This window comes from Saimiri boliviensis, chromosome 11 (genome assembly GCF_048565385.1).
Source record: "Saimiri boliviensis isolate mSaiBol1 chromosome 11, mSaiBol1.pri, whole genome shotgun sequence".
Taxonomy (NCBI): Eukaryota; Metazoa; Chordata; class Mammalia; order Primates; family Cebidae; genus Saimiri; species Saimiri boliviensis.
In genome coordinates, this window is record NC_133459.1 from 66,323,457 (window position 1) to 66,611,814 (window position 288,358).

Genomic DNA, 288,358 nt, shown 5'->3' on the forward strand with positions numbered 1-288,358 from the left:
TTTTTTTGTAAATGTAGATGAACTTCTCTAAAATTTATATGGACAAACACAAAACCCAGAATAGTTAAAACAATCTTGGAAAAGAAGAAATTGTTTGTTAGTTTCCTGTGACTGATATAACAAGTTAACACAAACTTGGTGACTTAAAACAATGCACATTTATTGTCTTACAGTTCTTGAGGTCAGAAGTCCAAATCTGTTTCACTGGACTAAAGTCCAGGTGTGACAGCAAGGGTTCCTTCTGGAGGCCCCAGGGGAGAATCTTTTTCATGCTTTTTCCAGCTTCTAGATGCTGCTGGCCTCGCTGGCTCATGGGTGCATTACTTCAATTCTGCTTTCATAGTCATACTGCCTTCTCTTCTGCAGTAAAATCTTTCTTTGCCTCCTTTGTATACAGACACATATAATTCACTTAGGGCCCACACAGATAAGAAAAAATAATTGTCCCATCTCTCAAGATCCTTAATCCCCTCTGCAAAGTCACTTTTCCTATATAGTTGATGCTTGAACAATGTGGGGACTAGTGGTGCTGGCACCCTGCACAATAGAAAATCTGCATATAATATTTTTAAATTATTTCAAAACTTTTTGGAGAACAGGTGATGTTTGGTTAAATGGATAAATTCTTTAGTGATGACTTCTGAGATTTCGGTGCAGCCATCACTCAAGCAGTGTACATTGTACTGCTACACTTTTATCCCTCACCCCCTGCCACACTTTCCTTTGAGTCCCCAAAGTCCATTGTATCATTCTTTTTTTTTTTTTCTTCAAGTTTTAATCAAAGCTTGTATACAAGATTCCTTTATTCCTGCATCTTCTCAATTGTTTCTTCCTTGTATTTGCCCTTTCCTGTCCTACTTGGCGAGGTTTGGCTTTCCGTTCAAGGAGCTTTTTGCGGTCTTTGTCCAGTTGTAGCCTAGTGATAAGCACCTTGCTGGGGTGAATGCCTACGTGGACAGTTGTGCCATTAGCTTTTTCCCGCTGCACCCGTTCAATGTAGATTACGTATTTCTTCCTGTAAACCTGGACTACTTAGGCAATCTACTGACCTTTATAGTGTCCTCGTGCAAACTGAACTTCATCATCCTTTCGGATGGGCATGGATCACACGTTGTACTTCTGTCTCAGCTCTTTGGAAAGAGGAGAGGACATAATCTTCCTGCGGATGTGGGAAGGTGCATTGAAATGCCTTTTGCGATTCTTGCTTCGGTCGAAGTCACAAAGGGATTGAACTTCATTTTGGCAGCTGCCACTTAGTTGATGACCGCCCATTGTATCATTCTTATGCCTTTGCATCCTCATAGCTTAGCTCCCACTTATGAGTGAGAACATACAATGTTTGGTTTTCCATTCCTGAATTACTTCACTTGGAATAATGGTCTCCAATTTCATCCAGATTGTTGCAAATGCCATTATTTCTTTCCTTTTTATGGCTGAGTAGCATTCCATGGTATATATGTACTACCTTTTCTTTATTCACTTGTTGATTGATGGGCATTTGTGCTGGTTCCGTATTTTTGCAATTGTTAATTGTGCTGCTACAAACGTGTGTATGAGTGTCTTTTCCATATAATGATTCATTTTCCTCTGAGTAGATACCCAGTAATGGGATTGCTGGTTCAAATGCTAGATCTACTTTTAGTTCTTTAAAAAATCTTCACACTATTTTCCCCAGTGGTTATACTAGTTTACATTCCCACTAGCAGTGTAAAATCATTCCCTTTTCACCACATCCATGCCAACATCTATTATTTGTTGATTTTTAAATTATAGCCATTCTTGCAGGAGTAAGGAGGTATTGCATTGTGGTTTTGATTTGCATTTGCCTGATTTTCAGTGATGTTGAGCTTTTTTTTTTATGTGTTTGTTGACTATTTGTATATCTTCCTTTGAGAATTGTCTATTCATGTCACTTTTTGATAAGACTGCTTGTTTTTTTCTTGCTGCTTTGAGTTTCTTGTAAACTCTGCATATTAGTCCTTTGTCAGGAGCATAGTTTGTAAAGATTTTCTCCTACTCTGTGGGTTGTTTGTTTACTCTGCTGCTTATTTCTTTTACTATGCAGAAGCTTTTAAATTTAATTAAGTTTCATCTATTTATTTTTGTTTTGTTGCATTTGCTTTTGGGTTCTTGGTCAGGAAATATTTGCCTAAGCTAATGTCTAGAATTTTCCAATGTCTAGGTTTTTCCAGTGTTATCTTCTATAATTTTTATGGTTTCAGGTCTTAGATTTAAGTCTTTGATCTATCTTGAGTTGATTTTTTTACAAGGTGAGAGATGATTATGTAGTTTCATCCTTCTACATGTGGCTTACCAATGATTTGAGCACTATTTGTTGAGTAAGATGTCCTTTCCTCACTTTATGTTTTTGTTGGCTTTGTTCAAGATCAGTTGGCTGTATTTGGCTTGATTTCTGGGTTCTGTATATTGTTCCATTGGTCTATGTGCCTGTTTTTATACGAGTACCATGCTGTTTTGGTGGCTATGGCCTTATAGTATAGTTTGAAGTCAGGTAATGTGATGCCTTCAGATTTGTTCTTTTGGCTTAACCTTGCTTTGGCTATGTGGGCTCTTTTTTGGTTTCATATAATTTTTAGAATTTTTTTTTCTAGTTCTGTGAAGAATGATAGTGGTATTTTAATGGGAATTGCATTGAATCTGTAGATTGCTTTTGGCAGTGTGATCATGTTCACAATGTTTATTCTACTTATTCATGAGCGTGGGATGTAATTCCATTTGTTTGTGTTATCTACAATTTCTTTCAGCAGTGCTTTGTAGTTTCCTTATAGTGCCCTTTCAGGGATTCAGGGATGGTTTAACATACAAAGTCAGTAAATGTGATACACCCCATAAGCAGAATTAAAAACAAAAATCACATGATTATTTCAATAGATGTAGAGAAAGCACATTGAAAAAAATCCAGCATCCACTTATGACTAAAACCCTCAGCAAAATTGAAACAGAAGGAATATACCTTAAGGTAATAAAAGCCATCTGTGACGAAACCCAGCCAGCGTTATACTAAATGGAGAAAATTGAAAGCATTCTCCCTGAGAACTGGAACAAGACAAGGATGCCCACTCTCACTACTTCTATTAAATGTAGTTCTGGAAGTCCTAGCCAGAGCAATCAGACAAGAGAAAGAAAGAAAGGGGATCCAAGTCAGTAAGGAGGAAGTCAGACTGTCACTGTCCACAAATGACCTGATTGTGTGTCTTTAGAAAGCCCTAAAGACTCATCCAAAAACCTCCTAGAACTGATAAATGAATTCAGCAAAGTTTCAGGATACAAAATTAATATACACAAATCAGTAGCCCTGCTATACACCAACAGCAACCAAGCTGAAAATTAAATCAAATAATCAACTTCTTTTATAATGGCTGCAAAAATAAATAAACAAAAGAAAATACTTAGGAATATACCTGCATATAACTTTTGACTCCCCCCAAACTTAACTACTAATAGCTTACCGTTGATGAAAGCCTTGCTGATAACATGAATAGTTGATTAAGACATATTTTGTAGGTTTTTACATATTTTGTTCTTACAATAAACTAGCACAAAAAGAAAATGTCATCAAGAAAATCATTAAAAAGAGAAAATATATTCACTGTTAATTAAGTGGAAGTAGATCAACATAAAGGTCTTCATCCTCATTATCTTCACATTAAGTAGGCTGAGGAGGAAGAAAAGGAAGATTTGGACTTGCTGTCTCAGGGGAAGAAAAGGGGAAGCGGCACTTGCTGTCGCAGGGTTGGCAGAGGTGGAAAAAGAAGAGGAGATGGAAGGCGAGGCAAGAGGCAGGAGAAGCAGGCGCAGTCAGTGTAACTTTGTAGAAATAGAATGTAATTTCTTTCTGACTTTTTTGCTTTATCATTTCTCTAGTCATTTTGCAGAAATAGAACATAATTTTTTCCTGACTTTTTTGCTTTTTCATTTCTCTAGGATGTTTCTATAATACCTATCCTTCCACCATTTGGTTTCGTTTTAATGCCCATTAGAAGGGTCTATGTCACCAAAAAAAAGTATCAAAAGAGGTCCTGAATAGTAAGAACTGTTTTGGCAGGTTGTCTAATATCGGTTTGTTTTCTGGCCCTGCTTCTTCTACATCTTCTTCTTCATAATCTGGAACTAGTTCAGAAGTATTCCTCGAGTCATCATCTGTTAATTCCTCTGGTGTGGTGTCTATTAGCTCTTGAATGTCCCCAAGATCCATATCTTGAAATTCTTCATCCTCTACTTTTTTAACCATATCCAAAGTCTGTTTTACAATTTCCTTGACTGGCTCTGTTGTAAATCCTGTGAAGGACTGCCTTTGTTGCCCAGGCCTTCTTGCTGTACAACCAAAAAAAAACCTGGCAACTGGTATTTATATTTTGCTTTCAAGTCTTGGGGGTTAGCAGCTTTATAGAGAAGGGCAGTCATTATCATAAACCCAACTGCATTTGCACAAAATCTTAGCGTTAGCTCATCCCCTCCTGTGAAAAGTCCTGACCTTCACTTCTTTTTCTTACTAATAAATGTCCTCTGTAGCATTTTTTTTTCCTGCAGAATACAACACTTCTGTCTACATTGAAAAGTTGTTCAGGCAAATTTCCTTTCTCTTTTCTTAATGGGATCTGGACGTTTGTCTGCTGCCTCTTGGTCAGCAGGAGTTTCTTCTCTTGTAATCTTGACATTTTTAGAGCCAAACATCTTTCTAAAATTATCAAATTGTTCTTTGCTGACATGAAATTCTCCAACTTTGGATACTTCCTCTTTTTCTTTTAAGTTGTCATATAGTGATTTCACTTTTTCTCGAATCACATTAGAGTCTATAGGTGTGCCTTTCTTATAGCAATCCTGCACCCACATAAAAATTGCATTTTCAATATAAGGATGTTTTACAGAAAGTACAGGTTTTCATACCCGAAGCAATAGTTTCACAAATATACTTTTCTTTGTTTACAACAGATGTATTTATGCTGGATTTATTTATCTTGAAATGGCAGATTGAGGTCTCAGTTGCAGCCCTCAAGCTATGGTACATATCGAACAATTCAACTTATTTTTTGTAATGTCAAGGCTTTTCTCACTTCTTAGGAGTCCTTCCAGCATCACTAGTGACACTTCATATAGTTCCCATGGTGCTATTTATGCTATTGCACCAAATATGATAAAAAACACATGAGAACCACGAGAGATCACTTTTTACTGTGATAGGCAGTTTACTGGAGAGACATAAACTGCTCACATGGAGATGCTTAGCGTCATCAGCATTTTAAGTGGATGCTCGCAACACTTGAGCTCACAACAATAGCAACAGGAGGTGGCCACAAAATTATTAAAGTGATATGTGCTATAGTTAATGTTATGCTGTTATGATTGAATACTGTTGTATTAGTCCATTTTCATGCTGCTGATAAAGACATACCAGAGACTGGGAAGAAAAAAGAGGTGTAATTGGACTTATAGCTCTACATGACTCGGGAGGCTTCAGAATCATGGTGGGAGGCAAAAGGCACTTCTTACATGGTGGCAGAAAGAGAAAATGAGGAAGATGTGAAAGCAGAATTCTCTGATAAAAGCACTAGATCTTGTGAGACTTATTCACTACCACGAGAACAGTATGGGAGAAACTGCCCCCATGATTCAAATTATCTCCCATTGGGTGTCCCTCCAACAACACATGGGAATTATGGGAGTACAGTTCAAGATGAGATTTGGGGTGGGGACACAGAGCCAAAACATATCAACTGGATCTTCCTGTTTGTTTACATTTCTCTCAACTGCGAGTGGTCTTTTTGTGTAGATTTTGATAAATTTTAACTTTTTATAATAAATTTGTATATATTTTATGGCAGCAAATAATCAAACTAGCATCTCTCTGTTTTATGTATTCAGTACATTCCTGTTTCTTTTTTAAAAAATATTTTTAGGTTATATGGTTCGTCTTCAATTTTTTTCAAATTTTCAGAACCCCCCCCCAAAGTTTTTCAATATGTTTATCTTGAAAAATCCACACGTAAGTGGACCCATACAGTACAAACTCATGTTATTAAGGGCCAACTGTATAAGGAGCATTCACGAGTTTCAGATGTTAGGACCAGAATAGTTTTAGGGCCATTATTCAGCCTCCCAAAAAAGTGGCAAAAATAACTCTACCTAATTTTAAGGTTTATTATATAAGGAAAGTAATCAAAACAATATCAAATTGGTGGAGAGATAGACACATAGATCAATGGTACATAACAGAGAACGCAGAAATAGACACACACAATTATGTTCAATTAACTGTGCAAAAGCATGCACTAGGTGCAAAAGCAATTCACTATAGGAAGATAGTTGATATGTGTATTAGTCTGTTTTCATATCACTATTTTAAAATGTCTCAAGATTGGGTAATTTATAAAGGAAAGAGGTTTAATTGACTTACAGTTCGACATGGTTGGAGAGACCTTAGAAAACTTACACTCATGGCAGAAGGTGAAGGAGAAGCAAGGCACCTTCTTCATAAGGCAGTAGGAAGGAGAAGCACTGAGTGAGGGAAAGGAGACCTGTATAAAACCATCAGATCTCCTAAGAACTCACTCACTGTCATGAGAACAGCATGGGAGAAGCCACACCCATGATTCAATTGCCTCTACATACTTGGGCTCTCCCTTGACATATGGTAATTAGGAGGATTTAAAATTCCCACAGCCAATGTCATACCAAATGGGCAAAAACTAGAAGCATTCCCTTTGAAAACCGGCACTAGACAAGGATGCCCTCTCTCACCACTCCTATTCAGCATAATATTGGAAGTCCTAGCCAGAGCAATTAGGCAAGAAAAAGAAATAAACAGCATTCAATGAGGAAAAGAAGAAGTCAAATTGTCCCTATTTGCAAATGACATAATGGTACATTTAGAAGACCCCATTGTCTCAGCCCAAAACCTCCTTAAGCTGATAAGCAACTTCAGCAAAGTCTCAGGATATAAAATCAATGTGCAGAAATCCCAAGCATTCCTATACACCAAAAACAGACAAACAGAGAGCCAAATTATGAGCAAACTCCCATTTACAATTGCTACAAAGAGAATTAAGAGAGAGGAGAGAAGGTACATCAGGGGGCGGGGAGGTTGGGGCAGAATAACACCAGGAGAAATGCCTGATGAAGGCGATGGGGAAGAGGAGGATGGAGACTGCGAATCACCACGGCACGTATGTACCTATGCAACAATCCTGCAGGATGCAGGATGTGCACATGTACCCCCAATAAAAAAAAATTCAAGATGAGATTTAAATCTCATGTTGAATTGTAATTCCCCATGCTGAGGGAAGGACTTGGTAGGAGGTGATTGAATCATGGGGGCAGATTTCCCTCTTGCTATTCTTGTAATAGTGAGTGAGTTCTCATGAAGGTTTAAAAGTGTGTGGTGCCTCCCTGTTTATTCTATCTCTATATCTGTCACCATATGAAGATATGCCTGCTTTCCCTTTGCCTTCTGCCATGATTGTAAGTTTCCTGAGGCCACCCCAGCCATGTGTCCTATATAGCCTACAGCACTGTGAGTTAATTGAACCTCTTTCTTTATAAACTACCCAGTCTCATGTAGTTCTTTATTGCTGTCTAAGAATAGACTAATACAATAGTCTTTCCAGCAAATAGTTTGGGAACAATTAAACATCCATAGGCAAAAAAAAAAAAAAAACTTAAAAAAAAAACCAAAAACCCAACCTAAACCTCACACCTTATATAAAATTAACTTAACATGGATCATGCACTTAAACATAAAGCATAAAGTATAAAACTTAACAAACAATAGGAGAAAAATCTTAAAAATCTAGGTGAAAACTTCTTAGACTTGACACCAAAAGCATAATTCTTAAAGAAAAATTTGATAAATTGGACTTTATCAAATTTAAAACTTCTGTGAAAACCCTCGTTAAAGAATGAAAACACTACCTACAAACTGGGAGAAGACATCTGAACATCAGATATCTAAATAAATGACTGAATGACTCAGAACTACAAGAAAGCCTGCTAACCTTTCCCCACTGTCCGGAGCCCTCTAATTTCCCAGCTGGTGTGGCCTGAACTCTCCAGGCACCACAGAAACCGAGATAGCCTGAAAATGGCTTCTCCCAGTTCAAGTGTGGTAGATTTTTGGAAGTTTTTTGCAGAGGCAAAGCACGCAGTCTTCATTTCAGGGGCTAGCGTTAGTGCGGTAAGCGGGGTTCCACCCTTCAGAGGAGCCGGAGGTCATTGGGGAAAATGTCAGCCCAGGCCCTGGCGGCTCCTCAGACCTCTGCCCACGCCCTCCTGGGTGCGGGAACTCCCCAGTGTGAGTGAGAGGTCAGGCAGAGGCAGGAGCACAGCCCCGCGCCTCGCCACCACCAAATGTGAGACCCTGCTGGGTGCACAGGGCTACCGGGGCATGATCATGACAGAACATCCACGGGCGGCACCCCAGGCTGGCGCCAAGAACCTTCTGGAAATCCACCTTAGCTTATGTTAAACTCCATGTACCTTTTGTGGAGTGGTGTCCGAGAATTACAAGAGTCCCGTTTGTCCACCTTTATCACGGGAAGGTGCTCCAGGACCTGGAACTCAAGATGCCAGAATCCCAGTTGAGAAACTTCCCTGGTGTGAAGAGGCAGAGAGCAGGGCCTTGCTGCAACTTCAGCCCTGTGGTTAGGCGAAAACCTGGATCCTGCCATTCCGAAGGAGGCTGACAAGAGAGCTCACCCTTGTGACTATGTCTAGTGGCATAGTCTCTAGACACTCCCCCTGTGGTGTACCGCACCGCTGTGTTTGCCCATCAGATGTCTGCCAGGGGAGTGCCAGTGACCGAATTTAACATGGAGACTACCCCAGCCATGAGCAGATTCAGGCTTCATTTCCAGGAACCCTGTGGTAGGGTGCTTCCTGAAGCCCTTGCTGGTCATGAAAATGAAACTGTTTCTTAAACATCCTGGGAAGAAATAAATTATATTATATCTAAGTATGATCCAAAAATATCTTGATTCCCTGGCTGGAATCTAACCTGTTATTAAGTGTTTGGGGCTCAGAAGTAGCAAGAACAAAGGTATTTTGAAGGCAGAGAACTATAAAGTTAATGCATGTTATTTGATTTGAACTGAAACATAAGAGACCTTTGATAGATTTTGTCAGTTACTGGGAGGAAAAAAGTGTTGTAATTAGGTTGTCTTAAAAAAGGTAATTATCTTGATTATATTTTTCATATTTGGGCAAAGACAGAAGTAGAGGGGTAAAACCTTCCTATTTAATGTAGAACAAGTTTTAATGGAAAATAAAATTATTCTGTACAGTAAGATAACTACCTGCTTGTATAAATATGTTACCCCAGGAACAAAAATTCTTTTCTAACTATTACCTGTAACATTGAAAACCTGTTCTTCCCTTTCTCAAGGTTAGTATTTGCCACCTGAATTTTAATAATCTCTTTGCTCACCTATGAGGAACAATAAAGGCAATATATTTTAAAGGAGAATTATTTTGGAGAATAACCAAGGTAGAGTATTTTCTTTTAGAAGTGCATTTACTCCATTAGGAACTTCAGCAAATAATTGGTTTTGTTTTGTTTTGTTTTGTTTTGAGATGGGAGTTTCACTCTTGTTACCCAGGCTGGAGTGCAATGGCGTGATATCGGCTCACCGCAACCTCTGCCTCCTGGGTTCAAGCAATTCTCCTGCCTCAGCCTCCTGAGTAGCTGGGATTACAGGCACGTGCCACCATGCCCAGCTAATTTTTTGTATCTTTAGTAGAGACGGGGTTTCACCATGTTGACCAGGATGGTCTTGATCTCTTGACCTCATGATCCACCCACCTCGGCCTCCCAAAGTGCTGGGATTACAGGCTTGAGCCACCAAGCCCGGCCTGGTTTTTTTTTTTTTTTTTTTTTTTTTTTTTTTTTTTTTTTTAGAATAGAATTTATAAAAAGCTATATGGTAGAGTCACTTGGGTATTTTCCAAGTGATTGAGAATAATTGCTATGAAAATGAATAAGGAAAATTTTAAATAACTATTTTAGAAGGAGCCACTGAGTGGATTTTCCAAGCTTGAAACTGTCTATAGTACCATGAAATCATGTTTATGATTCCTTCTCAACAATGTGCTTCTCCTCTAGAAACACACACATTGTTCAATAGATATTTTTTCAATTATATTTTGCGGCCAAAAAAAAAAAAAAAAATCACTAGATTAAGAGCCTCTCCTCTGCACCTCTCTCAAGTTGAAAAAACTCTCAAAAGCAAGGACATGTATATTTATTCCCTCACTCAAAAAATTATGTTCAAATATAAAATTAATCTCTAAAAACTCCCTTATGGGGGAATCTCTCAAATATCATTTCTCCTTTTATCTTTCATCCTGCTCCCTATTGCCTATATCCAGTATTTCAGGCCACAGAGGGCAGAGGTTTGCTTTTCACCTGCTTCCTCTGAGACAGCAACACTGTGACCATCTTCCTCAAAGATGCCTGGAGTTCTTCTGGATGTCAGTCCAGCAAAGATACAAAAGAGCTCTACATTTCAGGGACCTCCCTGAAACACCTCCCTCCCACATTGGATAATTTCAACATGGCAGGGACATCCATGTGTGACGTTCTCATTGGAAACCTTTAACAGATATGGTTTAAATTTTAATACAATGGGCGACGTTCTGTTTTCTAATGAGACAAATTCGTACAGCTGATTGCATGCAGGAAAAGCTTTATTAAGTCAAGAAGCTGTTACACTTTTAAAGACTGCTAGCAGAATACGCAAACATTTTTCAATGACATGGGAAACTACTAACATCTTTAGTGAGAGAATTCCACTTTCACAGTTTTCTCTGCTCCCACACCCCAATGCTCAGCTACAGCACATTCATTTTTTTTGTTGTTGTTCAGCACATCTGTCTCGAAGCACTTCATCAAAAGCTTTTGTTGTAAAAACACATTTCTTAATTACACAATTAAATTCTAAATTACACGATTAAACACTTACAGGATGTGGAATGTTTTAAAGGGATACACAATAATAGGATTACCAAAAGGACACCTTCCAATTTCTCTTTCTATTCATTTTGACATTTTGTTCTTTTCAAAACATATTCTCTTATTACATTTATGACTAAAGGCGTTACTTTGCATGCGTCATGTTCCTTTTTGTTCTCCTCTTCCAATGTCCATGTTTTAACAATCTGAATTATCTGGCCTGGGAAAAGGTAAAGTTATCAACTTACAAGGTACGTGTATTGACAATATGATTGTTACAGTCTCAACAACAGCACAAAATCAGCCAGGTACAGGTAACACAGTGAAATTAGTCCACGTTTTCTACACACTACAGGGGAGGAATCGCTGGCTCTCAAGTCCCGGGGCTCACATGATTGTGCACTTGTCAAGCATCTTCTCAATGGTCTTGGGCGTCTGGGACTTCTTCTGGGGCTCCTCGAGGTCGGGGTCGGGCTGGTTCTTGTAATCCAGCAGCATGTGGAACAGCTCCTGCACATTCACATCTGCCTTGGCCGAGATCTCCATGAAGGCGCAATTCCACTCCAGCGCACAGGTGGCACCATCACTCAGGGACACCTCCCGGTGGGTATCATCACTTTTATTTCCCACCAGCACGATGGGGAACTTATGCAGGTTGTTACCTTTGATCTTGCAGATCAGCTCATAGAAGGTCTTCAGCTCTTCCAGGGTTTCCTTCTTGGTGACCGAGTAGACCAGGACGAAGGCATGGCCCCGGGCTATAACGTGGCGCTGCAGAGCGCGGTTGTGGTTGTCGTCGCCACTCTTGCTGTCGGTGATGTGCAGGGAAAGCACGCCGTGGCTGCAGCCCAGCAGCTGGCAGTAAGAATTTTCAATCGTTGGCAGGTACTCGTGACGGAAGTTGCCGGTCGCCCACTTCTGCAGCAGCGTGCTTTTCCCCACACCAGCGGTGCCGACTACCACGACGCGGTAATCGCTGATGTTTCTGTGGGGCTTGAAGGCGCGGAGGATGAGCATCGCGGGCAGGAGCCGCAAGCGCTCCAGCAGCTGCCGCTGTTCCTTGGAGCCGAAGCTAACGTTACCCATCGTTGGGATTCGGAGGGGAGATGCGCGCTCAAGTTCTCTCACACTTAGCTGGCAGCAGGAGACTCCTGGAAAGAAAGCGAGAGGGAGAGAGATGATATTGGTAACTGCGATGTTGTCAGATCACGTCAGCCTGGTCAGCTGGTCCACTAGGACTCTGGAGAGAGTCCACCCTGTGACGCAAAGAAGTGCACACAGCGAGAAAAAAAATTCCCAGGCACACAGTTCAGCCTGCCGAACCGAGGGACCAGCAGGTGACACATATGCAACAGACCTGTAGTTTGCTTTTTACCATCTAGAAAGCGCAACAAATAGTACCTTTTGTTTTCTTTCCTTAAACTGTTTTATTAAATTCTCACTCTGCCCCTATAAGAAATTTATTCGTAAAAATTACTTACTCTCATTCCCTCGCTTGTAAAATGAGGATTTTAATTGAAGAGGACTGAACAGTCACAGAGAAACAGGTGGGGGAATATTCCCTGCACACCGGGGCTGAATGCCAAGGGGACATTTAGAGCGACACCACTGCCCTGGTTAAAGCTACAGAATCATCAATACAGGGGAAAGGAGAGGGTTTTTGGAGTTAATGGTGTGGAGGGGGTGTGGGAAAGGTGCCTGCAGTCAGCGCAGCCCCAGAGGAGGCATGGGTGGCACCTTTGCTCTCAGCATGCTGTCACCCTGTGCCACCAAGAGCTGGGGGAGGAGGTCTCAGTTTGTGAATCCTTAGTCACAATGATAGTGGAGTTAAAAATACATATATATATGTGACACTTTCTTTTCAGGATCTCATCTCTGCTAATAAAAGATTCTAAATATTGAATGAGTTTTTCTACAGAACAGTGGTTTCTCTTTTGCAATGGACTATCTTTAACAAAATATTTTTAATTCAGCCTTATGCAAATAGAGGAAATTTCAGGATTTAAACAGCCAATGAACTTTTTGAGTTCAGGAATAAACATGGTAGATTAGGTTTATGAGAACTTTTTCTCAGAGGTATCCTCAATACCAGACAGCTGTCCAGTGGGACTGCTTTAGAAGCATCCTAGGTCAGATGGAAAAAAGTTCTAGGGACTCTGCCTACATACCACACAGCTGGCCTCTGTACAGAGGTAGGAATAGTGTAAGGCAATGCCATTCCTCTGGCTCTAAGTATAGAAAGATATACACATCTTTATACACGTTTCTAGTTGACGATGGTCATTAAAATATACTTCTCTTTAGGTACAGCTACGATAGTGTCATGTACAATACCAGAAAGAGAAGAGAGGCTTTTTGTGAGTGGCACTCTCCCTATATAAACTAGGCTTTCTTGCTGGCTGCATAGTTGAACAGGTACTCTCCCAGTACTAAGGAAAAAGACCCTTTTTAGAATGTGCAAGGTCTATGACAGTAATATGTCCATATTAGAGTTTTGGTGGGCTTTTTTGTTTGTTTGTTTTGAGTCAGGGTCTTGCTCTGTCCCTCAGGCTGGAGTGCAGTAGTGTGATCATGGCTCACTTCAGCTTTAGCCTTCTGGGATCAATCAATCCTCTCACCTCAGCCTCCCAAGTAGATGGGACTACAGGCATGTGAAACTATGTCCAGCTAATTTTCTTATTTTTTGTAGAGACAGGGTTTCATTGTGTTGTCCAAGCTGGTCTTGAACTCCTGTGTTCAAGTGATCTCCCAACTCAGCCTCCCAAAGTGTTGGGATTACAGGTACAAGAAAATATGCCCACCCCATAGTAGAGTTTTGATTTGAAAAAAAAAAAAAAATGTTGTTGCTGGTTGTTATACCTTCAGACTTACTTGCTTCTAATTCCAGTCTGCCTTCTTTAAGATAATGTGATTGTAAGAATGTTCTAAACTTAAGTGGCAAAATTTAAGTAGATGATTTTATATTTTTGATTAAAGGAGACCAGGGATGTTAAAAAATATTTGAAATTGATATAAAATAAATACATACATATAACTAAACCATTAATTTTTGCAGCTTTCAGGTAAAATCTAGCACTTCGTTCCAATCTATGAGATGTGTTTAGTGGATATTATCTAATATTAAGTAATGACATCAGTTATCCAAATCCTGGGCACAATTCCTTTAGCAATGATGAATTTAATAGAATTTAGCTTAAAAATGTAGGAGATTTCTGCTACAGTGATACAATCTTACACATCTTATTTGCAAAAGTCAACAGTGCAGATTTCCGTAGGTCCTCATGCACTAATAGTTCTCTAGTCACAGACATCCTAACCCTGTCTGCCCTGTCCACAACTATTACAAATTCCATGTTAGTATAACAAGAGTTTCAGCAAAGACCAAAGTATCTCTTGGCCACCAACATCCCACATTAGGAAATGTGCATTATTAATGACTCTGTTTTACATTACTTCCTACTGTAGGGGATGCATGTACAAATTCATTCATAGAAATTTGGTAAAGCAGCCAGGCACAGTGGCTCATGCCTGTAATCCCAGGACTTTGGGGGCGGGGGGGGGGGTCAATGTGGGAGGATTGCTTGAGTATAGGAGTTCAAACTAGCCTGGGTAACAGCGGGAGACCCCAGTCTCTATCAAAAAGAAAATGAAAGAAAAAGAAAATTGGTAAAGGACGCACGCGTTAATTGAAGTTTCCAGATGTGAAGAGAATTCTCATTCTCAGGCAGCGGACCCTTCTCCCCACAACACTCCGTCCCGCTTCCCAGGCCGCCTGGCCTCAGGCTGAGGGGGAGGTGAAGCTTCCAGGAATCAGAGGGAGACCAAACTGCGCGGCCGTGCCGCGCTTGAGGTCCCGCCGCCGCTGCTGCGGCACTAGCCTGGGTCGTGGACACCACCACGCGCCTACAGGGTCGGGCTTCTCTCTGATGGCTGCAGTGGCAGCTACCCTCCCTGCCCATTTCAATCTTACTTTCATATCCCACGACTCCACTCTTATTTTCCGAACACTAGCAACCTAAGCAGCTGTAATAGTGGATACTGTGTCACCCTTTCAACGCGCACACTTACCAAACCTCGTTCTACTGTATTAAAAAGTGCTAGTTTCCCAACGGGACTATCCTAGTTGCAGTTGCGGGACCTGCTAGGATCCCGCAGGGGCTGCGGATGGCTCTTGCATAATCGCGCCAAGAAAGACCTGGTGCTAGGTGCAGGGACAACTCGCACATAAACTTCCACTGTGTGACAGCATCTGCTGGGTCTGGCACACGTTGTTTTTAAGTATCAAGTATCCCTAAAAAGAGTGAAAGAGACTTACCTTTCTCGGAGGCACGAACTAAGCAGCCTAGAAGACAAACGCGCTGCTCGCAGAGATGGCCGAGGCAACCAATCGGACAGTCCAAGCGCTCTCTGCTCCGCTGCTTTAAATTCCGACGTGATCACAGGAGCGGGGTGTGGGGGCGCAGGGAGTGTGGGTAACAGGCATAGATTCCGCTTGCGCCATCGTGGTGAGAAAACAGCCCTGAGGGGCTGACCCAACGCAGAGTGGCCCGAGGTCCGCCTGACATCGCCAACGCTTGAGTCCAGAAGTTCAGGGCGGGGTTACAAGCTGGGGAGGAATGATTAAACTGTGGACTTTTCTCACCTGTTGGAATAAGCTTCAGGCTAAACTTTGCCAACACAAACCCGTCCAACTGATTTTTGACAAAGGTCCAAAAGCAATTTAATGTAGGAAAGATAATCTTTCCAACAAATGATACTGGAAAGATAGGATATCCATAGACAACCCCCTCCCGAAAAAAAACAAAATAACAAAACAAACAAACAAACAAAAAAACCCTTAAATAAAAATTAAGTAGCTAAGTGGCTAGACATAACTGTAATGTGTAAAATTACAAAACTGTTTTAAAAAACAGTAACAAAAAATCTTTATTGCCTAAGGCTAGGCAAAACGTTCTTCTTCTTTTTTCTTTTTCTTTCTTTCTTACTTTCTTTCTTTTCTTTTTTTTTTTTTTTTTTTTTAAATAATTTAAGTTCTACATGGATGGGTACATGTGCAGAACTTGCAGGATTGTTGCATCGGTATAGGCAAAATGTTCCTACATTGACATACATAGAAAAGAAATTCTGATGAATTAGACCTCATGAATTTAAAACTTTTGCTTTGTGAAAGACCCTATAAAGATACTGAGAAGGTTTACCTAGGAGAAACTATTTACAAGCCACATATCTGGCATATAACCAGTATCTAGAATATGTAAATTACTCAAGAGTCAATTATTTTAAAAATCCAATTAGAAAATAGTCAAAAGACATGAACGGTTATTTCGCTGAAGATATACGCCAAGTAACCATATGAAATCTTTAATGTCGTTAGCTACTAGAGAAATGGGAATACGAGGCTTTCGTTGTTCCTCGCCTCCCGCTAGGGCGGATCGAGGGTCTGGCTCCAGCAGCCCCAGGTGCCTCTCACTCCTTAGGCACTGCTATCGTCCTGGCAGAACCCTCGCAGGACGCCCCATCGGTCCGCCGGCGGCTCGGAACCCTGGCAGATGCGCCGCTCCTTTCTCCCTCCGCACCTCCCACCGCCCGTCCCTCTTCAAATTGCGCTTGCGTCTGCCCTCCGCATTTCCGAGCCTGGTCAGGCTTCTTTTTACCTTGTCCGTGAGCGCCCGGCGGCGGATGCAGGGAAAACCGCAGGCAACCTCCTACTAGCGTTTTGGGGAGTGTATGGCAGTTGTCGGCAGCAGGTTTTCACGGCCGCGCTCTGTCGTCTTGGTCCTTCGCGGCAGCACCACGTTTTGTGCGCCCCAGCCAGCTGAGGCCAGGGTGTGTGGTGTGCGGCCGCTGGTACGGCTCTTCCGCCACTATAATATCTCTTCTTACCTGCTGCGTAGAAGTTTAAAGACCTGCGGAGTCTGGCCTGGCACCTGTAATCCCAGAGAATCAGTAGGTTGAGGCCAGGAGCGACATGGGGAGAACTTGTCTCTACTTTAAAAAATTTAGTCCAGTGTTGTGGCAGCTGCCTGTAGCCCCCCTCCTCCCCAGCTATTTGGGAGGCTGATGTGGGAGGATCACTTGAGCCCAGAGATCAAGGCTGCAGTGAGCCGTGATCGCAGCCACTGCACTCCAGTCTGGGCAACAAAGTAAGAACTTGTTTCAAAACGAACAAACAAAAACAAATTCCAACCTGACTCTGGTATAGCATCACATGACAGGTAGCAGCCCTAAAGGAGATCAAAGTGTTTTACCCCAAAGTATATTTCTGACATATTTTGGAATGGTCCTGTGCAAAGCTCTTTTGAGAGGGAAATTTGCATTCTGTGGAAAGACCTTCCCTTTCCAGGTCTTTCCCTGATCCCAGAGAGAGTGAACTAAAGAGTCTGACACCTTTTAAGGTCACTGACCTTTCAAGATACATACACCATCTGTTCTCTCTGAGGCATATTACAGGCTTCACATACATAACAACAACCTTGGCTTCCACAACCTTCTTTCTGCCACTACTGGCCAAACCCTTCCTCCTCCAAAATATCCCTGCTTTTCAGGTCAAACCAATGTATACCTTACATATATTGATTTATGTTTTTGCCTGTACCTTCTGCCTTCCTTAAATGTATAAAAGCAAACCATAATCCAAGCACCCTGGGCACATGTTCTCAGGACCTCGTGATGCTATGTCAAAGGCCATGGTTACTCATATTTGGATCAGAATAAACCTTTAAATATTTTACAGAGTTTGGCTTTTTTCATTGGGTTTCCCCATTCACTTTATTAGCATTAGAGCATACCCTTTTCATCCAATCATATTTCTCCCTGGCTGTCTATATTTTGTTAAGCCTAAGCATCAAAATAGACAATTTCCTCTATTTCTTTGGGTCATCATTCTGCAGGCTCCCATGTATACACATTAAACATATGTGTATGCCTTTTATCCAATTAATCTGCCTTTTGCAGGTTGATTTTTCAGTGAACCTTCAGAGGGCCAAGGGAAACCTTCAGGCCCCTTGGCCCCTACACTGGTAACTAACTGAAACTGCTTCACCAAAAATGAGTTCATAGCGTTTACCTCACTTGCCAGGAAAATAATTTGGATTGAACTGTTTTCTATAAACCACGGAGTTTAGATGTTTTACTATCTGGCAACTAAAATTCTAAAATAAAAGCTAGAAGACCTTTATTTGTGTGTGTGTGTGTGTGTGTGTGTGTGTGTGTGTGTGTGTGTTTAAATGTATTTATACATATGTACATGTATTATGTTGTATGTTATGTCTACATAATAAAATTCAGTGTAATGGGCCAAAATCCCTTAAGAAATGTTAATCTGATTGGTTTAAATAGATGAGTACTCATAGAAAATATATAGTTATTAACCTTTTTTTTTTTTAGTTCATGAGACTTAAGTAAATCTTGAAAAATAAATTGGTTTTAAAACCAATTGTTGACAAAAAAATTAAAAACGTCTTCTAAATTGTCAACATATATTTTTGCCTTTGTTTACTGGTGTGGGGGGGCCATGGCTCTTGCACCCCAAAGATTTGCTGGAAAATCACTGACATGGGCCAGATTGATTGGTAAGAGAAAAGGCATACATATTTATTTAATGTGTATACAAAGATACTTTCAGAATAAAGATCCAACTTCTCAATGAGTTATAGAGGCTTATATACCAGTCTTGAAATTACAGAAAGAATGAGGGGCTTAGATTCTGGTAAAACAGATTATGGGAGGGGAGAGAAGACGAATTCCATTGAGGGGCAATAAATGACTGGTGAAAGAATGATTGGATTGAGGAACAGATATTAACTTGAAAATAGTTCTTTCTGGAATTCAAATCATCCTTGGAGGCAGTCTTTGTACTTCTATAAGGGTCTGCTGGGGTGTGGTCACATCGTGGTCTTCTTTTCTATGGAGAACAAACAATTGTTCTCCTTGGTAGATCTGGTCCTTAGGCAGATAAAGGAACTTCACCTTCTTTGGGAGGGATGGTGGGGGTGAAGGAAAGATCAGAGAGACCCTGAGGCTTCTTTAGTTCAGCATGTCAAATACCATGTTTTGGGGTATCAGTTTCTGAGCATCAGCACTAGTCAGTTTTATATTTGCTCTTAAGGTCATGAAGCTGTAAACCAGGCCTAAAGCAAAGTGATGTTTGTTTATGCAATTCTTTGATAAATAAGATTAATTTAATATTATTTAATAAAAACAGCAGTGGCTGAGTAGTGACTACCACCTGTAATGCCAACACTTTGGGAGGCCAAGGTGGGAGGATCTCTTGAGCCCAGGGGTTTGAGACCAGCCTAGGCAACATAGCAAGACCCCATCCCCATAAAAGATTTAAAAATTAGCCAGGTATGTGCTTATGATCCCAGCTACACTGAAGGCTGAGGAGGGAGGATCCTTTAAGCCCAGGAGTTCAAGGCTAGAGTGAGCTATGATTGCACCACTGCACTCTAGCCTGGGCAACAGAGTGAGGCTTTGCCTCTAAGGAAAAAAAGAAAAGTTATATCTTCTGAGTTATCTACAGGATACCCATGTATTTAACTTTATGGCTCTTATGTAGGTAAATACCTGATGCTAATTGGCCATATAATTATTTAATAAAAAAGAATGTGAAACAATGACCAGCTCCATCTAATATCTCAATTTGCAGAAGAAATCTAGGTATAGTTGTTAAAAAATAAATTAACTGTAAATGAAATAAATGTTTATAAATGAACTCATAGAATTTAAAGTCTTAAAATTTAGGTTAAATTATATCATATATACAAAATAAATGTCTGTATCATAGTCAAATAAGATAAAATGATTGGTTATCCCAAATTAAAAAAAAAAGAAAACTTATAGGACTAAGAGGTAGGGGTTAGGAAAATAATAAAAGTTAATAATAATAAAGTTGAAGAAGATTTATAAAGGATGAGCTAATAAAGGAAGTTTTATGTGTGATTGACTTGGTTGGAATTAAAAAGAAATTGTGTAATTTTCTAAAAATTAAACATTGTTGGGTAGGGGATGGGGGAATGGGCATTGATACAGAACTGGAGTCTGGTTCCCTATATTTAAAACAACAAGGTTTCTTGAAGTACTGATCTCATTGTAATAAAACTGTAATGGCTTTTGATTTTTAAATTTATAATGTATTTCTTTTTTTTTTTGAGACAGAGTTTCACTCTTGTTACCCAGGCTGGAGTGCAATGGCACGATCTCGGCTCACCACAACCTCCGCCTCCTGGGTTCAGGCAATTCTCCTGCCTCAGCCTCCTGAGTAGCTGGGATTACAGGCACGCACCACCATGCCCAGCTAATTTTTTGTATTTTTAGTAGAGACGGGGTTTCACCATGTTGACCAGGATGGTCTCGATCTCTTGACCTCGTGATCCACCCGCCTTGGCCTCCCAAAGTGCTGGGATTACAGACTTGAGCCACCGCGCCCGGCCAATGTATTTCTTTTAACAGGTATCTTCTCCTTGAGATCTATTTAATTTTCCTAGTTTCAGATTAAAAATGTTGTCTTCTTGATTTAAAGTGGTAATTTTTAGGAATTACCTTGAGGTAAAGTTTTTTTTTTTTTTTTTTTTTTTTTTTAATTTCTCAAATTCATATTGTGGAGGTTTATCTTTTGCCATTTCTTGCTGCACATGATTTGCAGGTCAATATGTCATTTCCTTCAGCTTCTTCTCCTCTGGAGAAGGCCTGAGATAATCATTCTTTTATTTGACTTTTCCTGGTTCTAACACTGCTGTTTTGGCCCGACATTGAAATATTTATCTTGAAAGCCTAGAAAAGCAGTGTTGTTCTCCAGTATAACTTAATTTTGTGCTCTTGGCTTTTTTGGCTTTTTTTTTTTTTTTTTTTTTTTTTTTGATATGTCTGAATTGTTCCATGTAACCAGAAAAGTTTCTGTGGTAACAGAATTCTTTTACTAAGAACCATGTATTTCTCTATTCAAGGTACTAGTTTTCTTGTTTATATTTCTCTATAATATAGTATACACTTATAACCTTGGACATACTCTTTCTGTGTTTCATTACATCCAACTACCCTTTTCTTCAGGTTCAACATCCAGGTTACCTGAATGAGCTTCCCATAATGAGAAACAATCACATTGAAGAGGGTTTTCTTTAGGTTTTTTTGTAGCCAGTCTAAGAAACAAAGATTTTATGTTTTAGCAAAATGACTTTCAATGTTGCCTTTATTAGGCTTTTGATTACTTAGAAAAAAAAATGGAATTTTAAAAGGGTTAAGGTTTTTAAATCCATATGACTTTCTTATTGGTTTTGAAGTCTTTTGATTAACACACTGGTTAAATGAATAACTGTTATTTCACCACAACCTGTGATTTTGTTTTGAACTTTTTAACATCTTTGACAAATGTCTCCCAGGTCAAATCCTATTTTAAGTCTTTTTGACCTAAAATTAACTTTAAAATTTTTCAGTTAGGCTCCTGGAAAACCTTAAAAGACGTATTTATTAATTTTTAGAGATGACTAGGCTTATTTGGTAAATTGTATAAAAACATTGTCAAATAAGTGATACTATATCTTCTTTTAGTTACATTTATGGACATGCTGATTTGAATCTTTCAAAAATTATATAAATTCATAGAAATCTGTTATTAGTCATAGTTCCAACATAACCTTTTGTTCAAATTAGACTCATCTTCCCTTTTGTAGAGTTAGGCATTCTCTGCTGTAATTCGACCCCGTCATAAAATGTTACTCAGTGGCTACAATAGGACTCAAGACAACCAGTTTCCCACATGGTCTTTTGATTTCTTTAGTTTCAACATTAAGTTTATGGGTTAGCACTAGTATTTAGGCCAGACTGATTATATTCATGGGTTTGTGTGTGTGTGTGTGTGTGTGTGTGTGTGTGTGTGTGTTATGATTTTTAAACTTTTTTCTTTTTAGCTGACTAATCTTTGTAAAGCCAGCTCTCCCAACTAGATAATGTTAGCCCAACAGGATGCCTGATTAAACACAGCCAGGTAGAACAGCTGCTACCAAGAAACCAAGACAACTGATGTACTCCTAACAGATCTTCAGAGGGAGGGCAACAAAAGTGGACAGAGAGGGAAGACACAGAAGCTGGGCTGAAGTGGGGAGAAACCTGAGAACACTATATGGGCTACTGTGCACCAGACTCATTCCTTGACCCCAACAGCTCTGAGGGCATGGGTGAGTTGAACTGGCAAGAAGCAACCCATTGTTGCCTTAGTCCTCTAGAACCTCGCCAGGAAGAGATCCCTCAACCACCATGGACACTCGAGTTGGCAGGAAGAGCTGCTTAGAGAAGTGGTAAGAGTAGCAAGCCAGCTGATGTGGAGCCCAGAGTGTTTGGAGCAGGAGCTTCTGTAGTGCAGTATGGCCAGGGATACCCATCCCTCTATGGTCAACTTACTCCCATAGGAGACTTTAGACTTACTCCCAGGGGAACTGTCGGTCCTGAACTCTGTAGGGTGGTCTTGCCCATCTGTTGAAGCTGGTCCAACCCAAGCAACTCTTGTTCTGCTGGCCCCTCCTGAGGCCCTAGCCTAGCCATGCCTGCTTACAGGGCAACCTCAGGTGCTCTGGGGGTCCACATCAAAGTTCCTGTGCTGTGCTTGACTGCCTGAGAGCTCTAACTGGGTGACCCTCATAGCCACACACAAGCCCACACATTCCCTCCCCATGCTGCAGCTTCCCCCAGGCCCACAGCAAGTCCCTACATTGCTTCAGTGGTGTGTGTCTTTGCAAGCAGGTTTTGCTTTCCTTGCCCTGCCAGTTCACCAGTGTGTGTGCCTCTTTCCCTGCCACTGCTGCACAAAAGTGCAATTCAACCCCCTCTCGCTGCTGACCATCACTGCAGATGGAGCCTTGATGGGCACAGTGCCAGCCCCACCCCCAATAGTGCCCTACCCTTGCACTAACACTGCTGTAAGAGTGAACCTAGGGGCAGGGAACAACAGATCCCTCCCTGCCCTGAGAAACCACTCCTACTTGTAGGGCACAGAGAAGGCTCATAGACCTGAACCTTGTATGAGCCTATGAGCCTTCTTTGCTCATAGGGCACAGAGAATCAGTGCAGCCATGCACACAGTCGCCACATGCTCCCCACAGCTGCATTGCCTCCACCACTGTGGTGAACACCCTCAGGGAGGCAGGCACCCTAGCATCCTGCCACAGTTGCCACTACCACTGCTGCTGGTACCTGTGAATGAGAATGGATCCCACTATCACTGCACTACAAAATGCTTTGGCTGACACTACCCACTGGAGTGTAGTGACCAGTGGTCTGGGAGCACCTTGACGCAACCCAGGTTCAGTGAGTTTCTAACTTTGAGGAGCCAGAAAACAGAGCAGGGTCCATCACAAGTCCCTCAGAGTTAGTGCATATAGTACAGGAATTGGGAGCTGAGCCTTGGCTTCGTAAAATCTTCCAGAAATGAAGCCAGTCAGCTGAATCTACCTCATACCATGATAAAAGCCTCAAGGACATCAAATAGAATAAAAGAAAAAAAAAAACCCATTCAAGGGTCAGCAACCTCAAAGATTGAAAGAACATAAGCCCACAAGGATGAGAAAGAACTAGTGTAAGAACCCAGACAACTAAAAAAGCCAGAGTGGTTTCTTTTCTCCAGATGACTGCACCATCTCTCAAGCAAGAGTTTAGAACCAGGTTGAGATAGTTGAAATGACAGAAATAGAATTCAGAATACAGATAGGAATGAAGATCAGTGAGCTACAGGAATACGCTGAAACCCAATCCAAGGACTCTAAGAATGATGATAAAACAATGCAGAAGATGACAGACAGAATAGCCAGTATAAAAAAGAATGTAACCAACCTTATAGTGCTGAAAAACACACCACAAGAATTTCATAATGCAATGATAAGTATTAATAGCAGAACAGACCAAATGGTGGGGAAAAAAAAATCAGAAGTTGAAGACTGGCTTTCTGAAATAAGAGTCAGACAGGAATAGAAAAAAGGAAACAAGAGGAAGGAACGAAACCCCCAAGAAATACGGGTTTATATAGAGATCAAGTCTACAACACATTGGTGTCCCTGAAAGAGAGGGGAAGAATGGAACCAACTTGGAAAACACGTATCAGGATATCATCCAAGAGAACTTCCCCAACCTAGCTAGAGAGGCTAACATTCAAGGTCAGAAAATCCAGAGATCTCCCAGTAAGATACTTCACAAAAAGATCATCCCCAAGACAAATATTCATCAGATTCTCCAAGGTCAAAATAAAAGAAAAATGTTAAAGGCAGCTAGAGAGAAACGTCAGGTCAACTACAAAGGGAAACCCACCAGATTAACAGTAGACCTCTCAGTAGACACCCTACAAGCCAGAAGAGATTAGGGGCCAGTATTAAACATTCTTAAAGAAAAGAAATTCCAATGCAGAATTTCATATCCAGCCAAACTAAGCTTAATAATTGAAGGAAAAATACGATCCTTTTCAGACAAGCAAATACTGAGGGAATTTGTTACCGCCAGACCTGCCTCACAAGAGCCCCTAAAGGAAGTACTAAATATGGAAAGGAAAGACTGTTACCAGCCACAACGAAAACACACTGAAGTACACAGACCAGTGACACTATAAAGCAACCACAAACAAATCTGCAAAATAACCAGCTTAACATCATGAAAACAGGAGCAAATCCACACATATCAATAGTAACCTTAGATGTAAATTGGTTAGATGCCTCAATTAAAAGGCACAGAGTGGCAAACTGGATCAAGAACAAAGATTTATTGGCATGCTGTCTTCAAGAGGCCCATCTCACATGCAATTACACACATAGGCTCAAAATAAAGAGATGAAGAAAAATCTACCAAGCAAATGGAAAACAGAAAAAAGCAGGGATTGCAATTTTACTTTCAAACAAAACAGACTTTAAACCAACAAAAATTTTAAAAAGACAAAAAAGGGCATTACATAATGGTAAAGCGTTCAATTCAACAAGAAGAACTGACTATCCTAAATATATATGCATACAACACAGGAGCACCCAGATTCATAAAGCAAGGTTTTAAAGACCTTTAAAGATATTTACACTCCCACACAATAATAGTTTTGGAGCATTTAATACCCCACCGACAATATTAGAAAGATTATTGAGACAGAAAATTAACAAAGATATTCAGGATCTGAACTCAGCACTGGATCAAATGAACCTGATGACATCAATAGAACTGTCCACACAATGACAACAGAATATGCATTTTTCTCATTGCCACATGACAAAGACTCTGAAATCCATCACATAATCAGAAGTAAAACACTCCTCAGCAAGTGCAAAATAACTGAAATCATAACAAACAATCTCTTGGACCACAGTGCAACCAAATTAGAAATTAAGACTAAGAAATTCATGCAAAACCCTACAACTACATGGAAATTTAATAATTTGCCCCTGAGTGAATTTTGGGCAAATAATGGAATTAAGAGAAAAATGAGTAAGTTCTTTGAAACTAATGAGAACAAAAATATAACATAAACAGAATCTCTGGAACACAGCTAAGACAGTGTTATGAGGGAAATTTATAGCACTAAAAGCCCACATCAAAAAGTTAGAAAGATTTCAATTTAACAACTTAACATCACAACTGAAGAACTCAAGAACCAAGTGAGAACGAACCCCAAAGCTAGCGGAAGACAAAAAATAACCAAAAATCAGAGCCAAACTGAAGAAGATTGAGACATGAAAAACCATTCAAAAGATCACCACATCTAGTAGCTGATTTCTTTTGAAAAAAATAATAATAATAAAATAGACCACTAATAAAGAAAAGAGAGAAGATCCAGATAAACAATCAGAAATGACAGGGGGATATTACCACTAACTGTACAGAAATACAAGTAACCACCAGAGAATATTGTCAATACCTTTATTCAAATAAACTAGAAAATCTAGAAGAAATGGATGAATTCCTGGATGCATACACCCTCCCAAGACTAAACCAGTCAGAAATTGAATCCCTGAACAGACCAATAACAAGGTATGAAATGGAGTCAGTTATAAATATCCACCAACCAAGAAAAAACCCAGAACCAGATGGAATCACAGCTGAATTCTGCAGATGTATAAAGAAGAGATGGTACCATTCCTCCTGAAACTATTTCAAAAAAGAGAACAAGCTCCTCTCTAACTCATTGTATGAGATTAGCATTATCCTGACACCAAAGCCTGGCAAAACATAACAAAAAAAAAAAAAAAAAAAAGAGAGAGAGAGACCTCATGCCTATTATTATTGATTAATATAGATGAGAAAATCTTCAACGAAGTAATGACAAACAGAATACAGCAGCACATCAAAAAGCTTATCCACCACAATCAAGTAGGCTTTATCCCTGGAAAATCAATAAATATGATTCACCACATAAACAGAACCAAAACCAAAACTACATGACCATCTCAATAGATTCAGAAAAGATTTTCAATAAGATTCAACTCCCTTTCATGTTAAAACCCTCAACAAACCAGGCATTGAAGGAACACTCCTCAAGATAATAAGGATTATCTATAAAAATCCCACAGCCAACATCTTACTGAAGGGCAAAAGCTGTAAGCATTCCCCTTGAAATGTGGAGTAAGATAAGATGCCCTCTCTTACCACTTTTTTTTTTTTTTTTTTTTTTGAGACGGAGTTTCGCTCTTGTTACCCAGGCTGGAGTGCAATGGCGCGATCTCGGCTCACCGCAACCTCCGCCTCCTGGGCTCAGGCAATTCTCCTGCCTCAGCCTCCTGGGTAGCTGGGATTACAGGCACACGTCACCATGCCCAGCTAGTTTTTTGTATTTTTAGTAGAGACGGGGTTTCACCATGTTGACCAGGATGGTCTCGATCTATTGACCTCGTGATCCACCCGCCTCGGCCTCCCAAAGTGCTGGGATTACAGGCTTGAGCCACCGCGCCCGGCTTCTTACCACTTTTATTCAACATAGTACTGGAAATCCCACTGGGAACAATCATGCAAAAGAAAGAAATAAAAGGCATCCAAATAGGGAGAGAGGAAGTCAACCTATCCCTGTTTGCAGATAATATAAACCTATATCTAGACCACCCTGTAGTGTTGGCCCAAAAGCTTCCTAATCTGGTAAACAACCTCAGCAAAGTCTCAGGATACAAAATCAATGTGCAAAAATTACTAGCATTCCTATATACAAACAACAGTCAAGCTGACAGCCAAATAAGGAATGTGATCCCATTCACAACTGTCACAAGATAAAATAAAATAAAATAAAATAAAATAAAATAAAATAAAATACCTAGAAATGCAACTAACCAGAAATGTGAATGATCTCTACAACAAAAACTACAAAACACTGCTCAAAGAAATCAGAAATAACACAAACAAATGGAAAATATGATTCTCTCTATCATGGATAGAGAGAACAATCAATATTGTTAAAATGGCCGTACTGCCCAAGGCAATTTATAGATTCAATGCTACTTCTATTAAACTACCAATGACATTTTTCACAGAACTAGAAAAAAAAACTATTTTAAAATGTATAAAGAACAGAAAGAGATCCTGAAGAGCCAACACAATCCTGAGCAAAAAGAACAAAGCTGAAGGCATTACATTACCCAACTTTGAACTATACTATAGTTGGGCAAAAGTATACTATAGGGCAACAGTAAACAAAACAGTATGTAACTGGTACAAAAACAGACATACAATGGAACAGAATAGAGAGCCCAGAAATAAGGCTGCACATATACAACAATCTGATGTTCAAGCTGACAAAAACAGGCAATCGGGAAAGAACTTCCTATTTAATAAACGGTGTTGGGATCACTGGCTAGCCATATGCAGAAGATTGAAACTGGAATCCTTCTTTATACCACGTGCAAAAATCAACTCAAGATGAATTAAAGACTTAGTTGTAAAACCTAAAACTACAAAAATCCTGGAAGACAACATAGGTAACATCATTCTAGACACAGGGATGGGCAAAGGTTTCATGAACAAGATGCCAAAAGCAACTCCAACGAAATGAAAATCGACCAATGGGACTAAGTTAAACTAAAGAGCTTCTGCACAGCAACATAAACAGAGTGAACAACCAACCTACAAAATCAGAGAACATTTTTGCAAACTATGCATCTGACAAAGGTCTAATATGGAGCTCCTAGAAAGAACTTAAATTTAAAATTTATAAGACAAAAACAACCCCATTAAAAAGTTGGCAAAGGACGTGAATAGACACTTTTCAAAAAAGACAAATGTGGCCAATCAGCATATGAAAAAAAGCTCATCACTGATAATTAGAGAAATGCAAATCAAAACCACAATGAGATACCATCTTAAACCAATTAGAATGGCTACTATTAAAAAGTCAAAACATAACAGAAACTGGCAAGGTTGTGAAGAAAAAGGAACATTCATACACTGTTGGTAGGAGTGTAAATTAGTACAACCATTGTGGAAAACAAGACAGTGTGGTGATTCCTCAAATACCTAAAGACAAAACTACCACTTAACTGAGCAATCTCATTACTGGGTATATGCCCAAAGGAATATAATTGTTCTCTCATAAAGACACATGTACATGTATATTCACTATAGCACTATTCACGATAGCAAAGACATGGAATCAACCTAAATGCCAATCAATGGTATAGTGGATAAAATGTGGTACACATACACCGTAGAATACTAGGCAGCCATAAAACAGAATGAGGTTATGTCCTTTGCAGGAACATGGATGGAGATGGAGGCCATTATCTTTCTCAAACTAATGCAGGAACAGAAAACCAAATATAATGTGATCTCACTTATAAGTGGAAGCTAAATGATGACAACATATGGACATTTAGAGGAGAACAACACACATGGCAGCCTACTGGAGAATAGAGGGTGGAGAAGGGAGAGGATCAGGAAAAGTAACTAATGGGTACTAGGCTTAATAACTCAGTGATGAAGTAATCTGTACAACAAATCACCACGACACAAGTTTACCTATATATAAACCTGCACATGAACCCCTGAACTTAAAAGTTAAATTTAAAAATATTTTAAAAAGATAATGTTAGCACAGCACTTCACGGTGATTGCTGTTGTCCGTGGTATTGATAAGAGGGAACTTGATACTCTCTAGAGAAACCTACCCTGAGAAAATTTTTCCTTCTGGCCTCTGTTATTCAAATGTGCCCCAAGTCCCTGACAGAGACCCTCATTTCTTCTCTCCAACATGGGACAGAGACAACCAGGACAGTTTTATCCCAGCTCTGAGGAAAAATTAAGCCAAATTCAAGATGATTGATCAGTGATACTTTCAGAGAATGATCTTGATCAAAAGAAGAAAATGTGAAGTTGATCATACCAATTGGGTTAATTTTGTCATGCCCAACTAAATCATATTCAAGGGGGCAAGGGGAAAAATCACTCAGAACATATAACATTGCTTCAAGAATATAATTTTCTGAAATCCTGGCTTATGAAACTACCAGTTGCAACCTGAAACCAGTTTTATCTAACAGCTACTGAAACATCTTGCTGAGATGCTAGTTTTATCCACCACCATCACTCACCAATCAATACTTACCAGCTCTCCAAAAATGTTACCAGTGCCAATGAACTTTCTTTCAAAACAATATAAAACATTTCTCCTTTTTGTGAACCTCCAACCTTCTTTTGTCTTCATGCAAGAAAGACTGAAGACCAACCAGTCTATGTGTATGCCCCAAATTGTAATTCTTCCCTAAAAAAAAATTTGAATTTAGAAATTTGTCTTTATATTTTATTTGACTTCAACATATTCATATTATGGGACACTACTCAGGAATAAAAAAGAATTATTAATACAAGCAACAACTTAGATGAATCATGAAAGAATTATGCTGAGTGAAAAAAGCCAATCATGAAATATACTGTATGATTCCATGTTTGTAGCAATCTTGAAATGACAAAATTATAAATGGTGTATTAGTAGTTGCCAACGGTTAAGGATGAGGGAGGGGCGTGGGATGAAGGTGGATATGTTTGTAAAACAGCAGTATGAGAAATTAGTATGTTGAGAAAACTGTTCTGTATCTTGAATGTGGTTGTAGAGATACAAACCTACGCTTACGGTAAAATTCCATAGAATTAAATACATACATAAATGAATACAAGTAAAACTAAGGAAATCTGAATAAGATCAGTGGGCTGTAATGATGTTAACATTTTGGTTGTAACACTGCCTGTAATTTTGCAAGATATTACCATCGGGGAAACTGAATAAAAGTCACCTGGGAGCTCTCTGTATTATTTCCTACAACTGCATGTGAATTTTCAATTATCTCAAAATTTTAAAAAAGCCCAACTTTAAAAATCACTTTTACAAAAGTAAAAACAATCCAACTCTGATGGCTGTCCATACCCTAAAGAATTAAAGTTCAAACTCTTTGGCTTCATAGTCCCTGCTCCTGGCAAACAGACTGTAAGTTCTTTTTCGAATCTTAGCTTCCAAAAGCCTTGTGCGCAAACTGGCTATTCTTGGGAGGTCCTTATGTCAGCTGGTCCACTCAGCTTACGCATCCCTGCTGCCCTGCTCCTGTCCCCCTCCCATCTTCATCTCCTCATCTGCCTAACCCAATCGGACTTGCCTTCAAGGCTCGCCTCTAACTGGCGCCTCCAGCTGGAAGGAATTTCTCCCTCCTCGGAGCTCCCACAGCACTTTTCACCTTGTATTGCAGTTATGTGAGTATTGTTTTATGTTCTCTACAAAGCTATGAGCTTCTCTTGGACAGGGCTTAGATTCATTTATCTCCGACTCCCTCAGGCTGGTAAGTGCCAGCATGCGTCACTCACAGGCAGCCGAGGCAGTAGGGAACACACCTTCCACCCGGAGGGGTGGGGTCTCTGAAGGAGAGCCAGCTTTGGATCTAGCCTGACTTCCTCCCCGGGCCTGGTTTCACCACTTCTTTACACTTTGGCCTTTGACTCCGTCCTCAGTGTCCTCAACTGATAATAGAAATGTGTTAAAAAATAAATAAAATAAAAAACAAATCAACCTTCCTCAATACCTGGCACATAGTAGACACTCAGAAAATGCAGCTGGAGTTTGGGGACCTGGTTTCCAGTTCCTGTTTGGTCATATACTAATTACATCGGCTTAAGCACACAACGTGTTTTCCTCTTCCATTCAGTTTCTCTACCTGTAGAATGGGGACAAAATATTTATGTCTGAAGTAAGATTATTTGTGTAGAAGCCCTTTAGAAATGTTACAGCACAATATTCAAAGGAGAGTACTGACTGTGGAATACGAATGAGCTAACAGTCACTGAGTGTCGACCACGAGCCAGGTACTGTTCTAATAATTTTACATGGGTTAACTATTTAGATCTTACCGGAATTGTGTGAGGTGGAGACTACTGCTCTCCCTACTTTATAAATGAGGAGACTGGGCACAGACAGGTTAACTAAGTGGCAGAGGCCAGGTCTAGCCAGCCCCAGGTCTGGAGCATTTTACACCATGCTGCTTTTCTCTTAGGTGTTGTTAAAAAGGCATTGTCGGACCTTCATAATTGTAATTTTGGGAATCTGTTTCTTTTCATTTACTACAAAGTTCTCCCTACAAGCACTTTTGTTTAAGCTCTGTAGAAAACTAACGACGACTGTATTTCCCACCCTTCACAACAAGATAAGTATCTTCTTTAAAATATTTGACTTCCTGGATCAGAGTTGCTGAAAAATCCCTTTCCTAATCCCATTCAAGTGTCTTTACTCCCACCATGTCTGTTCCCAACCCGTCTGCTTTTGCCTACCACTCAGCTGTTCCAAATAGCTCCTCGTTGGTAGAGATATTCTCTCCTACTTCTTAGAGAAACAAAGCCACCGGGCAAAACTCACCAGCTCCTGGGCCACACACATTCTTGGGCATTTTCTCTTTCCTTAGTCCATGGTTAATAGCTTTATGTGAGCCATGGAGTGTTTTTCAATCTGCAGTCCTAGTATCACCCGTATTGGAATCACCGGGGATGCTTGTTAAACCACCCAGCCCCAATCAGAATCAGAATCTGGAGGTGGGGCTGAAGCCAGGTGAGAGGGGTGACTGGGTTTTAATAAGCCCCCTCAGGTGGCTCTGATACAGAGGCAAGTTTGAAACAACTCCTTTGGAACTTTGCTTAATCAATCATCTCTTCTCTAACCTATCACTCTCTCTCACTGTCAGATTCTTTCTCACAGCCTGTAAATATACTCAGGTCTCAACTATTCTAATAAGAAAAAATATTACATCCTGGGGTTGTGGTGATGAACAATGCTAATATACATAAAGCCAACAGTACTTAGTACATGCAATACATACATTGGCTGTCTTATTTCTTAATTTTTTTTTTTTTTTGTTAACTAAAGCCCATAGTTCTATTCAGATTTCCTCACTTTTTACCTAATGTCTTTTCTGTTTTGTGATCTCATCCTATTGCATGTAATTGTCATGTCTCCTTGGGCTCCTCTTGACTATGACAGTTTCTTAGACTTTCCTTGTTTTTGTTTACCTTGAGAGTTTTGAGGAGTTGTAGTTAGGTATTTTCTAAGATACCCTTCTATTGAACTTCATCTGATTTTTTAAAAATCATTATTAGACCAGGATTCTGGGACTTTGGGAGGAAGATCTCAGAGGTAAAGTACAGTTTTCATTACATCACATCTACAGTGCATGTACATACTATCGACATGATTTATAACTGCTGATGTTGATCTTGATCGCCTGGCTGAGGTGTCTGTCACGTTTCTCCATTGTAAAGTTATGCTTTTCCTGCTTTGTGTACTCTTTGGAAGGAAGTCACTATGTGCAGGCCACTTAAGGAGGGGAGATTTATGCTTATCTCTTTGAGGGCAAAGTGTCTACATAAATTTTTTAAAAAATTACTTGGAATTATTCTACTTCTGCGTGGAATATTTATCTTTTTAACCCATTTATTAATTTATTTAATCATGTATTTGTATCAGTATGGATTTTAAAATACTTATTTTTTACTTTGGGTTATAACCCAGTGCTACTTTATTAGATTGCAATGATTTGTTCAAATTGTTCCAGCTTTGGACAATTTGGGAGTTCTTTCAGCTGGTTCTTATGCTCCTTTGACATTCTCATTAATGGACTGGAGTTTTCTATTTGTGTTTTAGCAACTCCTGGCATTATAAGATGCTCCAGACTTATCTTGCATGTTTCCTACCCCAGTGCTAAAACTAACCAGTTCTCAAGTAGAGTGGTAGTTTAAAAAAAAAAAATCTAGTATGCTGTTTTGTACTGGGAAGTCATTGATCTCAGACCCTCTCAACAGACAGGGCAAAGAAATACATAAATGTACACTGGTTCTTGTCTACACAAATATCTATAAATATTTCTATCTGTATCTATTTTTGTCTATATTAAGTTAAATATGAGTTCTTACTGATGCCTCTGACTATACCCGTTACTATATGCATCATTCTAGCAACCCTCTTGCAGATCTAAAAATTTCCATTCCAACAATGACACATCTGGCTCCCCACCTTCTGTCATGTTTACTTAGTCATCCAATCCCGGTATATATGTATAGCAGGTTCAGAATTGTTAACTGTATCCCCCTGGGAAATGTCTTTGTCAACTAGAATACAATGTTTATGTGTAGTTCCTCGACTGTTGTCTTACATATTCCATTGATTTCCAAAATGACTTACGTTAGTATTTTCCACAGAGTCTCTGGTTACAGTCTGCATTCTTTCCTAGAATTTCCAGATCTCCTAAAATTTGCATACGTTAACGTTTCCTCCTTGTGTTGTAAAATTCAGTAGGTTCTGACAGGAACATAATGTCATGTGTCCATCATTTATAGTAACACACAGAATAATTTTCACTGCCCTAAAGGTCTGTGCTTTAGCATATTTATAATTCCACTCTGCCCCAAATTGACAACTGGCGATTTTGTTACGATCTGTATCATTTTATCTTTTCCAGAATGTCATATAGTTGGAACCATAAAGTAGGTAGATTTTTTCAGAAAGGCTTCTTAACTCAGCAATATGCATTTAGGGTTGCCCCATACCTTTTTGTAGCTTAATAGCTCATTTGTTTCAATTGCTGCATAATATTATATTTTAAGGTTGTATCATCATTTGTTCATCTGTTTGCCTATCCAAGGACATCTTGATTGCTTCCAGTTTTGGCAATTATGAATGAAGCCACTATAAGCACTCATGTGTAGGTTTTTGTGTGGATATGTTCCAACTCAATTGGGTAAATACCTAGGATCATGATTGTTAGATTATATGGGAAGGGGATTTTTAGCTTTCTTTAGGAAACTGCAACACTAACTTCTAACATGACTACAATTTTGCACTCCCACAAGCAATAAATAAGAGGTTCTTATTGCTCCACATCTTTTTCATTTCTTAGTAGTTGATATGGTTTGGTTGTGTCCCCACCCAAATCTCATCTTGAATTGTAATTCCCACAATCCTCACATGTCGTGGGAAGGAACTGATGGGAGGTAATTGAATCATGAGGGTGGCTTTCTTCATGCTATTGCCACGGTACTGAGTAAGTTATCATGAGATCTGATGGTTTTATAAGGGGCTTCCCCTTTTGTTTGGCTCTCATTCTTCTCCTTCCTGCCACCCTGTGAAGAAGGACATGTTTGCTTTCCCTCTGTCATGATTGTAAGTTTCCTGAGGCCTCGCCAGCCATGCTGAACTGTGAGTCCATTAAACCTCTTTCCTTTATAAATTACTCAGTCTATAAGGCATGTCCTTATAGCAGCATGAGAATGGAAAACTGGTACCAGCAGTGGAGTGCTGCTGTAGGTATACCCAAAAATATGGAAACAACTCTGGAACTGGGTAACAGGTACAGGTTGGAACAGTTTATAGGGCCCAGAAGAAGACAGGAAAATGTGGGAAAGTATGGAATTTCCTAGAGACTTGGAGGGCTCAGAAGAGAGTAAGAGATGGGAAAGTTTGGAACTTCCTAGAGACTTGTTGAATGACTTTGATCAAAATGCTGATAGTGATATGGACAATGCTGTCAGGTGCATGCATGTTAATGATTATTATTTATCTTGAAGAATTAGCCCTTTTATTATTATGTAATGTCCCTGATAATTTATCCTTGATGATTTTCCTTGTTCTAAAGTCTGATTTGTCTGAAGTTAACAAAGCTACTCAACTTTCTCTTGCTTAGTATTATTATAGTATACTGGTCTCTATCACTTTACTTTTTTTTTTTTTTTTTTTTTTGAGGCAGAGTTTTCGCTCTTGTTACCGAGGCTGGAGTGCAATGGCGCGATCTCGGCTCACTGCAACCTCCGCCTCCTGGGTTCAGGCAATTCTCCTGCCTCAGCCTCCTGAGTAGCTGGGATTACAGGCACACGCCACCACGCCCAGCTATTTTTTTGTATTTTTAGTAGAGACGGGGTTTCACCATGTTGACCAGGATGGTCTCGATCTCTTGACCTCGTGATCCACCCGCCTCGGCCTCCCAAAGTGCTGGGATTACAGGCTTGAGCCACCGCGCCCGGCCTATCACTTTACTTTTAAATTATTTGTGCTTTTATATTTTAAATGGTTTTTTTAATAAACAGTATATAGTTAGGTCTTCTTTCTTTATCCACTCTGACAGACTCTGTCTTTTAATTTATATATTGGAACCATTCTTATTTTAATATGATTATGGACCTAGTTACTATGGTAAGTACCACGTTTGTAACTGTTTTCTATTAATTGTACTTTTTCTTTGTTTTTTATTTTTCCCTTCTATTTCTGCCTTCTCTAGTTGCATTTTATGCCATTCCATTTTTCTTCTCTCTTAGTACAACAGTTAACAATTTAAAAAATTATAATATTTGCTCTAGAATTTGCAAAATATATTTATAACTAATTTGTGTTCACCTTTAAATAAGACTATATCACTTTACATTCAATACAAGTACCTTATAAAATAGTATTACCAATTAATTCCCCCATCCTTTATAGTATTGATGTTATTCATTTCATTCATCCATATTCTGTAATTGCCTAATACATTGTTAATATTATTACATTGAATGGTTATCTATTAGATCAATGAAGAACAAGAAAATAAAATATTTTATTTTACCATCATTTATTCTATCTCTAGCATTCTTTTTTTCATTTCTTTCTCATTTTTTCTTTTTTTTCATTTCTTTATTTTTTCTTTTTTTAACTTTTATTTTACATTCAGGGGCACATGAAGTTTTGTTATATAGGTAAACTTGTGTCATGGGGTTTGTTGTACAGATTATTTCATCACTTAGGTATTAAGCCCAGTACCCAACAGTTATCTTTTCTGCTCCTTTTCCTCCTCCCACCCTCCACTGTCAAGTAGAACCCAATGTCTGTTGTTTCCTTCTGTGTCTTCATAAGTTCTTATACTTTAGCTCCCACTTATAATTGAGAACATACAATATTTGGTTTTCTGTACCTGCATTAATTTGCTAAGGATAATAGCCTTCAGCTCCATTCATGTTTCTGCAAAAGACAGGATCTCATTCTTTTTTATGGCTGCACAGTATTCCATGGTATATGGATACCACATTTTCTTTATCCAATTTGTCATCAGTGGGCATTTAGTTTGCTTCCATGTCTTTGTCATTGTGAATAGTGCTGCAATGAAAATTCATATGCATTTGTCTTTATGGTTAAATGATTTGTATTCCTCTGGGTATATAACCAGTAATGGGATTGCTGGGTCAAATGGTAATTCTGCTTTTAGCTCTTTAAGGAATTGCCATGCTGCTTTCCACAATGGCTGAACTAATTTATATTTCTACCAACAGTGTACAAGTCTTCTCTTTTTCTCTGCCACCTCAGTAGCATCAGTTACTTTAAAAAAATTTTAATAATAGGCATTCTGACTGGTGTAAGATGGTATTTCATTGTGGATTTCATTTGTATTTCTCTAATGATCAATGATATTGAGCTTTTTTTCACATGCTTGTTGGTCACATGTATGTCTTCTTTTGAGAAGTGACTATTCATGTCCTTAGCTCACTTTTCAATGAGGTTGTTTTTCGCCTGTAAATTTTTTTAAGTTTCTTCTAGATGCTGAATATTAGACTTTTGTCAGATGCATAGTTTACAAATGTTTCCTCCCATTCTGTAGGTTGTCTGTAGTCTGTTAGTAGTTTCTTTGGCTGTGCAGAAACTCTTAAGTTTCATTAGATCCCACTTGTCAACTTTTGCTCTTATTGCAATCGCTTTTGGTGTCTTTGTCATAAACTATTTGCCCTTTTTTGTGTCCAGAATGGTAGTGCCTAAGTTGTCTTCCAGGGTTTTTATAGCTTTGTGTTTCTTTCATTTATTTTTCATTTTTAAAAATTTTATTACCCGTTCAGGGGTACATGTGTAGGTTTGTTATACAAGTAAACACGTTTCAAGGGTTTGGTATATGTTTTGTTTTGACACCGAGGTAAAAAGCATAGTACCTGATAGTCTTTCGATCCTCACCCTCCTCCCACCCTCCAACCTCAAGTAGACCTCAGTGTCTGTAGTTCTATTCTTTGTATCTATATGTAATAAATGGTTAGCTCTCATTTACAAGTGAGAACTTGTGGTATTTTTTTTTTCTGTTCTACCACACCCAGCTCAGCCATAAAGATACCCACCCAGGTGGCACTGAAGGCATTAAGAAGTAGTCACCCAGATAGAACAGCAAGGTGGGACCATCCAGGGACCAACAGCCTTCTGAGCTGAGAGCCTCAGGGGTTGACAGCATTCCTCGCTGAAGTTCTCCAGCAGAGTCTGATCCACATAGTTATTCTCTCCGAACAGGTGATTAGTATTAACAAACAGGTGTTCTGTGTTTTCTCATAGAACCAGAATAAACTAGCTGCTACCTGCTTACCATTGATCAAGGACAAACTAGAAAGTATTCTCCACGAGGGAGCCATGGCAGCAGGGTCACATATCCCGTGCTTAAAGAATTGTTTTAACCAATGTATGATATACATATACTATCTTGCTACTTTAGAATGCCCCAAGTAGTTTTCCACTTCTGGGGGTAGCTAGGTTTTCCTTGCCATCATTTTTTTTTTAGCAAACAATAGTATTTTATCATACACTCAGCGTTTCTCAGCAATCATACACTCAGCATTTCTCAACATTGTTCCTGTGTTAGTTCACTTAGGATAATGACCTCCAACTCCATCCATGCTGCCACAAATGACATGATGTCATTTTTTTATGACTGCATAGTATTCCATAGTGTATACATGCCACATTTTCTTTATCCAGTCAACTGTGCATTTAGGTTGATTCTATGTCCTTGCCACTATGAATAGCACTGCAATGAACATACGCATGCCTTCATCTTTATGCTAGAATGATATATATTCCTTTGGGTGTATATCCCATAATGGCATTGCTGGGTCAAATGGTAATTCTGCTTTGAGTTATTTGAGAAATTGCAAAACTGCTTTCCACAGTGGCTGAACTAATTTGCATTCTTACTAGCAGTTTGTAAGCACTCCCCTTTCTCTGCTACCTTACCAGCATCTGTTGTTCTGACTTTTTAATAATAGCCATTCTGACTGGTATAAGATGGTATCTCATTGTGGTTTTGATTTGCATGCCTCTAATAACTGGTGATGTTGATTATTTTTTCATATGATTTTTGGCCATGTGTACATCTCTTTGAGAAGTGTCTGTTCATGCCTTTTGTCCCTTTTTTAATGAGGTTATTTTTTGCTTGTAAATATTTTTAAGTTCCTTATAGATTCTGGGTATTAGACCTTTGTTGAATGCATAGTTTGCAAATATTTTCTCTCATTCTGTAGAGTGCCTGTTTACTCTGTTAACAGTTTCTTTTGCTGTGCAGAAGTTCTTTAGTCTAATTAGGTCTCATTTGTCAATTTCTTTTTCGTTGCAATTGCTTTGGCATCTTCATCATGAAATCTTTGCCAGGGCATACATCCAAATGGTATTTCCTAAGGTTTTTATTAGTTTTTAACAGTTTTAGGTTTTACTTTTTTACAGTTTTAGGTTTTTCATTGAAGTATTTAATATATCTTAAGTTGATTTTTGTATATGGTATAAAGAAGGGGTCCAATTTCAATCTTCTGAATATAGCTAGCCAGTTATCCCAGCACCAATGTGGAGTCCTTTCCCCATTGCTTGTTTTTAGGAGATTTGTTGAAGTAGATGGTTGTAGGTTTGTGGGTTTATTTTGGGGCTCTCTATTCTGTTTCAGTGGTCTATGTGTCTGTTTTTGTACCAGTACCATGCTGTTTTGGTTACTTTAGCCCTGTTGTATCATTTGAAGTCAGGTAATGTAATGCCTCCAGATTTGTTCTTTTTCCTTAGTGGCAAAAATTAGTTCTTTTTGCTTGGACTATGTGGGTTCTTTTTTGGTTTCATATGAATTTTAGGATTGTTCTTTTCTAGGTCTGTGATGAATAATGGTGGTATTTTGATGGGAATTGCATTGAATTTGTAGAATGGCAGTATGGTCATTTTAACAATACTGATTCTACCCATCCATGAGCATAAGATGTGTTTCCACTTGTTTGTGTTGTCTGTGATTTCTTTCAGCAGTGTTTTGTAGTTTTCCTTGTAGACGTCTTTCACCTCCTTACTTAAGAATATTCCTAAGTATTTTATTAATTTTAAATTTTTTTCCAGCCATTGTGAAAAAAAAAAAAAAGCTGAGTTGTTGGTTTTATTCGCAGCTTAGACACAGTCAGTGCATAGCAGGGCTACTGATTTGTGTACATTAATTTTGCAACCTGAATCTTTGCTGAATTAGTTTACCAGTTTTAGAAGCTTCTTGGATGAGTCTTTAGGGTTTTCTAGATATATGATCATGTCATTAACAAACAGCAGTAGTCTGACTTCCTCTTTACTAATTTGGATGCTCTTTATTTCTTTCTCTTGGATGAGCGCTCTGGCTAGGACTTCCAGTACTACGTTGAATAGAAGTGGTAAGAGTGGGCATCCTTGTCTTGTTCCAGTTCTCAGACGGAATGCTTTCAACTTTTTCCCATTTAGTATAATGTTGGCCATGAGTTTGTCATAGATGGCTTTTGTTACCTTAAGGTATGTCCTTTCTATGCTGACTTTGCTGAGAGTTTTAATCATAAAGGGATGTTGGATTTTGTCAAATGTTTTTTCTGCATCTATTGAGGTGATCATGTGATTTTTGTTTTTAATTCTGTTTATGTGATGTATCACATTTATTGACTTGCATATGTTAAACCATTGCTGGTGTGAAATCCACTTGATCATGATGGATTATCTTTTTGATATGCTGTCGTATTTGGTTAGCTAGTGTTTTGTTGAGGATTTTTGCATCTATGTTCATCAGGGATATTGGTCTGTAGTTTTTTCTTTCTTTCTTTCTTTTTCTTTTTTTTTTTTTTTTTTGGTTATATCCTTTTCTGGTTTTGTTATCAGGGTGATACTGGCTTGATAGAATGATTTACGGAGGATTCCCTCTTTCTCTATCTTTTGGAATAGTGTCAACAGGATTAGTACCAATTCTTCTTTGAAAGTCTGATAGAATTCAGCTGTGATTCTGTCTGGTCTTGGACTTTTTTTCCTTGGTTACTTTTAAATTACCATTTCAATCTCGCTGCTTGTTGTTGGTTTGATCTAGAAAGGTTGTATATTTCCAGGAATGTGTTCATCTTCTCTAGGTTTTCTAGTTTATGTGTGTAGAGGTGTTCATAGTAGCCTTGAATGATCTTTTGTATTTCTGTGTTATTGGTTGTAATTTCCCCTGTTTTATTCCTAATTGAGAGTATTTGAAAATTCTCTCTTCTTTTCCTGGTTAATCTCAAAAATGGTGTATCAATTTTATTTATCCTTGTAAATAACCAGATTTTTCTTTCATTTATCTTTTATATTGTTTTGTTTCAATTTCATTTAGTTCTGTTCTGGTCTTGTTATTTCTTTTCTGCTAGGTTTGGGTTTGGTTTGTTCTTGTTTTTCTAGCTTCCTCAGGTGTGACCTTATATTGTCTACATGTGCTCTTTCAGGCTTTCTGACGTAGGCACTTAATGCTACGAACTTTTGTCTTAGCACCACCTTTGCTGTATCTCAGAGGTTTCAATAGGTTATGTCACTATAATTGTTCAACTCAAATAATTTTTTAAATTCCCATCTTGATTTCATTGTTGACTATTGTTGACCCAATGGTCATTCAGGAACAAGTTATTTAATTTCCATGTATTTGCATGGTTTTGAAGATTCCTTTTGAAGTTGCTTTCCAATTTTATTCCACTAAGGTCTGAGAGAGTACTTGATATAATTTCACTTTTCTTAAATTTATTGGGACTTGCTTTGTAACCTATCATATAGGAGTGTGTTTCTTGGACCACTGGAGTTATGCTTCCAGGGGGATTATGGCTCCCTTTTCTGTGTCATGCAGGTCACCAGGAAAGTGGGGGAAAGCAGGCAGTTACAGGACTCACTCAGCTCCCATGCAGCCCAAAAGGCCGATCTCACTCCCACTGTGCCCTCCCAATGGCACCCAGTTTATTTCCAGGTAGTAGGTGAGCATGGCTGAGAACTTGCTCCAGGCTCCTAGACTCCTAGCTGAGAAAGCAAACAAGGCTTTTAGGTTTTGTGCCTCCCTTCCTGCAGTGGCTTCTGTGCTGTGCCTGCACTCCTGATTCACCCCCTCCTCTGAGTTCTGTCAGGGAAACTTCATGTTCAGTTGAAATTGTTATTACGTTCAACTGGAAGTTTCCTTCTCCCTGTGGTGTTTTCCCAGTTCCTCTGGCAGCCCTCCCCAAAGATCCCTCTGGGACAAAGTCAGAAATGGTTTCACTGGGGACCAAGAGAACGTACAGGGCTCTTCCTGCTGCTGCTGCTTCTATTCTTGTATTTTGCTTAGCTCTCTAAATTTGTCTCAGCTCCAGGCAAGGTCAAATTCTTCTGTGATCTGGACCTTCAGGTTCCCCAGTGAGGGTGTGTGTTTAAGGGAGGATGGCTTCCTTTCACACTTTGGGCACTCACAGTTTTTTGGCTATCCCGCAGGGCCTGCAGGAGCAACCCACTTCCTTCAAAAGGGTCTGTGGATTCCCTCAGCTTTCCTGGTATGTTCCTGAGGTAGTTCTTGGAACAAAAGTTCATGATGTGAGTCTCTGTATGCTGCTCTGTCCATACGAGTAGAAGCTCCAATTTGGTCCTGCCTTCTATCTACCATTTTTCTCCTCCTGCCTGGCTTCTAGTGCAGAGCATGAGTAGAATTATCTGCCCTGCTATCAGGACATTTCTCATGACAATAGGAGGCTGCACCCTCTGACTTAGTCTACACAGAAGTGGGACCATGCTGTTGAAAGTTTGCCTGCCTGGCTACCAGTGGCAGAAGTGGGTGGAGTCACACACTCTGCCATCTGGGTACTACCCAGGTCAACAGAAGGCTGTACCATCCAGCTGAGTTCAGGCAGAAGTAGGGCCACTGAGTCAGAAGTATTGCCTGCCTGGCTACCAGTGGCTGAGGTGAGTGGAGCATCTGGTTGAGTTCAGGCTGAAGTAAGATCACTGGGTTAGAAGCCATCAGCCTGTTCTGGCAAGGTGTGAGTGGAGCTAGCTTAATGTTCCCAGGCACCATATTTGTGGCCTCTGCTAGGGTTATGGTATCAATTCTTGTCTGCTCTGGGGCCCAAGGCTTGTAGAGGCCTCCTTAAACTCATGAGTTGACCCTGCAAAACATCTAGGTGGTTCTCTGCCTCAGTCTAGAAGCATGGTTGGGGGATGCAGGCAGGAAAGGGGGATTCTCCCATTCCCTGTCTCACACCAGTCCCTTTGAAGAGTGTGAATCCCCTATAGAGCTCTCACTCACTCACTCTTTCCCATGTTAACAAGGTTCCCCTGGCTCCATGCTGATCCCAGAGAGTCTGGTACCCAGCTTCACTCCTCTCTGCTCTCTGTATCCCTAGTTGCCTTGATGAATCTCAACATGGTTTCTCAGATGATTGGCCTACAGGATTAGTGTTGACAAGCTCATCTTCTTCCTCTTCATGAGAGCAGCACACATGAGCTGCTTTTAGCCCACCATATTTGCCCCCTTCACCAAATATCTTTTCTTTATTTAAATCTGAATTCTGGCCTATATTATTTTTCTTCTCTTTGAAAAATTTCTTTTAATACTCCTGCAGGGCAGGTGTGATAATGATACATTTCCATTGCATATCTGATCATCTATTTTCTCCTTCACTTTTAAATAATAATTTTGCTGAATATACAATTCTAGGATGGTAAGTGTCTTTCTTTCAACATGTTAAGTATTTCACTCAAGTTTTTTTTTTTTTTTTTTTTTTTTTTTTTTTTTTTTTTTTTTTTTGGTCTTGTTTCTGGCAAGACATCTGATGTAATTCTTAGGCAGGTAAGATTTTTCTGTAGATAAGATTTTTCCCCCTTCCGTCTTTGTTTAAGATTTTCTCTTTGTCTTTCTATAGTTTGAATATGATACACCTAGGTTTATATTTTTTTGGTATTAATATTTATCCTCTTTGGTGTTCCATGAGCTTCCTGGATGTGTGATTTGGTATCCGTGTAATTTTGGAAAACTCTCATCCATTGTTATTTTAAATATTTTGTTTCCTATATTTACTCTCTCTTCTAATTCTAGAATTCCAATTAAATATGTTATACTTTTTTCGTAATAGTCTCACAATTCTTGAACATTCTGTTCCTTTTATTATCATTATTACTTTATTTTGTCTTTGCATTTCAGTTTGTGACATTGCTACTGATGTATCTTCACGTTCACTAAGTTTTGTTTCAGCTGTTTCCAGTCTCCTAGTGAGCCTATCAAAAGTGTTTTTCAGTTCCATTATGGTAAGTCCTCACTTAACATTGATAGGTTCTTGGACACTGCAACTTTAAGTGAATGACATACTGTATAATGAAATCAATTTTCCCATAGGCTAATTGATGTAAACAAGAGTTAAGTTCCTATAGCATAAAGTATCTTGTTTTGCTTAAAGCTTCAATGTCTGAGAACCTATTGACAACATTCAGAACTTAAGTATACAATGTTTTTCATTTATAGCATTTCTTGATTCTTTCCTAGAGTTTCTGCCTCTCTGCTTACATTACCTGGTTTTACACGTTATTTTTCCAATAGAGCTCTTCATATTAAACCATTTATTTTAAATTCCCTATCTGATAATTCCCAAATCTGCATCATATCTGAATCTGATGCAGATTTTTGCTTTTTTTAATGTTAAGTGGTTGTTTTCCTTTTTACCTTTTAGTGTGACTTATATATTTTTGTTTACAAGGTATATCTAGTAATTACATAGATAATTATATGAGTATTATATGTAATACATATGTAATTATATTGTGTATTATGAAGTCAGATATATTGAGTAATTATAATTAAGATAATTAGGCCTCTGGTATGGAGATTCACTGTTCATCTGGTTACAGGTAGGACTGTGTTTAATGTTTGATATAGCTTTAGGTGCCAGAGGGTTTAGTTTCCTCTAGTACCCTTGTTTTATTTTTCTACTCTGTTGTCTTTGCATTTCTTTTCTAAAATAGTGTTGAAGTTCTTTCAGTTAGAATCTATTTTTATTAATTTGTATTCTGTTGATGTACTGATAAGGTATAGTAGAGGAAACAGTTCTATAATCTCATATTTAAATCTGTTTTTTAGTGGGCCTGCATCCCTAAGCTTCAGAAGTATTTCTTTGCCTTTATTTTTATTTTTTAATTCATCTACATGAAACAGGAATGCTACAGAGGGCTAGAGTTGGCTCAGTGCTTTTCCCTCAGGTAGATGCAACTCTGGTAAAGTTGTTTCTCATTGTTCAACACCCACTCATGAGTGAGAACATGCAGTGTTTGGTTTTCTGTTCTTGTGTCAGTTTGCTGAGAATGATGGTTTCCAGTTTCATCCATGTCCCTGCAAAGGACATGAATGGGAACATCACACACTGGGGCCTGGTGGGTTGGGGGCTAGGAGAGGAATAGCAGGGGGTGGGGGGATTGGGGAGTGATAGCATTAGGAGAAATATCTAATGTAGATGACAAGGTGATGGATACAGCAAACCGCTACCATGGCACATGTATACCTATGTAACAAACCTGCATGATCTGTACATGTACCCCAGACTTAAACTATAATAAATAAATTTTTTTTTTTTAAAAAAAAGCTGTTTCTCCATCCTGACCACAAACATATTCTCCTACTTTTTTCAGTTTAACTTTAGTTTTACCTTTCACAGCATTGAATTTAACTTTGTATGTAAAATTAATATTTACATACTTGCATGTAAAGATTGAGATACAATTCCAAGCCACCTACATGATCCAATCACCTCCTACCAAGACCCCACTTCCAACATTGGAAATTACATTTCAACATGAGATCTGGGTGGCAACATAGAGCCAAACCATATCAGACATTAACCTTGATCATGCAGCTGAGGTATATATTCATCAGGTTTCTTCACTATACAATCATTTTCATCCGGTATTGAGCTAGATTTATTTTTCTTATATAGTGAAGCAGGTTTCTCAGTGCTATCTACCAGTTTGTTAGATGTGTATTTGTAATGGAAAAAAAGGATTGAGAGATTTCTCCCAATCTGAAGGCATGGAGTTTGGGGATAGGGCTGGAAGAATGAGGAAAAAACTTCACAGGGACCATGCCATGCCATCTGAAGTGAACTTTGAAGGGAGGAGAGGACACTGGGGAAAGACATTCCGTGCAGAAGAATGATGCCAACAGAGCTCAGAGACAATCAAGCATCTATGAGTGAAAGAGTATTTGAATTGGAATCCACCCCAGAAATCATCTCTTGTCTAATTACCTCATTTCCTAGGTGAATACTGTAATTTGCCCCAGGTTACACAGCTAGGAATTTGTAGAGCTGGGATTCAAACTCAGAAAAAGTGACTTCAGCACTTATTCTGCCAAACACAGACGGAGATTAGGACCTACTCATGGTGGCCCAGCCAATCATGCACAGCCAGGACAAAGCCATCAGTTCCTGTCTCCCAGTCCCTCTACTTTCACAGGTATACACCCGGAAACATAATTAATGCTCAGAAATCCTATGGGAATTTTAGTGATAGAGTTAACAAAGTCCTCTGGGGTTAAGGGAAATAAGGTTCTGTAAGAATCAGAAATGAGATAGTCTGAGGTGGCACAGAGGATTTATAGACTAGCACTAATTACAGTTTTGAATATACTGCCAGCATAGTCTTCTTAATTAAATGAGCCAGAATTCTTCTTTGGAAACTTTCCTAGAAGATCAGATCTGTGTAAGTAAATACTTATGCCTTAAAGTCAAAGAAATGCACCAACACCTAAAGCCAGCACTCCCCTTGAGGAAAACAGTGGTGGGAGGAGAGTGGGAATAGCAGAGAAGGGCCTTTCCAGGAGTGATATCATATAGCAATTAGAAGTAGATTAGGTGTTCACATAAAAACACAAATGGATGTGAAAAACATAGTGCTTACTGAAAAACAGTATGAAAAAGGGATGAGGTATATGGCCACTCATCATTTTTGTAAATTAAAGAGATATGCCCAGAAAACATGATTATACATTTTTGCAGGAACACATTCATACAACATACATGTTAAGCACATTAGAACAGTTGCCCACAAGAGGCAGGGAAAGACCATGACTAAGAAGACTATACATATATCTTTATGTACATTGATTGTGTTTGTGTGTTTATGTTACAATCCTGAGCAATGACAAGGGCGGCAGCATTAAATGCTTCCTTTTAGAAGCCCTCAAACCTCTTGGCACTATTCAGATTTCCTCATTTTCTTTTTTTCTAGTGTCCTTTTTCTGTCTCAGGATCCTAATCATGTTACCACATTACATTTAGTAGCCATGTCTCCTCAGCTTCCTCTTGGTCCTGACAGCTTCTCAGATTTTCCCTGTTTTTGATGATCTTAACAGTTTTGAGGACTAGTGGTCAGGTATTTTGTAGAAATTGGTATTGGAATTTGTTTAGTGTTTTTCTCATTATTAGACTGACAAAATATGTTTTTTGAGGAAGACCACAGATGTACATAATCATTTTCATCATATCAAGAGTACATATGATCAAGACTTTTCACTTTGATGTTGTATTAGTCTGTTCTTACATTGCTATAAATAAATACCTAAAACTGGGTAATTTATAAGAAAACAGGTCTTAATAGGCTCACAGTTCTGTGGGCTGTATAGGCTTCTGCTTCTGGGGAGGCCTGGGAAAACTTATAATCATGGCACAAGGTGAAGGGGAAGCAAGTACATCTTCACATGGCCGGCAGAAGAGAGATAATAAAGGGGGAGGTGCTACGTACTTTTCAAACACCAGATCTCCTGAGAACTCTATCACAAGACAGCATTAGGGGGATGGTGCTAAACCAACAGAAACCATCTACATGATCCAATACCTCCCACCAGGCCTCACCTCCAACATTGAGAATTACAGTTCAACATGAAATTTGGGTGGGGACACAGAGCCAAACTATATCAGATACTATCTTTGATCACCCAACTGAAGTAATATTTGTCAGGTTTCTTCACTATAAAGTTACTTTCTTTTTCTCTCTTTCCATACCATACTTGCTGATTACTTACTTTAAAACTTTAAGGCTAATTATCATAATTACAGAGGCTGATGTTAAAAATGAAGTGTTTTCAATTATTAATAACAAGATTTTTAGACAAGATGGAGAAGATGCTTCCTTTTCCCTGCACTAACAGTGGGAGAGATGTTTTCTTCTGACTCATAAAGCTTGTACAGATAATCTGATTTGATAAAGTCTTAAGTTGACATTTACAAGGATGTTGATATTGTTTTTCTGTGCAATTTGGAGATGTAAATATTTCAAACTTTTCAGTTGGTTCTGCTATTTGTTAATATACAGCTGTTCTTGGACACATAAGGTGAGAATAATTATAGTATATCACAGTAACAATGTAAGAATCAAGGAGACAGATAAGCAAGAGACTGAGAATGTTGGAGGAAAGGTCCGTGTCAACATGGCAGCTCAAGGACAGCTTCATGGCAGGTTGAACATACAAGTGTTATTTGGAAAGGTGGAGGAGGCCAGTGAACACCACATGCACTAAGGCAGAAAAGGAAAGAAGGTGACATATAGCCAAAGTCTGCCGTGTGAGAGCACAGGGTGTGCAGAACTTGTGTGCCAGGCTAAAGAGTTTGCACTTTATTCTGTAATTCTGAATGTGGAGGACAATGGCATTTTTGGGCAAGGAGAGTAATATGATCAAATCTGAGTTTTAGAAAAATAACTGGCAACTGTCTAAACGAAATTTGAAGAATAAGAGCTTGGAGAGAAACATAAGAGTTATTAAAAACTATGAAAAGATAGATATAAAGGAGGGGATATTGAAAATAGGAGTAAAAAAATTAGATTATGGAGGCAGAATAGACAGGCCTTGGGGCTAATATCATAGCTAACAGTAGCAGAGGCTGGCAGGATGCTTACCAAATCAATATCTTCTTCTTCCTGAGCACATGGCTGGACTATATTTCCCAGCCTCTCTGGCATTAGGCACAGCTGTGTGACTGACTCTCCAGTCAAAACGAACATTATGTGTAAGTCATGTATGCCACTTTCAGACGTATCCTTCCCCTATCAGACTGGAATGGAGAGAACTTTCAAGACCATTCTGAGAGTCATGTATAGAATATAATAGAACTATGGGGTAGAAGGAGCTGTAGTTCCCAAATTACTTCCTGGAGAATTACCCAGCCTGCATTGGACTTTGAGACAACTGAGAAATAAACTGTTTCCCTCCTGAGCCTTTATATGCCTGGGTCTATCTGTAATCACAGCATAGCATGGACTACCCTAACCAAATATATGTTGATATTGTGAAATGGGTGCTCCCATAACAGAAAACTAAAGCATGAGGCATGGGCTGGTGAGGAGACAAAATATTAGAGACAGGAAAGGCTGGGGAGCCCTGTATTGCTATTTGCAAACTATTTGACAAAATGGTTGCCTGCCTAAAGTTCTAGAGAAGTGATTGTAAAGTCAGAGAGATAGTGTGTGTTGGCCGCTATGGCTGCTTTGAGTAAAATACTACAAGACAAAGGTGTGCTTGGGCAAAAATTGTCTGTGGCAAGCAGAGATGCAAGGAAACACAAAGTCTAATGCTGGGCTTTGAATAGATAAGGAAAAACTTCTAGATTCTGAATAAAAAGAAATAAGATACAGGAAGCCAGAAAAGTCCATTAGATTCACTTGGTGATAGAGATAAGTTGAAGGATGATAGAGATGATTTCAAATATGAAATAAACTGAAGAACTTCCCAAAGATCAAGACCGGGGGTCTCCCAGAACAGTGAGTTAGAAAGATCATCTCATAGAGCAGAATCATGGGCTAACTAAGGAAGCTATCTTATTTATCTAAAAGAACAAGAGGTGAAAACTCTAACCACAATGCTCTATTACTTCTTGAGGCAAATGATAATTTCTGTGTTACTTCCCTAGAATTTTGGGGAAGGTCCCTGGCAATCTTGGTGAGGACAGCACGTGCAGTATTGGAGGCATGAGCCAGTGTCTAAGGGACTGGGGTGTTCACAGGTGGACGTCCACCAGCTGCATGCACTGTGGCTCCAGAATTTCTGATTTAAGTGGCTGAAGGGCCTTCAATGAGTTGGCATGAAGCTTGAAATGCGTATGCCTAGTACTTTCCATTAGATACAGAAAATGTCAATATGCTTTACTTGAGAATGGGACTGGGAAAGCAACAGTGTTTGAGGGCCCGAATCTCATGTGTACCAGCCCCGAGTACTTCCTAATGCTTGTGGTCAAGCCCAACCTCATCTCTCCCAGCTTCTCTTCACACACTGGAAGCCCCACCCAATCTAAACCCTGCCACCCTACCCTTTGTCACTTCTGTGAGCAGCTAAGTGGCTGAGTGGTGAGCATGTCCTGCATACAGGAGCCAAGTTTGAATTCTGGCTCAGAAATTAATTGTCACTAGTAAAATCTCAAGCACATCTATGATAATACCTACCTATGAAGATTATCATGAGGTATCAATGAAATCAGTGAATATGATATATTTTACATAGTGCCACGCCCATAATATGCATTTAAACTAAAGAAAAAACTTTTAGTGTGTGAAATTCCAGTATTTTCAGCTTCAAACAACATCTCCTAGGTGACTGCTCACACCCATAAGTGGGAGACAAATCCTCTGCCGACCATGCCTTCTGATTTAGGGTGTAGAAAAGAGAGTCAATACATAGCAGTTGGAATGCACAAGAAAGAGGACTCATCAGGGCCTGGAAGGGTCAGCAAAGCCATCTCAAAGAAACTGCACTTGGAATGCAGTTTGAATGAAGGAGATGATTGACCCCGGAAGAATTGAGTGGACAAGGCATGGACAAATGCTTAAAAGCAGGAAGCACATGCTATTTTATGGTGGTGATTTTTATTTTGCTAATAAACGCTCTACCCAGGATACCAATGAGAGTTGTGTTCAAAAAGGTAGCTTACAGAAAGATTATAAGGGTCTTGAAATTTCTCCCTCTTCTTTCCTTTTGCTTACAGCAACAGCAGCAACGGCAGTAATAACCCATCCCCAGAAAAATGGGCCAGTTATTAAACTGTGCTCTCAGATTAAAAATTAAAACCCAAATCTCAGGACCCACATGTAGATGAGGGAGGCTGTGGTCACACAGAAGGGTTTTGGCAACTGTGTTCCTTTTACAATAAGGTGTTCAAGGACTACAGTCACCTAGGATGAATCACAGCAATTTGCAGCTCTGTATTGTTGGAGACATTTCAATTCTGCTCTTAGCCAGCCAGGGCCCAAAGTGTTCTGCCTTCATCTTGTCCAGGATTAAGACAAAAGTGTTGCTGGGACGGGAAGGAGGTGTAGGTGGCTTTGTGAATTGTAGATGGGAGCAGAGTGTGATTGAAAGCCAGTGAAACCTAAAGTCTTGAGTCCAGTTAGGGGCCTTCTAAGGATTTTTGTCTTCATTGAGCTACCTTCTTCAAACTTTTGAGGGTATATTCTGCATGTGGATTTTCTTCAATGAGTAAAACCTTATTCATTTGCTACTAGTTATAAACCATAGATGATGTCTTTCTTTTGTTTCATCAACATTGCTTATAAATTATCTCATCAACTATTAATAGTGTGAAAAATTCTGTGAGCCTAGTCTGATTCAGGCATTGCGGAATTTTTTAAAATAGTGAAATATAGTAATATTAAAGACTGTATACATCATAAACACGTATCTCCATATAATGCATCAGCATCTTGCATAGGACATTTTCACCATCCCAAAATCCAAGCTCAGGTTCCTTCCCCAAAACTACTCCCTCCCCATTTAGTTACTACACAGACTTCTAAAGCTAGGGTTTAATCTTGCTTGCCTTTTTTTTTTCTTTGAGATGGAGTCTCCCTCTGTCACCCAGGCTGGATTGCAGCGGCCTGATATTGGCTCACTGCAACCTCTGCCTCCCAGGTTCAAGCAATTCTCCTGCCTCAGCCTCCCAAGTAGCTGTGACTACAGGTATGTGCCACCCTGCCCAGCTAATTTTTGTATTTTTAGTAGAGAAGAGATTTTACCATGTTGGCCAGGCTGGTCTTGAACACCTGATCTCAAGTGATCTGCCCATCTGTCTCCAAAAGTGTTGGGATTACAGGCATGAGCCACTGTGCCTGGCCAGTTTTGCTTGTTTTTGACTTTATGTAAGGCGAATCATTTATATATCATCACAGTATATATTCTTTCATGTTGAATTTGCTGTGCTCAAAATAATGTTCGTAAAATCTGTTCACATTGTATAGTTTTATTCATCGTAACTGTTGTATGGTATTTCACAAAATGAGCATACCACAATTTCTACTATGAATGGACATTTGAGGGGGCCATTACAAATAAGGCTGTTATCAACACTCTTTAAATACCTTTTTGTCCACATGTGCTTGCATTTCTGTTGGTATAGGCCTAGGGATGGAATTGCTGGATCACAGGGTAGGTGTTTATTTCAATTTCTATTTTCTTCATTACTAATGAGGTTGAGTACCTTTCACAGGTATATTCGCTATTTGGTTTCCTCTTTTTATACAAGAGGAATCTTGAATTGTCTCTATTTTTCTTATCAGTTTGTACAAGTTTACATGTGTTGACAAATATCTTTACGTTTATATGTGTTGCAAATATCTTCTACTCTGGCTCCCCCTCCCCTTTTAATAATGTCTTTTAATGAACAAACACTCTTAATTTAATGTAATATAATTCAATTTATCAACATTTTCCTCTATTGTTAGTGATCTTTGTGTCATTTAATCAGTTTTTTCTCTTGCCTTGCATCATGAAGAGATTTTCTTATTTTATCTTATGGAAGCTTTATTATTTTACCCTTTACGTTTGGAACTACCATATGTTGAGAATTGATTTTTATGTGTGCTGTGACATAATGATCAAGTTTCTCGTTTTCTCCCGAGACAGTTACTCAATAGACTGAGCACTATTTACTGAATGATCCTTTCTCTGCTGCTGTACAGGGCTAGCTTGCAAGATGGAATGTCCAAGTATGTGTGGATCTGTTTGAGGACTCTTTCCTGTTGTCTATTTGTCTACCCTGACATCAATATCACGCTGTCTTAATGACTGTAACTTAATTATCTAGAAGTCTTGATATGTGGTGGAATAAGTCCTTAGGCGTTAGGCTATTTATGGTCCTTTGTATTTCTGTATACATTTTATAAGCCGCTCATAATTTTTTACTAAAATATACTGCTGTTATTTTAATGGGGATTGCTTATATTGGAGTTTATGTTTCATGGCGTTTTCTTCAATCTACCAAGATGGGATATTTCTCTATTTATGTAGGTCTTCAGTAATTTCTCTCAATATGTTATTTTCTGTGCAGAGGTCTTGTACATATTTTGTTAGATTTATTTAAAAGTATTTGGTAGTTTTGTTGCTACTATGAAATGATTGCTCTAAATTTTTATTTTCTAATTTTTAATGCTGATATTGATTTCAGAGCTTGACCTTGTATCTCACAATCTTGTAAGGTTCACTTATTATTTATGATACTTTCATTTTAATTATTATAGATTTTCTTTGCATATACAAATAACATTTGCAAAGAATCATAGATTTATCTCTTTCTACTCCTTATACCCTTGGTTTAATTTCTGTTATTGTTGTAATTGTTAGGATTCCCATTAGAATGCCGTAAAGAAGTGGTGATTTCGGGCATACTTCTCTTGTTCCTAGTCTCAGAGAGAAAGCATTAAACATTTCACGATTTACTGTCATGCGGACTTTTTATATGGCCCTGATGAAATTAAAGAAATTATCTTCCTTTTCTAGTTTTTAAAGAGTCTTTTTTCAAGAATAGATGTTTACTTCAATTAAATATTTTTAACCTATTGAGAGGTCAGAGATTTTTATCTTTCACGGTATTAATATGGTAAATTATCCTGCCTGGCTTTTCCAATGTTAAACTTGTCTTGCATTTCTAGAGATTATCCAACTTATTTTCGATCAGTTGCACTTTTTATATATTGCTGTGTTGAGTTTGCTAATATTCCTTTTAGGATATCTGCATCTATTTTTGTAAGTAATATTGGACTGTAATTTTTTTTGGCATCAAGTTGATGGTGTCAAAATTATAAAACAAATTGGGAAATTTCCCTTTTTCTCTATTCTCTAGAATAGTCTGTGTAATTGTCCTATTTCTTTCTCATATATTGGATAAAATTTACCAGTAAAGCCCAACTTTTCATTGTGGGAAAAAATTGAATATAAAATTTAAAAAATATTCATAGAGATTATTCATATATTTGATTTCTTCTTGTATCAATGTTAGTAAGTTGTGCTTTTTAAGTTATTTGTCCATAACATGTAAAAATTCAAGTTTATTGGCATAGAATTGTTCATGTTATCCTCTTATTGACTTTGTCCATCTGTAATGAAACTTTGTAGTCTGTGATAATATCCCTTTTTGTTTTATTTCATTTTTGAGACAGGATCTCACTCTGTAACCCAGGCTGGAGTGCAGTGGTATGACCAGAGCTCACCGCAGTCTCAACCTCTCAGGCTCAGGCAATCTTCCTACCTCAGCCTCCTGAGTAGTTGGGACTACAAGTGAGTGCCACCAGGCCTGGATATTTTTATTTTTTGTAGAAATGGCATCTCATTATATTGCCAGGCTGCTCTCAAACTCCTGAGTGCAAGTGATCCTCCTTGGCCTCCCACAGTGTTGTGATTACAGGTGTGAACCACTGTGTCTGACCCTTTTTATTTTTCATAATGGTAATTTGCTCTTACTCTCTTGCTTGTTTGTTCCTACTCTTGCTTTTGATCTCTTTTCTTTCTCTTGATCATTCTTGCCAGCTTATCAATCTTATTGTACTTTTTTTTTTTTTTTTTTTTTGAGATGGAGTTTTGCTCTTGTTGCCCAGGCTGGAGTGCAGTGGTAGGATCTCGGCTCCCTGAAACCTCCACCTCCCAGGTTCAAGCAATTCTGCCTCAGCCTCCAGAGTAGCTGGGATTACAGGCATGCACCACCATGCCTGACTAATTTTGGATTTTTTAGGTGAGATGGGGTTTCTCCATGTTGGTCAGGCTGGTCTCAAACTCTCACCTCAACCTCCCAAAGTGCTGGGATTACAGGTGTGAGCCACTGCGCCTGGCCTTATTGTACTTTCTAATAAACAAACTTTTGGCCTACTGATTCTCTTTATTATCATTTGTATTATATTTCATTAATTTTTTTCTGCTTTAATTTTTTACCTCCTTCTTCTGTCTTTTTTTATTTAATTTGCCTTTCCTTTTCTAAAATCTTGAGTGGTATACTTAAGCCATTGATTTCCACTTTCTTTCATAGCATGCATTTCAGGCTGTAAATTTTATTCTAAGTATAGTTTAGCTATATCCCACAAGTTTTGATATTATCAATGTTTACATTCAATTAAACTATATTAATTGTGAGGGGTTTTTTGGAAATTTACAGGTAGTTTTAAAACTTCCAAGCATATGGGTATTTTACAGTTACCTTTGTAAAAATTGATTTTTAGCTTATTTCCACTATGGTCCAAATTTGTTGGAAATTGTCTTTCTGATCTTGGCCCTGCAATTCTGCACTGCCTTGGTACTTCTGAAATTACTGTGTTAAGCTGGGAATCATACAGTTGAAGAAAGTCATTACATTTGCTGGGAACACGTACTTTTGAAAGCTGAGCCAGTGGTTCTCAACCTATCAGATGCAACACTGCCATATTAAAGACATATATTTGCAATATTCCTCTTGCTATTCTAAAAAAATTATAGATAAAGTAAATTTTTTGGAAACAATACAATATCCTGTTACCTGGAGGATAAATAAGTAAAAAGTAATTTGTAACAAAATAATATGTTTTTCAAGCTGGAAATGTTCAGGCATGACTACACTAGAGACATGACCAGGTTGGCAGATGTTTTCCTCTACTTACATGGAGTAAATATGGATGTAAGAGAAGTAAGACAATACTGAAAGAATGTTTATTGTTGACACTTTTTCCTTATATGTAACATTTTGAGACAGGCTAAATGAGCATATTTGTGTGCATATACAAGTACAATCAATGTAACTGGCAACTGCGGATGCAAAGCTGATAAAGGTGTGCTGCCTTGTTGACTCAAATACCAGAAGCTGCGTTGTCATTGATGAAGGAATATTTCGAAGTGCTGAACAATTCTTGATAAAGTTCCGAAACAAACAAAGCACAATCTTCCCTCGATTTACATGGGAGTGGCATTCCTGGAAAATTCAGTACATTTTAAAACCATGCAAAATATCCTTTTAAAAAAATATGTAAGATGTAGTTTAGGACCGAGGCTCAGGTAACTATAAAATTTTTTACCTACATAAATTTCTAGTGGATTGTTTGAAATTTGCTTAGGACTATCTCCTTCATTGAGGCCATTTTCAGATTTCTTCCTTGCCCACTAAATCCCAATAGCACCTCCTCCCACTATCATTGTGACAATCAATTCCTTCACACCCAACAAATTTTTCAACACCTCCTGAGCAGCACTGCCATCCTTGTTGAGAATGTGTACCTAGTTCACCTTAAGATAGAACTGCTCCTCTAGGGTGGGCGCGGTGGCTCACGCCTGTAATCCCAGCACTTTGGGAGGCTGAGGTGGGTGGATCACGAGGTCAACAGATCGAGACCATCCTGGTCAACATATTGAAACCCCGTCTCTACTGAAAATACAAAACATTAGCTAGGCATGGCGGTGCGTGCCTGTAATCCCAGCTACTCAGGAGGCTGAGGCAGGAGAATTGCCTGAACCCAGGAGGCACAGGTTGCGGTGAGCCAAGATTGCGCCATTTGCACTCCAGCCTGGGTAACAAGAGCAAAACTCCATCTCAAAAAAATGAACTGCTTCTCTCATCCCTACTTTCTCTCCCAAATTCCATAAAAGCCCAGCACAGGCACTGGGGGATACAGCAAACAATTTAGGAGGATTTCCATCTTTAAATTTATTTTTAATATTACTTTTTAAATGTCTTATCATCTTCGAAAAAGGATGTTTTGGTGAACTGCAAAGAAATATACTCATAGACAGGAAAGATATCTGGTGGGGTGAAAAACAGGCAGGCAGAATAAAGCTGAAAGCTGAACCTATTATCTAAAATACACACCCAGGGCTTGTACACTCAATAAAGTTGAGAAGTAACTGGGTTGTCAATTTAAAGAGGGATACTTGATCAGATACACAATTCTATGTTAAGATTAAAAACAAATTCTAGTCGTCCTTCAGTACCTGTAGAAGACTGCCTCTAGGACCCTTGTGTCAAAATCCACAGGTGTTCAAGTCTCTATGTAAAATGGCACAGTATTTGCATGTAAAATGCACTTCCTCTTGTAGCCTTTCATCTCTAGATTGCCTGTAATACCTAATACAATATCAATACCATAGGAATAGTTGTTATACTACATTTTTCAATTGTATCATTTTTATTGTTGTATTGTTATTTTGTATTTTTTTAGAATATTTTCCATCCACAGTTGGTTGCAGAACCTGCAGATACAGAGGACTGACTATCCTTTCAAGGTAAGGACGTGGACTCTGGACCCAGACTGCCTACATTCAACTTGGCTTCACTTTTCCAAGCTGTGGGACCTTGAGGTAATCACCACATGCTTCTGTCCTCTTACCTATAACCGGATAATATCACTGCTCTAACATAGATCTATTGGGAGGATGAGATAAGTTTATGTATGTAAAGTGCTTAGGACAGTATACAGCAGTTACTTGTAAGCACTGTATAAACATTTGCCAAATAAGCAGAAAAATTGATCAGAGAAAACGCAGTTTTTCCTAGAAGTTTCTTTTACTAGTAGTTATGGAATTGAATAACCTAGATTGAAAACTCAGAGGAAACTTGACATTCATCAGTTCTAACCTGCTTGTGCTACACTGCAGGAAACTGCAGCCAGAGACTGGAAGCCTAGAGGCCAAGCTCACATATCAGCTGAGGATCCACAAGTTAGCTGTGGATCACGGTCCCCGGGCTCCTTTCTGCTGCTCTTTCCGATATGTCAGCCTGGAGCGGGCCTGGGGAGGGGTGCAGAGAAGCAGCCTATTATCTCTCCTGCCCAGAGTGTCCACAGGTTCCAAAATCCCACCTTCCCCCAACCACGCTAGAACACCCCAAACTCCCATTTCTTCCTAAGGACAGAGAGCAAAGAATAAATTAGGTGTGAAGGACCCCTAGACTCAAACCCTCAAGGAATAGGCAAACACATAGTAGAGTTCCTTTAAATATAACAAATCTCCGACCTTGGGTGAGGAGGGGGAATGGGTAGATGGGAAGCAAGGGTTGTAAATTTAGAATTTAAAATTGAACTGTCTATACTTGCAGAGTCTGGGCACTTTCCAGATGTGAGACTGCACACAAAATGTGCTCTCCCATGTAATGTGTTCGTTATGGCTGCTGGGAGCTGCAGACTCCTCTGCACACAGAGGTGTAGGTAGTTAGACTTGTGTTTTCCGGGAAGCAAAGGCAAGTAAGGTGTGTTTACCACGGGCCAGCTACATGCCTTTGGTATTCCATTTGACACCCTTCTCCCTCTGTTAGAGGAAATGTCTCTTCTCTTGCCCTCTGGGCGATTGGGGGCCAGCTACACCCCTTTGGTATTCCATTGGACACCCTCCTCCCTGTTAGAGGAAACATCTCTTCTCCTGCCCTCTGGGGGATTGGGAAATTATTTCCTGCCCCTCCCTCTTTTACTTTTTCTCAAGGAAAAGGATCAATTTTCTTCTTGGTGAGGTTGGAGAAGGGTTCTAAACATGGACTCTCTTTTTCAGGCTGACTGCATACAGGGTGAGACTTTTTTTTTTTTTTTTTTTTTTTCATTCCTTCTGCTTTCCTATGGGAAGAACAGTTGAATCCCAGCTCGGGACCTGGAGGCTGATGTCTGTCTTCTTGCTCTCCAGAATTCATTGATTTGAGGCACGCGTCTGACCTCCATGTTTCTGCACCACAGACTCAGTTCTTTTCGCGTGCAGGTCCAGACTCAGCTGAGTCTGTATCATTTTGAAGGTCATCTGTTTGCAGGTCCCCTTTCAGGACTCCTACTTAACAACCAATAAAGCTGCTCTATTCATCTGTGTTTGGCTGAAATATCACTATTTCTCAATTGGTTCAGGACTAGAGAAGCTCTACTACCCAAGAGTTGAAATGGGTTTTAAAATGTAATCCAAGGCCGGGCGCGGTGGCTCAAGCCTGTAATCCCAGCACTTTGGGAGGCCGAGGCGGGTGGATCACGAGGTCAAGAGATCGAGACCATCCTGGTCAACATGGTGAAACCCCGTCTCTACTAAAAATACAAAAAATTAGCTGGGCATTGTGGCGCGTGCCTGTAATCCCAGCTACTCAGGAGGCCGAGGCAGGAGAATTGCCTGAACCCAGGAGGCGGAGGTTGCGGTGAGCCGAGATCGCGCCATTGCACTCCAGCCTGGGTAACAAGAGCGAAACTCCATCTCAAAAAAAAAAAAAAAAAAAAAAAAAGTAAGCCAAGCATCTTGTCGCATTCCCCTCCTGCCGGCTGACCTTCCCAGACCCCACCCAGCTTGTGGCCGAATAATGATGTGCATTGCCCAAGGCGGCTTGATTGCCTGGTCTGTCAGCTGGAAGAGTGGGCTCTGCACCTGACCTCACTGTGTCTCCGCTTTGTCCAAGTAGACCCCTTGCCTTCAATTGTTCTATGCCTAATGTTTTCACTCATTTAGAAACACCTGCATCTTTCTTTCCTTGGCAGTGCTCAGAACCCTTTTCTTTGCTGTGGGCACTGTCACCAGTGTCTTGAGATATGTTCCTGTTGTGGATCTGACCCCAGTGGACGGGAACCGGCCATCGTCCCTGCGGAACGTAGGTCTGCTGCCTCCCTGCCTCGCATTCTTTCTGCTCCCACCAGGGTGCATACGTCTGTGAATTACATGGCTGGACTTCCCTTAATATCGGACTCTATTAACTAGAACAATAGTTTTATCTCATCCTGTGATTCAGAGACGGTTGCTAGGGAAACCAGTGGGGATAGGTTTAATCTGTAAATCCTGTAATTGCCCTAAATTAGCAGCAATTTATGCTCTTGCTTCAAAAGGATTTGGACTGAGCCGACTGGGAAGCAGGTGAGGGGGGGAAGAATAGTCACAAGTTGGCTCCCCTTGTGATCTGTTCACAGTCCTCATACGGTGTTTTTTCCCACTGCTTTGCCAAAAAAGCTAAAGGGATTAAAGAGGGAACACTGCGGTGCTCTTCTAATGGACCAGGAAAGCTAGAAAAGCAAAATAATGTAGTCCTTCTCTTCTTATAGATTCAAGTGGTCAGAGCTGAGTGACTGGAGGCTGCAGTGCTGCTGATGGAGAGAGATAAGAGGCAAATAATCCATTTTATTTTAAAATGGATTCAGAATTCTGTAACTGTAGTTTGTAGGGAGCTACGAACTCCAAATGAGGAGAAGCGTGATATTTGGAGAGTCTTATCTTCAGAAGAGATGGGTGGTCTAAGCGTAGGAGCAGAGAGTCGGGTTTGGAGGCGCGCCCAGCATCGTCCCTGCCGAGCTTTCCTTAATCCACAGCAGTATTCAGTGGGTCACCTACACGCTGCTTGGGCACTGCCAAAAATGAAGAGCTCGCTCCTTCCCAGGGCAGCCCTTTTTGTTTTAAAACAGCCCTGATTGTTAGGAAATCTGCCTTCAATTGAACTGAAAAACAGGGTGCCAGGGCAGGGGGGCACTGGTCCTCCTTCACTTGGCTGACTGGCTGAGCTCACAGAGGTTTCTTCATGAGATATGCCCTGCCTGTCACAGTGCCCAAACCCAGCAAGCCACACCGGCTTAAGGGCCCAGAACTATCCAGGCAGTTGAAAAGTCCCATTTTGAGGCACAGGAGTAAAGCAGCAGGGAAAACACTGAACATTCCTTGATGTAGTGTTTGATTAAGAATAAAGGGCACAGCCTCTGTCTCTCGGGGCCCTGCAGTGTTTGTGATTAAAAAAAGCAAAATCAAAGTGCAGAGCCTGTTGCCCAGGATAAATGTCACATGCAACTCTTCTTTATACAAAATGGTTCTGAAAATCATCACTACCATTATCAGTGGAGATGACTCAGTATTCCAGACCGAGTCAGTTATGCAAAGTCCAGGGAGTTCATTGTGCTATCTTTTGGAAACATACGAGTTCCATGAATGCAGCTGAATATCACATTTGCTCTGGGAAGCTGCATCCCACTAGTGACACATGTGGAGCGCTACAGTCAGTGAAAACTTGCAGGGTATTTCTCCTTTGTAGGTGCAATATCACATGATCACTAACCCCAGCTCTATTGGGACGATGGTGTCCAGGGTGCCTCCTAGCTCCTTGCTCGCTTTTGCTGTCAAGTGTGTAAGTTCACCTTTTGCATTTTAAAATTCAGGATGGCAGGCTGGTGCGATAGCTCCCACCTGTAATCCCAGCACTTTGGGAGGCTGATGCAGGAGGGTCTCTTGAGCCCATTTGATCAAAACCAGCCAGGGAAATACAGGGAGATCTCATCTCTACTACAAATAAAAATAAAACCTTAGCCAGGTGTGGTGGTGCAGGCCCATAGCCCCAGTTACTCATGAGCCTGAGGTGGGAAGATGGCTTAAACCTGGGAGGTCAAGGATGCAGGTAGCCATGATCATGCCTCTGCACTCCCGCCTGGGCAAAAAAATGAGACCCTGTCTCAATAAAGTAAACTTTAGGATTGCGAGGATTGCAACCTGCTGCCTCTGGTTCTTTGTTACCTGTCCTGGTCTTTGAAGTCTCAGGAGGTCACTGCCCGTGTGTAAAGTTGATGTGTCTACATGGTCCCATTCTCTTCAGTTCTAATTTATCCAGACCAGCATGTTTGATGAGGTTAGATGTCAGATCGACCCTTTATTAATGTCTATTCTTTCTCTTCCAATTCATTGACAGAAAAGTTGGAGGAAAGTCAGGAGCTGGAGAGTTTCCTTTCTCAGATCTGTTGAAGCGGCATGATTAGTTTATCTAACAGTAGACTGCCCTTGTGAGAGGTAACAATGCAAAATTTTGGAAAAAGACATCTAACCTGAGTGCTTATATTTTGCCTTGTTTCGTACTACTAGTTTTTATGCTACTTACTTGTTTTAAAACAGAGATTTATAAAAAAAATAGGCACAATTTGCTAAATTCTCATTCGATTCAGTTACTCTTAATGGCAAGTCTAGGTTTACATGCCACAAAGCCATAACCAGTGTGCACCTCATCGTAGAAAAAGAATCCAGGAAGAATGAAATGGTTTTGAGTAGCAACTTGGAAAATTCCTAACTATGAAACAAAGGCAGAAATCACTGTTAGAAGGTCCTTGGCTTTCCAGAAAGTCCAAAGCTCAAATGAAAAAGGCATCTTGGTTTTCTCTATGAACTCTGCTCAAGGTTTACTAAGAAACTACCTACCATGTAAAACTGGGAAATACACGAAAGATGTATTTCTTGGAAGGGAGGGGTGTTAGTGACTTCAGCCTCAGGTTAAAGGAGCTAGAACATGCCTGAACTGCTAGGAATGAGGGGTGGAAAGATGGGTCTGGGTTCTGGGGCTGCATCCAGGGAAAGCAGGTCAGTACTGCACATCTAACACCTGGTGAGTGGAAAGACACATGTCAGGAGAGAAGAGGGAAAAGGAAGGAATTCCCTGGGCCCCACAAAGAGAAGGACAAGGGATTGATGTGAGGGCGTGAGGGGTCAGAGAAGAGAAAAGATAGTGATGCATAATCACTTTTCTCATTTTTCCTTCAGAATAATGACCTAAAACTTAACATTGGTCCCTGCAATCAAAGTTTTAATACAAAAAACCAAGTCCGTGGCCCTGACATTCCAGAATTCCTTGGTGTGGAGTTAGGACTAGGAAGAATCATAGCCAAAAACAACTAACAGTAACTCCCATAGCAATGCTCTATATCTAAGATGTAGATACATCCATCATATATGCACTCTGGAGTGGTTTATGAAAAGGCCCTTGGAACCATTCCTAAAGAGATAAATGACAGTGCAAGGCAGCCGGACTCAATGGCCAGGAGGGGAGTTAGCAGTGAGTGCTCCTGGGCAGATGCTGAGGCTGGGTGGGCAGAAAGTATGTGAGGGGGGCTAAGGGAGCCCTCAGTGGGTCTGGGTGATAGTGTCCTCAGAATTTCTCAGTGTGTGTGACCTCTGCAGTTTGACTGTCTCTAAGGGAAGTTTGGACGATAAAGACAGCATCTCTGGGTAAGAGGTAAGACACCAGACCAGTGTCCTTCAGGTCCGGGACCCCCACAGAGTAACAGCCGGGAAATCGTACTGTTACTGCAGGCAGAGCAATCAAAATTCCATTCCAGAAACGTGTCCCTTGGGAATCTAGGTACCTGCCACTCGCTCACTGTTCAATGGTAGCAGATATTTCAGTCTAGGCCGCTCAGTGCTTCTCATGCATAGACAGGCTGCTTCCCACTTCGCCAACCAAGAAGCACCTGGAAACGTGTGTGTGTGTGTGTGTGTGTGTGTGTGTGTGTGTGTGTGTGTGTGTGTAGAGGCTACTGGTATAAAGTGTCCAGGACCAGAGATGCTTCGTGAAATGCAAGTTCCGTTCCTCAGAGCAAATACGGACTCCACTATAAAACAGTATGCTTTGGACCCTGTCAAGAGGAAGTTCCCTTAGAAGAACTAAATATACTTTAAGTCGGTTTCAGTTTAAATATTTATATTCCAATGTTTTCTGCTTTTAAATTTAAAAGCTCTCAAAGTTAGAAACTACAGATTAGCGTAAAGAAAAATGATCAACATAATCCTTATTCCTACTATTTATTAATATGTCGATATCTATTACTATGTCAATGTCTTTCCATTTATGAAAATAAAACAAAATTATATACACTATATTTTTAGCCAGCTCTTTTTAATTACTACATTGTGAATAATCTTCATTGTCTTTTGTATTTAGTTGCTGCCTAATACTGTATTTTATGGCTGTACCATTGTTTATCCTCCATTTTTAAATAGCTAGGTAGGTTTTTTGTTTTTGTTTTTGTTTTTTTTTTTTGCTGTTAACACAATGTGGCAATTTATTTTTTCTTCAGAAGGGTTTTTTATTGTCAAGAGAGCAAAAGGATGTTTAACAGCTGAAAGGTAAGAGAGCAGATACGAGTGACAAGAGTTCAGGATCTGCTATCAGAACACATTGCTGCAAGTCCCAGCTCTGCCACTTACTAACCATGTGACCTTAAGCCAGTCAGCTGAATCTCTCTGTGCCTCAGTATCCCCATCTGTAATATGAGAATAACAATACAGGTCAGCACAGGAGATTAACTGAGGAAATACACGTGAAAGTGCCTTTTAACTGTACCTTGCTATGAGAGAGATGGGGGGAAAACATTATCTTCCATTTACTGTGAATCGCTCATATGCCAGGCATTTTCCTGCATCTTACATGCTTTATTTTATTTGATCCTCATGGCAAACCTGTAAGGCAGGGGCTATTGTTTATTACCGACATGTTACACAGAAGGAAATGAGACACGGGGATGATCTACCCCATCATAGGCACAAGGGGAGGAGAGGCAGAACAGAGATTCAGACCCAGGTCTGCCGGACCCGCATCCCAGGCTCTGAGGTGGATACAGGGCAGAAGAGAAGCGCACTCCACAGTGTGGCAGAAGGACAGCTCCAGAACCTTCCAGACCCAGCTCCCAGGGAGATGAAGAGAAGCACTGGCTGGGGACATTCCTGAGGCCAAAAAGCTTCTGACAGCCTGCTCACAGTCTTGATTCAGTAGGTCTTTTATTAGTCTTTAAAATGGGGACCACAGTCCTCATATGTGTACAATATTTGTGCATTCCAGAGTGCTTTCCCTCCGACAATAGCTCTGTGCCGTGAGTGAGGCAGGAATCTCATGGGGGAGCCGTGGCTCTTAAAGCATCATCTTACACCTTAGGACAGGGAAAAATGGAACTCTGGATGCCTGGTCCCAAATCACTTGAAATTTGAATAATCCCAGCTTATTGGAAAAGAAACCTGGCTTTTCTACTTGGTATCTGTGTAGCTTTGGGTAATTAATTTCATTTCTCAGATTTTCAGTTTCTTCATTTCTTAAAGGAGATCAAAAACAGGAATAATGTTTATGTCGAGGATTGTCCGAAAATCCAAATGAGGTAATGGAGGATATTAAAAATGCCTACCACTGTGTCCCTCCCACCCCTAAGGCATGTACCCACGCCAGCCACCCAGCCCCTAGTGTGCTATGACCTATACCAGATGCCCCTTCCCACTCCACTGTGGGTGACTGGACTTAAGTGGGCAATTCGCTTTGAAGGAATACATCAAATGCTGAACTGAATCACTTGTATTCTGCTTTTGGCATTTTTTTTCCACTGAGAACTGAGTTTTTAATTCTACTTAGTTTTCATTGATTTTAACTTAATAGCCACAGGGAGCTAGGGGTGACCAAAATGTACAGCTCATGGTTATAAGTTTATTCTCTGGGAAAAGTAAAACAGAAGTCAAAGAACGTTAAACAAAAATTGAGAGCTTTTCTTATCATGGGGAAAATTGGCACACTAAAGATGCCATTGGACTCCGAGAAAGGCCAAAAGAAATAAAACAGGAGGGAAAGAAATAGTAATGCCTGGAGGGGCCCATGTTAGCAGAATTCAATATGAAAGTATTAAAGAGAATTTCTGGTACTGTGAAGAATGAAATATTATGAAATGTTTCATACTATAAAATAAAGACAACCTGACAAAGCATACTTTCAATTTTCTTCCCAGGCTTGCAACAAGTTATGTACTACTCTTGCAGTACCACCTTCACCCCCCAAAAAGACCGGAACATACAGCAGTAAGTGCCAAGCATAGGTGAAAGGCAGGGTTGCCCTGCTGGCCAGCTGATGTTAAAACTGCAATCAAAAGCCAGCTAATAAGATGGAGAGATTAAGCCTGGGATCCCAGTGGTGGGCTAAAGTTTTTATAGGTGAGTAACCCTTTGGCTCTCAACAAAAACATATCTCCTCTCTAGAGAAAATCTTCCTCAGTTTGGGTCCTTAGATTTCTATGGATTAAGCAACAATATATAAGCTCCCGATAAAATATAATCAATGAAATATAATCAAACACACAAGAAAGAAACCACTATAAGCAAGAGGCAGAAGAGATGAGGCATGCTATATTTTAACCTCTAAGAACTTTAAATATTGGAATGATAATATATGAACTGTATAATAGTTATAAAATTCATTCAAAAAATATAAAGTCACTAAAATATAATATCATTGTATATAAAAGAATAAGCATGCAATGATAGACTATAAAAAATGAAATGGTAGATTTGAAAAAGACTTAAACATAACTTTTAGAAATGAAAAAATGTTATTAAAACAGCGGAAAAAGGAGTTAGTGAAATAGAAAATAGTGTTCAAGAAATTAAACAGAATATAGCACAGGAAAATAAGATGATAAATAAGAAAGAAGGATCAATAATCATTATAGGTTTCAAATAAAGATAATAGATTGAACACATACATCTAATTTTACTCCCTTCCACAAACCTATTAAAACTACAGCAAAGGGACTTTAAACAATCATGAAAACCCACAAGGATGGGCAAAATAAGAGATGAGACAACAGCCACAAACTTCTGGAAAATGGAAGGCAAATGAAGAACTGGTAACAGTGTTATCAGAGCTAAGAAAACCAAATCCTAAATTGGTGGTGGGGAAATCATTGAATCAACTAAATTTGCATTGGAACACAGCATAAAGAAAAAGTAAAAGAAAGAATAGAATACAGTAAGGAGCATAACTTAGTATAATAGGAATTAAAGATAGAGAACTACCAAATCAAAAGTTCTTTAAAAAGACTATTAAAAATAGATTAGTAAGAATAAGAAAAGAGAAGGTATAAATAGGTATGAACAAAGGAACATATCTACAGATAGGCAACATTAAATTTTAAGATTTTAAAAAGACTTAAGCTTAAAAAATATTTGAAGTACAAAAAGATAGTAAGAATAATCTAGACTACTTTATGTCTATGCATCGAAAACAATTTAGAATGCCCAGAAAAATATAACTTATTAAAGTGATTGAAGAAGAAATGAAAAACCTAAATAGCTTTATAATCATTAAATAAGTTAAAACAGTAGTCTAAAGTTTTTCTGCAAAGAAAATAAAAATTTCAATTATTTTAGTGATGTTATTATTACATTAAATAGAAAAACAAAAGAAGAGCTAAGACATTCTGAAGACAAACAGGATTAAGGAATGCTTTTCTATATTGCAAGTCATATTAAAAAGCTAACGTAATTAAAACAGTATGGTTTTGAAGTAAGGATAATCAAATTGACCAATGGAACAGACTAAGAAGCCCCCAAATCTCTCTCTCTCTCTCTCTCTCTTTCTCTGTGTGTGTGTGTGTGTGTGTGTGTATGTGTGTGTGTGTGTGTGTATATATATATATATTTGCTATAAACATATAAAATATATTTTTATAAGTATATATAAACATATGTAAAATATACTTTTATAAATATAAACATATATAAAATATATGTTTATATTTTATTTCTATATATATTATTTCTAAATATATTTTATTTCTATATATAAACAAAAAGTTTATATTTATCTTATTTCTATATATAAACAAAATATATGTTTTGCTCTATATAAAATATATGCTTATATAGAGAGAAATAAATTTATGTTTATTATATATAAAATATAAATATATATAAAAACATTTTATGTTTATTATATATAAAATATATAAATATATATATTTGCTCAGTGAAGGATGTTGTGTTGTAGATCATGAGTGGCTCATTCAATACATGGCGCTGAGAGCATCAGTTATCACATAGAAAAAAAATTAAAGAAGCTCCTTATTCTCTAATATACAAAAATTAATTTTTGATGGAATAGAATTTTAATATAGAAGGCAAAAGTATAAAACTTTTAGAACTTTTAGAAGAAATTTAGAATATTTTATAATCTTGGAATTTATTTAAAGAACTGTTTAAAAAGACACAAGAATTACTCATTAAAGAAGAAAACATTGGTAAATCAACTGTACAAATATCATCAGAAGGTACCATAAATGAAAACATAATGAATTCATATCCAGATTAATCTTGATCATGGTCTTAATACTTCCAGCTTCCAGAACTGTAGGAAGTAAACGTCTGTTGTTTTAGCCACTCCGTCTACAGTATTTTTGTTACAGTAGCTTGAGCTAGGACAGCCTTACATAAGCCTTTGGGGACCAAAGATGAACCTACATCAGTTGGTTCTAGAATGTTCTGTGGTTTCAATGTAGAAACCTAGAGAATAACTAAGGCTGGGAGAAAGAAGGACCACACTGGCAGGAGAAGTTGGTGACAAGAGGTAAGAAGTGGGCAGCCTGGGTGCGAATTCTTGTTTTTTCCTTCCCTGTCCTCCTGGCCCTGGCCAAATCACTGGGCCTGTTGTCTTTTCTGTAAAGAGAGGGGCTCAGTTCTCATTTGGATTCAACCTTTCTAACTGAGCATTTAAACATGGAGGAGGAAGTTGTCACAAGGATTGAGGAACCCTGCTGGCTAAATATCCTCCAATGTGTGAGACAGCTGTATCCTAAATGCCAGTGTGCCAACTGAGAAACATAATCTCTAACGATGTGCTGGTGGGTCAGAAAACATTTGGATACATGCAGGTCTCCACCCAAACCCACGGATCAGATGGCTGCTTCCAAACATGAGGCTCTTTAGGGCTGCAGATGAGATGCTCTGTTCTCATTTATGTCCTGCTGGGGTGCTGACTCGTCCTTGCAGGAATAAGATTTAGCTGAATTTGATTGAAGTGGACAGTTACAAACCATTTGCTCCCTTGTTCTGACAGCCAGCAGGAGCAGAAAAATGGCTTGCTCTGGTACTAACTTCCATTCTCAGAACCCTGCGTGCAGTGCTTTTTCATCGCTGTGTTCAAAGCTAAGCAGTGCCCTCCTCGGGACACTCTGGGAATGTACAGTATTAGCTGCTCCGAGAAAATGCTTTGGCCACAAGGTGAAAATATGTCTCTGGCTGTGGCTTGAGCCAACTGGGTCAGTGCCAGCCTGTGCAGATGTCTCTGTGAACAGAGGAGTCCCTCTGGGAGAAGGCAGCTCATGCTAGGGTGCATAGATTGACGAGAGGAGTGAGAACTGTATTTCTGAGCTTACTCGCTTTCCTGGCCAGGTGCTCTTGTGCATTGCACAAGCTGTACAACAATACCTAGCGGCTGGACCCTCTCATTCTATACCAGTTTGGCCATCTACATTTGGCTTCATTCAGGAGGCTGTCTCCCCATGGTTGCCTAAACTCAAAAGCAAAATGTGTGGGTCCCACCTACTTCTCAGGCTCCAGTTCCGAAGAACGGGCCCAGGTATCCAGACTCCATGGCCTAATATTCACTGCTACGTACACTCTGGTTCCAATTTGCTCGTCTACTCACTGTACCCCAGACTCTGCTAAACAGGCTACTTTAGTTATTGCCTCCCAAATAATGCTTGCCAAGTTGCATCTCCAGATTCTCATATTCTTCACATATCCTCACCTTTTACCCAGCTATTTGAAGGCTTGGCGCATTTTCAGTTCTCTGGGAAGCCCTCTCAATTGCCCCCCCTCAGGAACTACTGAAAAATGTCATAATACCTCCCATTGGTCACTGACTGCATAGCTCATGTGTTGGGAACCTTGAGTCTTAGGATTTTAAGTTCCGTGAAGGTGGGAACCTAATGAGAAGCCTTGGCCTTGAGGCCCCTCTACTTAAGAATCATTTCAAGCAATTACCATGGAAACAAATACCTGTCCTCTTGGATCAAAACAAACAAACAAACAAACAAACAAACAAAAGCTGTTAAAGAGCAAGGAATTTGGCGCCCTGCCTAGCTTGGCAGTGAGAGCGTCAGAACAGGGTTGAGGCCAAATCCATGAACCTCATTTAGTTAGTTGCCCCTGAACTTGGCGTGGAATGCCTTGGCCCATGTTAAAGAAAGTGCTTCACTCTGGGGACACTGGTCAGCCTGAGGCCCGTGCTCCTTAGTGCCACCACAGGAAGCCTTCTCTCTCCCTCTGAGACCATATTGACTGAAGCTCTGGGCTCACTCACTTCCTGAGTCATCCAACCTCACGTGGCCGTAAAAACATCCATGTCCTTATAGGTGGAGGCCTTACAGATAGGTTATTGAGTCAGATTTGTGGGTTTGGGAAAGAGATGCTTTGGATGGTTTTAAAAGCTTTGGTGAGTTTGCGGAAGTCCTGGCCTCAAGTCCACCACCACTCAGAACAGTGACTGTTTCAGAAAATGCCTGGAAAAGAGCATCTCTTTGCTGAATGACCTTAGTAGTGTACTCATTCCCCAGGTAAATACTGAGTCACTCTGTGTTCCAGGCACAGTTCTAGTTTCTGGGAATATACCTGGGAGCAAAACAGACAGAAATCCTGCCCTTAGGGGCCTCCACTCCAGCTCCTGGTTAAGTCTGTTTTTCACATGATCCAAGCACTTTGGCAGGTGTTTGGTAGGAGGGATGGCACGGGAGCCCCTTGGGTAGGGGACATGGCAGACACCTCTCTTAGAAACATTGCCTCAAGCCTCATTGTTCAAATCTGGTGTGTGGACCACGGCATCCGCACCTCCAGGGATCACGGTAGAAATGCACCATCTCATGCCCTTCCCAAGACATTCTGAGAGATTGCACTTTGTAATAAGATCCCAGGTGAACTGTGTGCAGGGAAAGGCTTAAAAAGCCTTACTGCCAGACACCAAATCCCACGAGCTGTCCTGCAGTAAAAGGGAGCAGAATGAGAAAATGCATTTGGGAAAGCGCATCCCATGCCTCCCTTGCAGATTCGGAAAGGCTGTGGGCTGAAGACTGAGACCCCCTCAGAAAGCAACGTGCTTAAAAATCCAATGTGCCTCCGACGTCTTTGATGGCTCAGCCACAAACTACCGACTGTAATCACTCAACAGAGCCAGCATCCTGTGAAACACACCTTGGGAAAATCTGTAGTGGACCCTCTGGCATTCACAGATGCAACTTTCTTGGCTTCAGTGACTGCAGGTGGAGCGAGCCCATGGGGTGATAACTGGCAGTTTTGCTGAGGAACAAATCTGAATCATGGCTATTGCCAGGCTGGGACTCTGGGCCAAGGTCTCAGCTTGGGATAGGGTGAGGGTGGGAGGGCTAGAAAGATCGAGGGGACCCAGAGACTGCCAACTGCTGGTTAACTTGTGGCATAAGGAGGATAGATACAGAAAACACTGCATTCCATAGCTGAAATGTGTATCTGGAGAAATATAGGAGCCAAGAAGCATGCCCTATTTGTTATTTGGGAGATTCAAGGTCATGGCTATATATATTCCACAGGTGTCAAGAATCTGTGATGATGATGATGATGATGATGATGATGATGATGGCAAAGACAAGGACAGATAACTTTTAAAAACTTACTATATACCAAGCACTGTCCTAATTCATATGTTCCCTACAGCGAGGCTAAGTGGTAAAATCCTCATTTCTGCAGATGGAGAAACTGAGGCACAGCTCTGGCTCCTTATTTTAATCCCTTTCGTGCTGAATATGACTAGGTGACAGGCAACTGACTGGCACAGACTGAACTGGCCAGATGATGGAGCGGCCACTTTATCCCCCTAGCCAGCCCCCGAAGGCTGAGAGCCTTGCTCAGAGCCCCATCCCGGAAGTGGGCAAGATTCAAATTTGTGTCTTAGCAAAACTGCCACTCAACACACCATGGGCTTATTCCTTCTGGAGCAGGGTAAAGAATACAGAATCGCCTTTGGAGGAATGTCCACACTGTTCCCAATTTGTGGGTGCCACTTAGGTGTGAAGCAGCCCTAACTGGGCAGGTACAGGCTGGAGTGACCTCAGAGCCGGGTCTGGGAGGGGACCCCTGGTTTGCTCTGGGCCAGGCATAGAAGACTCAGCACAGTGCTGGACTGTAGGGAGGACTACGCTTGGATTGTAAGGTCTGGGATCTCGTCACAATGCTGGTCTGCAGCCGCTGTGTGGCCTGTGACAGGGCTCTTTCCCTCGGTCTGTCTTCTCAGTGTGTGAAAATAGAGATGCACCCCCCACACCTGGTCCTGGGCTGGACCTCGCGTTTCAACTCAATGACTGCTTTTCAGGAGGTCTCTCCAGGGCTCTTTGGGGGTTATGGCTGCTCCAGGCTGGCAAATCCAGATCATGTGAGAGGTGGTTTAACGCTCCCTCTCTCAGGGACATACAGAAGATCTGCTGCTTCCAAATCGCACCAACACCCACGCCTAGAACCCTTGTAATGAAGCTGGAACTCCTGCGGTGTGGTCAGACAAACCCAAGGATAAACTGCCCCTGCTTCTTGGGATGACACTGGGAATTTGCCGTTCTTCACTAGGCAGTCCCTCGGGCCTAGAGCATTCAGTTTAGGTTTCTCTCACTTTGAGACAAAGTATAGGGTGGTGATAATGAAGTCAGCAGGGCACAGCCTTGAGTGCTGGCTGTGTGACCCAGGACAAGTCACTCAACCTCTCTGAGCTCCAGTGTGCTCATTGGTAATTGGTATAAATGAACGTACGTATGTCATGGGACTGCCCTGAGGTGCTAGCACATTATCAGTGCTTTGTAAAGAGCAGCTATTACCCTTGCTGTTGACTGGACATTGGTTATGAGAGGGGAATAGTTTTAAAATTTGCTTTTTAAAAAACATCAACAAATTTCTGAAGGCATTTTCAATTGAAACTTTAAAACGTATTTTTCTCTTCTTATAAAGTTAAAATTTTGTATGAGGTTAGGCACAATTTTTTAATTAAGAAATGGCAATCAACGGCTTCTAAAGCATTCTGAGGCCTCCCTTGGCGCTCTATTCCACTCGTCTTCCACCCTCTCCCTCCTGGCAGCAGTCGCCAGCATTGTTGTATGGCTCACCCTGGAGGCCGGCACGCTCTGCGCCTCCTGGTCAGGAGCTGCCAGCTCTCCCCTGCAGCTGAAGCCCTCTTGCTGTAAGTTGTCTCTTTGTCCCAGAGCACTCACCCTAACGGAGAAATCCCTCATTTCTTCATTAATTTCCAGGTTGCTCCCTGCCCATTAATGTGGAGCTGGAGAAGCAGGGCGCACAAGACCTTACAACAGGGACCGGGAGCAGCAGCTCCGAGATTCAGCCCAACTTTGGCTTCCTTGTCCCAGGGCCAGCATCAGGGAGGGAGGAAGAGGACAGAGACAACCATCAGCAGGACCCGTGTAAGCACACACTTCTCATGCAGGGCTCCTCTGACCACCACAGGGGGTAAGGCCAGAAGACCAGTCCCGTGTTTTTGCTTTTTCATCTGACAATGGCACTATCTGTACAAAATTTTGGGCAGGAAGGGCAATGCATCTATCAGAACTCACTGGTGACAGGAGCAGCAGGAGCTAAATTGGCTGAGCTGAACCAGGCTGTTACTTCCTAGCTGTGTGACCCTAGGGAAATCACCCAACTTCTCTGTGCCAACAATTGTGCCTACCTCGCAGGATTCATTTAAGGAGTAAATAAGTCGATAAATATCAAGTGATTAAAATCCTACCTGCCACATCCATAGCAAGGACTCTATATATGCTAGATAATATGTTTGTTGTTGTTAAGCCTCATGAAGGCAGGAGTCTTTGTCTATTTTGGTTGCTGGTCTGTGTTAGAACAGTGCCTCATCTTAATAGGCGCTCTCTGAGCCGTTGTTGGGTGAATAAACCGATTTTCAAGGTAAAACTCTTGCAATACAGCCATTGTTTATGTTGGCCAGCAGAGGGCAGCAAATGGCTGTGACTGATTAACTGTGGGCAAAGGTGGTTTTAATTCTGAAAGCTACCAGAACTGTCCCTCCTGAGCCAGTTCGGGGAATACGAGGTTGCCATGCACCTGTACAGCTGCCCCTGATCCCTCCCACCCACCTTTGTGCAGGTTAGAATGATCGTCAGGCATTCAACCCACAAAAAATCTTGGTTCCATTTCTTCTCACCTTACTTTCAATTTCCTTCCTTCCTCCCTCCCTTCCACTATCCCTGCTTTTCCTCCCCTTTCCTTTTTCTCTAACCTGCTTCCCCCACCCCCCACACTCACTCCTCTGCATCAAGCTAGTATACTGTACTTACTCCCAAATTTTATCTGTACAACTGCGGCTTGTACTGCAAACCATGACGTCTAGAGTAAATCCTTACACGATATACTTCCCAGCCGATGAATGCTGCTAAATGTAGCATCATTTTTTAAAAACATGTGATTTGAAAACTCTAGACCCAGAGAGGTACTATAGTTTGGCCAGGAACACACAGCAGCAATTAGGGGTAATGTGAGAGCTGTAGCCTCGGCCTTCTGCTGTCCATTACATAGCCCCATCACACACTCTCTCTTGCCAGAAGGAGGCTCATGGGGTCCCTGTTTGCCATCCAGTCAATGCAAACATCAGCTTCTGGCCTCAGACACCTTTCCCCTGCACTGTGGCATAGAGGAGCAGACTGCTTTGGAGGGCAGCTCCCTGGAGGCTCCAGGGACCCTGGCCAGGTGGCCACTGCCACTGACTTCCTCAGCTCACTCTGTGGTGCCCCTGCCTGCGGCTCGGGTGTTTGCTCTGTGCTGCAGCGCAGTTCATCCTCCCCGATGGCACACTTCATTGTCACCGGCAGGACCCTCACTGGCAGTCCGAGGTGAGCTCCTCAGGAGCCTCTGGGTCTTGATGGAACGGCTTGTGGATGGAACAGCTCCAACACCCAAGCCTCACCGCTGCTCCAGGGGTCACCCAGCGAAATGATCTCCCCAGCTTGCTAGATCCTGTCCTTCCTTCCCAATTTTGATCCAAAAAGTCACACTGGGATAACCACCTGGAAAAAATATTTAATTGATATCCCAACTGGAAAACAAATTCTTTATGAATTGATGAGTTTAAAAAAAAACTTAAAAAGGGAATTTTTTTTAAACTAGAGAAAATATGGGTGATTTCTTTATTATCTCAGGGAATATTTCTTTAAGCATGAAAGCAAAACCAGAAATTATAGAAGAAAAAATTTACAGGTTGACTACCTAGAAATTAAAAAGCTCTATATCCTGGTAAGCATCTAAATCAAAATTAAAAGCAAATGACAAATGGAGAAAAGTTTAGCTACACATGGAACAGACAAAGGATGAATATAGTACATCAGAGTCTCAGAGGAAAATGGATAAAGAATCTGAACTGACAACTTAATATGAAGTCATAGGAATATGAAGCATGCTCCGTGTTCCTGGTAATGAAGTAAATGCAAAAATTCAATTTCTGCATCTGGAAGCTGCAAATTTCAAAACTGCATAGTGTCAGTGGGATGTGGGGCCACAGGCTCTCATTCTGCTGTTGGCGCACTTCTGGAGGGCTCTATATGCTTACAGGTATCCATGATAATGTTTTTCTGTGTAACCTTCATCACTATTGATGTATTTATTACCTATTACCTCGTTCTCCTGCCTTCCTTTACCGGGCCAATATACTTCATGATGATAGGGACAGTGTTTACTGATCTGCCCCAAATGATTAGAATAGCACCTGGCTGGGCCAGGCACAGTGACTCACGCCTGTAATCCCAGCACTTTGGGAGGCTGAGGTGGGTGAATCAGGAGGGCAGGAGTTCAAAACCATCCTGGTCAACATGGTGAAACCCTGTCTCTACTAAAAATACAAGAAATTAGCTGGGCGTGGTGGTGGGTGCCTGTAATTCCAGTTATTCAGGAGGTTGAGGCAGGAGAATTCTTGAACCTGGGAGGCAGAGGTTGTAGTAAGCCAAGATCATGCCACTGCACTCCAGCCTGGGCAACAGTGTGAGACTCCATCTCAAAAAAAAAAAAAAAAAAGAATAGCACCCAGCCCCAAATTAGATGTTCAACATATGCTCATTGAATGTATAATTGATCTTTAACCCAGTAACTCTGATATTAAGGCAACAATGAGTGATGTCCAAAAAAGATTTATATCCAAGGATGTTCATTTCAATAGATATTATAGATGAACTTTGCAAACCACTGAAATGTTCAATAATAGGGGATTAGAAAAAATTGTGACACATCCTTATTAGAGATGATAATAGTAAAGTCATTAAAATCATGTTAGAGAAGACAATGACATCCAAAGATTTCCTAGATATACTATACTGTGAAAAGGGCAGGTATTATATATACGTATATATATGTATATATATAGTATATAATTATATATTATATTTATAGATATATTGTTACATATATATATAATTCCTAATTTCTGTCCAGAAATTCATTTTCTGTGTATACTACAACCTTAATTTCTATAAATATGCATGTATGTATGGAATAACTTGGGTAAGAGCATACGGACATTTGTACAGTATTTATCTTTGGATAGAGTAGTTGTAAAAAGTTTATAAGTTTTTCTTTACTCTTTAATGTATTTTTGCAAAGTTTCTGCAATAGGACCATTTTGCTTTTGAGATTGGATTAAAAACAATGTAGCAGAGGCCATGGGTGCCTCACCCTTATTCCTCACGCTGGCCCTAGTTCCAAGCAGCTAAGCGCCTGGGGATGGCTCTCTACCTTCCAAGGGTGGGAGTGAGTGGCTCTCTCTCACAGCTGCCTCTGTCCCAGGTGCAACTCGGCAGCGTGTTCCTCACAGCTTGGCAGAGGCTCCTGGCAGGGGACCGTGGTGGCTGTTCTTTGGGTTCCCCTCTTCTCAGCCTCATTTCTCCATGCCACCTCTGTGCTTCCTGGCGTCACCTTTCAAGCCAGCTACTTGCACGCAAATCCTTTTCCCAGAGTCTACTTTTAGGAGGAGCCCAGGCTAAAAGGCACAAATGCCATTTTTAAAATTCTGCTCGCTCTGTGTAAAGAAAGTTAGCCAAGCACGGTGCTGCGGAACGGTGTTCCTGTCTGTAGTTCACTTTCAATCTCTCAGCATCCCTGTGCTGAAGAGAGATCTGACTTAACTGGGAGGGAAGACCAAAGGGTTTCTGGACACAGGAGCCACCCTGGGGAGCTTAGAGCCTCAGAGGAGGCACAGATGTAAGTTATGAGAAGGGGTTGTACAAATAATAAATTAAATCAATAAACCACCCCTGCGATGCCAACACATCACTCACAGCAGACCTGCATCAAGCACCTACCACTGCCACAGGATGCCATTAACACCTACTCTTCTTTATGAGGCTTAGAATCAAGGCTGCTGAGGACTTCCGAAATCATCTCCTTCAGGTGGGCTAGAGGAGAGGGGTAGGTTTCCTGAGAATCCCAGAGAAAGACTTAGAAGCAGAGCCAGGACCAGAACTTAACTGAAAAGCAGAATCCAAGGTCTGACTTGTGTTGAGGATTTGCTCAGTGATGGATGTCATTCTCGATTTGGCCGGAAGAGGGCAGACACTTGCCATTCATGGAGGTGAAGAGCTTGTTTTTAAGGCTGGACTAACATCTCCCAATAAGGTCATTTGGTTCTAGTGAGAGTTGCAGCTCACAACATTCTTGACTCTTCTGCTGTGAATATGCTACTGAAAAGACACTGAAGTTCAGAGACTGAAGTTCTTTTAGTTCCAACTCTGGCACTGTGATAGGTGACCTTGCACAGGTCACTTCACCTCTGAGTCTCACTTCTTTACTCATGAAGTAAGATCTCTACTCAGCCGGGCACGGTGGCTCACGCCTGTAATCCCAGCACTTTGGGAGGCTGAGGCGGGTGGATCACTTGAGGTCAGGAGTTCGAAACCAGCCTGTCCAACATGGTGAACCCCTGTCTCTACTTAAAATACAAAGTTAGCCAGGCATGTTGGTGCATGCCTGTAATCCCAGCTACTCAGGAGGCTGAGGCAGGAGAATCACTTGAACCTGGGAGGCGGAGGTTGTAGTGAGCCAAGATCGTTCCACTGGACTCCAGCCTGGGCAACAAGAGCAAAACTCCATCTCAAAAAAAAAAAAAAAAAAAAAGGAAAGAAAAAAAGATCTCTACTCTGTGACTGAGAAGGTGGCATTAGGGGAAAATATGTAATTTACAAAGTTACATATTACAACACACATCCCTGCTGTTAAATTCTGTGTGTGTGTGTGTGTGTGTGTGTGTGTGTGCTCGCGGTGGAGAGAGCTGGACAAAGGAGAGAGGTCTTGGCCAAAGGAGGTTTTTCTGGTTTCAGGTGAATATATATATTTGTAAATTCTCCAGCAATTGAAATGAATCCACTTTGTACTTGGAAAAGATTTGTAATACTAATTTTTGAAACTAAGGATTTTACTGGTTACTTGGTCATGAGAAGGAAAAAAGTGAGAAGTTTTTCTTTCTTTTTTTTTTTTTAATCCTGTACCGTTTTCCTAGAACATCAAGCCCTAGCACAGGAAGGGACATTTTCACACTAATCTGTGCCAGCTGGAGTAGTCCTGCCATCTGATTATCATATTTTGGAACACTGGGAAGCTAGGATGCAGTTAACAGGTACGTAGTAATGGGAGAACTTTCTAGAAACCATGTCTGGAGACGCAGTTCCGGAACTGAGATGCTGAGCCTGGGGAGGGGAAGGGAAGACTTGAGTGGGGCAGGCCCTACAAAAAGGGATTCCATCAATCCAAATAAGTAAAAGTCACAAAGAAAAAGTCTGGTCTCAATAGCAAAGGGCATTCTTTTCTGAGAGGTCAGTGTTGTCACAGGAGACAGAACGTTCTGCACACTTCAAGACATGCTTAGAAGGCCCCTCGATGTCAGCAGAAAAGGGGCTGCAGATGTTATTTGAGAAACCAAGTTATCTCTGTACAACAAAATTAATCATGTATCAAAACGCGATAGATAGACAGCCTGCAGAAGTGAGAGGTTCCCAGAGCACTACGGGAAACGGGACCTTGAAATACAGAAGAGAAAGTACAGGCTCATGAATGTCTGGACAACATACCAGCAAGTTGAGCCTGACCAACCACTCTGACATCCTGATGAGTCGGCTTGACTCAAGAAGACAGGTTCTAAGTAATTCAGGGTCACGCAGCAGAGAGAGATGGGGATTAGTCAAGGGTTTTCACTCGCTCACTCACCAACTATCCCGATTGAATTCTCACACCGCGCTAGGCACTTTTTAGGGAGCTGTGTACATTTTCTGTGGAGGCACAGGGTTAGGACTGATCTCTTCCAAGGGTACAAATTTCTCTGTGCATTTATTCCTTGTCTACCAAAAACCTATTTCCTCTTTTAACCTCCATGGTTACCTGCAAATAGGAAGGAAGGAAGTCTATGATGATGAATGGAGCCACGAGATATGTGCATTCTTTACTGTAAAAGATCACACAGAAATTCTAGTTTATAGATTCCCCAATGTGACCATTCAGACTTTGGGAGCATTCAATTTGAAAGAGTAGATAAAATATAGTTTCTAGAACTGCCGAATTGAGGATGAGACCCCAGACCAGGGTGTGGCCACTACCCTGTGAATACTGGGGGGTCCCCCAGCCCCCCCTCACATTTCTCTTAAACTTTTCAGAGTTACCTCCTGAGACCCCAGGGGTGTGAATTCTGAGGGCCCTATCAGCTCTGAGATTATAGGCTGAACTTAGGCATCAGAATTGCTAGAGAGCTTTATCTCAGTTCTGAGAAATGGTTAAAACTACCCTTGGCAGTCACATGCGGGACCACTTATTTCATGACTATGGATATTTTCTTGTAGGAACAATGCATAGTGAAAACCCAATGGGATAACCAACATAAAATTGCATTTTCTCACCTCTTGAGTTTCCACCTCTTTCCACTGACTGAAATGGGTTGCCCCCAACCTGTATTTTTGAAACTGAGACTTCTTTAGTGAAACTCCAGCACCCACCCCACACTGGCGGAGGAACACCCGGGGACATACGGCAACTCCTCTCTGGACCTCAAGTTTCTCCTCCCCTGTCCGTCTGTTATTTCTCTGCTGTTTCAGGATTAAAGTGTCCTTTTACTACTTCAGTGCTAACTCATCAGCTTGTACTCTTGGTCCCAAAATTGGTATTTTGTGGCTTATATGAGCTCCTGCATCTTTCCTTCGTGGCTGCCTCTCACCCTTCAGGTCTACAAACGTAGTTCACTTCTCTGTGGACTAAAATCACAAGCCTCCACTTTACTTTGGCTCCTGTTGGAGCAACCATCCTGCCTCCTTCCTTCCCATCACAAATGCCCATTGACTCTGCTCCACCTCTCTGTCCACCTTCCACCCTCGCCACTTGAGGTCACACACATCCAAACCACCAAATCCAAGAGTCCTGGATCCCTAAATGCCACAAAACCTCTCAGCACATCTAACACCATTTTTTCTTCTTTTTCCCTCCTGAATCTGGTTCTTACTTTGAAACCGCACGTGTCTCTGACTCAAGCAACTTATCTTCCCCTCTCCTGTCGAACACGGCCATGTCTGGTTCATGACTCTTGGTGGTCATCGGCTTGATGCTTTGCTGCTCTGCGCAGCTGTGCTTCTCCTTCTCAATGGTGGCGGCTGCCAAATCTGCTGGACCCCTCGTTCTTTTTTTTTTTTTTTTTTTTTTTTTTTTTTTTTTTTTGAGACAGAGTTTCACTCTTGTTACCCAGGCTGGAGTGCAATGGTGCAATCTTGGCTCACCACAACCTCCGCCTCCTGAGTTCAGGCAATTCTCCTGCCTCAGCCTCCTGAGTAGCTGGGATTACAGGCACGTGCCACCATGCCCAGGTAATTTTTTGTATTTTTAGTAAAGATGGGGTTTCACCATGTTGACCAGGATGGTCTCGATCTATTGACCTCGTGATCCACCCGCCTCGGCCTCCCAAAGTGCTGGGATTACAGGCGTGAGCCACTGCACCTGGCTGACCCCTCAGTTCTGCCAGCTCATCATTTCCTCCAAGAGACCTCCAAGGCTTTTAAAACCCAGCCCAAACTCATCATCTTGCCCATTGTGTTAGATCTTTTCTGATTGTTTGCCACATTCAAAATGGGTTCTCCTTTCTTTGAGCATGAATACCGATCTATAGGGTTGGGTCCCGAGCAGTCATTTGACCTGACTTCCTGGTTACAGTTGACTGGCACAGGGACAGCCACCTGCCTAAGGCTCCTAGTATTTAGGTGAGCGAGACAAAGAACTGGATAGACTCAGTAGTGAATGCACTGCTCTGTAAGAGAAAGGTGCATGGGCTCTGGTGCTGGGGCCCCTTAGAGCTGCCCCACTTCCCATCTTTCTGGTTAATTCAACTCTTCCACGGACCTTTCATACATGGTAGGAAAGTTCATACATGCTAGGAAAGTCTCTTTTACCTAAGTTTGCTAGAGTTGGCTCCTACTTAGAGAACTTTAAGTAGTGGGTCCACTGACACTTATCACCTAACAAGCTCTCATTCTGTCTGAAACCCCACCATTCCCTTCCCCAGTGAGGGCTTGAAATTTGACCCTGACTTTCTGTGCAACCCACATCCAGAACATTCAAACCTTGTGCGTTTTGTCTCCAAAACAATCCTCTCCTCCAAGCCCTCTTCTACGGCCCTGGTTCCGGTCTCTGTGATCTTTTCTGGGCCTGTCCAGCCGCTCCAGGCTCCAGTGGTCATTCTGATCATATCACTTCTCTGCCTAACATCTGAGGCAAAGTCTGTAACTCTTAGCATTAAACACCTTTGTCTGTCTGGCTCTCGGGTGCACAGGGCTCATCATCTGCTATTTCCATTCCTGAGTGCCAGCCAGGCCTGATCGCCGACCTCATCCAAACACTGCCCATGCTTTGCACCTTCTGTGATGTTTGTACTGCTGATCCCTTCGCCCTTCGGCTCTAAGAAAGTCTCTCTTCTTTAAGGCCCATCTCCAGTCCTTTTCCTAAGCCAGGGGATAGAGAAACATTCCCTCCCTCTTCTGGGACAGGAGTTCCCTGCTAGACTGGGAGGCCTGGCTCCATCTGATTCCTGGCACTGCTATGGTTGATGGTAAATGGATGTGGAGTGTGCAGGATTGTACTCCATCCAATGTCTGCCACGTTAGGAAAAGGCCTACAGAGAATAGCCAAAGTCAAGTATTTCCTGCTGTCACTGCTTACGATGCTTTAAGCCAATATCAGGAAAAGGAAAGGCTGGGGGTGCTGAGTGGTGAATTACATGGACTGTACCCCAGACCTCCAGACTCAGTGTCTGAAAAACGAGATGCTCATGAAACTGGTTTTAGACTCCAGGAATAACACGTAAAACACTTCCATATACACGAACTGATTGAAATTTTCACTGTGACCCCAGTAAGTAGTTAAAGTTTATGAATGTTAAGTGAGGAAACAGCCAGGTCAGGGGTAAATCACAGACCTTCAACAGGAAACGGTGTTCCTTCTGTCTGCTACCTGCAGTGCAAGTGTTAAAATACAATAAAAAAGGCTACCGGGGAAGGTCTGAATAAGGCAGGGGACGGTTCTGCTTCTAAAGCACATGATGTTTTCCCCACCTTTGTTGTCACACATATAAGCATCCATTGCCAGCCTAGAGAGGCTAACTACACAGGACAGAAAATGTCACCCTTTCTCTGGGAGTACATATTATCCCCAAACGCTTTGATTTGATGATACGGTATTTCGGGTTTTCATAAACCTGTTTCCCCCATCAACTCCCACGCCCAGGTGCAACCTGGAAAATATTCCGCATGCATGTGTGAGTTTCAGCAGGAGGGGCTATGCATATACACATCTGCATATACATACAGGTTTATTTAAATGATTGGATCTATACTTTTGGAGGCTATTTGATGTATCTGATCAAAATAAAACACGTTTTAAGCAAGAGGTTAAAAAAGCTTTTCAGACCCAAAGGCCATTTAATACAATAAATCCTACTTGGGTAGTTTAGCACACATTTTTTAAAATCCACATCCAACAGACTGGTTAGTATTAGATACACAGATTTGGTTTCAAAGCTGAAATATCCCTAGTGGAATAGATCTCAAGAAATGCAGTTATTTTATATTATGCCACAAAAATAGGGACACTTATCTATTGACGACTTAAATATTAACTCAGTAGGCTACCTGGTGACATAAATAGGAAAAAAACAGTGGTCATGGGTTAGGAGTGAGAAGACTATGACACCAGCCTACCTTGGACTGGGACTGCAAAGGATGTTAAAATCTATCCTAGAATTTAAAACAGGAAAAATGTCAAATATTCCACTCCCCATTCGGCCCAAACCATCCCCCAAGGAATACACCCCCCCACCCCACCCGCCACTTGAAGTTACTAACCACCTGCTACAGATGTTACTATGTCACTAATTAACAATGATCACAGAAAATGTGTCATACCAGAGTTTTTGTTATCATACACAATGCATTAGTGGCTGCAGGAATCTTCCTCCAAAAGCTACCGTCAGAAGGCAAACTGACAAATGTCCATGCCGCTGGTCCAAGAAACCACAGCTAAGAGCCACGAGGCATTCGTTTATACATTGAGCTCTCTCTGGCACGCTCCCCGCTCTAGTTAGAGGAGCTGGGGTGTGGAGAGACCGTCCCAGCCGGGCGCTGCAACCTCCTACTCCTGGGCCTCCTTGCGGGTCAACTTGTAGATCTCAGTGGGTCCGTCCACATGGGTGATAGTGGTGGTGAGCTGGAGTTCTTCCCCACTGTGGACACCCAGATCGCCTGAAACAGGGTTTTCATGTTAGATGTGTTCAAGGAGAAAGGCGAAGCAAGCTGGGGTTCATCTCATGGACAACTGCCCTGAGGTTAGCCCTCTTTCACATTCTGAGCACATAGAGAAACCCAGGGCATACAACATTTAGAACAAGGGCTAACTCCCAACCTATTCACTTGGACTTTGCAGAAGTTTTTTAAATACCATTTTTGGCTTCCAGACAACAGTCATTAAGATACATGAATCAGCTCACTGCTGATATTATTCATAGTCATCATTAACATTTAATGAACGTTTACTTTGTGCCTGATGCTATTCTAATCATTTTGTAGGTGATCTTCTTTAATCCTCGCAGGAGCCCTGTGAAGTAGGCACTATGAACATGCCAGCCTTACAGATGAGGATGCTGGGAGGTAGGCAAGGTAACTGCCCCAGGTGGAGGAGCAGGCCCATGAGAAAGCTGGCAAAGGAATGTCTTATGCCAAGACCCATGCGATGGGCTAAACCAGTGTAACACCTCCCAGTGGATGGGTCAGCAAGGCACCAACATATTTGCTGTGAATAATTTACAAAACAGGAGCCAGAAGCAATGGCCCAGGCCTGCAATTGCACCCGCACAGAAAGCAAAGGTACGAGGATTGCTAGAAGCCAGTAGTTTAAGATCAGCTTGGGCAACAAGCGAGATCCTGCCTCTAAAAAACTGTTGCTTTAATTACCTGGGTGCAGTAGCTCACACTTGTAACCTCAGCTATACTCAGGAGGCTGAGGCAGGAGGATCACTCGAGCACAGGAATTCTAGATTGCAGTGAGCTATGATTGCACCACTGCACTCCATCCAGCCTGGGTGACAGTGAGACTACGACTCTAAAAAAATAAACTAAGCAGTTGTATCGCTGTATCTTGTGAAGGCAAATACGATCTGCCTATATCTATCCACAGATTGGGCAAGGAACCCTATCTAACACATCTAGAAACAATGAGGGGCTTTATTCTCCAGGGAAAAAAAAGTGCCAGAAACGTGCTGTGAATTTCCTGCTGCCCTCAGGATTGCCCCAAGTGTTCTGAACTCATTATCAGTGGGCAGTGTTCTGCTAAAATGGAATAATCTGAACTTTTCTAAATTCGCAGGGGAAAAAAAAAAATTCTCTAAGTTACACCTCGAAAAGCCTGTCACCTGCCATAAGACAATTAAGTGAATGTATAACTAACAAAGAGAAAATGGAAAACGTAACCCTGCTCAGTTCAACTGTGTGTGGGGGTGCATGTGTGCACGTGTGTTTGTGGAGGGGGTACTGGGGAACAGAAAGTTAAACCTGTGTCAGTGATTTTTGTATTGTGCACATATCATTTGATTTCATGTTTTCTGGAACTGAAGTTTTTCTAATTTAAGTCATAGAATTAAGTAACTAAATGCTGTTTTCCATGGAAATGCCGTATCATAGCTTAGAAGAAGCCTTGGCCCTACCCTTAGGACTAATATCTTATCACTAATTTAAGAACTGCTGGGCGTCAATGAATCTGATGGTCTTAGAACCCCAGAGGTCTCTCCCACCCACTGGCCCAGCAGGCTGCTTGGCTGGTTCCCTTCATGTGTGCCACACACTATTCGTTTCTTCTTGTAAAACCATTTCTATGTGGCTGCACAGCAAAATCAGTCCTACTAGTAAATGCCAGCCTATAGCTCTCTACCCAAGAGTTTCCCTGGTCTCAGAAGCAGGCTTGCTGGCTGCCGCAGAGGACTGCTGAAGGTATTTGGGGCTGTTTTGGCAAGAGTCGAATCCACAGGACTATGGGTAGAGAAGGTATTAAAGGGGCATCAGTCCAGACTCCAGCACATCTACATTCATCTGCCCTCAAGCCAGGGCATAGATGCCAAGGAAGGCTGGCGAGAGGCTTTAGCTGGGCTACTTTGGGCCAAGCTAAACCACTGCTTGTGCAATGAGCAACTTCTCCCAGACCAATAACTTGTATTCTCACTGCTGCGACGTCCAGTCCACACTGCAGTCAGGCACAAGCAGTATAAGCCTCACATTTCTCAGTCAAAGCTATTTCTGGATTTGCATATCTGGGCTAGCCATCAAAATTCCAAAGCCAGTTTCATGATCTGCATGTCTGTGTGAGTCATCAAAATTTCAAAGACAGTCCTGACCACTGCGGTGGACCCATTAGCACTCATCACCGTTTACCTAAGGAACCCCTTTCCCTCGGGACTTCTTAGAAATAGACCCTAGAGAGTAATCCTACTCAGGCTTTGAACCAAAGAGGTTAATTCTTTAAACTTACAATATACCTCCAATTAGCAGATTCTAGAATATGTGTATGATCCTCCAGATCACTTGAAGAAACAGCCAAAATTGCTTTGGCTTCTTTATTTAAACCAACACCTATGTTATCCTGCTTATCACATGCCTGACACAGTTCTGTACAAATATTAATGCACTTAATTCTCACAGCAGTCCTCAGACAGAGGCACTATTATCAGCACTCCCATTCTGTTGATGAAGAAACTGAGGCACAGAGAGGCTAAGTAACTTGTCCAAGGCCCAAGCTGCTAAATAGTGATGTGGGATTCAAACCAAAGAAATCGGTGTCAGGATGCAGACTCTTAGCTTTTGGGTTCTGCTGCCTCTTCTTATATATTCAAGTTTCCAGCAGCCAGTGAGACTGCCAGTGAAGTATGAAGTCCCCATGCAGCGCATTACAGTTAAAAATATCCATGTACGGCTAGCACAGTGGCTCACACCTGTAATCCCAGCACTTTGAGAGGCTGAGACGGGCAGATCACTTGAGGTCAGGAGTTCAAACCAGCTTGGCCAACATAGCAAAACCCTGCCTCTATTACAAATACAAAAATTAACCGAGTGTGGTGGCATGCATCTGTAGTCCCAGCTATAGAAGAATCCCTTGAACCCGAGAAGCAGAAGTTCCAGTGAGCTGAGACTGTGCCACTGCACTTCAGCCCAGGTGACAGAGCAAGACTCCATCTCAAAAAAAAAAAAAAAAAAGAGAACAACTACTAACACTCATGAAAACTTAAAGAGAACATAAAATAATGGTAAGGCATCCATGCTCATAGATTGGAAGAATTAATATTGTGAAAATAACCACACCACCCAAAGCAATCTACACATTCAATACAATCCCTATCAAAATAGCAATGACGATCTTCCCAGAAATTGAAAACAATCCTAAAATTCATATGAACCACAAAGAGGAGACCTGCTTGACCCCAGAAGGTGGAAGTTGCATTGAGTCAAGATCGTGCCACTGCACTCCAGCCTAGGTGATAGAGTGTCTCAAAAACAAAACAAAGCCAAAAAACACACGTACAATAATTTGAATAAATTGTTTGGCATATTAACTTTGCTTTTGTATCTAATAAATTGATAGCATAGAAATCAGTGTGCTGACCGGAGAGCTGTTATTTATGAGTATTGGCCATATGCACTGTGAGGGGCTGAGCAGGCCCTGTATTTCCTTGTATGTTGTGAAACTACTGCGGCATAATTAATTTCTCTACTGTGCTGGATGAGGACCCAGATCAATGGGACTCTATGTTTCCCATGTGATTTGACTGTACCTTGAAGGCCAACTGTTCCCCCTTGCGGAACGGCTGGGAATACGGCAGTAACATAGCAGGAGTGGAGATCCCTCCACTTGCTTCCTAATTCCATCACCTCCTACCTCTGCCAAGGTCTTGCTCCATCTGTTAGTCTCCCCCTCTCTTGGCGCCTGCTGCTCAGTGCACAAACATGCTCAAAGTCTCTTCCCATCTAAGACAAGAAAAAACCCTTCTGAAAATGTGACATGCGTCTTACTGGGGTGAAAAAGGGTGAAAAAAAGAGAAAAGAATGCTTCAGTTTGCAGTAAATTTCTCTCCTTGGTTATGATGTCAATTCATCACAGCTCATTAACAATTAGATGAAGGTTTATATCTTCCTAACCTTGTGAAATGAGACCCATCTCTGGCACAGATTTCATCTTAATGGACTACAGCGATGTATCCATATGTGTGGAGTCACATCCACAGGTGTGTAGCTGCTGTTTGCTTGTAACTGTCTGGAATGCCTAATGAGGATGAAGAAAGCCACATGCATGGGAGACAGCTTCGTAGGACTGGCAGCATCTTAATGACAATCGTTTGTTTATCTGTGCTCACTTCAATAAAATGACAACTGCTACACTCATTCTGAGGTTGTATTATAGATTCCAGGAGAGATTGGAGGTCCCACCAGAGGTCTTCTAATATTAATAAGGACTACCTACTTCCATCCTCACCGCTACCTATGCAAATTAGCATGCCACTGCCAAGTGGGAAAGCCAGGGAGGTCCCACACCATGAGCTCATATTTGTCCTCAGGGTCCTCCTACACCATGTGTACTGGAGCCGAGATTCCAAACCATCTGTGTCCACCTCCAAAGCTTATGTTCTCTCCGTAACACTCATGACTCTATCCTTTATTGTGGAATTGTCCCTAGGCCCACAGCAACCTCTCTCCTCTCCCCTATTCACCTTCAAAGCTAAGGTGAGATGGTAACTTTTGGGAATGAAGTCTCTAGTTCATAGCAGAATGAGAAAAACAAGAAAGTGTGATATTTGTAAAGCCAAATTATTTTCATGCAAAGGACTGTTGTTTAAGAGTATGTCTACTTACATTTTTGGTATTAATACGATTGTTATGTTAAAAAATAAAATACCGTGGCTGGTGCAGTGGCTCACACCTGTAATCCCAGCACTTTGGGAGGCAGAGGCAGGAAGATCACTTGAGCCCAGTAACTGGAGATCAACTTGGGCGACACAGTAAGATCTTAACAAGAAGAAAAAAATCCTAAGAAAATGATGAATGGCAGGTTTATTCTTTTTTTGTTGTTATTGTTGTTTTAAAGAAAGTAAGTACCCAGGATAGTATGTGGTATATAGTAAGTGCTCAGAACACCCACGAAGGCCAGGCGCAGTGGCTGACGCACCTGTAATCCCAGCACTTTGGGAGGCTGAGGCAGGCAGATCATCTGAGGTTAGGAGCTTGAGACCAGCCTGACTAACACGGAGAAACCCCAACTCTACTAAAAATACAAAATTAGCCGGGTGTGGTGGTGTGTGCCTGTAATCCCAGCTACTTCGGAGGCTGAGGCAGCAGAATTGCTTGAACCCGGAAGGCGTAGGTTGCAGTGAGCTGAGAATGTGCCATTGCACTCCAGTCTGGGCTACAGAGTGAAACTCCGTCTCAAAAAAACAAAAAACAAAACAAAACAAAACAAAAACAAAAACAAACAAACAAACAAAAAAACCATCCAGCAAAGATTTGCCTGGTGCAGGCAAGTGCGGCTTCTCTGTGCTCTGCATGGCCAGGTCTCCACTAGCGTTTAGGGCCACACCCTCAGCTAGAAAACAAGTGTGCCCTGGGATAGCTCAGCTTTCAGGATCCCTTCTGGGAGATGGGGTAGCGTGGCTTTGGTGGACAGGGTTAGGAACCCTGGGCCTAGTAATCTCTCAGTCCCTGTCAACCCCAGAGGTCATTTATTCCAGGCTTGGAGTGAGCCATTGCCCCTGAACCCCCAAAGCACCTCCTGACACTTAGTGCCAGACAGCAACTGCAAGTGGGAGAAGAACACAATAAAACTTATTAGTTTTGGGGTAAAATCTTAGTGTCATAGGCTGAATTGCATCTCCTCCAAACTCTCAAATTCATCTATTGAAGTTCTAACCCCTAGAACCTCAGACTGACTGTGTTTGGAGACAGGGCCTTCTTAAAGAAGAAATTAACAATGAGGTCACTTAGGGGTGGGCCCTACTCCAACAGACTGGTGTCCTGTGAGAGAAAAGGAGAAGAGAATGTAGATATACGCAGAGGGAAGACCATGCGAAGACACAGGGAGAAAGTATCCATCTACAAGCCAGGGAGAGAGGCCTCAGAAGAAACCAACGTTGGTGATACCTTGATCTCAGATTCTAACCTCCAGAACTGTGAGAAAGTAAGCTTCTGCTATTTAGGACCCCCAGTCTGTGGTATTCGTATCGCAACTCTAGCAAACTTACACCTTTAGGAAGCCGAAGGTTCTTCCCAAGAAGGTAACTGAGATGCCCCTATCATGGTGGGGTGACAGGAAGTCTAAGACTCAGAAAATATGATTTTAATTGACTGGGCCAGGAAACGGCAGGTCACTGGCAGAGCCAGAGCCCTGGGAGAGGCAGGGACAGAAGGCACCTGACTGCAAGTGGCTGGGCAAGGGTGCCAGGCTGGTGACGGTCTGTCACTTGGTTCCCACCTTCACTGGGGAATGGGGAAGGGCTTTCAAGACCTGCTTTAGGGTCTGGGTTTGGCCTGTGTGACAAGACCAATCCCATCAGTGCTCACAGACATCAAGAAGCCCAGCTGGCCATGGGCAGATCATCTAACGCACAACCGGGGATGGCTTCCATAAAAGGGGGTGACCACTGTCAGGGCCTCAGGACTTAATCCGACCCTTTACTGAAGCAACAAAAGCCAAAGCCATCTTTCCTGTGAAACAAGAAGCAGGAGACCTCCGAAGCCTCCAGCAGGAAAACTGACGTCACACGGTAGCTAGCTGCCAAGACAAGGAACCAGTGCTGCTGCTGCTGCTCCCGGCAGAGTGGCTGCCTTCGCCAGAAGATGCTTGGCGTGAACAGAAACGGGAGGGAATGGTGGCAGTGAGGGCATCTTGCGTTCCCTCTTCCACAGTCGTCTAGTTAGGAATTCTGGGTCTCACTTCTTTTTTTAAAATATTCTGACAAGAATTTTATAGACAAAAGAACTGAAAAACCAAAGTTATTACCGAGAATTGTCTGACTTCATAAGCAGCTCCAGCCTTTTATTCCCATCTGAGTTGTGGTTGAGTGGGTTTGGACAGTTTTTCATGTGTGCATGGCTTTGCTGCTTGAGCCCTGGGAGATGGTATTTTTGCTCAGAGAAGAGGGTTCACCTTAGCCTGCTGCAATTTATTTCTGCCTGGAAAGACTTCCAGAATGATTCACAAATTGGCTATGGCAACAGGTAAAAAGAACAACTGTCATGAAAAGGCAACAGCAGCAGCAGGGCAGAATATGTAAGCGTTCCTTGAAAAGGTAACTAAAATATCTTTGCTAAATTAAAAAACATATATGTGCACATGAGCGCATGTGTGTGTGTGTGTGTATACTCACATAAACACACATATATGCATAAAATGATTACACGTAAAATTCTATGTACATATAAATAAAATGACTAATGTGAATGAGTTTGTACGTTCAGTGCCACTATGGTCCATCAACCAGTAGGAAGAAACCCAGGGAAGTCCGTGAAAGCCTGTAGCTATAAGGAATGTTGAGCCACACTCCCACAGCACCTATCTGCTGGCGAAAACACTCCAGCTTGGAGTTGTCCTGCCATCTTTCAAGAGGTGGATGAGGAAATCCTGTCCTTCAGATCAGGGTAAAGGCTCCTTGAGAGCAAGGACTATGTCTCTGTCACTTTTTTGAGCTTCACTTCACTCCATCTCATCCAAGATGGCACAAGGCTAAGTACTAAGGAACTTCGGTATGAAGTATAAGCTAAGTATTGAGGTGCTCAGTGGTTCATTTGTAAAGGGTCACTTTCTGATCCATACTATGAAAGAGAAACAGACATGTGAGAAAATGCTCTTTGGAAAGTGACCTTGTCTTGAACCTGTGGCCCACTTTGTTCTTCTCCATTCCATGACCGAAAGAGAGAAGAAAAAGTCTACGCGGAAATGCTTGATGCTTCCATTTCTTTCCTACCCACTTCTACTTCCTTCTGACACTTGGCATGTCCCTCCAACTCACATACCAAATCACCTCCATCAAAGATTCTTTCCCCTTTCTTTTCACCTTTGGCATCAGAAACTGCTTGTCTGAGCTCCATGCAGGATCCATCTCACAAAGGCTAGAAGCCCCACACACCTGGGATCCACTCTCTGTAGCAAGAGATCTGAATTCCTAGCTCTGGAGCTTCAAAGCAAAGGAGAGAAAGAAATAGAGAAAGAAGGGCCAAAGCCAACTTAAAAACTTCCCATGAGAATGGAAAAGGAGCATGGGAATACGGGAGGAGGAGAAGGAATGCCATCCAGAGACTCAGAGAAATGTAAAAACACGTTTCCTTCCTTCTGAGAGTTCATCTTTGAGGCTTCTGTGGAATATTCCAAACTAGGTCTTTCCAAGAAACTTCAAATCTCACGAAACACTCCACAATTCCTAGGATACATTGTGTGATGTAGTAGCAGATGAAGAGATGAGAAATGAAATAAAATAGAGAAGAAAAAATGAGCACAGTGCTCAAGGTAGAAGAGACCCTTCCAAATGCGCAAGGTCACAGCACCATGCAGGAAAGTGAAGGGCTCACAGGCTGCCAGGGGCTCGCGGGGCTGCTGGGAAGTCACAGCTGATCATGTTACCAAAGGGGAACTGCTAAATCTTATGACTTTGTGTTTAGGATCAGCATAGGGTCCCCAAAGAGTCTACCCGCTAAACTGCTTGAAGAATGTTTTCCAATGTTCTACTGGCATTTCAGGCAGGACACTTCTTTATGACAAGAGCCTTTTTTGCCTATTGAACGACCTTTAATAGCATCCCCTAGATTCTGGACACTAAATGCCAAAGGCACATCCCAATTATAGTGACAAACCAAACAACTGTGAACATTTAAAAACACACCCTTAGCAAAGGATTCAGGGGATATGACCTCCTGTTGAGATCTGCAAGCTTTCCATGAAATTACAAATCAAGCTGTCTTCAATGAAAAATTCTGATGAGGGAGAGTCAAGTGTTTTTCTCAATTGCAATGTTTCAAGCCTAGGAGAGTGGCTATTGTGTAGGGTAGGAAGTCCTGATGGGAGCTGCCTAACATCTGGCTCAAAGCTCAAGAATCTGTCCAACAGGGTGGTATGCAGTCATCCTGCCTCTGCAGGGTTGGCCAAGGCTCTGGGCTCCCACTTGCTGACCAGTGTTAAAATTGGACACATTGTCACCAGTGTTTGGAAATCCCTTACGTATGACAGCTATCACTCCCTGGGCTGCCACTTAGTAGCAAGAGGTGTTCTTCTGCCTCTTCCTTGCTAACAGGAAGAAAGACAACCACAATTTTCTTCCTTTCTTCTTCTTTCTTTTTCTTTCTTTTCTTTTTTTTTTTGAGATAGGGTCTCCCTCTATCATCCAGACTGGGGTACAGTGTTATAGTCATGGCTTACTGCAGCCTCAAACTCTTTGGGCTCAAGGGATCCTTCTGCCTCAGCCTCCTGAATAGCTGGGACTACAGATGCACACCACCATGCCTGGCTAATTTTGTTTCTTGTGATAGGGTTTCACTATATTGCCCAGGCTGTTGGCCTCAACCTTCTGAGCTCAAGCAATCCTCCAGCCTTGGCCTCCCAAAGTGCTAGGACTACAGATGTGCGCCGTTGTACACAGCTTAACCATAGAAACTCAAAGTTCAAAAGGTCTTTAAGAGATCACTTACATTTGGGAGCAGTGGTGCACAGAGGGTTAAGTGGTTTGCCAAAAGTCACACAGAAAAAAAAACAACCAAAAGCATTTATATACATAAAGTGCTATAGCATACTGTCAGTACTTGATAATTATTTCCCACTGGTATTATCATTTCATCATCCAGGAAGTCCAGCCATTGCTTTAAATGGTATTTCTCTGGAAGGCATAAACTCTACCTACTCACATGAAGGACAAGACCACATGGCTTCCTTCAACGTCCCACAGGACGACCATGGAATGAAATCAAGATTCTTGTCCACAAGCCTGGCAGCCCTTGCTGCTGGCACTGTGGGAGTCCACTGCTTGAGAGGCTACATGATCCCATTTTCCACTTGTACAGTAAAAACACCGAGGGACAGAAATGGAAAGGAAGCAGAAGGCTGCCTAGCTCACAAGGCTTCTAGCGAAACAGTCAAACCAGAGTTGGGCAGGGGGTAGGTAAGTAAACACTCTATTCTCACCTTAGACCAGAGATGGGCTTGAAACTGATTGTGACCATATGTCTACTCCAAAGAGGTCAAGGGGTGAGGGAAGCTCATGTCCAGCGTGCTCTCACATGGATGTGGCAAATACATGATGAAGGCAGACAGTGGCTGAGACCATTCCACATCCCTTGACTCCTAGCACAGATGCCTTCTTCTCCTGCTCCTCTTCATCTCCATCTCTCTACTGCCCCCATCCCTTCTCCCCACAAGATCACTGAATGCTAATATAGAACTCTTATTTCTAAAGCGTTAATTCACTCAACATTTTAAAAGTATCCTTAAGAACTAGTCTTTGCCCTGAAGGAGTCGATGATCCAGCAGGAACATAAAGGCACAGACAACTCATCTGCCACCTCTACACAATGAATGCCACGTGGAAAGTAGACTCACGATCCCCCAGGCATGTTCCTTGGACATAGTTTCAAGAGATGCACTTCCTGAAGAAAGGGTTCCAGGGCCAAAGGGTCAAATAATTTTGGAAAATGCTGTTACCCCTACCCCTTTTAAAGACTGGCAGTACAAATTAATGTACTAAAGGCATTAAGATGTCTTGCAGTGAAAAGCCTTGTTAATGCCGATTAACCCTATCATTCTCAAATGTGTTTGACTACGTAAGTTTATCAACATTTCATGGAAACAATATTCCATTGAATGTGATTTGCTGGATTCTAATTGTGGTGACTAGGAATAGGTGTTAAAGATGATGCTGCCTTTTGACTGGGCCCAAAACATGAGTAGAGTTTCACTAGACCCAGATGGAGGTGGAATGTGCAATCTACTCATGCAACACACACTCACTGAGTACTTCCCAAAAGTGAGCCCAACCTTTGCTTCTGGGGGGCTGCTACCCTGGTTTTCACTGCAAGGCAGAGTGAAATGCACTAGATCACTAATTTGAGAAAGGGCATCCTGTGTTTGGGGAATAGCAAGGACATGGCTAGAGTAAAGCAGGTGTAAAAAGAGAAGGAATAAAGAATAAGGCTGGAGCCAAACAGAAAAAGGATCTATTAGATCAGTTGTTTATCAGGCCACCTGCTACCTGTTGACAGCTAACTGGCCTAGACAGTGTTGATCATTCTCCTCTGCTGTGGCTAGTGAAGAAACCCCGGGCAAGATCTTCCCCTCTCTAGGCCTCAGTTTCTTCATCTATAAAATGACCGGATTCTCTAAGGCAACTTGCAGTAGCGAAGTCTCAGTGCTCTGTGATTATAGGATGTAAAAAGGCAGCACATACCAGCACTAAAGGACAGGAAGATTCTGGGGACAAGAGAGCAGCTATTGGTTTATACATACATTACTCAATCGTGCTAAAAAATGTAAGGGAAGCAAATTTGATTCTTGTACTAAAATCAAGACATATTTTAGACTAGAATGCGATATTCTCAATGTATTTTAGAGATTTAAAAATAGAACTTAAGGAAAGATCTGGCTTGTGTGAGCTTTTGGTCTTACAGCCCTGAGTCCCCTGGGTGCTCATTCACTGTCTCCCAGTGTGAAGAGTGTACTTGGAAAGTTGAACTGGGATCTCAGAGCTTTAGCCATTTAAATCTTGTAAAGACTGAAGTCTATTTATCCTTACTTAAGCTGTGCTAAAGAGACAGAAACTCACCATTGGACTGGTCTTCCCCATAGTTTTTATGGGATGGTGCATACAAGAACATCAGAGCAAAGACATACAGGTTCCACATTCCATAGATGCCCGTGAAAAAGGCACTGTTCACTTGGACTGTGACGCCGCCCCATTTCCAATGGCCTTCCGTTACCTATGGAGAAAGGATGGTGATATTCAGTTGAAACAAAGAAACAGAAGAAACATAAAACCAATAAAGAAACCAACCAACAGGAAAACCAAGTCTCTTCTACATATGAGAAAAGTGAAGGGCCATGTAAGACTCCATCTTTTAATCTGAATCATTTCAGTATAAATTAAGATCAACTGAAGGTTGTCTGTGTCAGGCACAACCAGTGGTTCTTACCTTGGTTACATATTAGTATCACCTGGGGAGTGTCTCTTCCTATAAACAGCAATTCATTGCTATTCCTAAGTTAAACAAACTGTGTCTGAGCCCAACACTTAATCACAATGATAATTTCTCCTCTGCTGTCTGTCTTCTCAGCTAGATGTAAATTCCCTGCAGGCAGAGACCGGTTCGCTTTCCTTTGCTACCATGTCTTTGGGGCCTGATGCACCGTAAGTTAATTCAAATCCAGTGTCTACCACTCATTCAGCTTAATGTAAGACAAGTAAGATGAAGAATCCAAACTTCAGAAGTTCAGTGTCCTTAAGGGTAAAATAAAAGCTTGAAGGTTACTGAAGAGAATTAAGTAAAAATATTTCTAGAAACTGCCTGGCATACAGTAAACACTCAGTAAATCTTAGTTATTTCTATAATGTCCCTCGAAGTAAGCCACTCATGAAGATAATTATGAAGCTTTCATATGCTTTGAAATTCTGCAAGAGATGTTTTGAAGCTGCTTTTGTCTGTGTTAATGACTTGGTAATTGTCTTAAGGGACGCCTAAAGATATATGGATTACACTAAGAACTGTCAACAGAGCTGCTGAGCTGAATGATTAATTTGTGCCAGCTCTGAGAAAAATGAAATGATTTTGACCACTTCTGCTTGCTATAGGACATTTAAAATGGAAACTGAAGAAAGCATCGGATAAATGTTCCTTTGACAGCTGAATGAGGCTGCGTTGTATAAACCATCTCTAGGAACCACTTTTAAATTGTAAGATGGCAGGCTAGATTGAAATGTTAAGACCTTTAACAAGCAGGTGAATTTCATTGCCTGTTTAGGATACAGTGGGTCTGTGTTTATTCAGTATCTGCTGTATAATCCATAACCCGCTGGGGCCCTAGGCCAAATTAAGGTCTAAGTATAGATACTTTCTTTTGAAAGACCCAGTGTGTCAGTTAACCACATTAACCAATTATAGACTCACCAGTTTTAGTTTGGCTTTGGTGATACATAATTTTTCATTTTTTTGTGACTCATAAACAAACCACCATTATGAACTCTTATTTATTTTGGAAAATAATGCATTTTATATAAAATGCCCAGGAGTGTTTTTTGGCAAAGAAGGATTTCGTAACCATTACTAATTTTAGGACAATATACCAGCATTCAAGCTACTTAGGACTTCGTAGAAATGTCTCCAAATGTCACTCTTCTTACTTTTAAGTGCAGAATGTACTAACTTTATAAAAACTATATCACTTAGAGCATCTTATGATGATTTTTATTGCATATAATGGAAAAGAAAAGAAAGCATTAATATAGTTTCCAGAAATACATGTACCTGCTGTCATAACACAGATTTCTGTATGTGATGAAGGAGGGGAGGTTAGGCTGTCACCCATCCTAGCTGCAAGAAAGAACATGGCAATATGGTATCTCTTCTACTCTCTGAAGGCAGTGGACATTTCAGCTCAGGGAAGGGCTAGGAAGAGACCCTACTGCCTGGAACAGAAGTTGGAAATAGTATTGACTATTTTAGTGACATTGATTCTTGGTAGGGTTGACATGACTGACCCATCTAAGAAAACACCAACCTGCATGCCTGGTACACAGTGGTGCTCAACAGATGTATGTTGAATGAACAGAGGTGAAAGTACAGGCCTAGATAGGGACTCCAGGGCAAATACATGGAGGTAGAAAGTGGAGATGGAAACAGCCACTCTTTTTTTTTTTTTTTTTGTGATGGAGTTTCACTCTTGTTACCCAGGCTGGAGTGCAATGGGGCGATCTCGGCTCACTGCAACCTCCGCCTACTGGGTTCAAGCAATTCTCCTGCCTCTGCCTCCTGAGTAGCTGGGATTACAGGCACGCACCCATGCCCAGCTAATTTTTGTATTTGTAGTAGAGACAGGGTTTCACCATGTTGACCAGGATGGTCTCGATCTCTTGACCTTGTGATCCACCCTCCTCGGCCTCCCAAAGTGCTGGGATTATAGGCGTGAGCCACCGCGCCCGGCCGGAAACAGCCACTCTGAATAAGTACTTGACTGAAAAGTAAAGAGAAAGTATTGCAGTCCACAGTAAGTCATAGTAATTGACTTTGAAAGTGAGAGGAGATGCCAGTGTGTGACAAGTGTTACATATTCATTTAAAATACTGCTTTCTGTTACATTTATTATCATTTAAAATAACTGGTTAACACAAATATTCACAAAGCTAAGATTCTTTTATATTCATAACAAGGATAAACATTTATTTAATGCTAACAATGTGTCAGACACAATACTAAACGCTTTACATGAACCACATTATTTAGTCTTACTAACAACGCTGTGAGGTAGGTAGGTAATACTTCCATTCAACACATAGGTAAATTGTGGCACAGAGAGATGTAATATCTTGCCCAAGATTGCTCAGCCAGAAAGTCATGGCTCTTACTCCGAAAGAAGGTATTCTTAACCATTATACAACACAGGGTAGGAAATGTTATCTTAAACAGGGGTTGGTCTCTGAAGGTAGCACATGAGGCGATGATTGGGTAAGGTCAAATTCCTTTGGAAATTCACTTCATTGCCCATAATATACAATACTAACAGAGCATACATGCACAGGTTTGTATGTGTATTCAAATCTGTAGACACTGTATATCCCGGACATGGGAATGTATGGCATTAAAAACTAGATATATAAACAAAATAAAAATTTACAGGAGCACCACTGGATTGAGATCCCATAGTATGAGAGGCACACAAGAACTAAGCCTGACAGGAAATATCAGACTCATGCTCTCATCTCATACTTGCTCTGGGACACATGTACATTGTTTAGAGTGGAGTTGCAGAATTACACATACTACTGAGCATGCAATCCGCAAATGTGGTGTTGCCTGCTGTGGGCAAAGAGCTGAAATGCCGAAATAAACAGTATAGATAGTGTAACTCTACTGTTTGGTGACTGGATTATTTTTCCTTCTCCTCTCCCAATTATTCATGCCTGAGACATCCTCAGCTCTGAGCACATTCCCACCAATATGTACCACAATGAGCAGCCTCAACAGAGCAGGCCTTGTATATCCAAACTCTTTCTAATGCCAAGGCAGAGATAATAGTCTCTGCCTTTTAACTTTGAGAGAAAAATCAGGTAGCCCTGGCCCTCCCCCGCCAAAACCGTCCCCCACCACACACAAAAATCCCCAAATCTCACCCTCTGCATAAGTCTTATTTCTAAAAGTCCCTGTTTTTCCTGATTTTACATTTGAACAATTTACTTTTGTGTGAAACCACCCAATTATACCCCTGGAGCCAAGTGAAGGTCAAATCCCTTTACACCCAGTAGTCTTGACAACCAACATTCCACTTAACAACAAGATTTCCAAATCCCAGACACAGGCTCTCTTACCGGAAACATTTCCTCTGTAAGTAACAGAATGAAGTGATCACACACACACAAAAGAGCTGGGGACAGGCTCTCTGGGAGTTTGCTGCATGTGGCTTGACCTGAATGTCAGGCACCTGGGGGTCCCCTTAATGAAGGTCGGTGACCTTCTCCCCTGCACTGCACTTCTGTTCCCTACTGCTGCCACCTCTAAATGGAACGCCTCTTTCTTTTCCAGAGGGAAGGGGCTGAAATACCAGACTGCGATGTACCATCTCTTGGTTGCTATGACTGAGGCTGTTAAAATGGCAGGCATTAAAAGACTGCACCTCAGTACCCAGCTACAAAGCCTCAAGGTCACTGCATTCCACAGCTTCCCGTCGCCTTTCATTCCTGGCCTCAGAGCTTCAATATCCTGGCGAGATCCCCTCGCATTATATTTCATGAGGCTTAAATGCAAGCTCTCCCACAGCAAGCCTGGGAGTATAATGGGGGTTTTAATACATTCCTTTTACCTAAGGCTGGGATCCATTTCAAAAAGTTACCCAATAGGTTTCCTTTCAGGTGAGCTCATTGCTCTGACATTCCAAAATGACATTAAAAAATAAATCCTCTGATGACTATATTAATACAGTACCTGGGACACTGAGAGTTGTGCCGGAAAACGTCTTAGATGTCTATAAATAAATCTTTAAAAAAAAACCCAGCAGGAGGAATGTGAGGAGCTAATGGAATTCAAAAGGCCTCATTGCTACCCCCTCCGAGTTGAAATCCACTCTGGGCAGACTGTCGCAGCAGATATAAAAAGCCAGCCACAGGCTGAAGCTGTATTAGAAAATCCTGGGGCAATGGAATATTAATCTTTTTCTCTAAAGAAAAGCCACAAACTATGCTCCTTGGAAGATGGCTTCCTTTGCTTTAAGAAGTACATTAATTAAACATGTACAAGGTTAAATCTTGGCAACATGCAGCTGCTTCAGGGACCAGTCCTTCTTGACTTCAGGTGGAAGGATCTCCGCAGAGACCAGACATACATGAGATGGCGTGGGGAGAATGATGTCAGATTCCCAAACCAGCAGAAGGACCCGTGTGAGGCCTCAGGACCAAAAGGGCCCTTTCTTTCTGCCTTCCTGAAAACATATCTCGAAATTGACTTTTATGCCTCGACCCATCCTCCTTGAGATTCTGTTTCTCCGTGCTCCGTGCCCGCTCAAACTTGCAGACCTGGCTGTGTCAAGTGTCACTGTGCACTACTGAGGGACTGGAGGAACTGAAAAGCATGTTGGTCATGGCAGGGAACTGCCGCGGGAGAAGTCAGGCCTCACACTCTTGTTTGAATATGAATGTGTGAGTCTTTGCTGGTAGAATAAAAAACTCTTTCAGAGTTTGAAATAGTTTTACTGCAAGTGGAGTGGAAAGCGAAGTTTCCAAGGTTTTATAAACAAACAACCTCATACAAACACAGCAGTGTTATAGGTCAAGGCACATGTGATGAACAGGACATATGAAGACATACATGTATATCAGTTTTATTTTTTTCCATGTTCATTTCAACCTCAGTAGAGCTAGCAACACTAACACTACCCAGTGACGCAGCCAACAGCAGGGCTCTAGAGGCTCCAAACTTGGGATCCCCTTGGGCGTCCTTGGATGGAATTCAAGAGGTCCATAAATTAGAATAGAAAAAAATTCTATCTTTATTTTCACTACTGTCTAACTGAAAGATAGTATTTACTTCAATTATGGATGTAGAAAAATCCCTGTCGTATTAGTACTATCTGTGATATTTTCAATAGACATTACGATATTTTCACATCAATTACAGTTGTAAATATAAGTCTGTAATACACCTGTAACGTTTCACTGTAAATATGTATTATATATCATATATAGAGATGATTCCCTTTGAAATTCAAAGTATTTTATTTTACTCATTTGAAAACATTCTAAGAGGAGACTCGCAGCCTTCATCAGGTTGCTAAAGGGGTCCATATAAAAAAACGCTTTCCCTGTACTAGGGAAACTTGCTAGCAGAATGAAGCAAGTCAAGTCCTAAGGCACTATCTGCACTGCTGAAATCCTCCATTTTGGCTAAATGACAAAGCATTGGCAAAAGCGTCAGAAGGAATGGGTTCTGATCTCTAACTTACTGCATGTCCTTTGGCAAGAAAGACATTCAGTCTTCCTGCTATTCAGAACACAGATATTCATGCTCACAAATGTGCCAGGTGCTCTGCTAATTACATTTGGGTGCACAATGATGGCTCAGTCAACAACAGATCACATATACGATGGTGGTCCTGTAAGATTATAATACCATTTTTTTACTGTATTTTTCTATGTTTAGATGTTTGAAATATACAAATACTTACCATTGTGTTACAATCACCTACAGTAGTCAGTACAGGAACATGCTCTACAGGTTTGTAGCCTAGTAGCAATAGGCTACAACATATAGCCTACGTAGGTAGTAGGCTATACCATCCAGGTTTGCGTAAGTACACTCTTTTATGAGGAACTCACATAATGATGCATTTCTCCGAATGCATCCCTCTTTGTAAATATTGCTTCCTGTGATCATCACAGCAGCTTTCTGTAGGTCTATAGTTATATTTATTTTGCACATAATAAAATTAAACCTTAGAACTGTTAAGTAATTCATCCACAGTCCTAACCAGCTAGAAAACAGCATAAATGAAAATTTTCTCTAAAGCTATTAAATATCATATTCTAGCAAGCTAGGATAACAATTCCTGCCCTACTTACCTTGTAGGATTTTTGTGATGCTCAAATGAATAATAGATACATTAGATTTAAGCAGTACTTTCCACCCTCCAAAACAAGTTATGAATATTTTTAAATTATTATCCTTATTGAGATTTTCAACTATAGCAAAATTTTGAGTTTTGGAAATAACCAGCGAAAAGACAAGAGGCTATCAAAGGGACTTTTGAATTATGTTTCATATTTGTGGCAATATAATTATTACAAAGAGTAGCTGATGGACTGTATAAGGATCTATGTTAATGAGAGATAAAAAGAGAATCAAACTTATGCTTGTCAGTGTTGTGCTACAAGGCTTCCTAAGTTTATTCTCATAAGTAAATAAAATATGTGTCCTTCAATCTGGCTGCAGGCTTTTACTTTATTTAGCAACTTTTATCTCCTACAAGGTTTTATGGAAAGAGAAACTTTAGTTCATTTGGCCAGGTGATATCAAGACCCAGAAAAATATGGCTTGACCAGCTGTCCAGAATCATGTCTACTCTGCTCCTTTCCTCAGTAGCTCTATAGAATTTCTGTGCAGGGTAGAGGAACCTCTCCAGAGACATTCTCACCTTAACATCTCAGGGTCTACTTACCTGACTAACGATGAAGAAGATGACAGTCATGGCAGCACAGGCCAAGGTGATAAGCATGAGGAACTTGAATCTAAAAATTAGCCCCTATTAGAAAAGAGAGAGTAGTTTAATACTCCATCAGCTACCAACCCTTTTCTCACTATGCAAATCTATAAAAAGCTTAATTTTAAAGAAATCTGTAAAACCAAATCCCTAAGAATGACAGTAACATGATTTCCCATAGTAATATTTCTCCTGCAGAGGTAGGTGTGGCTGAAAATTTCTTGGGTCAAATATTTCCCATGTTGTTATCACTCATAAAGCGGCAATACGAGAGCCTGGGAAATTATATTCACAACACGTCGTGAGGCTGCTAATTTCCCTGCTAAGCTGGTTATGCTTCTCTGCAAGGGTTCAAAGTTACCAAATCCAAGTTTTCTGTGGTTGTAATAAAATTCTGCTCCAGTGAACAAAAAGAAATGTGCATATTAATCAACATGAAGTGGATTTGGTTGAATTTTCTCATGTCACTCCAGCTCTGGAGACAGGCAAGCCTTAGAAAGTGCCCGTGGTTTCCTAAGAGCAGGATTTAAGAGAACCTGTGTTTCAAGGAGGGAGGCCTATTATTCAAGGCTCTTATGTGCAGATCCACTGCATATAAAAACTCTGAGGTTCTGTAGTTTCTGCTTCTCTTTTCACACTGGAATTAGGCTTGTTTCTCCAAGGACAGCCACTTAGGCATGAACCCAAGGAATCCCTGAAAAATCAAGGATGTGTTGCCTGCACTGGGGATTTGAGGATGTTAAGTCTTTCTCTTGAATGAAGAACATAATCTATAAACAGAGATTACTGAACTCTGTCTGAGCACCTGCTGGATATTTCAGGGGAACGTGGGCTGTTAAGGGTCTAGAAATCAGATCACCTGGGCTAACCCCTGTTTAATTACAGGACAGGGTTGATCCTGGGACAGAACTTTGACGAAGGCTCATCCCAACCAAATTCCAATTCTGCCATAGTCCAATCTCCCATCTAGTATGCACCTACATTCCATCACCAAGTTGAAGAACCAGCTGAACAAGTTTACTCCTTACTGGGAATTGAAACACATTCATACCGCAGAAAACGCCAAGATTTAGACAGGCCAGCTAGATGCTTCTCAGAGTAAGATTTGGCCTCTAATTTTGCCCAGAGATCATACATGAGAACCTCTCAACGTGTATTTCAAAGTACAGGCCTTCTATCTCTGGGGCGTGTGTGTTTACACATCAAGTGGAAAGATCAAGCAAACATTCTGTTCTAGAGCGAGCCAAGAAATTTGCCCACCTCATAATGTAGCCGCCGGACTTTGCTCATAGCTGGCAGGCTGGACTGCTTCCCACTGATGTTCCGAAACACCTGAAATACCATGAAGCATAGAAACAGGAAGTAGAGGCAGAGGCAGATTCCAGCCACGATAATGAAGGCCATCTGGCAGTGTCCAGTAAAGGAAACAACAGGCTAGCCAAGGGCAAGATGAGCGGGTCTAGGCACTTCTCCCCAGATCTGCTGGCAAAACTTGTTTTGTCTCCAAATATGTAGAAAATTTTTAAGGGGATAAAATATTAAAACCTGGCATTCTAATGCAGTGATGGGTTTCTTGACACAATAATACCACAGAGGGAGGTGTTCAATACCACTTTCTAAACCAAGTAAGAAAAGACATGGTGTCCTGCTTGTTAGATATGAAGAGTCCAGGGCTTATCCTAGACCTAATGGATCAGAATCTGCCTTTTAACCAGGTCCCCAGGAGATTCGTATGCACAATAAATTCGAAAAGTACGAATAAAGCATATATTGATCACTTAATAAGGATCAGATGAAAAACCACATTAAAATCACCAGAAGAGTTCAAATATAGATCTCCAGGCCCCAACCCAGATATATGGAATCAGGTTTTCCCAGATATATGGAATCATACTTGAGGGCTAGGACATCACGAATGACTATGTTTGGAAACCACTGGGCTGGTCTTTAGAGTTTTACAGGAATCAGGTTGAGATGCTCTGGCATAACTGAAGAGGGGATACATGGGGGCTCTGTGCAGCAGCTCAGTGCACGGGCCCTGGGCATGGGCTTTAAGGTCTTGAAGTAAAACGAGGGATGAAGGGCTACTTGCAGTCTTGTCACCACGGAAAATCTCATCCAACGGAATGGGGATTGAAAGACATACCCGGCACAAGTGGGAGTTTGGGTTGCTCCCAGTATACTTGAGACCTCCCACTGGAGCCGATCTGAGAACCATCAAGTCTTGGGGTAGCATAAGCTTCCTTGGAAGGTCGGTGACCTGATTTCAACTCCTTTCTGCTACAACCCTACCCAAATTGCCTACTTTTTTTTTTTTTTTTTTTGAGACAGAGTTTTGCTTTCATTGCCCAGGCTGGAGTACAATGGTGTGATCTTGGCTCACCACAACCTCCCAGGTTCAAGCAATTCTTCTGCCTCAGCCTCCCGAGTAGCTGGGATTACAGGCATGAGCTACCAAGCCTGGCTAATTTTATATTTTTTAGTAGAGATGGGGTTTCTCCATATTGGTCAGGCTAGTCTCGGACCCCTGACCTCAGGTGATCCACCCACGTCGGCCTTGCAAAGTGCTGGGATTACAGGCATGAGCCACCATGCTAGGCCCAAATTGCCTGTTTTAAAAAGCACTTAGTAAGTATGAAGTTGGTATGTATATTTCATTAATAATATAATACCTAATTTAGTTTCTCCTTCCTATAATGAACAGTATCCTGAAATGAATGGGAATATAGTTATTTTCTGCAGGACTTAAAATTTTACTCACTCCATCATATCTATAAAATGAAAATCTTGAACTAGATTTAACATTATAAATGTTCTTGTTGTGCAGCTGACACTTGGGTGGGGGCATAATGGAGGCAGGGTAGAGCTTCTCTCTCTGAGGTAATGATACTATTGATTTCATTTGCTTACAACGTTCCTGTGACATTAAGAAACCAATATAAACATCATGGCAAGACAAAGCGTATTCATTAGCACATAGCAAGATATGAGCTATCAAGGAAGAATACAACCCAAGCCTTTCTTTCCACTCCAGAGGGAAGTCTTTTTCTCCAAAGAGCATTTAACATACTATTCAGGAAGATAAAATATTTAAATTCCGCATCCTGAAATCCAGCGTCCTAAAAGGGATAAGCTAAGACTGTCACTTCTGCTTCATGAAGATGACTTAGACAGAGTTTATGCCAACCAACCAGAAGCCTCGGCGACTCCTCTGGAACTAATCACCTTAGCCTTATCGCCACTTGGTCTCAGGAACGAATAGCAGCAGTGTGGTTTGACAGCACACCAAGGTCGCTGTAGGAAGTCTTACACACAGGCAATTTCAGAAACAGGCTCTCCCACAGCGGCCTAGAGGTGAGCCTCCATAGCTCCGGGGAAAAGCTAGTCATGCTTCAGTCTGCAGTAAACAGTGTATAATAGATAAATTCAGACAGGCTGCGGTAAGCCCAGCAACTTGGATCTCTCTGCTGTGAGGATGGGCTGCAACTTTCTCATTTTGCCTGCTCTCACCAGGCTGGAAAGCAAGCAATAATTCTTCTCATTATTAGCCTTGATGGTGCTGTTATCACTGGCATGAGAATCAAAGCCCTGCCTGAGTACATATGGGGAGTATCAGCAGAGCCTTAGAAACTGATCTTGGGGGCTGGGTGGCTAGTGGAATAAATAAAACCTGAGCCCATCAAGAAAGGATACGGCCAGCTCTGTTCCAACATCTGTAGTCCAGATACTATAGAAGGGATTCGTGAGTTGTACCCCTCTACAACGAAAATGAGATGAAAAGGCAAGACACAATTAATACAAAGGCAAACAGGCACTTTCCTTTTCACGTATTCTTAGCTTTTCAGCTGCAGGAGTGAGGGCTATATTTAGGCTAAAAAACATTACAGGATCCTAAAGAGAAACGAAGCTGGTAGAATACATCAACCCAAACATTTTGCACCTGTAAAGAGCTGTGCCTTTGATTTGATCCCAGACCTTGCCTGAGGATGTGAACACATCCACTGCTTCCGTACCAAAGGATCCCAACCACCATTCTCCTTTCCCAACACTCCTCCTAAAGTGACAGGAGCGGATGTGGTGGTGCAGTTTGGCTCAGCGTCCCACAAACACCTGCTCACCTCTCACACATGTCAAATATGAAGAGGCAGAAGGAGCCAACGGCAATGGGTCCGACTTGCTTCCAATATCCTGCAATATGGTTCCGCTCGTGCTGATCCTGAGGAAAACCAAATTGAAAAGGGGGATAGAGGGGAGAGGAAGACCAAGCTATTCTATGAAGGAGTCAGGATTCAAAGGACACTTGCCGACCACCTGTTGTATATCGAGCACCATGCTAAACTCTAGGTGTATTGAGAACAAAGAAGACAAAAATCTCTTCTTCAGGAGCTCACCCCTGGGGAGGAGTCTGGCACATACGCAGACCATGACAAAGCCCAGCCATGAGGACTCTGAGAGTAACAAGAACAGGATGCCATGAGAACACAAAGAAAGGCCTCGGTTCCCAGGCAGGGGACATTTTGTGCTCCACAAAATAACGCATCAGCATTAAATTTCTATGTGACTTCGAACTTCTGTTGATAAAAGCGAGTGAGCTCCCAGAAGACAAAGTAAAGACATTAAAGCATTTAAATATGTGCAGTATGTCTCTTATAGGCAGATTTTCTCCCCATCCTTATTAAAACCAGGGATGATTCTCCTTGGTAAACAAAGACACCAAGAGGAAGAAAACGAAGGAATGCAGAATGAGAAAAAAGGGAAAGGGACCAAGTCCCCTCTACTCCAGGCCCTGCTGCCGGGGCCTCATTCTCAGCACGTGTCTGCTGGAGGACCCCCTCACAGGGAAAGACCCCCTGATGCAGAGAGTTTAGATCTCTTTCTCTCTCTCTCTGCTCTCACACTGCTCTCTCAGAAGGGCAGCAAGACTTCAGAGGTCTGGCTTTTATTATTGAGCCATAATGGAATTTAAAAACAGTCCACTCTGCTATGAAGCCCATGTGCCTGACATGAAGACCAAGTTCCAGCTGGCACATGATCTTAGCCACAGTGTGATGACGACACCATTCTTATTTTTAACCATGGTATCTTCAATCCCTCTTGAAATATGACTTGTGCCTGTGCAAACTGAGGAGACTGGGAAGGTCTGTATTTCAGAGGAATAGAGGTTAGTAGGCCACCAAACACACCGCCAGCTGGAAAGAGCCAAGCCCACATTCTCTGGTGGTTAACCTGTATTCCTGGGGACAGAACAAGCAGGGCAGAAGCCAGCGGACAAGAAATTCAAGCTCAAGGGCAAGAAATAATACTAATCATTTAAGTGACTCACATTCTGTCATTCAATTCTCACAAAAACCCTGTGCATTAGGCCTTTACATCCCATGTTATAGATGAAGGACCTGAAGTTCAGAGTGAAAATGTCACGTGCCTAAAGCCACTCAGCTGGTCAGTAGGTGGTGAAGCAGGAATGTGAACCAGAGGGTCTGCCTCCAGAGCTCCCACTTACTTAACTACTAGTTTATTCTGTCTCACCCACTGCCGACTGGAGGCAACGAGGGGCAGGTGTCAGCTTGGCCTGCACGGAGCAAGTGGTACAGACGTCCGTCCCTCTGGGGGCTCTTACCATCATGTGCTCGCCACAGAAGATGATCCAGAAGGACAGAAGCATCGCATAGAAGATGCCCTGTCGGATGTCACCAAAGAGCAGCATCCAGGTCCAGTCAAACCCGATGGAAAACCACTCCACTGGGATATTGATAAAGGTCATGGAAATCCCAAGGGCAAAGATGACTCTGGTGGTGAGAAAATATCAGAACATCTACGTTATTCCTCTGGAAGGCAGATTTTCAAGCAATTCCCAGAATTCAGTTTTGAGACATGAGAGGTTACTTATTGGGCCTGAAGCCACATGATCACTTTCTTCCGCATAGAGACGCAAGTTGGCACCACCGAAGAATGAAGGAGTGCCACATCGACCTTTCTGTGGAAGTGAATCTGATCTCCTTGATGCCCCACACTTTATTTTGGTGCCACCACAGATGAAGAGCTTCCTGTAATGTTTGTCCCCCCCTTGCCTTCTGACCCAGGCCTCAGTGAGTATAACTGTCCTCATTCACCTACTCAGGTTATCATTCATCTGATCATTAAGAACACTAGTTATTATCGTGATATCCTCAGCAACTATGAATTATATAAGCATGTGTGTTTCAATAATACATGACTCCAAACACATTTGAAATGTAAATTCTCTTGACTGCTTGTTTAGCTTTTATTTTACCCTTCCCCCGTCACACTAAGAACTGCCAATTCTCTATTAAAATATAATTCTTATGTCACTGATTTATTCATACTTTTTTCCATCTCCTTGAAATTAAGCACAGATCATGTACCAGGCATTGTGTTAGCAGTATAGAACCCTAAATGAACAGGACCTGTTTTTTTGCTCACAGGAGATACAGTTAGTGGAGGAGCCAGATAAAGAGACAATTGAGTAGAGTAGGATCGGCAATATCATTGAGTTATAAAGAATAGCAGGCGGCTACTAGGACTTCTGACTTTGACACAGAAATGAAGCTGAGTTGTGAGTCAAGGTTAGGGAGGCGGAAAGGGTATCTGGAGGAGAGGGCAGAGCGTGGATGGAGGCACAGAGGCCGGAAGAACCTGGTACATGTGGGGATCTGCATGTAGCACATGGGGAAATGACAGGACATGAGATCAGAGAAGCAAAGAAGGCTGCGCTCATGAAGAAACTTGCATACCCCATTAGAGAACTGAAATTTATCTTGAAGAGATTTTTTTATTGGAATCCAATAAAAAGTTTAAACAATGGAGTGACATGATTCATTTACTCAAAAATATTTATTAAACTCCTACTATGTGTCAGTCACTATGCTAAGATGCGGGGGATATACTTGTAAACAAAACAAGCAAGGATGTTGCTCTTGTGATGCTTCTATAGAGATGCAGTGAGAGAAGGAGTACAGAGAAAAGATAATAAATAAAAGAAGAATGAGCGTCATGAAAAAAAAGCTAGGCAAGAGAGTGGAGAGCAATGGGGATGTGATTTTACATAAGGTGGACAGATGAAGAGATCAGCAAGTGTGAAGGCCTTGGGGTGAGGGTTTGAGCACAATAAAGGGGCTGGTGGGTGGTGGTGAGGACAAGTGACAAGATCAGAGGTGGAAGGCACCCAGTCATCAAAGGGCTTATAGGTCACGGCAAAGCAGATGAAAAGCCAGCGGAGAGCTTTGAGCAGAGGGGTAACAGGATCTGATTAACACTTGAAAGGGGGCACTCCGGCTGCTCTGTGAATAGGCTGCAGGGAGGCACATGGTGGAAGCAAGCAGAGCGGCTGGGAGGCTGTTCCCACTGATCCAGGTGAGAAGTGACAGTGGGTGGGTTAGATTAGGGTGGCAGCAGTGGAAATGGTGAGATTTCCCGGTGAGCTGGATGAGAAGTGTGAAAAACAGAGACATACAGGATGACTCGCTGCTACTTTTCTAGTCTGAGCAACTGAAAGGATGGAGTCGCCATTTATGGAAATGGGGAGCCTGGGAGGGAAACAGGTTGGAAGTGGGACACAATCAAGTGGTACATGTGACATTTTTAAGGCAAATGAAGACATTAAGAACTGGAATATTTGGGTCTAGAGTTGGGAGAGGCTGACGCTGAAGAAACAAGAGTCATCAGAGAGTAGATGATTTTTCAGAGAACGAAGGTAGGCGAGATCACCTGGGGAAAAACAAGGCTAATAAAGAGAAGAGGTCCAAAGCAGGTGCCCCAGTCCCAAAGTCTAAGAGGCTGGAAAGATGGAAGGAGACAAGAATGGAGACTAAATGCGAGTCACCAAAGAAGGATGACCAAGACAAGTAGAGGAGACTCTGGGAAGAAAAAGAAACTGATCAATTATGTCAAATGCTGGGATGAGTAAAAAAAAAAAAAGTGAGGACTAAAAAACGACCTTTGCATTTGGACTATGAGGGTCACTGGGGATTTTATGAAAAGTAGTTGTAGTGGAGTGGTGGAGATGAATCCAGACTGGAATGGACTCGAGAGAACAGGAAGAAGGCATATGCACAAGATTTTTGAAACGCATTGCTGTGAAGAGGAGCAGAAAAAGGGTATGTGGCTTCAGGGAGAAGTGGGAAATGGGAGAGTTTTGTGTAGGAATGGGAGATGATAGGGCATGTTTGTTGCATATTAATGGAAAGATCTGGCAGAAAGGGAGAAGTCAGTGATGTGGAGAGAAAGTGGACACATATGTAGGAACACTGTCTTTCTGTAGGTGAGAAGAGCTGGGCTAAGTTAAGAGACACTACCACACAGACAACGATCTGATTCTGACCATGGAATATCCCAAAGAGCAAAGATGGGTTAAAGAGCCAGAAAGGTCAGCCAGGCGTGGTGGCTCACACCTGTAATCCCAGCACTTTGGGAGGCCGAGGTGGGCAAACCACTTGAACTCAGGAGTTTGAGATCAGCCTGGGTAACACAGCAAAACCTTGTCTCTACAAAAAATAACAAAAAACTAGCTGGGAAGCATATACCTGTGGCTCTAGCTACTGGGAGGCTGAGGTGGGACGATCACTGGAGCCTGGGAAGTCAAGGCCACAGTGAGCTGAGATCCCAACACTGCACTCCAGCTTGGGCAACAGAGTGAGACCCTATCTTCGAAAAATAAATTCATTAAGAAGAGCCAGAAAGGCAAGAGAAGTAGAACCCCGAGGATTTACTTAGTAACAGCTTGCATAGGAAAGCTGCAGGAGAGAAAGGAGTGCAGGATGACTCCTGGTCAAATCACTGGCCTAAGTCACACACGGGCTGCTTGAACTGGACCCCAGTAAAAACAAGAGCTTGGCAGATGATGGGAAGCCAGTGTTCCTGAAGAGCACTCCAAAACCAACTCTTACTTTTCCAGAAGCACTGGGGGTCGGGACATCATGGTGATCCTCCTCCAGTACCACACCATAATGATGAAGATGCTGGGCGTAAGGAAGGTCTTCATGGCAAACCACACCTTGGTGAAGCCTCCATTTTGGTGGATGCCCTAAGCAGAGACCAATGATAATTCTGAAGGTAAATATTATCTTAGCATTTTTTTTCTACTAGCAAATGTGTTCGTGGGAGAGCTAAGTGGAGACCCTGTCTGCAAAATGTTCACGATCAACAGCTTTCACATTCATAGCATGCACTGCCTGCATACACCCTTGGCGTCTGCTCAAAGATGACAGAAATACGTACTAAAAGACTTAAAAATTGGCCTGCCCTATGCTATGGACCTGAGGCCAGAGAAATAAAGATGGCATCCCATTCATAGTAATGGCCTTCATGCTCTGGGGTCTGGAAGAAGAGCAGAGGGTTTGGGGCAGGTTTGCTATTTCTGATAGACTTTGAATTATCTTACCTCGGACTCATCCCACTGACTTTAAAATCCTAATGCCTAAAGGTACACCTTAGAGCAGGCATCCCCAAACTATGGCCCGTGGGCCGCATGCGACCCCCTGAGGCCATTTATCCGGCCCCCCGCCACACTTCAGGAAGGGGCACCTCTTTCATTGGTGGTCAGTGAGAGGAGCACAGTATGTGGCGGCCCTCCAACGGTCTGAGGGAGAGTGAACTGGCCCCCTGTGTAAAAAGTTTGGGGATGCCTGCCTTAGAGGTATGAATTAATAGGGCAGGTGTGGATTAATAGCGCATACAGGGTGTATGATGTCTATTCAGCTATCACCCCCTATTGCACCCCCAATAAAGCCACATTTGATGTAGAACCAAAAATTTCAGGTAAAAAAGCAGCGATACCTTCTATCCCTTAACAACTCCCTTGACCATTTAATCCTCTTTAGAGCCTTCCATCTTACTTGATATACCAGGGCTCCGAGAGATTCCTCCCCATGCTAAGATAATGATTTAGTACATGATCAAATGATTTTGGTAAGCTTCTCATTAGAAAGTTGCAGATATCCTAGATGCTTAATATGTTGAGATTGTAAGTGTTAATAAAGGGATTCTATAAAATGCTAACCAACATTGGAAAGCATATTTACATTACACTCGCCAGTTTATGTTATATATACCATGAAATAAAGAAAGCAAGGAACAAAAGTCAGTTCAATATGATCCTACTTTTGTAAGAGAATTACTATGCGTGTATTTAAAAAAAAAAGCCTGAAAGATCAATCAAAACCTGAACAGTAGCTATTTCTCTAAATAGTAAGACATTACAGGTAATTTTTATGTTTTTCCGTGTTTTTACCCAATTCTTGTGGGACTTCACTGAGATTGAAAAGAAATGGCCTCCTTGCAGCAAGTTATAACTTGCCTCCAATTATACAAATAAAATGGAAAGAACCGAAACCACCTCTGCTCTCTTTAACATTTGTATTTGCAAGGTAAAATACATAAAAAAGAAAATTTACTTTTATCTTGGTGTGGTTCATTATGCAATCACAACTATAACATCATGATCTTATCCTCATTATAATGATCTTAAGTGATCTTAAGCCCATTTAAAATCTTAAGTGGGCACAATAATTGCATTGTTTTCCATTTCTGTAATCTCTCACACAAATTAATGCACTTTATCATCTCAGCCATCATGAGTATGTTATCATTCCCGTTTCTCAGATGAGACAGGTGAGGCCCAGAGATGCCAAAAGTGACATAGAGTTCCCCTCCAATACACACGCAAGATCAATTACATTCACTTACCACCAACCGGATATCCTTTATCTCCCCAATCCCCACATTGATTTTCTTCTTCTCATTCACAGGCAGCCGGATGTTTAAAAGGTAAAACTTATGGGCCACAGACCCAATTTCCATGAAAGGAAGGACATCGCATTCATAGTAACGGCCCTCATGCTCTGGGGTCTGGAAGAAGAGCAGAGGATTTGCGTCAGGGTCACTATTTCCAATAGATTGGCTCTGAATTCTGTTACCTTGGACCCATAACACCGATTTTTAAAAGCTAATAATAGAACCCGACATTTGAGGTAGAAAGCAGAAATACCTTCTGTCACCTAACACCTTTCTCGGCCGTTTAATCTTCATTAGAACCTCACATCTTACGATCTTGTCCACCAGGGCTACAAGAGTTTTTATCTGCAGTGTGTCGTCAGGGCCCTCCAATGCTCTGTGGAACAGTCAGCATCTTAAATGTTCAGGTGGAAGCTCTTGCTGAATCATTACACTCTTTAATGATAGCTAATTATTTTCCTGATTTTGGCCTGAGGGAAAGACTAGAAGAAGCTGAAAAATATTTTTATTCTCTTGTCAGGAGAAAAAAAGAAGACACAAGGAGGCCTTATATTTATGGATGGTAGAAACAGAATAAAGGTAATAATAAGATCAGTGGCCAGAGATACCCACTCAGAATTTTCTGCCTCCAGTGCTTCCTCACAGTCCAAGATGGCAGAAGGGAAGAGAAACTTTAATGAAAGAAAAATTTAGCCCAGTCTAGAAAAGCCTCTTGGACTTCCTGCCAATTTCAGAGATACTGTCCAGAGCACGGTGGAGGGAAATTGGAGAGTAGGGACACAGCTTTCTTTTGAGAACTAAATTCTGTTCTATCTTACCAAGACTCCCGCCTATATGCATCTGCTGACGGGTGGGGGCCAGGGGTAAATATGGGCATGTAGAGGCACGAGCTTCAGCAGGCAGGCACTTTCCCCTGATACAGAAGATGAAGGTCTGCCATCAATGTTCAGTTTCTATGTCAGCCTCAATGTTTACTTGGTACCTCTTGATCAAGTGATAGGGGAGATCTAATTGGTTGTTCCTTGGCCTGAATTTGCAAGACCTCCATAATTTGTGATAAATCTTCAGAGCAAAGATTCACTGAAGAAGTAAGAAGAAAGAAGATAACAGGAGTCTATATTCGAAGAGTGTGAAGGCAGGGGCTCTGCCCCTTCTGAGATCTTGGCTGGGGGCAAGGGTTCCTTACTGGACAGTCTGAGCTTAGAGTGCAGTAAACAGACCTTTGTACAGAGACAGACACACACTGTAAGGTGGAGGTGGGGAGGTGTGTCCCTCTCCTCTTTCCCACCATGGCAGACACAACCAACCAGTCGTCAGCAGTTTTTACCCCTAAGGTGTGAGTGGCTCTTGTCAGACACACCAGTTGATTAGAGTTGGCATGTGAGATTTTAAAAAAAAATGCTTCTGTAGAAAGAATGCTGCTTCTTTTTCAAACCTCAGCTGCAGGTCAGAGGATTCTTCCTATATTGATCATCTTTCTCTCCGCTCCACTCCTTTATCTCTTACACTTTCAAGTCAGGGAAGATGCAGGCTCTGCAGGTACCAGTGAAAATTCACTACAGGCTCTAATTCTCTAATTCGCCCTCGGATCAAGCTGCAGCGAGGAGGCTGATTATCCTCTGTGGTAACAGCAAGAGGACGGTTTCTGATTTGTTTCCAATCAGGGCCTGATTTTATTTATGGAAATTGAGAATTTGAGTGGGGAAGGGAACAAAACCTACTTAGTCTAACACCATCTGGTGTGTGTCTCGCCCAAGGTCTCAAACGTAGTAGCAGAACTGGGAGGAGGACATGGGCCCTGTCCAAAGGCAAGCATTGTGCTGTAATAAAGGTCCTGGACTCCAAGCCAGGAGGCTCTGATTCTTGTCCTGTCTCCCTTGCTGTGTACCTTGGACCACCCCCTGCCTCATGTGGCCTCAGTTTCCTCCTAAGTGAGAAAGTTAAGATGATCTCCAGGATCACTTCTAATCCCCCGCTATGGGTCTCTGGGTGTCTCACACTTTCCTGGCACTATGGAGTAACATGGCCACCCATGACACAAATTTACCTAAGTTTAAATTAAAATAGACACATTGGCGCCTGGGACACTGGCCCGACCTTCCTGTCTCAGAGACAAATTCGTTGTATCCTGTTAGAGACTTTTCTTCATGCACTAAAGTTCTGCCTCTGCCAGTATTTAGGGCAGGCATCCCCAAACTACGGCCTGAGGGCCGCATGCGGCCCCCTGAGGCCATTTATCTGGCCCCCCGCCGCCGCACTTCAGGAAGGGGCACCTCTTTCATTGGTGGTCAGTGAAAGGAGCACAGTATGTGGCGGCCCTCCAACGGTCTGAGGGACAGTGAACTGGCCCCCTGTGTAAAAAGTTTGGGGGCGCCTGATTTAGGGCATTTAAGAAGAAAGACTCCTCTCTTTCTTCTTCCCCCACCCCCACCTAGATCTCCCTCAACTCCAGCATGAGACTGGCTAATTAGGACAAATTACAGCAGGTGGCAACTTGACTTCTTTTTTTTTAAACTTCACAATCCACCAGGGAATCAAAAGCTTTAAAGCAATTTCTCATTTAATCTTGAGACTCAAGACTAAATTTCACTGCAATCAAAAAGCAGAGACTTGATGATTCATTTCCTTCATACCTTTCAAGGTTTAATATCTTTCTTGAAAGGGATCAACACATTCTAAAGATAATTAAGCAACCATCATAAGAAGCAGTTGCAGGCAAACACCCTTCTCCCTCCTGCTACTCAGTGCCCGCCGTGTGTATAAATAAGAGAAACGACTTTTCCCTTTTCTAAGGATAAAATTCTGGATCTGAAAGCCATCTAGCTTAGATATTCAACCAGTATTTCAAAGATGCAGTCAACTTGCAGAGATAGCTAGAAAGGTTTTAATTAATTTTCTCCATTGCATACAAAGATCTGAAAATGTTAGCTATTCCTCTCTCCTGCTTCCTCTAGTTTCTGTCTATCATTCATTTCTACCCACCAATGACTTTCTCTGGAGAACAGCCCTATATTTAGCACTCAGCAGAGGGTCTAGGGCAGTGGCTCTCAAACTTTATTAAGTTTAAGGTAATAAATTGAAGGCCTGTTAAAACAGATTTCTTGCTCCTACCCCCTGAGACTTTGACTTAATAGGTTTTGGGTGTGCCCTGGGAATCTGCCTTTCCTAAAAGCTCTCAGGTGATGCTGCACCTGTTAGTTCTCAGAGCATAATTTCTGTGGCTTTAGTCTAAGAAACCTGGGGAGGGAGACTCCCCTAGTGCTTCAGAAAACACTGCAATAGGTACTTGGGTTATAGGGTATAAGGTTTGCCCATGAGGGCCTTAGTTTATACCTTTTTTCCTAGTGACCCATCTGGCTAATCAAACATGTCCAAGATGAGATGTTAAATTATAAGGCCCTGCCTATGTTCATTGTATCATCTAGTCCAGGGGTGTCCAACATTTTGGCTTCCCTGGGCCACATTGGAAGGAGGAGAATTGTTTTGAGCCACACATAAAATATACTAACAATAGCTGATGAGCTAAAAAAAAAATCACAAAACAATCTTATAATGTTTTAAAAAATGTTTTAATGAATTTGCATTGGGCCACATTCAAAGCTGTCCTGGGCTGTATGTGGCCCGCAGGCAGCGAACTGGACAAGCTTGATCTAGGCCATACAAAGACTCCCAAGGTAGGTACTCTTACCTCATTTTGCAGAAGGAAAACTGAATTATGGGTTATGTAAGCTTAAAACTGAATTAAGGAAAACGGAATTAAGGATTATGTAAGCTTACCTGAGGTCACGCTGTCAGTGATCAAACCACCCAATCTTTTTCCTCTTTAGGAAAAAATGGCTAAGGCTGGGGCAATGTACTCAGAGGCTTCAACCGCGTATTTTTACGATTTCACAGGAAATCTTAATAACAGGCAAAAGCAAAGTTAGGAAAGGCCAGTGGTAGGAGATAGGAGGAAATAAAATGCTCCGTAGAGCAGGTATTACCAAAGCTGTTCTCATGCAAAGAAGTAAGGGACACACCTATGAAAAGTAAGCAAATCTTTCCAAATACCCGGGAACCAAGTAAAAACTCTGTTGGCTTAGACAGCAAGGGTCGTACCTTGGGAGATGTGAACGTGCATTTGAGTTTCCGCGGTACTCTCTCATGGGCCATTTCAGTCCACTCACCAAACGCATCATCACGGTAAGCCAGGGAAACGTCCATGGAAACTTCCGCATTTTCTCCTGCAAGAGAAAAGATGCAATTTCAGAAATGGCCTTTGGAAAGACATTTCAGAAACAGCTCAAAAAATCTGTATAGGCTCTGCCATGGAAACCAGTAAGACAAAAGAGAAATATTAATTTCTATCCAACTCCAAACCTGTAGGCTTAAAAGTCATTGGATGAAAGTCTAAGGCAAGTGTTGGGTCCCCTCTCGTGACCACTCTGCCAGAGTCAAGAGCTTCCATTTAAACACTTCCAGACACAGGGGCCTCACTCCCTCCGAGGGAACGCAGATGGTCACATCTCATCCTCCCGTAACTTGTACCACTGGTCCTAGGTCTGCCTGTAGAAGCCACATGGAAGGTGAGTCCTTCCTTCTTCCATAAAAAGTACCTTAACGCTCTTGAAAACCATAGCACATCTACCTGTGTCTTCTTTCCTCTCTGATAAATGTGACCAAATTTTTCAGCCACTCCTCAGACATGTCCCCCTGGGGCTCCCCTTTGGTCACAATTTGGTCTCTAAACATCCTTCTAAACTTATTCCCAAAAGCTCTCAAATATCGGATCTGCTACTTCTCCAAAAGTCAATATCCCTTCAGTGTGGATGAAGTTAATGTTAAAGGCAAAATGTTTTTCCAAAATTAAAGACTTATACACAGATAGGAATATAATAATAAATACATAATTGCACAAATAAATGTTCACACATACTTCCATAACAGTAGGGACTGGACCACAAACGGGTTTAACTCACCACAGAACTCATTAAGGAGATTAGATTAATAAAACATTGTACCTATTAATTTTGTCTGTTTTATACTATGATGAGCAAGTTCAAGAACAGAGAAGTCTTAATGAGGAAAAAAAACAAAGCATAAATCGCAGAAGGTCATCCTGCCTATGTTCATTATCTCACCTAGTCCAGGGTGTTCAATCTTTTGGATTCCCTGGTCCACACTGGAAGGAGAAGAATTGTCTTGAGCCACATATAAAATACACTAACAATAGCTGATGAGCTAAAAATAATAATAATAATAATAATCACAAAATAATGTTTTAAGAAAGTTAGTGAGGCCGGGCGCGGTGGCTCAAGCCTGTAATCCCAGCACTTTGGGAGGCCGAGGCGGGTGGATCACGAGGTCAAGAGATCGAGACCATCCTGGTCAATATGGTGAAACCCCGTCTCTACTAAAAATACAAAAAAGTAGCTGGGCATGGTGGCACATGCCTGTAATCTGAGCTACTCAGGAGGCTGAGGCAGGAGAATTGCCTGAACCCAGGAGGCAGAGGTTGCGGTGAGCCGAGATTGCGCCATTGCACTCCAGCCTGGGTAACAAGAGCGAAACTCCGTCTCAAAAAAAAAAAAAAAAAAAAGAAAGTTAATGAATGACTGGAGATCCAGCCATCACTAGAGTTATGGAAATGAACACAGTTTTAGGCTCTGGCTATTCAGTCTTGAAGAAGTCTCAGTATCCAGGCACCTGAGTTTGCTCATCTAAGTAACACCTACCTCCTCAAAGGCTATGTCAAGGATTAAAAGTCAAGTTAGTGAAAGCATTGTATACTGCCTAGTAAGCAGTAGGTGCTTAATAAATGCCTACTCAACCTGAACACACACACACATCACAGGGAAACAAATAGGAGTAACTGCCCTCTGAAAAAGCAGAGCTTTTCTAGCCACTGGTCTACGGTGGCTTGAAGCTGACATGGCAGCGTGGCAGATCCCTGGTTATCAGAAGAAATCTACGAAGAGGAAGAGACGATCCATGGAAGAAGGAATTTGAGGCCATTCTGATACAGAGGAGACCCTCAATGAACATCAGGACCCACTATTCTATTATTATTATTATCATTTTTACCCCCAGTTAAACATGGTGAATTGGCCGCTGCGTTTTCCTCCTGAAATTCCACAGAATAAAGACAAAGACAGTAAAGAAAAGCAAAACATATTAAATCACAGGGGAAAAAACTAACTGTAAAGACATAAGCAGACTAGAGTTTCAATTTTTTTTTTTTTTTGAGATTGAGTTTCGCTCTTGTTGCCCAGGCTGGCATGCGATGGTGTGCTCCTGGCTTACCCCAACCTTCACTTCTAGGGTTCAAGTGACTCTCCTGCCTCAGCCTCCCAAGTGACTGGGATTACAGGCATGTGCCAGCACACCTGGCTAATTTTATATTTTTAATAGAGACAGGATTTCTCTATGTTGGTCAGGCTGGTCTTGAACTCCTGACCTCAGGTGATCCGCCTACCTCGGCTTCCCAAAGTGTAGGGATTACAGGCATGAGCCACTGTGCCCGGCCTCAAAATTTTTTTAAGAGAAAAAAAAAATACATGAAGTAGGGTTTCCTGACAGCCACAGCCTACACTCTTACAGAGGGGATATTCTAGACGAGTGAGCCAATATGTCTGCAGGAACCTGAAGCCACTCAGAATTTCAAAGTGCCAGGGGCTGCAGAAGGCAGAACAAAGCATGGCACTGACAATGGGGTGACAGGGTCAAAGTCTGCACACAAAACGGCTGGACCTCAGTTCTCCCACATCTTCCCATCTCTGCGCAGTCCAAGGACAGACTGGACTTGAGGACACCAGGGCAATACACAGACCCAGGGCTGGATGTGGGGAAGAGCAAGGGTCTGTAGGAGAAACTCCCAGCTTGGCAGAAGCAATGCTCAGAGTTGGTATCTCCCCTTGGTCAGGGACCAAGCTGGCTACAACTTCTCCCCACTTAGTAGCCTCAGTGGTCAACAGAAAGAATCAGCCAGAGCTTCCATGGAGTCCAATCTTAGGCAATAAAGTACATCCTACTTCTAACACTGAGAGTAGCAACTGGGACTTTCAACTGTATTGGAAAGGGTGCTTGGAGAACCACAAGGGTACAAACACGAAAAGCTGTAAGAAGGTCATCAGCTCACATATAGGCTACGAATAGCTCACATGTATGAGACTATGTTCTCCTTGGAGCCATAGGTTCAGAACAACACTGGCCTTAGACACAGGCAAGAGGAGCCTTTGAAGTTTGGGCCCCACACTTTTAAAGGGTCCCACTCTGTCAGCTGTTCACTATTTCTTTTTTTTTTTTTTTTTTTTTGAGACGGAGTCTTACCCTGTAGCCAAGCTCGAGTGCAGTGGCGTAATCTCAGCTCACTGCAACCTCTGCCTCCTGGGTCTAAGAGATTCCCTTGCCTCAGCAACCCAAGTAGCTGGGACTACAGGCATGTACCTTCACGCCCAGCTAATTTTTGTATTTTTAGTAGAGATGGGGTTCCACCACATTGGCAAGATGATCTTCATCTCTTCACCTCGTGATCCACCCACCTTGGCCTCCCAAAGTCCTGGGATTACAGGCGTAAGCCACTGTGCCCAGCCAGCTGTTCCCTTCTTTATAGGACAAGAAGACTCCCAAGTGAAGAGGATATGTATACCCAGGGCCTACCAACCCCGTCACTTCTAGACTATGCTCCGAGATTCTGCATAGACAGTTCTGAACTCTAATCTTACTTCCAAGGTCTGTGTGGCCTCTTTCCATATCTGGCTTCCCAAGAGGAACTAGACAACCACTTGTGTGCTCTTGGGAGGGGTGGGGGTGAAAAGGCTATTTGTTGGAAGGCATGAACAGAGCTTGAGCTTGGAAGTTAGGGTGTCCATACACAAGCATGCAAGCCTCCTCTCTTTATGGGATGGAGCCAGAAGTGGGGAGAAAAGGGGTGTAGGGGCCCACACTTCTTGGCCAGTCACATTTTGGCACAGAATTCCAAGTTGTTCACGAATCCTCAATTCAAACCTGACCATTCAGTTTATGATGTAGGTAACTCATCATCAATGAGCTTGTACTTGGCTTACCAGTTTGCTGGCCTGATTGACCACTTTTAAATATTTAGACACATGACAGGCATGCCTTCATTCAAACTCTTTCCCCAAGCCCCACATATGTTTGAGGTGGGCCTGGTTCAGAGCAGCCTCAGAGAGACAAAGCGCGATAAGATTGCTTCCTTGCCTGGTCCCAGCTTCAAAACTTATTCGCTCTATTAGGGATCCCAAAGGAAAAACTGTTTTAAAATATGTAGTTTAAAACAGTTACTGCAAACAGTATTTTAGTGTACAGTTACTACATATTAAGATCCCATGGTTTCTGTGCTTTCATGTAAATTACCTCATTTAATGTTCCCAACAATTCCATGAAGTGGACATGAATACTGCCTTTTAATTAATGAGTAACGTGATGCCCCCAGATCTTAAGGAACTTGTATAAAGTCATTGAAATTGCCTTAAAATAAAATCACTTTTTTTTGTATTGCTTAAAGAAAACTGGCTAACTTGTGATAAAAGAAGCCCCTCAAAGCAGTCACACAATATGAATATGCTAAGTCTTTAATAAGAGACAGAGCTCTCCTTCCTCAGAGGTTAACATGCACCAGCCTTCTTCAGGCCTCACATCCATCATGGGAAGAAGATGTTATAAAAATTGCCAGAGAATATATGGCTAGTAAACAGGAAAACTTCAGTCTGGATCACATGAGGACCACACTGCACTCTCCTACCTTTGTGGGTGAAAACAAACAACAAACTAACCAAAAAACACAGAATTCAAAAGAAACTTACAGCTGAATCAAGCAGACTTGGTCAAAGAGCCAGGCAACTCAGACTAAACACCTTTCCAGCTTTCTATAGGAGAGAAACAGGAAGTGTTCCTGGGGGGCTGTAAGTATAGCTCATAAGAATGTCTGGAATTTTCTAATCTCAGCTTTCTAAAGCCTTCTTCTATTGGTTGTTAAATTTATAGCATGTTCTGCTGCCTTCTCGAGTTATCATCTCCTTACTCCCTGTGCAATCTGAAGCAGAGGTGTTATTCCTGTGTTTGAGGTGAAGATGCCAAAACTCAGAAAGCCCTGCCCCTAGAAATACCAGACTGAGGACCCTGGAGCTTCATAGCCTGTAGTCTCATAGCATCCTGCCATCTTTTATGATATACATAAAAAATAGAAACCACAGGGAGAATGGCCTGTTCAAGTGACCTTCACGAGACTGTGGTATCACTCCCCACCCCCAGATAGAGAGCAGGCATGAGGTAGCATAGGTCAATCTTAGCAGACATGTTCCTTACCTGTTGCGATAGGACTTAACGCCTAGAATTTTGTGATTATTTTACTAGTTACTGCATGAAAAATGCTTAAGACAGAGCAGAAGGCATGAAGGGTAAGGTATTGTTGTTGTCATTTTATTAGGGAAGTGAAACTCTTATACTTATCCTTAATTCAAAAGAATTACCAGGTTTCAGGAACATAGAGCTTCCCTCTATGAATCCATAATCCAAACCTAGATCGCAAAACTCAGAAACAGGAAAGCACTAGACAGAGGAACACAGTAAAACTGCTAAGCGGGTCGCCTGAATTGTTTTCTCTTCTGCTGCCAATGGACTTGGAAATAAAGTTCAGCATTAATGACGATGTTGCATTTAATAAAACACTGGTTTCGTGACTCCTGGGATACTGCGTGGGCAATACTTCCCCCTCCACACCCCGGAGATAATGAAGGTGAAGAATCCAATTTGAACTCCCTGGGAGAATGGCAGGAAGGCTAAGCTACATTTGGCACTGGAGAACCTTCCCTATAAAACAAGGACACTGGTTATACCAGTTTCATGGGGTACAGTGGTAAGGTATCAGCATAGGGCATTTGGAGATTTGAAATCCATAGTTTTCCATACCTGTACTATGCCAGCAGCTTTGGTATAGAAGTCCATAGGTCCTATGGGCTAACCAAGCTTCACATTTCTCAAATAGCTTTGGAGACATATTTTGGTTGGGTGGAGAATTCACTCAAAATACTCAGAGGAAGGGAAGTGTGGAAAGGCACTGTAGTTTGTTACACTTACTATTTCCACCCTGTTATGGGGGTAGTTTCCCCTATGCTCTAGGGTTCCATAGGATCAGACCTAGACTGTAAAGTGTCATTACAGGCAGAGAGATCCATACCTTTCCACACTGGGAATCATCAACTAGTTGTATCCTTAGGAAGTCTGTCTCTATACCAGTTATACTGCCCTGCCCTGCTTGCAAAACGCACAGCCAATTAGCTTTTCTACAGGCAAGTGGACAGTCAGAGAGAAGAGCAAGTCCCTTCTATAAACCCCAAACAATGGCGATGGTTGGGGGAAGGGGGTTGGAAATAGCTAGGAAAGAAGTCTAGTGTCCCCAAGAAATCTAGGGCAGCTGCTCTTAATGTAAGAATGGTCCCTGGGGTAGGGACGTGGGGAGAAGAAGATGCAATGAAAGGCCACTAGAACCTTAACTGAGGAAGACATTAGAATGCTTCTCACCTTCTGCACACCTTCTCTACACCTTCTATATTTGAAACAGGTCTTTGCCAGCCAGGATAGTAGAAAGTGTACACACTGGGCACCAAATAGATCTGATTTTGAATTCTACTTTTCTGGTTTTCCGCCTGAACAACCTTGATAAGTCTCAGTTTCCACCTCTGCGGTATGGAAACACTGGGAATGATTTTATGGTTGTCACAAGCTTTTAGGTTCCTAGAGACACTGTGACTTTCCTGAGCCTTTGCCCTGGGAAAAAAATTAAAGAGGTTTCAATGCTCATGTGCGCTCCCACATTCCATAGGGGAGCTGCCAATCACCAGGGTTTGTTTGGGTAACCTCAGAAAGAGGCCGCAGAGATGAACCTCCTCCCAGCCTCTGGCAGACATATAATCTGAGGTTATTTATGCCAGCATTCCTTCCCCAATAAAAAACTCTCTGACCTGGCTTGTATTTTTCTTGACGCTTTCAATTAAGGAAATAACAAAACCAACCCTGTCTTATACATGGTTAGGTCTGGCAAAAATGGACTCAGCTAATTATAAAGTTGGCCCTAGCTGTTTTCTTAAGATGCCCTACAGGCCTGGGTGTGAGTGGTTATAAAAATGAATGAGTACAATTATTTTGCAAACCAGCCTAACAGTTTAGTTCACATCGCCTCTCTCATCTTTCCTCGTCATACCAAGCATTTGAATGGTGGAGAATTATTTTCACATGTAAGAAGACATATTTCTAAGCACTGAAAAACTGATTCCTTGCTGTATTCTGATGTATTATCATCTGGCTGAATTCACATATCTGTCTATGGAACATGACGAGGATAAGGGAGAATGGTACTCACATTAGGTTCTCTTCAAAGTGACATCCAGTTAGAAAACATCCACTTACCCCTATTGCAACCAAGGTTACTACTGCTTAAAGGCTATACCACTGAGAAAGTAAGCAGAGACATCATTGCTTTTTAAAATAAATAAATCTGAAGTACCACAGAATATAGACAAATACATGTCCATTGGTGTTCACCTGGTCTGAGAGTAGCTCTTCACCCATCTAACTCAAAACATTCACCCTGAAGGATTTCATCTGCTCCTGGGATGCAAGTCAACCTCTCCAGTCCAGATTTCCCTCCTGAGATTCAAATCTGCATGTTCACTTTTCGCCAATCCAAAGCACCAAATTTGGTCAACTCCACTAGGTGTCTTCCAGATATATGCTCCTCTCTTGCCTCACCAATACACCCCTTGTTCAGGCCACCATTATCTCCAGCCTCCATGACGAAAACACCTTCCCTGTTCCTAATTTTCACACTTCCTGCTGGAGAAATGATTTCTGAAACACTTTCAATGCCTTTATACTGTCTTCAGCACGACGTCAAAACTCCTTACACAGCATAGTTGGCTAAGATGTTATGTAGCAGTCTAGGTTTTAGTTCGATGACCGTTCACTACTCCTTTTACTCAGGATGGCCACTTCAAATACAGCTCCTCTCCCCTCCTGCCTTGGAAGACAAGTAAGAGCTCAGCTTTGGAGACAGACAGTCAGGGATCACAGCCTACCTTCGCCACTTGGTGCCTGTGCAATGTTGGGAAAGTCACTAAATGTCTCTATCTGTCAGATGAGGATAACAGTAATGGTGATGCCCTTCTCCTATGACTGTGAGGAGTAAATGAGATCATACATGCCAAGCACTCAGCACGGGCCTGGCATACAGCAGGCACTCAGCCAATGCTGGCTGCTATTTCAAGGCTGTTACTCAAGGTTATCTACACCTGCTGTATTCAGGGGTCCCCACAATCACACCAGATTTTAAAGGGATGCCCCCTTTGAGAGGGTGAATTATAAAAGTCTTCTTTATCTGGGCTGCAGACAGTGCTTGGCATCCCCAGTCATGCCAGACTAACTCCTACTCATCTTCTGGAATTCCCCCCAGATTTATTCTCGCCTTCCTTTACCCACCCGAACTCAATGTAGCACCCCTCTTTTTACTCCCACAGCACCCTGTTCACCCAGCAGTGTGACACTTACTCTCCATGGTGTTTCTACCTGACTACTTATCCCCATCTCTCTCCCTTCCCATCTCCTATTTAAGCTGAGTTTCTAAAAGCCAGGGACTGCCTCAGTCATGTTCACAGTTACATCATTCCTGTTTTTATACAAAAGATATTCATTAAATATTTACTAAACTAATGATTATCATCCTTCTTTCTCCAAATAACTCTTACAACCCTAAACGTCCTGTCGCTCTACCACCAAAAACAAGTGGTTTGCTCTATATTGGTGACAGTCAACACTTTCTTTCCCCACCACCTGTCTGGTTACTCCTACTCCCCGCAGCCCCCTGCATGCACACTCCTGAAATCCCTGCTGCTGGATGGACCACCCAACTCTATTTTTGCTTCCGGCAAATATTTTTAAGCACCTACTGGTTTCCTCGCACAAGAGTGGAGATAAAAAGGCATATAAGGCAAAGTCATTGCCCTTAAATTGTTTACGGTAAAGTGGGGAAGGCAGGTATATACATAAATAAGCATAATTTCATGTGGTTTGTATTGCATTCAAAGTATATATGATGTATACAGTCAGCACAAAAAGATCAAGAGTTCTGAGAAGGTCAAGAAATGTAGCACAGAAGACACAATCTTCTGGCTCGCTCTCCTGAGAAGAGGTGAGTATTTACCAATGAATCGAAGGATAGGAGTTCACTGGGCAACAAGATAGGTGAAGGCATTACAGGCAGAGGAAGCCCCATGTCTAAAAAGCCACGTAAGCACAAAATAGCAGGGTGCAGTCAGGGAAAGCAACTAATTCAGTATGGCAGGGAATGCGAGAGGGAGTGGAGGGAACAGGGAAGGCTGGGGAACAGGAAGGGTCTGATGACAAAGGGAAGAAGCTTGCACTAAGCATTGCGGCATGTTGTTTAGAGGATATTAAAGCAAAGAGGGAGATTCTGGCAGCTGCGTGGAAGACAGACTGGGATTTGGGGGCAGTGGCTAGAGAGATATCCTAAGGAAACTGAGGCCCACTGCTGACACAGTTCTCAGTGTGCTTAAGATGATTTAATCTTGTAGAAAATACTGCCAGAAAGATATTTTCTAAGGAATCTGTTTACCAAGGAATCTGAACCCATCGATGAACCAAGCTTTTGCTAACAAAGCTAGAGCACTCAGAACCATCCAAGCTGGCAAGTGTTAAAACACTGGGAAGCAAATGTGGCAACAGCACTTTCCTATTTGACCATAATCAACATCAATGTGGAGAGAAAACAAACCTGACAGCCAAGGGAGGAAAACACACAGTGGGTTTCTTTGCTTTCTCTCCAGGACACTGTCAGTACACAGAGCATTTAGAATAGCTGATTTGATCGCTGTGAAAATCTACCTGCGTGCCTCCCTCCCTCCTTCCCTCTCTCTCTCTCTGAATGCAATTAGAGAAGAGAGCTTCATTCACACTGCATCTAAAAATAGACGATGGCAGAGTTCACAGACTGACAGCTGCATTCTCATACAGTAACCAGGAAAGGAAAGGGATGACTAATTTAACTTAACAACTTCCAAAACAAACAGTGCAGAGGGAGTTCAGGATAAAGAGAAAACACGCAGGTCAGTTCTTCAAAGAGCTAGAAGAGGGATGGGGTCACTCCATGGCAGATTATTAGTCCTCCCAAAATCCTGACGAAGCCAGCCAAGTATTTTGCCCAGATCTGCCCAGAGTCTTTCAGACAAGCTGTGGCAGATGAATCGCTACAGAGACTCGGGCAATATCAGGCAGCAGGGCCAGGACTTTCCCTGCTGACTTCCTCATACATCCCCTGGACACAAGTAAGCTAAGCAGGGTCAAGACATTTTTCTAGGCAAGGTAAATCAATGAGTTTTTTTTTTCCCCTTCACCATATCTAAATTATACTCTGCCTAGCCTGGGGCATTTAAAAAAAAGTTATCCAGGAAATAAACATGCATAAGGGGCAGAAACCAGGTGTCTAAAAGAAGCAAACCATTTCTTTCCCTCCCCTCAGTCCTGAAATGTTTTCCGTTTTCCTCCTTAGTCTGCCTTGCCCAGGGAGGGGATTATGGTTGGGCTTCAAAAGAAACAAGGGAATAATGCCTGTGGACGGGAAGGTGATTCTCTCTGCAGCTCTCCCACAGCCCCGTGTTGGCTCTCAGTGCTGCTGCCAGCCAGCTAATGTCAGATCACGGCACCCCAACATTCCCTCACCACATACCTCCATCGCCCTGGTGACTAAGCTGTTTCAACAGCTGTGTTATTGCTGGAGTCAGGCCAGTGTTATTCACATGGAGTATTTGTTTCATATGTCTTATGTGGGAAATTATTGCACTCCGGCTTTGGGGTTCTATTTGAAGATAAGGTCCTCCTCTTCATCGGTCAGCCAGGACATTCCCCAAGTTGGGCTCCGGGAGACAATGGGACAATATTCTACTGCCACCCGGGGTTCCAGATAAAGAAGGTAGATGAAGCCTAAGTCTGTGTGAGAGAAAAGGAATCATAATGGAAAACCATGACCCTTGGTGGAGCCTCGGAATATCTCTGCTGCTCCTCCCTCAATAAAAGCCACCCACAACAAAGGAGTGGTAAGCTCGATTCCCTTTCTGCTCTTCCTCTGCAGCCATGTCCCTCAGCCTTTCCCTTACAATCATTGCTCTTCGTTTCGGGTGATGCTAGCACCATTGTGTTGGTTTCTACATGCATCACTCCGCACACCGGCCCCTGAATGCTACCTCCTCCCTCAGCCCCGGGCTTTTCCTATCTCATCAAGTGGTTTATGACATTGATGTTCACATTATGTAGGAAGCAAGCTGGGTCTGCTGGCCTGGCGATCTCCACTACTCCACATCCTCTTCTGAGTGTGAGTGACGTAGGGGCTCCGTTACTAACTGCTGAGTAAATCCACCCAAACTCCCTTATATGGAGGGACAACTGGGAAAAGGAAAAGACAGTACATCTATGAGCCTATGTCCCGAGGGTGGGATTAATTTCTATTTCTAGCCCATTCTAGGCTGAATCTCCACCCAAGAGCCCCACTGGCCTGCTCTCCCTCCGAAGTTCTCACCAAGAGCAATCTGGCACCATTTTATGATGCTGAGAAGATCTCAGAAATGTGTTTTCTGATAAATGAAGTATTTTTAAAAGAACTAAAACAATGATTCCTAAAAGCTCACATTTTTGACTGCCTACTATGTGAAGACATTTCACCCACACAGATGCCAGCCAGATAGAAGCCATCATAGGCAATCTCAAAGTGAGGAAACTGAGGCCCATGGCCATGCTACCAAGATGAGAGGGAGGCAGAATGTGAACCCAGGTTTGCCTGACTCAGCAGCTCTGGTACTTTCCCATGATGTTTCTGAGTCACGGTGTAGGAAAGTTAGGAGACTCGCTTCTTGTTCTAGAAAGGCCAATATTTAGTCATACAATTTGAGTAAGTCACTTTCCATAATGTATTATTTCATGAAATACTATAGTTGGATCATAGGCTTACTAAGATTCTTTCTAGTTCTAATATTTCATGAATGTAGAAACTGAAAACACCTCCAGCTGTTTACTGCCTTCTATATAAGGCACTGAGGCCAAAACAAAGAACTATAAAACCATTCCTGTCCTCAGGGAACTTATCAACGAGTTTGACTGACAAGGGATAACAACTAGAGTTTGACTAATAGAAGAGTTAAACAATTAACAAATACAAAAACACCGGAGAACCAGACTACAGGACAGTGCTTGAGAAATAACACCACGTAACGGCATAACTATACAAGGAGAAAAGTAGATTTCAGCAACGCTTACACCTCTAACCCCAAAAATACGTCTGTGCTGCCAGCAGAAAGAGACGAAGAGACAAAAAGCGCTTGCAGCAAAAGCCAGCTACTAGAAGGGATCCTGCCTGTTTCACAGGAAAGCTTTGTTTCTGACAAGTTTCGTAAAGGAAAAAGTAGGCTAGAACAAGCTTTTTTATTTCCAACCCACCTTTTCTTCGTTCCCATGAATGAGGAGGGGATACAAATGAGAGCAGGCAGCCAGGGACAAAAATAATATGGCTGGTGGTTCCTGACCTCTTGGATTCCTGCCAACAGAGAAGCCCGAGAGGCAACATTTAATTGTGGAAAAACCAGCCTGGCTCTCCTCTTATCTTTTTCCTCTGTGACTTAAACCCACAATTACTGGCAACCCCTAGATTCCGAGTCACTCAGCTGGTGGTGGCAGCGATGGCCGTGTCTGTAGCTGAAAAGCAAAAGGGAGTCGGATTTTACCTGCCTCGGAAGCCGGCCCCATGAGCACAGCCCTAACCCAGCTTTACGACTTCTCCCATTAAAAGGTTCACAGATGCCCTCCCGTCGGGAAAACCACCAAGTGAGAAGTCCAGATGGGAAAAAAAGAAATACAATTTTCAGCTGCTGTATAATTCAAAGGACAAGCTACGAGCCTCAAATCCTGAATTCCACATTTTATTTCAGCACTAGAGAAGTGATTTTCAATTCCTTTTCTTAAGGATCAAACTCCAAATTTCTTAGCTGGTCATCAAGGCAACTCATCTCCAGCCCCTCTGTCTTTCAGCAGCTCATCTTTCTTCTCTAATATGGACACTTTTCTGTAGCCCAACGTATGGGCCTACTGTCCTTTGCACACGACATGTTATTTCAGAGCATTTCATGGTAGAAAAATATGGTCTTAGTCCTCACTTTCTCACCTACAAATCACATGACTTTGGAGAAGTCACTTAACTTCCATAATTTCATACTTGTTAAAACTTAAAACTTGTTCTTCAATAATACCCTCACAGAGAACAGTACAGATTTAACCCTGAACATTTAGCATTGAGCATGCATAGGAGATGCATAATCAACATTTCCTTCTCTCTACCTAATGCCTTTACTGAATTACCTTCATCCAAAAGAATGTTCCCATTGCTAACTCTCGTCCTGCTCTTCCCTCCACTCTTCTGTTTTCTAAGAGATTGTCTCCCATACACCTCTGCTCCCATCTTAACATTCCTCCATTTCAAAATATTTTAATTTACATGTTGCTATGTTTATAGTCAAAAATAATTAAATCATGCTGGTGGGCACATTCTCCTAAAAATGCTAAGAATTTCCCAAATCTTCTATTTGAAGATGTTCTCCAATTGCTACAGTGCTGATCAGCATGCTGTTTGGTACTCATGGGGCGTAGCCTCATTGGGATTCATAAACCTCTGAATTCCATGGACGAGCTTCAGGGTTTCCATTGAAATATAAATGCTAAATGTGCAAATAGGGTCTATGCACATTTTTCTCCCAAGGTTAAAGTTCTTGACCTGAAGTTAATAACCACTGTCCCAAAGTAATGAAAGGCCCGTGGCTAACATCCACTGGGCCTTTGTTCTGAACACTCAGCCCTGCCACCTAAGTTTCGGGGCTTCCCTGCTCTCTCTGGAACACGATTCCTCCTCTCTATTCAAGTCCAGGAATAATAATTACTCACTCTTTATTTTATTTTATTTTTTTGAGACAGAATCTCACCCAGGTTGGAGTGCAGTGGTGCAACCTCCTGGGCTCAAGTAATCCTCCCACCTCAGCCTCCCAGGTAACTGGGACTACAGGCATATGCCACCGCACCCTGATAATTTTTGTATTTTTTGTAGAGACAGGTGCTGGGAATGTGTCAGACCCCTTGGTGGTAACCAAACAGCCCAAGCCTCTGGAAGGACTGGCAAAATCTGAGACATTTGAAGCTGTGGTTGATATTTTGTTTACTGTGTTATCTTCAACTTAGTTTGCCTGAGATGAGTTATTTGCTTTACTGTACTTGTTATGCTCTATACTAATCATACTTGGCAACACAAAGAATAGTGTGAAAAGTTAAAATGTGGCTTGTAACTTTGGCTCTGCTGAGCTGTTCCTGTAAAAACAGGAACTCTGTGTAAAATACAAACCACATAGCCTGACTGCTGGAGAGAGATAACAGCACATAGTAAGCGTCTCATTGCAGAGAGCCTATAAACAGACGTGTTTAATGCTCAGATTCCTTTCCCAGGAAAGGCATGTTAACTATAGCCCTGGAAAGGGAATACGACCCATGACCCTTATGGAGAGCCTATAAAGGGATGCATGGGGGGCGTCTGCTTTGTGGGAAACCTCTGTGGTGGAGATAAGAATGTTAGTAAAAGTCTTTTTTCTCCCACTGTTCCTCCAGGCCTGCAGGTCTTCCAATAGACAGGGTTTCACTACATTGCCCAGGCTGGTCTCAGACTCCTGACCTCAAGCAATCGACCCGCCTGGGCCTCCCAAAGTACTGGGATTACAGGTGTGAGCCACTGCACCTAGCCAACTATTTACTTATATTGAGCATTTACTATATGTATCCAGCACTTACTAAGCAAAAGTTTCACATATACTATTCTAGTTCAATCCTTAAAACAACCCTATAAAGGTAGTACTACTATTATCTCTATTTTACAGGCAAGGAAAATGAAGTGTACAAGGAAGTTTTAAAAAATCCTTGCCAAGGGTTGCATCATTTATAAGCAGTAGGCCAAACACTCATAGTTTATGATTCAGCCCAAATACTCTGGCTTGAAATCACTGAACCCAGTGCTGGAGGTGTCTACTCAAGCTCTTCCACTTCCCAGAAAAGAAATAAGACTGCCCTTGGACTGTTTCTTTGCCTTCACATTGTAGGTGATCACAGATTCCAACATCTTTAAAACCCCACCTTTGACTCAATCAAAACATTTCCTTTTCTGTGAGTTAATCATCTCCCTTTCTATGATTATGTACTCCTTTGGGTACTTAATGTACTGAACACGTTGTAATTTTTTTTTTTTGAGACAGAGTTTCACTCTTGTTACCCAGGCTGGAGTGCAATGGCGCGATCTCGGCTCACCGCAACCTCCGCCTCCCGGGTTCAGGCAATTCTCCTACCTCAGCCTCCTGAGTAGCTGGGATTACAGGCACGCACCACCATGCCCAGCTAACTTTTTGTATTTTTAGTAGAGACAGGGTTTCACCTTGTTGACCAGGATGGTCTCGATCTCTTGACCTCGTGATCCACCCGCCTCGGCCTTCCAAAGTGCTGGGATTAGAGGCACGTTGTAATTTTTAAATCCTCTCTCCATGAATTTGACTGTGAGCTCGTAATTATTTTGAATACACATGGAGTGTTTACTGTGCCTGGAATTTTGCTAAGTATAAGGGCATAACAATGAACAACAACACACTGTTCCTGCCTTTAAAGAATTCAATCTTAGGCTAGGCGTGGTGGCTCATGCCATAATCCCAGCACTTTGGAAGGCCGAGGCAGATGGATTACACGGTCAGAAGTTTGAGACTAGCCTGACCAACATGGTAAAACCCCGCCTCTACTAAAAATACAAAAATTAGCTGGATGTGGTGGCACACATCCATAATCCCAGCTACTCAGGAGGCTGAGGCAGGAGAACTGCTTGAACCTGGGAGGCGGAGGTTGTGGTGAGCCTAGATCACACCACTGCACTCCAGCCTGTGTGACAGAGCGAGACTCCATCTCAAAAAAAAAAAAAAAAAAAAAAAAAAAGGAATTCAGTCTTGAAGTATAGAGAAAACTAAACAAAAGAGGGTAATGATGGCTTCTGAAATTGTATTATGAAGAATAAGGACTTATCTATGTTTCTTATATACTGAGCAAAATGCTAGCATGTAGTACAAGCCCCCCAAATGCCTATTGAATGAATGAATGAAGTTGGGAAGGGGTTTTCAGATGTTAGACTGCTAAACTGAAAGATCTACCATTCCATCATGAAACTCTTTGAGGTTATTTATACACTGACTCACCTAAAAACTGCTTCCTGTGTTGGTGTCTATGATACATTTTTTAATGTCAGACTAAAAATACACTTCCAGTACACCAACCCTGTCTGCCTACCTAAGGAGCAGAACTGAACACAAGGTCACATGTAACAAAAAAGAAAATTCACTCATTTCAACACTTAGCTCACCCTCTAACAAGAGCATCTGTCCTGACTGAGCCCTGTCTTCTAGAATGGTTTTCACTTGAGGGTCTCTGAAGTCATCTATTTACAAAACCAAAGGGATACCAATGAGATTTTTTATAAAGCCAGAGAATCTTAAGTGAGTCATGGACTCTCAACTTCAGAGAGTTAGAGTAGATGGGACCTTAGGGGTCATCTAGTATAATTTCCCACTCAGAACAGGAAGAACTCCATAGCACTATCAATAGACTCATGGTGGGATCAAGGCACGAGAGTCCTAACATCATGTACATTCGTAGCCTCTCGACTTCCCAGCTGGGAGACTGGAAAATCATGTAAACTCTCTCATCCTCAGTGTCTCACTCTGCCGCATAAAATTGTTCAGATGATCAGATGAAATAAAAGTTGTCTTAATCTGCGAACATTTGTTTGCAACTAACAAGATTTCACCCCTACTAACTTAACGAGAAATCAGCTGAAGGGATACAGGAGTGCTTTGGGAAAATCAAGGACTGAAAATGCTGACAAGCTGGAGGGTCTGAAACCAGGAACAGAAAGCCATCAAGAGTAAAGTCATCTCTGGTAGTCTATTGTAATTACACCATTAGTCTTCATCTCCATTTACCTCTTTGCATCTGGTCTTCCCACTCAGCCAGCCAACAACCACAGCTTCTCCGTGCACGTGTTGAATGAGGACTGTCCAGGTGGCTCTCATGGCTTTTCACTTTAAGTGCTAATAAAGGCAGACCTCAGATTACTGAAACCCAATTTCTTACAAGAGAGAATTTGATTGCTTCCCCTTTGGCCAAGGGCCCATTGCTAGTCTGATCACCTGTGTCATGGGGACTGATCATGTGGCCAGTTGCCTTTTCAGTAGGGATGGTGGAACCCGCTGAGGGAGAGGGGGAGTTAGGCCAAGTTCAGGCCAAAGTGACTGGCAACAAAGACAAGCAACAGCATCTCTAGTGCAATAGTACTTTGTAAAGAAAGCACTGCCCCATGCCCGCTTTCACTGTGGTCATTCTTATAATCCTCACCAACCATCTTCTGCTTGACCACTACCAGTAACAGGCTGCTCACTACTGGCAGAGGCAACCTCTTAACTGGCAAACGACGTCAACATTAGAACTCCTTGCTATGTGACAGCAACTTCTTTTAAGCTACTAAACTGAAATATTTGTAATCTTCCCCCAAACCTTACCTGTAATGAAGGCATAATCTTGCATGTTAGGTCAAGCCTGGGCTTTTCTTTCTAGTCAAAATGTGAATAATGGGCAAAGCAAGAAAGATTGATTCACGATACAATTATTTTAGAAAACAACCTAGACCAGAACAGTAAGAAAAGCAGAACCTCTTCTTCCTATAGAGTTCCTCTCTACTAATACCATTACTAATAACTCACTGAAGCAAAAGAGGATCTGGAACTGTCATTGTGTAGATGGTAGGTTGGGTTGGGGAAAATTATTTTTCCCAATGTAGAGTCCCTAGCACTTTTGCAAGCAGAAATCTGCCTGGCTTAACTAAAAATTTTCCTCCCCTCTCATCCAACTTCCTTTTTCTTAGAAAAATAAAATCCAAAAAATAATCTTAACTGCATTTCTTTCTTAAGTTAGCCAAGACAAAGGTGTGAACTCCCCATAAAAGAACCTTACATTAACTATGTTATGACCAGCTGGCATTTAAATACTCACAAGACCCAAAGTTAGAAGAGGAGGTAAAAACACAAAAATACCTTCTATATGTTGGGGGCACCATTATGGGACGTGCTCTCTGCTCTTCACATTAGTCAATGATGTCACCAGGTTTTTATTTTAGTAACCAGGATATACTTGTTATGGATGCAAAGAGAATCTCCTCATTTATATTCTAAACTCAGAGCAGGAAATGAGACACGTGGGTGATCTGCAGCTGTGGCAGTATAAACAGGACCAGCCTACCACCTAGTCTAGATTCCAGACTGCACTTCATTCCCTGAAATACTAATCAGAAGATTTCAAAAAATTGAAAATATATCATTTTAGAAAGACCAGTGCAACTTCTGTGCAAGGATATTAGAGGCTGCTGTTTGGTAGAAAACCGACCCACCTGTACAGGGTGGTGCATGTGTTGTTAGGTATCATCTACCTGTCTACACAATGAGGAGGTCCTGCCCTGGCCCCGGCCCGCTGTGCCACAGTGGGCAAGTACCACAGAGTTCACACTTTCTTCATCTGGTAAATTAAAGGATCAGTCCTTTAACTTGGGTTAAAGGTCAAGCACCCACTTGCAAACCTGCCAAAAGCCACATTCTTAATTCAAAAATGCATATAAGCAAATAAATGATCGAAATTTTATGCAGAGTATCCAGGGGTTCTCTTAGCCCTTACACTACAGTCTACACTGCCTAGTTGATAATTGTTAGACCAGCAGCTCTCTAGTATTCCCTCTAGCACTCCAAGCTTAAATAAAACAGCTGATGTTTAGTAACAATTTCTGTAAATTATTCAAAACCATAAAAGAGTGTTTTGTTAAGACTAGATACTAATCTAACACAACCTACTCCCCGATGTTAAGTTGACCAGTAAGCCCATAGATGACTGGAAGGAAGTGTATGTGACTGAATATACCAAAACTATAAAGATTAATTTCAAAATCTTGGAAAGGTTTTGGAAGAGCCCTACTCTGTTTCTGAATTGAAATTTTTCATTTGAAAATGTATAACAAAACCCACCAAGCCATCTATAGTGATGCTTATGGAGAAACAGGGATCTTTATAATAATGTTGCCAAGTAATGTGCTTACCAATAATCACACCCAAATAAAACAGTGGCTAAGGTTCCCACGCTCCTGCCAATATAAACATGTTCACAATGTTAATTCCAAAGGAAGAGCTGTTAAGATGTGCCTGAAGATTTCCTCAAAGGGAGAGAGAATTCATGAGCAAACAAACATCTTGTCTCTCATCTTCTCTATCCTGGGGTCAACATCAAAAGATCGTTTTCTCCCATGATTTTAGTTGCTCTCCATCCCAGGTCAGTAAGTAAAACTGATTCATACTGGTAAATTCTAGGATCCAGCCCTGGTTTGAAGGGGCACACAATTCAATAAGAGTAAAGGGGGACTGGCCATGTGAGCCCATCTTGAATACTGACAACTTCTCTACCTTTCACCTAACACTACAAACCCTCCTCCATTTAAGTCTCTGAGACCTTTTTGCTGTATTTTGAGCTTTTCAGCGTATCTTTTTTGCTGAAAGAGGAGGGAGGAGGAGAACAAAGGGAGAATTTGAAGTTTTTCTTTTTGCTTTCATGGACTCCAATTGTGGTAAAGAAATTGAAAACGTAACTTTAAAATCTTGGTGACACTAGCCAACAATAAAAACTATCTAATTAGAAATGTTAGGTTTTTTGGTTTGTTTGATTTTGTTTTTTGAGACAGAGTCTTACTCTGTTACCCAGGCTGGAGAGCAGTGGTGCAATCTCAGCTTGCTGCAACCTCCACCTCCTGGGTTCAAGCAATTTTCCTACCTCAGCCTCCTGAGTAGCTGGGATTACAGGTGTATGCCACCATGCCCAGCTAATTTTTGTATTTTTAGTAGAGATGGGGTTTCACCATATTGGTCAGGCTGGTCTTGAACTCCTGACCTCAGGTGACCCACCAGGTGTGAACCACCACCTCCAGCCAAAATGCTAGTTTTAATACAGGTTATAACATGGTCATAAATTAGACATGTTCATAAATTAAAGAAGATTGCTTTTTGGCAGGAGTAGTAGTTGGGGTGTGAGAGTAGAGTTACAGGTTTTTTCTTAGTAGTTGCTTCAACATATTTTATTGATAAAGACTATCTGCTGAAGCATAGAAATACTACCAACAGCCTGTTCCATCATAGCAGGGCTGGCTTTATAGTGTACGAAATCCTCCACCCCATTCAGATCTCTTTATAGACCTTTCCTCCTAAGCATCAGAAAACATAGAACGAAATATCACAATTCTTGCTGAAGGCCAAAAATTAGTTCTCAGAAGGATTCTCTGACTCTCATCCTTCTATAAATTCACCCATCACCATTGTAGATAATGTGATTGGTGAATTTGTAGAAGAATGAAATTCTGAATTTTTTATGGTCATAGATTGTTCTTTTATTCCAGCTGTCTTCACTTGATATCTACCTAACATTCCATAATAAATAGGCAAATGGAAAAGCACAATTACTCTGCCAAAAGTTAGTCAACTTTCTCCCAGGACACTCACTCAGCCATCTAACCTGAAAACTGACTGGTAGTAATATCATTCTAATTACTTTTTTAACTGGAAACATGTTATACAGAAATATTTTCAGCGTGGAGAAAGAAAATCACTTGCCAATTCTAGAAAGAATTCTGCTTCATGTGGCCATTTGCAATAATGAAACAAACAAGTAAGATTTAACATTGGGCTCTAGTATATACACAAGGATCAAGGCAAAGTATAATGCTTTCATTACATAAGAATAGCATAGACACACGGGCTGGGCGCGGTGGCTCAAGCCTGTAATCCCAGCACTTTGGGAGGCCGAGGCGGGTGGATCACAAGATCGAGACCATCCTGGTCAACATGGTGAAACCCCGTCTCTACTAAAAATACAAAAAATTAGCTGGGCATGGTGGCGTGTGCCTGTAATCCCAGCTACTCAGGAGGCTGAGGCAGGAGAATTGCCTGAACCCAGGAGGCGGAGGTTGCGGTGAGCCGAGATCGCGCCATTGCACTCCAGCCTGGGTAACAAGAGTGAAACTCTGCCTCAAAAAAAAAAAAAAAAAAAAAAAAAAAAGAATAGCATAGACACTATTCTGGCTTTCCCCTGCCTTTCATCAATTACCAATATTTCTTCAGTCTCAGGAATTTTTCAATCCCTGAAACTCCAAGGTTTACTACTGAAGACATAGCTATCCTTCTTGAGGCTTTCTGCCAATGGCAGAAAGTGCTTCTATTTCAACAACCTATAGACTTGAAAGCTGGAAAGAGAGATATGTAAACAAATCCTCGAACTTTGATCTATGACCCCAGGTTCCTCAAAAGAAGCCCTTGGACAGTCTGGAGTATTCTAAGTATATGACTTGCAGTTGAAATCCTGAGTGACAACCCATTCCACTGGGTACCATTTTAGCCAACCCAAACCTTTATTTTCCTAATACATACTTAGAGTGACTTTTAAAAAATGATATATCTGGGAAAGTATTTTAGAATGGCATCTGTTAACAAGATTAGGTACACCACTCCAGAGTATATTTTCAAGTAACAGAATTTGGCCTTACAGAGAGGTCTAAGCCCATCACATAAATAATCATTTTTACCAATGATTCATAATACATCCAGACTCCAAATGTTAAGGCTAACTTTTTTCTGATACTCTTCTCTGCCTACTCATACTCCTTTGACTTCCTAACTCCTTTAGAGTAAAAACTGAAATCCTGTATCCCTAAAAACTAGACAGAAGAATCATGTTTACACACTGCAAATTCATTAATTCTGTTTCTCTGAAATATTTAGCAAAAAGCTAGCACTGACACAATCATAGATTTCCACAGATAGGTCTGTTCATAAATTGTAACTGGTATTCACTGAAAAGCCAATGACTCCTGTTCCCAACATTTACAAGTCTCTGGATTTTCTTCAACTGGCCTCTTCCCCTCAGCTCTTACAGACTATTGTTTTAAAACTCCTACCATTTAAAAGTTAAACTCCGTCAGTTTTTAGGGATATGGGATTTCAATTTTTACTCTAAAGGAGTTAGGAAGTCAAAGGAGTATGAGTAGGCAGAGAAGAGTATCAGAAAAAAGTTAGCCTTAACATTTGGAGTCTGGATGTATTATGAATCATTGGTAAAAATGATTATTTACGTGATGGGCTTAGACCTCTCTGTAAGGCCAAATTCTGTTACTTGAAAATATACTCTGGAGTGGTGTACCTAATTTTGTTAACAGATGCCATTCTAAAATACTTTCCCAGATATATCATTTTTCAAAAGTCACTCTAAGTATGTATTAGGAAAATAAAGGTTTGGGTTGGCTAAAATGGTACCCAGTGGAATGGGTTGTCACTCTAAGGATTTCAACTGCAAGTCATATACTTAGAATACTCCAGACTGTCCAAGGGCTTCTTTTGAGGAACCTGGGGGCATAGATCAAAGTTCGAGGACTGGTTTACATATCTCTCTCTCCAGCTTTCAAATCTATAGGCTGCTGAAATAGAAGCACTAGAGCCATTGGCAGAAAGCCTCAAAAAAAACACACCTTTTTTTGGCTCCCGCTCCACTCGCAATCAACATAGCAGAGACTACTTCCGCCCCAGATGTGATGGAATGAGTGGGGCGCAGAGTCGGGGGAGGCTTCTCCGCACACCAAGCAAGCAATCACTCCCACAGCAGACATCAGCTGGATGCCCAAAATTTCAATTTAATTCTGACAACACTTAACTGGAAATAGCATCAGATCCCACAGGTTGAAAGCTCAGTCCCAAAGGACTGCCGCCTATTTCAGATGCCTGTCAGAAAAACAGGTTGTGGCCTGGTATAAATGGGGGTTCCCGCTTTTCTGGGGACGTCGTGTGCAGGCACTCAAAATGGTCCAGCGTTTGACATACCGACATAAGATTTCCTACACTACAGCCTCTAACAAACTAGGCTGTCCCGGACCCCTGGTAATAGAATTGTTTACTTTTATACCAACAAGGTTGGGAAAGCACCAAAATCAGCATGTGGCATGTGCCCAGGCAGGCCTGGAGGGGTTCGCGCTGTAAGTCCTAAAGTTCTAATGAGATGATCCAACACACCAAAAAAACATGTCAGCAGGGCCTATGAGTGGTTCCATCTGTACTAAATGTGTTCGTGACAGGATCAAGTGTGCTTTCCTTATCGAGGAGCAGAAAATCGTTGTGAAAGTGTTAAAGGCGCAAGCACAGAGTCAGAAAGCTAAATAAAAAATGAAACTTTTTTGAGTAATAAAAATGAAAAGACTTGCTGTAAAAAATAAATAAATAAAAATAAATGGGGGTTCCCATGAACCTCCTCCTTGGGATTTACTGATTTGCTTCAGAGGCTCACAGAGCTCAGGGAAACACTTATGCACATGTTATAAATCAGATTACAAAGGATACAGACAAATAACCAGATAAAAGATTCGCAGGGCAAGGCATGTGGTACGGCAGGGGTCCCTGACCCTCCGGCAGCAAACAGGTACCAGTCAGTGGCCTGTTAGGAACTGTACTGCACAGTAGGAAGTAAGAGGTGGGTGAGCAAGTATTACAGCCTGAGCTCTGCCTCCTGTCAGATCAGCTAGCATTAGATTCTCATAGGAGTGGGGACCCTATTTGTGAACTATGCATCTGAGGGATCTAGGTTGCATGTTCCTATGGGAATCTAATGCCTGATGATCTGAAGTGGAACGTTTTCATAACCAAACCATCCCCGATCCCCTCATATGTCTTCCACAAAACTGGTCCCTGGTGTCCACAAGGTTAAGGACTGCTGTGTAAGGCACAGAGCATCCCTGTCCTCTCTAGGGCACCATACTCCAGGAACCTCTGCACGTTTAGCTAACTGGAAGTTCCCAGAACCTGTCTAAGTTTTTATGAAGGCCTCATTACCTAGGCATGACTGATTACATCATTGGCAATAGGTGAGTGGCTCAATCTTTAGGCCTTCTCCTCTCCTGGCTGTTGGTTGGTGGAGCTGAAAGTTAGTTCCCACCCTTCTAATTATGCCTTGATCTTTCATGTGACCATTCTGAAGCTATCTGGGAGTCCCCAGCCATCAGTTGGCTCATTAGCATGCAAAGAGACATTCCTATCACTCAGGAGATTCCAAGAATTTTAGAAGCTGTGGATCAGGAAATCTATTACTATAAAGCACCTTATAATGCCATCATTTTTTCTCCCAAAGGCACCAGCCTGATTACTTTCTGAAATTAAAACATCTGCCAGCTTCTATAGTGTAAGTCAATGCTTTTCTAGTTTTCCGAGAGTTTGAAAACTCAAATCCTAGCTAAAACCTGTATCACTTTTAAATTGAAAGATTTAAAGAGAATAAACATTTAACCCCCAATGACTAGAAGTCATTTAAAATATGTAGTCTTTGGATTATTTTATCTGCTCAAAGACTCTTCAAAAGTAGATGAAAACAGTGCCCAGACATATATTATAAACCCCAGCTTCAATTTCACAGCCCAAACATGAAATCTCTTCTCATTGTTTGAAATCTGAAACTCATTTCAAAGACTGCCTAGAAAAGTTTTAATAAATGGATTAGTCTTGACTTTTCCTTACATATGAGGCAATATTGTTACAGGTGAATCTCCGATAAGCAAGAAGCCATCCCTGTGTAATAGGATCTTGATTGCCACACTCCCAAACTCTTCCCTGAAGTCCTATTCATTGCCCTCAGAAAGGAATCCAAAGTAATGATAAAAAATATAAAAAGTAGACAGTTCTCAACTTAAAAAAAAATCATATGCTGAGGTTGCTAAAATCTACGATAAGAATGAATCTTCTATCCTTAAAATTGTGAATAGTATATCATACTTTTTGTTTCATTATTATTGTTGTTAATCTCTTACTGCACCTAATTTATACATTAAACTTTATCCTAAGCAGGTATGTATGTATATATAGGAGAAAACATCATGTATGTATATAAGGTTCAATGCTATCTGTGATTTTAGGTATTCACTGGAGGGGTCTCAAAACAAATTTCCTATGCTTCCATATCCTCCTGGGCATACCTTGGTCACAGCACCTAGCATGTCATACTTTAATGATTAGTTATTTGCCTGTCATTTCTACTTAGCCATAAGCTCCTTAAAGAACAGTATATCCAGCCATCAGAATGCCTAGCAGTGGTAGGTACTCAAAAACAGTTTAAAATAATGGGCAAGGAATTGAAGGAATGAGAAAAAGAAAACTGTCACGCAATAAAAAATATTAAAAGAAAAACAGAAAACTATCTAGAAAATTATCTCAGCATAATCTATTCATTTCAGATAAGATATCAGTCAGGTATATATGCTGCTCCAACAGAGTAAAAATAATTCTATATCAAAATTATTACAGATACATGAAAACTATATTTAGAAATAGTACTTCAGATCAGGCATGGTGGCTCACAGCTGTAAACCAAAAATTTTGGTAGGCTAAAGTGAGAAGACTGCTTGAGCTCAGGAGAGACCCCCATCTCTAAAAAAACAAATTTTAGTAATTTAAGGCCAGGTGCAGTGGCTCATGCCAGCTACTGAAGAGGCTGAGGTGGGAATATCGCTTGAGCCTGGGAGGTTGAGGCTGCAGTGAGCTGTGATGACATCACTGCACTCCAGCCTGGGTGACAGAGCAAGACCTTGTCTCAAAAAGAAAAAAGTAATTAAAAATTACAAAATCAGATCCTGGTCAACATGGTGAAACCCCATCTCTACTAAAAATACAAAAAAGTAGCTGGGCATGGCGGCGCGTGCCTGTAATCCCAGCTACTCAGGAGGCTGAGGCAGGAGAATTGCCTGAGCCCAGGAGGCGGAGGTTGCAGTGAGCCGAGATCGCGCCATTGCACTCCAGCCTGGGTAACGAGAGCGAAACTCCGTCTCAAAAAAAAAAAAAAAAAAATTACAAAATCAGCATGCCTGCAGTCCTAGCTACTCAGGAGGCTGAGGTGGGAGGATAACAAACCCTGTCTCTTAACAAACAAACAAACAAACAAAAAACAGAAGAAAGAAAGAGTGTTTCAATCTATGGACAGGCCCTAAACAGAGATGCCTTTAGCCCATCTTTTTCCCTTTCCCTCACATCCCTGTCTCAGTCAAAAAGGTAAAAAAATAAAAAAAATAGAAAAAAATTCTTCCTTCTCAACCTGATTCCTAGTACTGTCCCCAGATGCTGTACAGGCATCAGCCTCCCAGAAATCACCGAGTGATTTTCTTCCCATGAAAAGTTCATGTCTCATGCCCTCAGAGTTTTGAACTGCAAATGAGTAAGCTAGGAGGAGAAATGGGTGCCCATGGGTTGGCACTTCCATTTTGGTATAGGGATCTTTTTCTAAGGCCATAGCTTTCTCAAAGCCCAGTGGGAAAAGACGTTTAAAAACAAACAAACAAACAAACAAAAAAACCCTTTCAGAAACCCTCAAGTCACTCCACTGGGGTGAACTCCCCTGTGACACCAGAGAGGTGATGAAGCTTGGTGGTTAGAGCAGTTTTCTGAGTCAGAAATCTCATCTTTTCCACTCTCTAGTCTTTGGAATATGAGTAACCTCACTGGTGCCCAAGTGTTCTATCTGTAAAACGAAATAAGAAGACTACCTCAAGGAACTTGCTGGGAAGACTAAATGGTTTAATACAGGTAAAGTACTCAGAAAGTACCTGGTAAGTAGTCAGTAATTGTCTGCTATTACTATTGTCATTTTTACTTTTATTAGAATTGGCTCAAAAAGAACCCAAAGAGGGCAATGCTCAAAGGGAAGAAAGGGACGAGAGAAGAGTACACTTACTGATTTGGTTGTTTAGCTTGAAGGCAATGTCCAGCTGCAGGATAAGCAGCATGAACTGGAACCAAGGACTCATCTCCATGGAGGGGAGGGGAATATGGACGGAAAATACAATGTCATTGGCTTCAATTTCCCTTGGAATTGCTTCTTCGATGTCTCGGATCTTGTCACACTGATTGGGTCCCCAAGGCATTAACCATTTTGTCTTGTGATGGTTCTTACGGGCGTCCACACATTTCACCGACATGTAGGACACTGCTGTTGTGGGCCCCGGAGCTGAAAAGAGAATGTTTGTCTGTTTTAGAAAAACCATCTACTGAAGAAACTGTTTCTGGTTAATATGCTTTCCATTACTGTGTTCCCTACGGTTTTTGTACTGCCTTCTACAACTGGGGCTCAGCAATACTTAGGGATCTTCCAAATCCAGGTGAGCATTTTTCAGTGACCTTCAGAGGTATCATAAAAGTATCCCTGAGAACCTTCCCATTGTGTTTTCAATTGCTGTGAAAGAATACATTTGTAACCAGTCTAGTTATACTTCAGCACTTCAAAACAATGTCACAAAAAAATCAGCTGTGCTACAGTTCCCACCTGATTGAGGTCTTGGAGGGCTCTGGTGCTTCAGAGAACAGTATCTAAAGTCAGAAGACCTTAGTCTTCAAAGCCGGATTTGAAGCCTGGTTAAACAACTTACTGTCAGTGAATTTTGGGTAAGTCAGTTAAATCTATAATAGCTTCAGGCCCCTCATCTGAGAAATTAAATGACTGGTTTCTAAGGTTCCTCTTGGCTCTAAAATGGTACGACACTGCCTTTGCTTAAGATGAAGAATGATGGGCCCCTGCTTAGCTTGGTACCTAGCAAAGAATGGGAACTCAAGCACTGACTGATACTTCAAAAGTATACTAAAATATAAACCATGCATTTCAAGACAGCAAAACAACTTTGAAATGTGTAACTTTAAAAACACTATGTTGTGATTATATAACGGTTATATAGTTATAATATTAATAATTTAGAAAATACAGAAATTTTAAGTTCAAAACAACATTCACCCAAAATCCCACTAGAGGGAAGTAACCACTGTTGAAAAAATATCAAAATATCATCTGTCTTTTCTATGACTGTGTAATTAGATAAAAAGTTTGCACATGAATTACATTGTGTAACTTTAAAATATACATAAATATTAACACATATTTATAAAATAGTTATATCATGCATAGTTTTATAGTCTTTTCTTTTCATTCACTTAGAGAAGTAGAGTAGTGTGTGATAACACTGGCTCTAGAGGCAACCTGTCAAATCCTGGCTTTCCCATTTTTAGTTGTGTCACCGTAAATCCATGCTAGGAAGTTTTGGGCAAATTACTAAGCCTATCTCTGTATCAGTTTTATCATCTCTTAGATGGCAATAATAATAGTACCAACCTTTCCAAATCACTGTATGTTTTAAACAAGTTAACATATTAAAGCGCTCAGAGTAGTGCTTGAGCAACAAAAAGCATAAGATATTAGCCATTCTATCATAAATATTTTCTTTATAATTAAAACCTTTCAATTAGTGGTTGCAAAATAGTCAGTCACACAATACACCAAAATTAACTCTGCCTTCATCAGTTTGTAAAGGCTATCTATAAATAAGAATAATCCTTTGCCTAATATGTTTTGTTGGAAATTTCTCCTAGCTTTTCCATCTGCTATCTAAATTTGTTTATGGAACATTTAAATATAGAAGTTCCAGATCTTATATAGAATCCCTCTTTTCCTTTATGTTTTTTTCCCTCATGCTTTTGTGCTTACAGAGACTGACCTTCTTGATCTCCAAATTCAATAGTCATCTATATTGACTTCTATTTATTTTTTGCAATTTCATTTTTTGTAATATTTAAATAGTTGATCCATCTGAAAACTGCTATAAGAGATTAGGTGAGGTTTTATTTTTCTTAAATATTTAAATTATGGTTTATTGAACAGACGTTCCCTTTTGTTGATTTATGATATCACTGTTACCTTATGTATATGAGCATATGTTTCTAAACATCTGCTCTTTTCCATGTATTAAACCGTGAATTCGTGAGTCAGCACAACATTGTTCTAAATTCTGTAAATTGATGATTTTTATCAATATCTGCTAGAGTAACTCTCTTCCCCAATCCATTTCAAATTTATATCTTTTTGCTAGAATATTGAAGATTGAATTAAATCTATACATAATAGATAATAATGAACGCGGACAGAATTAGAACCCTTCCCCAACCTTTAGTTTTCCCATCCAGGAACAGTACTTGCTTCTCCATTGTCTACAATCTGTTTTGAGATTTCTTTGAAAACTTTCATTGTTTTCTTTACGTGGGTCCTACTAGCATATTATATTTTAAAAAATATGTACCTATAAAACTTTGAAAGTTATTAGTTAAAACAAAATATCATAAATTATGATTTATGTGTGTGGTTTAAATATGTGTATTTCTGTGGATCTGAAACTCGGTATATTATGTTTGTAGATCTCTGGGCAGAAATTCTCTCTTATTTAATAGAGATCAGATAGTAATAGATGAACATGGAAAGCAAAAAAGAAAGTTATGTAAGAGGTAAAAATGTCTGTTATTAATATTCTGCCCTACTTCTAATGTTCGAATCCACATTATTTCTCTATTCTATTAAATATCTATTTTAATGATACATTTTTAGGAAAATGTTATGTTTGCAAGAAGTTGCAACAATGCCTGTTAAAACTTACCAGAAAAGTCAACACTACCAAGCTCTAGCTGAACATCCTTGATGTAGAACGCTGAACACTGCAATACAAGTTGCCACTAACCCCAGCTAGGGAAGTTTTTCTTTAAAACTCAAAACTGTATCACAAAGACTTTACATCTAATCCGTCCAAAATCAGACATCTGGCTTATTCTTAGAAATATGAGTCAATCAAACGTTGGTTATCCTGACTCAGCTAAATAGCCCACTGACATTAGAAAAGCCAAATGGCACATTTAACTGAATCCTTTTTAATGTGGTTGGAGAAATAAACAGTGAGACAAAAGTCATGAATTCTATTTTCAGCTAACCTACTCAGACTGACTATTTGCTGCAGAAAATAGTTACTACATTTTAAAACTTCTATTCTTCCAAAATGAACCTAACTTTTTTTTTTTTTTTTTTTAACCTTTTCGAAAAACAAGTCTCTCACTTCTCAGACCAAAATGAAAAATAACTAGCTGAGTTCCTCAGCTAAGCTCCAAAACCACATTCCAAACTTAATAACAGAGAAGCTGAACACTTTACGGGCACAAAGGCTGCATTTTTAATGAATGCAGTGAACGCCTGCCTTTCTAGGGGCCTGCATTATTTTTATTCTTTCATTAGTCTAGTGTTTCTTCCATAAAGAAAAAAAAATCCCAGAAATACTAATATTTTCATAAATATCATAGCAGCGAACTTGGAGAAGCGTTAAGTGTATCTCAGGCTATACTGTGAGAATCACAATTTTTTTCACTTAAATAAATTAGTCTTCCAGTCTCAAAAATGTTTTGTATAACTTTGAAACCTGAACATCATTCAATATTTTCCATTTTTCTAATGGTGTTCAAAAGAGAAAACATGTGTCTTGCTTGAGAAAGTAAACAGACATCCTGATATTCAAACACAGACAGTTAATGTTTCTCCAATAATATCTTTACAGCTCAGTGCAATGTTCTACTCCAGCTAAACATGAATTCCTAAGTGTTTCTTTACGTATACGGCATTATCAAGTAAACCAAAAGCAAAGCTTATAGCTGGTAGCTGGTCACCTATCATAGAAGCTGTTTTCGTTACCTACAGCCAATATTATAACTACATGTGTCATAAATTGTGTCTAGAATCAAAATAAGTTCGATCTGTCTTTAATTTTTTTTTTTTTTAATGTGAAAGATTGTTTTAAGAGAAAAGAGCTAAATGGAGGAACTTTAAATTCAACCTTTGAACAAGTCACAATAAACTAACAAGTATTTGTGATGAAGGCCTTACTTAGTCATTTGTGTGGTTCTAGGGATTAACAGAGTTTGTGTATTCAAGAGGGGGCTGGATAGATTCAGGTCAACAAACTGAGTCATGTTTGCTCAGGTGAAAGCTAAAAATAAGCACTCCCCAGTATTCCTAGGCTAGTAATGCAATATTACCCAGCTGCCTCAGCACACATTATAAACGTCCCCTCCACCCAACCATAGTATAAGGTTTAATTGAAAACAAGTGAGCCAAATCTACTTCTACACCAGACCAATTCAATGAACAGAGCAATTTGGCCAAAACTGAATATGCCTAGTCACTATCAACTGGTTAAGATAGCCTTGAGAATATGCACAGAAGTTATAAAACCAGGAGCTGTTCGTTGAAAATGCAGTCTATTTTGAATTCAGTTCTTTTTTATCAAACATGTCCATTTTATTTTGTCTGTATTTCCATACAATATTTTTGGCCTCCACTTTTCCACTATAGTACACAAATTGTGAAATGCAATTCTACACAACACTTAATGTTAAAGTGATAGGAAATCAAGAAGAGTTTTAACAAACTGAAGGTTGCAAACAAATGCACAAACACAGCTTGAAGTCTCTTTAAAAATTCAATGGTCCCTCAGTTTCACACGTTACTATGGCTCACAATATATTGTCCAAATTTGTCTTGAATACCTACTATGTACTAGACAGCGCTGGTGCTGCAGCAAACCTACCAGGTGCCAACCATTTGAACATACAAATAATGGCGGAAGCAGACAACAAATCATTACAGGAAAAAATAATTTTGATGAATGCTATATGTAACCTGACGTTCCCTGAGAAAGGGCAACAGTCAGATACTTGGGAGATAGGAGAAATGAATACACTTGAATGAGAGGAAAAATTCAGTCATTGTTACAACGTAACCTGGAATAAAAATGTAAGTGAACAATGACTAAACCTGTAGTATTGCTTTTGGAAGAATATTCATTGACTCCCATCAGCTTCCTGTTATTTCACTTCAAATGGGTATCCAGTTTACAAATTACTATCTAGCCAACCACTAGCATTTATCATGCTCAAAGTTGAGTCAACATGAAATCATTAGCCCCTACTCCTTCCAGAACCTGTAATTGAAGAGTTGGAGAGTGATATAAGACTTGGTAGCCTCTTGGAAAAGTTAAAATAAAACTAAAACAACATGCTGACCTGACACATGGTCTCATTTTAGCCAACAGAGACTATTTCTTTGCTTTATTACAAGCAATGAAGATTCCTTTAGCAATCACCTAGGAGCATTACTGTCATGCAGGCACTGTGCTAACTAAAGAAAAAGACAAATGGAGTCCTCGAGCCCCAGGTGCTCATAGTCTGGTGTGGGAGGCTGGGAAGTCCAGAGAATTACATCTTGATTGGAAATTTCTCCGACAGAGGTTTCCACAGGATGCTCTGGTTGTAAAAAAGAAAAAGCTGGTGGTGGCTGTTGGCAGGGCACAGCCTTGGAAAAGAGCAGGTAGTAGCCACGGGAGAAAGGGGGATGGCCAAGGAGGGAGGGCGCCGAGGTACAACATGGGCTGGATCATAGAATATCTAAAACAATCATATTTTCTGCAGCTATCTGTGCTTGAATATTAAAAATTAAAAGGAAATCACTTAGCAGGGGAAAAATACAGCACCACCCGTATATGTCTGTGGCCACCCTTGCCTTTTCTCATCAGTGGTACACTTCTACTAGAGTGCCTCGGCCCCTGCTCCCGATAGTCCCTGCTGTACCCTATAGAGCACCATAAAGAAGGAATAATAAAGAGACCCACACATAACAAAGAACTTTTATTTGGCAGGAATGTTGCCTTTTAAGACACCTTTCTCTGCCCTGTAACTAGCCACAAGGCCAAACATGAGATCTGCTGAAAGAAGGGGGAGTGAGACGGTGGTCAGGTGGGAATGAAGAAGCATCCCTCCTATTCCGGCAAATGGCCCCAAAGAGCCTTTGAAGTCTCAATCATCAGGTAATAATAGCCTTCCTCTAAATGAGAGGAAGAATGTCTGCCTGGCAACAAAGATGATATTTAAAGATTAATCTGCTTTGGGCTACAAGGGGAAGGAATGAGGAGAACAGACCCGTTTAAAAGGTCATTCCTGTTTGTAAGAATTAATAATCAGATTACCACCATTTAAAAAAGGAATGACTTTAAGCAAAAATGGTCAAAGACTTCAGAAATGTTTTATTTTATTTTTACAGTAGAATTTATCTAACAAAAATGATAGAAACAACAATATACATTAATTTAAAAACATAAAAAAGTTGCTAGCAAATACTTTCCCTTACTGACTTGAGATGCTGGTCTAACGCCTGAAACCTAATCTCAGTTAAAAAGCTGCCAACACCATCTGTCCACCTGCAAAAATGTGAATGTTTGATTCATTTATATTTTATAATTTCATTTTATTTATTCTCTATCTTGTTCTGTAAAACATTTTGGGGTACTAGAAATGGTTATTAGCCTTTATTTTTAAAAAAACAATTGAGGCTGATTTCAAAGGATAGAATTAATGTTGGGGCAGGGGTGGACAGACTGCAAATTACTTGGCCTATGTCGATATCTTCAAAAGTTTTGGGAGCTTACATTCCCCAGCTACTGCTTTTTTCCCCCCAGCTGTTGCTTTTGAAGCAACAGCTGGGAAATACAGGATCCCACAACTTTTGAAGCAATAGCTGAAGAATTCAAGCTCCCAAAACTTTTACCTGATTTGTGAAGTTAAATGGCTCACTATCCATTTTACTTTGTAATGTAGAGAAAACCTCCATTGTACTCTGACTGGTATTTATAAGAAGTTAACTACAAAGCATATGCCCAAAGTAGTTCTAAGCTCTGCCTATCTAAATATCTCTGCTTGCCTTATGAGAACTTACATAAAACGTATTGAGCACTTAGGCCCTTGGGCAATGGTTTGGATTTTTTGATATATCAAGATGGGGAAGGTCGAAAAGAGGGAGAGAGGGAACACAGGTGTCAGAGAAAGAGACCATGTGGGGCCGGGCGCGGTGGCTCACGCCTGTAATCCCAGCACTTTGGGAGGCCGAGGCGGGTGGATCATGAGGTGAAGAGATCGAGACCATTCTGGTCAACATGGTGAAACCCCGTCTCTACTACAAATACAAAAATTAGCTGGGTATGGTGGCGTGTGCCTGTAATCCCAGCTACTCGGGAGGCTGAGGCAGGAGAATTGCCTGAACCCAGGAGGCGGAGGTCGCGGTGAGCCAAGATCGTGCCATTGCACTCCAGCCTCGGTAACAAAAGCAAAACTCCGTCTCAAAAAAAAAAAAAAAATTCAGCTAAAGAAAGTGCAAATATTAGCATTAAGTTGACTTAGTACTTAACAGATTCAGTGTGTTAATTCTTTTACTGAAATTGCTCTGAAGTTATAATGGTCAGACACTTATGCTACCTCCACCACCTACTTTGAAAAGAAAATTCTCCTATATTTCAACTGAAGAGAAGATTCTCCTATATTTCAACCATACCAATTAAATCTTACTAGCTTACTAAATGAAATATTATTTCACAATTCAATCTCAATTACTGGAGAGCTGAAAGTGTGTCTACAGAGACTAGCCCTGGAGAAGTGATTTTTAGACTTATCATAGCTATGCCCTTGTGCATGAAATGGGGTACGCGAAGTGAAATGAAATTCACTCTTGCCAGCCATTTTCAATCAGTAGTTAATTATGCTAACATCTGTTCTAGGAAAGCTAATTTTTTTTTAATAGAGCAGAACGTTCCTTTACACTAAACCACTACCACCAAAATACACAAACACACATACCACACAGCAGAGTTGAATGCGAAATAATTTGTACTGTACACACAAAAGTCAAGCACTTATTTAAAAATAGTTCCTTACAATATAAACTTATGAAATGACAGACATTTTGACAGCAAGTTTCCAGAAATTGTAACAAACACGTGTATGATCCATTCTGACTCAAAAATACTGAAAAGAAGTATATGTTTGCATTTTAGGCGGATGAGGATTTTAAATGCTTGGCCTACAACCTCAACTGTTGTGGACCCAAAGATGTAACAGCTTTGAAGAAGAGAAGAATTACTCTATATTTGTCAGGATCTACGCGGCAAACACGCGCCACTGGGCTTACGTTACTTGCCTGGCTTGGATCCCGTGGAATGGAGGAACATTAGAACCAAAGGGAAAAAAATTAGAGTGCTCTGGGACACTGAGCCAAACTCTTACATAGTATTTGAAATGGTGCGGTAAACATGAAATTATTTTAGTCTCGAAATTGGTGCCAGTTTTTTTTCCATTCTTTTTGAAAAAAATAATAAAATACACATAAAAGGCCCTGCCAGAGGTTTAGCCCGTAAAATCTGCCAACCATTAGATGTGCTAATTGGTATAGCAATCCAGTGGTCTGCATTAAGACTCAAAAACTGACCCTTAACCATGCACGACAGCAATGTCGTGCAGCAAAGAGAGCCTGAATCAAAAAGACTGACGGTAGTACTTCAAATTACGAATTTCTCTATCCCTGAAAAATGCCTGCAATTTCTGTTTCTCCGTCACTCCAGAAAAACTCAAAACAGCAAAAATTAAATACATATGAAGTGAACACAAAAGACCTCCACAGAAAAAGCAGTGGCTCATCTGTTGACGCTATTGCCCATGGCTCGGCTAGCCAGTCATCTGAGCTAAGTTTTGACTTTGGGCCAGTGCTTCAAAATCAGCAACCTCTCAGCCAAAAGACTGTGGAATGCAGCCAAGACCACCTATGGAAAGTGAATTATAGCATCTTATAATTTACTACCTTGGGCTATGATCTCATAAACCCAGCATGGAGGGCACACCAGTTCTTGTGTGGGAAATCTCTCAGGCCCCCGCAGAGGCCCCCAAAGCTGTCCTGGCAAAGCTGTAGGGGTGGAGGTGACAAAAAAGGGGACACCTGGCTCTCCTTCTTAAATAAGCTCACCATGGGCACACGTTTATATTGGAATTTTAGGGTCAGAAAATACCAAAATTAAATCTTCTAGAAGACACCCAGTCAGTGGCTTTGTTCTAAAGTGCCTATTACACTCTACAAGTTTCCAACATTTCTTATTTAAAATTATCAGACATTCATTATTTAGAAATTACATATATTCTTTTATCAATATTATTGTTAATAATAAACACGAACAACTAGTATGTGAATTGTAAAGCATTTTCACATACATAGATTATTATCGAATCTACCTAGTAATCAAGTAACATAATTACCACCATTGCATATTCAGAAGATCAGTAGTTTTTGTCTCATCAATAAATAGCAGAGCTAGGACTGGAACCCAAGTTTGACTTAATATATAATGCTCCTTTCCAATACAACTCTCTGTTTCTTTATTAGCGCTCACTATTTATTAGCAGTCTCAGATTGCCTGAGGTAGTTGCAGAGCCCAGGAATGAAGACTGTGGCCATAAGTAGCTTGCTGAAGATCCATAGGTGAGGCACTACGAGCACTAGGCTGGATGTCACACAAAGGGAGCCAGCACGACAGCTTGTTTGGGAGATGTACAGTCAGGGACAGAGTATCTCTTAGACTTCCCTAAAGAAATGATGGAATAATAGGCTCCTGAAACTGCATTAAACTTCCTTGAATCTAATGGATACTCTCCCACGTCTTACTGGGTCTTGCTCATAACTTCATATTGCAGGTAGGCAGCGTTTAGGATGTTAGCCTACAGAAGATCTGACTCAGGAACACAGAGCTGCCATGGCAAAGTCTATGATACCCCTTGTATGCATAGTAAGAGACAGGGATTCAAGTTACAGAAAATTTGACTCCAGAACAACCTAAGGAAGAATGACGGATAAATCAAGTAGGCAAACAATGGCACAGTTTGACTCTGGAAAGGGTGGGTTCCTCATCCATGGAAACATTCAGGAAGTAAATGAACAGATAAGAGCAAGAGCCTGAACTAAATATAAGTTTCTCTCGTCACACCAAAATGATAACGTCTCCTATCCATGCATGTGGTATGCCAGGGAATGGAGAAATCAAGGTCCTATAAAGAGCTGCACATAGTTTATTGATCTTTTTTTCTTTTTTCTGGCCAGTTCCAGATAAACAGATAAAAGCAATTAAAGTATAGGGCATTCTGAATGGTCAAAAATTTAGTGATGTACATTGCAGGTTAGGGTGAAGGGCAAGCAAGACCTGTTAATGTCTTTATCTGGAATTTCACAAACGCCAAGAATAATCATATTTCCTTTCCTGGTTATTCAAAGAAAACACAGGCCCTTATGATTTGTGAATTCTCTAGAATTGAGGGTAGAAGTACATTTTGAGGATGTTAAAACTTGCAGTTTTAACATTCACATTCTTAGGAATTACTGGCTTTTTAAAACACTGAAATAAAAAAATTGAATAAAGTGCCTATGCAATTATTAAATATTTTTAATTTCATCACTTTTAGGTTCTAGCTCAAGGGCCATCTCTTCTTCATTCAATTTGTTAAATGCCTATAATGTGCCAGGTGGAGGCCTCCTTTGGTTTTCCTTCAGTTTACCAATGATGCTTACTTCCTCTCATGCTGGTATCACCCGATCTATATCTTTTTTTTTTTTCAGATAGAGTCGTGCTCTGTTGCCCAGTCTGGAGTGCAGTGATGCGATCCCAGCTGATTGCAACCTCCACCTCCCGGGTTCAAACGATTCTTCTGCCTCAGCCTCCCGAGTCCCTGGGATTACAGGTGTGAGCCACTGCACCAGCCTGGCCTATGTCTTTATCACAGCATTCTACTTTATTTGCCGGCATCACTTCTGAACCCTACAAAATTATAAGCTCCTAAAGGGAAGGACCACATTTTATTCTGCCTTGTGCCACTAAGCACAGAAACTCAAACATGCAAGTCCTCCAGACTTGAATTGAACTATTATTATAGGGTTTTTGTGTCATAATAAACACATTAATCTTAAGTTATGCTCAATGTAACTAACAAACGTCTATCAAATGTCTATTAGGCATCATTTTTTAAAGACCATAGTGGATTAATCCTTGACCTGCCTGTATCAAAGCACATTTAGACTGGCACTCAGCAACAGTTTGGGAAGATGCCAGAGCTGCCTTCCATGAGGCCAGCCTCCCAAGGTCACACATGTGCTTAATAGAGGCTCACTTCCTACAGATACTTATGATGATTCTTGCAGATCTGTGTCAAGCAATATAGTAAATGAAATACTAAATTTTGAAGATCAAAATGAACTTGTCCTCAACTATTATCCAATCCATAGCAAGAAAAGTAATTACACATCAAAAGAAATTAGATACCAGGCAAACAAAAATGGTAATTTTTTAAAAAACTGCTCCCAAAGGGTTTGTGGCCAACATTAATATTGCAGGAACATGTTTAGATAACTGCTGTTTAGCATAGTTCCTGGAAACAGATTCTCAAAGCCAGGACTTACAGTTATTTACCTTCTTACAGCACTGCCCTGAGGGTTTTAAGGCCTAAGTGAATAGAAAGCAAATGGGGGAAAAATGAGATAAAATGTTCACATCTCAGCCTGTAGTGTATATAACTCATGGCTGCATGTTTGAAGATTTTATGACAAAATCCATATTCTTAAGAACACATGTAGGGAAGATTTTGGCCATTTCTTTAACATCCTCAAAACAATACCTACCAGAGAAAAGCAAACACTCCCACAAGCATCAGTATTCTACTTCTGAGGCCAAAGTACAAAACAAGCTCAGACAGAAATCTGGGCAAAGGAACCTTCTGCTGCACATATGTACTATTTTTCAGAGATCTAAATGATTTTTTTTTTCTCTCTGTCCCAAAGAATCCCATATGGAAGTTCTCGAAGAATTAGCAAAGAAAAACAGTGAAAGCTGGTGTTGAAGGAACAGCGGAGTGTAGAGAGTATCAGAAGTCTTGAGGTGACTCAGAGATTCAGAAGGGCGACAGACAGAGGCAGTTTCTACTGGAGAAAAGAGCAATGTAGGATGAGCAATTTCCTATACCTGTTGATTCATGTAGGATGCAAGCAAAAGACAGAAGTCAAAGATGTTCCCAAATTTCTCCCATAGGTAGCAGATGAGTGATGTCATTCAAAGGAAAATGAATGACATGTCCTATCCCAGAATTTGTAGAAGCTGGAGGTGTATAGCTTGTTTCAAAGGGGAGGGTTGAAGATAAAAGGTCAAATATATGAATGACTAAGATATGGAAGAGGAATTAGATTGACCCTGGGTCATTCCAATGTTGCAAGTTCTCAGGAAGGAAATCTGAGATCAATAAAATCAAACTGGCCCAAAGTTCACCAGATCAGTTGAAGAAAATGAGCCGCCAGCACCTGTGTGAGTGGAGATGCTCCGCAGTAACACTTGGTGAGTGCAAAGGATGCAGGGGACATTTGAGCACCGGGTAGGGATCGAAAGATGACTTTTAGGGTCTTTACTGTCATTATTATTCTCTGAGCATTCTTCACATGTAATATTTAGAGTTTTGATTCTGGGCCACAAGTTGATCTGCTATTCCTGAACTACTTTAAATCTGAGGATAAGAATCTTGGTAGAATGAATTATCCTACGACTTATGATTGCTCAGTTCTAGCAATGGATATGCTATTAACCAGGCACATTTTCAATCTTGGGCCTTAGTTTTCTCAACTGTGAAAGGCAGTATTTAAACTGTTACGCACTTTTACCTCAGCAATTGTAGGATTCTAAAGAGAATTTATGTACTCTATGTTATGATGAAAGTCATTCTTTTAAGTTTTTTAAAAAAAAAGTTCCTTCAAATTAAGGTCAATTTATGTTCCAGGAGTTCAGGCTGTACCTATCAGGCCCCTCCCCTCCTCCTTGTCCTTGTATTTTCACATCTGTTAGAGAAACAGATCTTAATGGTCCTACTCTTGTTCTGTTATTATTTGGGATCTGAATGAGTTCTGAGTGTTTTCTATCTTCCAACAGCTGGAGAGGTCAAAGAACTGTTCCTAAAAGCAAGGACAAGCTAAAGCCAATTGTATATGTAAAACTTCATACTGATGTATTCAGCACAGTGAAATATACCCCTGTAATTTATACTCTAAAAAGGTAGGTCTAATCCAATCGTAATGAAGACCTTTAGGGGAAAACAACAAGAACTCTATTCTAGCTTCCAGCCAGTGGTCCGTATACTCACAGTCTAACGCAACACAAAGACATTCCAATACAATGAAATAATTTGGATCCTGTCCCGCCTCTAGGTTTAAGACTTAGCTCAAGAGAGCTAAGTCTTTTTATTATTCAGAAGAAATGAAAGTCACCGCATACACTTCCCTAGGCCAAGAGATCACCGACAAAATTTGCTAATGAAATCACTTCGTAACATTCATTCAGATTTTCATTTAAACTGCTGGGTTCCTAATATATTTCTAAATTTACCGAGATTACCCTCTACAAAAAAAATACGTCATAAAACAGTGATTACAAGGTAGCAAGGGACTTACGTCCACAGGAACAGTTCTTTATGTTGCTGAAGTCAATTACAAAAACAGAGTAAGAAAAATTAAAAGCAAGAGCTCTAGACTCAGAAAAACTTGGTTCAAATCCCAACTCTGTCACTCACTAGCAATTTAGTCGGGCAGCTCACCTAGCCCTATAGGATGCCGGTTTTCCTTTTGTAAAATTGTACTAAGGGTACTCACCTCCTAAGTTTGTTTTGAGGATAAAATGATTACTATAAAAACCCTAGTATAGTACCATGAAAACAGTGAGGGCTTAATGGATGTTAACTATTGGTAATAACAGTGTTATCAGCAAATGAGAAGAATTAGAATCTGGTGGGAGATGAAGACCTACTCCATGCTCTCTGTTCTGCCTTCTTCCCCTGAGGGGTGTGTTATCAACATTTAAGGAACTAGAAGGTGTACATCCTGGATGTTAAAAACAGGGGTTCTCCTCACTTATCAGTGAACAGCCCCAGTACTAGAGATGATTTTATAAAGATTTTAACTTGAACATCTAAGATATCCCTGAGAAATATCCCAGGCATAGCTTACGCAGCCTGTTATTTGAGGGAACACAGAATTAACCCTTGGTTTTATCCTTAGCAAAATGGGATTATAAAATCTTTTTTCCACAATTATCTTCACAAATTATTATAAAATAATTATGGCAGAGCCAAATCTATTGACATGGGTATTTGCTACCCTTTCCCCTCCTCCCCTTGGATAAAGAGAATGCTGGTTTTGCCCCTTCAGTCACAACCTCTCACCTGCCCCACAATGAGGGTTCAACTATTGCTAGACAGATTTTTTGGGTTTTCATGACACACAATCAAAAGACAGAGAATAGGTAGAAGAGATGGGCTTGGGTCTGGGGAGGGGTTTTACCAGCAGAGTGTTGGGGTGATTTTGGAAGAGACACGTTGGCAACATCAAAGTGGATGGGGAAAAAAATTGGAATTTCTAGAAGTATTGCTAGAGATGATACATCCTCTTTACCATGCTTTGACAGTTACAGAACAGAAGTTGTTAGATCACTTTAAATTCACCTTTGATTGCCTGTTTCTCTGACAGAATCCCTACCTGGAGACTGGACCAAAGAGGCCATGTCTTCCACAGAGGCGACATAAGCAATAAGAGAGGTGCAAAAACATCTTGCAAACCTTAGGCAGGATTCACTGAGTTCATACATGACATGGGGAATATTGAAAAGACTGACATCTTAGAAAGGCACGTTAGGATTGTGGGTCTACACTGTGTAAGGCTAGAGCTACGGCTGCACTAGGCCATCACCTTATTTTAATATTTTGTCCAAATTCTGGGCTTCTCACAATCAGAGAGCTATACCTACCAATTTCCTCTTACTGTTCTTAGCTGCCCGGTCCCCATTCCTCTACTCCGGGATTTCTCAAGTTTTGCACTAATGGCATTTTGGGTTGAATAACTATTGTGGGGGTTTGGCTTGTGCAATGTAAAATATTTAGCAACATATTTGTCTTCTACCCACTTGCAGTCAATAGCATCTTTCTCTCCCTTCCCCCCGCCCCCGCTGGAAAGTTCCAGGATGGGGCAGGGGGAGTCTTCTCCAAACATTGCCAAATGTTCCCTGGGGGGCAAAACTGCTTCTGGTGGAGAACCCCTGCCTTACCACAATCACCCAGGCTTACAGGAAAAATTCATACTCCATCAAGTCATTCTACATACCTCATTTTCAGAGTTTCCAACTGCAGAGATTCCAAGTTCTCAACAATTTATAACCATTACAGTTTGCCTCACGCTACACTGACCGCATCAGGCTATCATTTATAAATTACAGTAATGGGCCAGGCGCGGTGGCTCAAGCCTGTAATCCCAGCACTTTGGGAGGCCGAGGCGGGTGGATCATGAGGTCGAGAGTTCGAGACCATCCTGGTCGACATGGTGAAACCCCGTCTCTACTAAAAATACAAAAAATCAGCTGGGCATGGTGGCGTGTGCCTGTAATCCCAGCTCCTCAGGAGGCTGAGGCAGGAGAATTGCCTGAACCCAGGAGGCGGAGGTTGCGGTGAGCCGAGATCGTGCCATTGCACTCCAGCCTGGGTAACAAGAGCGAAACTCCGTCTCAGAAAAAAAAAAAAAAAAAAAAATTACAGTAATGGATATTTCTTTTTTAAATATATTTGTTGGATATTTTTTATGTGCTAGGCATTGTGCTAGGTACTTAACAGGACAATTTTCATTCTTATACACAAGTATGTGGTAGATATTATTATCTCCATTCAGAGATGAGTAAAATGAAGACCTGAAAAATGAAAATAACTCATCCAAGGTCACAGCCAAAAAGTGTCTGAACTGGGGTTTGAAGCTAATCTGTCCGAGGTCCACAGTCTCGCTTTGTCTCAGGCCACATTATTTCTCCTAATGAGAAAAACTAACACAGGGATACACAAGAAATACATTTACCCCAAGTTACATGAGTTCAAATGGCAAGTCCAGCGTACAGACTGTCATCGAGGGTGGTGCTCTCTGTACTATGCAGACCATCAGCGGTATGGATGTCTTTGTTCTAGGGACAGCAACAAGCTAATTTTTGAATTACGGATTTTCCACAGAAAACCAGAAAATGGTGGTTTCCTTTAAGTAGAAACCACAAGCAGTAACTGGTTGCCATGGTAGCAGAGGTAAACCTAACCTTGACTGGGAATGCAATCACCAGAAAGGGACAGCAACTATGGTCAGGAGTCTAAACCAGACCAGAGACATTTTAACTGGAGAAGAAAAAGTCAAAGGAGAGAAATGATAGTCATCATCAGTTATCTGAAAGGCTACTATCTAACTGAAGTGAAGTGCACACTCTAGATTATTCTAAAAGGAAAATCCAGCATTAGTGAGGGGAAATTATAATGAGGTAATGGAAGCCAGTTTTCCACTGAATGATAGGAAAGAACATTTAACCATCGTATGTTCCAACTGGACTGAAACATTAAGCTGTCTAAAAAGCAACAAGCTGTTAGAATAGAGAGATGCTGACAGGAAAGTCGTCTCTGTTAGGAGACCCAGTGTGGGTGAGACCGGGGTTGACAAATTCCCAGGCCCTCTCCCCAGCCAAAATCTCTGTTTCTCCAGAGAATTAGTAAATTGGGGTTCCCCAATGAAAACAGACAATGGAAGGTCCACCAGGCAGAAAGCCCCAGCTGTTCATCAGTCCAAGAGGAGAGGTGAACTACAATCTCACCTGGGAAGAAAATGCCATTTAGGTGACACCAAGCCAAGGGGAGGAGGAACTTTGTGGGGGATGTTTCCCCTCTGTTCTCAGTAGATGATCAAGGGATAAGGAGGAAGGGCAAAACCAGAAACAAACACAACAAACAGAAAAAACCCACCAAGAATCAAGCGGCTTTCTGCTATCTTCCAACCCTCAGACGCGCTGATGCCTCTTTCTTGGAATGTACCGCCACCTCCTACTGCTTTGGCCTGAAGACTGCATTTGATTTTAAAAAGAAAATCGGCAACCATCCAGCTAGGGGATAGTTAGAGTAATCGTTGATTAGTCCTTTTCTAACCACGAATACTACCTTTTGTTTCACTGCTCTTTATTTGCTCTACACCAACAGTTCATTAAAAACATCTCACCCCTAGATTCAGTGAATAGATAGGACAGGTCTAAACCCAAACATTCCTCTGGAAAAACCAACCACATTGTAAATATGCAGGACCTGTCCAGGAAAATAAAACTGTTACAAAGTCAACCTCTACTGAGGCACACAGCCTCCTTTGGGGGAAAAAAAAAAAAAAAGAGATGCTGAAAAAATGACAGGTTTTTCCTAAAAAACAGCAAAAACTATACTTACTCATTTTTTTCATATTCAGCATGAAGAACACCTAAGAGAATTTTCCCTATCTCTTCATCTTCAGGGCACTCAAAGCATTTACAATCTCATTATTTTATACAACACCCATTAAGTGGGCACCAAAGATTGTTATCCTTCTTTGATTTCTAAGAAAGCAACTACAGAAAGATTACACAAGTTGCCGAAGGTCGTTCAGTAAATTGAGATCCCTGGATTTTCCATTCAGTGATTGTCCTAGGGACACAATGCAAAGTGACTGAATTCCCTAAACTTACCAAAATTCCTAAGTCTTACAGATCTCTTCCCCGTTTCACACCACACATGAGCTTTCCATCATCTAATCACAAATCTGCCACCACACGGATCCTGGACATGAGTATCCTACCAGACCAGTGCCATGTCTGCAAGAAGCCTGGTGCTACACCTGACAGCTTTCGAATCAGCATCAAACAATTCCTTTATCTAGTGAAGTTGATTCTGCCTGACTGCATCTAGGAAATTTTTAACCCCTTGATTAGCTATTGCACAGTTGGTTTAACTTGGATGAGACAGAGGACAAAATAGTAGTGGTTTAAAAAAATGCCTCCCCCATTCTGATTACAAAGGAGGCATGATTAACGAAGTGCCCTTTGTATCCAAGCTCCATTCTAAGAGAAACAGAAAGAGCTTTCCTTCCCCCTTTTTTGATCGCTGAGTCTTTTCCTACTTGTCTCATCACCCACACAATCTGTTCTCAGCCCAAACAGACAATCCAGCCAGTCTGTGGAGAGTTCCTAAAACATTTATGTCCTGAAAGCAGACAGGATGAACAGGACCTCATCTCGACAAAGGATGATGGGACATTCAGCAAAAGAGTTCACAAAGGGAAATACAGATGGAGGCCCAGAGCTGAATGCATTTGCCCACAGTGTCTAACACAATGCTAGTCCTTATGGGTGCTTGTAAACCTTCTGGTCAATTTACAGCCACCTCCAGGTTTTATCCCCCAAATTCCATTGCTTTTAGAACAGAGGGTTTTAAAAGAAAATACAATTAACAAGTAAGGAGGTCCAAATCAGTGCTTTAAGAATCCTTCAGTTTCTCTAGACCTTTAAACATAAAAATAGCAACTTAGATGAAGATTTTAGTTCCAACACTACCAGATCAGCGTTGACATAATGCATGTAAAATACTCAATACATTGCCTGGTGCATACTAAGTACTCGAATAATATTACCTAAAATTTTCATCTTATACTACTCTATTTTATTAATGACATTTTTATATATGTCATGCCTGTCTACTCAGCTAAATAGATCCACCTTATCTGTTTTTTTTGTGTAGTCCAAAAGATAAATGCCTTCATATAATTATTTTATTTAAGCCTTCAGATCTATAGTAGGTTACAAGCAGTAAAAGCAAACCTAGGCCTCATAGCTGGCAAGCGGTGGATTACCCTACTGAGATCCGAATCCATAAATTTCACATCCAGTGTTTTATTTCAGTAACACCACAAATGAACAGACTCTCATCTCTTGTGCCTCTTTGTATTCTTCAGAATTTAGCTGAGAGCTAAGAAATACCTTAATCATCATCTAAAATAAATTTCTAATCATAGGTGACCTAACATCTCTGAAGATTTATTATAGCGCCTTTAATAAGGAAGAAAAGAAATGGGTGGGAAAGCCCAAGCATATTTGGCTTTGAGGAGAGACATGCCTCTGTTTTTATTTGCCAAGAGACAGACTTAACAGGTCTATTTAGAAAGACAAGAGGAAGCATGAGGGATTCAATGATATACCTAAGGAGACAAATGGGGCTAGAGCCAGATCTCTTGATACTCTGCTCATGGCTTTCTGTATTAAGCTAATTATTTAGCACTTTGAGTGAGATGAATCTTGACTTGGATTACGCACATCAAGTGGTGTTTCAGATGATCATGCCATACTTCAAAGGCCCATACCAATCCCCATTATAAAAAAAAAAAAAAATTATCTGATCTAAAAAATGCCTAGAACTCAGTCTTTTTCACCTAACTTAGCCCTTAGCAACAAGCTGTCCTATTTTATGGATCTTGTTTTCCTCATCAAATTTGAGTTGCTGGAGGACAAAATCCGTGTGTTTGCTCCTTCTGTAGCCCATGGCTAACCTAGTTCAGGACTTCTCGCAACTTGTGCTGCTCATTGCTTGGTCTGCCTCACAGCCTCCTAAATGTCCCAAAGAAACCTTGAGTGACTATAACATCTACTGAATTTCCCAACCACCCCCAGAACTACTGCTCTGCTTGGGCAGTCATTAAACCTTCTCTTCTGCCTTCAGGATCTTCATTTCAGCTGTCAGAACATCCTGTTGCCATCCAGTTCACACAGACATCCAGCCCAGCAGGAACACGTGTTGCAATGAGCTTTGCTTCAAAGCCAGCAGCCTGGCCAAGTTCCAGGAATTGTCACTAATGATCTTCACCAGCTACTTGGTGCTCAACAGTGATCTCTGAACACACACGCACACTCCATTTCCAATATTGCTCTAGTTAGAGGAGCTGCCTGACAGAGGTTGGTTCCATAACTTATTTTATTCTTTAATTGTTACAGAGAACTTACGTCATCAAAACAAGCAAACCCTCCAAATACACTCTCTGCAATGCAGCAGTCGTCTCCACCAACTTACTCCTTTTTTTCTGAGATGGATTCTTGCTCTGTCACCCACGCTGGAGTGCAGTGCTGTGATCTCGGCTCACTGCAACCTCTACCTCCTGGGTTCAAGTGATTCTTCTGCCTCAGCCTCCCGAGTAGCTGGGACTATAGGCACATGAAACCACGCGAGGCTAATTTTTCTATTTTTTTAATAGAGACAGGGTTTCGCCACGTTGACTAGGCTGCTCTCAAACTCTAGACCTCAGGTGATCCACCCACCTCGGCCTCCCAAAGTGCTGGGACTACAGGTGTGAGCCACCGCACCTCGTTCCACCAACTTATTTTTAAACTGAAGGCATAACAAGGGCATCAGTTTCCTTTGATTGTAAGGGACAGGAAACCTTGCTCAAAGATACTTCAGCAAAACTAAAGTAAGTTAACCAATCAATTAGTAAGGTGATACTGAAAAATACCTAGAGATAAAGCAGTCTTCTAGTGGTTGTTTTGATAAATCAAATGATGTCAACAGATCTCACTTCTCTACAGTCACTGAATTCCACCCTATATTTTATTAGCTTCATTCTCAGGCTTCATTGGAAAGACTTCAGCAATTCCAGGCTTTTACTCTGTGAGTTCAAATTCAGTAAGAACAACAGAGGATATCTCTTCCCGGTAACCTCCACACAAATCTCAGAATTCACTCCCATTGACTAACTTGAGGCATAAATCCACTGTGGCCAGTGCTTAGCTTGGTCATATGTCCATCACTAGAATCGGAAGTGAAGATTCTCTTAAGCCACATGGACTGAGGATGGGGAAGAAAATGTTCCACAAAGGAGATTCAGGCAGATCCTGCTGTCAAAACAAATAGGCGAAACACTGGGCAGCCAAAAAATACCAGTCCTTCTCCCCAATAAATCTTCCTTCTTTTCCTAATCTCCAGGAAGCTGTATTACTGGGATGATCCAACTTTGAAAATAGTATATTAAAAGAAAGAAACAACTAGGCTAGTCAGTATGTCGCCAGTAAGCACATGAAAAGAGTTTACCATTACTGTCAATCAAAGAAATATAAATTAAAAGAATAAGATATTCCTGGCACATTGGGAAACATTTTTTAAATAAAAGTAATCACCAGTACTGGCTGACACGCAAAGAGACAGACATTCCCGGATCTGGCTACTGGGTGATATGATTATCACTGACCATCAAAATCCTTAAAAATGTGCATTTCATTTTACCTTAGATAAATTCACAGAAGTGAATTTACTAAGAAAATAATAAAGGACATAAATAAGAATTTAAATACAAAGAAGCTTTCTCCAGTATTATTTATAATAACCCCAAACTAGAATTATTCTAAATGTCCAACAATAGATTGAGCAATTTAATTATTATAGCCATACTAGATGTTATCATACTGACACTAAAAATGAACTTTCAATGCATGTTTATTAGCATGGCTTAAATAAGTCGAAAGGCACAACACAGAAGAATTAATAAAGTGGGCAACAGTAGCATCATTCACTAATTAAACCTAGTAAATTAGTTTCACTCTCATCTCCTAGGCACTTCCAGGCTCCTCCTTTAAGATTTACCCCAGAGTTCTAAAGACCCAGATTCTGCCCGGGGAAAGAGAAAAACATCTGGACATCCTCAGCAGGCTAAAATGTATTGAATAAATATGTAAAGAGATATTTAAAAACTGTTTATGGGAGCGGCTTGCTAGACAGAGGAAGGTGAAGAAGACGGACCACCACTGGCATTTTCCTGTCCTGGAAGAGAGCTCAAGAAGTAACGCTTGGCTAATGTACAGTGATTTCTATCACAAATAATTCATATATTTTTAAAACTACTCTTTTTTCTTGTTCTTCAACTTATCATAATGCAATTAATATTCAAATCCCCAGAGTTCTTCCCTCCACAAACACAGCTACTGCGTTGCCAAACAAAACATACCACAAACAGTTACTCCTCATCTCAGTTTTTATAACCTTAAAATATAAATATGCCTAGTAGACTGGCCGGTCTTAGAGTGTTGTTGGGGAGATCAAATAAGGTGATTTCTACTAACGTGCCTTTAAGGAGGATAAAAGCGCTATACAAATGTGAGGTATCAGGCATATCAATGCATTACCTAGATTTACCAAACACAAAACAAAGCATGGGAGGGTTCCTGGCAGGCCTCTGGCTCCTCCATAACCCTCATGTTCTTTTCCTTGCAATCATTTCAGAAAACCAGATGTTTGTTTGCCAAGTTTCTCTGCAGCAAAGGGGCAGGCCCTCTCTACATTCAAATTGGCTGAAGTTGGTGTTTCTAGCTGTTGAAACTTCGAAAATAATGGGGGAAAATGCCAAAAATAATCCAAAAAGCAGACAGGCACATTTTAGAGACTGGAGCCCTAAGATGGAAAAAGGTAGCAGGATGAACAAGTATAGGGTTAATGGTTTTCATATGATTTCATTCAAGCCACAACAATGACAAATCCTAAAGATATAAACTTCTGAGAGTGAGTATTCTTTCAGAATTAGCACACAGAGCTCCTATTAGCAATATTTTATAGTGCTCGAAATATCTCCCCAAAGGAAAACGCTGCAGAAAAAACAAAGTTCTTCATTGGTAGGGCTGTGCTGGTATGCCATGTATACAAGCTGTTTCTTGTATAGTCTCTTTAAAATAAAAAGACTGTAGAAGAAACATACTCTTTCTTCTATAGTCTCTTTATTTTTAAAAAATGGCAAAAACTTAAATAAAACATGGATGGAGCAATAAGAAGTACACTGAAGTTCTTAAATGCCCTTCTTTTTAAATCCCCACCCCAATTACGTCCCTCCCTTGAGGATATTTACAATCCGCTATGACACATGCTCTGTACCTTCTTGGTTCAAGGAAAACACACCTACAGCATTTCAAATTAACTACTGACCCTTACTCTCACACTATAAACAAACCCTTTTCACAATCTCAATTGCATTGTGTCCACATTGATTAAAGCTTGAAGCCTGGTGACCTCATGTGGTGTTAACTTCTCCCATGCACCAACAGCATTCCGCCTTTCTACTCAATTACCCCCTTTGGTGCCAGAGGATCGCTACCCAATGAACACATACAATGGACTTCTGCTTCATTACACTAACCAACAGCAGGATAGAAATAAGCAGAAGAGGAATAAACAAGCTAATTTATCATGAGGACAGAGCAATCTTTCACCAGTCTCACCATGGAAAACTTCAGTGGTTAACGGGAACATCAATAGTCTGGGGGGTGATGTTTATGATCTTACAGATTATGGACAAAACCACAACAGAACCCCAAACTGACTAAAGAATTCTGCAGATTAGCAGGTGTGAACAAATGCACACAAAACCCATGCCTTAAAACTCCGGGGTCCTACATAAAACCTACTCAGTAATTATTTTGGGAAGCACAACCCTGGGCTTTGGATAACGTGAGCTGACACTCTGGTAATTTGCCCCAAGTGTTCAACCTAACCATGGGGCCCCTCTTATTTATCTTTGACAAGGTGGTCAGGAGGGACCCAGCCTCTTTGTGAGAGGGGTCTGGTGCCCTCCCTCCCCCGCTTCATTAGGCATGGCAAGGGCACAGCGGTTGATTAAATTAACAACTTTGGAGGGCTTCAGTCCCAGTTCCCAGACATTAGCACCATCATCCAGAACAAATTAAAAGTCTCACAGCAATTAAGCAGATTTTGAAAATGAATTTCCCATGGTTCAATGGCTCAACCACAATCTTGAGTTAAGTATCAGAGAAGAGTATTGAAGGAAGAGAAGAGGAACTGACTGCCGAATTTCCAAAGCAAACACACCACTGGTAGAAGCAGCATACACAATAAACTTCTGAGCCTCTGCTAAGTAGGCTTATACATTTCTTTGATAGCAAATTGGAAATATTCAGTCACAGAAGTGGAAGGAATAAAACATTAACATGGAATGGTTATATCAAAATGGTACTTTTTTTTCCTTTGTTTTTATTTCATTTAACGTTATTGTATTCTTGTTCAAAAATATAAATTGATATTGAGAGGGGACAAAAAATACCTACTTCCAGTCATGGGCTTTTAACTTCAAACAAGAAATTGTACGTCCAACTCCGGAACCGGAATCAGCTACATTTCTCTGAACCAGTACAACCAGGATCACAACAGGCAAAGACCTTGCATGCCAGCCTCCAAGGGACCCTGGGTGATTTACTTCTAAGAACTCATTTCTGGGTCAAAAGAGTAAGATTAATAATAAAATAATACTTATCACTTTCTAGGTGTGTACTCTTTGCCAGGCACCATCGTGAGGCCTTGTTATACCTGCTTCCTTCCCTGTGGGCTTACATGCCTCGCACCTCCGCCTGGCTCTGCTTGCAAGTCACAGGACTGGGTTCCTCTGAGCCCGCAGGCAAACATTTGGCACAGCTTGGGAGCAGGAACCTGGAGGAGTCCTGAAGGAACGTGCGAATGAATCCATTCCCACTCACCCGATCTATAAGCTGAATACAGTGGAATGCAGAGGTAGTTACCTGAATGAATTATGTTTTCCTGTCAAGGCCATTTAGAAAAGCTGACATCATAAATACATTACTGGTCTCTAAGTACAACTGTAAGTAAATCGACAAAATTCTTAGAAGGATAACTTTGAGAGATTAGTTTTCCACCTTTAAAAGTTTATAGAAAATTAAACTATGTGGGTCTTCTTAAAAAAAAAAAAAAAGCCCCTTCAAAATAGCCCTCCTGGAACAGAAGAAACGCACCGTAAATCTCAAAATTTGCATTACCAACAGTTCCATTTGGATATTCAGAATTTGGAAATATGTGTACTTCTGTGTGTTCCCTTCCTCCCACTAAACTCTACCTGGTACAGACAACCAGCCACAGTCAATTCTCTGCCTTTATGGCCAAAAAGGGACGAAAATATATAGCCCAGATATAATAATAATCAGCATAACAGTAGGCATTCGTAATGAAACTCTCCACTAGTGGTCACAAAGCTCAGTTCAAATCTTATTTCTCACTACGCCGTCCTTGGGCCTTAGTTTCCATCACATAATAGAAAAAGGTCTCTTTCCAACTCCAAAATTGTGCCATTGTATAAATGTAAGCATGTGTATTACGATTGTAGAACAATCTTTTATGTTCAAGTGAATAATAAAAACCCTCCCCTATTTAAATAATAATAGCCTGAAATATAATGTTATAAAACTTAGGGCAGACCTCAAAGCTTTAAAGTTGAAGCATTTTAGTTGCCTCCACAATAGGTCCAAAATGCAAGGCATTTATCTCTTCGTTTCTTCAACAGATATTATTGGGTACCTACATTGCACTGATCGGTGGTAACAACCACAGATAAAGGTGAGTCAATTAGACCATCCTCGTTCTCACACAGCTTATAGTTTGACAGAGGTTATATTTTAATCATCATTTTTTGTTTAAAATTTCTTATAAAAGAGCACTAAAATTCTCGCTAATGTTTCAGAAGTGATTAACATTTTATTTTTAAAAATCATTTTTCCTCAAAGTTTGACTTTCAAAAGTCTTTGTCATTTATGTCATATCTAGAAGCAAAAAAATTTCCCAGTGGATGATGACTCCAATTTGATAATGTAAAACAGAAGTACAACTGGGTTTCGCTTTGCAGCAAGCAAAGAGGGAATAGTTTCTTCCACCTAATGAGTGATACCCATTTAAAAGTCATGCTACCTGGGCTTATCTATGCTCTAAAGAGCCATGAATACTGGCCCAGTATTTTAAAAGACGTATATTTAGATTCAGATTAAATGTTGGTTAAAAAAAAAAAAAACTAAGTTAATCACTCTAATTTACCAAATATATGAATGACATGCTTCTTGGACTATTGGCTAGCATAGATGTTGCTTAATAGGAAGGCTATCAAGCAGGGTGGCTGGGTTTCTAATTTTATCCAATCCGTTAAGAGGCAGAAATAACCTGTCATTGACCTTACAAGACACAGGTTGTCTCCAGAATAAGCAAACAAACAGACTTGAAAAGTTAATTACTACGGGAAACCTCTACTTTAGGGAAATGGCTTATATATATTAATTAATCTCACACCTATGTGCAGGCTCCCAAGAAGATGACCTGTGTTCTCTCATTTAAATCCCAAACCCCCTGTGACTCAGACATTTTTGGTTGAGGAAACTGAGGCTCACAGAATTTAAATGGTTTGTCTAGGTTAGGAAACAAGTTTGATAACAAAGAGATAAATCAAATCACTGCCATCGATCAACCATAAAACCACATTCCATCAGTTACAGAAATCCAAACACTTTGAATGGAGGGATCAAGTTTCTCAAGGATTAAGCTTCTCATTTAACACAAACTATCATATGGAAAACCTCATGCCAACACTGTGTTATTTTGTAGAGTGACTATTTCTCAAGAATCCTATAAGAATCCGACATCATAAAGAGGCAACTTTCAAAATTCCTGTAACAGTTCTGTTAAGTGGGAGGAGTTAATGTTTTTCCTTTACGGAGCTGGTTTAAGTAATCAGCCGAGGTTCTAACACAGAAATATGACGGCCTCATATCTACACTAATCCTGTCTTGGCTAAAATCCCAAACATAATGCTCATGGTTCTCCTGAATTTTCTTTCTCTTTTTCAAGAGAAAGGGGTGGGGGAGGGAAGGAAGGTACTGGAGGAGTTCTTCTGATTCTGAAAAAACAGAAACAAATGCTAATTAAAAGATGACCTTAATGCCCTTTCAGTTTAAAAATCTTCAGCGTTTACAAATTATCTTGTTTTTTTCTCTTTCATCAACTATTACCCAGAAATACCTTATTCTCATAGAGCCAAGCTCTGTCCTGTTTGGGCAAGTTCAAAGAATAGTGCCAGGGATTTAACACTGGCATGCTCATAGACCTGCAAATTCTGAAATTCAGGGGGAGATATGAATCAAAAGATGGCTGAGCTCCCACAGTCGTGTCACGGCCAAGCCCCACCCCACCCACATCCTCATATGATCCTCAAAAAGCAAAACCTTTCTGAGATGTCCTATAAGTGACAGAGGGGCCCAATGTGCAGTCTTTTCAAAACCTCAGTAAAAATCTTATCTACTTAGATAAGATGTAAAACCTGAGATGTCCTGTAAGTGACAGAGGGGCCCAATGTGCAGTCTTTTCAAAACCTCAGTAGAAATCTTATCGACTTTGCTTAGCCCAGATACCCAGGGATAAAGTAGGAGCCTGGTTCACACAAGCCAGAACTAGCTCAACAGAACAGAGAATAGAAAGGAATGTGGAGACGCGTCTTTTCTCTGTCTTTTCCACGTCTGAGGCATTCTGCTCTGGGGCAAATTACAACATAACTAAAAGCAGATAAAACACAGGAGAACTGAGTAAAAGAAACGAGACCTCAAAAAGGGGGCACTCTGCCTCGAAAGAAGGCTGGAATTCATAAAACATGGAACCCAACTTTTTTAGTGGTGATCACCTGAAGGCAAGCTTGTTAAACACAGACTTAAAAGTCAAGATTCATTTCAGCCAAATTAGATGGTGCAGAAAAATAGTGCTTCGTGACTCTGCTCAGTTTCAACAAAACGAAAGACAGAGGAGGAAGAATTTACAGTAGAATACTTGCACCACTCAAATCACAAAAATATGCTTGTTAGTCACAAAGGAGGGGCCCGCAACCTTGTAAGCCTTATTTTAGCAATGTGAATTTTCTGCTTGCAATTACCTTCAAAATGGCAGACAATGAGGAATTTTGTTGCTGCTTTTGTATGTAAATATACAGGGCTATGTGACTTTCCCCCCAAGCTCACTACAACTTCGGAATTATGCCTGCCACAAACATCCTCTGAAAGCACAAGAATTAGTCATAGATTTTTTTAGTCAAGGAAGCCTCAGACTGATAAAGTCTTAAAACCAGACATAGGACTGTGCTTTTTGGATTGGATAAGTAATGGCTATACTGCGTGGTTTTGGTGTGTGTTTTTTAAAGAGTTTTAAATGTACATTTCCCCAAGCAGGAGGAAGGGAATGTACCACGCCCTCAGCAAGCAAAGAAGGAATTTAGTTTATGTTTTTAAAATTCCGTAGTGTTCTTTAAAATCCACATAGCACAGCATAACATTCCACATAGTTCTGTTGTTCCGTAAGGGATTGGCTAAGTATATTAAGGATACAAAGGGAAGGGGTGACAAAGTTATTGCTATTTTATTTTCAAGTAACAGAAAAAAATCGATCTAGCTCTAAGAAGCACAAGTTGGGAATGTTTTGCACATTTCTGCCTTAGACAGAAATCAGATGAACTTCACGCTGAAACTCTGAGGGATATGTCTCTTTGGGGCACTGAGTGGCATTAGAAACGGAGTCCAAGCCATGGCTCTGCCTAATTGCATGAACTGAATGGCTTCCCTTTCCTGGGATTCAAATTCCTTCTAAATTAAGGTAGAACAAGATAGTCTTGAAGGCCCTTTCATCTTTGCTATTTAATACCGACAAGCTCTTCAGCTTCTATTCAGGCCAAACGCCACCCGAGTGCATGGATACAATGGATCCAAGTAGCTGTACTCATGGACAGTGACAAAATCACACAGCTTTAGGGTGGGATCAAGTATTCTATTGGCCTAGAATCTGTTGATCCTGCCTACCAAGGTGGTGAGCGGGAGTGGAGGTACCACTGATCTGTGGAACGACTTGCCTAATATCCCAGAGACCCCTGAATCCCAGGCATTCTTATTCTGAATAGAGACTTTTAATCGATTTCTGGTCTCTTCCTTTGTCCTCATGTCACCACACTTCTACAAGTCTGTTCTGCCATTGAGAGTTGGCAAATCACCCCAGCTTAGAAGTACAGACTTACAAAATGGCATAATCAAGCTCATTAACATTGTATATAATGCAAAAGTAATAGATGCTGAGTAAAAGCATGAGAGGTTCTCTTGGGATTAAATGTGCATGCTTTAGGAGAAGATTTGGACTTGTGTTCTTATTTGTTAGCTTTCTGCAATAACATTAATATCTATCAATTGGGGGTGGCTCAAAATGAAATACTTGGTTATAGCACAGGAACTAATGTTAGAGAGCAGGATGACCTCCTTGAACTTTCAAACCCAAACCAAGTAAGGTTTTGGATCATTCCCATTCCTTCTGCCTCAACAGATCTACTAATCTGCAGGTGGTAGGCAAAGTGGTGATGGCGCAAAGAAGGAAAAGAGGCCAGGCACAGTGGCTCATGCCTATAATCTCAGTATTTTGGGAAGCCGAAGCAGGTGGGTCACCTGAGGTCGGGAGTTCAAGACGAGTCTAACCAACATGGAGAAACCCTGTCTCTACTAAAAATACAAAATTAGCCAGTAGGGTGGCACATGACTGTAATTCCAGCTACTTGGGAGGTTGAGGCAGGAGAATTGCTTGAACCTAGGAAGCAGAGGTTGCAGTAAGCTGAGATCTTGCCTGGAGACTGCACTCCAGACTGGGCAACTCTGTCTCAAAAAAAAAAAAAAAAAGGAATGAATAATATATAGTATCATGTGTAAGTTTCCCCAGATCTAAGTACAGAGAGAGACAAAGAAAAGCAGGAGAGAAGGATTTGGGATTAAGCAAATGATTTCAGTGCAAAGTCCTTTGGAAATCACATCTCCGATAGGTCTGGCTCAATGAGACACTCCAACAGTGCCAAGTCCTCAAGACAGTAGATTCCAGTGATATTTAATGCTTGTAGCAATCCCCATGAGGAAAGAGGGCTCTGTTTCACATCACAGTTGAGAGAGGGAGTCAATGAGATTTTAGGACTTATTTGGGATCATTGAGGTCACAGGTTGTCTGCAGAGTCCTAGGCAAGTTTCTCTCCACTATGTGATGCTGCTTTGAGACCAGAAGCTCTCTCTTTGGGAGGGGGTCAGCCAGGACTAAGGCAGCAGTTAACTGGCCTCCAACCAACTTTCATGAGCCTGTCCTTATTAAACTAGGGCTGAAGAAAAACTGAGTCAACCATTTACAGACTGATTATCTTCTTTCTAAAGGAAAATCATAATGCCTTGCCAAAACAAATGTAATAACTAGGCCTTTTCTTTCAATTACCTCTGCTTTCTTGGAAATGTGTATCTGCAGATAAAACCTCAGAGTTAACCCAGAGAATTAACCAGATGTTTAAGAAGACCCTGTAATTCCTGTGGGCCAGCAAAGAAAGAACACCCCTTTGCCGGATTATATTATCAGAATGGAGTACTAAGGAGAACGAAGGAGCAGAAAGTTAAACCTGAAGGTCCAGGATTTAAATACGCATAGCAGATAGAAACGTTAGCTCAGTTTTGGGGCATTGGGTGGCACTGGAAGCAGGTTTTGGAAATCCAGGCACAAACCGTGTCTTTGAAAAGATAGTCTCAGAAATTTCCAGAAGCCTTCATTTTCTTTTCTTGAGTCTATATTCTACCTCCATCTTCCTATTCCATAGCCTCATTACACTCCCATTTCTTCAACAGCTACCTTCAGGACCTACTGTACATGCTAAATCCAGGGGGGCATTCAGAGGACCCATCTCCTCGACAGATTTCCCATTACAACTCTCAGCCATCTTTTGCTGTACGCAACAATTTCCTTTTGGGAGTGTTGGCATATAATTTTCTCAGGTTCAGCCCTCCCTAGAATGGCCCAGAAGCACTGGTCAATATTTACAATGGCTGGTGTAGGAGGTTCTTATGTCTTAGGAGTTGAGATCCCTTGTTTAGGAAGTAACTAGTCCAATGATCAGTTACCACGCAGTGATGGAAGTGCGTGGTTTGGGGAAGGGGTGGAAGCAAAAAAAAAAAAAAAAAAAAGCTTTCATCTTCTATTGAATCTGTGTAGAATCAGTTTCATCACACTCACCCCTTTGTTTCCCTTAGAAATAGAAAGGACAATGGGAGAAGAGTGGCATTAGGCTTAAGAGCATAGCTTAGGATTCAATCAAGGACTGTGGGCTTGAGTCTTAGCCCTCTCATTTACTTACCCTGCACTCTTATTTACTATCTCTTCGACCTCAGAAAAGGTCCTTAAATGAGCCTTAGATTCACGTGAAAATTGAAGAAAGTAAAATACTTGCTTCTTTGCGATGATGTGAGCATTAAGTGAATCTTTACATGTGAAATGCTTTCTGCAGTCCCCCAGTCTTCCAATATGATTACTGCTTTTGCTCCCCTATAAGATTTAATGAGGGCTAGAATGTGGGGGGTGGGGGAGGAGAGGCAGTAGTAAGAGACTACAGAAATTTAGTATTTTTAAATTATAAATTATACACCATTATTTTGTTTTATTTAGCCATCCTTTTAGATTCGCCCTTTTACGAAAAGTTAGAAAACACTACAGTTTGAGATCATTAAGTTTGAGAATTGGCATGCCTCAAGCTCCTTGTCTCCACTCTCCTCCTCTCCGTCCTACATCCCCATGTGGGCACTTTCTCTGGAACTGTTCAGAGCAGTCACATTTATTATGCCACCATCGCAGCCCTTCAGAGAAAAAGTAAGAATTAAATGAAACAGTCACGATCATTTCATGTCTTGATGCTCCCTGTGCCCTATTACTTCTCAGGGTCTCTATCAAAATCGAGGACTGCAAATCTTTCAATAGAGAAAATCTCTTAGCATATTTTCCAAAGAACAAAATGTACCTACTCCTGCTGTCAGGGTGGCTATTTGCAGGAGTCTCTGGTTTAAAATGCTCTCGTTATTATGCATGGGTGTGCATATAAACAAAAATTCTCCATAGGGGAAAAGAATTTTCAACTTTCAGTAAGAGGCTCTTTTCTCAATTCCTCCGCCATCGCTGCCAACCCACACACTCTAAAAACCTCTCCAACCTCCACTGATTCTTTCTTTCCTCTCCTTTGAGCAAATCCAGGCTTACTGTATAACTACATGTATGTTAAAATCACAAACTAGAGAAAATAAAACTGAGCATTCTTCCTGAAAGTAGCAAAATCTCAAACATTTGATGGTTAACAAACTTGGCTGCTTAGTCAACTGGATGATTCATACAATTACGGGACTGGTTAGAACTTGACATAGAATTGGTTGGACTGGCACAGGCAAACTTTTCAAGACATGTCCTCCCTCAGCCTTGGCAAGGCACTGTTTGGGTCTGTGCAGCTGCACTCCATTTCATTAATCTTCACATTTGATATATTTTCCTTTTGATGTTAGCTGGTTATAAAAATGAGAAATCAGTTTTAGTGCTATTCATCTTGTTTCCCTACATTTGGACCATTTTTATTTAGGCCTAAAAGTCAAGGTTTTGAGAAAAGTGGGAAGATCACCTAATGGTTGATAATCCAGGCTCTGATGTCAGATTGACTGGAGTTCAATCCTAGCTTTGACCATAAGTAGCTAGGTAACCTTGTGCAATTTTACTAGGTCTTTCTGCACCTCAGTTCCCTTACATATAAAATGGGTACAAAAATGCCAATTTGGCAAGGTTTTGTATGGATGAATTTAGACAGGTTTGAGCACATATTGCACATTCAGCACATGTTAAACATATCATTTTATTAATATATCTATTTCAAGATAAAATAATTAATTGATGGTATAATTAGTAGGGCTTCTAATTTCATACATTCTTGAATACCCAATAAATAAGTGAAAATTATCTTGATGCTAGAAAACTACATCCTAGGAAATCTTTTGCTGTAAATTGAGATGAAGAAGGGCTCTTTTCTATCCACAGTTCCCCTAGTTTACTCAAGCTCCAAGTCTTGTCTTTACTAACCCCGCCTCAGCATACAGCCCTATCCTGGACACACAGTACACACTAATAGATATTTTGCAAATCAGGCAAGTAACACAGAGGAGCTTTAAACTAAGGACATTTACATAATTTCAACAGATTCTAAATTCTAAATCTCCATAGAAACACCTTTAAGAGGAAGATAAGGTAATAATCTTTCTGCAGTTTATATGGATTTAAAACTTTAAAGGTCAAATTATTGCAAAACGTCATGTAGGCAGGGAAGGCCTTAAATCTCAATCTGGGTTTCAGGCAGGGAACCTGAAAACCTCACAAAGCCACACGTAACACTATTAGCTCAAGGAAATGTTTCTCATTGTAACAGGAAAAGGGAAAGTTTGAACAGAAGTCTAGACAGGCTGTCCTGAAAGAACAATCAGCTGAAAGAGCAATTAGAGACTGTTAGCACGAGCATGATTGCACTGCAAGAACCAAATAGTTTTGTTTTTTTTTTTTTAACTTGAATATTGTAATTAATTTCAATTGCTAAAAGAATTTCACTTTTTTAAAAAAGACTAACTTTTAAGATTGCACAGTATTCCTACAAACCACATTAGATACTTCCAGTAGGTAACAAAGAGGAAGACAATGAAATTTTATGAAATAAAAAGCAGAATCAAATACAGAAAAATATGGCCCAATATCAACCAAAAACCAATTGATTAGTACTTTTTCAGATTCTCACCAGATACTCAAATATTGAAAGATTACAACTATTGCATCATTGACACATTAAAATAAATCCAACAAGCTTAAAGTCTAATAAATTGGGGAGCAAACACATATACTCTGCATAACTGTAGTTTTATTTAATTTCTTAAAATTCTGCAACTTCCAAATAAATAACAGCAGTAGAAACAAAAACTCACATAAATGGGTCACAGTAAAGACCAGTTGCCTCCACTTAAACAATACTAGCACAATCATGTGGGCTCTATCATTGAAAGAAGTAGATAATCCATGCACAATTTGAGAAAATTGATGACATATGTGTATATGTTATATCTTATAGAGTATACATTACATTCTCAGCATTAAAGAGGCCACTCACATAAGTTACCTTTTCAAAGAAACAGTGATCTTCCCTAAAGAAATAATAATTGGTGATTTGTTGATACTTATTTGGAGTTTATATTTGGAATACTCTCATTTATGGGTATGCTTAAAACAGTGCAACAATTTTCTATTCATCCAGTTCTGATCTTCATACTCTTAATAGTTTTAGAACAGCTGGGAACAGTGACCTGCTTTTTCAACCATTATATTCCCAAAACATGACTAATTTGAAGATGAGCACATTGCACATAATGGGCCAGGGATTCAAGTTCATGATTTTTAGTCTGCACTCTCTTTTCAGGGTACATGGTCTCCTTCCTCTCCCTGCTTCCACCACCCCCAAAGCTGCCTTTTCAGGAGCTAAATTCACCAAACATGAAATCAAAGGAAAATTATTTTTTTAAGTTTTCTGCAGGCTTATTTTTAAGGAGAATAAAGATTAAGTTATATTTTAAAAAATATTTTTTCCTTCAGGGGTTATTGCATTTTTAAATAATTTCTAAATATTTGGAATGTATTTAGATGCATGTAGAATACTAGATGTATCAGATATATGGTTTCATAGTGCCTCAAAGTTTTTACAGAATCATGATATAAAGCAGTGAATTTATAAATACCCCAAGTTCTACTATGTAAGATATTGCTTTCAGGGCCTTTTGGCAAAATCCCATTAAAGGTTTAACTTAGAGCTGAAACCTTTTTTTTTTTTTTTTTTTTTTTTTTTTTTTTTTTTTTTTTTTTTGCTTATATGCAAAAAAAAAAAAAAGCAAACAAAAAAAAATTTTTTTGGGTAAGAAGGACATTGAAATAGGAGAATATATAAGCTGGCTAAACCAAAGCCAGTCCCTCGAGGCTATTTGCTTTTATAAATTTACTTTATCAAATCTAGAAGGCTGCAACCAAACAACAGTCTAAATGTCATGTCCAATTCTCTAAGTACTAAGAGAGTTACAGTTCAGTTTTAGAACTGAAAGCGACCTTAAACTCTTCCCTCTACCAATGAGGAGCCTGAAGCCTGCTGGTTAACTCACTGGCCTGGTCACTTTGGGGCTCATGGATTGTCACTGTTTTTTTTGTGTGTGGGGGGGTGTTTTTGTGCTGTATATTTGTGTGTGTGGTACATGTGGTACTTACACCCTTACAAGCAAGAGGTTTGTCATTTATAATCTCTTCTTCCTAAGTTGCTCTGTTTACTCTCATCAGCAAAAAGAGCGATCCAAAAGAGAAATATATTCTGGCCAGTACAAAAGGAAAGTTTCCTTTTCGGACTTGGCCTACTGCAGATATATTAGAGACACTTCACACCCAGGACAACTGACTTCTTAAGTGGCAGTGACAATGAGCTGTGGAGGAGTTCTCTTCTCACTGGAGAGAGCAGAGGAGGTTTTTGAACTTTACCTTGACTTTCCAGCCTACAAACTGTTCCTTCAGCTACTGTTTCCGCTTGCCTACTTTGTTGATATTCTTTCCATAGTTTCCCCTGTTTTCCAGTTTAGGGAAATTTGGTGGGAATATATATCATTTGTATTTTGTTGATATTTATTTCCCATGTTTGGGCCCTTCCCAAGGTTTTAGATTTGTTTCAGAGCAAAAAAAAAAAAAAAAATTACTTTCTAAGTTTAAGAGGAAAGGCTAAGTCACTGTTCAGCGTGGGCTGGCTCTGATCTGAACTGGAGACGCGGCCTTTGCAACTGAGGAAGGAGAGGAGGTAAGCAGTAAACTTACACAGTTTCCTCCAAGAAGCGTTATACATAGATATTTTTCAAGGAAATTGTAATAAAGCAGTTTATTAATTGAGGGTAATCTAGTTAAGTTAGCACCTGCCACGGACTTTTTGAGGTTGTTGTCATTAAACAAATTCTCTGGGAAAAACAATCTTTGGCACTACTTACTCCAGACAAACCCTGCTTGGAACAAACAAGTGTTCTGACCCTGTAGTAACTGTAATGTCCACCAGCCACTCAGGAGTGCCCTTAGGGCTACTCGTCATTGGTAGGATCCCAGAAATTCTGCTAGTTCCAGAAGTCCCCTAGGAAGCCTACATCATGGATAATGGGCTCTGCAAAGCTAGGAGATCAGCCTTAGAAAAAGGAAAAACACACCAACAAAAACCAGGAAACTATGTGTAATGGTTTGCTGCTTGTGCAAAAACCTCAAAGAGGATGAAGGTCAGACAGGGATAATAGGCCAATTTAATTCTGAAAGCACAAGGTGCAAGAAATTTTAATTATGGTCTGCCGCTGAAATCACACAAGATCCAATGGCATCTAACTGCAACTGCTCATCAAGGGAGACAAGAGGTGTAATTGTAACCGCTGCATAATCACTGTGAGGGCACAGGGAAGGCTGCCTTCAGCTCCCAGCAGAGAAGGTATTAAGAGCCTCGAAAAATCCAATACGGGGAAACATGGAGATTGCATGTAGCCAAACAGGAGCTCCTAACACAAAAGCCAAACCGTGTGTGTATATGTGTGTTTGTGTATGTGTGTGTGCCTCTGTGTGTGTGCGCGCGCGCTGAGGGTTTCAGAAATAAAAATATCAAGCTGTTTGACCCACACTGGAGATACGAGATTGGAAAACTCTGAACCCCTTTCTGCTTTGTGGATAAATGCTGACAGAGAAAAAAGCACTGTCTCCTTTAGGAATTTCTCTCCTTGTTGAAGCTTCACCCACTCTCCTTTGTTTAAGACAATTGGCTTGGATGTTACCGTGATTTACAGTAGCAAACTCCCTTTAATTTGTTCCCATCAAACCCAAGTCTGGAGACAAAACGCACGCACACGACTCGAGGTGCCCAAGCCTGCGCAGCTCTGGCAGCGACGCTGCCCGCGCCCGGCGGGCGTTTCCCCCGCACCCCACATCGCGTGGGCGCCCGCAAAAGCACTCGGGGAGAAACCCCTCGTGGACTCTCCACTCCGCAAAGTTTAACAAAGCCGTGAAGTAAGGAGACCGAACCTCCCATCCGTGCCCGCTGCAAAGTTGGCATTGAAGTTCGTGCCGGGATGTCCCAAATCTTGAGGGGGTGGGGGGCGCGAATGTGCAAAGAGCCGGGAGGATGCATGAAGACCGGGACACAGCGAGGGGAAGGGAGTTTTTCCGAGTGGACGGTCCGTGAGGCAGTTTTCTTCACCGGAAGCCTGTTTGACTCAGAGAGGTCCGGGAGGTGCACGCCAAGGGAGGTCTCCCGGGGCGGCACAGCCGCCGGGGGGCCAGGGGGCTGTCACCTGCGGGGGGCTGGAGTGGGGGCGGGGGACGCTCTCCTAAGTGCCAAGGGAGGACGAGGAATCCAGAGTCGCCGGCTCTCGGGGCTCTAAGAAGTGGGGGGAGGGAGATTCGCGAGTGGGCAGGAGGCCAAAAGCAACACCTTTCGGATACGTTTTTCCCCTCCGACCTTTCCAACTTCCCGCGGCGCTGGTCAAGGACTCCCTCCCACCCCACCCCGCCTCCCGGCCCACAATTAGGACCTGTCCACGGCAGAGCGTGGGGTGGAGGGCGGCGGGGAAACAGGGCGCGAAGGTCGGGACCCCAAAATGCAAAAACCCTCAGCCCCTAGCGAAGACGACCAAATGCATTCACACCACGCGAGTATCAGAGCCGTGTAACAGAGCTCCGGGTCTGCGCCGGGCGCAGTGCCTCGACTCTTCTGTTGTTCCTAATAAAGTCGATTACGTTGCCCTCCCGGAGCTGATTGGAAGGGAACGGAGAGGAAAAGGGGGGGAACGCGGGAAAAAGCGGGGGTGGGGGGGCGGCGAGCAATCAACTTTGTAACCCAGTGCTTCCTCGCGCGATCCGTCGCCATGCTTCAGATTCCCACCCCCGCCGCCCCCCTCTTGCCTTTCAAGTGGATACTGAAACTAGGCCAAAACTTTTTCCCCTCCTTTTCTCTTAGCCACTAGACTGGATTGTGCCCCACGGAGCCCCATGGAGCTCTGCTTTCTTAAGCACAATAGCCGGACTAATTAGATCATAGAAGCAAGGCAGTGATACTGTAACAAGTAGCCCAAGAGGCAAAGAGGGAAGGGGCCCGAAAAGACAGAAAGGGGGAAAAGTTTGCAGCTCTCGCACTTACCAATCAAGCCTCCCACCAGAAAGGCGATGATTTGGAACACGAGCAGAATCCCACCAACAATGCACAGCTTCTTGGTGCTCATGTTTTCTATAATTGCCCCAGCCATTTTTGCGCCCCCCCTTTTTCTTTTCTCCTTGAAATAAATGTTTTAGGGTGTGCTTTTTGCTCCCTTCTCTCACACAGTCCCTCCTCCCTCGCCTCCTTGCTGGGCGCTGCAAAACTTCAGAGGTGCTGGAGCGCGGCGAGGATGGGACCGGGACGGAAGGCGCCCGCACGGATTCCCCGGGCGCAGCCGGCTCGGGATCCCCCAATGCCCGGAGCTGTGATTGTGGCCGCTCCGCCGCCTGTGGACGCTTAAAGGAGCAGGGAAGCGGATCACATGACGCCGCCTCCCTCCCTTTCTTCCTCCCTCCCTCTCGCGCTTCCTCCCTCCCTCCCTCCCTCTCTTCCTCTACCCCTTGCCCGCCAGTTCGGGGCTCAGAGCTCCAGCGGGTGCTGGCGCCCCGCTCCCAATTCTGGCCTGCAGCCTGTCCCGCCAAGGGCTGGTGCCATTTGGGGGTTGCTGTGGATGTGAAGCGGGTTCCCCCTGCCCAGCCTCTCACATGTTTCCTTTTCTGGTTTCCGAAGTGCGGGATTTATATCAGCGGTGGACCGCCTTGCAGACCTTTAACTTAGGCGTTGACTTTAGGAAACGGTCCCCACCCCACCCCCAGCTGCTAGAACTCTCTTTAGGAAAGAGGAGGAGTTTTTTTTTTTTTTTTTTAAAGGACCAATAGATGCCTAAGTCAAAACATAAGAGATGCGGAATAAAGTCTCAGCTCGACTTCCTTCTACCAGGTTCCCAGCCTCGGTTATTGGGCACACACCCAGCTAAATTCCCCACGGCGCCCCTTGAGGAATCTTGCGCTCCAGCCAAATCAGACCACTGTTCATTACTCCAGCGCATGGACTTCAACCGCCTTAACCCTGGCTATTGCCTTAAAGAGAACATGTTCTACTCCAACAATTTAAAACCCTGATCCCAAACCAATTAGTCTAAGAAATCTTTCTAATTTTCCACACCACCTCCATGCAGAATCTCTGGGAACTGAACCCCTCCAATCCTATGTTTACATTTTTACCTCCTGTTGTAAGGATTTGTGTCCACGTTTATCTCCACCACTGAGCTGTAAACTCCTGGGGAATAGGGACCAACTTTTTTTGTTCTTTGTACCCCCCTTGGTGCCTAACAAAATTCTAGCTCAAGTAGGTGCCCGGGGAAACTTTTGTGGAATGAAGTGAATGTGAAGGCAAGCCCACAGTTTGCATTTCAAAAGCCTAAAGAGAGCTTAGTTGGTTTGGAGGGTACACATATTAGGTTACAATGTTTGTTGTCTCTTTGTGAGAGATCATATATTTATATTTATACTTAACTTCCATAAAAAAAGAGGGCGAGCCCCCCCCCCCCCACCCGCGCCCCCGACCCCACAGAGATTTTCTGCTCTATGAAGATTACATTTCTGGGCCTGGTTTTTCCATGTTTCATAAACTGAACCACTTGGCCAATACAACTCACCTTACTCAATAGACCCTTGGTTTGGTCAATACCCCACCCTGCTCCCCACATGCTCATTTTCCACCAGCACTACTCACACACCTGGTTTCTTGTCGCTCCCTCCTTACACACCTTCTTCATGCCAAGAGACTATTTTTCTCAGTCCTCTCTCCTGCTCTACTCCATTCCTGAATTTTCATTGCCCTTATAGAACACGTCGTGCACAAGTTACGCTTTATAGAAGTGTTTATTTCTAGTCTCCGAGTAGAACAGACCACTTTTCAAGGACAAGCACCAAAATTTGTGCTACAAAACTCCATCTCTTCAGCATCAAATAGTTCTTAACAGTTCTGAGGATATACAATCATGTGTCACATAAGGATGTTTCAGTCAACAACAGACCGTGTATATGACAGTAGTGCTATAAGATTATAATATATTCTTACAGTACCTTTTCTATAGACATATTTAGATACACAGAGTACTCACTATTGCATTACAGTTGTCTATAGCGTTCAGTATAGTAACATGCTGCACAAGTTTGTAGTGTAGGAACGGTCAGCCACATGGTGCAGCCGAGATGTGTAGTAGGCTATATTGCCTAGGTTCATGTAAGTTCCCTCAATGACATTTGTGCAATGCCAAATCACCTAACAACACATTCTCAGAAGGTATTCCCATCATTAAGCAAAGCATGACTGTGGTTGCTGTTTACCTGTTCTCTCATTCAACTCTTTGTCCCAGTCACTTACTGAGCCCTTAACATGTTCCAGGCTTGCTTTCTTAAGCACTCAAGGATACCAAGATATCAGATACTTGCACCTGCCCTAAAGGAACCCCAGTCCAATTGTTATTCACTGGATAGTAATTAATTACCTCTACTTTGGCAAACACCAGGTACTATCAGAAAGGATGAAGCGGACAGAACTGTTGTCCTTCCGATGTCCTTCAGTTAAGAGTACTCAGCATGCCTTGGAGTATCATGTTCTGAGCCCAGCACTTATAAGCTTCCATTTATCTTTTCTAAAAATCGTTTGTTTTCCCATAAATATCCTTCTCCTGTTAAGATAGTATATACACTCCAAATTCTATTAACAGCTGCCTTCTTGAGTGATTATGAATGCCCACATACATTTGATATATGTGAACAAAAATCTGTCTTTTGCCTTGCTAGTCTGTCTTTTGTCAGTTGAATCCACAGACCCCCAAGCACTATCCATAAAAGGGTAAAGAAAAAGAGTGTTTTTTTTTTTAATTTTTTTTTTTTTTTTTGGTTCATGTCTTTTATTAATCAGTTACTTGTCTTCTGGTTTGTTGAAGCAGTAAGTCGGACAACATTTGCCACAATAATGTCTGTCAAAGTGGCTTGCCATAAACACTCCAGCACCACATTCATCAGAAGGGCACTCTCGACGAAGGCGACTAATTTTGCCATTCTCATCCACCTTATAATATTTCAGAACAACCAGCTTCACCTTCTTTCTCTTGTGCTTATTCTTCTTGGGAGTGGTGTAAGACTTCTTCCTTTTCTTAGCACCACCACGAAGTCTCAGCACAAGATGAAGAGTAGACTCCTTCTGAATGTTGTAGTCAGACAAAGTACGTCCATCTTCCAGTTGCTTGCCAGCAAAGATCAGTGTTTGCTGATCAGGAGGAATTTCTTCCTCATCCTGGATCTTGGCCTTTACATTTTCTATCGTATCCGAGGGTTCAGCCTCGAGAGTGATAGTCTTCCCCGTAAGGATTTTCACGAAAATCTGCATTTTGGTGGTGGCCCCACCTGAGGCGCAGACGGCAGATCGAAAAGGCTTTTTAAAAAATTTTTGAGACAGGGTCTCATTCTGTCGCTCAGGCTGGAGTGCAGTGGCATGATCTTGACTCACTGCAACCTCTACTTCCTGAGCTCAAGCAATTCTCCTGCCTCAGCCTCCCGAGTAGCTGGGATTACAAGTGCCCATCACCACGCCTGTCTGATTTTTGTATTTTTAGTAGAGACAGGGTTTTGCCATTGCTGACCAGGCTGGTCTCGAACTCCTGACCTCAGGTGATCCACCCATCTCTGCCTGCCAAAGTGATGGGATTACAAGCATGAGCCATCACACCTGGCCTCCATGCACTTCAAATATAAATTGGATCCACAAAAAAATGTCTGGAGTGGTAGAATTGATTTATTCAGATTAGTGAATTCCTTGACTTCGTTTTTAATCAGCTGCTGCAATACACCCCACACCCTCTGCTCCCAAATGCATATCTACAGAGTAGCTGGCCTAACTCCTTTAAGTTTCAGTTTTCTCATCTGGAAATGAGAGCCTTGAAATAAGATGCTGGTTCTCCACCAATATCATCCTCTGCTATAAAAGAGTATTTATTATGTAATCATTTTAATTAAAAAGAGATCTTTCTAATGGCTAATCAATGCTTCTGTCATGAGATTGCCAGTAATGCCCAACTGAGTGGGATGTAGACACCTGTGGTATCCATCACCATGGGCTGCTTTAAAAATAATATAATTTGTATCATGTCTTTTTAAACATTAAAAGTGACTGTTGAATCTTTAGTTCCCAAGCGGACAACAAAGATGTGTAGAAAAGAGCCTGAGAGTTAGAGTCAGCTGGATCTGGGTTGGAACCCTGATCCCAGCTCTGGCCCTTGTTTCCCGTGATCACAGGCTGTTACAGTTACTTACTGACTCTGTGGCTTCACAAACCAACTCTGAGGCTTCTGTAAAGCCTTCACTCTTTACAGAATAGATTCCTCTTCTGTAAAATGGGAATAATAATAGTACTATTTCATGGTATTCTTGCAAGATATGAATATTTATTATTATATTTAGGAAACTAAAGGAAATCAAGAATCTTGTGTTTAAAAACTAGTAAATAAAACTGATGACTGATTAGTTATTGCTCAGCTCTAAAATTTTTATCGTATTGTGATTACTTTTTGAAGCATATATTAGGAGACATCTAGGTGGTTAATTTTATTTGACAAGTGTATTAATAAGGACAACATCTAGTATTGAACTTTGGCAATACTCAGTGGTTTTTGACATAGAAACATCTGTTATAAAAACTTCCAACTACCAAGGAAATGTTTGTTTTGAGTCATTGTCATTAGGTAGATTATCCCAGAGATTGCAGTGATCCAAGGGCAAATTCAACTCTGTCAACAAAAACTGATAATTTTAGGCCAGGCATGATGACTCATGTCTGTAATCTCAGCACTTTGGGAGACTAAGGCCGGTGGATCACAAAGTCAGGAGTTCAAGACCAGCGTGGCCAACATGGTGAAATCCCATCTCTACCGAAAATACAAAAATTAGCCAGATGTGGTAGCACATGCTTATAATCCCAGCTACTCAGGAGACTGAGGCAGGAGACTCACTTGAAGCCAGGAGGCGAAAGTTGCAGTGAGCCGAGATCGTGCCACTGCACTCCAGCCTGAGCAACAGAGCAAGACTCTGTCTCAAAAGAAAAACAACAACAACAAAACAAACGAACAAACTGAACATTTCAACTCCATTCCACTAGATTTTTTTTTTTTTTTTTTTTTTGAGACGGAGTTTCGCTCTTGTTACCCAGGCTGGAGTGCAATGGCGCAATCTCGGCTCACCGCAACCTCCGCCTCCTGGGTTCAGGCAATTCTCCTGCCTCAGCCTCCTGAGTAGCTGGGATTATAGGCACACGCCACAATGCCCAGCTAATTTTTTTTTTGTATTTTTAGTAGAGACGGGGTTTCACCATGTTGACCAGGTTGGTCTCGATCTCTCGACCTTGTGATCCACCCGCCTCGGCCTCCCAAAGTGCTGGGATTACAGGCTTGAGCCACTGCGCCCGGCCTCCACTAGATTTTAAATTAGGTATTCTGATTTATTCATCATTTTATTCAGAGTGTTTGAGATATGGAAGGTCATAGTGATGTTCCATGCATATGTATTGAATAGATGAATAAATGCATGAATGAAGGAATGAATGGATGTCTAACTGAAGATAAAGATAACTCTTCCCCACCCTCAATTCCTATACATAATTTACTGTCTATATTCCTACCTGGCCCCTATATACCAGGCTGCGTTTTGCACATGTATCTATATATGTGATGTGTTGTTACCCCAATTGGCTTACAAATTCCTTCAACACAAGGAGAGTGTGATCTGAGCCTTTGTGTGCCTCACAGTCCTAGCAAAGCACCTTGCACAGAGGAGGGCTCAGATTCTGGAGTTGAGAAAGCCTCCTTTGGAAGCCAAGAGCAGGATATTATTATTGGCATTGCAGTAAATGTAATGTAGAGATCTAAAAGAATTGAATACATCTCCTTAAACACCTAATTTACTTCCCAGAGGGACTTAACAAGAGCAATAATCCTACTCTGAGTCTTCTCATTCTCATAAATAGCTTTTATCCGTAAATGGCATCCCTATGGCTCCACGGTTGTTGGTATTTTCTTGTAATTGGGGCCTGTGAATGTGAGCAAGCACTGTGGGTTCACACTCTATTATTCAGTGTCAGTTTTCACCACACACACACACACACGCACACACACATAGACACACAACTTATCTTAAAATGCCTTTTTCCCCCAAACAAAACCAGCCCCCCTTCTTTTTCTGTGGACCTCATTGTCTTATTTCGTAAGGAAATGCAAGACCTTTCTTAATGCTTCCTTTTACACAATAAACGTGGGTAGGAACTATTCAGAAAACCAGTACTTCAACCTGATATTCAATTGCTTAATACATACCCCATTTCCCCCTCCCATTTTGCATCCCCACCTCCTCTGCAGATCCTCATTTCACCTTCTCTTTTATATTCCACAGACAGTTCACTCATTAGGCTTATTCCGTCACACCTTTATGGCTTGCTAGCTGTGTAAATAAATGTGGGGAAACCACTTTTCTTATTTCTTACAACGAATAAATAATACCAGTCTTATGGGCTGTGGTAATCATTCAACAAAGTAAGAAGTGCCTAGCACAGTGCCTGACACTAAGTGGCTGCTCAACAAATATTGCATGTTATAGGGGAGGCGGATTCTGTTCCCAGATAGCAAAACAAAACAAACTATAAAACCCCTAATTATAGTCCCTCTTATAAAATTGCTTCTTTGAACCCAGGCAACCTGGAAGGGCAGGTAAGAAACTGTATAGGTTTCCAGAGGCCTCTAGTGGGAGGCAATGGACAGTGTGAAGTAGCCAGCCATTTCTCAGGCTTGAAAGAAGCTGCAGCAGAGAGTTGCGAAGCTCCAGCGTTCAAGTCTTTGAGATCACCTGTGCTGGCTGCCTGGCGCAGAGGTGGGAAAACGGCTTTTCCTTTTTCCAATATCTTCTTTTCTTTCTTTCTTTCTTTTTTTTTTTTTTTTTTTGAGTGGAGTTTCACTCTTGTTGTCCAGACTGGAGTGCAGTGGTGCAGTGTTTGCTCACCACAACCTCTGCCTCCCAGGTTCAAGTGATTCTCCTGCCTCAGCCTCCTAAGTAGCTGGGATTACAGGCTTTTGTGCCACCACACCCAGGTATTGCCAGCTTTTTATAGTATAAGCCAAATGGGGGCTAAGCTGACTGCTCCTTCATGTATGTCATGACGGCTCATCTTCCCCACATCTCCCTAGTCATGCTCACAAGTTCCTCAACATCTGCACCTGTCTGTACAGAGAGGCCATAGGTGAAAAACCCGGGAAGGCCAAGAAACGCCTACCCTGGATGGTAGTTCCTGTGATATCCAGACAACACCCAGCACCATGGCAGACTCGACATACACATTTTTTTGATGGATAATAATGAATGAATAAGTGCCAGTCTCTGGCTATCCAGTGCTTTGGGAAGACCATAGGTGGCCAATGGCAGGAAGGGAAGCTCAGGCTTAACCTCAGCCCTTAGTCTAGATGTGGTAAGAATAGATGCTGACTCAAGCCAGAGCCCAATCTTTATCCCCACTCCAGATTAACTCAAAGCCATCACTAAGTAGCTCAGCATGATGGACAATGTACCATAAAAACAGCCTAGGATGCCTATACGTAACGTGGAAAAGCAAAGGTTGCATGAGGATAATATACAGGAAAATCAAGGACCTCTCCTACTTTGCATTAGTGAAAAGAACCTGGAATGGCTGGGAGTGAGGGCATCATTCCTCAAACATCAAATACAGTGGAAGCTAATAGCTTCTATGAACAATGCCACTAATTATAGCAATAACAACAATGAGAACTTATGTTGACTACTTTCTATGTACCAAGCACTCTTCTAAATGCTTTGCCTATGTTCTCTGCATTAATCCATACAACAATCCTGTAAGGCAGGCATTAGTTTCATCATTTTAAAAAGAGGAAAGCTATTTCAGAGAAGTTAAGGAATATTCCCTTGGCCACCCTGCTAGCAAGCCAGGAAGCTGAGATTTTAAATTAGATGCAGCACGCCATTTATTTATCCAATCACCAAATATTTATTGAGCCAGAAACCGATCTAGATGCTGGGGAAGAGCAGTGAGCACAACAAAGGCCTTGTCCTCATGGAGCTACATTGGAAAGCCTGCATCAGAGGCTTCATTCTTATCTCCTTTGTGCCAGCTGCACCCTTTGAACCCACCGAAAGAAAGAAACCCAAGAAAGAAACCTGCAGAGCTGTAGAAGTGAGTAGAAATCAAGTCTTTAGTATTCCTGGGTGCCTTGCTCCCGCTTGCTCCCTGAAACACTCAAGATACTGGTGGAGAAGCCCCCTTTCCTGCCAGTCTTGAGATAGGCATTGTTTTAATGTTTTTTGTCTGCTCCTCTCTTCATATGTTCAACTCTGTTCTCTTCCTTAGTACCTAACTCCCACTCAGAGCAAATCTCCTCCCATTAAGCCTTACATTTTTACAATCTGTGTTTGCTAGTGTTTGCTGCTAAGGGCTTTTCCAATTTGAAGATCAATTTTCAAGTCAAATGACTCATGAGAGTGATTGTTAAGCCTAATTCTAGAGTGTTTTGAGGACATTCTTAATGTGCATTAAGCAAAAAACATGTAGTGCATAAAATTAATTTCGTCTTAGATTATCTGCAAATTGAGTCTTATAATATTTTTGTTTATTTTGTTGTCGTGATGTGAATCCCCAGTAAAGACCCTCTTTGCCCAAGAGTTTGAGTTGTTTTCTGAATACTATTCACATTAAGGCAACAACGTATAAGGGCAAACATTTTCCTACTTCTGATATATGTTGCTATAGTTTGGCTTGTCTGACCCCTTCAAATCTCACACGGAAATCTGATCCCCAAGGTTGGAGGTGAGGTCTAATGGGAGATGTTAGGATGAGGAGGTGCATTTCTCTTGAGTAGATTAATGCCCTTCCTGGGAGTGGGTGGCGAGTGAGTTCTCACTCTGTTGGTTCCCAGGAGAGCTGGTGTTACTTCCTTGCTCACCATAGGATCTCTGTAAATGCCAGCTCTCCTTTGCCTTTCCCCATAAGTGGAAACAGTCTGGGGCTGTCACCAGATTCCCAGTCTTCTGGCCAGCAGAATTATGAGCCAAATAAACCTTTTTTTAAAAAAAAATTAATTACCCAGTCTACCTATAGAATGGGAGGAAATTTTTGCAAACTATGTGTCTCACAAAGGTGTAATATTCAGCATCTATAAGGAACTTAAGCAAATTTACAAGTAAAAAAACTTTGTTAAAAAAGTGGGCAAAGGACATGAACAGACAATTTTCAAAGACATACATGCAGCCAACAAGCGTATGAGAAAAAGTTCAACATCACTGATCATTAGAGAAATGAAAATAAAAACCACAATGAGATACCATCTCACACCAGTCAGAATGGCTATTATTAAAAAAAAAAAAAAAAAAAAAAAAAAAAAAAAGACAGACACTGGCAAAGTTAAAGAGAAAAAGGAGTGTTTATATACTGTTGGGGGGAATGCAAATTAGTTCAACCATCTGGTGTGGCTGATTCTTCAAAGACCTAAAGACAGAACTTCCATTTGACTTAGCAATCCCATTACTGGATATATGCCTGAAGAAATACAATCATTGTACCATGAAGACACATGCGCATGTATATTGACTGTAGCACTATTCACAATAGCAATGAAATGGAATCAACCTAAATGCCAATCAATTGTGGACTAGATAAAATGTGGTACATATACACCATGGAATACTATGCAGCCACAACAAAGAACAAGATCATATTCTTTGCAAGAACATGGATGGAACTGGTGGCCATTATGCTTTGCAAACTAACGCAGGAACAGAACACTAAAGAAATATCTCATGTTCTTACTAACGAGTGGGAGCTAAATGATAAGAACACATGGATACATAGAGAGGAACAATACATACTGGGGCCTATCAGAGGTGGAAGGTGGGAGGAGGGAGAGGACCAGGAAAAATAACTAACAGGTGGGCTTAATGCCTGGGTGATGACATAACCTGTACAACAAACCCCTGTGACATGAGTTGACGTATGTAACAAACCTGCACAGGTACCCCCTGAACTTAAAATAAAAGTTAAATTAAAAAGAATAATAATAGGGCCGGGCGCGGTGGCTCAAGCTTGTAATCCCAGCACTTTGGGAGGCCGAGGCTGGTGGATCACGAGGTCGAGAGATCGAGACCATCCTGGTCAACATGGTGAAACCCCGTCTCTACTAAAAATACAAAAAATTAGCTGGGCATGGTGGCACGTGCCTGTAATCCCAGCTACTCAGGAGGCTGAGGCAGGAGAATTGCCTGAACCCAGGAAGCGGAGGTTGCAGTGAGCCGAGACCGCGCCACTGCACTCCAGCCTGAGTAACAAGAGCGAAACTCCGTCTCAAAAAAAAAAAAAAAAAAAAGAATAATAGTAAAAAATAAACAGAGGGCCGGGTGCGGTGGCTCAAGCCTGTAATCCCAGCACTTTGGGAGGCCGAGGCGGGTGGATCACGAGGTCGAGAGATCGAGACCATCCTGGTCAACATGGCGAAACCCCGTCTCTACTAAAAATACAAAAAACTAGGAGGGCATGGTGGCACGTGCCTGTAATCCCAGCTACTCAGGAGGCTGAGGCAGGAGAATTGCCTGAGCCCAGGAGGCGGAGGTTGCGTGAGCCGAGATTGCGCCATTGCACTCCAGCCTGGGTAACAAGAGCGAATCTCCGTCTCAAAAAAAAAATAAATAAATAAAAAATAAATAAATAAATAAATAAATAATAAATAAATTACCCAGTCTCATTCATTCCTTTACAGCAAAATGAATGAACTCGAGCATGTGTCCGAATCTGATACTTGAAGCGTGAATGATTTGATGAAGCTTTTTTTCATTTATTCCATAAATATTTATTACTTGTTGAGCATATGCCATGGTAAGTGCTGGGACACAAACGCAAGAAGGACGAATATCTTTTACTCTCACAAAGTTTATAATCTCATGTAAATAAAAGGATATTGGTCATACAATGACTTATGAGCTGAGAGGGTAAGTCCTAAAAAATGACTGCTGCAAGAGGCATAGAAGAGACCGCAGGCTGCAGAAAGCAAAATGACAAGGATTGCTCTCCTTAACTTAATGCACAGGGTCCTCCATGCTTGGCTCCATTTGACCATCACAGAAACAGCAGAGTTAGTGGTTCAGAGCATGAGCTCCAGAGCCAGACCACCTGACTTTGCCACTTACTAGCTGTGCACGTGGGCCAGTTACGTTAATTGCTTTGTACCTCAATTTTCTCACCTGTAAATGAGACTGTAATTAATATTAAGAGGGTTTATTTGCATAAAGTGTTTTCAACTCTGCCTGAAACACAGTAAGTTTAATATAAGTAAGTATTCACCAAAAAAAGAGCGAGAAGCCTGGGCATGGTGGCTCAGACCCGTAGTCCCAGCACTTTGGGAGGCTGAGGTGGGTGGATCAAAAGGTCAGGAGTTCAAGACCAGCCTGACCAATATGGTAAAATCCCATCTCTACTAAAAAATACAAAAATTAGCTAGGCGTGTTGGTGGACATCTGTAATCCCAGCTACTCAGGAAGCTGATGCAGGAGAATCGCTTGAACCCAGGAGGTGGAGGTTGCAGTGAGCCCAAATCTGTCTAAAAAAAAAAAAGAGAGAGAGAAAAAAAAGTGAGTTTTTTCCTCTTCTGCCAATCCCACAAGGGTACCTTGGTTTCCGTCCCCTTTTTAAATTATTATTATTTTTATTTTACTTTAAGTTCTGGGTTACATGTACAGAGCAGGGTTCTGTCCACTTTAAACATCTTGATAAACCTCCCAAGCACCATGTGTTGTTGGATGTATGTGCATTAGTTATTATTAATGTCCATTATAAATTTATTGGACATATTCTATATGCTAGGTGCTGTTACTCTATTATGAGAGGCAGTATGAGAAGCAAGGATTTAGAATCAAATAGATGTTGGTGAAATTCTGGCTTAACCATGGTCTATCTCTGAGACTTCAGGAAAGTAACTTATCCTCTCAGAGCCTCAGCTAAGTCATCTGTGAAATGGAGATGAACTTATCTTCAAAAAAGTCTGTGATGAGGATGGAATACATTCAATATACAAACAGCTTAGCAAAATGCCAGGCATTTGCTAAGCACTCAATAACAAGGAAAAACTAGAGGAGGTAAAGGAGGAAAAGAAAGATAATCTTGGAGGTGGATCCTGTTATTTAGTTAGAAAAGTGAGGTTCCATGCCCTCAAACCCTGCCTTCTCATCCTGCCCTGGTCAGAGACTCTCCTCTGAGCCAGGTTTCCCTCAACTCCAATTTCCTGTAATCCCTACAACGATGTTCTCATTGTACCTTTCTCTTAGCAAGCTGTCTGTTGGAAAAATATTAAGACTGCTGGACTGCTTATTGAAACTCTGTCTTTCAAAAATTACACATACTTTGAGATGCTTTTTGATCCTTCTACCCCATAACCTGACATAGCTTCTCCCTTGGTAAACCCTCATATAACTAACTTTCTATGTCTATTACAACTCTTCGCACATATTGCCCCAGATTATAGTTATTTGGGCACTTGTCAAATCCACTTCGGTGTTTTATGCATTTTTAAGGTCAAAGGACTGTGTTTTACTCAGAAGTCTTTTTATTTAATTCTAGTAGAAGCCGAGTGGCTCTTCCAGGTCTTGGCTCCTAAACTTTCATGTTTCTTCATCTCTCTCTCTCACTAGATGTTCTATTTTATGGGACAAGGAGAGGTGGGGGCCATCAAGTATAAACATTCTCAGCCTCCAAACTGATCAATATCTTCTCATGCCTTGTCTCCAAGGAAGCAATGAGCCAGCTGGGCGAGGTGGCTCACACCTGTAATCCCAGTACTTTGGGAGGCCGAGGCAGGCGGATCACTTAAGGTCAGTAATTCAAGACCAGCCCCGCCAACATGGTGAGACCTCATCTCTACTAAAAATATAAAAAATTAGCTGGGCTTGGTGGCACACGCCTGTAGTCCTGTCTACTTGGGGGGCTGAGACAGGAGAATCGCTTTAACCCAGCAGGTGGAGGTTGCAGTGAGCTGAGATCCTGCCACTGCACTGCAGCCTAGGTGACAGAGTGAGACTTCATCACACACACACAAAAAAGTCAATTACTTTACTTTAGAATAATGATTATCTGCCAGAAATTAGAATGAAAAAGAATATCTTATTCACAATATTCTAGGAGTTAATCTAATAAGAAAGCATGAAAATTTAAAGTTCCACCGAGGCAAAATTTTTTAAAAAGAGTTAAATTAAATGACATTTTTTGTTTGGAGAGATTAATCAATATTTTAAAAACAGTTATTTTTGAATCAATCTAAACTATAATGGAATTCCTATCAAAAACTAAACAAGGTTTTTTGAAGATTTTAGAAATTTTGAACTAAATGATGCTAAAATTTATATGACAAAATAAATACACAGGAAAATATTTGAAAAGAAAAGAATCCTGAGGTAGGTTGAGTACATCAGATAAAGTATTGCTTTCAAGTATCTGAACTTTCTTTCTGACCTCGAATAGACCAACAGATCAATGAGGCAGGTGAAAAAATCCATAAATAATCCAGAGTAATGATCTGAGTCTAACGATAAAATAAAAGTCACATTTTTAATAAATGAGGAAAACATAAATTGTTGAATAAATATTGGTAACACTGATTGAACGTTTGAAAAACATAAACTTGGATTTTCCCCTCCTTCTTCTCTATTAAAATGTGAAAAAAGAAATCACAAAATAATAGACAAGAACATAGAATAATACAGGCAGTGCTCGACTTACGACCACAGTCAGGACCGTGGAACGGTCATAACACGATTTGATCCTAAGTTGAGTAGGCTCTATGTACAGTTGAAATGGTGCACGCGGAGATGGTAGTGCTGCCAGAAGCTGGTCCGCACTGTCGTACACCCGGCTGGGCAACGTTTGCGCTGCCAGACGTGGAGCAGTCATGGCTAGCGATTGTGGTCGTAAAGTCAAATGGTCCTAAGTTGCATAGATCATAAGTTGATCAATACCTGTACTAATCCAGACATAATTTTGGTATGGGAAATGCCTTTCTAAACTTATTCCAAAGTCCTCAAGCCATTCAGAAATAGATTAATATCTACATTTTAATCTTAATATTTTCAATGTTTATCAAATTTCTTTTCTTTTCTTTTGAGACTGAGTATTACTCTGTCACTACAGTGAAAAAAGGCCAAATAGAAGACAAGGACATGTTGGGAAAAATATTTGCAGCAAATATGAGAAGGCACCTTAATATACAAAAAAAAAAAACTCACAAGTAAGTAAATGAAATGTAAGGCTGAGTGTAGCGGCTTAAACCTATAATTGTAGCACTTTGGAAGGCTGAGGCTGGAGGATTTCTTGAGGCCAGGAGTTTGAAACCAGCCTGGTCAACACAGGCAGAACCTACAGCCTGTATGAAAGAAAAATTCAAAAATTAACTGGGAGTGGTGGCATGTATCTGTAGTCTGAGCTTCTGGGGAGGCTGAAGCAGGAGGGATGTTTGAGCTTCGGAGTTTGAGGCTGCAGTGAGCCATGATTGCACCACTGCACTCTATCTGGGCAAGAGAGTGAAACCCTGTCTCCAAAGCAAAAACAAAAACAAAGATATATAACTCAATGGAAAAAAAAAAAGGTCGCTGGGCGCGGTGGCTCACGCCTGTAATCCCAGCATTTTGGGAGGCCGAGGTGGGTGGATCATGAGGTCAAGAGATTGCGACCATCCTGGTCAACGTGGTGAAACCCCGTCTCTACTAAAAATACAAAAAAATTAGCTGGGCATGGTGGCGCGTGCCTGTAATCCCAGCTACTCAGGAGGCTGAGGCAGGAGAATTGCCTGAACCCAGGAGGCGGAGGTTTCGGTGAGCCGAGATCGCGCCATTGCACTCCAGCCTGGGTAACAAGAGCGAAACTCCGTTTCAAAAAGAAAAAGGGGCAAGGGAGTTCATGGAAAAAATACTAGTCGGCAATTAACACCTGAAAACATGCTTAACCATATTGATATTTAAAAATACATAAACTAAAGAAGAATAACATGTATTTTTTAATCCAATTAAGAATATTAAAAAGTTGGGTAAGCCCCAAGCTGAAGGGACCTAAGCAGGTCTATAAATTGTTGATAGAATAAATTATTATAAATCTTTTGTAGGAAACTTATCAACATCTATCCAAATTATTAATGAGCATAACTTTTGATCCCCAAGTTGAAATTGATCTGACCCATATACCTGCAAAATTGTTCAAAGATATGTGTACAGGAATCTCATCATTTTGCTGTGGCATTGCTTTTTAAGATAGTGTTATGGGCTGAATAGTCTTTTCCTAAAATGTATATGTTAAAATCCTCACGCTCAGTACCTGAAAATGTGACTGTATGTGGAAATAAAGCTTTTAAAGAGGTTATTAAACTAAGATGAGCCTGTTAGTGTGGGTCCTAATGCAATCCAACTGGGGTCCTTGTAAAGTAGAGAAGATTTAGACACTGGTGGCACACCAAGGGTGTGAGCAAACAGAAAATCCATGTGAGGGCTTAGAAATTAGGCAGCCATCTGCAAGCCAAGGAAAGTCTCAGAAGAAACCAAACCTGCTGACACCTTGACCTTGGACTACTAGCCTCCAGAACTATGAGAAAATACATTTCTGAGCCTGGCATGGTGGCTCACGCCTGTAATCCCAGCACTCTGGGAGGCCGAGGTGGGTGGATCACCTGAAGTCAGGAGTTCAAGACTAGCCTGACCAACATGGAGAAACTGTCTCTACTAAAAATACAAAATTAGCTGGAAATGGTGGCACATGCCTGTAACCCCAGCTACTTGGGAGACTGAGGCAGGCCAATCACTTGAACGCAGGAGGTGAAGGTTGTGGTCAGCTGAGATGGTGCCTTTGCACTCCAGCCTGGGCAATAAGAATGAAACTCTGTCTCAAACGAAAAAAAAAAAAAGAAGGAAAATAGATGTTTGTTGTTTAAGCCACCCAGACTGAGGTATTTTATTATGGCAACCTAAGTAAATTAATGTAGACACTGAAAGTGAAATATTCTCAATGGCTATAAATGGAAGAAAATGTTAGCAGAGGTTATGCCCATGGTTACAGAGAAAGAGAAGACAGGAAATTTTGATGTTTTAATTTATATATATATGGTTTTTTTTTTTTTTTTTTTTTTTTTTTTTTTTTAGACGGAGTTTCGCTCTTGTTACCCAGGCTGGAGTGCAATGGCACAATCTCGGCTCACCGCAACCTCCGCATTCTGGGTTCAAGCCATTCTCCTGCCTCAGCCTCCTGAGTAGCTGGGACTACAGGCACGTGCCACCATGCCCAGCTAATTTTTGTATTTTTAGTAGAGACGGGGGTTTCACCATGTTGACCAGGATGGTCTCGATCTCTTGACCTTGTGATCCACCCACCTCGGTCTCCCAAAGTGCTGGGATTATAGGCGTGAGCCACCGCACTCGGCCTAATTTATATTTTTTATTTCATTTATTTTTAAATTTTGAACCTTATTGTTGCTGTAATAAAATAAACCAGCTAATTTTTTAAAGTGATAGAGAATTTGTGTCAACTTTTGAAGTCCAAAAAATATGCCTAGAAACCTTCTTTGAGACTTACAAAGTTTTCATTGATTTATTTATCTTTGATTTGTCATTTTTTATGATGTAGCTTAAAAAAACTTACTTAGACTCTCTTGTTTAGTTCAGTTGCTGGCGATTCAGCCATTTTCTATTGTTCTTCTTTCATACATTTTTGGGTTTATTTCATCTTCCTTTCTAAACTTAAGAAACCATAATTTTATACACTCAACAATCACATTTGGATATCAGAAAAATCCTTCAAAATAAAGTTGAGTTACTTATTTCTTAAGAAGACATCAACCAACCTGCTGTAACGTGAAAGAAGTAACAACCATCCAGTTGTAATAGCCCTCTATTTTAATTACATTTTAGGCCAGAAGAGTTAGAGACAAACATATGGCAGACAGCACTGTTACTGGGCAATGTTCCACTTTAAATACAAATCCACAGCCCTACTTCAAACTTTCTTAGAAACATGATTCCCAGACAACTAAGGGAATTGACAATTAGTAGAATCAGCCGGGCGCGGTGGCTCAAGCCTGTAATCCCAGCACTTTGGGAGGCCGAGGTGGGTGGATCACGAGGTCAAGAGATCGAGACCATCCTGGTCAACATGGTGAAACCCCGTCTCTACTAAAAATATAAAAATTAGCTGGGCATGGTGGTGCGTGCCTGTAATCCCAGCTACTCAGGAGGCTGAGGCAGAATTGCCTGAACCCAGGAGACGGAGGTTGCGGTGAGCCGAGATCGCGCCATTACACTCCAGCCTGGGTAACAAGAGTGAAACTCCGTCTCAAAAAAAAAAAAAAAAAAAAAGTAGAATCACTAATTACTTGGCCTTAGATGTTAGTGTAACTCTAGTGCCAATTTCCCTCACCCCTTTATTTTAGGAGACTGTGGTTGAAGTCAAAGTAACTATCTCATTTTGTTTAAAAATGTGAAAGTCTATGGCTGGGTAAGGTGGGTTCATTCCTGTAAGCTTAGCACTTTGTGGGGCCAACGTGGGCAGATCATGAGGTCAGGAGTTTGAGACCAACCTGGCCAAGATAGTGAAACCTTGTCTCTACCGAAAATGCAAAAAATTAGCTGGGTGTGGTGGTGTGTGCCTGTAATCCCAGCTGCTCGGGAGGCTGAGGCAAGATGCTCGCTTGAACCCGGGAGGCAGAGTTTGCAGTGAGCTGAGATCATGCCATTGCACTTCAGCCTGGGCAACAGTGTGAGACTTGGTCTCAAAAAAACAAAAACAAACAAACAAAAAACCCAAAAAACAAAAAAACGTGGAAGTGTGAGTTACTTAATAAAGAGATAATGTGATGTTTAATGAACACAGCTGCAAATTATTAAAATATTCTTTAAGAAGAGAGAGATTATAGAGTAGGAGTGGAAGAGATGCAAGAACCAAATGACAGAAAATGTCCTTAAGGCTTAGCATCCTCACACCTTTTCACAACCAGCTTGCATTGGATCTATAGGCTTCACTGATGGTATAATCCAATTGAATAAGCATTTCTCTTATAGGCTTCCTACAGGTCTGGAGCTTTTGTTAGACCCTGTGAGGGTAACAAAAGAAGTATATGACATATATGCCTTGAAGGACATTAGGAGCCATGTAACAGCAGTAGCTTTTGCCTGTATTAAGCAGAGGGGAGGCTGTCCTTACTGAAACACTTGGTCTCAGAGGTAGAAATTACAGAGTAAAATGACAAGAGAGGAAAGGTCACATGGACTTGATGGAGATTTTCATCTACAAATATAAAATCCAAAAGGTTCTGAAAACCAAATTATCGTTTTTTTTTCTTTCTTTCTTTTCTTTTCTTTTCTTTTTTTTTTTTTTTGCGCGATGGAGTCTGGTTTTGTCGCCCAGGCTGGAGTGCAATGGCTCAGTGTTGGCTCACTGCAACCTCTGCCTCCCAGGTTCAAGCAATTCTCTGCCTCAGCTTCCTGAGTAGGTGGGATTACAGGCATCCACCACCGTGCCCAACTAACTTTGTTGTATTTTTAGTAGAGACCAGGTTTTACCATCTTTGCCAGGCTGGTCTTGATCCCCTGTCCTTGTGATCCATCCACCTCGGCCTCCCAGAGTGCTGAGACTACTGGCATGAGCCACCACACTCACCAGAGTTACTTCTAATTTGTATTTATACCACTTAATGAAGAGATATTCACATGTTTTACTGAAGAAACATTAGTATGTCACATTAATTTGAGTAATGTATAGCAACACTTCACCTACATTCTCCCCCATGGGAAGAAATATGTTTCCCTAACTTTGGACTTGGTCATATGACTAGCTGTGGCCAACAGACTGTGGGCGGAACTGACGAGAGCAGAGGTGTTAAATGTGCGGAGGTTTGAATTGGTCTGGCCTTTGGCCTTCCCATTATTTACCGTGAGAAGGTCTGATCCAGGGAATCAGTGATCCTGGAAGAATGAGAAGAAATGCAGAACAGCATCTCCACAGAGCTAAGAAACAAGAAAAACATGGTTGCTTTTGTAAGCCATCGAGTTTTGGAGTGTTTTGTCATGAGGAATTATTGAAGTAATAGCTACCTGATACAATGTTTTAGATTTTAAAGTGCTACCTCAGATTCTGCTAGGGATGTTGCATAATATACAGTATGTACATCATATTTCCTTTGTAAACATCCTATCTAAAATGTTTGGTATTTTTTATTGAGGTATCATAGTTATACATATCTTGAGGGTACATGTGATATTTTGATATCCATATGCAATGTATAATGATCAATCAGTGTAAATCGGATATTGATCACCTCAAATGTTTATTTTTTCTTTTTATTTGAAACATTACAATTCTTACCATTTAGCAATTTTGAAATATACAATATATGATTGTTAACTATAATTTCCCTACTCTATATCAAATACCAGAATGTATTCCTTCTACCTAATAGTATCTTGGTCCTTATTAAACGATTTATCTTCATTTCCCCTGCTTTCTTTACCAGCCACTGGTAACCACCATTCTACTCTCAACCTCCATGGAATCCACTTTTTTTTTTCTTTTTTTTTTTTTTTAAGATGGAGTCTTGCTCTGTTGCCTGGGATGGAGTACAGTGGCGCAATCTTCTCAGCTTACTGCAACCTCTGCCTCCCAGGTTCAAGCAATCCTCTGCCTCAGCCTCCCAAGTAGCTGGGATTACAGGTGCCAACCACAATCACCAACTATGGTTTTTTGTAAATATTCCATGTCCTGAGTTTATTTTACTGGAGAAATGCCCATGAGTTCTATGGGCATGCTACAGTCATATACCACTCCAGCTTTAATGACATGCTATAGTCAGAGTAAACGATTCTCAAGTAGTGTAGTCTTTTCTATAAAAAAGTTCACAACATCTTCAGTGAGTCAACCTGTCCTTGTTCCCTGGCCATTATTGATTAAAGAAGACAAACTTGATGTGAAGGAGGCCAAATATCTTGACAAGACTCGGCAAAATCTCTGCCCAACAGAGGCACGCATAGAAGAAGAGACAGTGGAGGCCGTATCCCGAATGGTGTTGAATTTTAATCTTGTCCTACATCACACTCTTCAAAGTACAGGATTAAGGTCAACAATAACTGATGGCACAGCTCTCCTGTCATAACTTCACCTTACTTTCATTACCTAAATTATTTGCAACAAACTCTCATTACCAAGGTAATCTGCTATTGACTATTCATTTGCAATTTTTTTTTTTTTTTTTTTTTTGAGACAGGGTCTTGCTTAGTTACTCAGACTAGAATATAGTGGTGTGATCACAGCTCACTTTAGCCTTGACCTCCTGGGCCCCAGTGATCCTCCCACCTCAGCCTCCCGAGTAGCAGGGACCACAGGCATGCGTCACCACATTCAACTAATTTTTTTACTTCTTCGAGTGGCAAGGTCTCACTGTGTTGCTCAGACTGGTCTTGAACTCCTAGGCTCAAGTGATCCTCCCACCTCACTTGAGGAATGTTAAGAAATGAAAAGTGCTGAGATTACAAAGGTGGGCCACCATACCTGGCTATTAATTGCAATCTTAAAGAACTTTACTTACCAGTATATTAATGTCTCTACTTCTACCTAAGAACTGAGGAAAAAAAGATAAAAAGAAAATATTATAGGTACAACCTAAACTTAGAGTTATACATCCTGGGCTACCAAGGACAGTCATAGGTTATACAACTGGATTTATATGCTGAATTTATACCCAGCATAATTATTAATAATGCCCCTTTCAGGCTCAGAAGTTTCAGATGGTCACTCTAATAAGATTAGTTGCGAAAGAGATCTTATGTAAGGCAGAGGATACTTACATGTTGAAATGAGGTGGAGATGGCAGAAAAGGTTATGCAATTTTCTTTGCTGGAAGCTTCTAAAATTTATTATTCAACTGAATATTCTAAGAAAATGTGTCGTATCCAAGGGGCTGAACAATAAATTTTGTTTCTGATGCTGTTAGAAGCAGATAAATTTTGAAATGTGTCCTGATAAACTGTTGTCCATAGGGATATGAATTCATATTATATATTAATACATCCAGAAGCTCCTAATTCATGCTTGAATTATTCTAGTATTTGACCTAAAGTCTTTAACGAAATCTTAGCTGTTTGCTTGATTTTTGTTTACATTTGTTTTATCTCACTATAAGTACATGTCAGAGTCCACTCAGTGTCACTAAAATAGTCTGAGTCATTTGCTGTTACCTCTCCTATCATCAGCAACCCTTAAGAACAAGTCACAGAGGATGTGCAAGCAAAGCATGCCAGAGGCTGAAAATTAAAAATGGAATGCTATGAATGATCCTTGACTTTTTGCTAAACCTGTTTTCATAGGTTTTAGTGCAACATCTGGCCCATCCCTCTGCTTCTTGGTGTTATGTTTCGTTTCTACTGCTTAGTTATAAGATCCTGACTCCTATTTTACAGTGCAAACTGCTGACTGTTTCCCAATATTAATTTTCTCTTTGTCTATGATAATATCCATTCCCCTTGATATGGTAACATGGCTGCCCAGCTAGAAACTAAAGACATTTGTCAGTCCCACTGAAGCCATGTGTGGCCATCTTACTAAGTCCTTGACTACTGAATGTGAAAAGAAGATGTGTAAATTATTTCTACATTGTTTGCTTAGTGACAGCTTCTTGCCCTAGATTTGTTTTCTAACCCCTTACTGAAAACTTGTGAACAGATGTGCCGGTCACCCAGCTTTGACCATGAAGATGATGGCAATGCCCTGGGACCTTGCTATGTACAGTGTGGGACTTGGACTAACAGCATCACCATCACCCAGAAGCTTTTTAGAAATACAATCTCAGGCCCCATTCCAGGCCTACTGAATGAGAATCTGCATTTTAGCATAATCCACCAGTAATTTAAATTCACATTAACATTTGAGAAATCTTTTATTTTTCTTTTTGAGACGCAGTTTCGCTCTTGTTACCCAGGCTGGAGTGCAATGGCGCAATCTCGGCTCACCGCAACCTCCTCCTCCTGGGTTCAGGCAATTCTCCTGCCTCAGCCTCCCGACTAGCTGGGACTACAGGCACATGCCACCACACCCAGCTAATTTTTGTATTTTTAGTAGAGACGGGGTTTCACCATGTTGACCAGGATGGTCTCGATCTCTTGACCTCGTGATCCACCCGCCTTGGCCTCCCAAAGCGCTGGGATTACAGGCTTGAGCCACTGCGCCCGGCGAGAAATCCTAATACGATACAATGGAACAACAGAAAGAAAGGAATCTAGGTCTATTAATTATTTTGTTGAGCAGAGCTATCTGCTAGCCCGGTCTGCCCACCTATAGATTGTTATGAGAAAGCACAGTGAAATTCTGTCTTACTAAATCATTGAATTTTGGGGTATCTTTTTGATCTCCATCCTAATTTACATAGATTTTATTCCTTGGAATAAGAAATCTACTATTTAAACGTCTGCTAGAGTCTTGTAGAGAAAGCGATGAGAAAGGATGCTATTTCCTTTTGGACTATTCTGGAGTACTCCCTCCATCCTTTAGAGGAGTACCTAACTTTAACTCAGGCTATGTTGATTTATCTGGGACTAGGAGATGGGGAGTGCTCTTAGCCCATCCTCCTAAATATTACTCTCCATATTCCAACTATCATTTTTGGTCTCCTTGAGGATGCTGAGTTAAGAAGCTCAATATAAATATTAAATGAACTGAATACAAAATGTCTCCGGAGATGGTTTCATCATTTTTTTCTTTTTTTTGCAGAAGACCCAAATTTGAGCTGGCAGCATTAATCAAATAGACCACAGTTATTAAAAAGTACATTAGAGCCTGTGTGCTCTCCTTTTAATATGTAGACTCTCACCCACTGTTTAACAACTATTTTCTCCTTACTTCTTCCTTTCTATTCCTAGTTTGGTAAATGTGTCCTCTAGACTTGCAATTCCCCTACTTCAAACCAACAAATATTTACTAAATGCCTCTTAAGGCTAGGCATTAGTAGTGACTAAGAAAAAACAGATCTGAGGCCAGGTGCAGTGGTTCACACCTGTAATCCCAATACTTTGGGAGGCTGAGGTGGGTGGATCACCTGTTGTCAGGAGTTCGAGACCCACATGGCCAACATGATGAAATGCCTTCTCCACTAAAAATACAAAAATTCTCTGGGTGTGGTGATGTGTGCCTGTAGTTCCAGCTACTTGGGAGGCTGACGCTCAAGAATTGCTTGAACCCAGGTGGTGGAGGTTTCAGTGAGTGGAGATCACGCCGTTGCACTCTAGCCTGGGAACAATCTCAGCTCACTGCAACGCTGCAACAAAAAAAAAAAAAAAAAAAAAAAAAAAACCACCAGATCTGGCCTCTGGCCTCATGCATAGCTTACAGTCTAATTGGGCAGAAGATCAATGAACAAGTAATTATACAGCTGAAGGATTTTAAGAAATGAAAAGTACTTAAAATTTTCGTAGTAACATTTATTGACTGAATAAATGAAGAAAAACAAATTGATCATTAACAGCCTTTCCTCGGCAACAAGGACTGCTCCCTTATTTCCCCTTTCCTGCCTTCCTTCTTCATTGCTTTGGGTTCATATTGGTTCTTGTGCCTGTGAAAGAAAAGCTAGGTAATTAATCAGCTAAAAATAAGGACTCACAGTTAATACACTTGGAAAGGGATGGAAAAGGAAATTGACAAAATAAAAATAGAGTCTTGCATCCCATAACATCGTTTTGGTCAATGACAGACTGCCGATAGGATGGTGGTTCCATAATATTAAAACGGAGCTAAAAAATTCCTATTCACCTCATGACATTGTAGCCATTATAATGTTGGAGCAAAGCACATTACTCACACGTATGTGGTGATGCTGGTTACAAACAACCCTATTATACTGCCAGTTGTATGGCACATATGATTATGTGCAGCACATACAGTATAGCACATACGATGATGTGCAGTATGCAATACTTTGATAATAAACGTACTGGTTTATGCATTTACTGTACTATATTTTTATTGTTATATTAGAGTATAGTCCTTCTATTTTTTTTTTTTTTTTTCTTAGACAGAGTTTCGCTCTTGTTACCCAGGCTGGAGTGCAATGGCACGATCTCGGCTCACTGCAACCTCCGCCTCCTGGGTTCAGGCAATTCCCCTGCCTCAGCCTCCTGAGTAGCTGGGATTACAGGCATGAGCCACCATGCCCAGCTAATTTTTTGTACTTTTAGTAGAGATGGGGTTTCACCATGTTGACCAGGATGGTCTCGATCTATTGACCTTGTGATCCACCCTCCTCGGCCTTCCAAAGTGCTGGGATTATAGGCGTGAGCCACCGTGCCTGGCCCATTCCTTCTATTTATAAAAATAAAAAGTTGGCAGGGCGTGGTGGCTCACCCCTGTAATCCCAGCACTTTGGGAGGCTAAGGCGGGCAGCTCACCTGAGGTCAGGAGTTCAAGGCCAGCGTAACCAACATGGAGAAACCCCATCTACTAAAAATACAAAATTAGCTGGGTGTGGCAGCACATGCCTGTAATGCCGGCTACTTGGGAGGCTGAGGCAGGAGAATCGCTTGAACATTGGAGGGGGAGGTTGCAGTGAGTCAAGATTGCGCCATTGCATTCCAGCCTGGGCAACAAGAGCAAAACTCTGTCTTGATAAATAAATAAATAATAAATAAAATAAAATAAAAAGTTAACTATAAGATGGTCTCAGGCAGGCCTGTAGGAGGCATTCCAAAATAAGGCACTATTATCACAGGAGATGACAGCTCCATGTGTGTTATTGACTCTGAAGACCTTTTGGTGGAACAAGATGTGGGGGCGAAAGACAGTGATATTGATGATCCTGACCTTATGTAGGCCTAGGTAATGTGTGTGTTTGTGCTTAGTTTTTAACAAAAATGTAAAAAACTTTAAAAAAATTATAAAAGTAGAAAAAAGCTTCTAGAATAAAGATAAAAAGAAATAAAATATTTTTGAACAGCTGTGAAATGTATGTTTTAAGATGTGCTAGCCAGATGCAGTGGCTTACGTCTGTAATCCCAGCACTTTGGTAGGCCGAGGTGGGCAGATCACAAGGTCAGGAGTCAAGATCAACTTGGCAAACATGGTGAAACCCTGCCTCTACTAAAAATACAAAAATTAACTGGGCATGGTGCAGGCAGCTGTAACCCCAGTTACTTGGGAGGCTGAGGCAGGAGAATCTCTTGAACCCGGGAGATGGAGGTTGCAGTGAGCTGAGATTGCACCACTGCACTCCAGCCTGGACAACAGAGCAAGATCCCATCTCAAAAAAAAAAAAAAAAAAAAAAAAAAAGATGTGCTATTACAGAAGAATCACAATGTTAAAAAAAAATTAGAGTTACAAAGTAGATAAGTTACAGTAAACCAAGGTTAATTTATTAGCAATAGAAGAAAAATATTTTTAAATAAATTTAATGTAGCCAAAGTGTAGTGTTTGTAAAATGCACAGGAATGTCCTAGACTTTCACATTCACTCACTGCTCACTCACTAACTCACCCAGGGCAACTTCCAGTCCTACAAGTTTCCTCCATGATACACCCCTTATACAGGTGTGTTATATCTTATGTTTTATTTTTATTTTTACTGTACCTTTCCTATGTTTAGATACACAAACATTTACCATTGTGTTACAATGGCCAACAGTATTCAATACACTAACATGCTGTACAGGTTTGTAACCTAAGAGCAATAGGCCATACCTTATACCTGAGGTATGAGCAAGCTGTACCATCTAGGTTTGTGTAAGTACCCTCTATGATGTTTGCATAACAGCAAAATTGCCTAAGGATGCATTTCTCAGAAGGTAACCCCATCATTAAGCAATACATGACTGTAGTTACATTTTGGTGAAAAGCTTGTGGCTTACTTTCTTTTCCTTGATATTAATATATTTATTGTACAATATATTAAAATCAGGAATAAAAAAGGTGTGTTTGCATGCATGTGTTAATTTTTTTTGTTGGAAACAGATGCTTGGTTCCACAAAGAAAAATTAGCACTGAGACAAAGGATTTTTCAGCAATGCAATTTTTACTTCCTGGACTGCAGGAAGGGTACTCTCACTAGCCATCTTGTCAGAGAGTAAAATGAACAAAGGAAAACAGACATATTTATTCCTTATGCATTTGGGGTTGTCCTTACTGCTATGTCTGATCTCTGAGGTTGGCTGAAGCCAGACCTCACAATTTAAACTAAAACCTGATAGGCTAACAAACTGAAAACTTTTCTAAACAGATAAAAGCAATGGAGAGCTGGGACATGCCTGTGAGCATGTCCAACACAGATATCTTGGTTAAAGTACAAGGATATAGAATGTACTATGTACCTGTAAGCATGGCATGTCTAACAGCTACATAGGATAGAATGTACTATGTACCTGTAAGCATGGCATGTCTAACAGCTACATAGGATAGGGCTTAACAAAGGGTTATTAGCACATTTATGATTTATTCTTTTTTTTTTTTTTTTTTTTTTTTTTTTGAGACAGAGTTTCGCTCTTGTTACCCAGGCTGGAGTGCAATGGCACGATCTCGGCTCACCGCAGCCTCCGCCTCCTGAGTTCAGGCAATTCATCTGCCTCAGCCTCCTGAGTAGCTGGGATTACAGGCACGCACCACCATGCCCAGCTAATTTTTTGTATTTTTAGTAGAGACGGTGTTTCACCATGTTGACCAGGATGGTCTCGATCTCTCGACCTCGTGATCCACCCGCCTCGGCCTCCCAAAGTGCTGGGATTACAAGCTTGAGCCACCGCGCCCGGCTATGATTTATTCTTTAACAAGAAAGGCAACTTTAAAGAGGAACTTTTTTACTTTCCACACTTTTAATCACTTTCTATAGGAAGGAGGTTGCATTTCATGTGCACATGCCAGTCTGTCACTGTGGCTCCCTGAGAATAACTAATATCATTTTCTTTCTTCTAGTATAATGCAAACAAGCCGCTGTGACATTTGATTTCTGATATTTGCTCAATAGAGGGCTTAGATTTCTATTTCTGTTGCCAAACAATTTGAAGCTTTAAATATTTTTGTTTAGTAGTCACACATGATAATTTTCTTTGGAGTCAGTCAAGGGTCAAGGCCTTTTCCACACAATACCACTGACCTTCCTTCAAAATCCACAGATGCCAAAGGCCACGTAGTGGGGTGATAACTGGTGAAATAAAGTGGAAGTTGCGGGCCGGGCGCGGTGGCTCAAGCCTGTGATCCCAGCACTTTGGGAGGCCGAGGTGGGTGGATCACGAGGTCAAGAGATCAAGACCATCCTGATCAACATGGTGAAACCCCATCTCTACTTAAAATACAAAAAAAATTAGCTGGGCATGGTGGCGCATGCCTGTAATCTCAGCTACTCAGGAGGCTGAGGCAGGAGAATTGCCTGAACCCAGGAGGCGGAGGTTACAGTGAGCCGAGATTTCGCCATTGCACTCCAGCCTGGGTAACAAGAGCGAAACTCTGTCTCAAAAAAAAAAAAAAAAAAAAAAAAAAGTGGAAGTTGCTCCAGATAGGAGATGAAAGCTGCGTTACTGAGACCAACAAATGAAAAACAAACTGTTGCGTTATCTATTGCTGTACCAAAAATTACCCCAAATGTAGTGGTTTTTAAAAAGCCATATTTTTGCTCATAATTCTCCAATTTGGGCAGGTCATGGTGGTGACAGCTTATCCCTGCCACGTGATGCTGGCTAGGGTGACTCACCTGGGCTGGAGAATCTAAGGTGCTTCACTCACGTGTCTGGAGCTCCAGTGGGGGTGGCTGGAATGTGAGATGTGGCTGGACTTGTTTCTCTTTATACACCTCTCTGTCCATCATGGTCAATGATCTCTTTATCAAACAGTATCCTATTAAATCATTTGATTCTCACATTAATCTGTAAGGTTGTATCTTAACTGAAAAAACAGAGGCCTTTTCCTTAGTCTTGTTTCCCCACTCAACCTACATTTTTCTTGGAATTTATATGTATTTCTGTATTTCTGTATGCAATTTATTTAGTTTAGTTTATTGTAGGTATTCTTATAAATTGTCCTAATTCTGTAGTACAGATACAAATATACGGTTTGTTACATAAATATGTTACTATTTATCTACCTTAAATCAGGCTCAGGGAAGTTTAGTGACTTGATCAAGGCTATATGCCTAATGCATGTCAGAGCCTAACTTGGTACAATAAAATCCTAATTATATTATCTAGTTTAGATTTTGTTTTGTTTGAGATGGAGTCTCGCTCTTATTGCCCAGGCTGAAGTGCAATGGTGCTATCTTGGCCACTGTAACCTCTGCCTCCCAGGTTCAATCGATTCTCTTGCCTCAGCTTCCTGAGTAGCTGGGATTACAGGGACCTGCCACCATGCCCGGCTAATTTTCTATATATTTTTTATTTTTAGCAAAGATGGGATTTCACTATGTTGGCCAGGCTGGTCTGGAACTTCTGACCTCAGGAGATCCAGATCTGACCTCAGCCTCAGCCTCCCAAAGTGCTGGGATTACAGGCGTAAACCACCATGCCTGGCTTATTGTAGATTTTAAGCCCCTAGGTTATAGAAGGATCACATGATTATTAAACATAGAAAAAATTGAATATAGCAAATAAGTTTATAAATATTTAATTAGGTATAGTCATCATATTGTACAATAGGGCTCTTGAGCTTATTTTTAACTAATTTGAATTTATCTAACTGAAATTTTGTATCCTTTGATCAATATTGCCCTAAGGTTCCTACCCTCCCCAGCCCCTGGTAACCACCATTTTACTCTCTACTTCTCTGAGTTCAACATTTTTAGATTCTACATATAAGTGAGATCATGTGGTATGTGTGTTCCTGTGTCTGGTTTATTTCAGTTAACGTAATGTCTTTCGGGCTCATCTATGTTGTCATAAATGACACAATTTCCTACCTTTTAAAGATTAACTAGGGGCCGGGCGCGGTGGCTCAAGCCTGTAATCCCAGCACTTTGGGAGGCCGAGGCGGGTGGATCACAAGGTCAAGAGATCGAGACCATCCTGGTCAACATGGTGAAACCCCGTCTCTACTAAAAATACAAAAAAATTAGCTGGGCGTGGTGGTGCGTGCCTGTAATCCCAGCTACTCAGGAGGCTGAGGCAGGAGAATTGCCCGAACCCAGGAGGCGGAGGTTGCAGTGAGCCGAGATCATGCCATTGCACTCCAGTCTGGGTAACAAGAGCGAAACTCCGTCTCAAAAAAAAAAAAAGATTAACTAATAGGGCCGGGAGTGGTGGCTCACGCCTGTAATCCTAGCACTTTGGAGGCCAAGGCGGGCAGATCACCTGAGGTCGGGAGTTCAAGACCAGCCTGACCAACATGGTGAAACCTCACCTTAAAAAAAAAAAAAAAAAAAAAAAAAAAAAAAGCCGGGCGCGGTGGCTCAAGCCTGTAATCCCAGCACTTTAGGAGACCGAGACGGGTGGATCACAAGGTCAAGAGATCGAGACCATGCCGGTCAACATGGTGAAACCCCGTCTCTACTTAAAATACAAAAAATTAGCTGGGCATGGTGGCACGTGCTTGTAATCCCAGCTTCTCAGGAGGCTGAGGCAGGAGAATTGTTTGAACCCAGGAAGCGGAGGTTGAGGTGAGCCGAGATCGCGCCATTGCACTCCAGCCTGGGTAACAAGAGCAAAACTCTGTCTCAAAAAAAAAAAAAAAAAAAAAAAAAAAAGATTAACTAGTATTCCATTGTGTACATATACCATATTTTCTTTATTCATTCATCCATTGATGGACACTTGGGTTTATTCCATATCTTGGCTGTTGTGAGTAATGCTTCAACATATGTGCAAGTGCAGCTACCTCTTCTAGTCCACGTACTGACTTCATTTCCTTTAGATATATGCCCGGTAGTGAGATTGCTGGATTATATCATGGTCTATTTTTAATTTTTTTTTTTTTTTGAGACGGAATTTTGCTTTTGTTGCCCAGGCTAGAATGCAATGGCAGTATCTCAGCTCACCGCAAGCTCTGCCTCCTGGGTTCAAATGATTCTCCTGCCTCAACCTCCCAAGTAGCTAGCATTACAGGCATGCGCCACCACTCCCAACTACTTTTGTATTTTTGGTAGAGATGGGGTTTCTCCATGTTGGTCAGGCTGGTCTTGAACTTCCGACCTCTGGTGGTCTGCCCACCTTGGCATCCAAAAGTGCTCGGATTACAGGTGTGAGCCACCGCACCTCGCCTATTTTTAATTTTTTGGAGAACCTCCATACTGTTTTTCATAATGGCTATTCTAAGTTACAGTCCCACAAACAGTGTATAAGGGTTTCCTTTTTTCTGAATTCTTTCCAACATGTTTTCTTTCATCTTTGCAATAATACTCTTTCTGATAGCTGCGAGGTGATATCTCTCATTATGGTTTTAATCAGCATTTTTCTGTTGATTAGTGATCTTGACCATTTTTTCATATACCTATTGGCCACTTATGTGTCTTCTTTTGAGAAATACCTATTCAAACCATTTACCCGCTGGGCGCGGTGGCTCAAGCCTGCCAAAATACCCGGCCAAAACATGCATTCTTAATGGGGGACAATGTTGCCCCCATGGTTGGGGATGGCAGCTCACACCTGTAATCCCAGCATTTTTGGAGGCTGAGTTGACAAGGAATCCCTTGAGTCCAGGGGTTCCAAGTTATAGTGAGATACAATCACACCACTGCACTCCAGTTGGTGACAGAGCAAGACCCTATCTCTTATAAACAACAAAAAAGATAAAATATAAAAAAAGAACAGACATAGTGTTTATTTCCATGACATGAGAGTTCATTCGTGTTTGTATTTTGTCATATTTATGCTCTATCTTTATTTTATAAAATTTAAAATTATGCAAGTTATATATATATTTACACACACACACACACACACACACACACACACACACACACACACTCCCTTTGTTCTTCCTATACTCCCAGTCCTACCATAATGAAGTAGTTTTTTTTTTTGAGACGGAGTCTTGCTCTGTCGCCCAGGCTAGTGTGCAGTGGTGCTATCTCGGTTCACTGCAATCTCTGCCTCCCAGGTTCAAGCAATTCTCCTGCCTCATCCTGGGATTATGGGCGTGTGCCACCACATCCGGATAATTTTTTGTATTTTAGTAGAGATGGGGTTTCACCGTGTTGCCCAGGCTAGTCTAAACTCCTAAGCTCAGGCAATCCACCGGCCACATCCTCCAAAGTGCTGGGATTACAGGTGTGAACCACCACACCCGGCTGAAGTAGGTTTTGAAAGTGCCTGCTCACTACTGGGTATGATTTTCTAAGTGATGTTCTTTCTGATGGGTAGCCTGAGGGGCTAGCCATCTCCAGATTCATAACTCTCTATCCAAATAAGGTAAATGTTTCATTCAGGTTAAGGCCAAACTGACATTTTCTCCTTTAATGAAACAACATTTCTTATGCACCTATTATATGCCAGGCATTTTTGAACTGGAAGCAGAACTGTAGCTCCAGGCCCAGGCATTAGTATTTCAAAATGAAAATTCAGGTAGCTGGAGTGAGTTAAGTCAGTCTTCATACTTGAGGTGACATTCCAGATACGTCTCACATATGCTGAGGGATAACTCTTATGAAAAAGAAGTCCTAACAGCCAGATGTGATGACACGCACCTGCAGTTCCAGCTACTCAGGAAGCTGAAGTGGGAGGATCACTTGAGCCCGGGAGTTCCATATCAGCTTGGGCAACATAATAAAAGCCTGTTTCTAATAAAATAAACCCCAAATCTCATGATGGGATTGGAATTATTTGCAGACAACTCAGTCCTTTTGGCTTTCAAAGGGGGTCTCAGCAAAGGAAGATGTGAACTACTGGTTTAGGATTAGACCTGGGAATCACACTGGTCCGTACACTTGGTTTGCCAAGTGTCCTGGTAGTGGAGAATTCTGTGACCGGCAAATGCCTAGGAGGCAAAGGAGTGAAAGTCTTGAGTCCTGAGAGAGACAATCCTTGGGTTCCTTAGGCACTAGGCAGTGGCCCAAGGGACTAGGATCTTATGTAAATAGCAGAGCACCCCAGGAGCCTCAGGTATGGTTATCCATTCATCTAATGGAGCCAGGGAGACAATTTGTTTAGATAACAGGTTGCAAGACAATGGACTCTGCTGGGAATGGCATGTTCTCTCCTGGGGGTAAGCCTTAGATCTTGGAATTTGGCTGAGAGGAGGAGGCAATGTGTGGTGCCCCTGCTGAGGTCTGAAAAACAGAGCTGTGGAGGGCCTCATATGGTTTTCCTTATGGCCTGAAAATGTTCTTTCTCCCCACTGCTCCCCACCCCACCTAACTACTCTAAAAGCAAAATAGACTGGGTGCCTGGGCTCAAGCCTGTAATCCCAGCACTTTGGGAGTCCGGGGAGGGCGGATCACCTGAGGTCAGGAGTTAAGACCAGACTTGCCAACATGGTGAAACCTCGTCTCCACTAAAAATACAAAAAATTAGCTGCGCATGGTGGCACATGCCTGTAATCCCAGCTACTCAGGAGGCTGAGGCAGGAGAATTGCCTGAACCCAGGAGGCAGAGGTTGTGGTGAGCTGAGATCGCGCCATTGCACTCCAGCCTGGGTAACAAGAGTGAAACTCTGTCTCAAAATAAATAAATAAATAAATAAATACCCAAAAATAAATATTTTACATATTTTGGAACCACCCACTAAATAGTAATTATAGATGGTAGTAACTACTTACATTATTATCTATAATGTTTTAAGTGCTTCTGGCTGGCCAGACCCAGAATCAGGCTGCCCTCAGGACCCTGAGAATCCAGTGGCGAGCTCTCCATGTGACAGATAAGACCTGCACAGGTAGAGAACTTCATTCTTTCATTCTCTTGCTCACTATTCAGAAAACGTTTATTGAGCCTTGTCTATATTCTAAGGCACTGTGCTGGTGCCTCAAAGAGTTTATAATTTCTCGCAACGAACAAGGGGAAGTGATATAAATAAAAGTTACATTACATTTTATTTTATTTTATTGAAATTGGTGGAGAAGGGTGGCTTCTAAACTAGAGAGGAAATGCTGCGGCACTGGGTTTTCAGCACAAGTCAAAAGAAAAAAGTCTCCTTAAACAAACTCTGGGGTGGAAGGAGGTCGGCTGGGGAATATATGGAACTAAATGTATTTTTGGAAACCTGCAGAGGAGAAAAAACAAACAAACAAACAAACAAACAAAAAGCCCAGCTTAGTACTTCTTCTTTTTTTTTTTTGGAGGGTTGAGGTCATTTTTTTTTAAATATATTTTTTATTGTACTTTAGGTTCTGGGGTACATGTGCAGATCATGCAGGATTGTTAGGCACATGCATGGCAAGGTGATTTGCTGCCTCCATTCCCCCATCACCTATATCTGACATTTCTCCCCATGTTATCCCTCTCCAACTTCCCTACCCCTCACTGTCCCTCCCCTATTCTCCATCAATGGACCCCAGTGTGTGATGCTTCCCTCCCTGTGTCCATGTGTTCACACTGTTCAACACTTATCTATGAGTGAGAACATGTGGTATTTGATTTTCTATTCTTGTGTCAGTTTGCTGAGAATGATGGTTTCCAGATTCATCCATGTCCCTACAAAAGACATGAACTCATCCTTTTTTATGGCTGCGTAGTATTCCATGGTGTATATGTGCCACATTTCGCTTGTCCAATCTATCACCAATGGGCATTTGGGTTGGTTCCAGGTCATTGCTATTGTAAACAGTGCTGCAATGAACATACATGTGCATGTGTCTTTATAATGGAACGATTTATAATCCTTTGGATATATATCCAGTAATGAGATTGCTGGGTCAAATGCAATGTCTATTTCTAGGTCCTTGAGGAATCGCCACACTGTCTTCCACAATGGTTAAACTAATTTAAACTCTCATCAACAGTGTAAGAGTGTTCCTATTTCTCCACATCCTCTCCAGCATCTGTTGCCTCCAGATTTTTTAATGATCACCATTCTAACTGGTGTGAGATGATATCTCAACATGGTTTTGATTTGCATTTTTCTAATGACCAGTGATGATGAGCATTTTTTCATATGTTTGTTGGCCTCATATATGTCTTCTTTTGAAAAGTTTCTGTTCGTATCCTTTGCCCACTTTTGAATGGGTTTGTTTGTTTTTTTCTTGTAAACCTGTTTTAGTTTCTTGTAGATTCTGGATATTAGCCCTTTGTCAGATGAATAGATTGCAAAAATTTTTTCCTATTCTGTTGATTGCCGGTTCACTCTAATGATTATTTCTTTTGCTGTGCAGAAGCTCTGGAGTTTAATTAGGTCCCATTTGTCTATTTTGGCTTTTGTTGCTAATGTTTTTGGTGTTTCAGTCATGAAGTCCTTGCCTATGCCTATGTCCTGAATGGTTTTGCCTAGGTTTTCTTCTAGGGTTTTTATGGTGTTAGGTCTTATGTTTAAGTCTTTAATTCACCTGGAGTTAATTTTAGTGTAAGGTGTCAGGAAGGTCCAGCTTCTGTTTTCTGCACATGGCTAGTCAGTTATCCCAATACCATTTATTAAACAGGGAATCCTTTCCTCATTGCTTGTTTTTGTCAGGTTTGTCAAAGATCAGATGGTTGTACATGTGTGGCATTGCCTCTGAGGCCTCCATTCTGTTCCATTGGTCTATATCTCTGTTTTGGTACTGGGACCATGCTGTTTTGATTACTGTAGCCTTGTAGTATAGTTTGAAGTCAGGTAGCATGATGCCTCTACCTTTGTTCTTTTTACTTAGGATGTCTTGGCTATGTGGGCTCTCTTTTCTTTCCTCTTTTCCAGAGTTCCTTCCTTGGTCTATTTCCTAGCACCTTATTCTAACCTTATTCTTAGAACAGTACTTATAAAAGACTTACTTGTCTGTTTCCAGCAAACTGCAAACAGATTGTAGTTAGACTCCTTGCAGGTAGGGGGTATTTTATTTGACTTATTTTTCTCCATTACCTGGAACATTTTGAAAATCTCTTTTAATTTGAATAAAATGAAAAGATGACTGACTGAATGAATAAATGGATGGATGAATAGATGGATAGATGCTCTTTTAATCTGAATAAAATGAATGGATGACTGACTGAATGAATGAATACATAAATGGAAGCATGGATGGATGGATGAGTGGATTGAGTTCTCTTGGATGATTCTCCTGTACACATAAGCATAGACATACAGATTCACACAAAGAAGAAAATCACACAATTTATATATATTCCCAGAGAAACACACAGATGAAGACATTGTTTTCATTAACAAATCCCTCCTTTCTCTGGGCCTAGCCATCTTATGTGGCCACCTCACCTATCCGCATTCATCTCCCAAGCTCAATTCTATCAGCTAAGCCCCCTTCACCACCAGTGTTCTAATCTCCTTCTCTCAGCCGACAGAGGTAACGGAGAGCTGACAATTTGATCTAACAGTATGCCTAGAAGACTGGGGAACTTCCAGAAGTCCTGGTTTTTTAGCTCTCTATGGCTCTGGAAGAGATTTGTCTCACCTATGTTGTCTGTTAAGAGAGGTTCTTTTTTTTTTTTTTTTTTTTTTTTTTTTTGAGACTGAGTTTTGCTCTGTTGCCCAGGCTAAAGGACAGTGGCGTGAACTCAGCTCACTGCAACCTCCACCTCCTGGGTTCAAGCCATTCTCCTGCCTCAGACTCCTGAGTAGCTGGGATTACAGACACGTAATCCCAGCTAATTTTTGTATTTTTAGTAGAGATGAGGGTTTCACCATATTGGTCAGGCTGGTCTCCAACTCCCGGCCTCCTGATCCACCTGCCTTGGCCTCCCAAAGTGCTGGGATTACAGGCATGAGCCACTGTGCCTGGCAAGAGAGGTTCTTATTTGGGACAATTTTAACCTGAGTAGAAGAAAGGGAGGCAGGCTCCTGAAAGTGACATTCAGATAGGATGAAGTTGTGAAGACTACTGCGTTTCCTCAAAGTTCAGGCCCCTGTTAGGTGTGAAGAAAGCAGAGAGGAACTAATCTTATAGAGTGTCTTTGATGTTCCACACATTCAGCTTGATGTTTTAGTGAGATGGCTCATCTAATCACCATGAAAACCAGTTTCAGAGAGGTGCTATTATTCTCATTTTGCAAATGAGGAAGCTGAGGCTGAGAATGAAAAGTGACTTGCCCAAAGCTAATAGCTAAGAAGTGACTACCACCAGCTTAGGAACTATTCAGAACCCTGATGCCTGGGCCAACAGACACATTTTATTTCTTCCTTCCAGGCCATATTCTTTGACTGAATATTTACCAAGTGTCTATTAGATACACAAAGTACTATTCCTAGTATTACTGGAAACCCAAACATGGGATAGAACCAGTGTTTGTCCTTAAACATATATATTAGGCAAGGCATGGTGGCTGATGCCTGTAATCCCAGCACTTTGGGAGGCTGAGGCAGGAAGATCACTTGAGGTCAGGAGTTTGAGATCAGCCTGGCCAACATGGTGAAACTCTGTCTCTACTGAAAATGCAAAGATTAGCCAGGCGTGGTGGTGGGCGCCTGTAATTCCAGCTACTTGGAGGCTGAGGCAGGAGAATTGCATGAGCAAAGGAGGCAGAGCTTGCAGTGAGCCAAGATTGTGCCACTGCACAGTGAGTGAAACTCTATCTGAAAGAGTGAAACTCTATCTGCCCTCCAGCCTGAGCAACAGAATGAGACTCTGTCTCAAAAAAAAAATTATGTTAGAATTGACAGAGGAAACAAATGGTACATTATTATAAGATATCTGAGGGAAATGCTCTAAAAGAGATGTAAGTAGCCATGTGTAGCTCACACCTGTAATCAGCACTTTGGGAGGCCGAGGCTGGCAGATCACCTGAAGTCGAGAGTTCGATACCAGGCTGACCAACATGGAGAAACCCCATCTCTACTAAAAAATACAAAATTAGCCGGGTATGGTGGCGCATCCTGTAATCCCAGCTACTTGGGAAGCTTAGGCAGGAGAATCGCTTGAACCCAGGAGGCAGAGGTGGCAGTGAGTTGAGATCATGCCATTGCACTCCAGCCTGGGCAACCAGAACAAAACTCCATCTCAAAAAAAAAAAAAATTTTCTCAGAAGGTTGAAAGAAGGACAGAACACTTCCTACTGAAGGAAAAATGTAGCATTGAGCTGGGTTTTGAAGGGTAAGTCTTATTTCCCCAGAAGGAGCTGATGCTATTGGAGAGCAAAAAGCTTTTTCTCTACCCTCTTATGCATAGTGCTTGGGGGTTTGTGGATTAAACTGACAAAAGACAGATTAGCCAGGCAAAAGACAGACTTTGTTCACATATATCAAATGTATGTGGGCAAGGAGGCAGCTATTAATAGAATTTGGAGCATAAATACTATCTTAATAGGAGAAGAAGAGTAAGTTTCCTACATATGGGAAAACAAATGACTTTTAGGAAAGATAAATGGGAACTTAGGAGTGTTGGGCTCCGCACATGATGCCTGAAAGTGCGGCACCTTGGCAGGCTGAGAACTTCGAACGAAGGACAATGGAAGCACCTTAGAAACAGGATTTCTCTGACTTCTTCCTGTCCTCCTATCTCCTGTCTCTTTTTCTCCCCCTTAGTAAGTGAGTCATAGAAACCGGGATTCCTCTTCCCCAAGGTGGGTCACAGAAACTAGAACTCCTCTTCCTCCAATCACGCCATAAAACCTAGGGCCAGGCACGGTGGCTCACGCCTGCAATCCCAGCACTTTGGGAGGCCAAGGTGGGAGATCGAGACCGGCTTGACCAACATGGTGAAACCCCATCTCTACTAAAAATACAAAATTAGCTGGGTGTGGTGGCACATGCCTGTAATCCCAGCTACATGGGAAGCTGAGGCAGGAGAATTGCTTGAAACCGGGAGGCGGAGGTTGGCAGTGAGTCGAGATTGTGCCATTGCACTGCAGACTGGGCAACAAGAGTGAAACTCTATCTGAAAAAAAAAAAAAAAAAAAAAAGGCTAAGGCCACTCTTCTCCTTCTCCTTCTGCCTTGAAGAACCTCATTCCAGAGGAGTCCACCCCACACCCAGGAGAAAGGAATGTTACACAGGGAGGCCAAGAAGAATCTGAACAGAAAGGCAGGCCTGGCTGGGCTTCTCCTGTCAGTCTATTTGCATTAGGTCATACCTTTTTGTCTAATCACATTTCCATATGGCTGTCAGTTCTTCATCAAATCCAAGCATAAAAATAGACAATTTAGGCTGGGCACGGTGGCTCGTGCCTGTAATCCCAACACTTTGGGAGGCTGAGATGGGTGGATCATCACCTGAGGTCAGGAGTCAACCTGGCCAACATGGTGAGACCCGGTCTCTAAAAAAAAAAAAAAGACAATTTTCCCAGGGTCTTTGGCTCTTTATTCCTCAAGGCTCCTGTGTCACATAAAACTTCTGTTACATAAATTTGTCACGCCTTTCTCTTGTTCTCCCGTCTTTTGTTAATGCAGTGTTGGCCAGGATCCTTATGATGAGTAAGGAAAGGTATTATACCGTTCCTCTTCTACAGGAGGATAGATGGGAGACACAATAGTTTTGTGACAATGTCTGTTTGTTTGGGTGGGGAGCTAAATCTAGTGTCTGACAGAGTCAGTCTTCCCTGGTTGCTCCCGAAGAGGGGATCTACATTGACAGTTCGATTCTTGACTTCTAATGGAGGCTCTGCTCTTAGGCAGATAATGAAGGAAAAAATTACATTCTCAAATGTTTTTAACTCAAAACAACTTTTATGCCACAATAAAAGATTTGAGACTCCCTTAATACAGAGAAAGGCAAAAATGTCTGAACATTTATTACTGCTTGTGAACGTTATGCCCGAAATATCTCTTACCTTATATGAAGCAGGATGTTTTGACAGGGTTCTTTTCATGCCCTGGCATTTAGAGATCTGAAAAAGCCAACTGTTACCTTTATAGCTCCTTCTTTTTGCAATCATTATCATCGTCATCATCAGCAGCATTGTAGGGAAAGAGGGTGATCTCTTTTTCCATCCTTATAATGAAAAGTTAACAAGAGAAAAGCATAATAAAATTATTTAATCATAATTTTACATGTCATGGGAGCCTTCAGAATGAAGACCAAAAGATAAAAGGAAAAGTGTTCATTTTTATGCTTCGGTTTTGAGAAGTGGGAACAGCTGTGTAGAAATGTGATTGGACAAAACGTGTATGAACTAATGGCAAGTGACTGAGTGGGGGACCCCAGCCAGGCCTATCTGTTCAGATTCTTCCCAGCCTGTCTGTGTAGTATTCATTCCTTCTGCATACAGGACAGGATCCATTCTGGCTGGGAGTCTTATGACCTACAATCAAACAAGAAGGGCTGGAGAGATTTTTTTTTTATGGCTAGTTCTTACACAGAAAGGTGGGGGAAGGTTAGAGTAATATTTTTAGGTATTATGGCTAGCTTTGGGGAAAAAAGATTCTTGTTTCTATGACCTGTCTTGGGGAAGAGGAATCTAGTTTCTGTGTCTTAGAAGAGACACAGGAGGACAGGAGAAGGTCAGAAATGAACTTTCCTTCTGACGCCTTTATTTTGGGGTATGATTTCTGAACCCTAGCACCATCATCATCGTCATCCTCATCTCATGCTCACTCTTCCTGGAGTCTGAGGTCAGAGGTCAACCGATTGAAGAATTGATATGAAGGTCAGCACTAGGGGGGCAAATGATAATGGACACGTTACTTGATTTTTTTTTTTGAGACGGAGTTTCGCTCTTGTTACCCAGGCTGGAGTGCAATGGCGCGATCTCGGCTCACCGCAACCTCTGCCTCCTGGGTTCAGGCAATTCTCCTGCCTCAGCCTCCTGAGTAGCTGGAATTACAGGCACGTGCCACCATGCCCAGCTAATTTTTTGTATTTTTAGTAGAGACGGGGTTTCACCATGTTGACCAGGATGGTCTCGATCTCTCGACCTCGTGATCCACCCGCCTCGGCCTCCCAAAGTGCTGGGATTACAGGCTTGAGACACCGCGCCCGGCCCCGTTACTTGATTTTTATATCGCGAATCTAAAAGTTGGTCTTTTTGGAGGGTCACCTGGAGCTGCGAGTTGTGTCAGGGCAGTCTTCAGGAGTCAATGCAGTGGCAGAAGACATCAAGACCAAATCAAGAACCACAGGACCGCCCCTTGTGGCAGCAACTTCCTTAGCCAGAACCAGACCAGAAACTGCTGGTAGAGCTGCCTGGACTTCCACTGCTGCCAGAAGGCAATGACTGCTAAAGGGGGAGATGTCTCTGTGTGTGAATGATACTGGCATGTGGACAAGATTCTCTGCCCTATATTCTCGGTTTCAGCCTGGAACAAACACCAGGCAGAAGGCATGTTTCCTGGGAAGATCTCAGCTTGCTCCACCCCACCTCTCTTCTGTGCTTTGTTCTCTCAGGATGGTAAAGAGGGAACTGGGTACGTAGTAATCCCTATCCTGGGACCCTGAATCATGGAATAACTATTGGAAGCTGTGTATGATAGCATCCACCTGCAGTCCCAGCTACTTGGGAGGCTGAAGCAGGAGGATGGCTTGAGCCCAGGAATTTGAGTCTGCAATGCACAATGATTATGCCTGTAAATAGCCCCTGCATCCCAGCCTGGGCAACATAGAGAGATCCTGTTTCCAAAGCAAAGAAGCAAAACAAACAACAACAAAACTACTCATTGAAAATGTTTTTTTAAAAAAATCTAAAAGTTTAGGGTTTTTTTTTTTTTTTTTTTTTCAAGGTCATAGAATAGGATTACATGCTAAATGTCTCTGGCATTACAAATACTTACATACCTACCTGACAGGCCAAGAGGAAATGTCTTTTTGTCTTCTAGAGGTTCTGACCTCAATGCAATATGTAAAGAAAGAATGACTGTCACTTGAAATAAAATTCTTAAAGGAATGAATCTAAGGTGTATAACCTGGATTGCTTTATTTTAAAAAAATAGAAATAGGTGATTGGATATGAGAATGAATTTCTGAATTCTTATTTCCAGAAGCTATAATCTTGGCCTGCAAATCTCAAGTTACAAAGTAGAGTGATGAATTTTCTGAGAAGAAACACAGGTTTAGATTTAACTCTTGGAAAATGAGGGCAGAAACACATCAAAAGGGGACCCCTGGAGTGAGAAGCATTAAAGATGAATTCTTTCTACAACTATAACAGCCTGAAATTTTGACACATTCTGCAACTGACACCCAGTGAGCCCTCAGAGTATGGAAACAATACTTAAAATTTTTTTAGTGTCTTAGCCTAATTTAGGGAAAAGAAAAAAGGTGCAATTATTTCAATAAAACTTTTTTTTAAGATTTAATAAACTCTAAATAACTTAGCCTACTCAAAGTTCTGAAAATTCTTGCTTCAAAAATTATAACCATTGTAAATATAATTTTTAATAGTATTTTATGATTTCTGAGAAATTCACAGGGATTTTATTTAAAACAATGATATCTACCACTTAGTGTATTCACCGATGACATATAAATTGGCAAGCCTTAAAAAAAAAAAACGGCTAGTGCTTGAAAATAAGTCTGGCAAATTAATCTTTTTCCCAACATAAATTTGTAATGCAAGTCCTTTCTTGTAATAATGCAAAATGAAGAAAACAGATATTTTAAAAGAAAATGAAAAATTAAAATGAAATAAAAATATGCAGTAGGACCATTCACTGTTAGTCTCTCATATGTATTTGCGCAAATTTGAAGAAAGCACTTTTTCTTTAGGATGTATCTAGTGACAGAGTTCAGGACATGACACCACAAAATATAGCACCTTGGATTTGAGAAAACAGCAGAAACAGGAAGCCCAACCTCACCTTCCTCTGGCCTTTCTGCCCTGAAGAAAGTTCTCTCTGATCTTTATTTCTTCCTCCCTGAAGACCCTCATGTGACAGGTGTCCACTCCTACACCCCCAGAGAGAAAGAATATCATCAGGGGACACCAAGAAGAAACGGAACAAACAGACCTTGCTACGTTCCTCCCAGTTTATTACTATCGGATCATACCATTTTGTCCTCCAATCATACTTCTGCACACTTGTCCATAAAAATACACAAATTCCGGCCGGGCACGGTGGCTCACGCCTGTAATCCCAGCACTTTGGGAGGCCGAGACGGGTGGATCACGAGGTCAAGAGATCGAGACCATCCTGGTCAACATGGTGAAACCCCGTCTCTACTAAAAATACAAAAATTAGCTGGGCATGGTGGTGCACGCCTGTAGTCCCAGCTTCCTGGGAGGCTGAGGCAGGAGAATTGCTTGAACCCAGGAGACGGAGGTTGCGGTGAGCCGAGATCGTGCCATTGCTCTCCAGCCTGGGTAACAAGAGCGAAACTCCATCTCAAAAAACAAAAACAAACAAACGTAAAAACCCACAAATTCCTGCATTTCTTTAAGTCTTCATTTATAAAGGTTTCTGTGTCACATAAAATTTATACTAAATATATTTATATGCTTTTCTCTTATTACTCTGTCTTTGTTATAGGAGTCTTAGCCATGAACCTTGGGATGGGTAAGAAAGAGATGTCATGTTTTCTGTCCTACAATAGCAAGGCCACAGAGAATACAGCTTGACAAGAGAAATATGGGTTGGGTTTTAGCCCTTACCCACTTTCTATTTTTTTATTTATTTTTTATTTTTTATTTTATTTTTTTTTTGAGACGGAGTTTCGCTCTTGTTACCCAAGCTGGAGTGCAATGGCGCGACCTCGGCTCACCGCAACCTCCGCCTCCTGGGTTCAGGCAATTCTCCTGCCTCAGCCTCCTGAGTAGCTGGGATTACAGGCACGCGCCACCATGTCCAGCTAATTTTTTGCACCTTTAGTAGAGACGGGGTTTCACCATGTTGACCAGGATGGTCTCAATCTCTCGACCTCGTGATCCACCCGCCTCGGCCTCCCAAAGTGCTGGGATTACAGGCTTGAGCCACTGCGCCCGGCCTAGCCCTTACCCACTTTCTACTGGACACTCTTGTGTATGATCAACCTGCCCAATATTACTATATGTCTGCCCTGCAGAACGACATGAAAATGTGCTGCCGTTTGTGTTAATACACACACACACACACACACACACACACACACACAGACATGCACATGCACTCTTTCTCTCTCTCTCTTATGTATGCACAGAGTACACAAGAAATTAGCAACACTGAGAGCCTCTGGGGAGGACGAGTGGGTGAGGAGGGTGGGAAAGAGACACTTCCTTGAACAACCTTTGCACTGGTGCTTTTCGTTAATTGTGTAATCATTGTACATACATATTACTTCTTTAAAATAAAATAAAACAAAATAAAAGAAGCCAATTGTGGTGGCACATGCCTGTGATTCTAGCTACTCAGAAAGCTGAGGTGGGAGGATCCTTTGAGCTCAGGAATTTGAGGCTGCAGTGAGCCAAGATTGTGTCATTGCACTCCAGCCTGGGTCACAGAGTGAAAGTCTGTATCAAAAATAAATAAATAAATAAATTTAAAGGAGCTTTTGTTTAGAAGTAGAGAATAAAGCAAACACATACATAAATCTTAAAAAAAAACGCAGTAAGGGGACTCACTGAGAACTCAGTAGACCTGTTTGTCTGCATTGTGGGTCTGTGCAGGGCGAGATCGTAGATAAAGTTGGTGGGAGTCTCAAACCACAATGTGGAAGGCCTAAGTTTCTAGGCTGAGGTATATACAGTTTGCATAGTAGATAAGATATGAAAGACTTTTAGCTGGAAATGGCATCTGATCTCTTCTCTAACAAATTCAGGTAGTATACGCCTTCTTGGACAAAAAAGTAAGTTTTAACAAATAAAAAGTTTTTATTACATTAGCAAATACCGGCAATATTATTTCTGAGATTTATTCTTTTTTTTTTTTTTTTTTTTTTTTTTTTTTTAGGCGGAGTTTCGCTCTTGTTACCCAGGCTGGAGTGCAATGGCGCAATCTTGGCTCACCGCAACCTCCGCCTCCTGGGTGCAGGCAATTCTCCTGCCTCAGCCTCCTGAGTAGCTGGGATTACAGGCACGAGCCATCATGCCCAGCTAAGTTTTTTTGTATTTTTTAGTAGAGACGGGGTTTCACCATGTTGACCAGGATGGTCTCAATCTCTCGACCTCGTGATCCACCCGCCTCGGCCTCCCAAAGTGCTGGGATTACAGGCTTGAGCCACCACGCCCGGCGAGATTTATTCTTTAAAAATACTTTTTTCTCAATTTTTTTTACACTAAGTAGAAACTGTAGTTATCAATTAAATTTTTATTATTGATTTTGAAATGCAGTAGAAACAAAAAAGGTTTTATTTCTATTTATTTATATTTTTAGAGACAGGGTTTTCCTCCATTATCCAGGCTAGAGTGCAGTGGCAGTCTCATTGCTCACTGCAGCCTCAGACTCCTGGGACTCAAGTGGTCCTCTCATCTCAGCCTCCCAAGGAGCTAGGACTACTAGTGTGCAATATCTTGCCCTGCCAACTTTATTTTTATTTTTTGTAGAGACAAGATCTTATTATGTTGCCCAGGCTGGTCTTGAACTCTTGGCCTCAAGCAATCCTCCTGTCTTGGCCTCCCAAAATGCTGCGATTACAGATGTGAGCCACCCGCACTTGACCCCAAAAAATTTCAGTCCCAACTCTGACAGGCAAGAAAACTCCAATAAAACAAAATAAATAAGATCAAGAAAGAGGATGGAAACCTAATAATGACAAAAAACATTGAAACCAGAAAATATATTTCTTTACAAGTCAGGATTTGAGTGATGATTATGGAAATAAAAATAGACTTCCAAATCTGTGATTATGAATTTCTGTATAGTAAGAGTTTCTTTCTCTTTAAACGTTTAAATGTATTAATTTAAAATTTTGTGTGCATAAATGCTTTTTACAGTTTATTTTCAGTAAATGAACTGTGTGTATCATATGCAGATCTGAAGGAACAGAAAATAGATTTAAATTAAAATGAGAAGCTTAAATTGAATAGATATGAATGAAATGCTTCATGGAAGGTATCCGCAGAAACCACTTAAAATAAAGAGAAATAGGCCGGGCGCGGTGGCTCAAGCCTGTAATCCCAGCACTTTGGGAGGCCGAGGTGGGTGGATCACAAGGTCGAGAGATCAAGACCATCCTGGTCAACATAGTGAAACCCCGTCTCTACCAAAAATACAAAAAAAAATTAGCTGGGCATGGTGGCGCGTGCCTGTAATCCCAGCTACTCAGGAGGCTGAGGGAGGCGAATTGCCTGAACCCAGGAGGCGGAGGCTGCGGTGAGCCGAGATTGCACCATTGCACTCCAGCCTGGGTAACAAGAGTGAAACTCTGTCTCAAAAAAAAAAAAAATAAATAAAATAAAAAATAAAAAAATAAAATAAATAAAATAAATAAAATAAAATAAAATAAAATAAAATAAAATAAAATAAAGAGAAATATTAATTCTCTTTGTAAATTGAGCTCCCAGAATCAAAATAAGCTTGAGACATTTAACGTAGGTGGGGATACTCTTTGGCCTTATATATATGAAACACTCTAATTGACAATTATATTTTTTGGCCATGATTTTGGCTGATAGTCACAACCAATTTGTAGCTATAGAACTGATAGGAGTTAGCTAGTAAAATTGCTAAGATGTATTGGCCCAACTTGTTGATTTAATCAGGTGTGTGATCAGAGATTCATGACTACAGTGTCCCAACCTTTTGGCAGTTTCTTGACAACACAAAAAATTCAATTTTCGCTACCATCTAATAGTGATTATAAAGTAATTGGTGGACGCCACTAAAAATCATTTGTAGAAGAAATAATTTTCCTTTGCACACTTCCCAACTAAAGTTTCGGTTTTCCACATTCCTTTCCAGGCCCGCACACAAACAGAGATGTTTAACATTGCTGCAGTCAGAGTGTTCAGAATCTAACATTCTGCTTCTGTTGACGTAAATGTAATGTTAACGATTTTCTGGTTGCTACATTTTCTCTTAATTTCTTAATTTTTCTTTGTAATGATCACAGATAATATCACTAAGTTGATTGTTTTACAAATGCTCACTATTCATTGTTACTAAATGTAATCATTCATTCATTGCTAACCCGGTAGTTCTTCCTACTTTTCTCATTATAATAGTTCTTGTTCATATTCTAGCTGATGTATTCTAGATGATCTGCCATTTGTAATGGCTTCAGACATGCTTTGATATTTTGGCCTTAGGACATACTCATTTTTTTGTTTGTTTGTTTTGAGACAATCTCACTCTGTTGCCCAGACTGGAGTGCAGTGGTGCAATCACGGCTTACTGCAACCTCAATCACCCGGGCTCAGGTGATCCTCCCATCTCAGCCTCCCGAGGAGTAACTGGGACTACAGGTGCGTGCCACCATGCCTGGCTAATTTTTGTATTTTTTTTTGTAGAGACTGGTTTTTCATATTGTTCAGGCTAATCTCAAACTCCTAGGCCCAAGCAATCTGCCCACCTTGGCCTCCCAAAATGCTGGGATTACAGGCGTGAGCCACCACACCGAGCCAGGATATCCTTATACTCTTAGGAGATACTAAGAATCCAGCCAATGTGGTGGCTTATGCCTGTATTTCTAACACTTTGGGAGGTTGAAGTGATCCTTTGGGAGGATCGCTTGAGGCCAGGAGTTTGAAACCAGCTTGGGCAATGCAGCAAGACCTTGATCTCTATAAAAAAAAAAAAAAAAAAAAAAAGAAAAGAAAAAATTAGCTAGGCATGGTGGTACATACCTGTAGTCCTAGCTACTTGAGAGGATTGAGGCAGGAAGATTGCTTGAGCCCAGAAGTTCAAGGATTCAGTAAGCTATGATCACTCTACTGTATTCCAGCCTGGGTGACAGAGTGAGATCATGTCTCTAAAGGAAAAAAAAAGAATTATTGAGGTTCCAAAGAAGAAGCTTTGTTTATGAGGAATGGATCTGCTGACATTTGCCATATTTGAAATTAAACTGAGACATTTTGAAAATATTTATTTTAGGATGGGCACAGTGGCTCATGCCTGTAATCCCAGGATTTCAGGAGGCCGAGGTGGGTGGATCACCTGAGGTCAGGAGTTTGAGACCAGCCTGGCTAACATGGTGAAACCCTGTTTTTACTAAAAATGTAAAATATTAGCTGGATGTAGTGGCGTGTGTCTGTAATCCCAGTCACTTGGAAGGCTGAGGCAGGAGAATTGCTCGAATCTGGGAGATGGAAGTTGCAGTGAGCCGAGATCACGTCATTGCACTCCAGCTTGGGCAACAAGAGCAGAGAAAGTAAAATAAGAACTTGACAATAAACTGTCGCTGCTATCAATTTATTTGGACAGAAAAAAAAATAAAGATTCTTTCCTGAGCTGGTCAGAGCTAGCTCAATGAGTGCTAGCAAATTCAGTTTCAAATTTAATAGTCATTAACATTACTTTTTCAAATTAGAATCAAAGTATTTTTGAGCTAGAAATGCTGAAAGAGAATCCTACAATATCATTTGGTCAAATATGAGATGAGACCACTGATAGCATACAAAAAATGTTAGGTAAGATAACTTGAGGTAGTATACAAAATAGATGTTAAATAAAATATTGAGTAAAGTAGTGAAAAAGTTGTTTTCTTTTAGGTCCTCTTTCCACCTGGTTACATTGAGTAAAAGTTTCAGTTTGTTTTTTTGGCATGTCTTCAATACACCCTAACTACCTTGCAGAATCTTTCACCAACTGGCACATTTTCCAATTTAACATAAGGTTAGCCTAAGGCTCAGAGCCTTAGATAGATAAAGTATCTAGCTAGAATTCAACGGCATTGTTTTTTTCTTTATTTATATTATTACCATCCACTTAAAGCAAGTCATTTTGGTTTTTAATTTAATAAATTTTAATTTTAAAATATTTCATTTGCTTTAAAAACAGTACAGTGATTTAGAGAAAATAGTTATGAAATAATATGAATGGTATGAAGATATGGCAAAAGTAATAAAATGAACGACTGAGGTTTGGAAAAAAAAATGACTTAGTTCTTTTCCTAATTTAGAGGTAGAAAAATCAAGACAGAGAAAATGGATTTGCTGCAGATAGCCACAGTCAGACTTAAAGTCTGGTCTTCAATTCAGAAGTCTTTCTACTACAGCATAATGAGTGTGAAAGTGTAATGCTGAACATCTTGACATTAGGGCCTGCCTCTGAAGCCAGACCAGATCCAGGTTTAAGCTCCAGCATCATTCCAGCCTAGCTGTATAATCGTGGACAAATTGCTTCTCTCATCCTTGGTTTCTTCATTTGTGAAGTTGACATACCTAGTTTATCTACTGAATATTTGATTAATATTAAATGAGATAATATTCAAATAGTTAAAATGGCTGCTGACCCTCAGTAGAGCTATTTTTATTAGCTGAAGTTACTTTTACTGAACTGCAGAGCATTTGGAGCAAAAGGATCTTCCTTTCTAGCCAAGACTTGGCTCCAGTGTGTGTGAACTGCATCTGCCGCTTGGATCCTTCCTTAATTAAAGGCTGGAAACCATTGCATTTCCCTGGAGGAGTCTAACTTGTCTCTGGTTGCAGGGAAGGGAGGTAAAAAGTGTTAACTGGGAAACTTATGCAGCCAAGGGTTAAAATAGCTGAAGAGGAATTCTGGCTTCTGATGTCTGTGATGCAAAGCCAAGTATGTTTGCCTTTGTGAGCCCAGGAATGCTTTTGGTGAGCCTTGTTTGTTGTGGAAACTGACTTGATCAAAGTGGAGAGAACTAAAATGATCCATCAGAATAATAGTCAAGGGAGAATTAAAATGACCCATCAGAATAATAGTCAAGGCTGTCTGTATAGGAAGTCCCCAGACAGAGCCTTGAACCTGAAGGCTCCCACTGAGGACAGACAAGTCAGCTGACAGCCACTGGGAAGAAAAGAGTCTCTCTAGGCAGACTGTGCAGCTGGGAGATAAAGACTCTGGGTAAGAATTGTTAGATGAGAGTTCAATTTGCTGAGGTACAGCGGTGGTGCAGAATGCCGACCTTGTGTTTGTTTAGGATTCTTGCAACACCAATATTGTGGCTTTTAGGTGTCAGTTTTTGAGAGTGGAGTTACTATGTAAAGTAGGCACTTTTTGTATGAAAGCCTTTGGGAGTGGGGAAATTGTGCTAATGGCACTGGAGATCTGATTGTACCAGTGTTTTAAGGTACAGTGTCACACTGCTTGCCATGGTAATTAACAAATATTGAAACATTCTCATTATGATTAGGCAGTATCAGGGGGCCCTGAGTGGCTGGCGTTATTTTAGATTGTTTACTTAGTTTGTCCCCCCAGATGAGGATGGGTAAAACTAATAGTTTATCAAGTATGAAATGACTTTGGAGCCTCCCGGTTGCTAAGTTAGAATGCCGAACCGAGTCCAGGAATCTAAAGCAGAAGGGTTGGAGAAGATCTAAAAATGTCTGGTCTCGCTCATATATTTTAGCAATGGGAAAACTGAGGCCTGGAGAGAGGAGGCAACTTGGTCGTTATTACAGTCAAATCGCCTGCCTTTCACGCCGGTGCTGGCCTGTTGCCATGACAAAGAAGCTACAGAAAACGGAGCAGTGGTCCAGAATACTGCCCACATGAGACACTGTCACCTTCCGGGCATTTCAGCTTGAAATGCTGCAGACATATCACTCTATTTTTAGTTTTTGACAATAATAATAATCCGGCATTTTGTTTGCTTTTTGCTTTTCTTTGTGTGTTTTGGTTTATCTTTCTGTTTCTACTCTTCCCAGGACCCCCTTCACCAAGACTCTCCCCTGGGGGTAGCTACAGAGTGAAGGCTTGATAAAGATCAGTAATTCTCCCAATACTGCTTCCAATGAGAGAATTTAATAATCATTTCTCACGTTGAGTGCTTTACAAATCTCAAAGCTCTATACATTCTATTCTTCCACTAATCTCTGCACAGCCTTAGAGGGAGGCAGAGCATCCATTTCTTGGATGCAGTAGGTAAGACGGAGAGCCAGTGGCTCACCTTGAGTCACCTCACCCTAGAGCCACTGAGCCAGCCCCAACTGGGGCTCCAGTTCCTGGGGACAGAGTGCACCACCTCTCACAGCAAGCAGAGAGAGGTGGAGGCACGTGGAGGAGCCTGCCGATCCCTCATGGTAATTTCTCTGAGCCCTTCACTTGGTGGGAGTTTCAGGAAATTCTGCAACAAGACAGACGGAGGCGGCTGGGAAAAGTGGAGAGAAATGCTCAGGAGGAGGCAGTCTCGGGGAGGAGGAGGCAATCTGGAAATCCTGCCCTGAAAAAGGTAAGAATTAGGCAAAGGTTTAGACAAGGAGGCTGCAGACTTAGGAGGTGAAACCCCAGGGAAAATTCATTTTCTCTCTAGGGGCTCCCAGCAAAGGCTTCCATGAGGAAAAATGTTGGACATGCTGCATTTAAAAACAACAACAACAAAAAAACAAAACCCCAAACCAAAACAAACAAACAAACAAACAAACAAACAAAAGACTATCCTCCTGGAGCACCTCCCCCTCTGCATGGGGAGAAGTTTGGGTTCACTCTGCCTTGCAGGTCCTGGGCCCCACTTAGCCCAGAGACGAGGGAGAGCTCTGCAGCCTTCCTGCCGAGACACAGGGGAAAGTCGGCCTCTGCATCAGAACAACGCGCGATTTCTGCGTCTCCCTCTCCTCTCCGCCAAGGCTCTGGCTGGTTTCCTGCCCGGGCACTATCCGGGTCTCACCCTGTCTCCAGGTCTTTCTCTTTCCAGGGTTCACTAAAATGAGGAATCCAGGAAAAGGAAGCCGGGCCCTCCGGGTTTCTGTTTGTCTTTGGAAACCACTTAGGGAGTCGGAGTTGGGGCCCTGCACATGTGGACCCTTCAGGAATGACTCTCCCTCCCCGCCACCCCTCCCCGCCAACCCAGTCGAGTTACCAAATGAGGCCAATTCATTCTTTGGAATGTAGCAGCCTGGGCAATGATGATTGATACTGACAGCAAAGCTTTCATGTAGCAATATCCCCGGCCACTGACTGTGAGGCGAAAAGAAAGAACTCTCTGGAATTCACAACATTCCCTCTCCAATTAATCCCCTGCCGCCCCGCTGTGTGTGAATGGGTTGTGCTAGGGATTCGTAGCTCTGATGCGGGGGATTCGCTGATTCCTTGAAGCCCCCTGAGGAGAGGTGATATGGAGAGCAAATAATCAGCACGCAGCGCTGGAGGGATGGGATGAATTGGCTGGCTGGGCCGGGCTTTACTATTTGTACACTTTTAGGGACCTCCGAAACTGGGTTTGCAGACAAAAACTTGTGGTCGAGGGGCCCTCAGCCCCCGATCTATTGAGAGCCCGAATTGTAGCCGCATCTCCTACTAGCCTAAGATACCAGCCTTGCCTCAGAAAGAGGGGACCAGAGGTGACTGTCCAAGATGAAGAGGTCGTTGGAATCCTGATTCTCACCCAAGGGCAGGCAGGCACGGCCTTCCCAGCCACCTCTATTTCGCTGCAGTCACTCGCTCACTCTAATCAATCAAGAACAGTCTGCATTGCAATGTATGCATTGGAGTGAATCGCATTTTTCAACGTAAGTCTTGCCTCTCAAAATGCTGCTTATGGCCGGGTGTGGTGGCTCATGCTTGTAATCCCAGCACTTTGGGAGGCCGAGGCGGGCGGATCTCAAGGTCAGGAGTTTGAGACCAGGCTGACCAACATGGTGAAACCCATCTCTAAAAAAAAAGAAAAAAAAATATGCGGGCGTGGTGGCGGGCGCCTGGAATCCCAGCTACTCAGAAGGCTGAGGCAGGAGAATCGCTTGAACCCGCTTGGCAGAAGTTGCGGTGAGCGGAGATCACACCACTGCACTCCAGCCTGGACGACAGAGCTAGACACACACACACACACACACACACACACACACACACACACGCTGCTTATTCCTCACTCCTAATCCGCAGCTCCAGATCCACCTCTGTGAAGCCTTATCTGCTGTGAGAATAAACTTGGGGCTGTCTTGTGTTTTCAAAGCATTTGTGGCGGCCACGCTCTTGTTCTGGTTTGCTGGGTGTGGATCTGCCTCACTCTGTGAAATGGGAACGGTTCCCTTGTCCTTCTCACATGGTGTGCGATGAGGCTGTGGCTCGCCTCTCCAGTGCCCTGCTGCTCAGACCTCCAGGGGAGTATGCAGGCAGGCAGGCTGTGGGGTTCTGACCCCACAGCAGTGTCTAGGGCAGAATCTTTACTGTCCCTGAAGCCCCAGTGTGCCTGTGTTACAGGGTGCGCTTTTAGTTTCCCTACAGGCAGCTTGCGTGAAACCAGCTCAACTAGCCCCTCTACATTACTGCAAGGACAGAGGGCTTTCTGTATCCCGGGTTCTTGCCTTGGTGTACCAGAAGAATCGGATCACACTTGGCCTCGGAGAAGGAGTGCAAAGTTTTGTTGAATGGAAGTAGCTCTCCCGTGGTGGGGAAGCCAGAAGGGAGATGATTTTCCTTTGGAGTTGGACTGCTCGGCAGCCCCCGCTCTCCTCCCAGTGAAACTCTGCTGCATCCCGCCGGTCTGTGCCCTGCCCACGTCCTGGCCTCTGCAGGTGTGCTCCCCTCCACATCTTCTGAAGTCCAGTGCTTGTGTTGTTCCTCTCCTAGTCCAGCAGCTTCTGTTTCTGCCTTTCCCGGGTCTCTGGTTTTTGTAGGCCCAGGATGGTGGGTGGCAGGCCAGGGTGGTCTTGGAAAATGCAACATTTGGGCAGGAAGGTAGAAGTCAAGGTAGAAGTGGGGGTCCGTGGGGGTAGAGCCCTAGCCAGAGAGCATGCCCTTCTCCGCGGCACTTCCCTTCCCCGTTCTGTATCATTTAAAGGGATCAGCTTGACTGTGGCTCATGCCTGTAATCCCAACACTTTGGGACCCCGAGGCGGTGAATCACGAGATCAGGAGTTCAAGACCAGTCTGGCCAACATGGTGAAACCCTGTCTCTACTAAAAATATTTAAAAATTAGCTGAGTATGATAGTGCATGCCTGTAATCCCAGCTACTCGGGAAACTGAGGCAGGAGAATTGCTCCAACTGGACTGGGAGGTGGAGGTTTCAGTGAGCTGAGATCATCACGCAACTGCACTCCAGCCTGGGCTACAGAGTGACACTCTGTCTCAAATTAAAAAAAAAAAAAAAAAAAAAAAATGGGACCAGATCTTCCCTTCCCAGCACTTAACAACTAATGTTTATTGAGCACTTACTATGTGGCACTGAGTTTTTATATTCATTACCACATTTAATCCTCACAGCAATCTTTGGAATAGGCGCTATTATCAGCTTTATTTTTTCAGAGAGGAAAGAGGCATAGGAACCATGCTAGGGTCACCAAGTGGAAGCAGTAATTTGTAGGTAGGGAGAGTCAGATTAGAACAAAGCTCTGTCTCTCATCACTACCTCTGGTTCCCACAACCCTTGCCTTCCTGCAGGCTCTCATTGCTCCTCACTGGAAATGTCTGCTGCAGTGTTTCCCACTGTCAGGGGTGCACACCCTCAATTCCCCTCCCCTGCTCACTGCAGCTGGGAAGTTTTTTTTAAGAGACACCCCAAAAGATCACTCTCCTGCTTAAAACCCTTCTAAAGTTCCCCATAGCACTTAGAAGAATATTCACACTCCTTAGCTCAGCACACAAGCCCCTTTTTGATCAGACATCTGGAAATAAATAAAGATCAAGACAATAATCCTAATAACCTTTGGGAGGACTTTGGTGGATAGGCTGTGCAGCCCCTGAGCCTGGCTTCCTGAGTGCAGTTTCTGTTAGATGTGCTCTGAATGAAGAGACCACCAAAACAGGCTTTGTTAAACAACAAGGCCGTTTATTCACCCAGGTGCGAGTGGGCTGAGTCCAAAAAGAGAGTCAGTGGAGGGCGGTGGGATAGTTGGTTTTATGGGTTTGGGGTAGGCAGTGGGAAGTTAGCATTCAGGGCAGATTTTTGCAAGCTGGGGAGTATGGGGATGTCACAAGTGTATGGGGATGTCACAAGGTCCAAGGTCCAGTGTCACAAGGTTGGCTTATCAGTTGAGGCAGGAGCAATGGTGGAATGGTGCGAGGTCAGTTAGTCACTGCAGGAGCTAGCTATTCTACTCTTTTTGTGGTCTGGCTCCAGAAGGCCATCTGGTGGATGTGTGGGTCAGGGGGGTCACCACGGTGTAGTCAGTCCATCGTGCAGTCAGTTCAAAGAGACTTGTACTTTCCACGCAAACCCTGCTCCCATCTTGCCACTCCTGGCAGTTGCCACTACTTACTTGCTTTCTTGGGTTCCTCTTTCTTCATTCGGGGCTGAAGGTGTTAGAAGTAGATTTTACTTCTGGTTCCACTATAGCTGAAGATGAATACGTGGTTTTTAAAGTTTTTTTGGCTATTGTTGCCAGGAACCACAGGCCACTAGGCAAATACTACGATAATGTTCTTAACTATTAAATGCTCAGTGTCAATTAATCTGCATCTTCATACATTGCATGCCAAGAAATTAACTTTTGCGCACTAACTTGAAGCATTCCTCAATCAGCTGACAACGGAAACATCAGGCTATCCCACAGGGCACTGCCTGCCAGCCACTGTGCAGTTTTAGCAGCAGCAGCAGCAACTTTGTTTTCTCAGCAGCATTAGGACAATTAGTTCAGCGTTTCATTATGGAGTGTTCCTATTTTATAAAAACACATGTACAAGCAATTTCACTTTTCATTCGGCAGTGCATCAACTAATATTTATTGACTCACTGTTATACGTGGGCAGGGAATCTGTGGTGGACAAAGTCCTTGGTAATGTCCCAAGGTCTTGTGGCTATGCCACGAAGGCTGAGAAAGACAATGGATAAACAAATAAATATGGTCAGCATCATCAGAAAATCCAACTGGGTGATATGATAGAGAAGTGGGGGCCCTGCTTTAGAACAGTCAGAGGAAGGGCTTTCTAAGCAGTGACTTGACCTGGATAAGAAGGATCCATCCAATGCAAATAACTGGAAGTATAGCATTCCAAACAAGAGCCAAGGGCCCAAGGTGGGGAGAAGCCTGGCTTCTTTGGAGACGCTAAGAAGGCTGGTGGGACTAAAGGATGTGAACAGGAGGTGGGGTGGGAGATATGAGCACATAGATCATTAGGGTCTTGTAGGGCAATGGCTTTCCACTTATTTATTTATGGTTTATTTTTGAGACTTTAGTATCATCTTAATAATTCTTTACAAAATGAGGGTCTAGTAGTTTTCCTGTGTCTCTATTTAAAGCCAGGTTCGACTGGGAGCAGTGGCTCATGCCTGTAATCCCAACACTTCGGTGGATCACGAGGTCAGGAGTTCGAGACCATCCTAGCCAAAATACAAAAATTAGTTAGGTGTGGTGGTGTGCACCTGTAGTCCCAGCTACTCAGGAGGCTAAGGCAGGAGAATCGCTTGAAACTGGGAGGCGGAGGTTGCAGTCAGCCAAGATTGTGCCACCACACTCCAGCCTGGCAACAGAGCGAGACTCTGTCTTAACAAAAGCCAGGCTCGTATTCCCTCATACCTATATTAGATGTTCTAGCTGACTTTTTTTCCTAGGGCTGGAACATATCTCTTCTACTTTCCTTGGCAAGGAGCCTCCACACTCGGTCTTCTATCTCTCCCTGTCTTTCAGTCAGGTATGGGTTCAGAATGCCTTATTTGTGTAAACCATTCCAAGAAACAGAAAATTCTGGACTCTCACCTTTTTCTTTCCCTCCCTCCCTTCCTTTTTTTTTTTTTTTAATTTCTTCAAGGGCAGTGGTTTTCAAATGTTAAATGAAATCTTCTGTTAAAGCCCCAAACAGAAAACAGGTAAACAATGGAATAAATGGTACCCTTTTCCCCTTTTGTAGGGACCCTAGAAGCATCTTCATGGAATCCTTGGGCTCCGCAAATCACAGTGTGAGGATTAGAGCTGAAGTAGATTTTTTAAGGAGACTTTAGGCAAGAGCAGTCTCTAATCTCTATGAGTCAGCTATTTACCCAGAGAAGGCAAATTAAGATTATTCTCTGTGACAGCATCATGGCTAGGATTTCACTCTGGAGGAAGAGTGGATACCCAGAAAGCTTACTTACATTGCCTCTTTAAAGAGAATCATAGTTCATCAGTTGATCAGAAAATATTATGCAGTGTATGTAATAATTGAAATAGTTTAATGCAAACACATGGATGTGATTTTCTTCAAAAGGAAAATATAATGGAGTTTAAATAATGCTCACTTCGGAATAAGAAAACTTGGGTTCAGTCTCAGTTCTGTCTCTTGGCAGCTGAAAGCCTGGAGTAAGAGTGAGTAGTGTGACTTCTCTGAGCCTCAGATTCCTTATCTATTAGTTAGACATAAAATTATTTTTATAAATTTATGGTGAAGATTAATTTATGGTGACTAGTACCTGGTGGTAGTTGTTACACTGTAGGCTCTTAACATAAGACAAATGGTTATTATGATTACACATTTGCCTACTTTTGAGACAAAGATGAAAGCATGGATCAGATACGGCCTCCAGCCCTGCAAATGCTGATGAGAGGTCTGGCTGATATTGACATGGAGCATGACAAGTCTTTAAGGGCTAAGCGAAATGGATTTTGTAATGTATGGTTATACTTTGGATGGCTTCTCAGAAATTCAAGTCTCTTACATAGCTAAGGAAATAAAAAAGCCAAAAAATGTTGGCACCTAATGGCCTAGATTCTTTTGGGTCAATATCACTTGTCCTCATTATTGTTGTTTAATAGAGGTTGGGTCATGATCACAGCTCTTTAATACATTACTTCATCACTGGGACTCCTCCCTGAGTTTGCAGAGCACAAAACACAGATGATAAACATAACCAAGCACCATATTCATGCTAAACGGTGTGCATAATTGAAATTGAGATTCACCCTATGCATTCTTTCATTCACTAAATTAATATTTACTGAGCTTTAGGTCCTGGAAATATATATACACAGATGCTGTATTGTGACGGTGGCAAAATCTACAAATCTCTGCCCTCATGAGGGGTCCAACAATACATAAACAAATTAGATAACACAGGTTGTGATTGTGTGATAAAGAAATAGACATGATGCTGTGACAAAGACTAACAGGGGAACATGTTTAAAGAAGGCTTCTCATAAGAGAAGGTGTTCTGGCCGGGCGCGGTGGCTCATGCCTGTAATCCCAGCACTTTGGGAGGCTGAGGTGGGTGGATCACGAGGTCAAGAGATCGAGACCATCCTGGTCAACATGGTGAAACCCCGTCTCTACTAAAAATACAAAAAATTACCTGGGCATGGTGGCGTGTGCCTATAATCCCAGCTACTCAGGAGGCTGAGGCAGGAGAATTGCCTGAACCCAGGAGGCGGAGGTTGCGGTGAGCCGAGATCACGCCATTGCACTCCAGCCTGGGTAACAAGAGCGAAACTCCGTCTCAGAAAAAAAAAAAAAAAAAAAAAAGAGAAGGTGTTCAAGATGAGACCAAAGAGCTGGCCAGGTGGAGAGTCAACAGAAGTGCTCAGCAAGCAGAGTCACGGCAAGAGTGTTGAGATGCAGAAGAGCATGGAAAGTCCGCAGAACTTCTAGAAAGCCTACATGACTAGAGTATAATGAAGGAAAGAAGGAAAGAGAAAAGCAGGAGCCCACTCAGCAGGCCTTTGGATCCGTGACAAGGTATTCAAACATTTTCCAAGTGCCTGGGAAGCCTTTGAGGGCTTTAAGGTAGGGGAGTGACACAAGCTGGTTCACATTCTCAAAAAGCATCACTGTGGAGAGGACTGGTGGGAGGGGACTGAGAGTGGGTACAGCGGGGCAGCTGTGAGGAGGCATAGATGACAATGAATGGTGATTTGGAGCTGAGAGGACTAGAGAGACGCAGTGCGTATTTTGGAAGCAGAGCCAATGGGACTCGCTGGTAGGTGGCAGGAAGTGAGAGAAGGGGAAAAACTCTGGCTTCTGGCTTTAGTAACTATACCAGTGGTTATCATTTTCCGAGAAAGGCAAGACTGTGATATGATTAGGAATGGGATGAGGGGGAGTTGATGGTTCCACTCTGGAAATGTTAAGTTTGCAACATCAGTGAGACAGCCAAGCAGATACGCCAAGAAGGCATTTGGATATAGAAGAAATCTAGAACTCAGAGAAGTGGGCTAAGCTGGAACCAGAAGTTTGAGAATCTTCAGAAAATGGTTTGTATTTGAATCCAAGGGGATAAATAAAATCATACAGGGACAGAAGAAGGGTATAGGACTCACCCCTGGGGACTCCAAAATTAAGATGATTGTAGAGAAAAAGGAACTAGCACAGGAAACCAAAAAGCCATGGCTGTGAGGAAGGAGGGGGAAAAAGATGAATATAGGGGGAAAAAAGTAAGTATTATAGGAGTGAAGGAATCATCAACTGTGCCAAAGGCTGCTGAGCGTTCATTTGTAACCCCCAAACCTCTTTATGTAATAGTCAACAACATCCATGGGGCAAGGTTGATTTTGGCTACATCTCTTAGTGTCATATCTATAAATATCTGATGGACAATTTTTTTAATGTTTCTGAGTGTTATTTTCTCATTTGAAAAATAAAGACAATTCATGAACCTCTTAGACTTTGTAAACATTGAATTAGAAAATTTATATATATAAACTATTCCCAGAATACCAGGCATATAATGCTCAATGGCAGCTATTATTTTGAAGAATGATTATGTTTGAAAACCAGAGGACCCACATTCTAGTGAACATCCTACAATTAACAGTTACCTCCCTGGGTAAAAGTTGTATGTATTTTAATTTTCCCATCAGGAAAATGGGGACAATCATTTCTGTCTTGCCCTCTTTTCTCGTAGCGCTGTCTGATGGATTAAATTGTCTAGTGAATGTGAGAGGGTTCCATAAGCCATTCATGGCAAAGAAGATATGAAGAATTTTTTGTTGTTGTTGAGACAATGTCTCGCCCTGTCACCCAGGCTGGAGTGTGGTGGTCTGATCACAGCTCACTGCAACCTCTGCTTCCTGGACTCGAGTGATTCTCCCACCTCAGCCTCCTGAGTTACTGGGACTACAGCTGTGTGCCAACATGCCTGGCTAATTTTTGTATTTTTAGGGGGCCCAAACTTACCAGGTTTAGGGGACAGCTCTGCAGCTCTGTTTCCCTTATGTTCCTTTGGAGGGACCCGCAAGAGTCAAGATGCTAATGCGAGGAGAAGTAACTGGTTTCTAGGGCATGAGCTGTCTTCCTAGGGTACTTAATGCATTGTAGATGCTCAAGACTTAGCTTTGGATGGATTGAAAATATGTGGCCAGCATGATCCAGAGGAAACAGGGTGATTCTCTGCCAAGTTTTGACTATGTCTTCTCAACTCTCCTTGACTCTGGAAGAGGCAGGTAGAATGGGAAAAGAGAAGTGGGAAAAAGGCAAACAGGAGGGAAATAGAATGATACATGGGGGTGGAAAGAGAGAAAGTCTTGGAATTGGGAAGCGGACACACCATCATCACATTAAATTTGCTGGCATGAAGGATGCTGGAGTGAAGAGATACCGAAGTGCTTCTGGACCCATCACAAAATGTTTGCAGATGAAAAAGCTAAAGTTAGATATGGGAAACGATGAATTCAGCGTTCTCTGTGAAGGCTGATACTTTAGCCAACATTGGTGGTTTTCTATGGTATTTTAAACAAAAAAAAAATCTAGATGTTATTCTTAACGTCTCTTCGTTTGTCTCTAATGCCCAATTTAAGCAAATTCTGTTGAGCCTATTTGAAAATACATCCTGAACCTAACTATTGCTCTTTTCCTCCATCACTAGCATCATCCTCTCCTCTCCCCTGAATTAGGAAATGATTTTGTGCTCTTCTCTCGCCCTAGGTATGGTCTCTTGGCACAGCAGCCAGAATGATCCTTCAGACATTTAAGATCATGTTACCTCTCTGCCCAACACATCCACTGACGTCCCACCTCACTAAGAGTAAAATGAGTAAAATTCAAAGAGCTGTCCACCACCTACGAAGACCTGAAGGAACCTGCCTCCCCCTGCGTCTCTCCTTTCACGCATATCCTGATATTCCTATGACAAACACAGAGCACACCTACCTCAGGGCCTTTGTATTTGGTGCTTCCCTCTGTCCGAAACATTCTTCCCTCAGATACTTGCATGGCTCACTTCTCACTCCTTCAGGTCTGCTCAAGGGTCAGCTTATCAGCCCACTTTCCCGATGGGCTTCTCTAAGTTAGCACACACATTGCACATTCCTGTCCTCTATTCCACTTCTTTTTCCTTCTAGCGTTTGTAGCCATTGTACATTTTTTTTTTTTTTTTTTTTTTTGAGATGGAGTCTCACTCTGTAGCCCAGGCTGGAGTGCAGTGGTGCAATCTCAGCTCACTGCAACATCCGCCTCCCAGGTTGAAGCGATTCTCCTGACTTAGCCTCCTGAGTAGCTGGATTACAGGTGTGCGCCACTAAGCCTGGCCAATTTTTCTATTTTTGGTAGAGATGGGGTTTCACCGTGTTGGCCAGGCTAGTTTCGAACTCCTGACCTTGTGATCCACCCACCTCGGCCTCCCAAAGTGCTGGGATTACAGGCATGAGCCACTGTGCCCTGCCACTGCCATTGTACATACTTAGTATTATCTGTCTCTATTCACTGGAATATAAATCCTACGAGGGCAGAGATCTGCCTGTTTTCTTTTCAATCCATTATTTCTACTATCTGGCATATATTAGGCACTGAAAAACGTTTGTTCAATCAGTGAATAAATGAACCGAAACCTGATGTCTCAGAGCAAAGGAATAAAGCATGAGGAATGTCAAAATGATCTGGAGATAATTCTTAATTCTGTTATTTGCCAGCTGTCTTTCAGCCACATTATCAGCCTCCATTTCTCTAGCCTATTACATGGGGATAATACCCAACTACATTTCTTATTAAAGGAAGCGTGGAATTTAACTGCAATTAGGGCAAGATAATTAACATTTATCAAGCGCTGTCTTTGGGCTGGACTCTTTACATAATATTATTCTCAAAATTCTCTTTTAAGGCAGGTGTCATTTTCTCCACTTAACTAGGACCAGTCTGAAATTCAGAGAGTTAAGTTAACAAAACAGTAAGTGTTAAGAGTTAGGATTTTCATCCATTTTCATCCAGTGCTCTGTGGCCCTTAGATTCATGTCCAACCTTGGAGAGCTAAGCCCTCAGGAAAAAAAAAAAAAAGAAAAAAAAGAAAAAAATTATTGTCTTTTTACCGTGGCATGCTTTCAACTGTTACTTGAACTGTTATTTTCAGGTCAGCATCAAGACCCAAATGTGAAAGCCAATTCTGCATATTGAGTTGTTGTCATTGTGTGGAAGAATAAATAAAATCTTTTCCTTACGCATTGCAAAGGTCATAGTTGAGGCACTTATAATAAAAGATTAACAAGAGAAACGCACACAAATGTATTTAATGTCAGTTTCATAAGACAGGGAAACCTTCAGAAATGAAGACCCCAGAGAAACAGGGAAATCTGTGCATTTTCCTGCTTAGGTTTGATGGTGCTGAAGTATGATTGGGGAGAGGGGTTAGGATCTAATAATGGTAATAAACCGGGCGGAATTTAGCAAGTGGCTGTTTGTTCAGATTCCTCTTGGCTTCTCTGTGTCTGAGGATTAGGATGTTTCTTTTTTCTGGGCATAGGGTGGGCACCACTGGAATAAAGATTTTATGACCTACTTCAGAGGAATGTCAGCTAGGTTTTATGGCCTGCTTCAGGGAAGAAAGGGTGAAGGAAAGTTGAGAATGACCTTCCTGCTTTTGCTGTTTTCTCTAATGCTGCCATATTTTAGAGTAGCATGTCCTGAACCTCATCATCCTCAAATATTGATAAAAGGACCACAGTGTGACAGAAAGACTTTAGCAGGTGAAACTTTCATTTCCTATGGTTAAAGCAAGCACAGGAAACTGCAGCAGACCCTCCTGAAAGAGCTGCAGCCAACCTGTAGGGTCAGCACAGTTTCCTAGGTCTCTGCCTAATCAGGAGTCATGCCCAGTTTCAAGAACAACCCGTGGGATTTGGCGGCTACTTTCACAGCTCTTCAGCTGATGTGAGGTCTGCCATTTGCGACTTTGCAGGCTTCCTTTATGTGTGGCAAAATGGAGGGAGAAGTGCCAAGTCACAGCAAAATCCTGGCTTTCTTATTTCAAAGCACCCCCTCCCACCCAGTCCTTTCTAATGCATGTTGTGGCTGCCACCCGTGGCTCATGGAATTTCATTTTTAGCTCTCTGTGTTCCAAATACATTCTCAGTGACTGATATCTTCTACCTTTCAGGGTATCTGGGCCAGTTGTGTCCAGGTGAGTCACCTGTCCCAAGGGAACGCCAGATGCTGTTAGAAAGCCCCAGGAAAGTGGATCTACATGTTATTAATCTTACTTTCATCTTGGTTGCGCTGGTGAAGAAAAGTGCTTTTGTAAGAAAAGTGCTTAAACAGGCAGGGTTTCCCGTTTGTTTCTCAGCTTAGGTCAGGTGGCAATTCCGATCCAGTAAATTAGTTTCTTAAACCAGTGTTCTCACGCTTTTCATATTTGTGGTTTTTTTAGTGGCATAACTTGAAGGAATTAAAAGACTCGTGTAATGACGGTAAATAATCCAGTAAGTCAGTCATTACTGATCAGTATGAAGGACAGAAAACAGCCTTGTCTCACATTTTAATTTTCTTTTCAGTACTCGCTTCGTCTCTCAGCAACGCTGTTGCTGTTTGATAGAAATATTGACTACCCTCACTACTCTGTCTTATATACACAGAAGACAGTGTACTCAAGTGTTCCAGTAAATGCTTCTTTCTTTGGCACCTGTTTGATCTTGATACAATCCTTTCTGGTTCACAGCAAGTGTTGCTGTGCCCTGTAGCCTCTCACACCACCCACTGAACGCACTGCCTATCTGGCAGCATTGCTGAATAGAATGTCTTCCATGCTAGCCAAAAAGTATTGGGTATGTTGCTCGCAAATTAATAACACACCCACTTTTTGGAACACACATCTATGCTATATCACACTCTTGGTGAACCATCAATCTGGGCAAGTGCAGTCCAAGATTGTTTTGATTTTCTGTGTTCCATCTTATTTTCCTCTTTTACCTATAACTGTATTTAACATCTGCTTTTGCCGAGATAGTTTTTGCGTGTGATTTGTTTTTTCTTTCTTTCAGGGTACCAGTCTTCCTTTCCTTTGGGTCAAATGAGATGACGAAGCAATCATATCTGAGCACAGCTCTGTTCTCGGTAAAGGAATCCAGTCTAGAGAAATTGCGTTCATCAAAAACAGTATGAGTTTGATTCCTATCCGCTTAGTAATTGGGTGGTGTGAATCTGAACTTCGGTTCTTTTCTTTCCTCTGAATTAGAGATCATCATGATACCTGCCAATGAAAATTAGATGAGATGATACGTGGAAGATATGTAGCATGGGCCACAGTGCTTAGTCAGTATAATTTCCTCATCTGAATGGCTCTCTCCTTTTCTGGATACCACTGTGTATCTGTTGGCACAGCTGCTGAAGGCCTTGGGCTAGACCTAAAGAATGGATGAGTTGGAATTGACAGCCAAGCAGCAAGCAAGAGTTATGGGCTAAGTTTCTGAAGTGGCGGGAAGATGCATATTAACTCTGTTCTTCACAAGATGTATAAACAGAGCTGTCTTCTCATACACCTGTATTTCAGGAATGTCTCAGTAATTCCATTTTATCATGACGTGAGTTTTCCTAACCCCGTACAGCATGATTGAAGAATCGAGCTGGCCATGCTTAGAATCAGGTGAGACTGTTACTGGATCTCATGGGACTTTCTTCTGAGACCATAGAGGCAACTGCTTCTCAAGTCAGTTCTTTCCGGGGAGAGAGGGAGGAGAATGTATCCACCAGCTCCAATTTCTCATTGGTCAAATGTTTGCTTTCTAGTACATTAGTTCTACACGTCTGGGTTGTGCCTATGTGGGACCTAGCAAGCCTCATGTCATTTCATCTCTCAGCATTGAGTGGGCAAAAAGCGAAAGTGCCTAGTGTGGGCATGTGGAAATATTGTTAGGTTGCGCCGACATGAGTCCGTCCAACGTTTGTCAGCACAGTGACTACTGGTGCTGGAACAAGTGTGGCAGTGACAGAAATAGATGCAGCCAAAGTATTGACATAGCCATAGGCTGCACATGATACAATCCACCCCTTGCACTATTCACATCAATTCATGTGCTCTCATTATATCCAGCTGCCATAATAAACCGTGTGTGTGTGTGTGTGTGTGTATGTGTGTGTGTACAGCAGGCTGTCACTTTTTTTCCCAAAGGGAGAGGTTCACTCAACCAAAGAGTCCTCTATAATCTTGAAAAGACTTCAATCAAGAGCTGAGTGAAGCCATAATTCCTGTTGCTCCAACTGACCCCAAGGCTGTAATAGGTATCTATCACCTCCTTTCTTCACCATCTTTTCTGAATTCTCTCCTATTCAGTTGGCTGCCTGCTGGGATGACATGCGACCTCATCTCTGAGGGTTTGTATTCATAGCTGCCTTGCCCTTGTCAGGCTCTGGTTTTTACAACTGAGCATTTTCTGTGCATAATACTACCAAGAGAAGGCCAGGCTCTGTGGCTCACCCCTGTCATCCCAGCACTTTGGGAGGCCAAGCCTGGTGGATCACCTGAGACCAGGAGTACGGGACCAGACTGATCAACATGGTGAAACCCTATCTCCACGAAAAATACAAAATTAGCTGGGCGTGAGGGCATAGCTTTGTAATCCCAGCTACTTGGGAGGCTGAGGCAGGAGAATTGCTTGAACCTGGGAGGTGGAGGTTGCAGTGAGCCAAAGATTGCGCCATTGCACTCCAGCCTGGGTGACAAGAGCAAAACTCCGTGTCAGAAAACCAACCAGCCAACCAACAAACGAACTACTGCCCAGAGATACCTCAGTGCATTCCTGGGTTCCTGACATGTTCCTTTTTATCTCTGTTGTATAGTAGCAGTTCTGGGTTATTTCTCATGATAATCAGGCTCAATGATTCCTGAGAAGACATTCACACCTTTTTTTGGTGTTAGTTCCTGGTATAAAGAACTTTAAGTAAAAAGGTAGGTAGGTTACAACTTTAAGTTCAGTAGGAACTTTCTGTGTCATCTGACAGAGCATTTGGCCATCCATCTGATCCCCCAGAACTGGAATCTTCAACCTTGTAGAACCTATGATTAGAAAGAACAACTTCTGTCAGTTTCAGAAATAATGATAGGAGAACTCAATTCTGTTTTGACCTTGTGGTTCCCAGATCCATGAATTCTTGCTATTTAGGATATAGCACCACCATATTATCTGCCTTTTGTCAGCATGTAGTCTACAACCTAGCAGAACTCTTTTTTTATTTTTTGGAGAAAAGATTGATGTATTTTTTTTCCGTTTTGAGTTCCAACCCCAAAAGTATTCCAGGAAAAGATAGGAGGAGGCTGGGCTTGTTCTTCTTCAATAGGCTTTTGCTGCCAAGGAAGACAGTGCACTTGCTCCACATGCAGGCTACCCCTATCCTGCTTCTTCCCTGCTTAGCCCAGGGGGGAGTCTGCAGGGGTGGCAGGGGCAGCTGGAAGGGAGGGGCTAAGGCATGATGCTTTCGGGTGAGAAGTTGGGCTGACGCTGGGGGACGGGGCAGGAACTACCCATGTGCAGCTACTGTTGCTAAGTGACAGAGCCTCAAAGCTTGGTCAGGGCTGAAGGTACCACATGGGTGTGGGAGTGGCAGGCTAAGCGGGATGGCTGCAGCCAAGGAGTTGGGGGAGGGCAGGGCTCAGGGCTGGCCCTCTTCCCTCTAACTGATGATCTGCTGAGGTCATCTGTAGCCTGTCCTACTGGCTTGGGAGGCCCCTCTGTTGCTGCCCATCTAAAGGCCAATGACATGCTTTCCCTCCTGCAGTTGGCTCTCTGTGAATTCCTTCTTACGCTTCTGCACTTTCTTCAGAAACCATGGTAGTGCCTGTCATTCTTGGTCACTGCCAAGCTGCCCAAAGCCATCAGGGTCCTCTGCACTGCTGTCATGTCTTTGCCTTTGAAGAGGTCAGCAGTCTGGAACATGTCAGTCTTGGTGACCCCATAGTTCTCAGCTCCCTTCAGGAACTGAGCCGTCTGCTCCATCTGCTTGAAGATCATGGAGGGTGGGTTCCCAGGCACCTTCACAGGCTTGGAGCCATCAAGGTACAGGCTATTAACCAGCTTGCTCAGAATCACGCCATTCTTCAGCCAGACCTGGAAGGCCAGGCCCCCATGGTCTGGGTGGCCCACATCAGGGCCACACTGCACTGTGGTCCACTCCACCAACCACTCCTCCAGCTCCTCATTGTACTTCTTGATTTTGGACTGCACTTCACAGGTCATGCCACAGGAAGGACCCTAGTTGGTCATGCATGGGGAGAGAGAGCTTCCTTGGGGCTCGCAGGAGGGAGTGAAGACTTGTGTCTGGGCTTGGACACAGAGGACCAGGAAAGCAGAACTCTTGAGCTGTTACCTTTGCCGAAGTTTTAACAAGGCTTTTTCCACTGTTCTACTAGACAGCATTTCTTGATGAAGGTGTATGTAGAAGACCAGTGGGTCCTTTAATCTTGTATCCAGGTAGCCATTCCTTTGGCACAAACTGAGATTTTGTTCTGAAGTGCTTAATGGAAAACAATACACATAGATCAGATAGTCTGTAAACCAGTAGATAGTGGTGCTGAGGGAGGTACAAGGGAAGGCAAACTAACACCATAGTAGATTTCTGTTTCACTGAGACCAAGTCACAGTTCCTTTCATGGTGGAAGTGGTCCATTGTAGCAAACCTACTGCTAAACTTGAGGTTGCCTCCAGGGATGCTGCCATCTTGATGGCTCAGAATTAGTCTCTTCTACTAGGAGACTGGACATTCACCATGACAGCAGCTGTATCAGTCTTTGTGAAAGGAAGTCCATGCTATCAGGCCAACTCAATGTCTTCACTTCCGCCACAAGGCTCATTTCATTGACCGTGGTTGCTAAAGTGGGCAATCCATAGAAAGATTCCTTCTGTCCCTTTAATTGTTGATCACTTTTCTGCATGGAATATTCTCTGAGTATTTATGTGAGACACAAGGACACAAATACTTTGTGCTCAGTCCTATCAATTCATTTATATACCTCTTCCTTAAAATTCCTTGTTCTTGACCTTCTAGTGCCATTCCTTCCAGGCCCTTCAACAATTAACCAAGTCATTGACCACTTACTGGGAATCTACGTAGGTCTGTACCTGAAGCCACATCTCATTCCATGACAATTAAATGACCAAGTGTACTGCTAGCAGCTCTGGCCACTGAGAGAATTTCCCTTCACCACTGTCCTCTAAAGGTATCCCCTAGTGGGATTATAATAACAATTGTCCATTTTTAGTCAGCACCAACGTATTATGCCACCCGTCTGTGAATCAAGCCCAAGTTCTTTCCTCTACTGACACTTGGTTATAGAGAACCTTCTGTAAATTAGAAGTTTGAATTTTAGAAGAGGCATTAGTGTGATAAGGGTAAGCGACCTGGGAATCTGAGCTACTTGTTTATGAAATACACTTGTGCCTTCTTGAACTACTTGGACCTGATCCCTAAGGTAGCATTTCCATGGAATAATGGGTTGTCTTGCACTTGCTCCAACTATGACACGGTGGATCAAATAAGATTCAGCATATGATGGGCAGCTTTGGATACATAGTTACTGATGCCAGTACCCGGTCATTGCTTTTTTTTTTTTTTTTTTTTTTTTGAGATGGAGTTTCACCATGTCCCCCAGGCTGGAGTGCAATGGCGTGATTTCGGCTCACTGCAACTTCCACTTCCTGGGTTCTAGCGATAATCCTGCCTCAGCCTCTTGAGTAGCTGTGATTACGGGCACCTGTTACTATGTCTGGCTAACATTGGTCAGGCTGGTCTTGAACTCCTGACCTCATGATCCACCTGCCTCAGCCTTCTGAAGTGCTGGGATTACAGGTGTGAGCCACCACACCTGGCCAGGCATTTATTTTCGAACAGAAAAGTGCTCTTTGCTACAAAAGCCATGACCTTACTCTCAAGCTCCAGGAGACACTGTAACAACTCTTCTATTGGGGCTTGCCTGGTCCTCCACCCAGCATTCTCATCTGCTACTGTCACTTTTAGTATATAGCCTGAGTAGGAGGACAGGTGGGTCCGCAGTCTTAACTTGTTGCAACCCCTCTTCTTACTCTGGATTTCGTGTAAAACTAGAGCCTTCTAAGTCACCTGATAAATGGATTGGAGCAGTGGTCCTAAGTGCAGTACACCTCCAAAACCCAAAGAAGCCAACTTAGTGATTGGAGGTGTAACTTTTTCTTAGTGGTAGGAGGTGCAACAACTCATTCTTGTCTTAGAGATATGCTGTTCAGTAAAGTAGCCAATAGCTCCGTGTGGCTACATAATGAATTTATAAAAATATATATATTCGGCCCAGTGTGGTGGCGTATGCCGCTAATCCCAGCATTTCGGGAGGCTGAAGTGGGCATATCACCTGAGGTCAGGAATTTGAGACTAGATGGCCAACATGGTGAAACCCCATCTCTACTAAAAATGCAAAAATTAGCTGGGTATAGTAATTTGTGTCTGCAATCCCAGCTGCCTGATAGGCTGAGGCAGGAGAATCACTGGAACCCGGGAGGCAGAGGCTGCAGTGAGCCAAGATCGTACCACTGCACTCCAGCCTGGGTGACAGAGTGAGACTCTGTCTCAAAAAAAAAAAAAAAAAAGGAAAAAAATATGTATATACACATATATATATATATATTCAACTCCACAGTCTCTGTAGTCAAATTTCGAATGTTCAATAGCTACATGTAGCTAGTGGCTCCTTGCTATACTGCACAGGCATAGAACATTTCTATCATGGCAGAAAGTTCTATGGGATAGCACCACCTTAGAGGCTCTATCCTCAGATGACAGTTTAAGATTCAAACCCAGGTCTATTTGACGCTAAAGTCCATTGTTTTTTCTACTTTAGCGAGTCACAGACGGACTGGTTGTAAACAAATGCTTTTCTGTTGTTATGTCCAAAGGCAAAATGAGCTCTCCAATCAGATCTTTGTGGAATTCAGTTTTGGTTCATGCAGTGTGGCTACAAATTCTCTTTGCATTTCAATAACAACAAAAAAGGCATTTTATTTAAAGGCCAAGTCTGTAACAGTGACTCTCCATATCTGACTTCTCTTTCTTGGCATCAGTGGACTCAGAAAGCAGTTTTCTTTTTAAAGAAAGTTTTTATATAGCTCAGAAATATTATGCATTTCCAAAGCAACAGAGCAGACGAGCATTCTGTGGCAGACAGCAGAGTCTCTCTGCATGCTGTGGTTCTGTATTTCCATCTGTACTCCATAAAAGGCAAGGATCATTGTCCCCACAGAATGCAACTGAATGGCAGCTGGAGCATGAATGGACAGGAAAAAACCCTCTCCTCCCTCTAATAACACCACTTATGGCAGACAGGCGAGGTTCTCTTCTGAATGTGGCAAAGAGATGCTGTTATAAGAGTAATTATTATACATTAGTTAAAATCCCATTTAGGGAGAGTTATATTGCAGCTATTTTAAAAGAGGTTTGCTAACCCTCCAAGTTTGAGGGAGAGATTAATTAGTGTCAATGAAGGATCTCCAAGATAAAAACAAATTAAGCCTCCTCATCTAGCCTTGCCTGGGTGTCCTTGAGTTGCTCCTTCTTTTGTGACAGGGACGTGTTTGGTCTGATCTATTCTGCTTGGAAAGAAGGAAAGGGAACTCAAATTTGCTAGGGTTTCTGATGTGCCAGACACCGTGATATGTACTTTAGAAGAAGGAGGCACCTTTGAACTAAGATTTCCCATTGTTTCCACTCAGCCCACTGCAGAACATTTGCTAAATTGAGGCATTTATGCTCTAAGACTATCTTTGTGACACAGATTGAATCATTTTTTGGGTGGCCGCTCCCAAGCCACTTGGGATTATTTACTTCCATTTCATGCAAATGGGCAAAAGAAAATAGAAGGTTAAAAAAATATAGTTCTGTTGTTTGTTTCTTTTAAACCCTCCCATGAATACTAAAAATATTTGCTTCAGGATTGCTGGCTTTAAGGATATTTTAAAACTATGGCAACAGGTCGAATTCCTACCAGAAATACATACTGTTAGCTTTTATCCTCTGTTCAGTCTCACATCAAGTACTTTGAATTTTTAGCCTAGATTTTCTGAGACAGACTTCATTTTATGTACTGCACTATTGTCCATTAAAGCAAATCATTACATGCAAACTTAAATGCATTGCAGTCTTTTTATCATTGTGAAATTTATTACATTAAGGAAACTTACAAATTATTAAAAGATCTTACACCGTGAGTCTTATTTTAGTCTCAGGAAATGGTTGTGTCTATCACCCAAATCATGATCTGATCCATTTATTTCAACTGATTTTGCTAGTTGTGTAAATGTAGACCAGTTATTCACACTGAGACTTCACTTTTTTCTTTACTAAAAAGAATAATACTTACCTCATAGGATTCCAATGAGGATCAAATGAGATGATGCACTTAGTGACTTCACCTTCATGTCAAGATGACATAATAGGTGCCAGATTTATTCTCCTGACTGAAACAACCAAAAACTGCTGAAAGTATAAGAAATATTTTAAAGACACTTAGGCAACAAACAACAAAAGACAATTATTCCTGAGAGATAAGAGACAAATGAGGTAAGCCCTGTAATTGTTCTAGCTTACTGTCTTTAAGGAGTTTTTAAGTAGTGGAGCACCCAGGCAAATAAATTTCAGAACAAAGAATATTACCAGGAATAATGAATGTCATTTCGTAAAATGAAGGGTTCATTTCGTCAAGAGGGCATAACAATCTTTTTTTTTTTTTTTTGAGACGGAGTTTCGCTCTTGTTACCCAGGCTGGAGTGCAATGGCACGATCTCGGCTCACCGCAATCTCAGTCTCCTGGGTTCAGGCGATTCTCCTGCCTCAGCCTCCTGAGTAGCTGGGATTACAGGCACGCGCCACCATGCCCAGCTAATTTTTTGTATTTTTAATAGAGACGGGGTTTCACCATGTTGACCAGGATGGTCTTGATCTCTCGACCTCGTGATCCACCCGCCTTGGCCTCCCAAAGTTCTGGGATTACAGGCTTGAGCCACCGCGCCCGGCCCAAGAGGGCATAACAATCTTAAACACATATGCACCTAGTAACAGAGCTTGAAAATACCTGAAGTTGGCTGGGTGCAGTGGCTCATGCCTGTAATCCCAGTACTTTGAGAGGCCCAGGTGTGTGGATCATTTGAAGTCAGGAGTTTGAGACTAGCCTGGCCAACACGGTGACCCCATCTCTACCAAAAAATACAAAAATTAGCTGAGCGTGGTGGTATGTGCCTGTAGTCCTGGGAAGCTGAGGTGGGAGAATTGCTTGAACTTAGGAAGTGGAGGTTACAGTGAGCCAAGATTGCATGACTGCTCTCCAGCCTGGGCAACAGAGTGAGACCTGTCTACGCGCGTGTGCACACACACACGCACACACGCACACACACAAACACACACACGCACAAAGTGAAGCTGCCACGTCTGAGGGTTCATGCCTATAGTTCCAGCACTTTGGGAGGCCAAGGTGAGAGGATAGATTGAGGTCAGCTGGGCAACATAGTGAGATCTCATTGCTACAAATTTTTTTTTTTTTTTTTTTTTTTTTTGAGACGGAGTTTCGCTCCTGTTACCCAGGCTGGAGTGCAATGGCGCGATCTCGGCTCACCGCAACCTCCGCCCCCTGGGTTCAGGCAATTCTCCTGCCTCAGCCTCCTGAGTAGCTGGGATTACAGGCACGTGCCACCATGCCCAGCTAATTTTTTTTTTGTATTTTTAGTAGAGACGGGGTTTCACTATGTTGACCAGGATGGTCTCGATCTCTTGACCTCGTGATCCACCCGCCTCGGCCTCCCAAAGTGCTGGGATTACAGGCTTGAGCCACCGCGCCCGGCCTACAAAAATTTTTTAAAAAATAGCTGGGCCTGGTGGTGTGCACCTGTGGTCCCAGGTACTTGGGAAACTAAGGGGGAAGAATTGCTTGAGCCTAGGAGATCAAGACTGCAGTGAGCCGTGAATTTGCCACTACACTCCAGCCTGAGTGACAGAGTGAGATCATGTTTCTTAAAAAAAGAAAGACAAAGCGGGGGGCGGGGGGGGAAGAAATCTCTCAAAATGATTTAAGAGTAATGTTGTAAAGGATAGCAAATAAAAAAATATGAATGAAGAACAGCTAAGCTGCATTTACCAGACAGGAAATTTGGATAATAGAGTATTAGGGAAACTGAGAAAGAACTTCGGTAGGAAGAGGAGAAAGTGAAGTGCTATCGAGAGGTGCTGGAAGTGCAGCAAGTGCATTGGCAAAACGAGGGTAATCTGGCCAGGCACGGTGGCTCATTCCTATAATCCCAGCACTTTGGGAGGCCGAAGTGGGTGGATCAGTTGAGGTCAGGAGTTTGAGAACAGCTTTACCAACGTGGTGAAACCCCTTCTCTACTAACTAAACAGCCTGCTGTGGTGGTGGGTGCCTGTAGTCTCAGCTACTCGGGAGGCTGAGGCAGGAGAATTGCTTGAACCCAGGAGGCCGAGGTTGCAGTGAGGCGAGATTGCACCACTGTACTCCAGCCTGGGTGGCAGAGCCAGACTCCATCTCAAAAAAAACCTAGGTGATCTATGTGTAATGACAGACAGAATAGGGTCTTAGACGGCAGTGTCACAGGGCTGACAGGGCTGAGAGCTCCAAGATGCCCACCACAAATGTGGCCCTTCTCAGACTAGCCATTTTGTGAGATTGCCTTCCTTCAAGGTTGAACCAAATGCTCGTTGTAACCCAGTTTCATCTGGATAAAAATCTAAAAGGTCAGGTTAGGCTGGTGCCTCAAATTCAAACATTTAACGCAATCTCATCCTTTTCTCTCACACGGCAGTCCAGTAAAGGCCTGCTGAAGGATTCTGCTCCATGGGGTCATTCAGGAGCCCAGGCTCCTTTTGTCTTGTGTTTCTGCTCTTCTCTCCATTTTTCAGACTCTGTCCACTCAGCTGGTGGGTAGGGAGGGAGAACAAGGACTGCACGAAGGACATTTTTGTCATTTCAGGCATCAATGTGGCACATGCCACGTAGGTTCTTATTCCATTGGCTGAAATTCAGACACATGGTCTCAACTAATTGCAAGATGTGATTCAACCCTATGCCCAGAATTAAAGCAGAACACTGGTATTTGTAAACACCAGCGATTTCTACAGCAGATGTCCCTTTCTTGTGTGTTGATGCTCTGGGAACCAGACTCCTTTGTTGAACACTGAGCCTAAATCCAAATTTATTTTCTAAGTGAATTCAATGGTTTTTATTGCAGTAAATGCCCATGGAAAGTTTTTAAATTGGAGTCAAACATGAATATTTTTAACATTATTGAATGGAAATAAAGCATCACACAAAGATATAAACAGATAAAATTTTCAAATTTCAAAATGGTAAGGGAGGAAAAGAATCTTCCAAATCATTTAATTCAGTCTTCCAATTTTGCAGTTAGCTAAACTGGACCAACAGTCCACATCTATGTAGATAATTAATAAGAGAGCCAGGGTCGAAACCTAATTGGTGTGTTGTCATGCTTTAAACTACAAACAAGAATTTAACACATCAAGACAAAAAGTCTTCATGTTATGCTTTTAAAAGGCACAGAACAATTAAACAGCTTAGACACCTAATATGTCTTTAAACGACACAGATGCATAAAGAAGCCTCATTTTAAAAATATTATTATTATTATTATTATTATTGGAGCCAGAGTCTCGCTCTGTTGCCCAGGCTGGAGTGCAGTGGCACAATCTCGGATCACTGCAACCTCTGCCTCACAGGTTCAAGTGATTCTCTTGCCTCAGCCTCTCGAGTAACTGGGATTATAGGTGCCCACCACCACGCCCGGCTAATTTTTGTGTATTTAGTAGAGAGAGCATTTCACCATGTTGACCAGATTGGTTTCCATCTCCTGACCTCAAGTGATCCACCTGCCTCGGCTTCCCAAAGTGCTGGGATTACAGGCATGAGCCATCACGTCCAGCCAATCTCATTTTTATTTTTAATAGACATTTTGTTTTTTTAATTGATGAGCTAACAGGAGTCTACCAGAGAAGTGCCTGCTGCTCATGGGTTAATGAATTGGATGGTTATAGCAGTGGAGGTGGGTCTCTTTCTTTAGGAAATAGGTTGATTGATTTTTTTGGCTTTCATAATTATAAATTTAGATCAAGTCAGAGAAATGACAATATATAGCCCTTTGCTTTTAAGATAGCAATATTTTATAGTACACATAGACTGTTTTGCAGCAAATGTTCTTTTTTTTTTTCTGATCTAAGTGCCATCATTTATCTCCTGTTCTTTTTCATATTTTGTATACACAAAGCCTAACTCGGATTTGATAGTAAGGATTAAGGAGTTCTATATGAATGATTTTCCAGACAAAGGACACTTACCTACATTATTGAAATTTAATAATTTTAGAAGGAAATATTTCTAGACTGTATCACCTACTTACCCATCACCTTTAAAAGGGTCTTGCTATCTTCCCTTTAATACAGAACTTAGCAAATCAGAGTAGAGATTTGAAGCCAGACTGCTCAGGTTTAAGTCCGGGTAGACGCCTACCAGGTGTGTGACCTCAGGCATGTTATTGGTTATTGTCTCAGTCTCCTCATTTGTAAAATAAGAATATTAGTATATTCTGCCTAAAGTAGTTGTGAAGATTGAAAGTTAATATATGTAAGGCACTTAAGACAGTGTCTGGTATACAATAATTGCTAAGTATATATTAATGCAAGGAGTCACAGTCTACACTGTGAGGGGGGCTTGGCAGAAGGAAGACATTAATTAATGGAATATACAAGTGCATTTACCAACTCGTGATAAGTGACAGAAAAGGAAAGTACTAAGTGCTATTAGAGTGTTAACAGGGGAACCAGATTTAGCCTGGCATTGTGTTATAGAATTCTTTACATTTTAGTTTCTCCTACTGATGTGTGAATTTTTTGAAAGCAAGAAGCATGTCTTAATCTTCCTTATGTAACTGTCAGTAAGCGCAGTCTCTGGCGCATAGCAGGGGCTCGAGACTACTTTGGAAGGAGAGATTAAAGGAAAGAAAGAAAAAATTCTACAGGCATCACCCAGAGAATATAATGATATACCAGGCAAGTGTTCTGCAGGGGGTAGAGAATTATGCTCCTTGGTGACCCTGCCACCTGCAGAGGTGCCGTACCTCCCACACGGGGGTCAGCATCCCAGTGATTCCTGGCATCTGTGGCTTAATGAGGATGTATCCATTTATGCATTAAGGTTCATTTCCCTTGTTCAAAGCAGTCCCTCAGGTCTTCCCCGAGGACTGGTTTGCTTATTTTATACAGGATTCTTAGAATACCGCTGACGTGTTTGATAATCAGAGAGTCTTGGGAAGGGGCTTGCTTATCTTGAGGAAAGACAGCGAGCTATGTTTGAAGGCAGGTTTTCTTCCTCTCTCTCGAGAGTTGAGCAGTTTGAAAACAGGCTGCCTGCAGCCTTGTTTGGAATCAGGAGTGGAAGAGAGATACAGGGATGCAGCCTGGAAGGAGCCTTGCTGTTCTCCTGGCCTGAGGGCTGGATCAATTCCACAGGTCACCTGGCTTGGGCCTTCCAGTTCATATGGGAGAAAAGGGAGGAGCAGATGGCCGGCTGCCTTGCCCCAGCTCACACAGTGGCAGAGCCTGAAGCCCTCAGACCTGCATGTTCCCAGCTGCCACCCTATTCCACAACACATGGGGAATGGAACCTTGGGAACGGACTTAAAAAAAAAAAATCTATGACTCAATAGGCTGGTTTGGTGGTGCGTACCTACAGTCCTCAGGAGGCTGAGATGGAGGATCCCTTGAGCGCAGGAGTTCAAGGCCAGCCTGGGCAACATAATGAGACCCTGTCTCAATAATAATTGATAATAGTATCTGTGAATAAATTAGATAAGACAAGGAAGAGACTGAATTGTGTGAACCTCCAATTTTAAATTGTGTTAACTTAGAGGAAAGCCTACTTTTAAAAAAATGTAATCAAAATAGTTGATGATAACAACGGTGATACCAGCAAACATTACATGTTATTCGTTATTTGCTTGGCATCATTCTGAGAGTTTTATATGTATAAATTCATGTAACTCCCCTAACAACTTCTTGGCCTAGATTTTACTAATTTTACACGTGAGGAAAACTGAGACGTGGAGCTTTACGCAACTTGCCCAAGGTCACACATTTAGTCGGCTGGAGAGTTAGGATGAATAGTTAGTTAAATATTTGCTGGAGCTGCGGAGAGCGCTGGCTGGCTGTCTTGCTGCTGCCACAGCTCCACATTCTGGCTGCTCACCCTGGCCCATGGATAGGGGGGGTCTGGCTGAGCCCCAGGATTAATGGCTCTCTCCTGCTTGACAAAAGAACCGTGGAGTTAGGGCTCCTTGACATAAAACTAGTTTGTGTCCATAGGTTTATGACATTACTTTTTTATGTTGTCAGTGGGGCAGTGTCCTGGTAATTGCTGTTTTTTGTTTTTTTTGTTTTTTTTTTGTTTTTTTTGTCTTTTTTTGAGACAGAGTTTCGCTCTTGTTACCCAGGCTGGAGTGCAATGGCAAGATCTCAGCTCACTGCAACCTCTGCCTCCTGGGTTCAGGCAATTCTTCTGCCTCAGCCTCCCTAGTAGCTGAGACTACAGGCATGCGCCACCATGCCCAGCTAATTTTTGTATTTTTAGTAGAGACGGGGTTTCACCATGTTGACCAGGATGGTCTCGATCTTTTGACCTTGTGATCCACCCGCCTTGGCCTCCCAAAGTGCTGGGATTACAGGCGTGAGCCACCGCGCCTGGCTAGGTGAAGAGCTTTTAGCATTCCTTTGGATTCCAAGTGTGTCTGTGACCCAGCTACAAAAAAACTTAGCTCTTTCTGGTAATGGTCAATATCTCTATGCCCTTCCAGATGCTCAGCTGTATAAAGGCAAAACTCCATCTAGTCCAACTGTCACAATAGCCCTCTGAGCTAAATATTATATTTATACAAATAAGCAGGCTGAGATCGATAGCTTACCAAAACTCAGGCAGCTAGTAAATGGCAGAATGAGGTCTAAAACCGAAGTCTGGAGTTTTGAAACTGATAGGCCTTTCATTACTCCAGATGCTGGTTAAACACCAGCCCAGCACACAAATGCCCTCCTAAATTAGCATACTTGTGTGTGTGTCCGAGACCTCCACTGCTTTTCTGCACCTCGATTCCTCCTCCCAGGGGCTCAGGGGCCTGATGTTGCCCTGGGGGAGGCCTTTGCAACATCAAGAAGTCCAAGGAGAGTGAAGTGACTGCTGGGCCAGGTTGAGTCAGTGGAGGAATGCAGGCGTGTCAGCGGGTTCCCAGGGGCCCTCTCCATCATCGAGGCACTCAGTAACAGGTTATCAGTGCCATTCTGAAATAGAAAGCATCAAACGGCCCAGGCTGTGGCTTTGAGTCGCCACTGAGGTGGCCAGCACAGGAAGCATGAGCACATCTTGCTTTTCTAGGAATAAAAGAACCGCAACTGTGTCCTTGAGTGTGTTAAACAATGTTAACTAGAGGGAGGGGTCAGAAGAGGTATGTGTGGTGGTTTATGGGCAGGAGATGAGAGAAACCACATGGCTCATTTACCCGGCACTAATGGATCTGAAGCGAGGAGCCTGAGGCCAAGGGCACTGCTGTCTCGAAATGAGAAGAACGGAGAACAAGGGAAGTCCATTAGTGTCATGTGTGTGTTCTCCTCCTCTGAAGCTGGATTCCGAGCTCACAGGGAGAAATGACCAACAGTTTCCATCCTCAAGAGCTTTTTCCTGTTAGTGTCAAATTATCCCAGTAGGGAAAAGGCAATAAATAAATAAATAAATAAGTAAATAAATAAATACTAAACCCAGCAGTATAAGTGGAGGCATTCAGAAGCATACTGGCAAGCCTCTCTCCTCTGCCCAGGCCATAGCTCTGATGCCTTAGGAAGATGATTAACTTGACAACTGGGGCAGGGGCTTGCTCCTTCACCCCCGACCCATGCAGATTTTCAGCAAGAGATCACCTTAACTACACAGGGTCTGAATCAAGTCCTGCAAACTAAAATGTCATCCAAAGGCATCCAGTTTACAACGTGGCCTATGAACCAGGATCGTCATGTACCTTAGCTCTGAGCCATCACTAATTTCACCAAAGCAGAATTGTTTTGATCTACAGAAATCAAAACTAACATCATTAAAATAATGATATCTAATATGTACAAGCACTTACTTGGGGCTGGGCATTGTTTTAAGTGTTTAACAAGTTCCAACCAATTTAACTCTTACAGTGGTGCCAAGAGGTAAAAAATGATCATATCTTGACTTCTAAACAAGAACACAGAGACACAGTGGAGTGTTTCATCATCTGTTGCCACTTAACAAACTACTGCAATACTTCGTGGCCTAAAACAACAATTTATTGTCATTATCTCATGTTTCTGGGAAAGCAGGAATTTGAAGGGCACAGAGAAAGCAGTGCTACTCTTCCCCGTGGGGCCTAGGACTACAGCTGGGATGATTTGAATGGGTGGTGGGGGGGATACTGGCCAGGTATCTCTCTCTGCATGGTGCCTTCACAGGGCTAGCTTGAGTTTTCTCATAGCATAGTGGCCTCACCTTAGCTGGACTTCTTCCTTGGAGCCCCAAGGCAAGTGGTCCAAGAGATCTGAGTGGAAGCTAGGAGGCTTCTTATCAAATAGCCTAAGAATCCACAGGAGGTGACTTCTGCCACAGGCAAGTCATTAAGACTAGCCAACATTCAAGGGAAAGGGAATGAGATTCTACCTCTAAATATGAAGAAAATCAACAAATCTAGAAGCACTTTCAGTTTGCCAGAGTCAGTAATCAAGCCACGTAACTAGTAAGCTGAAAAATAGCATTTAACCTAGACACTCTTTTGTAATTTTTAGAATTTATTTTAATTTTTAATTTTCTAAGAACATGGTACTGTATATACTTATGAGGTAAATGAGATGCTTTGAAACAGGCATGCAATACATCACCATGGAGAATGAATAGGGTTATCCATTCTCGGAAGCATTTATCCTTTGTATTGGGAACAATCCGATTCTACTCTTATAGTTATCTTTAAATGTACAATTAAGTTATTATTGTCTACAGTCACCCTGTTGTACTATCAAATAGCAGGTCTTATTCATTCTTTGAATTTCACTGCTGTCTAATACCCTATTATACACAGATCACCCTAGTTTTTCTTTGTCTTTTTTTTTTTTTTGAGGTGTAGTCTCACTTTATCGCCCAGGCTGGGGTGCAGTGGCATGATCTTGGCTCACTGCAACCTCTGCCTCCCAGGTTCAAGCAATTCTCTCCCTTAGTATCCCCAGTAGATGGGATTACAGGCATCTGCCACAACGCCTGGCTAATTTTTGCATTTTTAGTAGAGACGAGGTTTCACCATCTTTGCCTGTTCTCGAACTCCTGACCTCATGATACACCCACTTTGGCCTCCCAAGGTGCTGGGAATACAGGCATAAGCCACTGTGCCTGGCCCACATTCTTTATTTTATTTTTCTGTATCCATTAACCATCCCCATGTCTCCTCTCCCCATTACCCACAGTTTAGTTTAGATTCAGGAGGTGCATGTACAGGCTAATTACAAGGGCATGTTGCATGATGCCGAAGTTTGGGCTTCTATTGATCCCGTCACCCAAATAGTGAACATACTACCCAATAGGTAGTTTTTCAACCTTTGCCCCCTCTTCCTCCCCTTTTTCTGGAGTCCCCAGTGTCTATTTTTCTCATCTTTATATTCATGTGTACCTAATGTTTAGCCCCCACTTATCAGTGAGAACATGCGGTATTTGGTTTTCTGTATATGTGTTAATACACTTAGGATAACAGCCTCTAACTGAATCCATATTGCTACATAGAGCATGAGTTCATTTTTTTTTTTTTTATGGCTGCATCGGTTCCATTAATCCAGATACTCTTAACCATTACATCTGGAAGTGGAATTTACATATTGTTGAAGCAAATTCAGTGGGTGATGGATATTCTGGCATTCCTTTGTAGTTCAGTTGTTTGGAAAATTTACTCTTTCTTCTAGAGGTGTAATGTTTCTTTTCTTCTTACCTTAAGCATTTGTTAAACACCAGCTTTGTGCCAGGCACCATCCTAGTCGTTGGGGATATCAAGCAAACAAACTACTGTCCTTGCTTTTCAATGTTAATATGGTTTGGCTGTGTCCTCACCCAAATCTCATCTTGAATTATAGCTTCCATAATTCCCACGAGTTGTGGGAGGGACCTGGTGGGAGATAATTGAATCATGGGGTGGTTTCCTCCATACTGTTCTCATAGTAGTGAGTAAGTCTCCTGAGATCTGATGGTTTTACAAGAGGAAGGTTCTCAGTTTCGCTTTTGCCTGCTGCCACTAAGAACATGACTTTTAGGCCGGGCGCAGTGGCTCAAGCCTGTAATCCCTGCACTTAGGGAGGCCGAGGCGGGTGGATCACGAGGTCAAGAGATCGAGACCATCCTGGTCAACATGGTGAAACCCCGTCTCTACTAAAAATACAAAAAATTAGCTGGGCATGGCATGTGCCTGTAATCCCAGCTACTCAGGAAGCTGAGGCAGGAGAATTGCCTGAACCTAGGAGGCAGAGGTTGCGGTGAGCTGAGATTGTGCCATTACACTCCAGCCTGGGTAACAAGAGCAAAACTCTGTCTCAAAAAAAGAACATGCCTTTTGTCTTCCAGTAACGGGAAACTGAGCTTATTAAACCTCTTTTTTTCTTTATAAATTATCTAGTCTCAGGTATTTCTCTATTAGCAGCATGAAAACAGACTAATGCAAATGTCTTGTAGTCTAATGAGGGGAGCAAACATGTACTTAATTATTGTTCAATGTAATCAATGAAATTAATACTGCATGATAGGAACTAATGTGAAAATAGAGGAGAAAACACCTAATTCTAGTTTAGGGGCTAGGGAGGCTTTCCAAAGGAAACACGGTTTGAGTTACATCTTAGAGGGTTAAGAGGCGTTTGCCAGGTGTCACGGACTGAGTGTTTATGTCCCACCAAAACTCTTTATGCTGAAGCCCCAATCACCAGTGTGGCACAATTTATAGATAGGGCATTTAAGGAAGTTATTAAGGTTAAATGAAGTCTTAAGGCTGAGTCCTTGATCTGATAAAATTAGTGTCTTTATAAGAAGAGACATCAGACAGCTTACACTTTCTCTGCCATGTAAGGACACGGAGGGAAGGCAGCCGTCTGAAAGCCAGGAAGAGAGCCCTCCCAGAAACCGAATTGGTCGGAAACTTGATGCTGGACTTCTAGACTCCAGATCTGTGGAAAATAAATTTGTGTTTAAGCCACTCACTTTATGGTATTTCGTTATGGCAGCCCCAGCTGACTAAGACACCAAATAAAAAAGGAAGGAAGAGTATTCCAAAGAGATGCAATAGCATATGTAATTGAAATGAGACTTAACAGAGCAAGATCTATGTAGGGAACCAGCAGTAATTTATCAGGGCTGAAGCACATGGTATTTCTGGGGAAGCAATGGGAAATAGATCAGAAAGATGCCAAAAGCTAGGTGCTTTGATCTCCTAGAATTGCTGAGTTAACCAGTCCTGGGGCTGCCTGACCTCTGCATTTCTCCTTATGTGTGATAAGTTTTTGTATTGTTTGAACCATCTTGGCATAGTTTTCTGTCCTTTGTATTCTAAGGTACTTGAATCATTTTTGATAAATTTTAGCTGCATGTTACAGAAGTGCCAGAATAATTATGATTTAAATAATACAGACTTTTAATTGTTTCTTAATAAAAAATTACCTGATGTTGGCAGGCCAGACCAGGCATACATTTCATGATGGCAAAGCCTAATATCCCTTTATCAAGTTGTTATGCCCTTCTCAAGAGATAGCTTCAGGATCGTGTTACAGGGTCCAGCTATCACGTTTTCATTCTTACCAGGCAGATGGAAGGGGACAAGGGATGCTTTGCACATCTTCCTTTTTTTTTTTTTTTACAGACATAAAAACCACACACACACACACACACACACACACACTCAACACTTCCACTTTATGCCACTGGGTCATATGCCATTGGGACATGTCTGTTGCACCTTGAACAGTTGTCTTTTCTTTGAATAGCTATGTTTCCAGGTAAAAAATCTGCAGGTTTTTACTAAAGAAGAAGAGTTGTGGCCGGGCGCGGTGGCTCAAGCCTGTAATCCCAGCACTTTGGGAGGCCGAGGCGGGTGGATCACGAGGTCAAGAGATCGAGACCATCCTGGTCAACATGGTGAAACCCCGTCTCTACTAAAAATACAAAAAATTAGCTGGGCATGGTGGCGTGTGCCTGTAATCCCAGCTACTCAGGAGGCTGAGGCAGGAGAATTGCCTGAACCCAGGAGGCGGAGGTTGCGGTGAGCCGAGATCGCGCCATTGCACTCCAGCCTGGGTAACAAGAGCGAAACTCTGTCTCAAAAAAAAAAAAAAAAAAAAGAAGAAGAATAGGTGTAGGAATATTGAGGGATACTTGCTAGTCTCTACTACCATCTGGAAAATCTCCCTACATCCATCTAGATGATGGTGCAGTGCATGGGCGACTGAGGAAAGAGTGGAAATTCCCAGAGAAGATTTTGTAAAGTACTGTGAGAATAATTCTAGTGTAACTGGAATTTTGCCATAGTTTCTGACTTGCAGTCAGTTTCCTGCTGGAACAGTATGTGTTCTTTCTCGGTGTTCCTTAAACCACTTTCCTGAAGTGTTATAAAACCTTTCATCCTTGTTGAGAAGAGAGAGAAACATAAAATAGAATATTTTGTCAGTGACACATATATTCTTGTTATTGCATAGTATTTTATGGTCTATAATGTGCTTTCATATCATATAGCCCTCGTGGATAGCAAAAGGAAGCCATATTAAAGAATCATTCTCCTTTTGACTGTTGCAGCCACTAGAATCTTGATGGCAATATTCAGGTACCGTATGCCATGTTCAAATATTTACAATAGGTCTGAAAGGGTTTCCTAACTCAGGGCTGAAGGAGATGGTCCAATAACTGAATCTATACTGGAGATCGATAAACTATACACTTTAGCAAAGCAGTATAAGATCATTAATAAGCAAAAACAATGAATGTGTGCTTACCATTGGGGTGTAGACCATCACTTTCTCCTCTCCTTCTCACTAAGGAACTGGTGAACATCCTCAGACGGTGAATAGTTTTCCTGGGCTTCCATAACAAAGTACTGTAAGCTGTGTGGTGTAAACATGGAATTTAGGCTAGATGTTCAAAACCAAAGTGTCGGAGAGTGAGTTCCTTCTGAGGGAAAACACTGTGAAGGGAATGTTTTCACCTATCTCCTAGCTACTGGTGGTTTGCTTCCAATCTGTGACTTATAAACAGCTTTTTCATCAGGTTCTTCGCATCATCTTTCTTCTAGGAGTGTCTGCTTCTGTGTCCAAATCTCTCCTTTTTGTAAGGACACCAATCATATTGGATTAGGGCCCTCCCATATGACATTTTAAGAAAATGGATTACCTCTGTACATACCTTTTTGCAAATAAGGTCACATTCTGGGGTACTGGGGATTAGCCATCCAGTATATCTATTTTTGGGGTGATACAAGTCAACTCATAGTAGATGGTTATTACAGTTTAGATTTGTCTTCTTCTGAGTTCTGGGGAATTTCCTCTTATGTCCTACATTCCTCCCAAGTGATATGGTGCATATTTGTTACGGCGCTGCTATCATCAGAATGTTTATGTCCTCCCCCAGATTCATATGTTGAAATCCTAACCTCCATGGTGATGGTATTAGGAAGTGGGGCCTTAGGGATGCAATTAGGTCATGCGGGCAGAGCTTTCATGAGTCAGATTAGCGCCCTGATAAAAGAAGACCCCAAAGACCTAGCTCACTCCTTCTTCCGTATGAGAACAGCAAATACTGTCTATGAGGAAGCAGACAATCACCAGATACGGAATCCGCTGGTGCCTTGGTATGATTTGGCTGTGTCTCTACCAAAATCTCACTGTGAATTGCAATCCCCATAATCCTTATGTGTCAACGGTGGGACCAGGTGTGAGTAACTGGATCATGGGGGCGATTTCTGCCACACTGTTCTCGTGATAGTGAGTCTCACAAGGTGTAATGGTTTTATAAGCATCTGTCAGTCTTGCACTCTTTCCATTCTGCTCTTCTATGAAGAAGGTGCCTGCTTCTTCTTTGCCTTCTGTCCTGATTGTAAGTTTCCTGAGGCCTCCCAAGTCATGCGGAACTGAGTCAATTAAACCTCTTTCCTTTATGAATTACCCAGTCTCGGGTATTTTTTTCATAGCAGTGTGAGAACAGACTAATACGTATCTTGATCTTGAACTTTCTAGTCTCTGTTGTTTAAAAGCCACACCTATTATGGTATTTTGTTATAGCATCTCAAACAGATTAAGAGAGACACTTATTAGTAATTTCTTATTGTTATTTTTCAGAATTCACATTAAATATTCACACTGTATCAATATTGCTGAGGAGACTGGATTCCCCCCTCTAAACTCCTTGCAAAATGCTAGCCACTTGCTTTACTTTTTACTATGGGAACAGTTTTAGGGTGTTTCATCTATGTTTGATTTCCTCATTTCTTCTTAACACTCTGGATGCTGAAGTTATATATTGTATTTGGTCTCCTCTACTCTCCTTTTCCCCCCTCAATACTTGCTTTCTTTTTTTCTCTGCTTGCTGCATTGAAAAAAAAAATCCTTTTAGTAAAAATAGTTATCTTCTGAGTGGATTCTAATCTCTCCTTCCCACTAAGCTGTGGCATCTTCTGCGTAACACCATTAAACGTGCCCTCTGAGAGCTCAGGCGCAGTTTCCCTTCACCAATACAGTGTTCTTATCTTATTTTGGACTACTCAGTAATGTTTCCTGATGTTACAACATCTCTCTGCCACCTCTAGCCCCCTAATCAGAAGAATTGTGCTGATGGGGCCCGGGTGGGCTGAGGGTAGCCCATTCTTGGCTTGTCTGGAGGTATCTTGTGTGGAAGATGGTTTCATGGAGGACATGATGTCTTTCCCTATTATTCAAGGTGATTCATTTCAGGATTCTGTCTAAATTATTCAGTGAGCACTAACCAGACAGGTGGAGAGAAACAGAGGTGCAACGAGAAAGTGTTCAGCAGACCTGTCTGGCCTTCATGGGGACTTGGGCTCTTATGGTTTCTTTTGCTTCAGTTTAAATCCTGAGAATCAATTTTCCTCTCCCAGTACTTTTTAAGTGGTTTTCACAACTGAAAACACCCTAACTTATTTCTAAAAATTTTTTCTTTTTTTTAAACATAATTTGCTCATTACAACAATCACTTGAGGCTCAGAGACCTTTAAAATATATTCCAAACTTTATATTCCACATTAAATGGTGGAGCTGAGACTGAAATGTGGTTCTTTTGATAACAAGTGTCACATGCTTGACTTTGAAGTGTTACATAGCTATTAGTGAAAATACGCTCAGAAACAAAGCAAAGGATGGTATGATCTGCCTAAGAGCTGTATGGTACTGGGCAAGGAATATTTCAGAGGTTTCCTTCCTTTATCTTTCTGATTTCATTGGATCCTCAAAGCAAACCTGTGGGATAGAGACACAAGAAACATCTTTATTTCAGTTTTATTTGTTATTTGTTTATTTAGGAGACAGGGTCTCACTTCAGTTGGCCGGGCCTGGAGTGCCTGGTGTGATCTCATCTCACTGCAGCCTCAACATCCCAGGCTCAGGTGATCCTCGCACCTCAGCCTCCTGACTAGCTAGGAGTGTATCTTCAATTTTAAATGCAGAAACTGAACTTCTAGGCTTGGCCAAGGCCATAGAACCAGGAAATGCGTATGACAGTGATTAGATTATTTCTTTTTAAAGACCCTGTCCATTGGCAACATATATTTTACTTTGATAAATGTTTTTAGGCAGGAAGACAGAAGACAGTGAAGGAAAGATGGAAAGGAGGAAGGAATAGAAAAGAAGAATGTCTTTTCACAGTCTCAAGCCATGGCTAACACTCGGTGAGCAATGACTCAGTGCTGGTCACTACCCCTTCAACCAAGGGCTCTACTCACTCCATGCTCAGCAATCCCCATGCTTATTTCTTAGAAGTTTTGTTTTGGGGATACCTAGGGCTTGATTATTCTGGTACTCAATGAGTCATCCTCTCCTCCATCTGTTTATATGATAAGTCTAACCACAGCCATTGTTGCTGATTACATGCTGGAAATGACCTAACAATGTTTTATTTAATGATCTCCAATCATTTCCATCTGGTTTGTGGGTGGCTGCAGTCATTATTCATCAGTGGAACTTTGCAAACACAAACACATATGTATGTATGTAATGAAACCTCAATAATTTGCACTAATTGGAGGGAAGGCCTATTTGAGTTAACAAAAAGTAAGAAATGCTGTTTTATTGCTTTCAAGCTCATGATGTAATTAACCACCTAATAAGCATGTGGCTTGGTGGAAAGCGCTGGAATAGGAGTCCTCTGAGCTGGACCTTGATAAGGAGAGAAATGAGATGAACATGAATATGCAGCCTGGGTCACACAGGACGCAATACTGGAGCATGGTGGCCACATCTCAGGGTCCAGAAATGTAAAATTGTTGGTATTGCAGGAAGTAATCTACTCTGTGAGGTTAAAAGGCATGTCCAAGTGCATACAACAAATAAATGAATCATGCAAAACAAAATTATATGTGACTGAAACAAAATTTAATGCAAATTTGTTAGTTTTATCTGAAGTCATTTTTCATGAGGACAAATATATATGTTGGCTAATTAGTACATTAACATCTTTCTTTTAGGAAAGTTCTCAGCATAAATCAATATTGATCAATTAGGTTGCATTCTGTTGCAAGTTACAGCAACTACAATTCAAAATAGGTGACACAAACGGGGGTTTCTAGAGCTGGAAATCCAGAGACCTGGACTTGTATTGATTAGGCATTTAACAACACTATCAAAGTCTGATTTTGTTTGTGTGTTTTTTGTGTGTTGTATGTGCATATGTGCACACACACATGCCTTGTCTCTGCCTTCTGCAAGGTCATGTTTACCCTAAGGCTGATTTCTCTTATGGTGGCAAAACAGCTGCATTGCTTTCCATCTGTGTACCACGTGGCCCAGAATTGAGTGAGACTCAGAAAGAGGGAGGGAGAAAGAGCAAGATGGGAAGGAAAGGAAAGGAGAGTGGGGTCCCAACATACATTACTCTTAGAAAAGTGCATGGGAAGCATAGAATCAGAGAGAAAAGAATTTCCTGGATGAAACCAGCCACTGTTATTGAGCTCACGGCTTCCCCTCTCTTAGACAGGGATGGAGGCCACATAGCCAATTCATGTTCTTTCATTGCCCTTTCCCAGTCCCAACGCAAGCTATGCCTCCTTTTGCATTGCCGTCTTTGGAAGATTACAGTTAAATTCATTAGGCCACAGCTCTTCCCTCCACCATAAATTGTATTCTAGTTACACATTCCTGAAAATGTATCTCAATTACTTGTACTGGACTTGGAAATATCCATGTTTATTGGCGCTTAGGGTGATAGCTTTTCCCATTTTGTATAGATTCCTACTGGTTTTCTTCTGAGAGAGAGAGTTCTTGTCAACAGGTTCTGGGGAACATTAAATTAACTTAGTAAGTATTTTCTGTATGGAAGCCACTGAAATAAACTTAAGGTAATATGCATACATTATTTTGTCTATTCTACAGAAGGTGTTATTCTTATTTGGAAAGGTTAAGGATCCAACCCAAATTCGCACACTCTCTGAAAGGTAGACCCGTGGCTTCCCACATGTATTACAGTCTTCTGAGAAGTAAAGTACAGACATTAGTTCCAGACCTGCCATTTTCCATGTGTGCGGTCCTGCTTTCTTCATCTGTAAAATGACAGGGGTGGAGTAGATGATTTTTGAGATTGTGTCTGATTCTAAAATGCTGTGCATTTACGTATGCATGAGTGGATGCCTTGCAATTATGTAACATTTTACTTAGTCTATTTTTCCTAAGTAGATAAACTCAGGTATAATTAGTAATGTGTAATAGGCAAATAAATTTGGCAGAAACTTGAAAACTCTTTATTTCTTTTTTAGCTGTTTAAATATTGCTCTTGAAAATGTCTTGAAAAGCCCAAAGAGAGACTTCAACTCCACTGTGGTGAAATGTGGGTGCCAAAATCAGGGACTGACTTACCTTGGGGATATCCAGGATCTTTTCCCATTAAAAATAGTGTCCTCATCTTCTCCGATGCCTCTTATGGCTTTGATGGATCAAAGAAGAGCTTCTTCATAGGATCTGAATAGTAACTGAGCTGAACTTTTATCACATGGATTTATCTTTTAAAAAATGAGCTCTGAGGAGGCTGAGGCAGGAGAATTGCCTGAACCCAGGAGGCGGAGGTTGCGGTGAGCCGAGATCGCGCCATTGCACTCCAGCCTGGGTAACAAGAGCAAAACTCCGTCTCAAAATAAAATAAAATAAAATAAAATAGAAAAATAAAAATAAAAAAAATAAAAAAAAATAAAAAAAATAAAAAAAATGAGCTTTGAATATTCTCAACAGGGAAGAAAACTAAATCAATTCCCCCAGGCATGGTTAAAGTTACACTTGTGTAGTAATCACTGTTCTTTTTTTTTCCCCTAGTACCCTCTACTTTGTCAGAGACAATGCAGGGCAGTGGCTACTGAGCCTCAATCCCTACTGTGTGGTGTAAGAAGGAGAAAGTTTGAACATATCCAGGAAATTTAAAAAAATATATGGATTTTTTGATTTTTATTTTTTGAGACAGGGCCTCGATCTGTTATCCAGGCTGGAGTACAGTGGCATAATCTCAGTTCACTGCAGCCTTGACCTCCTGGGCTGAAGTGATCCTCCTGTCTCAGCCTCCAGAGTAGCTGGGACCACAAGAGCACACCACCAAGCCTGGCCAATTTCTTTTCTTTTTTGTATTTTTTATAGAGATAGGGTTTTGCCCTGTTGCCCAGACTGGTCTTGAACTCCTGGACTCAAGCAATCCATCCTCTTTGGCCTCTCAGATGCTAGGATTATAGGCCTGAGCCACTGTTCCCAGCCTAGGACTTTATGTTTTTAGAGGAGTTTCAGGTTCATAGCAAAATATAGAGAAAGGAAGATTCCTTATATATGCCTATGTCCATACGTGCATATCTTCCCCCATCATCAGCATCCCCAGGAGAGGAGTACATTCGTTACAGCTGATGAGCCTACATTAGCACATCATTGTTACCCAGAGTCCATGTCACCCAGGTAGTAAGCATAGTACCCAATAGGTAGTTTTTCAACCCCTGCCTCTCGACTTCATGACTTTTTCTTTCCCATCTAGCAGTCCCCAGTGTCTCTTGTTCCCATCCTTATGTCCATGTGTACCCAATGTTTGTCCCCCACTTACAAGTGAGAACATGTAGTGTTTGCTTTTCTGTTCTTGTGTTAATTTGCTAAGGATAATGTCTTCCAGCTGTGTCTATATTGCTGCAAAGGACATGATTTTTTTAAGGGCTGTGGAGTATTCCACGATGCCTATGTATCATATTTTCTTTCTTTTTCCTTTCTTTTTTTTGTTAAGACAGAGTCTCACTCTGTCACTCAGGTTGGAGTTCAGTGGCATGATCAGAGATCACTGCAACCTCAAACTCCTGGGCAACCCACCTGCTTGAACCTCCCAAATAGCTGGGACTACAGGCATGTACCACCACACACAGCTAATTTTTAAATTTATTGTTGCCCAGTTTGAGCCCAGGTCTCAAATCCTAGGCTCAAGCAATCCTCCCACCTCAGCCTTTCAAAGTCCTGGGATTACAGATGTGAGCCATTGTGTCAGGCTGACCACATTTTCTTTATTCAATCCACTGTTGATGAGCATCTAGGTTGATTCCATGTCTTTGCTGTTGTGAATAGTGCTGCAATAAACATACTAACACATGTGTCTTTTTTTCTAGAATGATTTATTTTCCTTTGGGTATATACCCAGTAACGGGATTGCTGGGTCAAATCATAATTCTGTTTTTAAGTTCTTTGAGAAATCTCCAGACTGCTGTATATAGTGGCTGGACTAATTTACATTCCCACGAACAATGTGTAAGTGTTCTCTTTTCTCTGCAGCCTTACCAACATCTGTTATTTTTGGTCTTTTTAATAGCCATTCTGACTGGTATAAGATGATATCTCATTGCGGTTTTGATTTGCATTTCTTTGATGATTAGCGCTGTTGAGCGTTTTTTCATATGTTTGTTGGCTGCTTTTATGTCTTCTTTTGAGAAGTGTCTATGTCTTTTTTCCCACTCTTTAATGTGCTTATTTGTCTTTTGCTTATTGAATTGTTTATGTTCCTTATAGATTCCGGATATTAAAACTGTGTCAGAGGCATAGCTTATGAATATTTTCTGCTATTCAATAGATTGTCTAATTACTCTGTTGATAGCTTTCTTGGTATGCAGAAACTCTTAAGTTTAATTAGGCCCCACTTGTCAATTTTTGTTTTGTTGTAATTGCTTTTAAGGACTTAGCCATACATTTTTTTTTGCCAAAGTTGATGTTGAGAAGGGTATTTTCTGTTTTTTCTTCTAGGATTTTTATAGTTTGAGGTCTTCCATTTTAATCTTTAATCCATCTTGAATTAATTTTTGCATATGGTAAAAGATAGGGGTCCGGTTTCCTCCTTCTGCATATGGCTAGCCAGCTATCCCAGCATGACTTTCTGAATAGGGAGTCCTTTTCTGCTTGTTTGTTTTTGTCAACTTTGTTGATGGTCAGATGGTTGTAGATGTGAGGCTTAATTTTGGGTTCTCTATTCTGTTCCACTGGTCTACATATCTACTTTTGTATCAGTATCATGCTATTTTGGTTACTGTAACCTTGCAGTAGTTTGAAGTCAGGTAATGTGATACCTCTGACTTTGTTCTTTTTGCTTTGAAGTTCTTTGGCTATTTGGGCTCTCTTTTGATTCCGTAGCAATGTTTTTTTTCTAAATCTGAGAAAAAAGATGTTGGTAGTTTGATAAGAATAGCATTGAATGTATAGATTGCTTTAAGCAGTATGGCTATTTTAACAATATTGATTCTTTCAATCCATGGGCACGGAATGTTTTTCCATTTATTTATGTCAACTATAATTTCTTTCAGCAATGTTTTGTAGCCCTTCTTATAGAGATCTTTTACTTCCGTGGTTAGATGTAGTCCTCGCTGTTTTATTTTTGTGTGTGGCTATTGCAAATGGAATTGTGTTCTTGGTTTGGCTCTCAACTTGAATACTATTGGTGTATAAAAATGTTACTGATTTGTCTTCATTGAGTGTATCCGGAAACTTTACTGAAGTTATTTATCAGTTCTAGGAGCCTTTTGACAGAATTTCTTGGGTATTGTAGGTATAGAATCATATCAACAGCAAAGAGAGATAATTTGACTTCATTTTTTTATTTGGATGACTTTTATTTTTTTTGTCTTGCTGATTGCTCTTGCTCAGACTCCAGTGCTGTGTTGAACAGGAGTGGTGAAAGCAGGCATCCTTGTCTTCTTCCCTTTCTTATGGGGAATGCTTCCAGCTTTTGCTTATCAGGGACATTTTAAAAAGGCTACTTACGTGTTTGGGCCAATTGGCTTAATTAAGAAAATATGAGTTTCAAGTCAAGGCTAAGGGAAAAGAAAGAAAGAAAGAAAGAAAATGATGCCTAGTTGGCCTTTCTCTCAGTCTTTTCTGCTACAAAACTAGTTTAGCAGTGCAATGAGCACCAAACCTGGAGTCCGTCCAGAGTTGAAACTTCAAGTTCTGCCACTTCCTAGTCCTGTAACATTTCAGCTCAGACATTACACTGTTGCTTGTTTTCCATCACCATAAATTTGATATGGGTCTTTTTCCTGTTTCCTTTCATGCCTACAAATTTTTGATTGAATAGCGGACATTGTTTTTTTTTTTTTTTTTTTTTTTTTTTTTTTGAGACAGAGTTTCGCTCTTGTTACCCAGGCTGGAGTGCAATGGCGCGATCTCGGCTCACCGCAACCTCCGCCTCCTGGGTTCAGGCAATTCTCCTGCCTCAGCCTCCTGAGTAGCTGGGATTAAAGGCACGCGCCACCATGCCCAGCTAATTTTTTTGTATTTTTAGTAGAGACGGGGTTTCACCATGTTGACCAGGATGGTCTCGATCTCTTGACCTCGTGATCCACCCGCCTCGGCCTCCCAAAGTGCTGGGATTACAGGCTTGAGCCATCGCACCCGGCCGACATTGTTAATGTTATGTTTTGAGGTGTAGATTTTTTTCCAATCCTTCAAATATTTATTAGGCTTTATTCTGGGATGTAACTAAGTTACTTGGAAACAAATTAATCCCTTTGACTTGCTTTTAATCTTTGTTAGGGAAGACCAGATCAGTTTTTAGTATAGAATTAATTTAGCCTCATTGCTAAGGTGGTAACTTTTGAGTACTCTATTTTGTACCCCATGTATTGTGAGGTATTTTACTCTTGCTGGTAGAAGCATAATATTCCCTGACCCTGAGTGAGTTCTGGAGATTTCTCTTTTCTGATGGTTCTCTCACTGTTCAGTGGTTTCCGAGTTAACATGTGTGCCGATTAATGTAGACTACAGATGCAAGGGGTCCCTCTGCATCTCTTTGTAACTTTCCTTCTGTGTGGCTGTCTCCTTTACAGCATTCTGCCCAGAAATTCTAGCTGCTTGGCCTCCCAGAGCTCGAAACATTGTGTCCTTTAATTGCTAGGCTCTGTTTGTTTCCTCCCTCCTTTAATGTAGCCTGGAAACACCCCAGACAGTGAGCTAGGGCATCATAGGACTCATCTTTTTGTTTTCCTTCTCTCTTTTTTTTTGAGATGGAATCTTGCTCTGTTGCCAGGCTGGAGTGCAGTGGTACAGTCTAGGCTCACTGCAACCTTCACCTTCCGGGTTGAAGGGATTCTCCTGTTTCAGTCTCCTGAGTAGCTGGGACTACAGACACACACCACCATGCCCAGCTAATTTTTATATTTTCAGTAGAGACGGGGTTTCATCATATTGGCCAGGCAGGTCTCAAACAGGGTTTCACTATGTTGGTCAGGATGGTCTCAATCTCTTGACCTTGTGATCCACCTGCCTCGGCCTCTGGAAGTGCTGGGATTACAGATGTGAGCCACCGTGCTTGGCTGGTTTCCCTTCTCTTAAGAATCACTGACATTGCCTATTTCTCAATGTCTGACAAGCAATGTTTCATACGTTTTATTTAGAGTTTTAGATTTAAAGGTGGGAGTGTAAATGTAGTCCCTGTTAAGTCTATCATGGCAAGAAGCGGAAGTTCACATCGGGCTTTAGGAACCACAGCCCCACTTCTCACCAGCTGTGTGGCCTAGGCAAGTTATATAACCTCCCAACCCTCAATTCCTTCAGTGGTAAAGTGTAACATTACAGTAATACCTATTTATAGTAGGGTTGTGAGAACTGAGTAAAATAATCCATGTGATATACTTAGTCTGTTGCTTGGCACACAGCAAGTAGTTATAAAATTCTAGCAATGATGATGATATTGGTGCTTAGAAAACATCTTTCATACTGAACTCAAAGCCACAAGTTTCTCTATGCAATAAGTTTTATGTCTATAAAGTGTCCAGAACTGGATGTGGAGCTGTGCACCTGTTATCTTAGTGCTTTGGGAGGCTGAGGTGGGAGGATTACTTGAGGCCAGGAGGTTGAGGCTACAGTGAGCCGTGATCACACCAGTTACTGCAGGCTGGGTGATAGAGTGAGACCCTATCTCAAAAAAAAAAGAGAAAGATATTAAGACCAGCTCAGTCATAGAGACACTCACCCAGGTGGTGCCGAAGAAATTAAGAAGCAGACACCCAGGTAGAACAGCAAAGTGGGACTATCGGGGGGCCAGCAGCCTTCAGAGCAGAGAGCCTCAGGGGGCTAACAGCATTCTGGGCTGAGGGCCTTGAACAGACTCTGACCCACGTAGTTATTCTCTCTGAACAGGTGATTACTATTAACAAACAGGTGTTCTGTGTTTTTTCATAGAACCAAGATAAACTAGGCAGGCAGCTGGTGCCTGCTTACCACTGATCAAGGACAAACTAGAAAGTATTCTCCAAGAGGGAGTCACAGGGGCAGGGTCACATATCTCGTGCTTAAAGAATTGTTTTAACCGGTGTATGATATACGTATACTGTTTTACTACTTTAGAATGCCCCAAGAAGTTTTCCACTTGGCGGGGCCGGCCAGGTTTTTCTTGCCACTGTTCTGAGCAAACAATAGTCCATCATACACTCAGCAGAAAGAAATATTTTGTATTTTATAAAAGGAGATTTCAATTCCCAGTAACAGTTCCCACATGGAGTAAATTTAACCTCATGAAAAACTCACGAGACTGTCCCTATTTTCACCTTTTCTCTGCCGACTAGTCACCACGTTGCACACAGACTCGTGTTTGGGAATCACCACGCCATGTGCTTCTTTTAGCTGCTGGTCCATCTGCCCTGGAGTACCTGCGCCTCCAGTGTCTGGCCCAGGGCTTGCCGTACGCCTTAGTTTGAATCCTCCTGTTGTGCCCTCCCAGGGGCCTCTGCTGCTATGCTGGCAATACCCATTGGAACAGTAACAATTGCTCAATGCCTGTTTTACCCACTACTGCGTGAGGAGTAACTTAATCACTGTCACATATAGAGTAGCTTCCAGCTACCTTTAAGTATTTATCAAATCGCTTTCATTTGAATTCTGGGTTGACTTTCCTTTGGAAGTGTTCTCTTACTAAATGCCGGCTGGGTCAGGTGACTGTGGCCTTCTTAGTCTGTTACATAATTTCTCCCTCCTCTGAATTCAGGGACCAGAGGCTTCTCAAATTGCTTCCTGGTGCATCCCCATGGCGAAGGAAAATGACAGAGGACTCTGGAGGTCCAGGAATATAGATCTACGCTGCCCACACATACAGGAAATTTATTTGAAGTCTCATGATTTAGCTGAAAACTGGTATGATTGTTTGATTCTACTCTAATTATCCACTTAGAAAACCTCTTTTTTAGTTACTCACCATAGAGTAAAATGAAGGGTCTACATGTCCTGCTGGCGTGTGTTGACGTCTAATTCTCCTTGACACCAGTGCTCTATGCCACAAGACTCAAGTTTCCGAAAGTCTATGTTCTGCTCATTTGGTCTTACCACCCTTGAGAGAGAAGATAAATAGGCCTGGCAAGTTTTGTTGCAAAGATAAAGATGGGTGGCCAGGTGCAAGTAAGTATAATATTCAAGCCTGGTTGGGTCCCTCTGGTCACCTAGACACTTGCTAATCGAAGCGTAACCTGAAGGTCACTTGGAAGACTGTTAGGTAAGCAGAATCTAAGACCCATCCCAACCTGCTGAATCGGAATCTGCATTTTAATAAGATCTATAGGATAATAAGAAGCACATTAAAGTTGGAGAAGCACTGTCCCAGAGAAATAGATCTCTACAGAATAGAAGCTTTAAAAAAAATAACAACAATATGACAGGATGCTCAACATCACTGATCATTAGCGTAATGCAAGTCAACACATTAGGGAAATGCAACAACTGCAATGATCAGTTACACGTCACTCCATTAGGATGGCTATTAGAAACAAAACAGCGGAAAATAACAAGTATTGACCAGGAAATGAGGAAATCGGAGGCTCTGGGAGCATTGCTGGTAGGAATATAAAATGGCGGAGCCACTGTGGAAAACAGTTCAGTTCCTCAAAAAATTAAACAGAGAATTATACTATGATCAAGCAACTCCACTTCTGGCTATAGAACCAAAAGAATTGAAAGCAGAGATCAACTAGATGTTTGCGTTCCTACGTCACATAGATAAAAAATGGAAACAACCAAAATATTCACAGATAGATGAATGGATAAACAGAATGTGGCATACACACATGGACTATTATTCAGCCTTAGAAAGGAATGAACTTCTGATATATGCCATGACATGGATGAACATTTAAGAAATTATGCTAAGTGAAATGAGAAATAATCCAGACAGAAAAGGCCCAGTGTTTTACGATTCTATGTAGATGAGGTACCCAGAATGGTCAAAATCATAGAGACAGAAAGGAGAATAGTAGTTACTAGGGACAGAAGGGAAGGGAGAGCAGGGATTTATGACTTAATGGTTTTAGAGTACCTGTTTGTGATAAGAAGGTTCTAGAGAGGAATGGTAATGATGGTTGCACAAGGGGATGAATGTGCTTAATGCCACGGGAAATGTACACTTAAAAATGTTTTAAATGGCTGGTTTTATGTTGTGTATAATTTACCGCAAGAAAAAGTAATAACAGTCATAAAGGTTTATTTTAGAAAATTTGGAAACTACAGGGCAGGGGGCATAGTGAAGAAAATATTCAACACTTAAAAGGTTAATCTCTAGAAATAAAAACTTTAAGAGTTTAATATATATTTATCTTGTCCTTTTTATGCACGTGTACAAGTTTCTAATTACTGTGGAATGTGTAGTTTTGTATGTTTGTAATCAAGGATAGGAATGAACACCCTCACTGAGCATTCTGTGTGTCTCTTTCACTAACTCAGTTTTTTTCGTCCTCAGAAAAGCATTGTGAAATAAATTTTGTAGCTTCATTTTCCTGAAGAAAATCTTAGAAAACATGATCAGGTTTGTAGGGGAGAAGAAATATTTTCTCACACATCCAGAGTTTATAGCTGGGGTATCTATAATAAAGCGTTAATCAGTGAAAAGCATACAAATTTATTTAATACAAGTTTTTTTTTTTTTTTTTTTTTTTTTTTTTGAGACGGAGTTTCGCTCTTGTTGCCCAGGCTAGAGTGCAATGGCGCGATCTCGGCTCACCGCAACCTCCGCCTCCTGGGTTCAGGCAATTCTCCTGCCTCGGCCTCCTGAGTAGCTGGGATTACAGGCACACACCACCATGCCCAGCTAATTTTTTGTATTTTTAGTAGAGACGGGGTTTCACCATGTTGACCAGGATGGTCTCGATATCTCGACCTCGTGATCCACCCGCCTCAGCCTCCCAAAGTGCTGGGATTACAGGCTTGAGCCACCGCGCCCGGCCCTTAATACAAGTTTTATGTGACACAGGAACTTTCAGAAATGAAAACCCAAAGACACAAGGAAACAGATTTTGATGCTAAGTTTGATGAAGAAGCAGACAGTTGTGAAGTATTGGACAAAGGGGGTACGCTGTGATGGTAACAAACTGGGGGAATACAACGAAGTCTGTTTGCTGTGATTCCTCTCTATGTCTTCAGAGACAGGGTTGCTCCTTTTATCTGGGCATGAGGAGGATACTTCTGGAATGCGGGTCTTATCACCTGTTTTGGAGAAAGGTGAGGGGAAAATGAGAGACTTTCCTCTTCTGCTGTTTTCTCAAATACCAAGCTGCCATACTTTGTTTGGGGTAGTGTGTCCTAAACCCATCAGGATCATATAAATGGCAAAGAACGGATTTAAAGCACATCTGGGTGTTCAAAAACACCATATTCTCCCCAGGATCCTACACTGCCTACAGCATTGGGAGGCAGAGTTCAGAAACCTAGTTTACACTCATTTTACAAAGCAATAAATTGAGGATCAGAGAAATTAATGTGACTTGCCACATGTTACAAGCCTTGTATCGCACATTTCCGTTAGTATCTGATCAGGCATTAGGTGTGGTTTCTGAGGCAGCACTGGATCCTCCAGAGGGTGGCTTGGTGTTGACCTGGGTCACCTGAAGGTCTCCATTGGAGCGCTGTACATGGGATGGAGTCAGAGGTCCCTTGGACTCCTAGTTTATTCCCCGGGCTTGAGGCAAATCAGAGTCTCCTTGGCACAATAGTGCTGGGGACCTGGTTGCTGCCAGGTGGAATGTTCTGTTTGTTTTGGTCCAGAATCAGCCTGAGGGCGAATCCTTCCTGGAGAAGATGAAGGTGTAGATGGGGAGTGGCCAGGCACACCATGTGGCAATCCTGCCAGCTAGTGGCCACATAAGGAATGGGCCTAAACCCACCCAGGATGCTGCAGGCTGGGGACGAAAATACTCAGGTTGACTTGGAGTCAGCGGGCGTGGGCTTCCTCACCTTGCTCTAGGTCCCTCTGGTCACCTAGGGGAGGGGCTCGGGGAGACCTGAAGAGATGAAATGATGTGTTCTAGGTATTTTCAAAGTCAGAATTAGAATCTGGTCTCTTAACATCCCAATTCCTTTTAGTCATTTATTAGGAATGTTAAGGAGGCTGGGTGCAGTGGCTCACGCCTGTAATCCCACTTTGGGAGGCTGAGGCATTAGATCACCTGAGGTCAGGAATTCAAGACCAGACTGGCCAACAAGGTAAAATCCCCTCTCTACTAAAAATACAAAAATTAGCCGGGTGTGGTAGTGGGTGCCTGTAATCCCAACTACTTGGGAGGCCGAGGCAGGAGAATCATTTGAATCTGGGAGGTAGAGGTTGCAGTGAGCCGAGATCACGCCCCTGTACTCCAGCCTGAGTGACAGAGCAAGACTCCATCCAAAAAAAAAAAAAAAAAAGAAAAAAAAAGAACAATCATAAATAAGCTATCATGCGCCAAGTTATTTCTATTTCTCACAGCAATTCTCCAGTGAAGATATTTTCTTATAAGTATTTTAGATTACTTTTTCCATGTTGCACACCTCTTTGTTAATGACGTTGGAATCCACCAACAATAAGTAGAGTTCACTGAAACTGAAGTATCAAGTCCTCAGAATATCCTGGTAGATATAAACTATTTTAGTCCCTGTCAAAGAGTCTTCCAAACTAGATAGACAACACGTGTTTTTTGATAAATACACAGAAGAAACAAGATCATTTTGACCATAGCTAAAATCAGCTTAAGTTAAAATATTAAGGCCATGCTCGATAGTTCATGCCTGTAATCCCAGTACTTTGGGAGGCAGAGGCAGGCAGATCACCTGAGATAAGGAGTTTGAGATCAGCTTGGCCAACGTGGTGAAACCCTGTCTCTACTAAAAATACAAAAATTAGCTAGGCATGGTGGTGGGTGCCTATAATCCCAGCTACTAGGGAGGCTGAGACAGGGGAATGACTTGAACCTGGGAGGCAGAGGTTGCAGTGAGCTGAGATTGTGCTACTGCACTCCAGCCTGGCTGACACAGCAAGACTTCATCTAAAAAATACAAATTAAAAAATTAAAATCCATCATGGAAGAAGTAGCATTGATAGACATTGAAGGACTATTAGGATTTCAAAAGATGAGTGATCTTACAATAAAAAGCACCCAGGAAGGGTAAGCTGCATGAAAAAAAGTGTGAGAGCAATTGGGGAAACAGAATAATCCATATTGGCCACATATTGTAACGCTGGGAGCAAGGCAAAGAGAATAAGACCTCTAGAAAGTCGACTCCATTTAGCAGTAAGGAATGACTGGTAGTCCAAAAAGCCCTGATTCAAATGAGTGACGAGTAATGTTCCCAGGAGTACTTCCTCATTCCATGGGTTGTTAACAGGTATTCGGCAGAAAAATGATTACGTGATTAAATATGCTGGGAAAAAGATTTAATTAAATTAAAGTAGTTTATTATTTTACTTTTCTGGACTTTTAGTTTGCAGATGTGCATTGCACTGTGGAAAAAATTTTTGAACAGCAGTTGATGTTTTAAGGAACCAGTGTTTTATAAAATGGAATTTTGGAAATATTCCACTAAAAATTTTGCTCTTACTTGGGTTTTACATTTTCCTGATGAAGGAGATCTGAATATACTTAAAGGTAGAAAAGAAGGATTCAGAAAAAAAGGAGTGTGAATATCAAGAAGAAAGGAAACACAATAATTCCTATAAGGATCAAATTTCATTATGTAAAGCGTTGTTTTTCTAAAAGATAAAATGTATGGAAAAAAGCTTATTAGGAATTTTCTAAAAGCCGCATTTAGAATATGCTACTTTCCATGTAAGGCAGAAGAGAAAATGAAATATGCATATATTTGCCTATATTTACAAGAAGAAACAAAACATATAAATCAGAAAACAATAAACTTGGTTATGTACAAGGGATTGTTGGGGGTGGAGACGAATGGGGTAGAGGGAATATAGGGGGATGTGACACTTTTTGCATATAATTTTTTGTATCATTTTGACTTTTGAAAGTGTTTAATTTAGTTATTTTAAAATGTTTATTTATTTATTTTTTAGACAGAGTCAGTGGTGCCATCTCAGCTCACTGCAACCTCTGCCTTCCAGGTTCAAGCAATTCTGCCTCAGCCTCCTGAGTAGCTGGGACTACAGGCACCCACCACCACACCTGGCTAATTTTTGTATTTTGAATAGAGATGGGATTTTACCATGTTGGCCAGGCTGGTCTTGAACTCCTGACCTCAAGTGATCCACCCACCTTGGCCTCCCAAAGTGTTGGGATTACAGGCGTGAATCACCATGCTTGGCCCTGTTTTTAATATTCCAGGAAAAGTTACAAGTATTTCAAAATGAATCAGCTTGAAAAACAATTAAAAATCCCAGTTCTTGCAGGGCGCGGTGGCTCAAGCCTGTAATCCCAGCACTTTGGGAGGCCGAGGCGGGTGGATCACGAGGTCAAGAGATCAAGACCATCCTGGTCAACTTGGTCAAACCCCGTCTCTACTAAAAATACAAAAAATTAGCTTGGCATGGTGGCACGTGCCTGTAATCCCAGCTACTCAGGAGGCTGAGGCAGGAGAATCGCCTGAGCCCAGGAGGCGGAAGTTGCGGTGAGCCGAGATCGCGCCATTGCACTCCAGCCTGGGTAACAAGAGCAAAACTCCGTCTCAAAAAAAAAAAAAAAAAGAAAAAAAAAATCCCGATTCTTTAAAACTAACAACACTGTTTTATTCAGCCAATTACAATATGTCATTGATTTGGCAAAGGTAAACAAGATTAACTTAGAGATAAATAAGAAATCTAATTTTTAAGGTGACTAGCAGGTCTGAAGGAACGTATTTTCAAGTAAGAAATACGTAAGAAACCTACAACTAGTTGTCTTGTTAAATGAGAACTGATAATTAATATTTAGAGTCAAAGCACAAACATCCTCAACTGCTGTTTCCAAGGCATGATATCTTTGGCAAGGCGTTCGTTTCCCTCTTAACTGTGCATTATATATTCGGAGCATTCCTTATTTTATTAAACACCTTTTGTGTGCTGCTCACTTATCTTTGAGGTCTTTGGCCTCTTGTTCCAGCGCCAGCTGTGGAGTAATGCGCTGTGGATGAACTGGGACCAGTTCCGCAGGAGAATAACCCGACATCTCTTTGCTTTATGTCCTCTCTGCATACCTTTCACCTTCTGTTCTGTGGAGACTGAGGCATGAGACCCCAAGGACGTGCTTAGTGTCAACATATATGCAACTTAATCAAATGAGAGAAATTTATACCTCACTGGATGAAGATTGATCCAGTCTGGATGGATTGTTCTATGAAGCAGTTTTTTTCTTTTCTTCTTTCTTTCTTTCTTTCTTTCTTTCTTTCTTTCTTTCTTTCTTTCTTTCTTTCTTTCTTTTTTCTTTCTTTCCTTTCTTTCTCTCTTTTTCTCTTTCTTTCTCTCTTTCTCTCTTTCTTTCTTTTTTTGACAAAGTCTCACTCTGTTGCCCAGGCTGGAGTGCAGTGGCGTGATCTCAGCTCACTGCAACCACCGCCTCCCCAGACTCAAGCAATTCTCATGCCTCAGCCTCCCGTGTAGCTAGGATTACAGGCGTCTGCCACCACGCTCAGCTAATTTTTGTAGTTTTAGTAGAGACGGAATTTCACCATATTGTTCAGGCTGGTCTCAAACTCCTGACCTCAGGTGATCCAACTGCCTCAGCCTCCCAAAGTGCTGGGGTTACAGGCGTGAGCCACCGTGCCCGGCCTATGAAGCAGTTTTCTACATGGCCTCTTGGTAAAAGGCACTATAAGATCAAGGACTCAGTAGTTTTTAATACCAAGAGATGAGCTGCTCAGTAATACATATTCTTGTATGGGCTCTGATTTTTTCCCTGCCTCACTCTCCTTTTCCCTTACTCTCGCTTCCTGGGATTGCATCCTATAATAAAGTAGTAGCACATAAACTTTATCTAAGGCTTTGCTTTCTGGAGAATCCAGCTTAAGACAGTTAGTTGTTCCATGATTGTTGAAAGGTATGGGAAAATCAAAGAGACTTGGTTTGTATTTTTATTTTGAGGCTTAGCACCCCCTAGTGGAATATACTTTTAACTTTCATTCATCCCGAGAGCCCCCAAAAGGTTTCTTAAGTACTTAACATTAAGCATTCTCAGGCAGAAATAGGTCTGGCTAAAACACCAGACATAAGAAGGCTGCATATCTGCTTCAGTTTACTCTAGATGCCAGAGTCTTTACATATCCCTATTAGTATCCGGAGGAGTCCATAAAAAAATGGAAAAACTAAGACTAACGCAGTCCACATCATGTAATGTGAATGAAATACAAATTTAAAAAATCAACTCTTTGATTGTTTTACAGAAATTCATCTGTTTGACTTTGCAGAGAACCTTCATGAGAAAACAGATTTTCCTGAATGTGTGTGATGTTGCGTTTGCCCCATGCAGTCTGCGTTTCTGTATCAAGCCAGTTGTTACTGATAGCCCATAGTCTTGACCTTGCCCATGCTCGGGGCTGATTTCAAGTACACCATCTTTATCAACGAGGATTTCATTTCCTTAAACGTCCACCACATTGAACCTGTTGTTAATCTCAGAAATCATGTTCACCTGTAGGAGATCATTATATTTTGTTTTTGCTGCCTAATATCCCTGTATCCTTTTTGTGGAAGTGGTATCTGATTCTATGTTGGGATATGTAATCCTCCCCCACTTTCATCCGTAAACTTCTTTTTGAAAATGCCTTAAGTTCAGAGTCCAGGGTCTAATTAGCACATTTCGTCACCACAGTGAATAGTTCAGGGTTGAGCCTATACCCAAATTGAGACCATAAATGCTGAGGAGATTTGATTTTGCATTTTGTGTTTGTCATTTTGAGAGGAGACTTTCCTCTTTCACTGAACTAGTTCTTGTGATGATGTGAGCCTGGTGCCACCAGGAGCCACCTTACAAAATCTGAGAATGTAACCAATACAGAAGAAATAGAACTAAGGAATGGTTCCTGGAGACATCATTTTATTCTGGAATGAGGCCACTGCTTCAGCCCTCCGTGTATATTTTACAATTAGATTAGCCGGTAACTTCCCTTCTTTGTTTAAGCTAGATTGAGTTGGGCTTCTTAATCACTTGCAACTAAAAGATTCCTAACTGGTAAACTGTTTCATTCTGAACTTATATCCTTGTTCCAACTTGATTCTCTCTTGGTATTTATTATTTTAGTGATTGCGATCATCATTCTTCCAGTTGTGCCAACAAGAAACTTAGGAGTTATCTTGACCCCTTAACTTTTCAGTTTCCATATCTAATTCACCACTGAATTTTGGATATTTTGGATATTTTTCCATTTAATCATGTTTTGAATTGATCTACTTTTTATTCCATTTCCACATTCTAGTACAAGGTAGCCACATCTCTCACCTGAGCTGCTGCTACTACTAAAAATGATATTACACCTAAACTTCTCTGACCTTACCCTCATCCATTCTCCCATCTGTTCTCCATTCTTCATCCAGAGAGATTTTTTTTCTTTTCTTTTTTCTTTTTCTTTTTTTTTTGAGACGGAGTTTCGCTCTTGTTACCCAGGCTGGAGTGCAATGGTGCGATCTCGGCTCACCGCAACCTCCGCCTCCTGGGTTCAAACAATTCTCCTGCCTCAGCCTCCTGAGTAGCTGGGATTACAGGCACGTGCCACCATGCCCAGCTAATTTTTTGTATTTTTAGTAGAGATGGGGTTTGGCCATGTTGACCAGGATGGACTTGACCTCATGATCCACCTGCCTCGGCCTCCCAAAGTGCTGGGATCACAGGCTTGAGCCACCGCGCCCGGCCGAGATTTTTTTCAAAGTACAAATCTGATCATATCATCTCTTTATCCCAGTCCTCCTATTAAAATCCCAAGTTAGTCTTAGAATAATGAAAACTCATGAGAAAGTTTGACTCTCATTCATCTCCTTCATCTCAGTGACACCGAAGTCTACACTTCTGGCCCAGTCACTGAGTGCCAATGCATAAGTTGATTCTTCTGCCTGGAATGGTCTTTTCTTCCCTTTTCAGATATCAACTCTGGGCTATTTTTTTTTTCAAATAAACCTCCTCTGGCCTCCATGATTAGGTCAAATAATAGTATTCCAGACTTCATATCACTGTGTGCTTGGTTTGGGATCTATCACAAATAAGGGATGATATCTCTTTCTTGACTACATGTTTATTCTTTAAACATGAATGAGATGGTAAGACAGAAACCGGTCAAAAGAATTCACAAACCAATTTTTATTCCAATTATTAAAAGCAATGTCCAAATTATAATTTATCTGCATTGCTGTCTGTCTAAAGGAGGTCTTGATTCCCAGCAGGTGTTGATGGGAGAAAGTGAATGTGAAAATCTATTGACGTAGGATAGGGGAACCAGGTATTCTATTACTTTCTATGTCTTGCTGAATGGGAAATAGGTTGTAACTAATCTTATTATTAACTCTGGTTTGGAGAAAAGTCTTTATAATTTCACTCTTACATCAAAGTTTGAAGCCTGTGTCACCATCCCTGGATAAACTGAACAGATCTTGTGACAGCTATTGGTGCATGCTGCTCTTATTTTCCCTGAAGTGGGAACATACTGCAAAGAGAACGGTCAGCTGACCAGATGCTGCACCTTTGGAATGCACTGAAGTGAGCGTGATGAGGCTACATGGTCACTGGGCTGCTCTCACACAATAACTGAGCATGGCAGGGGTACTAGAGCTTAGCTATTCCTGTCCAACATGGGATTCTTCTAATGGACAAACTGCTCTGGGGCACCTTGTTGACCTGGTCAAAACTCTCAGATCTGTACTGCAGTCTGGAGCTCTGCCTTACCACTTTTCTTCCCTTCCTCTTTCCTTTCACAGGTGTCAGATGAGCATCATGGTCTGAAGCCTCTTGCCTCCTACTCCTGTTCCTTCTCCTTTATTATTCATAGTCATTTTCCCCAACTAATCATTTGCATGTCTAGTTCTGCCTTGGCATCTGCTTCCAGGAGGATCTGAATTGACACTCGCATTCACTTGGGAGCTACTTATGGAAGAAAGGGGTGTGGACTGTTATCCTCTCTCTTTTCACTGTACCTGAAGGGAGAAAAGTAGATGTAGTGTTAGGGAAGCAGGCTTCTTTTGGCTACCTGTGTATTGGTGATGGCTAGTTTGCTGCATACTCCAAAGTTGATCATCACCATTGATCAATTTCACCCATATCTCCTGATGAGGGGGACCTATAGATTTGGATGGTGATGGACATGGCCCTGAGCCACTGTCTAGGCATCTGTGGTTTCTGTGAAGTTTTTCAATACATCTTCCATTTGAAGCCATCTTACTTACAACTCACATGCATGTGCCTCTGATGCATGTGGTCCGTTTGGCACAAGCCTTCACTTCCATCCCTACTCATCTTTTGATGCCCCTATTGTGATCCAATTGTTCATACCTCTCAGGAGACGTGGTGTGTATGTGGTGAGAATAACTTTGGGGCTAAGTCTTGCTCCCTTCTGCCAAAACCCATTCCTTCCTTCCAAAATGCCCTTCCCCAAGTTTTGTTAGCAAACCTCAAGGCTAAGCAGACTAGAACTTGGTAAGCAAGATGCCAAGTTCTGTTCCTGGGGTACCACTGTAACACTGTAGTATGGCTGTCTAAAAGAGCCTCCAAAACCAGGAGTCAAGGTTCATGCCACAAACTCTTAACATCCAGGAACTTGAATCTGGCACCCAAAAGTCTCTTCCTATTCTTCAACTCATCTTAATTTTACCTTTCACCTAGCAAAAGAACAGAGGTTGGGAAGACAAATTGTTTTTAGTTTATTCTGATTTTTTTTTTTTTGAGATGGAGTCTTGCTCTGTTGCCCAGGCTGGAGTGCATTGGCGTGATCTTGGCTGACTTCAACCTCCACCTCCCGATTCAAGCAATCCTCCTGCCTCAGCCTCCCAAGTAGCTGGGATTACAGACATGCACCACCACGCCCAGCTATCTTTTTTTTTTTTTTTTTTTTTTTTTTTGCATTTTAGTAGGGACACGCCCAGCTATCTTTTTTTTTTTTTTTTTTTTTTTTTTTTTGCATTTTAGTAGGGACAGGTTTTCACCATATTGGCCAGGCTGGTCTTGAACTCCTGAGCTTCTGATTTGCCTGCCTTGGCCTCCGAAGTGCTCGGATTACAGGTGAGAGCCACCTCGCCTGGCCAGTTTACTCTGATTTTTTTCTTTGGTCCCACTCTGGTAAGTTCTTTATTGAACTTGGTCTAGGACATTTTGGAGTGAGTATGGGGGTAGTGAGGAAAGCAAATTGACATTTTCAGTGTCTGTCGCTGTTCAGCTGTATACCATGCAAATATGTCTAGTGCCTACCTTGTTAAGTTACAAGTCTTTAGTAAACACATGTAGAGTGTTTAGAAGAGTGCCTGGACACAGTGAACAATCAGTAATATTAGCTATTGTTTTACACTGATGAAAAATTTAGCCAAAGCCAGAAACAAATTTTATTATCTAAAAATCTTATAATGTATATTTCCTAATTCTCCCAGCAAAAGTGAGAATTTATAAAGTACCTATCTTGTTAAAAGTGGCAAAGGAAAGTAGTATATTGTATTTGTAATTTAAAAAATGATGGAATTTTGACTTACCGGGGAATCCGCAGGCCCAGAATTTAAAGGAAGGGGTCCTTTGGTAAACTTCCTTGAATGTCATCTGCTTTCTAATGCTACGTTTCCTTCTTGAATTTTTCCTCAGCCTGTGCTTTGGGGCATCTCTAGTTCAGGAGTAAGTGACTTTCACTATGTGAAAATAATGATGTTTTCATCACATGTAGTGCCCCCAGAGTCACTTCACTCTGTCTGTTATGATCTGCCTCCTCATGTGGATGTCGTATGAATTGGGCAGCTGCGGCTTCCCTGGGTCAGATTTCCCAGACCTTTACATTACCACTATGTCCGAATACTATGCCACATTCTTTCTCAATTATTATTATAGTGTGTGTTTAAAAATGAGTGATTATTAAAATATTATTATTATTATTATTATTATTATTATTTTTTTTTTGAGACAGAGTTTCGCTCTTGTTACCCAGGCTGGAGTGCAATGGCGTGACCTCGGCTCACCGCAACCTCCACCTCCTGGGTTCAAACAATTCTCCTGCCTCAGCCTCCTGAGTAGCTGGGAT

At 41.5% G+C, this 288,358-nt stretch overlaps 3 protein-coding genes and 2 pseudogenes across 6 annotated transcripts; all 5 read right to left on the minus strand.

The window, feature by feature from the left end:
* Positions 1 to 772: 772 nt before the first annotated feature.
* LOC101046050 (large ribosomal subunit protein uL24-like) lies at positions 773 to 1,238 on the minus strand (annotated as a pseudogene).
* Positions 1,239 to 10,680: 9,442 nt separating this feature from the next.
* Positions 10,681 to 31,806, minus strand: DIRAS3 (DIRAS family GTPase 3). Of its 2 annotated transcripts, XM_074380996.1 has the most exons (5): positions 30,964 to 31,806; positions 29,502 to 29,657; positions 16,618 to 16,890; positions 15,279 to 15,605; positions 10,681 to 12,114 (listed from the first exon to the last, which is right to left on the minus strand). In XM_074380996.1, the coding sequence occupies exon 5, from the start codon at positions 12,047 to 12,049 to the stop codon at positions 11,351 to 11,353; it is 699 nt and encodes a 232-aa protein (XP_074237097.1). In that variant the 5' UTR covers positions 12,050 to 12,114; positions 15,279 to 15,605; positions 16,618 to 16,890; positions 29,502 to 29,657; positions 30,964 to 31,806; the 3' UTR covers positions 10,681 to 11,350. The 2 variants fall into 2 exon arrangements, with proteins under 2 accessions (XP_074237097.1, XP_074237098.1); XM_074380997.1 differs by lacking the exon at positions 30,964 to 31,806 and having other exon boundaries at positions 29,502 to 29,682.
* A 22,450-nt stretch (positions 31,807 to 54,256) lies between these two features.
* Positions 54,257 to 181,549, minus strand: WLS (Wnt ligand secretion mediator). Of its 3 annotated transcripts, none has more exons than XM_039473620.2 (12): positions 181,189 to 181,549; positions 143,428 to 143,700; positions 116,572 to 116,696; positions 112,426 to 112,587; positions 110,628 to 110,764; positions 107,342 to 107,510; positions 105,843 to 105,940; positions 105,418 to 105,481; positions 102,985 to 103,128; positions 101,683 to 101,766; positions 94,592 to 94,745; positions 54,257 to 55,651 (listed from the first exon to the last, which is right to left on the minus strand). In XM_039473620.2, the coding sequence occupies exons 1-12, from the start codon at positions 181,292 to 181,294 to the stop codon at positions 55,530 to 55,532; spliced, it is 1,638 nt and encodes a 545-aa protein (XP_039329554.1). In that variant the 5' UTR covers positions 181,295 to 181,549; the 3' UTR covers positions 54,257 to 55,529. The 3 variants fall into 3 exon arrangements, with proteins under 3 accessions (XP_039329554.1, XP_074237099.1, XP_003921479.1); XM_003921430.4 differs by lacking the exon at positions 54,257 to 55,651 and adding an exon at positions 82,155 to 83,003 and having other exon boundaries at positions 181,189 to 181,548; XM_074380998.1 differs by lacking the exons at positions 143,428 to 143,700; positions 181,189 to 181,549 and adding an exon at positions 127,211 to 128,000.
* A 2,468-nt stretch (positions 181,550 to 184,017) lies between these two features.
* LOC101044558 (ubiquitin-ribosomal protein eS31 fusion protein-like) lies at positions 184,018 to 184,485 on the minus strand. The gene has a single exon (XM_039474275.1). It carries the CDS (start codon positions 184,483 to 184,485, stop codon positions 184,018 to 184,020), a length of 468 nt encoding a protein of 155 aa, XP_039330209.1.
* A 62,326-nt stretch (positions 184,486 to 246,811) lies between these two features.
* LOC101052411 (transgelin pseudogene) lies at positions 246,812 to 247,401 on the minus strand (annotated as a pseudogene).
* Positions 247,402 to 288,358: the final 40,957 nt, after the last annotated feature.

Excerpts from the sequence above, each read along its gene's own strand:
- WLS (XM_039473620.2), bottom strand. The coding sequence starts at position 181,294 with ATGGCTGGGGCAATTATAGAAAACATGAGCACCAAGAAGCTGTGCATT. Across the intron at positions 143,701-181,188 it reads TCTGGTGGGAGGCTTGATTG|CTCCGGGGCCCACAACAGCA; the intron begins GTAAGTGCGAGA and ends TTCTCTTTTCAG. Across the intron at positions 94,746-101,682 it reads TCTTCTTCATCGTTAGTCAG|GTAACGGAAGGCCATTGGAA; the intron begins GTAAGTAGACCC and ends CTTTCTCCATAG.
- DIRAS3 (XM_074380996.1), bottom strand. The coding sequence starts at position 12,049 with ATGGGTAACGTTAGCTTCGGCTCCAAGGAACAGCGGCAGCTGCTGGAG.
- LOC101044558 (XM_039474275.1), bottom strand. The coding sequence starts at position 184,485 with ATGCAGATTTTCGTGAAAATCCTTACGGGGAAGACTATCACTCTCGAG.